The sequence below is a fragment of the Peromyscus eremicus genome, chromosome 9 (assembly GCF_949786415.1).
Source record: "Peromyscus eremicus chromosome 9, PerEre_H2_v1, whole genome shotgun sequence".
Taxonomy (NCBI): Eukaryota; Metazoa; Chordata; class Mammalia; order Rodentia; family Cricetidae; genus Peromyscus; species Peromyscus eremicus.
Genome location: NC_081425.1, coordinates 91,498,509 through 91,786,866, shown reverse-complemented (window position 1 = coordinate 91,786,866; position 288,358 = coordinate 91,498,509). Strand labels below are relative to the sequence as shown.

Here is a 288,358-nt window from a genome sequence, read left to right as displayed (position 1 = left end):
ATCTTTGGTTGATGATCCAGTGAATATTTCTGAGGTGCTTGCAGTGTCTCCAATTAGCCAACCTGCACTTAGGGAATGAGAATTAAATAGTTGGTAAAAAACAAAATGTATCAGAATAAACAAAGGTCGCATGATAATTTGACTCTTAATTATGGGTCACCTCCATGACCACAGAGGCAATTCTGATGGGTAATATTTTGGGTTGTGTTTTGATACAGAGTTCAGCAGACAAACTTACTATGTGACCTAAACTGGCCTTGAATTCAGAATCCTCCTGCCTCAGCCTCCCAAGTTTTGGGATTACAGGTATATGCCAGTATGGTTCGTGGAGCTTAAGAAGTTTAGGTTAACAGATTAGCTTTTTCCATAACATTTTAAAGCTGCATAACTTTGTGAGCTACTTTTGAGTTTACAGATTCGATACTATTTATAACTCCCTCTTGTTATTCCTAAAGAGCTGCCCCTGCTTAAAATTGTGCCATCTGCTGTTTTTTTCCCAATGGTTATTACTTTTTCATATATACTTAGCCAAACCAGGACAGTGTGACATTGGTGGACAGATAGATGATTGACCCTATAAGTCATTAGAACACATTAGAAATTCAGACTTTGCTCCACACAAGGCCAATTGTGTAATTTTTGCTTTGTTTGAGATGGGGTCTTGTTATGTTGTATGGGCTGGCTTCTAGCTTCCTGTCTCTGCCTCCCAAGTGGCTGGGATTACAGGTGCATGCCAGTGAGCTAGGCCTCCAGTTGATTTTTGACATAGGTACATACAACTTGCTTAGCTAGAATGGTCTCTTCAGCAGATACTGCTGGCACAGTCGTTTGGATATTGATAGGCTACAAAATGAACCTTTACTAAACCTTCTACTTAATACAAAATTTTCTCCAAATGGATTACAGATCTGTATATAAATCCTTAAACTATAAAATACCCCTTTCCCTCTTTGTTCTCACTCTTAGTCCCTGGCAAGAACTAGTCTGCTATCTTTTCTCTATAAAAGTCTTTAACATCTATCTAAAATGTTGCGTGTATCACATTCATTTTTATAGTGAGTAGGATTTTCATGGTATGAATGCACCAAAGATGTCTCAGGGACATAACTATTCTTTTTTTGTGAAAAAGTGAAACATTTTACTTCCTTTGGATCTTTACTTATTCAAAATAAAACCCTTTTTAAAAAAAATTTTTTTTTTCCTCAGGTAGAAAATTGTCAGGGAAATGAGCTAAAGGAAGGCAATTTCTGGAAACTTAAACCCAGACACTTAAACTGACTGTTATCCAGGAAGGTATTAAAAACATTTTTAAGGATTTATTGTTATTTTGTGTGTATGGATTCTGCATGTATGACTATGCCCCACCTTCATGCATTTGCCAAGAAGGCCAGAGAGGGCTTTGGAACTGAAGTTGCAGTTTGTGAACCTCCCTCCCTGTGGGTGCTGGGAATCAAAACCAGGTCCTCTGGAAAAGCAGCCAGTTTTCTCAACTGCTGAGCCATCTCTTCAGCCCCCACGAAGGCATTTGTTTTGTTTGTTTGTTTGTTCAAGACAGGATTTCTCTGTATCCCTGGGTGTACTGGAACTTACTCTGTAGACCAGGCTGGCTTCGAACTCAGACATCCGCCTGCCTCTGCCTCTGAATGTTGGGATTAAAGGCCACCACTGCCTGGCCCTAAGGGCATTTTTTTAAAGCATGGAAATTTACTTCTCATCAGCCTCAAGCAGCATTTGAGGAACTGGAAAATATGAGAGTTTCTCAGGTGGTGAGTTTTTAATGTTTTCCCTTATTAATGACTATTTTAATTGTAAAGTACACATAAGATTTACCATTAATATACATACAGTATTGTGTGCCCATCCCCAACCACTACACATTTCCAAAATATTTTCTGACCCAAAAGGATATTCTGTGTCTGAAGTAGTCATTCTCTCTTCCTCCTGCCCTAGCTCCTGATTGCTGCCAATTTAGTTTTTGTCTCTGTAGATCTGCTTATGTAGATTATTTCATGTAATACAATGTATGTCTGACTTAATGTAATATCCTCAAAATTTATCTATGCTGTAGCATGTGTCAGTACTTCCTTTCTGAATGATATTCTATTGCCTATACGTACCATAGTTGATTATCCATTCATTATGAACTTGAGTTGCTTACACCATTTGGGTATTGCGAATAGTGCTACTGTGAGCATTCATGTATATATTTTTTATTTGGGTATCTTTTTTTTTCTAGTTCTTTTGAGTGTAGATTTATCACTGCGCTATTTTAATTTATTGAGTTACTCACCTGTCATAAAATAATGTTTCATCATCTTCTTTTTCTGCTAGTGATGTACAGGGATTGATTTCTTCACATCTTAGCCAATGCTTATTACCTGTCTTTTGTATTACAGCCACCCTAATGAGTATGAAGTTGTGTCCTTTGGGGGAGGGATATAATTGTTTTTGAGATTGTAATAATTACATCATTTTCCTCCTCCCTTTTCTCTGTCCAACTGCTCCCTTGTACCCCTCTCAAATTTTTGGCCTTTTTAAAAATGTGTGTGGGTGTGGATGTATTTTTAAATATATAAATACAGGTTGGGCAGTGCTGGCTCATGCCTTTTAATCCCAGTACTTGGGAGGCAGAGCAGTGAGTTTGAGGACCTCCAGGGCTACACAGAGAAACACTATCTCAGGGAAAAAAAAAAAAAAAAAAAAAAAATATATATATATATATATATATATATATATATTTCCTGCTCAGTTTCTGTACTGTTACTTATATAATGTGTTAGTATGCCTATTGGTGTTGCCTTTTGTCCTAGTTAGGGTTCCTATAGCTGTGAAGAGACATCATGACCACAGCAACTCTTATAAAGGAAACATTTGATTGAGTGGCTTACAGTTCAGAGGTTCAGTCCATGATCATGGTGGGACATGGTGGCATGTGGGCAGACACAGTGCTGGAGAGGTAGCTGAGAATTCTGCATCTTATGCAGGCAATAGGAAGTGAACTGAGACACTGAAGTGATGGCTTGAGCATATATGAGACCTCAAAGCCCACCCTCACAGTAACACACACTTCCTCCAACAAGGCCATACCTACTCCAACAAAGCCACACCTCCTAGTAATGCCACTCCCTATGAGATTATGGGGGTGAATTACATTCAAACCAGTACACTCTTGTTCAAGTCATGTCCTGTGGTTTTGATTTACATTTGCAAGATGGTTAGTATTGAACACTTTCCAAATACTTACTGCCATTTGTTTATCTTTGGGGAATTGTAGGTTAGTCTATGTTTTTCATGTTAAACAGTCTGTGGGTTGTCTTTTGCTTCATTTGATGCATGGGTTTTAATTTTGTTGAAGTCCAGCTCATCTTCGTATTTTTCATCTTTTTTTTTATAGTTTGGGTGTCTTATCTAAAACTAAACAGTCATATCTAGAGTCATGAAAATCCTCCTTCACTTTTTTCTTCCAAGAGTCTTTATTATAATTTCACTTTCAGGCTTAGGTCTGCAGTCTTTTCTAATTCATTTTTGAACACAGGTCAGTAGAACTGCTTTTACTTTTCACTTTGATAATCTGGTTTCCATTATTGAAGACACTGTTCTTTTCATGCTAAACTGTGTCAGCACCCTAGTCAAAATCAGTTGATCATTGATGTGTGGATTTATTTCTGGACTTTGGCTTCTATTTCATTCTATATTGTCTTTACACCAGAACCATACTGAATTTGATTCCTGTAATTAGGTATTAAATTTTGAGATCAGAAAGTGTGAGTCTTCTAACTTCATTTTATATTTTGAAAGACCTAACTTTTGATTTTGTTCATCATTTGACAATTTGTCATATTAATTTTTATGCTCTCTCATCTTTACTTAGTATGTACTTGAAGGGCATACCTTTTCTTCAAACTGCTTCATCAGTATATCCCACAAGTCTTAATTTTTGTTGTTGCTTTAATCCAAGCTGTCATTTTTTTTGTAGTTTTTTTGTTTGCAATTTATTGTTCCAATTCAGATGTGGTTTAGTTGTGTCATTGTTTAGAAAGTCTGTCACAATTAATTTTAATTTTTCAGTGCTGGAGATCAAAAATTATAGTTTTGTAAACTTCGATTGTTCTGCTGTTTAAATTATACACATTTATGTTGTTTGTATCTAGAGTTTCCTAGTAAAGTTAGAGGATTAACACTTTTAGATACTAAGATAAAATTAAAATACAAAAAAAGTTATAATATTGGAACAAGGATAGAAAATAGACAATGGAAAGAAGAGAGAGCCTAGAACCACTTATCCTCTGTGCATATGAAGAGTTCCTAAATGGCAGAATACCATTGCAGGTAGTCATTAAAGACTTCAGCTAACCATAATAATAACCAGATAATTGGATATACCTGTAACAAAATTTGGATATCTTCTTCACACCAAACAAAGATCAGTTTCAAACTGAATGAAGACCTTCGTGTAAAAGATTATAACTGTAGAATTCTTAAAATATGAAGGAAGAAAAGATATACAAGTTGGAAAACAGATTCTTAATCAAGATTCCAAAAGCACTGACCTTGCAGAAGTGGAGGGTGATTGGTTATTTGCAACACTTAACTTGAAAGGCCCTTTACCAGGAAAATGTAAAGAACTTTAACAAATCAACTAAAAAAAAAAGATGAGAAAAAATTGACAGGTAAGCAGACAGGAAATATGCCCAGTCTTATTAGTACTTAGAAGTGCAAATTGAAATCTTAAAAAAACAAACAAAAAACCTTAAGAGTTCAAAGAGTTGGTACTTCCAGTTGGAAACTAATTTTCTGTCACCTAGTAAAGTTGGAGGTGTGCATATGCATCCTGTCAACCAGCAGTTAACTCCCAGACTTCCTAGAAACTGGGGCAAATACTTTAGGAAAGTGTAAGCAGATGTGAGCATATCATAGCACCATTTTGATCGCAGTGCATTCTTACAGTGGAATATGATTCCACAAGGCAGATAATGAACTAGTTCTACATATGCATTAGTCACTCATGGTAAGTGTGGATTCTGTTTGGGTCCACCGTATCACTGCCCTTCTAATCACATGCTGGAATTTCTTCTATTTTAGATTCTTGTTCATTTAATATATATCTACTTCACAAGTCTATTGATTTCTTACAGTACTGATCAAATCTTTTCCTTATTTCCATTGACCTTGCCAAGTACTCTAGACTCTGTGGTGCAGAAAAGTCCGTCCTACCTTGCTAGAGTTATTTCTGGCAGGATCTTTTGTGTAATGTGCACAGTCAAACCAACTGTTTGCACTTTAAGCATTTGCTGGTTTTGCTCTGTATTCCTTTCTTCCCACAATCCACTCCTTTTGCTTTCATCCCTTCTCCCCTTCTAAACAATGAATCTCAGAAAAACCTAATTGTCTGCTTTTCAGACTAATTGCTTAGCTGAGATTTCTGTAACTATTGCATTTGTATCTTTCATGACTCTTGTTTCTGCCTTCTTAGAATTTGTGTATCATAACCTAGTCTCTGTGTTCCTTGGAGTCAGTCATCTGTTTCGCTGCATGGGAAAAATACAAATGAAAACACATTTTTCTCATTACCTACCCCTCTAGTGTTTTGGGTAGTGTACCTGAAATCATATTTTGGAAGTAAAAGCAGTTGTACCAATGATTTATAATCTGAAAACATTAAATGTAGATGAGAAAAACACACCTCCTAATTGGGAGTGAACCCCACAGTGTTTAACTTTTTCAAGTGAAAAAGTTTGTAGCTAGTTTCAGACCCCATTTCCTGACTTTCATAAGCAGTTGGGTTGATTTGAGTACTCTAAAGAGTTTTCCATTCACTTTACAGGTTTGTTTTTGTTGTTGTTGCTTGTTTGTTTTGGTTTGGTTTTTTTACTTAGTTTGTTTCTTCTACATTTCTGGAGGACCTGGACTTTTTAGGTTTGCCTCAGCCCTGCAGGTGAACTGGATGAGAGTCCAGCAGGAATACAATGCTTCCCCCACCCCCACCCCCACCCCGGTTCTTCATAGAAGGTCAGGCTGCCTGAGTTTCTATGGTCCTGGCCCTCTCTACCATTGGCTGCCACCCCCTGTTCTGTTTGCTGTCTGTTTTCCTTCAGGCCTTTATGTTCTGTAATGTCTGTTTAAATTCAGGTTATACAGTTTAAAAACAAAAACAAAACACCATGAATGCTCACATTTTCGTCTTTACTTTCTGGTAATATCTGATTCCATTTAAATTTGTGACTATTCTGACACTCATTTTTCTTGATATCTACTTGAATCTCTGCTGTTATTTACAGATTATAATACACTGTTCTCAATAACATTTGCCTTATAATTAAACTTATTATTTTCCACTAGGTGGCTCATGTGCACTACTTTGGTTACTCAAATTGACATTTGCTTTTAACAGCTGATTTGGAGAAGACATGGTGGTGTACTTCTGTATTCCTAGCACTTAGGAGGTGGAATTAGGAGAATTGTGAGTTTGAGGCCAACATGAACTACATATGTATAGTGTTGGAACTAGATAACAGTTTGTCTTTTTTAGGTGGTGAGACAGTGTCTTGATATTGTAGCTTAGACTAGTCTGTAGCTCTTTCTGTTGACCAGGCTGGACTTGAACATGTGATCCTTTTGCCTCTGCCTCTACAGTGCTGGAATTACAGGCTCAGGCCAGTCATACCTTAGCTTTGTCTGTCTTTATAAAAGTTTCTTGATTTAACTTTGAGTCCTTATAGACATAAAATAGAAAACTATGTAAAATAGAAAATATGATTATTACCTAGTTCTCTTAAGGAAACAAGTGAAATAATAACAACAGTTTTAAATGTTACAAAAGAAGTAGTTAATGTCTGTGCATGTATAGAATCATTTTTAGCATGGCAGTCTTTGGTCGTTTTTGCTGTTAAGTTGCTATGCGGTATAGCTGGAAGTTTTCTCTGGTCCTGCCCAGGTCTCGTAGCCACTCGGACCCAAATAAACACATAGAGGCTTGTATTATTTATAAATGGTGTGGCCTAAAGGCTCAGGCTTCTCATTAGTTAGTTCTTACATCTTAAATTAACCCATTTCTATAAATCTATACTTTTCCACATGGCTCGTGGCCTTTACATCTTGTTTCACATGGCAGCGTCTGGCAGCATGTCCTCTGCTCTATGAATGCGGTCCAGACAATTTCGGGAGTTTTTCTATGTATTTGTACAAAAATAATTATAACTTCTGACTGAACCACTGATATAACTATGCTTAAGATGTCATCCTCCCATGACTGAATAAACTTCATCCCTCATAACATCTTACAAATGATCTTACATATTGAGTATATACTGAGATTTTTATTTTTTTTATTATTATATTATTTTATTATTATTTTTATTATTATCAAGTCTTGACAATATTATTGCCATATTTATTCCATGTTGCCTTGTATGAAAATTACCAGAGTTTGGTCATTCCATTTGGAGGAAACATAAGATTATTTATTGTCAGTAAAGAATCTTTGGCAAATTATTTTTGTCTACTGATTTCCTAACATCTTAATATTAGTTTATGTAACCTGGAAATGTTTAGATATAAGAAAGGAACTTCTAGCGGTCAGACTATGAGCATGCTTAATGATTTACAGTTGTGGCATGATAATTAGATTATTGAATCAACTTAATCTAGTTTCGTAGTCCATTATTTAGTCACTTCTGAGTTTCATACTGCAAGGCTACAATATGTGGTCATGTCCATCATGGGACTCAGTTTGGAAAACACTACCATATACAGATTGAAAGGCAAGTTTTTACCCTAGGTATCTAAAACTAGCTTTTTATACAGGTTTATTGTAGGTTAGTGGCAGCCTTGTAAACTAAACCAGCAAACAACTGGTTTCTTGACTGCAGTGCTTGCATTTTCATTACATTTCATTTTTGTTTTTTTGGACTTAAAATTTTTGACTGATTGGAAGGTTTTAGCCCAAGAATTATCTGTGGTATGACTGACAAAGGAAAATTTAGTATTGATTGGGGTGTCGTTGTTACCTATATACTCTTAAAACTAAGATTGTATTAGTAAATGATAATGTTGCCAATGGTGAGTGTCTCATGTTTCCAGGTTATTAGCTTCTTTTTCAAGGAATTGAAACAAAGCCCACAGATTTGCACAAATATTATGGAAACTTTATTCAAAACAAAGCAATAGAAAATACCAGAACACACTGCAAGGCAACAGCAGGCCATGTAAATAAAAATACTCAGAGGCCCAGATTATTTATTTTTCAGGGCTTCCTCTTACAGGGCTCAGAAAGAACTGTTTGGTGATCTAGGTGTGAGGTTTGTTCTGTTTTAATTTGTAGATTAGGTTGCATAATCATTTTTCCTCTGCTCATGTCTCTTCCATAGTGCAACTGATTTTAGTCATTTTAGTCATATTTAGTCTACATACAATTATGTAGAAGGCATATGATAGCAACTAGGGATTCTCCCTCAAAGTTCACTTGAGGACACAATTTTGCTTTATTCTATAGCTCACTTAAAAGTCGTTCACGCCAGATCATCCCAAGTTACTAAGCTGTTCCCTATTTTTGCTTGCCTTAGTTATGTAAATAAGTAATAAATGAACCTATGAGATGGCTTGGATGGATAAGTGTTTACCCTCAAGCTGATGGCCTGAGCTCAAACCTCTGAACCCACATGGTAGAGGGAGTTAACATGCTGTCTCTGATTCACATTGTGTACTGTGGGCACCCATACACATGCACATTAAATAAACAAATAATGTTAAAAATTTTATATATACCAGTTTTTCAAGTTAACTATCCAAAGGATGTCACTAACCACAATATCAATCCTTGGTAATGAGAGTATTTGTAATAAGAAAAATATATACCATGGTTATTATGAAAAATATTTGCAAGCACTAATAACTTAGTTGCTTCATTTATATTTAATTCCCTACGTGTTTTATATATTTTGTTTTTAAATTATGTGTGTGGAAGGGGTGCTGTTGCATGTGTGATTAAAGGTACCCTTGGAGTCCAGGAGAGAGCATTAGATCCTGTGGAGCTGCAGTTACAGACAGCTATGAGTTACCAGATATGGGTGCTGGGAACCAAATCTGGTCCTTTGGAAGAGCAGTGCACACTCTTAACCACTAAGGTATCTCTATAATCCCACATGTTTTATTTTTGCAGAACCAAGAAACTTGACAAAACAAGGTTCAATTAGAGGCTGGAGAGGTGAGATGGAGAGTTAAGAGTATGTACTGTTCTTCTATAGGACCAGAAGTTGGTTCCCAGAACCCATGTCAGGTGGTTCACACAACCATTCCCAGCTCCAAGGAATCTGATACCTTCTTCTGGATTCTGCAGGAGCACCTGTGCTCATGTATGCATTACACACACACACACACACACACACACACACACACACACACACAGAGTTATAAATAAATATTTCAAAAGTTTAGTCAGAGATGTAGATAACTTTTAATACAATATGAAAGCTCTTGAGTGTCCTGAGAAGTATACCTAATTCACCAAAAAGGCATTGTTTTCTGACCTTATACAATGGCTTACATTTGAACAGTTAAAGATAGTACATTTTACATAAGAAGACTAGAGGCATAAAGACAGAAAGATTTGGTGTATGTTCAAGAAATAAGTAGTTAATTGTAGAGGCATAATTTTGAGCAGGGGAAGAACTAATATCTTTTGCAGTCAGTACCTACTGATGGATGTGAATGGAGCAAAAATAGGCACAGAACATTAAAAAAAATCATTAAAGTGGCTTAGAGGAGAAATAGGATTGAAGTAGGGCAGCATCTATGGAAATGGAAAAGGCAACTTACCCAGACAATTAGAATAAATAATATTTGACTACTATTTAGATTAATTTATTCAAAAATGTCTTGAGTGTCTGCTCTGTAATCCCAGGAACACAAGTATGAACAAAATATGCTCTGCCTTCACGGAGGTTTTAGTGCTATGGGATGCTCAGACATTTAGACTTCAGTGCTAGCATGAAGGAATATGTGCTAGCATGGAGGAAAGCCATGTGTACCCTGAGAGTATGTGTACTGACCACTTGATCTCAGAAAGTGAGTGGGGGGAGAGGTGTGTTTAAAACAAAGCAAAACCAACCTGTATTGGTTTGCAGATGAGAGAGATTTGTTGTAGCTGGATCCTGGAATTGAAGAGGAGGAGAGACTTATAAGAGAGGAGCTGAACCATCCAGAGCCCTGGAATTCCTGATACAGGCTTAGACAGAAGGAGCTATGGTTTGATTTAAAGCAAGAGCAAGTCTAGATCAAATCGCATGTTAGATGAATTAGTTTAGTTAAGAAGATTTGAGTTGGGCTGGAGAGATGACTCAGCCATTAAAGGCTAGGCTCATAACCAAAAATATAAGAAGGTTTAGTTATAAGTAAAAACTTGAGCAAAGGCAGAGAAAGTGACTCAAAGAAGCTTAGCATATGGAAAGGCAGGGAGTGCCCTTGGACCTGTCAGAGGTTTGGAATCAGGCATGGTCATTGATTAAACAGTTGCTACATGGCATGCTGTCTTTCCTTTTCTCTTTGTGTGCTTCCTGTTTTTTGTGTGCATTGGCTACTCTGCTGCTCTAACCACAAAGCTGACCAAATCCTCACCAGTTTCCCTCACATTACTGGATCCCCTGGAGAGATTTTGAGTGGCTTCTTAAATCAGTTATCTACTGTTGGTCTACTCAGCTATTGCCAGGAGGGGAGGGTGCTGTATAGCATTAATAGTTACTGTTACAGAGCCATACCCTCTCATAGTTAAGGCATGTAGTAACTTATATGATGTGCAGACTTCTCAGTAAGAACTTTAGATAGTTATTTAGGCTGCAAAGTGAAGAATGGAGAGCAGAGAGAAGAGTCAGAGGGCCCCTTTAGGAAGAATACAGTAATCCAGGCACTAGGTAATTTTGGCCTGAGTTAGACTGTTGAGTAAGAGGAAAATGGATTTGTGGTAGATAACATTTGAGTCTCCAGAACTGCATAGGTTGGATGTGGGAGTGTGAAGAGTCAGGGATAATGTGCTATGTTCTTGATTTGATTGACTACAGAGATGATGAAAGCAGTTTCTGAGCTGAAAGAACATAGGAGAAGCAGATTTGGTGGAAGTTGAGGGAAATGGTTATTTTTGTATATGTAATTTGAGGTAGCTTTGAGACATCTGAGTTTTCTGTTAAACTCTTGCATGTTTGTGTCTGGAGAAGAAAGGCTTAATAGTAAAGAAATATTTGAAACTCTTGAGTTTTCAGTGGTAACTAAAGCTCTATGGGTAGATGAAATTGCTCTGGGAGTGTTATAACAAGAGATGAGGACCAAGACAGCCCTCAAGGAAATCCTATACAGCACCCTCCCCTCCTGGCAATAGCTGAGTAGACCAACAGTAGATAACTGATTTAAGAAGCCACTCAAAATCTCTCCAGGGGATCCAGTAATGTGAGGGAAACTGGTGAGGATTTGAAGGCCAGTGAAGAACAAGGCTACAGAAGGAGACTGGACAGGAACAGAAAGGAATGAGAAAAATCAGTAGTATACAGTATTCTTAGGAACCCAAGCAGAAGAATGCCAGGCAGGAGAGTGTCTGGCTTTCTTTTCTTTTGTTGGGTCCAGAAACAAAATTGGGAGATAAAATTTATGAAGGCAGTATAAAGCTATCAGATCCTCTTAAGTACATTTAAAAGTAAGCTGCTTGCTTGTAAAATGAGAGCAATTTTATGAAAAAACTGAGGAGAGATAAAAAGTATACCCTGTAGGCCATTTAATATTAAGGTTCTTGATGACTTTCCAGAGGGTTCAGGAGATAGGAGAGCATAAAAGAGATTGCCTCAGGTTTGACGAGTAATCTTGACATCTTGCTTGGCAGTTGCTTATTACCAGGAATAATATATGCTACTGTTTTATCTCTCAAATACTCTATTGTTAACATTTTTAAAAAAATCTTTGTAGCTTACTATGTTAAGAAAAAATATTAGCCGTGTTCTGGCTTTTTGTTTTTTCGAGACAGGGTTTTTCTTTGAAACAGACCTAGTTTCCTGGAACTCTCTCTGTAGACCAGGCTGGCCTCGAACTCACAGAGATCCACCTGCCTCTGCCTCCCGAGTGCTGGGATTAAAGGCATGTGCCACCACCACCGCCTGACCATGTTCTGGCTTTTTAAATTGGAGTATACTAATAATGATTTCCTCATGGTTATTATTACGAGGACTTTAATACTTTCGGGGCCTTTTGAGTTCTCTTAGGACCATTTGTTCTTGTAAGTCCAGTGTGCTGTTCGAGGTTGCCTTGTCTGTCACTGTATTAAGTCACTTGATGTTTTTATTCATAGGTCCTTTTTTCCGTCTCCCTAAAGTGTACTTCATTGTGTTAGAACTTAAAAGATTGTTAAAGGCTCTGTTTGGTATATGTTAGGAGAGTGTGTTTATCCTGCTGTGCTTTAACAGGAAAATAAAAATCTGTGGATGCTGGTCACCAAAATGTGTGATGATTTCTTGCTGCTAAAAGCTAGGTTTGTAGTAGATTCTCTAGTACTAGTTGACTGTCTTCTAATTCTGTCATTCATCTCCGACACTGCCTATGGTGAGTGAGGCCCAGTCCTGCAAGATTGTTTGCTCCCACTGTAGATACCATCTGCAAAGCACAAGTTGTAGTTCTTTGTCCCTCGTTTTTGTTTGTTTGTTTGTTTGTTTGTGTTTGTTTTTCAACTTGACACAAGCTAGTATCATTTGGGAAGAGGGAACCTCAATTGAGCAAATGCTGCTGTCAGTGGTCCCATAGGCAAGTCTTTCTGTCTGTCTGTCCTCCCTTCCACCCTCTTCCTTTCATAATCTACTAATTCCCACTAGTGTTGTCCATATGTTCATGGGTGTTAGTCCATCCACTGGATCATGAGCAACCTACTCGTGGCCACACCTCCAAGTAGAATGATTCATTCTTCTCCAGTAGTTATCAACTGCCAGTAGCCTCTCAGTTAGGGTTGGGAGCCTCCTGAATTCCCTCATCCATGCTGTCATTTCAGAGTGCAGTCGTTATGGCATGTCCAGAAGACAGCATTTCCCAGCACCTTTCCCCATCTGTCCTCTGACTTTTGTATTCTTTCTGCCTCCTCTTGGATGTTTCTTGAACTTAGGGTAGGTGGGGGGTTGCTGATAAAGCTGTCCCATTTAAGGGTGAAACTTTAAGGATGTGACTGCTGCCCACCACAAAAAGAAGCTTCTCTGACCAAGGTCGAAGCAGCCTCCTGGGTCAGTATCTTGTGAGTTTCAGAACTCCCTGTGCCAGTGGTTAGCTAGGGCCTCTTCTCTGGATCCTCCCCTTCCGCTGCTGGGAGTTGTGGAAGTGCCTGTGTGCCTTACTCTGGGTGAGATTCACTCTGACCATCCTTTCTCTTCAGGTTTTGTTTTTTAAATCCCTACTGGGAGCAGGCACATTTAATTACAGAAATTTTCTTCACACATAGTACTTTTTTAAAAGTCTGAATATAATTATATTGCTGATAAGATAAACTGGTGATAATTATATATGGAATTAACTAATATGAATAAAATTCTTTAGAAAGTGAATCAGAGACGTATCATTTGCTATTTTTAATTTGTGGTTTTAAGAAGTGTCTCTGGTGGTGGTTTGATGTAATCATCATTTTATTACAAGCCTTGAGAATCTTATTAGTAAAATATCTGGCAAACGTTATTATTAGAAAATGTCAGGCATTTGAGTCTATCCCCATAAAGCATTTTATTTTATAGGACTAATTTTTTGGATAGATGAAGAGTCAACCCATATTAGTAGTACAAAGGTGCTTTTAAAACTAGGAATTCTCAGGATTGGTACCATTAATTTTTGAACCCAAACAAGGTCCCTTTTTCCTACTTGGAACTGTAGAGCCAGTAGTAACAAGCAAAGCTTTGTGTCTAATTGAGACACAAAGGAGACTTTTATTGTTGGCTAAAAATAGGAGTGAGAGGGAAAGACTTGAAAATCAACTTCAGAGCCTATTGGGGTCAAGAGGTTATATATACAGTATAAAAGAAATGAGAAGTTTCCAGTGTGAGGCATACTGGAATTTTCCTCTTGTTGAGTGAGCCTTAAGTCTCATTAGAGATCTATTGGTTTTGGCCAGGATAAAATGCAGAATTGTAGAGCCTTGTCTCAACTGTCCCTGGTATACAACACAACTTCCGCACCTAAAGGTTCAGGGATCAGTGCAAAAGAAGACCCACCACCTTAAGTGTAGATAGCACCATGCCTTGGACTGGGGTTCTAGAATGCATGAAAAGGAGAAAGCAAGCTGAAATTCTTTCATCACTCATGATGGACTCCTACTGTGAGCTAAAATAGCCACTTCTTTCTTTAAAAAAAAAGAAAAAGTTTTGTTTATGTATTTTGTTCCAGCAGTGTGTGAAGTACACAGTATACTCCTTTCATGCTTCTTACTGGTTGTAACAGTAGTTATCTACTGTCCTGGCGCTGGTAGGTAGGTCATTTGAAATGCAGATTGTAATGAAGTTAGAGGTTGTCTGACCAGTTTGGCTAGCCCACCTGAAGAGTAACTTCTGGCCCACATGGGATATTCTTTAGCAGATACAGAAGATAAGAGCAAGGTAGAAATTTATGGGGCTATATATAGGCAGTATAAAGATAGAGCAGAAGTGTAGATCACTGGTGAAGAGAGCATTTGAGTAGCATCACTGGGCCTTGAGGTGATCCCTAGGAATTTTATTTGAGGAAAATAAAAACAATAGATAAACCCAGGGAATTCCTTCCTGTATTAAAATGCATACAGTTGATAAATTTGAGTATAAAGTATTTCCTATGGGCAGCAAATTGGACTTGGTGAGTTTTTTCCTTTTTTTTTTTTTCTTTTCTTCTTTTTTTGGGAGAGGCAGGAGTGGACCTGGAAGACTGGGAAGCAAGTGTGAATGGGTGCATTGTGTAAAATCCCTAGATAATCAATAAAAATACTATGTTGCGGGGGTGGGGGGTATTCTTAGATATAAAAACAAAATAACTTGTTGAGTACCTTGGAAAATGGCATCTTCTTACAGATCAGGTTACCTGTTTTTACTCAGTTGAATGTCATTGAGAAAAATTGCATTCTTTTAAACAACTAATGTTGAGCAGCTTAGAACCACCTTCCTAATAGTTTAAGATATTTGTATTTTGAATACAAAATAATTTTAGTATCTTGGATACCAGCTAACTGAAGTGTGATGGTAATATACCGATATTGTGTTCTGTTGCTTCAAGTACACTTCGTTTTTCCCTTCTGATATTGTTTAAAAAGTGGCCTCTCCACTGAGGACTGCCATTTTCTTGTAATGAAGCTGCTCTCCACGCTTTTGAAGGGAAGGCTCCCCTCCCCTTTAAGGCCCCCTCGTGCTGCCTCTGTACTAGGATGTACTGTCACTCCTAATGCTCTTCCACCTCAAGGCCCAGCTACATACCTATCCCTGTAAAACACTCAGTCTGAAGGGTAACTGGTCTCAGTGTCCTTCTTTAACTCGCCTCTCTTCAACAGTCTCTTAACTTGAACTTCCTCTTGTCTGTTAGAATAGGGAAATAGGAGAGGAGAAAACTAGAGAAAGGAAGAAAGGAAAATGGTGGGTGTAAGGTCCTCTGTTAAATATTTACATATTGATCCTAGAAATTGGGTCCATTCAAGGCATAGTGATAGTAAAAGTGGTCCCTTGTACTCTTCAGACATGATCAGGGCTTACACTAGCTGCCAAATGCCATACTACCAGTAAAGCCAAGAGTATTAAGCACCCAGCCTCGGTATCTAGAACCATAAATCTCTGGCCTCTAGAGTCTTGAGCCATAAGACTCCAGTTGTCAGAGCTTGGAGCTGTGCACTCCTGAGTCTGTCAGCACAGCCGTAAACTCTTAGCACTCAAGCACTCAGGTCTGCCAACAACAGCAGAAGGGCTGCTCCTCAACCACTGTTTCTGAGCAAAGCCAAGGGGCAGGAAGCTGATGGCTGGCACCTTTGTGAGCCATGGGAAAGCTTTTCTAGTTTTCCTCCTCCACCTCTTCCTTCCTCATTCTCCTGCAGGCTAATCCCAGGGTGTGTTCCCTACCTTCCTTTTGACGTCCTCACCATAGATTATGACATGGTGTACCCTAGGCTGCCCAGGATACTTACTGAGTTCATTATTTTCATTAAAAGTTGTCAGTTGGGTGTGGGTGATGTACACCTTTAATCCCAACACTCAGGAAGCAGAGATAGGTGAGTTTGAAACCAACCTGGTCTACAGAGTGAGTTTCAGGACAGCCAGGGCTACATAGAAACTGTGTCTTGAATTTAAAAAAAAAAAAGTTCTCAGAATTTTTATTGTAATTATCATTGCCTTAACACTCACCTCCTGCCTACCATCCCCCAGCAAAACAACACACACACACACACACACACACACACACATTCTTTGGATTCCACTGGATTGGTGGTTTTTCTTTTCTTTTCTTTTTTTTTTGAGCTGAGGCTCGAACCTAGGGCCTTGCAAGCACTCTATCACTGAGCTAAATCCCCAACTCCTGGATTGGTGATTTACTGGGTTGGTGAATGGTAGCTTAAAGCTGTCTTGCCTGCGTTTTTGTTTATCTTGTTTTGTTTTAAATGGAGTCTGTTACCTGGGCTACTCTCAAATTCCTGGGCTTCCAGAGTGCCAGGATTGTAGGTCCAACCTACACATCCAGTGCAGGCATTTTGGAATAGAATACTTGCGTAGTAAGGAAAGAGAGATTTGTCAATATTTCAATACTCAATGAGAAAAAAAAAAAAAGATAGCCTTGACTTTTAATCAGGCAGGTGGTAAGGAATTGTGGTCAAAACTGAGATGAATTGTTTGATGCTCCAAACACATCAGAAGTGAATTACTTGTGTAATAATGTATGAGCCCTCCCCCTTCTTAATCTTATGTTTTCTGTCCTGCTTCCTATCCTTTCAGCCATTATAGTTGTACCAAATGTTGCTGTTGGGTGTTAGAGGATATATCACACACACACACAAAAAAGACCCTTGTCTGTTAAACAGATGCAATATGTGCTAATAATTTACTGCCTGACTTTCATGTTAATTATAATTATTTGCTTACATTTATTCTTTTGTGTGTATGGGAGTTACACGTATTTGTGGAGGTCAGAGGTCAACCCCAGGTGTTCCTCAGGAACTAACCACTGTATTTTGAGATAATGATCTTGCTGGGATCTGGGACTTGCTGATATGGTTAAGTTTGATAGCCAGTGAGCCCAGGTATCCTCCTATGCCCAGCTCCTTCACACTGGACTGCACATGATGCTCTACTTAACCCAGCTTTTTATGTGGTGCTGGGGCTTGAACTCAGGCCCTCATATTTGTGTGACAAGCTCTTTACTGGCTAGCTCATCTCCCCAGCCCCTCTTTTTTTTTTTTTTTTTTTGGTTTGGTTAGGTTAGGTTAGGTAAGTGTGCATTAGAGAAGCAGTTCATCATAATAAAATGGTTTTGAAGAATGAGTCAGTAGTTACTTACATGTAACATGTACTGAGCAAAGCTTCGGTGGTGGTTTAATTTTTTGTGATGCACTCCTCCTAATGAGGATGACCTAGCAGTCTGTGTTACTGTGGTGCACAGAGTAAGGAGTTTGATGTTAATACTGCACTAATTCATTTTCTTATGTCACCCTTTCTTTTGTTTTGCAGCCTCGGTGAATATTTGGATGAAGCCATTAAACTAATTGCTTGTCATCATGAGCAGAAGCAAGCGTGACAACAATTTTTATAGTGTAGAGATTGGAGATTCTACATTCACAGTCCTAAAACGATATCAGAATTTAAAACCTATAGGCTCAGGAGCTCAAGGAATAGTGTGGTAAGTTTTTATTTCAAAATAAGGCAAACAGTCTTTAACTGCTGCCTTTTTCTTTTTTATAATATAGATCCTTTGGTAAATAATCAAATTTACTCAAAAAAAAAAAAAAAGAAAGAAAGAAATCAAAGCTATGTAAAGCTATAATGTAGTAATTTTTCCTCAGAGATTACTGATCTTTTTTGTTATTCCTAAGCTGTAATTATTAACCAACAGTGCTATCTTGAAATATAAACTATGATTAGGTACTTACTTGGTCAGAGTCATGTGCTTATATCAGGAAAAAGGAAGTGTCAGGCTTATTCATTCCATGCGTACATCTATTCCCATAGCTGATTATGAGATGCCTCACTTAATCTTTACTTTCGCTCTATAGTGAAACAAAAATTTCATAAATCTTACTACTTCACACGGGGGAATAAAGTCAGCTAGCACATCTCACTATGTTTCAGAACTTACATATCTTTAAAGTTGACTTACAAGCTAACCTCTACCCAAAATGCTCAGGTTTTATAGGTGAACATAATTCTTTAAAAATTGAAGTAGATAACAGTCCTTGGGATAGTTTTGCTACTGATTCAGAATCACTATGTTAGCGTTATAACGTAGTGTTTGGAGAAATGCTAAGCCGTACCCAAGCATAATTACATCCTTATTACTTCTTAAACAAAATTTGTTTAAAATCTGTTAAAAGAAGTTGGGAGTGTTTATGATCCAGCATGTTTATAAGGTTCTAGAAAAGCTCTTGCATATGTCCAGAATACATGTACATAAAGCTGTTCTTTGAAGCATGAATTCCAATTTTAGAAGTTGAAACAACATCAAGTCTGGCAACGGGAGAATTAAAAAATTATGATACAGTCAAACAGCAAAATACTGTACAACATTTAAAATGAACTGGAGCTGTATGTGTCAGATGGGCACTATCAGAAGTATAGTCCCAAGTAGTAAAACAATCTACAAAAACACCATATTGTATTATTTCTCTGTAATATGTAAAATATGCAAAGCGTTCCATATACTTAGGGTTGACTACATATGTAGAAAAGATAAAAGTTTACCTCTGAGAACAGAAGAGGAAGAAGTCTTTACCTGTAATATGTTTCTCTTTTTTAAAAAATCAGAACTATGGGGGCTGGAGAGATGGCTCAGTGGTTAAGAGCACTGACTGCTCTTCCAGAGGTCATGAGTTCAATTCCCAGCAACCACATGGTGGCTCACAACCATCTGTAATGAGATCTGGTGCCCTCTTCTGGCCTGCAAAGACACATGCAGGCAGAACACTGTATACATAATAAATAAAATAAATCTTTAAAAAAAAAATCAGAACTATGGTAAAATATTAAAATCTACCAGTTGTATAATGGAAACACTGTTTTTTATTCTTTTCTAAGGTCCTCAGATCTAGTATTCATACTTATTAATACCTTGAGTTTTAGTTCCTCCTCCAAACAGAATGTGGACTTGTTTTTAGTCTTTTGTATATGTCCTCTCAGTGTAGCTTCCTTTGTGTACTCACTGTCTTGTGTTCTAAAGGATTAAAACACTATAATATTCAATAAATAAATTGTAAATTTTTTTAATGTGTGTGTCTGGGTGTGTTGCCTGCATGTATGTCTGTGTGCCACTTGTGCGCCTGGTGCCTATGAAGGCCAGAAGAGGGTATTGGATCCTTGGAACTAGAGTTACAGATGGTTGTGAACCTCCGTGTGGGTGCTGGGAATCAAACCTGGGTCCTTTGGGAGAGCAGCTAGTGTTCTTAACTACTGATCCATCTCTCCAGCCCCAAAATTCTTCAGTAAATATTTTAAGTAGAAGTCATGAGCACATAACGTGGGTTGTTTTTTTTTTTTTTGATAGAGGTGCAAGGTGAAGGAGTCATTTAGACTTCAGACTAGTACTGGGAATTGGTGCATCAGTGGCTCAGTGAGTAAGAAAGGAACCTGCCGTTAAGCCTGACTACCTGAGTTCAATCTCCAGGATCCATATGGTGGAAGGAGAGAACCAATTTATACAAGTTGTCTTCTGTCTTCCGCATGACACCCCTAACCCCCCCCCATATACATACAAAATAGATACTTTTTTTTTTTAAGGTACTCGTGCCTACCTGTACTGAGTGATCTTGGGTGACACATAGTCTTGGTAAAAAAAGTAAGGAGTCTATGTGATTGCTTTGTAAATTTGGTTTTATAACTTTGTGCTTAATGTTTATTTTTAATTTATTACAGTGCAGCTTATGATGCCATTCTCGAAAGAAATGTTGCAATCAAGAAGCTCAGCCGGCCATTTCAGAATCAGACTCATGCTAAGCGAGCCTACCGAGAACTAGTTCTTATGAAATGTGTTAATCACAAAAATGTAAGTGAATAGTTCATGTTTCGTATGTATAAATGAAATCAAGATTTATTCATGAATACATATCTGTCAAGGCTTTTTTGTTTTTAAATATTAGGGGCTTTAAATTGCTTCTCTAGATTGAAACATTGAAACATTATTTAAAATCTACAGACTGATCTTCTCCCGTCCCCACTCCCTACCTCCATTAGTAATAGTACCAAAAGGAAAAAAAATGACTTCTGGGAGAAAAAAAAAGACTGACTTCTGAAATTTAGATTGGGTGGTTTTCTGGCATTCAATTTGTAGAAAGAGTTTTAAGAAGGTAATTGTTTGAAAAGCATTTTATTCACAATTTTTCTCATCATAGTTTTTTGTTTCCTGCAAAGCTGGCATTTCAGAAAACAGTAGAGAGATGAAATCATTCCCATTGTACTTGGATGTTGGAACTTAACAGGACACAAAATTCAAACTACTTCTCTGCACCCACTTCTGACTTCTTTTAAGTGGTATCAGTACTTACTTTCAACTCAGATAACAGCTGATAATAATAGTTGAACAAAAACTTTAGAAATATTTACAGAGAATGAGGAAAGCATTTCTAACTTGAAGATAAAGCTTTCATTCATTTTGAAAATGAAGTCAAACTTTTTTTTTTCCCCCATACCAAAAGGGCGTCAGATCGCATTATAGATGGTTGTGAGCCACCTGTATGGTTTCTGGGAATTGAACTCAGGACCCCTGGAAGAGCAGCCAGTGCTCTTAACCGCTGAGCCACCAGCCCCAGTTAAATGTTTTTAAGTTTGCATTAAGCGTACTGATATGTTTGTGATTATCTTAATGGGACAGTCCTTCCAAACTGGGAGGACATAAACTAGGAGAGAATCGCAGCAAGGGCAGTTTATGAACCACTGAACTGAAAGTGCTGGCCTGAGACATGTTATCCAAAGGAATTTATAAAATATAATGAGTTCCATAGTTTCTGGTGTAGAAAATATAGTTCATCACATTTTGAGAGCCAGCCATGTATAGAACCTTTGTATATTAAAGTTACAGATCATCACCGGTGGGAAATACGTAGATGTTAAGGAATGGGCTTATTATTTGGGAAGTTTATGATGTTTTGAAGACAGTGAAACATGATGAGAGTTAAATACCACCAAGCAGTAATAATTTCACTGTCAGATAGTAGAGGGTGGACAGTGCATGCTGACATCTCCAGAGGGAGATTTCTGTGAGCTTCAATGAACTGAGAAGACTTGAAGGGCAGGGGAGTAGACTTTAACTGACTCTTTAAGATGGGATAAAAGTTAGGTTTTTGAGAAAGGGGCTGACAGGAAGAGTGGTCATTATCAGGGAAGAAATTGCAGTTTCTTGTTTTGCAGGTGGAAGCCAGACATGGTGCTTGTCAGAGTTCTGCTTGTAGCCCTACCTGTGCTAGAGCTGCTCATGCTCCTTCTTGTCTCTAGACCTAGTTTCTTTGAGGGCTGTGGAAATGCTGCCTCAGTTTTTCTTGATTGAATTCAAATACTCCTTCCCCCGACCCTGGGTGACAATAAAGATGTTCCATCTGCTAAATGGAGAGCAAGGGAAGCATGTCTTGTATGCTTAGCTGTCTACAGTTGACCAGACTGGGTTCTTAACATAGTTTGTTCATTGAACGAATATAAAACTAATATGGTTAAAAAACCATGCCACCCCTGGTGTATGATGGATTTTTTTTTTATAATGTTTTATCTTTTTAGCACTTTACTGTTCTGCACAGATCATTTTGAAGTGATGTTTCCATGCTGTTTTCAAGGTTTTTTGTAATTTGTGGTTTCTCTTTTAACCTGGTCACTCCTATGAGACACTTAGCACACAGTGTCTAATCGCTTCCTCTAATAGCTGTTGAGGCTTGTCTTTCTATTGCACATAAACCACTTGACTCACACTGTCTAACAGGTAATTGCCAAAGTCCTGATAGCAAGTCACATTGCATCCTGTTGACCTAGGAGAATTAAGTATAATACTTTCTGTTGTTCCACTTTAGATAGCAGTGGTGAAGTGTGGTTGTCCTTCCCAGAGTGTTGGGGGTTACCCACACCACCCCCATCTCTTTATTCTTACTTTACATTTACTAGCTTTACTTCCCAGAATTGCTCAGATTGTCTTCATAATAGCTGGAACTATTGTGAAGTATAAGTTAAGTATATTGTAGAAATTGCCGTACATAACTATCAGAATTATTCAGCTTCCCCTAATTCTTTATGTTCATGTGCAAATTATTAGAGACATTTTCACAAATACCTTTTTGAAATCTTTATATACTATGTCTAGTTGCAGTATTCCTCCATTACTGTTATTCTTTGTTGTTGTTTTGTCCGTAGAGGGAAATGTTTTTCAGTAGGTTTTTACTTGGTTGTGGTAATTATTAGTTCTTTGATATCTAGCCATATTCCATCCAGTAGTCAGTCATTGACTTTTGCTTGACTGTCTAATCTGATTAAGATAATTTATTTGCTTTCTTGAAAAACAAAACAGCTGTGTTTCCATTTGCCTTAGAAGCTCAGTAAAGATACAACTCAAATACTATTCAGTTCACCAACTTAAAAGTAATAGTTTAATGTGTTCACTAATATATGTAACCAGAAAGAAACCCTATGTCCTTTAGTTGTCCTCCCCTGTATCCCACTCCCAGCAGCTCTAAGCATTCACTAACTCCATTTTTGTTTCTATATATGCCTTTAGCCTTGACTGTCCTGGAACTCGCTCTGTAGACCAGGCTGGCCTCGAACTCACAGAGATCCACCTGACTCTGCCTCCCAAGTGCTGGGATTAAAGCTGTGTGCCACCACCACCAGCAGCAGATTTGTTTAAGGATTTATTTATTTCATGTTCATTGGTGTTTTGCCTGCATGTATGTCTGCATGAGGGTGTCAGATCCCCTAAAACTGAAGTTACAGGCAGGTGTGAGCTGCTGTGTGAGTGCTGGAAATTGAACCCAGGTCCTCTGGAAGAGCAGCCAGTGCTCTTGATCACTGAGCCATCTCTCCCACCAGTTATCCCCTCTGTCTTAAAGAACTAGTTTTACCCTTTCTGGCTTAATGTTTTTCTGAATATTTACTGGCAGATGCCTTCTGTAAGCAGAGCTTAGTACATACATGAATGGCATCCATTCTCTCCCCATGAAGATTATGTCTAGAAAAACATATTCTTTCTTAAATTGCCAGCAGACATTTAAAAATAGAAGTCAAGTGCATTGTTGCATCCTGGCCTATGAAAGCATGTCAGCTAGTTCTTTCTAACAAGGATCCTGTGTGGTCTGGGATAAACTTGTTATGAGAATAAGACTCTGTTACAATGTGCTGAATGTAGGAATGACATGGATAGTAACTGAGGGCCAAGTAGGATAGTTGTCCTTGAAAGTCAATGGAAGGGCTTTACATAACACTTTCTATTTATGAATACTCTATCAAGCACTTATTTTATATAAATACCTACATAATTTGTCATATAGTCAGTATGACTTTTAGGACAATTTCATAGCAAATGTGAGAAGAAGATGCAAGCTTGCACGTATCCCACCCCCAAAATCAGTGTCTACCACCTGAGTAGTACATTTGTCATAACGGATATGCCTGCTTTAATGGTTCACTCAAATTCCATAATTTACATTAGATTACACTCTATTTTTGGTGCTAGGAAATTTATCCAGGGTCTCAGCATGCTAAGTAAACATGACCGCCCCTGAGGTTCGCTTGGTGTAAGAGAACCTATGAGTTTGAACTAGTGTATGGTATTTATATATATATAGGTAGGTAGGTATGTGGTGTGTATATATATGTATGTATGTATGTATGTATGTATATATTTCCATCTTTATAGTACTCATTTTTATTTGCCCGAAAGATCTTCTGTTCTTCCTAGTCATTCTTTTTCTGTTCTCCAATTCCTAGCAATGAAGTTTTAATAAATATATATGTTTATTTGTGCTTAGTATATAAACTGGAGTGGTTTTAAACTGATAGTGAATTACTGTAACACGTGTATTTGCAGTTCCCAAATGAATCATTAGGAAGTAGTTTCTGATGTTTTTATTTCTTTGCTTTTGCTGCAGATAATTGGCCTTTTGAATGTTTTCACACCACAGAAATCCCTAGAAGAATTTCAAGATGTGTAAGTGTGGTAATTAAAATGCTGTTACTATAAAGTTTTGCTAGTACCTATCCATAGATTGTTGCTATACACTTTAGCTGTCATCTTTTTCTACCCATGAAGTTACATAGTCATGGAGCTCATGGATGCAAATCTTTGCCAAGTGATTCAGATGGAGTTAGATCATGAAAGAATGTCCTACCTTCTCTATCAAATGCTGTGTGGAATCAAGCACCTTCACTCTGCTGGAATTATTCACCGGGTTAGTAGAAAAATATCACCATGTTCTTTTCTAAGGATTTTTTTTTTTAATTTTGTGTTAAGTATTTTGCTTGCATGTATTTAAGTGTACCACATGCATGCAGTGCCCGCAGAGGCTGGAAGAAGGCGTCAGATCTGCTGAAACTGGAGTTACAGACAGTTGTGAGCTGCCATGTAGGTGCTGGGAACCAAACCTTAGTCCTCTACAAGAGCAGCAAGTGCTCTGAACTATTGGGCCATTGTCTCTCCAGCCTGCCATGATCTTTTTCTTTTACATCATTGAAGTGAAATTCACATAACAAACTATTTTGAAGTATATGACTCAGTGGCATTTAGTCCATTCACAATGTTGTACAACCACCACCTCTATCAAATTCTAAAAATTTTCATCACCTTTCCTCTAAAATAAAAACTTAACTGTCACTTTTCATCTCTGTCTCTCTCCTCACACCCTAGCAATTCAATGTCTATGGATTTACCCGTCCTAGATATTTTGTATAAATGTAATCATGTAATATATGGCCTTTCATGTCAGGCTTCTTTGACTTGTGTAATGTGTTTGCAGTGTCTATGCTGTAGCATATATTACTATGTACTTCCTTTTTGTGAATGAATAATATTCCATATGTCGTATTCCACAGATAATTTATGTGTTACTTCCTTTCAGTTAAATAGTGTTTCGCTATGAAAATTCATGTGCAAGTATTTCTTCAATCTTTGTTCTTGAGGGGTTTTTTTGGTGGAATTACTGTATCATGCGGTGTTAACTTTTTAAGGAACCATCAAACTGTTTTTCAAATTGGGTACATTTCACATTCCCAGAATCCATATTTAAGGATTCTAGTTTTTCTGCAACTTTTCCAATATTTAGTACCTGACCTTTTCATTTTAGTCATCATAATGGATATGAAGTGGTATTTTATTGTAGTCTTGATAAACATTTTCCTAATGGCTAATGGTGGTTGTCTTAATTACTTTTCTATTGCCGTGACAAAACACCATGACCAAAGCAAGTTATAGAAGAGAGAGTTTACTGAGGCCTTACAGTTTCAGAGAATTCGTCTGTGACTAACCTGCTGGGGAGCATGGCAGCAAGTAGGCAGGCATGGCACTAGAACAGTAACAGAGAACTTACATCATGATCTGCAGGCAGCAACAGAGAGAGAGTACTAACTGGAATGATGTGGGCTTTTGAAACCCAAAAGCAACCCCCAGTTACACACCTCTTCCAACAAGGCCACACCTCTTTAATCTTCCCAAACAGTTCCATCAACTGAGGACCAAGTATTCAAATATATGAGCCTATGGGGGCCATTCTCATTCAAGCTACCACAGTGGTCAAACATTCCTTTATTTGTTGGTTAGCCATTTCTATGTGGTTCTTAAAAAAACATGGGTTTTTTTTTTTGTTTGTTTGTTTGTTTGGTTTTTGGTTTTTCGAGACAGGGTTTCTCTGTGTAGCTTTGCGCCTTTCCTGGAACTCACTCTGTAGTCAGGCTGGCGTCGAACTCACAGAAATCCACCTGGCTCTGCTTCCCGAGTGCTGGGATTAAAGGCGTGCGCCACCACCGCCCGGCAAAAGAGAGATGGCTCAGCCGTTAAAGGCTAGGCTCACAACCAAAAAAACATGTATTTTTAAGCCCTTGGTTCTTAATCAGTTGTGTGCCTTTTGTTGCAGATTGTATATGTGAGAGAGAGAGAGAGAGAGAGAGAGAGAGAGTGTGTGTGTGTGTGTGTGTGTCCCCTAGTTCTATATATATTAAACCTTTACCAGACATAATTTATACATAGATTGGTTTTCACTTTGCTGATGAGGTCTTATGTCTTGCATAAGGATCTGCTGCCCAAGTGAAGGTCATAAAGATTCAACATTATCTCTTCTTATAAGAGTGTTATGGGTCTTTGGTCTATTTTGAATTGATTTTGTACATGGTATGATGCAAGAGTTTATCTTTATTCTTCAATATGTAGAAATCTGTTTGTCCAAGCTCTCAGAGAATTGTACTGATACCCTTTCAGAATCCAGCTGGTCACAAATACATGGTTCTCTTCCCCACCAGTTACAAATGTTACTCTGTACTGCTTTGGAATGGGAAACTGAATCCTGACTCCTTTCTCTATAGTTTTGAAACTGCTTTGAGTATATATGAATTTGAAGGTCAGCTTTTTCATTTCTGCAGAAAAAGCCACTGGACTTTTGAACAAAGATTTCATTGAATCTGAAGATTGGTTTGGTGGTTTTATCATCTTGGCAGTATTTAGTATTCTAATTTGTAGCCCATAATACCTTTCCATTTCCTAAGTTGTGTTAGCCTTTAGTACTGTAAGTTGGGTAGCTGAACTAGCAGGAGTTATTTTCTCACACTTCACAGTGCCTAAAACTGAATGGTTTTGGTGAGGTCCATAAGCACTGTCTTTTATCGTCACACGGTCTTTCCTCTGTCGTGAGTTGTCATTGTGCTTCTTTCTAACCCTCTCACGTGTTCATACACTGATTTGTTTAAAGACCATGTCAACTGCACTGTACTTTGACTTCTCTTCGGTCTGGGCAGCTTCCCGCCCCCTCCCTCCCCCCAGTTGCTCTAGCGAGGACGTACAGTCAAATGCTGAAGACCAGTAGCAGAGATCGGCATCTTTGTCTTGCTTGTCATCACCATTGATTAGTGTTTGCCACTATGAAAACAGATACCTGAAGCAAGGCATTTGTTTATGAGGAAAAGGTTTTTTGTTTTATTTTGTTTTGTTTTGTTTTTTGTTTTCGAGACGGGGTTTCTCTGTGTGGTTTTGGAGCCTGTCCTGGATCTCACTCTGTAGACCAGGCTGGCCTCGAACTCACAGAGATCCACCTGGCTCTGCCTCCTGAGTGCTGGGATTAAAGGTGTGTGCCACCACCACCCAGCTAAGGAAAAGAATTTATTGAATTTATTTAGCTCAGTTTTGGAGGCTGAAAATCTGAGATTGGGTAGCCTCATCAGCCTCTGGTGAAGATCACTTAGACCACTTATAAACATGGCAAAAAGAAAATCTGATTGTGTATAAAAGGTGCCAAGTGTGTAGGGTGCCTTGCTGTACACTAACTCCCTCAGGAGAGCTAACCCATTCCACAAAACCAACATTAGTCTCTTCTGAGGACAGTGTCCATGACTTAATTACTTTCTAATAGTCCCCACCCTGTACAGGTTCCAGCATTTCCCTTGGAGGACACATGCAAACATTTTCAGACCGTAGCCACTATTAGATATGATAGCAGCTGTAGAGCTTGGTACATACTCTTTCTTATTGTAAAAGTCATGCTGTCTACTCAGAGGTTACAGCCTCCATAAAATGTACTTAATACATAAGGCATGCCTAGGTCCAAGGGTCCCCAGAACTTACCCCCATTTTAGACCATCTGGTTACAAATCACCAATCCTACCATCTCCCTGAGTTTTACTGTTTCCTTAGCATGACCACAGGACTCCTGGTGGTGGTATACTTCAACTGTGATGTTACTATAAACTGAATGGTAAGAGTTAGAACCAACCAAAGAAAGAGGTTTGTGGGGAAATCTGAGTCCAACATAGAGCTTTTAGATGTTTTGTTGGCTCCAAAGTATGACAATGCAGTATCTCCAGCCAGGAAAGCTCACCCAGTCTTTTGAGATCTAGATATTTTATTTGGTCACAGTAACATAGCATTGTCCTAGCTGATAGTCAACGGTCATTATCTAATTGATACTAATACATCGAATCTCCATTTCCTCCAAGGTTGGAACTTGGAAAACATATCATAAATTATGTTGTTGGGCTGTTTATGACCAAAACCCCCACACTAGCAGGACAGTCCTGTCAAACAGGATATTCCAGGTGTTAAAATCACCTGTAGTTTAGGACAAAGGCCAAACTCCCTCTTACAGAAGATTAATTCTTTATTTATCTTAGATACCTGATTTGCATATTTGTTGATTTAGCCAAAGGTTTTATGCACCAATTTGTTACTGTATGTATGGCTTCCCTTCAGCTATCTACATTGATAGATTTTTGTGTTTTGAACTCCCCTTTATTTCTAGGATAGATGCCAATTGGTCATAGTGTATAATCTTTCCAGTATACTATGGTTTGCTAGTATTTTTTGTTGAAGATTTTTACCGCTAGGTTCATTAATGTTTTAGTTTCTCATTTTCATGTGAAGGTGGTTTTATAATATGACTTTGGTATCAAGGTATTGGTACCATAAGTTAGGAAGCATTCCTTCCTCTCTTCTTAACTTTTAATTTCATTTTGGAAGATGTTAGGATAAAGGACAGCTGTAGAAATGTTCTTACTAATAGCAGGTCTGTTGCCTAATGACCTGTACCTTACACTAGGCAATGTGGGAAACTAGGGTGGAGCTGTGCGTGTAAGAAGCATGGAAGTATCCATAACAAACTAAAAATGGACAAAGTGAGAAATTACATTGACTACATTTATTTCAAAAGCCTCCGCTGGTGGCTCTCATTAACCTCTGTGCTAAAAACAGGTTGTTTCTGGAGAAGTTTGCTGAAGGCCACCAGCAGCCATTCCTCCTGGGAAATGGAAGAATGAGTATTCTGAGCCAAGGGTCTGAACAGACATCACAGGGTCTATTGAAGCCACTCCTTGGTTCACTTTTGCCACTGGCTTAGGACTAAATTCCAGCTGTCCCTGCCAGATAGCCCCTTGCTGTCTTTTCCTGAAGCAACTACCAAAAATTGACATGATAAACTGTAGCTGCCGGTTTTGCATCTAGTCTTCACAGCCCTCTCCTCCTTGCTAGATTCACCTTAACTCTGCCATTCTGTGATTACTCACTTGGTTTAAGAAACTATCTAAACTTTTATTCCTTCCAAATACTGCAGAGTCAGGTATCCCTGTAGACACTTAGAAACCCATACTGAGGGAGGCTTCCCTAACTAGTTCTAACTGTGTCAGCAGAAGAAAGCTGCATGGTAATGCACTGGCTTAACATGCTGGCCTGCAGGTGACACACACATCACCCCTATTCAGTGCATAAGCAGATCTAGCCATAAAGGCCTGCCTAGTTATAAAAGAGCAGGAAAATGTGGAGAGAGCAGACTCATGAATGTTGGTGAGTACCAGTCCTGCCATAGCCTGTGGTTGGCTAACATACTACTGCTCTCTGCCCCACACCTCCGTAACAGGGACACATTAATGTCTATATCAGATTCAGGCATAGGTCCTTTGGGCCTACAAACACTGGAACTGACTCTGTCTTCCCTCTCCTTGAGTTCCCTCAATAGAACAGTCAGATGGGGCCAGGGTAGCCACAGCAGTCTCATTGGAAATCTGAAAAATACAGTGGTTGATTAGTTGGCAGTTGAAATTCTGCTGAATGGACATTGTAAGTGTCCCTCCCTCTAGAGGTGGGAGTGCTCACTTATTAGGAGTTGAATCTGATTTCTGCACAGTGCAACCTGTCTACTGTTGTCCATATTACCTGGCTGCTCCCTGTGGGAGTCTTCCTTTCCTCCTTAAATATATCTCAAGTGAGTAGTGAAGACTGAGTTCAAGGACTGCTCCGCTTTCTTGGCCTGCTTCCTACCCATGAAAGACAGGAGCGCAGGTGTCTTCTGTTACTGATATTTGGAGCAGAAAGTTTTCTTGCTGTCCTGCCCATGTCGCTTTCTTGACAACAGACTTAGAGTTTTGTTTTTCATAGTGCAGCTTTTATCAGTAACTAAAAGAAGTGTAGCTTTTTGATTGTATGTCTTTTTAAAGCATATTTGTTAGCTGACAGGCTCTGTATTCTTGGACTTACTTGAAGCTCTCTTGAGTCTTCCTTCAAGCTTTCAGGCTTCTTTGGACAGACTGAAGTGATTTCTTCAGTTCAAGGATTTAATAAGGACTAAGGCTTTTGTTTGTTATGGGAAAATGATGCATAGAAACTAGCCAAGAATGTCAGTGACTTGAAACAACACAGTGCTTGCTCAGGGTCCTCAGGATTAGCTATGTGGCATTGCTCCATACCTTGGGTCAGGTTCAGGTTTGCTTCCCAGGGACATTGTTTTCCAATGGTATAAGGTAGAATAACAGAAACTATGCTAATTCGAGTATGTCCAGACTTTCTCTTCAGATCCGGTGAGCATCACATTGTTTTATGTTTTGTTAACTGAAACAGGCTACAAGGATAGGCATATAAAAGGATGATGCTTGGTCCAGGGATAAACTAAACCATCTGTCACCTTTTTGTGGGTTCTAGGAGCATTTAGATTATCCAAAATGATGACACTGTTACCTTTCATTTCTACTTATAATGTAGCTAGTTCTTTCCAATGGAGCCAGTAGTTACTAACAAAGTTTTGCTTTCCAACCTCTTCTAGAACTTGTTTATGTAAAGACCACATTCTAAGTGTTCTTTCTTTGTGGATATGGCCTCTGTCACATCTACTGACTGAACTGTGCCCTTCAGTAGATAACATGGGGCAAAATGACTATGTCTAAGTTTGCTTAAAACTTCCTTTGCAAAAGCTATCAGGCTCTCAGTTGTCAGCCCCTGTTCATTATGCAAGTCCTGTGCAGATGACGTAAAATATTTTTGCATCTGCGTAATTAGAATCTCTTCCCAATTTGTTACTGATTTCAGTGCTGTCTGGTCACCAACTCATGGCCCTGGGTCCTTGCACAGGTTGTCTGTGATCTGAAATGCGTGGGGCCAGAGTGTTTCAGATTGTGGAATGTTTTAGATTTTAGATATTTGCATGGTCTTTACCAGGTGAGCATCCCTAAATCTGAAAGTCAGAAATCTGATTTCTGCACAGTGCAACCTTGAAAATCAAAGCCCTGACATGATGGGTCCTGTATCATTGGACTAATATGAGGCTACCTTTAAGTTTTCCTTAATGTAGACATCAAAGTGGATATAAGAAACTTTTGAGTTCTGTCAGTTATACTCAAAATGACTTAAATATGGACCTTTCAGATTTCAGAGTAGGAATACTCAACTTGTAATAGTTACTCCCCAGTCCTGGGTCAGTTAACCAGAATGCAGTAGGCTTGGCTACAGTAACAAATATCAGACTCTAGCTAAACATGCCTGAGGTTTATTTCTCATATTATGTGTACAGGCAGATCATGGTGAGGGTGGAAACTTGGCTTTATAGAGATGCTGAACAACCCGGCTGCCAACAAAGCCCACTATCTGGGGTGTTCTTAATCACCAAAGCAAGGGAAGAGCTCGGGAAGTTGTGCTGGCCTTTCTCCACTTTGTTCCCATTCAGACACTACCTACCAGGTCTACTCATGCCGCCTTGCCTGACTAGAGAAGCTTAGAGAGTCGGGCAGGAAAAATGAATGTTGAGTTATTTCTACTCTCTCTGCACAAATGTAGTCACTCTTCTGTATGTAGTTAGCAATATGATGACAATCTGTAAAATAATAAACCTTGATACAGAAAGATGAATTTTAGTTAATATTCTTACAGCCAAATACTCTTGACAATTTATTTTCTTAAACTGTTTCTTTAAAAAAATGTATTTGTTCATAATCGTTCCAGAATACAAAGTATTTTGAGTTTTTTCTAGACTAGAACCAGCTAGTATAAAGAGCCAGTAATCTTGAGCTGTAACAACAGACATGAAAGTGATATTAAAGTTTGTAATTTTTTTTCCTTAAGCATGGACATTCCTTTGTTTTGTATACTGTATTTCAGAAGTATTAACAACATTACATTTGCAGAACAGGAATGATAACATTTTTGTCTTCTGTTGTAATGACCTTATATTGTTAATATGCTTAATTTCTAAAGTCCTTAGAGTCTGTTTCCTAAGCCTATGCATGGTGGCATGTCAGAGTAAGTTAGAAACAGCAAACAAGCAATTCCTGCATGTAGACATTTAAAAAGAGATCCTTGTCTTGAAGGCCTTTGCTTTTGTTTGTATCTGCTATTCATCTGTGCATGTGAGATAGTGTGACTGTGATGTGGATATGAGTGTTCATCAAAGCCAACAGGCAGAAGCTTGATGAATGTCAAGCCCTAAGTATTTATGCCACTGCCTTCATTTTAATAAGCATCACACAGATTTCCTTCTGGCTGGAGCCAAGTGGTAGTTTTTCATAAAGACGTTATGTAGCACTACCAGCAGAAAGTAATTTTATGGACCAGTGGCACCAGCACACTAGTGTCTGCTACATGTGAACAGATGTTTGTGATTTTATGTAGGAAGTCAGGAATGAGCAGGCTGATAATCACTATTTTGGTCCTATCTATTGTACTGAGATTGATTCTACTCCCTCCCCATAAAAAGCAAACATGTGTGACTATGAATGTTCAAATAACATATGCCAAGATTATGTCAAGATCATGTGAATATTAGCCAAATGTTTCATAGTTTTAGAGTGATATAATGCTTATTGTGACTTTAGAATGAGATTTTAATGCTGTTAGTTTAGTATGCAAATGAATGTAAATACTAATTTATAACGTCTTACCATAGTAGTTCTTTTATTGTTGTTTGTCATTGGTATTTTAAGACAGAGTCTTGCTGTTGCCATAATTTGCTTTCTATTGCTGTGATAAAACACTGACCAAAAGCAACTCAGAGAAGAAAAGACTTATTTCATCTTAGATTTTTCATATAACAGTCCATCTCTGAGGAAAGTCAGGGCAGGAGCCTGGATTAGTAACTGAAGCTGATTCCATGGAGGAGTGCTGTTTACTGGCTTGCAACTCCTTGCTTTTCTCAACCTGTTTTTACGCAACCAGGACCACCTGCCCAGGGAGGGCACCATTCACAGTGGGTTGGCCCTCCCACCTCACTGGTTAGGGAAATACCCCACAGAATTGTCTCCGGGACATTCTGGTGGAGGTGGTTTCTTAGTTGTTGTTCCCTCTTCCCAGAGAACTCTAGCTTGTTGTGTCCTATTAACAAGAAAGTAAGCAGTGCACTCTGTATCGTGGACTTCCAGTCTTTCTGCCTTGGCATCAGGTATCGGGATTACAAAGGATGAGCCACTATGCCTAGCACAAAAGTTCTTTTTTGTTTGTTTGTTTAATTTTGTATTTCTTTTGTGCTGTTTTGCCTGTCTATGTGATGGTGGAGAATCCTCTGCAACTGGAGACACAGTTGTGAGCTGGCATGTGGGTGCTGGGAATTGAACCCACATAACTACTGAGCCATCTCTCTAGCTCCACACAAAAGTTCTTAAATGAGCTTTAAAATGTCTTTCCAAATCTCTTGCTCTATTTGACCAAGAATTTCTAGCTAATACTCATTTCTAGGAGATAAAACATTCCTAACTTCCATACTGGGTTTATGTTATGAAAATATCTTAAATCTGACTTCCTGGGTTTGCCTATTTATGTTTAATCTCTGTAATGATGTTACATTGAAAACAGTGAACAATTAACAAACTGGCAGATTATGTAGCTCAGTTGAGCAGTAAAACCTTTGTATCTGTCTTAGCAATCATTTTAATGTTTATTTCCTGAAGGACTTAAAGCCTAGTAATATAGTAGTCAAATCAGACTGCACTTTGAAGATTCTTGATTTTGGACTGGCGAGAACCGCAGGAACAAGTTTTATGATGACTCCTTATGTTGTGACTCGATACTACAGAGCGCCAGAGGTCATTCTCGGCATGGGCTACAAGGAGAACGGTCAGCATATACTTTCACTTTGAAATACTCTTTTGATTTAGTTTATCCGTAAGTTTTTTATACTTAAATTGAAGTGCATGGAGTTAAGCGTGCATAAGTGTTTCAAACGTGTATCAAGAGTCTGCACGTTTTACCATAAATATTTGGGAAAGCATGGGTATCTTATCATAAATGTGAATACTTGCCATCAGTCCTACCCCTAAAGAAAGAATTCTGAAACCAGAACTTATGCCCTTTGCTTGTCTGTAACTTTAACTTGAATGAGCATATATTTCTTAGTAATTTAATCTTAGTAGTAATTCTAGTGTATATTAGTCATATTTGCTTACATCTCCAATATTTAGTCAGTGTTAATAGTAGCACTCACTATACATTAAGAGAGCTACATTAAGGCTCAACTCTGAAAAGCTAGTAGATAATGCAACCTTTCAGGAAGCACTAGTGTCTCATCAAAGCCTGTGTCAAGCCTTAAGGAAATTGAATATATTATTATATGTGGATATATTAAGCTTTTTAATGTGGTTTGTTTCTAGGGAGGAGGTTAGAACAGTGGTTCATTTTGAAGCAGAAAACTATTAAGTCAGTCTTGAAGATTCTTTTTTTTTTTTTTTGGTTTTTCGAGACAGGGTTTCACTGTGTAGCTTTGCGCCTTTCCTGGGACTCACTTGGTAGCCCAGGCTGACCTCGAACTCACAGAGATTCGCCTGGCTCTGCCTCCCGAGTGCTGGGATTAAAGGCGTGCGCCACCACCGCCCGGCTTGAAGATTCTTTATACATATATACATACACATAAATACATAAACACACATACATATACATATATATATATATAATGATACCATTGAAATTGGGGTCCTTGCTTAATTTCCTCTTCTTTTTTGAGCTAATTAAAAACAAATAGTTTAGATATCAACTAATTTAAGTAAACATGATACTCTGTTTTCTTAGTCTTAACATAAGATTTAAAAATTTTGTTTTGAGAGTTGATATTTCAAGTGACCAGAATGCAGATTGGTAATTGCTTTTCTGTGAAACTTTTGGTTATCACATAAATTGCACCATGTGTTAGTGTCCTTAAATATGGTCTTGACATAGCTCCTTACCAGAAATTAGAGACCCTATTGTCAAGAATTGACATATTGGGCCTGGAGAGATGGCTCAGTGATTAAGAATACTAGCTGCTCTTCTGGAGTACCCAGGTTCAGTTCCCAGCTCTCCCATGGCAGTTCACAACTGTCTGTAACTCCAGTTCCAGGGGATTTGATACCCTCACACAGAAAAATATGCACATAAAATAAAAATAAATAATTTTAAAAATTAACTTTAAAAAAAAAAGAATTGGCATATTACCCTCTCTTAGAAGAGAGTCACATAGATCATTTCATTGCTTTTCCTGCCTGTTCCCCCAGCAACCCGGTCAAATCTGTTTCCTCATAACTACATTAGCCAGTGGGGGATGGCATACAGATACCCTCTTTTCAGTCACACACACACACACACACACACACACACACACACACACACACAGAGATTGATTTCATGTTTTGTTTTTTGCAGAGAACATCAAATTATTTTGGAAAGTTTAGGGTAGTCTAATCTATTTTAAAGTGCCTAATAGCAAATTCGACCCCTTGTAGCAAGTTTTCTACACAGTGATCTGCTGGAGACTCTTTGTGGATCATAGATCTGTAGGTGCTTTGATAGTCTAAAATAGAAAACTGGAAAAACACTTGTGTTTACCAAGGTTTCTTAACAGATAAGCTGTTCTTTCTCTTCATTTGTTCCTTTTTGGGTAGAGGTAGGTATTAATGTAAAATGAAGTCGCAATGAAAACAACTGACTTTTAATTCAGAAGATACAAACAAAGCTTTTTCAGTTCAATAAGCCTGTGAAATCCAGTTTGAAATTTTCTGATAAAAACTTTAGATTAGCATTTTATTAAGTTCAGAGACATTCTGTTTTTAATATTCTAAATTATTTCTGCTTGTGCTTTTTTAAATTTAACTTAAAGAGAGAGTAAAATGCACAGTTAAACCTCAAAATAGTGCATCTTATTTTTATACTTTTATGACCTCATATACATTCTTAACTTTATTTATAAAGTTTGTTTGGTTCTACTTTATGTTTTACAAATAATTTCTCAATTATAAAATGTATATTTTTTTAATTTATGCAATTTCTGTGCATGGCTCTCACTTTAAAATTAGATATGTAATTAAAATGCCACACTTCATATTTTCTTTTGATTGAAAGCTTTTTTAAAAGTATTTTGTGTTTTAAATTATTCCATTATTTGAACTTCAAACCACCTTTTCTTTTTGTGATGTTCTGCAGTTTTTAGATAATGCAGTCATATTATGCTTCTTTGATTTTAATGACCTTTTGCTTTGCTTTTCCTTCTTTTGTGCTGCAAACATATAGTGGATTTATGGTCTGTGGGGTGCATTATGGGAGAAATGGTTTGCCACAAAATCCTCTTTCCAGGAAGGGACTGTATCCTTGTGCTGCTGCAGCAGATTCATTAACTAGGTGATGAACTTCCTTCTGTTTGCTAATGAAAAGGAATATATTCTACATTTGTACATACAGTTTTTTTTTCTTTTAATAGATGTAAAGTCTGTGGCTGTTATAGTTCAAAAAATTGTGGAGCTAAGAAACTAAAGTGTTTGTAGGCTGCACCCGGCAGCAGGACATACAGTCTCTGCTGGTAGTCAGAGCACATTCACTGTCATTCATTTTTATTTCGTATTGCTTTTTATAATTTTAAGTGTATATGGTGTACGTGTTTTATTTTAATGTTTATATATTTTTCTTTTTATTTTAACCAAAATCTTTATGTTAATGTCATTGCATTTTGTTTTCAGTTGACATTTGGTCAGTTGGGTGCATCATGGGAGAAATGATCAAAGGTGGTGTTTTGTTCCCAGGTACAGATCGTATCCTTATCTTTGGCCTAAAAATGTAGTTTCTAAAGGTCAAAATGTATGGTACCGCGTCAGCCTGGTCAGGTGGAATGTAGTTTGTCTCTCCCTAATACAAAGTATTGTTAAATTACTCTCCAGAATACCACCTCTTACTTGACATAGACTTCCCTTTTCCTCATTGTTTCATGTGTTAATTTTAAAAAGTGCTCAAGTGTGATTATTCACAGTTCCTTGATGGCTTTGAGTTGATTAACAAAAAAATTAAGGCTTCCACTAAAAACTTCTAACACTTGAGTAAGTCTGTAACTCTTTTGAAGGCAGCATGAATTTTGGAATTATCTGTTGCTCCTGTCTGTCTTTTTGTTTGGTTCCCCCGTGTCTTTCTGTCACTGTTCTGTATGTTGTGTCTTATTGTCTCATTACATTAACATAACATGCTGAGAATGTCAGCAGGAAGTTTCCTACGTTGGTAATTAGGTTGGGATTCATGCTTTTAGCTCATCAACTTTTAATATTTATGTTAACAGTGAAGTGTCTATCACTGAGTAACACAGAAGTGTTTTAGGTGGATGGAATGAGAATATTCACCATGTTACAGTAAGAGTGTTTGGGACATCAGTATTTGGAGATTTGGAGTAGAGAGCCTCAGAGGGAACAAGACCAGGAAATTCTGGTCTACAGCATACTGAGATACTGGTATCATTTTCATATATTTCAGCGCTTCACAAACGTAATTAACATAGGCAGACCTGAGAATGGCAAAAGAAAATTCTACTTCTATTCAAGTCATCATTTTTATCACTATCGGGTATTTTCTGTTAGTGTAAAGAACTCAAAAAAGCAGGACAGACTAGAAATATTTCTTACTCTCTAGGAAATGCATTTACATTTTTGAAGAGCTGGGGGAAAGGCAAATTTTAAATATTAAAGTTTTGTGCAGTTTGCATTTTGAGTTTAATGAATATAGTAATGATAATTTTTTAGTTATTTTTATTTTGAATTTACTTGTTTATGCCTCTTTTATGGTGAAATTAATGTTTATATACACCAACACACATGTGCATGCACACACACAATAAATAAGATTAACAGAGCTTATTTATTGCTCATTTTTATCCACTTGCAATCATTGCCTTTTGCAAGATGGCTTTGAGGTATAAAATATATAATGGCCACATTCTTTAAGTTTTAAACACTTTCCATTTTCTTGTATTTAATGTGGATAAGATTAAAATGTTGAACATTTGATACATGGAGTATTTTTCTTAGCTACTTGATAATAGATATTGATCAGTGGAATAAAGTTATTGAACAGCTCGGAACACCGTGTCCTGAATTCATGAAGAAACTACAACCAACAGTAAGGACTTACGTTGAAAACAGACCTAAGTATGCTGGCTATAGCTTTGAGAAACTATTCCCAGATGTGCTTTTCCCAGCTGACTCGGAGCATAACAAGCTTAAAGGTAAGTTGTGTGAGTGTGTACACCAAATTGTGTTTTGGGTACGCATGTGTGGTAAGAGTGCTTAGTCATATTCTTAAGAGATTTAACTCAAAATTATGTCTGCTAGTGGAACATAGGAAGGTTTTGTTCTTTTTACTTTTTAGCTAGGTATAGTGGCATTTGCCTTCAATCCTTGGATTGGGAAGCAGAGGCAGGAGCATTTCTGAGTTCAAGGCCAGCTAGGGCAACACAATGGGAGACCCCGCTTCAAAAAAGCAAGAAATTTTTTTTGGTATTTTTATAAACCATGTATGTGTCCTGGTTTTATAGTAAAAACTATTCTTTAGGTGTGGAGGTCCACAACTGTAATCCCAACACTTGGGAAGCTGTGGCTGAAGGATTGATTGCCAGGAGTCTGAGACCATCTTGTGCTTTGTGAGTTCCAGGCTAGCCTAGGAACATAGCATGACCTGGTCTTTTTTAAACAAACAAACAACAACCAAAAAAAAAAACCAAAAAACAAAACAGGCACTAGAGAGATTGCTTGCTGCTCTTGCAGAGAACCCGGAGTTTAGTTCCTAGCACTCAATGTGAGGCAGCTCACTGCAACCACCTGTAACTCCAGCCCCAGGGACTTGATGCACTCTTCTGGCCTACCCGGGCACCTGCATTCATGTGTGCATGCACATACATACCCCTTCCCTCTGTGAACATAACTAAAAAATGTAATCTTTCTTTTAATGCTCACAAAAATCAATAATGAAAACATTCTTTTTTAAAACATAGAATTTGTTTTGTCTTGGTTTGGCTTGGTTCAGTTTGAGATAGCTATTTACTGTGTGATCCTGCCAACCTGGGATTGGAACCAGGCTGGCCTGGAAATTGTGATCCTTCTGCCTCTGTGTCCTCAGTTCACTCAGTTCAGCATATACACCACTACGCCTGGCAAAGATTTTTTTGTTTTGTTTTTTGGTTTTTGGTGGTTTTTTTTTTTTTTTTTTTTTTTTTTTTTTGGTTTTTGTTTGTTTGTTTTGTTTTGTTTTGTTTTTGAGACAGGGTTTCTCTCTGTAGCTTTGGCACCTTTCCTGGAACTCACTCTGTAGCCCAGGCTGGCCTCGAACTCTGCCTCCTGTGTGCTGGGATTAAAGGCGTGCACCACCACCACCTGGCTATAATTTTTTTAAAATAAAAGATAATCTCAACTTTCTAAAGGTAATAATTGGAGGAGTATCATGAACATGTATATATTAATATCATTATTTTTGCAGCCAGTCAGGCAAGGGATTTGTTATCCAAAATGCTAGTAATAGATGCATCCAAAAGGATCTCAGTAGATGAAGCTCTCCAGCACCCATACATCAACGTCTGGTATGACCCTTCGGAAGCAGAAGCTGTAAGTTCTTAATGTTTGAAGAACATATTGTATTCTTAGAGCTATAGTTAAAATTAAGTTTGAAAGAGAACTTGTCATTTTAAATAAAAGTATAGATGATGTTAATGTTTTCCTAGTTTTGCATGAAGAAAACCTTAGGTTAGGCGCGTATTTAAGCCATCACACAGTCAGGTAGCGTCCCACTGTTTCTTATTCTATTGAATTGATAGTTAATTAGAGAGGAGCTAGAACGTCTGTGGGAGCAGCCTTAGTTAAAAGTAATATTTTATCCAAAGAAGAGCAGAATTCTGTAATATAGGTAAGATGTGACAATTTCAAAAGTTGGAAGGAAAGAAAAATACATCTTATTTCTTACAAAGGAATCTTACAGAACTACCATCTGGAAAGTTAAAGTTACTGATGATTGATTGGTCTTTGCCTCATGATTCACTTTTACAAGTCTTATGTCTGGCTGATATTTCAAATAATTAATAGTATATATATACTTCCAGTAAACTGACCCAGTTGTTACTGCCTTGTGTCTTTCAGCCACCACCAAAGATCCCTGACAAGCAGTTAGATGAGAGGGAGCACACAATAGAAGAATGGAAAGGTAACGCTCAGCAGACTCCAAGACCCTGAAGCACCTTCTGCTTCTTTGAGGGACTTCTCATGTTAAGGAAATTAATGTTGCTCTTGGTTTTCATAACTTATATTTGATAATAAGTTTTGTGTGTGTGTGTTTTACTAAAGTAGAAAGACAATTTCCTTCTTTTTTTTTTTTTTTGTTTTTTTCGAGACAGGGTTTCTCTGTGTAGCTTTGCGCCTTTCCTGGAACTCACTTGGTAGTCCAGGCTGGCCTCGAACTCACAGAGATCTGCCTGGCTCTGCCTCCCAAGTGCTGGGATTAAAGGAGTGAGCCACCACCGCCCGGCATCCTTCCTTCTTTAATTTCTGAAATTCTCCATCTCAGTCATAGGCACATTAGTGTTTTCCCCTTTGTTTCTACAACCACGTTTGGGGTGTCCTAGCTCTAAAACCACCAGTGGTTGTGTTCTGTACACACTTGCTTGTTGATGTCCCCATACTCTCTTGGTCCACACAGCTGCCTGCAGGGTTTAATAGCTAGTAAGTGGTAAGCCGTAGGGAAGTTGGTCTCTCAGTTTGTGAGACACACTGAAGGTAGACCTTCATATTCACACAGTCTGCTGCTGTTACCATGTGTTTATGTGCACGTATTTGAATATAGCTGAGAACAGCACAGTCCAAAAAGGAGATGTGCTAAACCAAGTGTTGTTTTAGATACTTCCTGTTTTTTTTTTTTTTTAATCAAAGAAACTAATTTCTGCCTCTATCTACATGATACAGGGGTATCAGTCCACTCCCACTCTAACCAGTAGAATGGCTTAATTTATTATCTTTGAACATCAGATCTAGTTTTTTTCTATTTTATCAATGTGATTATATATAGATATGCTTTTTCTTTTATCATTTTAGAGTACAAAGTAACAGGTTTCAATATAATATTTTCAGATATGTGTATCATTCTATTGTTCATATTGACCTCCTTTTACCCCTCATGCTCTCCCTTACCCTCTCACTTGTCCTTTTTCTCACCCTAATTGGCCCTTTTATGTCATATATATTTATATTGTCAAATCTAGGTTCCATAGGAAGAAATGTGCAGTATTTATCTTTCTGAGTCAAGTTTACTTAACATGATACTCTCTGGTTCTGTCTGTTTTCCTGCAAATGGCATCATTTCATTCTACTTTATGGCTGACTAAAATTACCTTGCTTAGATATACACCACATCTTGTTTTTGTTTTTGTTTTGTTTTTTGTTTGTTTCTTTGTTTGTTGAGACAGGATCTCAGTATGTAGTTCTGGTTGGCCTGAAACTCACTCTGTAGTCCAGACTGACCTCGAACTCATCAAGAACTGCCTGCCTCTGGAGTGCTGGGATTAAAGCCATGTACCACCACACCTTGTCTCACTTCGTTTTCTTTATTCAGTCTTCTATTGATGGGCATCTAGGCTAATAGCATATATTACTGCTGTGAATAGTATCTCAGTAACAGTTGGTATGCAGGTATCTGTTATATTCTGCCTTAGATTCCTTTAATGGAATTCTGTTTTTTAAAAGTTTTGAGGAACCTGTAATAATTTCTGTAGTGACTATTTTAATTTCTATTTCCACTGATATGTACATGAAAGCTCCTTTTTAACCACATTTTTTTGCCAGCATTTGTTGCCATTGGTTTTCTTGATGGATGGTAGCCATTCTGATTGACATTGGATAGAATCTTGGTACTGTTTTTGTATGTACCTGATAGCTTGGAATGTTGATTTTTTTTTTTATTTTGTCCATTTGTATTTCTTTTGAGAATTTCCTGTTCAGTTGAAAAAGAATTTTCTCATTTATTGGTTAGGCTATTAATTGATTGAGTATCCAACTTCTTGATGATGCTTTTGATGGTTGTGAGAATGTTGAAATAAAAATATGTCTGTGGCCCAGACTGACATCAGACTTGTGTTCTCCCTGCTTCAGTCTCCCAAGTACTAGAATGTGTCACCGTGCCTGGCCTCCAGCAAGGTATTCTTTATAAAAGGCTTGAACTTCAGGAATTAATACAAATTCTTCGGAATTTTTTACATTTTTGGTTTGTACACTTTTCAATGAATTACTTTTATGTAATTTTTCAAAGAGTGCATGACCCAAAGGTGATAAAATAATGGCAATGGACAAGTCAGAATCATGTAGAAGAATAGGGTATGGATACATACTGCACCCTGTGCCTTTCCTCAGTCAACGCTGTCTTTGTAGTGATCTGCTGCCGCCCCCACTCAGGAATACAAGAGTCCTGGGAAGGGGTGTTGGTGCCAATGTCTTTTGAAGGCTAATTGGAAGGAGCTGAAGCTGTTGCTGCTTTTCCTTCAATAGAAATGTCTTTCTGTCCCGTTCTAATCGTAAACCCTGCTTTGGTTATAAAGCTGTGTAACTACAACCTAGTTGCATAAGGCCAAGACTCAAGAAGTAGAAGGAAGATAAGCAAAGACCCCAGCCTTTAGACAAAATTAGACAAGCCTCTGTAAGGCAGAGTGCTGTATGGGTGATACCCGAAAGCAGGCACTGGTTTCTGGCAGCAGCTGCCTGATAACCAACTCAAACAGTTACAGTGGAGAGTTCTGCTTTCTTTCAGTGTAGTCTGTGGTTGAAGGTCAGGGAATTGTTAGCATCTGTGAGTCAGAACTTGACACTCACTTGATCTGCTGTCATTGCAAGGACCCACCTCGATGTACTTAATGGATACATAAGTTTTAACTTAAAATGTACATATCTTCTGAGGTTCACTCTGATTTCAAAAAATTTACTTTTCCTCTTCTTTTTCAGAACTGATATACAAGGAGGTGATGGACTTGGAGGAGCGAACCAAGAATGGAGTCATAAGAGGACAGCCATCTCCTTTAGGTTGGTTACAATATAAACCTGTTGTGGTTGTGGTTGTGGTTGCGGTTTGCGTCTTGTGTTACAGTCTTCAGTAGCCTGGGACCTGCAGTTCTTCCCATGCTCACTCAGTTTGATAATTCAGTTTGAAAACACTGACACACTGTTGTCTCTGTCGTACTGATTTTAAACCCTGTTTCTTCAGCACTGCTGTCGTGTCTTTAAAGAGTTCTCTTAAAATTCACTATGCTTTGATTTGAACGGTCTTCAATTAGAATAAATAAAAGCTTCACTACAAAATTTGTTGTGTGTACTATCAAGTACTGGTGTTCTTTTCAGTACTTTTGTCACATTTGGAAACAAGCTTTTGGTGGACTCCTTATATCTGAGTGTTCTGGTCATCATTCTGCAGAATTGGGACCATTTTGGGACTCTGAACTCCATTCACTGTTTTTTCTCTGTAAATGTGTTCTTAAGAACTTTTATGTACTTCTAAATGACCCTTCTTTAGTAAACTTGTGACTTGAAAGCTGCTACCTATTGTTGAGTTGCTTTAACATACTCCTACCCCAGGATGAGGCCTACCCCTTGAAAGGATTTCTGTCTGTGGGGAAGGTACTCCTGTTTATTTGGGGAGAAAGGTGGTTTTTTAATGCAGCAAAATGCTTGCTAGATACTACTCTTAGAGAAGAACATTTGCTCCTGTCTCTGTTTAGTAAGTCTGTGTATGTCTTTGCCTGGTGTTTACTAGAATCAAAGAAAGACTTGAATTTACCTAACTATGCTGTTTCAGTTACCCTGGAAAGTCACACAGTGTCATAGCCTGGGACAGTTGATTAAGGTGCCTCCTAATCAAAATGTTATTCTTTTGTGTTGGCTTCTGCTTTGCAAGATGTACCAGAAGTATCATTTTGACATTGTGGGTTGTGTTTTTTTTTTTTTTTTTTTTTTTTTTTAGAATATCAAAACTAATACTTTCTATACTATACTAGTTCTCAAACCTTTTTTTCAGTCCCTTGGTTCTTTGAGATCTTCTCTCCAACAAACTGTAGACAGTTTTATATGTACTCTCAATTCTTTCGGAACACACCCTGAGCCCACACCCTGAGCCCATTCATGGATCTTGCTCTATGTCAGTTCTCCATGTTACTTGGACTTCTAACTTCTGTCTCTAACAATGCAATAGAAAGGACAGGAGTACAGGTTTCTTGACAGTTTAAGAATTCTTCCCTCATAGCTGTGTTAGAGAGAGAGCATTAGTGTTAGGCTCAGGACAGTCCAGCACCCCATAAACCCAGGAGCAGTCTGTTGACACTGGAGGTAGGCAGCACAGTAACTGATGTGCTGTTTTGTTTCTCATAGCACAGGTGCAGCAGTGATCAACGGCTCTCAGCACCCATCGTCTTCGCCATCTGTCAATGAGGTGTCTTCAATGTCCACAGACCCGACTCTGGCCTCGGATACAGACAGCAGTCTCGAAGCATCAGCTGGACCTCTAGGCTGCTGTAGATGACTACTTGGGCCTTGGGGGGGTGGGAGGGATGGGGAATTGGTTAGTCATTGATAGAACTGCTTTAAAAACAATTCAGTGGTCATATTTTTGAGTGATTTTTCAGAAAATGTAGAATTCATTTTGTAGTAAAGTAGTTTATTTTTTTTAATTTCAAGTGTTGTAATTTAAAACCTAAGTTGTGTTTTTAAACAGCAACAAAACTGTATGTATTTTTGCTGTAATTAACTGTATAATGTAAACCTAATTATTTTATCATGGTTTAAATTTTTGCATATTTGCTTTATCTTATGCTGCTGATTTTTTTTTTTACTGAATTTGTAAGATTTTTGTTTATCAAAGCAACTATTATGTGGTGACTTGCATATATCATGAATTATTTAAGATGTTTATAAGTTTTTTATTAGAATTTATTTCAAATGTTTGTTCATGATGCTATCCTTAAGGGTTATGTGCTTATCAATGAAATAACCCCAGAGGAGTAAGGGAAAATAACCTGTAGCCAGTTATATTCAGGAATAACTACTGTAAATGATGAACGTGTCAGGAAACCTCCACTGTTTGCTACTGGCCAATCCCAGTTTAGTTACAACAATTAGTAGGCAACCTTACCTAAATTTTGGCAAATGCCCTGCCATCTAGATAGCGGAATAACTCAGAGCATGTCTTTAAAGATGCTGAGCACATCCTTCTACCTTTCGGAGCTCCCCACCCCAACCCATCAGAAACTCAAATCAAGAAATGTGGTGTATTCTGAACATTGTGGCATGTTCAAAGCCTTTGATCGTATACAGTCAAGAGGATACTTCATGAATATACATTTCAATGCAAACCAACAGATGGTTCCCTTGTACTAGCTATGAGCCTGCTTCTGTATACACTGAGTTAATCTCAGGCTATAGGTCCTGGCATTGGTCAAGAGTCTGGACTTCCCTTTTATACAGCTTCTGGCCTCTGGACCTTTCCCAGTTCCTGTTCCTTGGAGGGTCAATCTGTTGAGCACCAGTTCGTGGTGTTTCTGGCCATTTTGATTCTACCTGTAGCATAATCCTATATTTACTAGCTGTCAGGAGGTTCCAAAGCCTACTTAAATTTGTGTAGGTGATGTTTAAATGAGCAATATACCGTTCATCTGAAAATAGTAGCACACAGCCATATGTAGGATGTCATTTTCTAAGGACTGTTTCTTCACAGTGAGCAGAGCAGGCATAGTGGTGGTTCTTTAGTCTGAGTCTTTGATTTTTTTTATACCTGATTTCAAATATAATATGCAGTGTGGACATTGAGTAGTGTAAGAATGGTGCTGCTCCTGACAAGTGTGTGTTAACTGTTTACATTTTATATCTACAGAATCCTTTCTCTGTAACTGAATTTTTCCTAAGTAAAATGTCATCAAGGTCTCATTATTTCTGAAATGATGTCTGTAATGCCCAGGCACCTTTGGTATTGTCTGGAACAAGAGGGATTTCATGTAATGAACTGGGAAATGCATACTTCGTGAGCTGCATGGTTGTAGAGAGAAGCCCCCTTGGAGCTCACAGCCAACAGGAGTAAGAACAGGCACAGCTCAGCAAATTTCTGAAAGTTTGCTTAGCTTTTTTTTTTTTTTTCCCCGTATATTTAGTGTAGAATTACTTTCAAGTAAGGTATTTTTGGTCATTGTTAATGTGCAATACTTAAGATTAAGATACATTAACCTTTTTTTTAATACTTTGAAATATAGCAAGTTAGTTAATCATGATTTCTAGTCTCCTACCTTTTAGTGATTCCTTTTCTCTACATGTAACATGGTGCATTAATTTTATTAGGCAAGTATGAATTTGAGACTGTTATGCCTCTTGGGCTGTAGAAGTCGAAGATTGGAGTCAGGATTTTAGCAGGAATTGGAGCACGAGTGTTCTTATTTTATATTAGTTTTACAGCTAGCTCGTTTTGTTTTCCCTAGGATAAATGTGTCACTATTGCACTTTAACAGCTGACATGCTTCATTAGTTTTCTGTAGTTTATGTTTGATTGCTGAGAAGCCGTCTTTCTTGATGCAGATTTTGGTTAAATAAGAAATAACAGTTGTTCTGATTGTACATTTGTTGTAATTGCCAGCTCCCACTTGCCAGCCATCATGTTTCAGTTGAATTAAAAGAAAACAAGCTTTCAATGCTTAATGTAAACTAAAATACTTAACAAAATTATACCCTGAAAGTAAGGTCTGTTTGTTAAATGTGTGTGCCCCAGCTTTTTAAGATCCATTGTTTACACAACTCCCCCTCTTTGCTTAAACCTGTTAACATAAATCATATTGGTACTTTTAGAGTCTTAAAGCATCTTAAGTATTTTTTTAAGAACTTACAAATAACGTTTCCGTCTAGCAGTACTTGTTAAGCCACCCTATAATTTGACTTTTCAATTATATATGCTTAAGCCTGTTGTCTTACTGTCCAAAAGTTCTTTAACTGAGAATTAGCATTCAACTTCATAGGTTAGGAAAGAGACACTGCTTCTTCCTACATGTCTTCCTGGTTACAGTTCTCTTACCCCAAGATATATTGACCATCTGTAAGATGACCATGTTGTTGGGATTGCTTGTTATAAATAGAGCATCTCAACTCTTGTGCTATCTGCTAAGTGGTTTTTATTGTGTCATGCCATGCTGCTGATTGCCAACTCAGAAGAGTGCACACCAGGAGCAAAGCCCAGTGCGTTCACACCCCCATTTGTAAGAGAACCCGTAGTCCCTACCAGTACAGAGAAGCTTGATTGTGTCCAAAGCAGCAGCTTGCCTGTCAGCCTGTAACTCTCTGTTACCCCAAGACATGGAGTCAGAGAGGTCTACTGACAAAATGAGCAGTAGGCAAGTGAAGCTGTTTCCAGAGTTACAAATAGAACTTGGTTTACACTGTTGGCCAGTTTCTGCCACACACATGAAAACGACCATCAGTGTTGCCTAGGCACTAGCCTGCAGAGCATTTTGAGATTAAAAAACATAGTATATTTTCAGAAATACTGTTGTAGTTTGTGAGTGTTGCTCATTAGTCACACACTAGCTGTAGAGTGGATGCATGATGCCCCATGCCCCCAGTAATTCTTCCCAGTGAGTAGCAGACCCAGCACCATCTCCTCCATAGCCCTCTTCAGCATTGCCTCCATGCCTGTTCATTTTAGTGTGCATCGTGTTTCTACTGATCTCTTAGGTGTTTCCTGGACCACAGGAAACAAATTTGTCTTAATAGCACGACAGATGGAAGAGATAAAGGGCATTGAAGCAGAAATGTGTAGTTGGGGTAAGATAGGAAAACTTGTGTCCTAATTAATTTCAAAGTAACTGCTCTTAGTCAAAGTGCTCTTAAGGGGAGTCTAGTAAGAGTAACCTTCTGGGCATTTCTCATTTAGATTCTCTTTGTTACAAAACTTCTGAGAAATAGTACCTGTGGATTAGGTTTGCACAATGTCCTATTCTCACAATGACTTCAAATTAAACTAGGTTTTTATTGAACTACCTCACACTGATTTTCTATGCTTTCCCAAGTAAGCTGTTGCCCTTAATGTTAGATCTTTACTGAGTGTAGATTATAAATGTGTGTTGCATACGTTATAGCCACTGTTGACAAAATACCAGTATGTGAAGTGCATACCTTGCATCAGTACGAGACAGTCCCGTGTAGTCTTCCACTGTGTCTGGGGAATTGTGCTAGATGTGCTTACTGACATCATCACTGTCTTTTGTAAGAAACCTGCTCAAGATATCAGTCCACGCTTTACATTTTACAAAAGGAGTAAATCTTAGTAAATTTTACGAAGAAATAAATTACTTTTGTAGGCCCAATATTTGGTATATTTTTGAGAAGCTGTTAATCTTATAGCCGAATGAAGTTAAACTGAAGTAGCTGTCTGCCCGGACTATGACATCTATTTTCTCATTACAGTTTATCCTGTTAATAAGGTTTTAAACCTGAAGACCTAAGGATGATTATTAGAATTTTTTCTCTCTCCCTGTACATGTCATTCCTTCTTCGTCCCTCCCCTTCCCTGTGTTTGTTTTCCTCTCCCTCTCTAGACAAAACAGAATGGGGCACTTTGTAGGGAATGCTGAGATCATTATTGTGGTTTACTTGTTCATGCCCTAGTCATTACATGCACCACTGGATGTAAACAGTGTTATCTAGTATGTCAATTGGTTATAATATTTTAAATAAAAAAGAAAAGTGGTATGAAAGTAAGAGTTTTTCATTGAAAGCAAAACAAATTTGTGGTTTTTCCAGGTGGTTTTAGGGTTTCCTGTGGATTGAGGTAAGGTTATTAGTAGGGCAGGTGACTTAGGTTTGGATTGTACACACATCATCCCGGTTATCACTGCTGGTGTATGGCTTGATCTAGGTTTGCTGTTCTTGTGTTTGAAATCACTAGAGGAACTTTAAGAAAGGCACTTGCTCCAATGCCCTTGATCTAGTAACTGCATAAAACAGCAGCCATTGTGGCCACTTGGCAAAAATCAGTATCATCTGAGTCTGTCAAAGCAAGCAGGAGATTTGAGCTTGGAGCCTGTTGTGTCTGCTCTGTGCACAGGGTCTCATCACTGCTGATGGGTGAGCTGCTGTAGGTGGACAGGCTCGCTCCCTGAGTGCTAACCCAGCCTGTAGAATGGCATTCCTCCCATCTTGTCTGGCTGCTGTCCGCACACACAGCCTTTGTATCCATGCCATCCTCCGCTGCCTTTGCACACACCTCTGAAGACACTGCTGTTTGACACCTGCTGCCTTGGCAGCCGTGAAATGACTAGCTGGTGCGTGCTGTCCTGTTGCTGTCGTTAGGTAGAGAGGCAGAGGAGCAGAAATTGACATCAGAATGTTAACGAAGCTTATTTTTAGTTGAGTGATCAAGATTTCCACCCAGTCAATAAAATGTAGCTCTTTGTTTGGCTGATATAGGTATTGCATATTTTAAAGTATTGTTTTAAAAATCAGTCAAACATATCTTAAGTGGAGATGATTTACTTGTACTGATTTTGTGGTTAAAATGTTTTACATATTTAAGGTTATATTACCAGTATTTGAACTTCATTTGAAAATAAGGTACTTCAAATATGCTTTGAAAATGTTAAGTTTCCAACACAAGTTTTATTTTACCAGTTATTGAAAACATGCTGTTGAGGGGCTGGAGAGATAACTCAGCAGTTAAGAGCACTGGCTGTTCTTCCAGAGGTCCTGAGTTCAATTCCCAGCACCCACATGGCAGCTCACAACCATCTATGATGAAATCTGGTGCCCTCTTCTGGCATGCAGGCGTACATGCAGGCGGAACATAGAGAACACTATACATAAAAATAAACATGCTGTTGAGACACCGCTGGAAGCTGGAATGAGAGGAGTCAGAGAAAATGTGTGGAGAACAAATACTGTACTGATATGTGCTGATGGGAACAGAAGGTTCTGATGAGAGGAAAGGAGTGTTGTGCAAAGGAGGTGGGCCTTTCTCTGAAATGACTTGGAGACGAAGGGTGTTCGTAGGTTTAAAAATAAGTGCCTGGGTGGAGATGAGGGTTGATGGGCAAGACTAAGGTGTACAAAGATAGTAGGGCTGGGAAGTTGAGGTTCAGAATTGGAACACAGAACAACAGTAGGACTTGGCTTTCATTCTCTACAATCGGAACCCATTGCAGAATGTTAGATGAGACCTTTATCTTAGGGTCATTGTGAGGACAGATCCTCGACTAGAGATGTGAACATGGGCCTGGAAGCCAGATACCTTGTTGAGAGAGCAGTGAGGTGGAAAAGAGAGCTCACTCACTTAAGCATGTTGCCAAACTTAGCATGGGGAGCTGAGGGATGCTTGAGCCCTGGACTGCTTGGGGAGCATTCATTACAGTGGGCCTATACCCAGTGCATCTTAGAACTTGTACCTCCCCCTGTTTACAGGTCTGTGGCAGAGGGTAGTGTCGGCGCTCTTTGTCTTAGGAAGGGGACAGTTGATTTGTACCCTAGCTGCCTCTGGGTATCTCCAATTTTGTGTTTTCCTACATGAGGCCTGTGACATCTATGTATTCCAGCCCCACAGTTTGTATCACTTGGTGGACAGTGGGAAAGGGAGATGCCTAGTGAGTAACATGCACGAGAACACCCAAGTTATCTGGAAGAGAGTCATGATTATGATTGCTAAGGATGCTGCATCAACTGGATGGTGAAAAGCGCTTATAAAAATGGGCCAGGAAATGCAAAGAGTCTTGTAAATCAAAATAGACTGAAAGGGAGAAGCCAAAACGCATGTGCTCCCTGGCAAAACAAAGTCTTAGCAAGGGGGTGATCTGAGTCCTGGGGGCCTGACATGAAGAGGGAAAGTTGAGATGCCCTCTGAGGGACAGTTCTCGGTGGCACCGAAATGTGCTGTGCTTGTGCATCTGTCACCTGATAACGGTGTGCTCTCAAGGTGTCCTCTGTTCGTGTGTACTTTCCTGAAAGGCACTGTAAGTCAATGTAACCTGCAAAGAAACGTAAGTGGTGTGGTAGAGAAATGCTGACCGTGAAAGGAAAGCATTTTGTGTGGTCTCACTTCAGAAGAACTGCATGCCAAACCCTGAGCTGCCTGCTCCAGGCCCCACAGTCCCAAACATCATGTGGCTGGTAAGATTTCCTTGAGAGACATGCTGCAAGATCAACCTTGAGTTTTCACGGAGAATGGGAGCATGCTGTGTTCTGGTGCTTTCTTCTCTCATTCCCATCTGGTCCTGTCTGTCAGTTAAACCACCCCATTGGATATACTCTTTTGTATCCTGTGTGTCTGCCCTGCACCCCCACACTTGCCCAGAGGCAGTCATTCTGCCCCTGTGAGCCTCTTGATTATCACCTCCTGTGGAGATCTGCCCTCCAGGAATGGTGTGGCTATTGCCATCTTCATCACAGCTGTAACCCAAGATTCTCAAAAAGGGTGTCATTCCCTTGGGAGGATGGTTGCTGGGGCAGGAGGGCGAGGACTTCTCCAGTTGGGTAGCTGCCTCTAAGTTGCCTGTGGTCCTGTAAGACTTGGGTGGAGTTAATTCTTTGATCTGGAGGTGCCCTATCTGGGATAAGTGGGTGTCTGTTCATGTCTCCCCAGGAAGTCATGCAACATAATTGCATAATTCTTGCTCACTTTACAAAAAGCCAGTGTGTGTGTGTGTGTGTGTGTGTGTGTGTGTGTGTGTGTGTTCAGAGGACAACCTTCAGGAGCCAGTTCTTACCTTCCACCTTGCAAAACAGAACCTTGTTTCTGAGCCTGTGCTGCATGCCCCAAGCTAGCTGGCTTGCGAGCTCCAGGGCAATTCCCCAGTCTGCCTCCCATCTCACTGTAAGCATGCTTGGGTTACAGCTGGTAGCTACCACATCTGCATGTTTTGCCCTCATGCTTGCTCGCTTTGTTCTCACTCCTGCACAGATGACTGAGTGAAGCAGCATGTTCATCTGATATTTGATACTATCTCATGCTCTGCTACTGATTCCTTGCCCCACAATTCCCTGGGTGGGGAGAGCTTGGCCACAGATAACAGTGTTGGATGTAGATACTTAACATGCAAGTGCTCTGTAAGCCCATGACAGACTTCTGACAATGCAGTGTTCATAGTCCTCAAAATGGGGCTCAAGACACTGCATACAAAGTGAAATTATTGCAGTAATGGGAGTGTAGTACATCCAAAATTTGGATCCTGGCCTGTAGTCATAGTATATGGCTTTTCTCCCTCATTGTTTTCTCGTAAAATAGGGAGGTAAAAGTCATTGTGAAGACTCAACATCCACACAGGTGGAGCACCCTTGGAATATAGTTGGCCTTTGTCACTTTCAGCTAGAGGTACATTCTGTAGAGGTCCTTGCAGTTTTATCATGGTCACTCTTGTTTGAACAGCAGCCAGGTCTTAAGGTAAATATACCCCAAAAGAATCTGATATGCAGCAAATGCTGCTTCCCTCTGGTGTAATGTGCTGGGAAGAAATTCTAACACCTGGGACTAGCCCTCACAGTGCAGCAGAGCCAGTAGACTAGGCATCCCCAAGCTCCCACATGGCTTGGATACTGCCCCTTGTTTCTCTTTAACACTGGGCCAACAGACACCAGAAACCAACCAATAAAGGGGAATAGGATGCTGACGGGGAAACCTCAGCTCTGCAGGGCAGCTTATGGTTGCAGCTGACCTGTGGTGGGGCCAGGGTTATGATTTACAACTTCAGGGTTGGCAGGGCTGGGCTCTGACCTTTCAATTCTGACTCCAAAATGGAACTCCTAGTTGTCTGGAGACAGAGGTGTGTCAGATGCCATCACAGACATTGATCTGCCCTAGAGCAGCAGCTCCCAGCTGCCAGTTGGTTAAACCTGCTGAGGTCAGGCCCTGCTCTGGGCAGGCCTTTTGAGAAGTTACGAGTATTTCCTCTTCACAGGATGCTAAGGTAAGTGCCTCCCTCCTTTCCCAGGTCCCCAGAGATGCCATGTGCGTTCCCCCTGCCTGTCTTCTGGCTCCTGTGTCTTCTCAGGCCAGCTTCTCCATTCTACCAGTGCTGACTCTCCATAAGGTCTGTCTCACCCCTTCTGTTTTCATGTCAGCAGTATGCCACCAGTATGATAATTCCTGCCTTTAAAAGCCTTGCTTCTCTGCACCACCCATACCAGGATGTAGAAGGATGTGATGGCACTTTTCCCCTGTTTTCCTCCCCTTCAGCTTTCTGCCAGCCTTCCAGGATCAGATGTCCTTGACTAGTGTACCTGCATCCACTAGTGCCCACCCTGCAGTGATCAAAGTGCAGGCCTTGTTTAAATGCAAGCCGGTTCATGTCAGTGGAGTGAATGCTTGCTTGCTCCCTCCATCTGGCCCCAGCAGGTCTACCCACCACCAAGTGCATTCTTCTCTTCTACCTGCCCTGGTCGTCTCTGTATCACTGTAGTGAAATACCCTAGATACTATACAGAGAAAATACTTGTTTAGGCTTCTTGTGTGGGGGAAGGGGGTTCAGCCCTGATTGGTTAGCTAGGATGCTTTGGTCCTGTGTCAAGGCAGCTCATCATTGTAGAGTACATGGTGAAGAAATTTACTCCATGGGTCATGAAGCAAAGAAAGGAGAAGGGACTGGAGGCCCCACATCCCCTTCAAGGGTGCATGGCCTTCGGGAATAGTTGGTATCCAAACTATCAAACCATCCCAAAGCTCTTCTTGCTCAGAGGCACAAGCATTCCTTCCCAGATGTTCCTCCTGCATGCCTGTGCCCATCTTTGCAATATCAGTTCACATGTCATCTTGGAGGGACTTCCTGGCCAGCCCGTCCCAGGTCTCCTACTCAGAGCATATGCTAATCAGATGAGTTTTGTGTTCTCCATGCTTCCTTACGATCTCATGTATAACCTATCAGAGCTTGCAAACTACTTTCAAGCCAGCATCTTCTCCACGTGGACCAGAAGGAGGGATGCAGGCTGAGATCAGCTTCCGACTTTTAACTCCACTGCCTTAAGTCATGTCCTTAAATTCCCAGTGCTCTCCTTCCTCAGTAAAGGTTTATATTATTTGCATCCCTTAAGAGCAAATAAGTGTGTGTGAGGTGCTGGGATCTGCCAGTATGGCTGCCCTCTGTAATATCATCGTCTTTTAAAGCCTGAAGAACTAAGATCAGAGTACAGTTTCCCCACTGTCCCAGCAGTGGGAGGGACAAGCCCAGACTTGGAGCTGCTAAAGATTTCTGTGGCTGTATCTTTATCACAGACCACAACGTGTCCTGATGGCATGCATGGTTCAACTGTTACAGGCCTGGCAGGAAAGCCTGGGACTCCTGGGACAGGGTGGGCACAGGGGCAGGTGGCGGTGGTAGCAGAGGCTGTAAAACATGCCTCCATTCCCGAATCTTACTGTACAGAGTGAAAAAGATCAGTCCTGGCTCATTCTTCAACCTCATGCCATTAGAATTGAAGTCTTAGAAGAAAAAAACAAAACTGTCCTGTTTTTCTTTCCTGGGTGGGAGTGCTGGGCATGAAGCCCACTTGTCAAACTTAATATGTAAGCCAATTTTTTACTTTTCCATGTAAAGTTTCTAGTTTCCTGTTTCTCCCTCCATGAGCATCGGGCCTTGTACCTGCTAGGCAAGCACTCCACCCCTGGAGTGGTTCCCCAGCCCCTACAATTTTCAGTATTCTCTTTAAAGTCAAATCCAATTTTTACCTTTGTGTCTGTGCGTGTGTATGCAAGCACATGTGCATACATGTGTAAGTGTATATGCATCAGAGGACAACCTGCAAAAGTTGGCTGTTGCTTCTACCATGTGGATCCAGGATACTGAACTCAGACCTGTTGGTGAGCACCTCTACCCACTGAGGCATCACACAGGCCCCAAACTCATCTTTTTAAAAAGATTTTATTTTTTAACTTTATGTCTGTTTTGGCTACATATATGTAAGTGTCCTGTGTGTGTGTAGTACCGGAGGCCAGAGCAGAGGACAGATCCCATGGAACTGGAGTTACAGACCACTGTGAGCGACCTGTAGGTGCTGGGAACCAAACCCTGGTCCTCTGGAAGAGCGGTAAGTGCTCCTAACCAATGAGCCATCTCTCTAGCCACCAAACCAAATTTTAAAACATGTCTGAAGTAATCTGTGATCAGAATCCTAATTTATCTCTAACCAGTTCTTACTTCATAATGATTCATCCCTGCTTAACTTGGTGATGTTTTTAGCAATAGCCTCTGCTCACTCTTCATAGAGAACTTCACCAGATTTAAAAAACAAAAACAAAAACAAAAAACCCATTCCTCACCTGCTCATGTTGATAATTCATTTTTGACTTAATATTAAGTGAGGTTATTCTTGTATAAGTATGGCTGGAACCTTTAGGCTTGGAACAGTTTGTGTAAACATAACCTAATGGGAAGGGAAGAAAAGGATGAGAGGTTCCAGGACGAAGAACCCACTATGGATGAGCCTCAGGGGCTCAGATGTCTAGACAGGTGGAGAGCGTGCTTTACACAGCTGGGAGACAGAGCTGAGAGCGGGCCATTAAGTTTCCGGAAAGGTCCTACATGCCTAGATCTGTTTTGCCAGCAGGTGGCAGCCTTGGCTTGTGAACTGTTCCCTGTCAGGGCTGGTGGGCAGTTGGCCTTCTGTGGTTAGAAGGTCTTTCCTCCTGACACTTTGACCCTGGAAGCTCCTTTGAGGAGCTGGTGGCATTTTCGCTTCAGGTGAACTCAGCAGATTTCTACAGCTGTGGTGAGGGAACTCAGCAGGATCACGGGAATGCACGGGTGGTCCCACCTAACTTCTCCCAGGCTGTGTCCCCTGCCATGGAGGAGATAAGGACCAGCCTCTATATTGTCATTGGGAGGTTCTGAGGAATCAAAGTCACTTTAGTTTTCCTTCTCCGAATACAGGAGAGGGTGGTGGTCTACCTTTGGGCAAGGAATGCCGGCTGGCTGCAGCAGCACACCATAGCACAGACTACCATCTCCATTGGCCCCTTAGCATTCCCAGGGACACTCTGACCCTGACCTCCGAAGCTGGGAGGGTTCTTGGCAGGCATCCCAGTTGTAGAAATCTCTGGTCAGCTTCCTAAGGACAGTCAGAGGTCAGATGTCAGTCTGTTTTACCACTAGGGGTAGGAGCATATGGCCTTGTATTAGTAGCCAGTGCTACCTGGTAGCATTGCGATCCTGGCCATTCTCCTGCCTGGGGAGGATACATTCTCAGACATGATACCTGAGACCAAGCAGGTAGACATTAGAGGCTTAATGACCTTTCCATATGGTAATCAGAAACTGGGCTACTTTCATGACCTCTTTAGTCCCCCACCCTCTACACACCCCACTCACCAGAGGTTACTGCTTAAGTGGGAAGCAAGAGGCTACCCATGTAGACACCGAGAAGAAGCAATGGCTATGTGTGAGGCCAGTCCTCTCCCAGCCAGGCCTGTGTGATGATCAGTTTTTATTGTCTGCTTGACTGGATTTAGAAACATAGGAGACAGACCTCTGGGCATTTCTAGAATGTTTCTAGAGGAAGGAAGACCCATGGGCTAGTGGATATGTGACCAGCTGTCTCAGGTTCCCATTGCTCCAGCTAGATCAGTTCTCAGGCCACACCAGCTGAGGGCCTTCCTAAATTGTTTCTGTATTTTGTTGCAGCTACCAGAATCCGTCTGAGCTGCCTGTAGGCTGGGGATGGGGTAGCGGAGGGGGGACACAAGGTCTGAGGATGTCTAGAGGAGTGGGTAGATATGGAAATTATGTGGCCAGCCTCACTCCGAGATCTGGAAGGTGGGCCAGGCCCAATATAAAGTGAGAGACACCTAGAGGACCCACCAGCTCTGCTCTCCTGCAGGCCCAGCCCTCTGGAGCAGAGCTGAACCCCTGCAGAGGAAAGCAGGCTACAGAGGGCAGCCCAGGGGACCTTGCAGGGCGCAAGAAGTAGCCACAAAGGCTGAGGTGGGAGAGCTGAAAGAGTGGCTTCCCCAACCACAGTGCTGGGACCCTCAGGGAGCTCCACCGGGGGACACTCAACCTTTCACTGGGTAATCTCCACTTGGCACAGACGTGAAGAATGAGGCTGGTGACAGGCACCATGCTTTCAGAGCACATTTAATAAGGAGTGAAGTTCTTGGCAGTGGCCCTGCCCTTAGGTGCCGTCCTTATGGATGGCCATTGGGGATTTTTCCTGGATGAGGGGCTAATGCTCATCTTGGCACTGTCCCCTCTAACACCTGCTGGGACCCAGAGTTTTGGAGAAGCATCCAGATCCTGCCTGGACTATGTGGGGTCCTGATAGTCCCTGTGGGCTGTCAGGCTCTTTCTATTTGGCGCTTGAGGGCAGATGGCCCTGCTGGTGGCCTGGCCCAAACTTGAAGCTTCTGGCTTCCTCTGCAGCCCGTGCCAGCCCTGCAGGGAGAGTGAGTGGACATATACAGACATGTATTTCTGCTCCCTTCACTCAGGGGCTCTGGCCCCTTTGGTCCCAACAGTCAAGCTTCCCAGGGTGGCAAAGAACTCCTCCATCTCCCTCTGCAGCAGCTGGTTCCTGCGCTCCGCGTCCTCACGCGCCCGCTCTGAGTTCCGCAGCTTTATCTCCAGCATGGCGTACTTCTTCTTCTCCTGGTCCAGCTCCTCTTCCAAACGAGACATCTGCTTCCGCAAGTCAGCACTGCCCTCCTCGATGCTGAAAAATCAGGAAGAGGGAGTATCAGACTCCAGCTACAGGGACGCTGTCACAGACTCCAGCTACAGGGACACTGTCACAGACTCCAGCTACAGGGACACTGTTACAGACTCCAGCTACAGGGACGCTGTCACAGACTCCAGCTACAGGGACGCTGTCACAGACTCCAGCTACAGGGACACTGTCACAGACTCCAGCTACAGGGACGATGTCACAGACTCCAGCTACAGGGACACTGTCACAGACTCCAGCTACAGGGACACTGTCACAGACTCCAGCTATAGGGACACTGTCACAGACTCCAGCTGTAGGGATGCTGTCACAGACTCCAGCTACAGGGAGTGCTATCACAGACTCCAGCTACAGGGAGTGCTATCACAGACTCCAGCTACAGGGAGTGCTATCACAGACTCCAGCTACAGGGACACTGTCACAGACTCCAGCTACAGGGATGCTGTCACAGACTCCAGCTACAGGGATGCTGTCACAGACTCCAGCTACAGGGATGCTGTCACAGACTCCAGCTACAGGGATGCTGTCACAGACTGACCCCACCCACAGGGAGCACTGTTACAGCAAGAATGGCCCTGGGTTTCACCATGGCAGAGAGGTGACAGAAGACTGTGGGGGGGGGGGGTGCGCTCTCACAGCCTTGCCCACTTCTGCAAGCCAGTGGGGGCTCCCTACAAGGAGGCTTCCTTGGATTTGTGACCCAGAAGGGCCACCCTAAGGATGCCTGCCTGAGCACTGGGACTAGCAGGATCCCTGAGCCCTCACTAGCTATAGCCTTTTGTCCCTCCAGCCCTGTCAACTGTCCTGGTGAGGGATCATCTGCCACTAGCAAGAGGAGCAGAGGCCCCCTGACCTTTCTTCCTATACTCTTACCCACACCTCCTGCTGCTGTCTATGCAGGGCTCTGGAGAAACATAAACCCAGAGGAAATGCCTGTCTGCCCTTCATGTCCTCTTTGGGGCGCCTCCCATGAGCACCCTGCACGTCTAGCAACGTCTCAGAGCCTACACAACAGTCTGAGCTCCATGGCATTGACAAGCAGAAGACAGTGGACCTAGCATCTGCTGAAATGCAGAGGTGACTCCCCCACATACTCCCCAGAGCGCTGTAGTCACCACACAGGGACGATCTGCATGCAGCAAAGCACCAGGAAACAGTGTGTCTATGGACTGGATATCAGCCTCCCTCCGCCCCCAGACACCGAACACAATGCTTAGAGAAAGGTGACCTCCCTTCACCATAGCAACAGGCATGCTATCAGAAAGGGGACCTCACGGAGGATGGCACTGAGGTCTCACTAGCTTCTCTTCTGTCCCCAGCCCTTCTTTGCTATCCTCTCCTTGCTTGGTCCTCCCCTCCTTTCTATGCTATGCGAGAGTGACCCTGTCCAGGCTCTTGGTGCTAAGCCCTCCTATTAAGCTCCCGGCCTGTTCATGAGCATCTCCAACTGAAAAGTCCCAACATGGAGCTCCTGACAGCTTCCTCAAGTCATGCCCTGTCCCATCTAGTTCTCCTGCCCAAGGAGCACCTGCCTACAGTTCTTCTCTTCAGCTCTAAAACCCGTATTAGATGCCAGATGAGCTCTTCCCACCCGTCAGTGAGCAAGGCCCATCCAATCGATCTTCAGAACATGCGCTGAAAACTCTTGTTTCTCCCATCTCCGCTATTGCCCCTGTGGCCCATGTCACCCCCATGGGCCTGGACTCCTATGGCCTCCTAATTGGTTCCTACTGGACCTCCAGGAAGCTTTCTTATCAGAGGAGCCAAAGTCCTTGGGACACTCCATTAACTTCTTCACACTCACTGTCCTCTGAATAAATGCAAGCATCATCCAGGTTAAAAGGCCCTGCCTTACTTCCCTGCTCAAGGCTGGCACAGCTCCGAGGCTTACTTCCCTAGCCCCACCCCAAGCCTTCCTACCCTCTCCCGAAGAGGCCTCCCTTTCCTCCCAGTGTTATTGTCCTTTATCCACTTCCTAGCATGCCAATGTATCTAATGAGTCTTGTGCATGGTCTCATCCTGACATCCCCAAATAAGAGTGAGGCAGGGAATTCTGGTGAGTTTGGGATATAGCCCCCAGCATATATCCAGAGCAGTATCTGTATTTCACAAACAAATAGTCTCTTAGAGAAATACTGGGATGGCAGAGACTGGATAACAGGGGGCAGAATGGGGCTCCATGTATGCCAACAGAGGCATATTTCCAAAAGCCTGCTGGGTGCGACAAGGTACAATATCCCCTTCTTTCCTGTGCTAGAGACCACCCTCATTACAAACTCTCCTTCCAAGTAGCTCAGGCCACTCTGTCAGAGTACAAGGGCCTCCATTGTGCCCCCCTCCCATTCTTCCCAAGGAGGGGGCCTGTGTAGTTAAGTAACAGAGCTATCAAGGCACCAAGAGTAGGCTGGTTTGCACACTGGGCAGCCCTCTCTGTGGCCACCCCAGTGGCAGAGTTATCCAAGGCTCTGTTCTCACCCACGTGGTCCTGGAGAGCCACCTGGCTCCTGACTCCTGTTCTACAGACCAGCTAACATTCTTGCTTGTCCTGCTGCTCTCGGTAGGCATTTGTGGAGGCCTGCTGGCTGACCCACTCCCAACCCCGTATATCCTAGGGTCATTTTCCAAGGAAAGAAGCCTGGAGGCCGGCCGCTCTGAGCCCTGCCCCTTGCAGCTGTCTCAGTGGCCAGCCTACGCTGGGCCCTTTACCTTTTCAGGCTCCTCTCGTACTCAGTCCTCTGTTGACACAGCTCTGCCCTAAGCGCGGCCACCTGGCCCTGGAGAGCCCGGCAGCGGCGGACGTGAGCCTGTGGGGGGCTGCCCGGGTCGTTGGGGTCACTGCTGCCGCTGCCCGCACATGCCTCATCCAGGCTGTGGCCCAGGTCTGGTGACCTGTGGTCCTCACTGCTGCTGGGGAGGGGAGAGGGCTCAGGAGCCCACTCGGTGTGTAAGGAGCTGCAGGCGGAAGAGTCACTGGCCCGGCAGGCCGTGCAGCTGCTGATGGAGGCCTCTCGGGAGGATGAGGCTGCAGACCACGCCATGCTGGCCATGCTGGCAGTGCTAGGAAAGTGGCTGGATGGGGGCACGTTGTCGTAGGTGGAGAGTCTCTGCACTGAGCCTGCATCCTTGAGGCGGTCCCCCGATGAAGCCCGACGGTGGCCACGCAGAGAGGACAGCCCGTTGATGAGCCAGTTCCCACCGGAGGAGACGATGGGTACCTCTAAGGACGAGCTGCCCCCCTTTGGGCTCTCTGACCGTGACCCCTGCCGAAAGGAGGACTTCCAGCCGGGCAAAGTATGCATCCTCTTCCCAGGGCTGGTGGCCGCTGAGCCAGTCTGGCTGCCAAGGCGTGGGGGAGAAGTTCTGGAGAGAACTGCTGCGGCTGGCCCATCCAGAGATGAGGTCCTGTGTGTGGGCAAGCCAGGGCTACCAGGCTCACCCTGGCGGTCCCTGGTGACCTCCTCGGAGCCCCACTCCACTGTGCTCTGGGCCGTACCACGTGGTAAAGCAGGTTCTTCGAGGGAGGTTGCGGTAAAGAGCTGTCCATGTTTGCGGATGAGGACAGTCATCAGATGCTGAACCAAAGACGTGCCTGTGAGAAAGAGAGAGGAGAGGCTGGCAGTGAGTGGTCCAGTCCACGCCTCCAACACACTCAGGGTCAGCTACAGCTCAGACACGGGATGCCTGTTCCTGCAGGGCACCTTCACGTGTATCCGAAAGAGGGACGGTCATACCAGCCAGGACCAGGCTCAGACAGGACTGTGCCCACAAAGCCCCTGAGCATGGAGGAAGCATAGCGCTGCCCACCTAGGAGAAGGGAGGTGCCATGCAGACACGGTGCTCATCAAGGCCACAGGATGATGGGTGGCAGGATGGAGCTGGAAATCAGAGCCTAGTAGGTCAGAGTGCATCAGAACCCAGTTTCTCCTGTGCTTGCTATTGCTGCTTCAGGCTGTGCTTTAATGAAGACCCTCTGAGGACACAGGGCTCTGGAACAGGGTACACACACGCACACGCACGCACGCATATATGTATATATCTTTTTAAAAAATTACTTATTTGAGGGCTGGGAAGATGGTTCAGTAGTTAAGAGCACTTTTCTTTCCTGCAGAGGACTTGGGTTCAATTCCCAGCACCCAGAGAGTGGCTCATAACCATCCATAACACGAGTTCCTAAGGATCCAATGCCTTTCTCTGACCTCAGCAGGCACAGGCATGCACATGGTGCACAGACATGCATGCAGACCAAACACTGATACACACCAAAAAAAAAAAAAAGAAGAAATATATCTTTTTTAAAAGTACTTATTTTATGTGTGTGAGTATTTTGCCTGCATGTATTTATGTGCATGGCATGTGTGCCTAGTACCTGTGGAGGTTAGAAGAGAATGTCAGATCCCCTGGAACCACAAATTGTTGTGAGTTGCCATGTGGGTGCTAGCAACCAAACTGGGTCATCTGTAAGAACAGCAAATGCACTTGACCACAGAGCCACGGCTCTAGCCCTATGAAGTCTTAATGTGTGTGGAGATATGTATACACATAAACGCACATATGCATAGTGTTGGCCTCCTACCCCTCCATCATCCCAGAGATGCACGGCTCCCATGGCGGTGGTATGGGGCTCAGCAGTAAGGACACGGTCATCCCAAGGTCAACAGTGTCTACTCGATAGCCGTGCTCCCTCCAACTACCCACCACCAAATACCAGAGTTGAGAGGTTCACCAAGGATGAGAAAGACCACGGCTGGGTGGATGCCACATGGAAATCAAGTGGCCCAGGAGGAATCCCAGGAGGTACTTCTCAGCCAGAAAACTGGGCCCACCCAGACTGGGCTGTGTGGCTGCTGCTGGCATCCATGTTGGGACCCATGTCCTCAGTCCTAAGCCAGGACTTCAGGAGTGTCCCCCACCAACTAGATGTGAACATGCTGGGCAGCAAGGTCCTTACAGGGCTCTATTGGGGACAGATTTCCCAAAGGCCTGTGCATTCGGGTTCTTGTTTCTACTCGCCTCTCTCTACACGGGCCCTCTGCAGGCTTGGCTGACAGGTCCCCGGTGAGTCATCTCACCTCGCCTGGCCTCCGTTTCCTCATCTGGGACTTAAAGACAATTATCACACACAGGCCGGTGTGAGGACTGCAACTGAATGGCCCAGACGAACTACAGCACGGAGGCTGCTTAGTCCTTCCCTTTCTCACCTCTTTCCTTTTCTGAGAGCATGTCTCCTGGTGTCCAGGCTGGCCTCAAACTCCCGGACTGAAGTGATTCCCCCCCCCTCAGCTGCGCCATGTTGCCCTTTTGAAAACATCATTTTCTTATTACTATCACAAAAGAAAAACTCCCTGGTGCTGGCACAGGTCTGTCATCCAGGAACCTGAGACAGTCACCTCACTGTGACAGTAAAGCAGAACACATCAGTGTGGGCTCCAGGACAAGGCCTCCTGCCTCCCAGCTGCTCTAGCCTCTCTAACCACTGGCCATTTTAATTGTTTCCAATAACCAGCTGCTACCAGCCACAAGGGGACGGACGGAGGGAAGGAGGCTTTGTCCCTCGAGGTGGAGACAGGACATTTAAGCTCTTGTCCCCCTGGCCTGGCTCTGAGCTGTGCTTTGGGCACTGCCAAGCCACCTCCCTTTTTACCTTCCATGATGGTCACTGGATCCTCTATCTGAGGCCGAAGGATGTTAGGGCCAAAGACTGTTGCCAGGTTCTGGACGCTCATCTTGTTGACATTCGAGTGGGCCTGCACTTCATCCAGAAACCTGCAAAAGAGAAGAGAAGCAATTGGAGAAGCAGCAAATCCCGAAGCCCAACCTACTGTGAGCTCCAAGCCCTGCCTGGCCCCACCCACCATACCACACCCTACCAAGCCCAGCCCACACCTACATCACCTAGCCCACTCTACACTGCCTAGCCACCCACCACACTGACACTCCTAGCCACACCCCTCAGATACACTCACCATACCATACCAATGATGCCCACCCCATACCAGCCAGCCACCTGCCATACTACATGCTCTTCCACAAGCCCCATCAATTCACCATACCACACCCGGCACACCTATGCTTCCATGCGCCCCCATGTGTCACAGCTATAAACAGCCTAAGTCCAGCCACATTCACACAAAACCCACCCCATCCATACCCACTCAGCTACACTATACCTAACCACCCACTACACTATGATCCTGCTTCCAATACCTAGGCATATACCATAACCACCCAACCTGCACCTGCATATATTCATGCCCCCTAGCCACACCCGCTACCCCCAACCCCACCACACGGCCGCATCTTTGTGCCCTCAGGCCCCATTCCATCCCCACACTCAGCCAGGCCTCCCAGGCTCTCCATGGCTGCCGGGCACAGTCAGCTGCAGCTTATGAGATCCAGGAAGAACGCTCCTGAGATCTAAGACTACCATGAGAAACGAAGGCCAAGGGACAAGATAAGGTCATCCTTGGTGCAAATGCCCCAGAAGCTCAGACCCCACTAAGAGCTGTGTGAGTGTCATCCCTGCAGGCCCCTACCAGCACCCAGAACGTGGCTACATGAGGGTCTATACCTGTGGGGAAGGGAAGTGAGAGGTACCCAGGAAGGCAGGGGCAGGCTCCTTCTGAAAGGATTCACCGGCCGCCTCCTGCAGCTCTGTGCTCTTGCACGCTCCTGGCCATCCCCACACTCGGTGAGGGAGGCAGTGTTGAGAACGTGAATGGCCCCTCTGCACGGTTTTGTCTCTCTAGGGGTGGAGGGAATGAGCAGAGTAGCTCCAAACAGGCCACTTACCTGCAGATGTATCGGAGCAGGTTGTAGTTGGCCTGAGGAAGGTTGTTCACTTGTTTAGCCAACTCCAGAGTCCCCTTGTAAAGGAAAGAGAACATAGAGTTTCAAACACCAGCAGTAAGGCCTCCTCTGACTGGAGGAAGACGGGACAGGAGGAGGGAGGGATGTGTGACCAGTCCCAGCTGACCTCCTCCATCCCTCCAAAGTGCAGCTGTGACCTCTTGAGGAGACTGACTTCATGTCTGGGAGCTGGAGTGAGGGGTGAGAGCCTCTGCAAGGCCACAGAGGAATGTCTCAGCTCACTTATTGGGGCCCAAATATTTGCCAGGTAACAACTCTCACCCCCCCCCCCCCACAGTCACAGAGAAGGCAAACAGTCTTTCTGCAGCAGCAGCAGCAGCAGCAGCAGCAGCAGCTCAGAGCTGCAGAGGGTGGAGGGGAGGGGGCAGACACCGCTCCTCAGAAAACAGGTAACGGGGCTCCTTGGTCTCAAAACTGTGCAAGCCTGGAAGCCTGAGCCAGGTGTGGGAGACAACGGTGAAGCAGAAGAATGGTGTAAGGTGGCCAGAACTGGGTCCCCGTGTTAAGAGGGATCTGCATTCCACCCCACCCCCTCTTTACTTCTGAGATAAATATCCGAGGGAAACTAGAGTCCTACACAGAACGCACAGCACTTGGGGGGCCCTCCTTCCCCCACACAACAGCCTTCCAGTCAGGACCTATGCGCCACTGATAAGTCTTGACTCCACAAGCCTGCTGCCCCCCAGCCCACCCCCAGGATATGTCCCGGGAGGCACTGACCTCCCCCTCGTCCTTGGTGAGCAGCTGGGCGCAGCTGAGGAAGTCCTCATACCTGGCGAAAGGGATGACTGGCTCTGGGAGCTCCCGAAGGTAGAGCTTCAGCAGGGAGGCCACTGTGTGCACGTCTGTGGTGCTGGGATAAAAAGGGGGGCCTGAGTGAGAACAGGACCCCAGGAAGTTGGAGGACTAACACATACACTCTACCTCACATGAGACCAGGACAGTACCTGGTCTCAGGTCAAGGTGTATGCATACAGCCAGGCTCCTCTGGAGCCAGCAGCCCCTGGTCAAGGTCAGACCCAGGCTACCTGCAAGCCCAGGGAGCAGGGCCCCTGTGGGAAGGGTGAGGAGAGACCAGAATCTCCAGCTTGGATCTACTCATCAGCCCCACACCACTGGCTCAGAACCTAGTGTCTAAGGCGTGAGGAGAACTCTCTTTTGTGTTCCCAGTGTGGGACTTGGGAGATGTTCTGCTGCAGAAGCCACAGGGCATGGTTGTTCCGCTCAGGACAGTTGCTCAGGGTGGAAGGAATTACCTGTGACCTGGACCAGCTTCACAGGAAGCTCTCATGGAGTACAGCCAAGCCTTTGCTTGAACTTGCTAAGTGCCCGGGATGAACCTTGGCTGAATCGGGAAATCTGTATCAGAGGAACCCCATCAGGGCTGACCTTCCTGCAGAGAGCAGGCATCTAAGTACTAACTGGGCAGGTGAGAGAGAGGTCAGGTCCTTGCCTCTGGTCTCAGCTCCTCACTCCATCTCTAGGGCCTTGGATGTCCACAACAGGACTTAGTCTCCACTCCTGGCTCAGAGATGCCTAGGTTGAAGTGGGGTGAGGGGAGGGCAGAGCGGTGGAGGGATTCAAGGGTATTCCCAGGTCAGGTTCACTTTCTCTTTTCCTATCTACCTGGGCTCTGCGGGGCAGTTCTGGCCACAGCTGGCTCCTCTTCTAAGCTGGCACCTCAAGCTACACCTGGGCCCCAGGAGACTTTCCTAGGCCCCGGCTTTCAGGCCCAACTTAAAGTTCCACAGAGTGGACACTCCAAGATGGCCTGGAGCCAGCAAACCTCGGCTGTGCTAATAAGGTGACACTTGGCCATGGCCGTGTACCACACTGGCATCAAAAGTGCTAGGATCCTTTTGGCAGACCTTTGAGATTATGGACTTCCACATGAGCACAAGCACCCAAGATCCATACACGCAGGCTTCTCCCCTGACCGCCCCTCTCAAGCCAAGCGTGCCTCTGCTGGCCACTGCCTTCTCCTGGGCCACTTTCTCTGTCCACGCTGGAGGCCAGTGCCCTTCCCAAATGGGACTCTTCAGGGTTAGCTGCTGCTGCTGCCTCGGGGAGACAGGAAGTGGGACTGGTTACATGGTACCCGCTCCAGTCCACAGACCTTCCTGCCTGCGTTCCTGCTCAAGGCCCCTCCCACACCATCCATCACCCACAGAGACCTGCGGCTCAGCTGTACCCCATGGCCACTGCTCCTCACACTCTGGCTCCTCTGCAGCCTTCCATCCCCACTCACGGCTGCTCTTTGCTTTAACACTTGGCTCCAGTGTCCCTGAATCCTCTTCCCACACTGAACCCACTATGAACCCACTGCACCCCCAACACATTCTCACCAGCACCAGAGCGTTCCAGGCCGACGGGCCTGGGCCCATCAGCCTGGGAGTCTCACAGCGAACGCTACATGTAGCTGGTGGGCTGAGGCAAGGCCACAGAAGGCCCAGTGGGTCAGCAGACTGCTCTGGTCAAATCAGCTGTCTCCACGGCCCATGCCTCCACCTGCAGCTTCCCATCCTCTCTTTATTCCCAAAGTCACCCTCTTGTCCATGCAGGCCTTGCCTCTCACTTGTCTCCAATCCTGGAGAGAACACACACATGCACACCCCCCCCACTGGCTCACAAGCTCTTATCTGCACCCCCAGCCTCCACTGGCTTCCTAATTTTCTCTCTCTCTCTCTCTCTCTCTCTCTCTCTCTCTCTCTCTCTCTCTCTCACACACACACACACACACACACACACACACACACACACACACACAGCCCTGGGGCTGAATGCTCCTCTGCAGAAAGGGTAAGCAGATGAACAGGAGTTTTGTGGTAGAGGAAGACCAAGGCCAGAAGCAGGGCCTAGAGGCAGGCTAGTGCAGGGGGCGCCACAGCTCAAGGCAGAGTAAGTCCGGGACAGGGAGCCCTGTCACGCAAGCCCAGTTGGTTGGTGGAAGGAGGACTCCCTGTGAATGAGCTGTAGAGAACAGAGCTCCAGTGCTCACGGTGAGCAGGTGGGCAGGGGAGCAGAGCCCTTGGGCCTCTATGAGTAGGGTGCAGTAAAGCCCTAAGGTGTCCCCACGAGTGAGCTATGGGGAACAGAGCCCCGGAGCACACTGTGAGGAGGGACAAGGCAGCAGAGCCCCGGGACCCTGTGAGTTGGTGGACACAGCTCTATAAGAACAGCAGAAACTGGGAGAGAACAGTCTCAGGAACAGTTTCTGAAGCACTGCCCCTGGGGGAGGACACTGCTGAGCCACCTACCTGGGAGAAGGGACTGTTAAAACCCCAGGAAGGGGGGGCCATGATGGAAGGGGCGGAGCCGCAGCCTGGAGCAAGGGCCTGGTCATGCTGCCAAAGCTGAGATGTAGGTCTATGGAGCTGAACTCAGGGATCGGAACCAAGCTGAGCCCAGCTGGCACCAGGCATTAAACAGGAGGCATGGTAAGCTGATGATATCAGAGGGTGGGTTAGGCAGAAGGCTTGGTACCTCGCCAGGAGACCCCAGTGAGTTTGAATATGGCGGTGTGAGGTCTGACACCCTTCCAGTGTGTCATCCAACACTACAGCAGTAGGTCTGACTCTGGGCATTTCTAAAAGCCACTGTTTCCCACAAGCTTCTACAAGCTGTGGACAGGGCTTCACAAGGCTCCAGGTAAAGAAAGGGACTCCAATGCCCAGTGGTTAGTCCTGAGCACCACAGCTAAGGAAAGAAGTGGCAACCCTCTGGTTACGGCCACGGGTCTGGGAAGAAGCTGGACAGATAACTGTTACACTCTGTAAGACCAGGAAAGCCCAGGGCTGTGAGCACTGCAGGGCTTGTCTTGTGGCAGCGGGAGCCTCGGTTTGAGCCGAGATACCAGAAAAGGCAGCTTTATGGATGTCTGGTTTGCTTTGATGGCTTGACACAAGAACTCTGCACAAAACTGATCTGTAACGAGTGGGATCCCGGCAGAGAGAAGGGAGCTCACACAACCCCACGGAGAGGCAAGCCCCACTCCCCCACTCCTCCCCCACTCCTCCCCCACCCCCCCACTCCCCCACTCCCCCACTCCTCCCCCACTCCCCCACCCCCCCACCCCCCCACCCCCCCACTCCCCCCCACTCCCCCACTCTCAGGCCTTGGGCAGCGGATGTAGTTGTCCTTCCCCTGGCTGTGGGAAAGCCTCAGTGACGAGTACAGATCCAAGGTGGGCAGAAGCGACTGTCTACCTGTCCTAAAACCTGACTGAGGGCTGGAGAGATGGCTCAGAGGTTAAGAGCACTGCTTGTTCTTCCAAAGGTCCTGAGTTTAATTCCCAGCAACCACATGGTGGCTCACAACCATCTGTAATGAGATCTGGCGCCCTCTTCTGGTCTGCAGTGATACAGATACATGCAGACAGAACACTGTATACATAATAAATAAATAAATCTCTAAAAAGAAAAAAAAAAAGAAAAGAAAAACCTGACTGAGACGGAACTCAGCTGCTATGCCGTCATACCATTATGGAAACTTGGGCTGGGTCACTGAGAGGAGGGAGAGCTAAGAGCCCGCTGCAGTGAGCTAATCCTAGATGCAGCTGTGCCTAAGCCACGCTGGCTGGGCAGCTAGCTGAGGTCTTCATCCCTCTACCTGGGTCAGAGAAGCTGTGGGAACTACCACATGGCTGACCTTGTTTGTGGCAGACAATCTCAAGAAGACGAGGGGACCAGCGTGATTCTGTGCCCTCGTACTCTGCCCTCTGAGCAGACTGGCTAAACGTGCGTGAGGCAGCCAGCACACCGGGCTCGGCTCAGGAGCTGGTGCCGGGGAGGAAACGACAGGAGTCTTAGCAACTGGTTCCACCTATACTGCCCTGTCCCCAGAGCTCACCTGTCAAACAGAGGCTTCTCCCCACAGTCGAAGGAATCCTGCAGGTCCCTCACCAGGTTGGCCTGCCCGGGCATACGGAAGAGGCCCTCTTCACTGAGTCCTCGCTCCCGGATGAAGTCCACACACTGCTCCACCAGCAGAGGTGCCAGACGGGGACCATACTTCCGCTCATGGTGTACTGTGTCCTCCAGCCGCTGCCCAAAGATCCCTGGACACAGAAAGGGACTGTTCATACTCCCCTGACACTGATCAATAGCGGGTGAAGGGTGTCTGGGGCAGTGGAAGGCAGAGAGAGAATACTGTATGTGCCAAAGGAGGCTCTTCCCAAGGAAACAGATTATTAGACACTGGGAAGGCACACCCAGGTGGGCTAGTTGGGGCTGTTAGGGAAGCAGTAGGCGTGCAGCTAGCCTGGCCTTTAGGGCTTGTCCAAGTCAGGAGAAAACGGCCCTCAGGAAGCATTGTGTTGGTGGATTTGGAACTCACTCCAGATGGGAAACTATGCCATGCCCAGGCACAAGAAAATGAGCAGATCCCTCACGGGTCAGTCTCCTGGGTGCCGCTGCAGAAGGGAGGTAAGAGGTACAGCTCACAGGACGAGACTGTTGACACACTGATGTGCAAACAGCATCAAAACAACGTGATGAGCATGAGCACTGGATAGCTCAGCTCAGCGGGTCAAGCTCTCGACACACAAGTCTGAGGACCTCAGTTCAGATCCGTGAAAATCTGGACACAGTAGCACACGCGTGTAATCCCAGTGCTCCTACATGAGATAGGAGGATCCCTGAAAACTCGCTGGCAATGAACAAGAAATCCTGTCCCCAATAAGGAGAGACAACCAAGGTTGACTTCTGTCCTCACATGTGTACTATCACACACACACACACACACACACACACACACACACACACACACACACCAGACATCCCTCACGATGCTACTATCAAAAGAAAAGAAACCTTGTCAGGCAGTGTTGGCACATGTCTTTAATCCCAGCACGGGGGTGGGGGGGGGCGGCAGAGGCAGGCAGATTTCTGTGAGTTCGAGGCCAGCCTGGTCTACAGAGTGAGTTCCAGGACAGCCAGAGCTACACAGAGAAACCCTGTCTCGAAACAAAACAAAACAAAAAACAAAAAACAAAAAAAGAAGAGGAGGAGGAAGAGGAGGAGGAGGAGGAGGAGTAAAAACTGGGGAGAGCTGGTGAAGAGGTAGAGGAACCGAAGCTCTATGCACGGCGTGGGGTAGAGGAATAAAGCACTGTGCACCACTTAAGCGGACGGGAGATGGTGCTGCTGGGATACATATGCAGTGTGGTGGGTCTTTCAAGGAAACAATTCCTGCTCCAGTTAGACACGGGAAAAGACCAAAAGTGGGGTGATGTGCACACATGCACAGCAGCTTTCCAAACAGCAACACAAGGTGGGAGGCACTCAGCTGTCCATCAATACACATAATGTGCCGTACCTGCAGAAGTCAGGAAATGCTGACAGAGGCTACAACATGGAAGAATCCAGAAGGCACTGTGCAAAATGAGGCACTCACAAAGGAAGGAAAGCGATGTGACCAAACTGGTAAGATTCCTACATTGCCATGCTCAGAGACAGGAAGTGCAATGGTGGTTGCTGGGGGCTGAGGGGGAGGTGGCCGTAACTATTGAGCGGTACAGCTCCGAAGATGGTGGTGAAGGATGGTTTCTCCGCCATGTGAAGAAGGCTAATACTACTGAGCTTTATGAAGGGTGAAGCAGATGGTAAAGTAGGCTTATTTTATGAAAATTCTTAAGAACAGAAACCATAATCGTAAGCCTAATCAATGAGCTCCAGAACACACACTGTGTAACTTCGTTCATGTGAAGCCACAGACAAGTCGAACTGATGTCAGGCCGGAACTTGGCTCTTATGGCTCAGTGACCAGAGGTGCCTCAGGCTTGTGGGGTGCCAGCACTCCTGGGTCTGAACCTGACACGCTACCCTAGTCACACACACTTAAATAAAGCAAGGCCACTGAACGGTGCCTGAATCATTTGCGCACTTCCCAATATGCTATACCTCAAAAAAACATTCGGGAGAAAAGAAAGCAAAACATCAGAAAGAAAAGAATCCAAATATGTAACGAGGACCAGAGAGCAGCTGCAGGTTAGAAGAATGAAGGACAGAGGGAAGCAGAGGGGTTTCTGGCTAAGAACCCTGATAATTCCACATACAAGGCTACAAGTTTCCTGGTAACCCAGGCAAAGAGATTAAGGAGCCAAGATCTGTAAAGCTCTCTGCCCGAGGGTTAAGCAGCTGGATCACAGCTCTGTGCCAGTGGTTCTCAGCCTTCTAATGCTGCGACCCTTTACTACAGCTCCTCGTGCTGTGGTGAACCCCCAACCACAGAATTATTTCATGGCTACTTCATAACCGTAACTTTGCTATTGTTATGAATCATAATGTAAACATCTGATATGCGGGGTATCTGACTGCAACCCCTGTGAAAGGGTCATTTGACCCCCAAAGAGGTCGAGACCCACAGGTTGAGGACCACTGCTCTGGGGGGGGGGTTGCTGATCTTTAGAACGTCTGGTGTTATTCACATCCTCACTGTGCTGACTTCAATGGATGATAGCCTTTGGGGCATGGGAGGGGCATCATGCCAGAGCTCCATTGTGTGGAGGGCTGTAGTTTTGTGGGACATGGATCATGAGACAGCCCAGTTTAACCACCTATCTGGCAACCCACTTCACTCCCCACTCCAGGGCTGGAGAAATAAGACACCTCAGTCCCTGGTAAAGCCTTTGCCCAGCATTCCTGAGGCCCTGCGTTCCATTCCAAACACTACAAATAAATAAAGATATGGCTCCGCAAATGCTGTTCCTTCAACTGCATGATCTGGAAACAAAGTATACCGAGCAGGGGAGGAAGCTGCCCCCTCCCCCACACCCCCTTTCTGGGAAAGCCCTTAGGACACCTCAGGTGGGCACCATCAATACTGCAGAAGAGGCCCACGCCATACGCACACGCAGTTTGCACTTGTTTGTGCGTGTGAACATGTGAGTAGGTCAGCTTGTATGTGCCCGTGGCAGGGTCCAAGTTCAGCCCATTCAGTGTGGCTCTGGGTGTGGCAAACATCCAAGCTCTTCTGCCGCCATCATTCACATCGGAACGGAGACGGAGGTCCCCAGCAGCAGTTCCCACGGGCAGGGATCATCTGGGTCACAGCAGAGGAAGTGATACTGGCAAAGAGGGAAACCTGCCTCTTCTGGGACTCGGCAGGCTAGTCCCCTGAGCACGGGGAAGGGTCAGAGCCTGGAGCCCAGGGACAAGCTGGCTACTTGGGCAGCTCAAAGTAGGCCAGACTCAGGAGGCCTTGAGTCACCTCTAACAGTGTCCTAGCCTTTGGGGTTAGAGCTGGTTGGTCCGAGGACACAGAGACCTTGATCTTTTTCTCTCACTCGGGACTCAGTCACCCACACTCAGGGCCTAGGATGCACGAGCTTACCTCCTATCATGTTGAGTACTTATTTACTTACTTATTTGTTTGTTTGTTTTTGAGACAGGGTTTCTCTGTGTAGCTTTGGAGCCTGTCCTGGAACTCGCTCTGTAGCCCAGGCTGGACTCGAACTCACAGAGATCCATCTGCCTCTGCCTCCCGAGTGCTGGGACTAAAGGCGTGCACCACCGCCGCCCAGTTTGCTTGAAACATTTTTAAAATTAGCTTTTTTCCTCCCTCTCTCCTTCTTTGTTTTGAGGTCTCCACGCTAGGCAAGCTCTCTATCACTGAGCTGCAGCCTAGCTCTTGAGTTTCTCCCGTAATATGTAATATGTGTGCTTACAGTGGCAACAGGGCTAAGTTCCCACACAGCAGGAGTGGCCGAAGTCCCTTTGAAAGAAACGCCCTGCCCATCCTCTGCAGTGCGCAGGATTCCTTACTGTCAGGCGTTTATCTGCCTCATCCGCTTTAAGCCTGTGAATACAGACTTCCCCAAACGACACTAGAGTCTGGATAAGTGGGGAAGCCGTGGGACACCATGGCTGTTGTAACCAGAAGAACCATTACTTCAAATGAGCAGGCATAGAACACAGAGAGGAAGGGCCCATGAACAAAGTGTCTCCAGGTCAGGTAGGGGCTAGCTTGGCATGGCGCCTGCCTCCTCCCCATCACTCACATGGACCTTTCATTCAGCTTTACTCACTCCTCCACTGTCTCCAATGTCAGCTTTCACACAGCCACACCCATGTGTAGATGGGTTTTTTGTTCTGTTTTGTTTTAACTCTTTGGGGGCCCACCATCCAGCTCCCAAATAAATACAAGGAGACTTATTCTTACTTAATGAATGCCCGGCCTTAGCTTGGCTTGTTTCTAGCTAGCTTTTCTAACTTAAATTATCCCGTTTCTCTTTAACTACATTTTGGCTCTGGGCTTTTCACCTTTCTTTATTTTATATATCTTTCTTTTCTTCTTACTCCGTGGCTGGCTGGGTGGGTGGGTGGCTGGCCCCTGGCATCCTCCTCTCCTCTCCTTTTCTTGATTTCTCCTTGTATTTACTCTCTCTGCCTGCCAGCCCTGCCCATTTCTTTCTACTGCCTTGCTATTGGCCATTCAGCTCTTTATTAGACCAGTTAGGTGTTTTAGACAGGCAAAGTAACACAGCTTCACAGAGTTAAAGAAATGCAACATGAAAGAATGCAACACATCTTTGTAGTAATAAAAAATATTCCACAGCATAAACGGATGTAACACACCTTGAACTAATATTCCACAACACCCATGCTAGGCAGGACCTTCTATCTCCATCACTTCTCGCACCCAGGGTCACAGCAGTGCAAGGCACTCCTTTCTACAGGGCCACTGGCAGAGGTTGGGGGTGGGGGTAAGAACATAGGAAGGACAAACATAGTATGGTCTTCAGCCTGTCCTGAGTCACTGCACTCAGCTCCTGGCCTCAGCTCCCAGTGACTGAAGGCCAGTCAGGAAGACACAAGACGCGCCAAATTCTCTCCACAGACTCACAAAGCTCGGGTGATTCCAACCAGCCCCCTTCCTGCTCCCTGTGTCCCAGGCATCTGCCTCTCACTGTGTATTTGTGCCTGGTCCTGTGCTAAGAACAGAAGGCCCCCTATCCTCAGGGGAGGCAAACCCAGATCCCCAGTGAAATGGAGACAGCACCATCCCCTAAGAAGACTACGATCTAAGAGTATAAACTGAGGGTTTCGGCACCAGATGTATAAACTGAGGACGTGACTGCTCTGAGGTATGGTTGAGGGGAAGATTTTCATTGTGGGTATGAGGGAGAGTACAGCCAGAGGCATCTGGAAGAGTTCAGAGCAGAGAGGGAAAGTAGGAAACTGAACATGGCCAACCGACTGGACCTGGCCATGAGAGGAGAGGAAGAGAGAGAGCAAGAGCAAAGGAGACGGGTGTGTGTGTGTGTGTGTGTGTGTGTGTGTGTGTGTGTGTGTGTGTGTGTAGGGGGTGGGGGTGGTGAGAAGGAGGGGCCCAGAGAGGGAGACCAGAGAAAGGGCACACCTAAAACAGCAGACTTAGAAGGGAATGAGGAGCCTGGGGAGGGAAGCCCAGGAGCTGGGGAAGTTTAGGGTAGAGGGTGAGAAGAACCAGGATGCCTACTTGTGCTGAGAGAGCCTGGCCGCCAGCACGCACAGCTCCCGTATGCTAATCGGTGCCACAGACGGCCATTTGTCTCTTTCGGACCTGAACTAAGTAGTTGGCAAAACAGAACGATTTTAACAATACACTAGAATGAAAGTTATGTGGATGCCCAGGCTCCCCACACCCCATCTCTGAACACATCTTTTCGTACTTTAACATTTTCACTTAAAGACGCCACTACTCAAATTGCCGGTAGTGCTCTTGTGCTCGGGGTCCTTGTTGAATAAAATGAAGTTTATGTGAATAGCAGCACTAGAGTACCGTGGCAACTGATCTGATAGGCAGGTGACAGAAGCAGAAAGAACACCCCAAAACGATGATTCACATCCCGGACAGTGCCGAGTGGGAGGGGTCAAGATTTCATCATAGTCCACAATTTAAAACTATGAGCTGTTTGTTTCTGGAATTTTCCACTTAGCAGGCTGCAGGCGGCCACTGGAAACCAGAAACCTGGAAAGTAAGACTGTGGATATGTGGGAGCTACCATGGTGAAAAGCCTCAGGGCCACCCAGGGCTGAGAGAACTGCCCCCACTCCCCATGGTCGTCACTGTACTAACCAGGCTACCAGGCAAGCTCTGCCCTGCCGGCCTCCCCCAGCCCCTAGGCACAGAACACAGACAAGCCCATCTGTCCACACAGCACCCAGTCTCGACAGGTCTGTCTGTGACAGCCCCTTCCAAACCCCCCCTCACACCGAAGTCTTCCTGAACTTTATCACTGCCCCCAAATAGGGCAGCCATCCAGCAGCGGGAAAGCCACAAGGTCTCGGCACTTCAAAACGGAAGAGGTCTGGGGAAGGAGGTGACGAGGGAAACAGCTAAGTATGAGGAAGGGGATTAGGGGGTCAATGGAGTAGTTGTGATGGAGGACACCTGGTGTTGGAGGGTGGGAATAAGGAAGCATGCCTGGAGAGGAGACACGGGGTCACGTGAGCACTGACTCCAGATGCTGTGGGGTGGGGGCACAGACAGGCAAGCAGTAAGACCAAAGAGACACAGGTTCGGGGCACACATTTGGCTAAACCAGTGGACTACAGGCCTCTGTCTCCATCTACAGAGTGAGGAAACATCCGTGTTCACAGACTGCCCCAAGGCCCAAGATGAACCCACATCCCTCGGGCATCCCCTCCCCCACTGGACTCTTGAAAGGAAAAACCCAGACCTCATTCCTGCTCAGCCTCCTGAGTCTTCCTCCCTGGCTGTGGGCAAGCCGTGTTCAGGCCACCGGCAGCCTCCTTTTCCAGTGGCCCTGCCCACTGCTTTCTCTGTCACAGTGTCTCTGGCAGACCCTCTAGGGCCTGGCCCCACCTGCTGAACTCCCAAAGCCCTCCTGGCAAGTCTCGGAGAGGAAATATGCCAAGAACCAGTTCCAGGAGGCTTGTCAGGTTGCTGGAAACCCAGCCGGTATGTGGTTCCTAGAGGTCCCGGCCCACACTCGTCACCAAGTGCCCACTCTGCCAACTGAGAGGAAGCGGGCGGGGGGGGGGGGGGGGGGGGGGGGCTTTCCTCTGGATGACCCTGCAGATGCTCCCTGTAGCCTGCCCTACACGCCTCCAGTGAGGACTTCTCAGAATCTCAAGCAGAAGTGGAAACCACCCTGTGGCTGCTCAGAGCTTATTCTAGAAGACCCTGGAAACCGCCCTCAACCTCCTTGCCAAGTCCTGGAGCTATGTCCACGGGTGAATGCACCGCACCAACACAGGGCACCTAGTGGTTTTCTGCTTACTCTCAAGGGAAGCCCTGGGGGTGGGGGGTGGGGGGTGGGAGGTCCTGCCACAGCAAGAAATGGAGGCCACTGGGATTCCCTCCTGGATCTGGTCCCAGAGCTGAGGCAGCAGGTCGGCTTGGCCACTGCCTGCCTTTGGCTCTCCCCAGTGGAGAGGAGGCCACAGTCAGGGGGAGGCACACAGAGAAAACAATTCTCCGGAGGCCTGCAAACTTTGGGTAAATCTACACTCTCCCTCTTGACTACAGGCTTTCTTGCTCTTTGGTCCACCGCTATCTGGAACCCGCTCATGCACGACTCTGAACACCCACTTCCCCTTTGGTTGGACCGCCAACTGTCCCTCTCTCAGGCCCTGCCTACTGAGACAGCCTCAGATTGGGAAGGGATTGAAAACCCCTTCTAACTTGCCCCCAACATGGCTGGAAAACCACCACAGGCTAAGGCCCTAAAGGACAGGGTTGCCCAAGGCAGCCAGTCCCCAAGGCAAACCGATTCCCTCCTCTGGATGGTGGCTTTCCAGAGGCTCCCAACTGGGCTTGGAGTCACAGCCTTGGACCCACCTCCTGCTAGGTCTCTGAGCAGTAGGAGATGAGTCTCTAGACTCAGTTTCCCGTTTCTCCACAAAGCTCTCACCCCCGACACAATGGACAGGGGGATTCCCCGTTCCTCTTCCCACCGACACGCACACGCACGCACGTACACTGCCGCAGCCCCTTGGAACCGGTCTAGGATCCCCGGGCCCTGCGATGTGGCTACCCTCCCTCAGGCTCCCCGAGCCCCGCATCCCGTCGAGCCCCTACCTGGGGCGGCGGGCGCGCAGCAGGCGGGCAGGCGGCAGGGCGGCCGTGGGCAGGCGCGGCAGCTGGAGAAAGCCCGCGCAGCCGGCATCAGGCCCATGGCGCGCCCGGGCGCGGCGGCGCGGCGGCAGCAGGAATGCCCGGCACGCGCACAGGTAGCGTCTTGCCCGCCGCCCGCCCGGCCAGAGCCGCCTGGGGCCGGACCCGGGGCGAGGGAGGGAGGATCGAGTGCCTGAGATGCCTCCTGCCCGGCAGCTCCCCGAGTTGGGAACTCCCGGTGCGCACCCCCTTTTCTGCGGCGCGGTATCAGGCGCCCTGAGTTCGCAGCAGCTCCCCCGTGGTCACTTCCTCCTAGCAAGGGACCCGCTGTAGGAGTACCCACGCAGGCCAAAGCCCGGGAGGCACGAGTTCCAGGTGGTGCCAGTGAGGCCAGAGAGGATTGGGCAACTGGGTCTGAATCACTCAGCCAGCAGAGACCATTAATGCCCGACCTAACTAATGCAACGCTGGCGTGGTGGGGGCTCCATACTCCAGGTTTTCCAGGTCTCTGACCTCCTTGTACCTATCCCTAAAGTTGGGGCAATGGTTTGGAGTTCACCTTGTCTCCTCGAACAGATCTAAAAGATAATTAACAATTCATTTTTACAAGAGGCTGTGGAGGCTCAGATAGGTTATGCGCTTTGCCTGGGGTCTCCTCGCTGAGAACTGACAGATCATTCCAAAAACGTCTTTCTGCAAAGCCTACCTTCTGGGGTTGTTTTAGCAGAGTCCACAATCGTGTGTTTCTGAATGGTGCACAGGGTCAGCCTACCTACACCAGGAGGCAGGTGGACAGCAGCAGAGCAGGGAGAGATGGAGGCATGGAGAGAGGGGAGGAAGAAAGCCCTGAGTCTGGGGGAATGGGGCCCCTCTTCAAGCGAGGTGTGCAAGGCACGGTCACTCTATTTGCTCAGGTTTAGTAGGATCTAGCTTGGGGTCAGGACCAAGGGAAACTTTAGAGCTGCTCCAAGAACCAAGATACACAACCCACTGCAGTATTTTTAATAACACACCTACAGCCAGGCGGGGGTAGCACATGTGCCTTTAATCCAGCACTGAGGAGGCAGAGGTGGAAGGATCTCTGTGAGTTCAAGGCCAGCCTGGTCTACATAGTGAGTTCCAGGACAGCCAGAGCTGTGTAGATAGACCCTTTTTCAAAACAAAAACAAAATAAAATAAACTTTAATGCAAAAAAAAAAAATCCATAATGATCCAAGTATCAAAATGGTAAATAAAGACAGGCTGAGCCAGCCAGTCTCAATCACATCCCGTCTTTATTTCAAATGGGGTATTTTGGTGTCCATGTCCTGTCCTGGAACCTGTGACTTCCTCACCTTACACAGCCAGAGGGGTTTGGTAGGTATGAGCTGGCTGGGGGTGGAAAGGCTGCCGTGGACTGTCAAGGGGTGCAGGGTAACTTGAACTACAAGAGACAGAGGGGATGAGGGGACATGTCAGGAAGTGGAAAAGGCAAGGGGCATATTCTTCCCTGGGTCCCTGGGGGAAAGCCCATGCTCCCATAGGTCCCTGGGGATAGCCCATGCTCCTATAGGTCCCTGGGGATAGCCCATGCTCCCATAGGTCCCTGGGGATAGCCCATGCTCCCAGAAGTTTTGAGCTGTGGGACACTGAGATTCCTAGTCCAGGCCCTGAACCTGAACGTGGAGCTAAAGTCCTCCATCCAAGAGCGTATAATCCAAAGTGCCCAGTTTGTCTCCTCGGTCAATCTGGAAGTGGGGAGGGTAGAGGCACCTACCTACTCCCCCTAGGGTGGGTAGACGATGGTGCTGGCTTGTTTTCTCCTATCTGAACCCCAGTTTCCCAACCTGGAGGTCCCCGAATTAGACCTACCAGCCTAGGAAATCCCCAGATGAATGGGGGTTTGCAGTTGCCCTCCTGCCTATTGGTTCTCACCAGACTGGCTTCACTGAGTTCCAGTCTGTGGGGTTGGGAGCGCCCTTGGGGGTAGGCGGGAGCTGGAGAGCAAGACCATGAGGATGGTTCTCTTCCATGAACAGCCTGGTGGCAGGTGGGCTCTTCAGCTCCGATGGCCATCTCTAAGCTGTGTGTGCAAGAGCGCTGAGCTCTGTGTAGCGTAGTGAGGGGAGGCTGGCCAATAGGGCTGCACAAGGAGGAAGGGAAGACAGGGTGGAAGGAAGCGGAGGTGGCTGAGCAGGGGTGTGCTGCAGGGAGCTCCCAGATAAAGCAGTTGCTCTGGCCTTGGCTTTCCCAGTAGATGGTCTAATGCCCTGGCTCTGCTGAGCCTAGAACAGCGGTTACCACCTGTCTCCCTGACTTGAGGATCCCAGATCACCAGCTTCTGGAGCTCTTTTAGGGGACAGGCCTCAAGTGCTTCGGGGAAGGAGACCCAAGGACACTGTGGATGCCTGATCTGCCCTATATTAGACTACAATGCCAGGCCAGTGGGCAAGTCTCCACCTGGTATCTGAACCTTCGTGTCTCACTAGAATGAGCAGACAGCATCGGAACCAGGTTCAAGTAACTGAATCCCAGTCTCGGACTCACTGCCTTGGCACATTGACATTCACTGGAACTGGAAATGAGACTGTCTTCTTGAGTCTCCCAGTGCGGCTGAGATAGGGAGCAAATGGTGCTGGGGAGAAGTGGTCCCCAGCCCTCTGACTCCAACCTTAGCTGCCTATACAAGCTCACAGATAGCTCAAACCCGAATGCGTCTAGACAGCGCCATGCTCTCACAACCCCCACCCCTACCCCCGCCCCAGCCTGGCCCCAGCCTGCTCCACGCTGGGTCCTCTTCACTGTCACTGACCTCTGTCTTTGCAAGGTGCTCAGCACGACTCCTGGAGTCAGTGTTCACACCTCCCTTTCTCACATCACATCCTGGAGATCCATCACTCCCAGTTTCTGAACAGAGTTGCAATCTGCTCAGTTCACCAGCCGGGCCCAGGAGAGGAGCTGCACTCTTTCATGGACAGTCCAAATTCTGGACCTCCCCTCCTGCCTATCCAGGGAGCAGTCAGAGGTCCCCTCAAAACCGAATGTCAGAGCATCACATTCTCTGCCTCAGAACTTTCCAATGCTCTCCCCCCATCTCCCAGAGCAGTAAAAGCCCATATCCTGAAGGGGGCCAGGAAGCGCTCACCCACCACCTGACTCTCAGCCAGAGCTTTCTCCAGCCCACATCAATGTTCCCCTCTGCCAAGGCTAGCCGGGTTCTGGCAAATTTCCACCAGATAACCTCCTGGCTGGCTCTGGCCTTCTTGCAACACTTTGTTTAAACAATGAAACACCACTTCACACCCTCTAAGGTGGCTATTAGCAAACCAAAAATAAAAGCTGATAAGAGGCAGGAGGACCACCTCTCCCTGGGCACCCAGCAGGTGTAAACATTGTTATAATCACTATTGGCACTAATGGTAAGTTCTTTGGCTTAGATTGTAAGCATTCCTTCTGATGTGCATTTTCCTGTAAATAAGCAAAGAATAAGGAATCTGACTGACTAGCAGCTGCTAGGCTCTTGCGGTGTCCTTGATGCAGTCAAGAGGACTACAGGTCACACTGCAGGAGCAACCACCCTCATGCCAGCTGTCCACGAATGTATTGAACCAACTATGCCACAAACCGCAACTAATTCTCCTGACCTATGTCCGGTGTGAGGAGACACCTGTACCTGAGTAACCCTAACCCCTGTGGTTACCCAATTCTTCCACAGTCCTCCAGTGCTGAATGCTGTTTTTACAAAGGTACCCCAGTCCTTCTGGCAGGTGCCACCATAACTGAAGGGACAGCTGAAGAGTTCAGTGTGACCAGGGCACAAGAAGAAGGGAAGGATAAGCAAAGATGACCAGAGAGCAGAGAGCTGATACAAAGCTGTACGGATCCCGGAGGAGAGGGGGGACCTTGTAGGTTGCAGTCATCACAGAGGTCCAGAGAAATGTCAAGGTTCAGAGCAGCAGGGCTAGGTCACACCCGGATCAAAAACCGGGGCCAGGCCTTCACCCCACTCTGCCTGTCACAGTTGGCTTTCCAGAGAACTTTCCATGTGCACATAAATCCCATGCTTCGAGGGGCTGGCTGCCCATCAGATACTGAGACAGTTCTAGGGACATCTGACTATTATCTCTCCTCCTAGAGAGCTGGCATGTCCTTCCCCACTGATTCTTAGCCAGTGTGTGTCCCTTTAACTTGGTGCAGAAGTCCAGTGGTTGGGCTGGGGATTGTCCCTCCTTTTCAGTCTAAGATTTTATTTTTATGTGTACTTGAGTGTGTCTATGTGTACGTACACCTGAGTATAAGGACCCATGGGGGCCCAAAGAGGGCATTGTATCCCCTGGCACTGGAGTCACAGGCAGTTGTGAGCTTCCTGGTGTGGGTGCTGGGAACTGAACTCGGGTCTCTCAAGAGCAGCAAGCACTCTTAACCATCTCTCCAGCCCCAAAGGCTCCCTCTTCTTAATGAAAAGCTTCTGATGCACAAACATGGGAGATCTGCCCACTGATCAGAGTCTTCAGTTTCAATAATGCTCTGTTGTTTTTAGGGTAAAAGTTAAATGTATTTCCAAGTATTTTATTCCTAATTTCATTTTCTATTTTATTACTGCTACTTCATACAAATATAATTGATTATTATACATTGACCTTTATTCTGCAAACCTGAGTTATTTTTTTTTCTTGAGATAGGTTTCTCCTTGTAGCTCTGGCTGTCCTGGAACTCGCTCTGTAGACCAGGCTGGCCTTGAACTCACTGAGATCCACCTGCCTCTGCTCCGAGTGCTGGGATTAAAGGCGTGCGCCACCACTGACTGGCTGGGGTTTTATTGTGGTTTGTTCGGTTTTGTTTCATAGGTTCTAATCACTTTCTGGCAGATTTCTGAGGACTTTCTATGTACATCATGCTGGGGATGGACAGAACTTGTCTCAGTGGTTAACAGCATTTGCTGCTCTTCAGAGGACCTGAGTTTGACTCGTGAGCAATTCTTCATCAAGCAATTCACAACTGCTTGTAACTCCAGCTCCAGGAGATTCAATACCATCTTCTGGCCTCCCGGGGGTACCCACAAAAACATGGCACACATACACACAAATTAAAATTAATCTTTTTTTTTTTTTTTTTTTTTAAATCAGGGAAGTGGAAGGGGAAAGTTCACATCGTGAATAAACAGAGATATCTTCCCCGTTCTACAGTCGGGTTGCTTTTCATTATGAGTTTTGCCTAATAGCCAGGCCAACACCTCCAGTCCATGCTGGAAGCATACAGCGGCCCTCCCTCAAGTCTGAGGTTACCTGTGGGGCTGTGTGTAAGTGTACGCACATAGGTGTGTGTGTGTGTGTGTGTGTGTGTGTGTGTCTGTGTGTGCTCGTGCATGTGTGTACAAGTGGGGGCCTAGACAGAGGTCTAGGACTGTGTCTTCCTCTACTGTTTTCTACCTTCCTGTCCCTTTTATTCAGTGTGTGTGTGTGTGTGTGTGTGTGTGTGTGTGTGTGTACACGTGTGGAGGCCAAAGGACAGTTTGTGGGAGTTTGCTCTCTCCTTCCACTATGTGAGTTCTGGGGATCAAACTCGGGTCTTCAGGTTTGGTGGCAGGTGCCTTCAGCCATCTTGGCAGTCCCCGCTCAATTTTTGAGACAGAGTCTCTCACTTAACCAATCAGGCTAGAATGGATCTTCCTGTCTGTCTCTACCTCGCCAGTGCTGGGGCAGCAGGTGCATGCTGCCAGGTCTAACTTCTATGTGGGTGCTGGGGACCAAACTCAGGTCCTCATTCCTGCATGACAGCACTTTACCAACTGAGCCCTCGTGCCAGCCCTGTGTGTGGTGGTGGTGGTGGTGGTGGTGGTGGTGGTGGTGGTGGTGGTGGTGGTTGTGGTGATGGTGGTGGTGGTGGTGCACATGTTGGCTAGAGGGGTCCATTTCAAGTATCGTTCCTCAGGAATGTCGTCTACCTTATTTTTAAGACATACTCTCACCGAGGTACTAGAGTTTGTCATTTTTAGACTAGATTGCTGGCCAGTGAGTCTGAGGAAATCCTCCTGTCTCTGCCTCCCAGTGTTGGAATTAAACCACCACCACATGGGGTTTTTTAACACGGGTGCTGGGGATTGAACCCGGGTCCTCATGCTCACAAAGTGAGCACTGTACCAGCCGTCCCCCCATTCCCACCCCTGGGGCTTGGAGAGACACCTCACAAAATGAGCACTGTACCAGCCGTCCCCCCATTCCCACCCCTGGGGCTTGGAGAGACACCTCACAAAATGAGCACTGTACCAGCCGTCCCCCGATTCCCACCCCTGGGGCTTGGAGAGACGCCTCTTCTTGTGTTATGTTCCATTTGGAGAGAAACCACTTTTCTGAGTCTAATGGATGAACATGTGAATTTTGTCTTTAGACACTGATATACTTATTACATTCGTGGATTTTTAAGTGTCCTGAGGCTGGATTCACTGCGCTAAGATCCCCTGATGATCTGGAAACCTGGGCGCTCTGACCCTCTCCATCAGCCTTTTGCAATACTGTTTTGTATCCCATCCAAACCTTCCTACCCTCCTTATTCAGCTTGCTACTCCAGCCACTGTCCTATCCTCTCTCTTTACAAGACTTCCTGAAAGAGCTGCTGTGCACACACACACCCAGTCCCCACTGTCATTTGTCATGACCACTGTGACCAAACTCAGCTAAGCCAATGAACATGCTCAACTGCACCCTACTCTGGGAATCAGCCAGCACTTGCTACCACTGACCCTGATGACCTGACTCCTCCTCCTCCTCCTCCTCCTCCTCCTCCTCCTCCTCCTCCTCCTCCTCCTCTTTTTCTCTGTATAGCCTTGGTTGTCCTGGAACTCCCTCTGGTGACCAGGCTGGCCTCAAACTCATTGAGATCCACGTGCTTCTGCCGCCCGAGTGCTGGGATTAAAGGTGTTGCGCCATCACTGCCTGGCAGTAGTTCAATTGTATCCTTTGCTGTCCGGTTACCACGCTTGCTTCTTATGAATCCTCATGGCTTCTGAAGCTAGTAGCCTGACAATTCTCACTCCAGCCTGGTCCCACCCCACACACACCCTCTAATTACAAGATGTAAATATGGACACCCAAATTTCAGCATCTAATACACACTTCAAACTAAGCCCCAGTCACCCAAACAACTGCATCTCTGGTAGTCCTTGTATTGCGTATTTTATTAGCTAATCTGTCTTAGTGCTTAGTCAAACTGTGACTTCCTCGTTCCCTCTCTTACATTCATCCCATGTGGGAAATAATTACTGGTTCTACCTTCAACAAAAATGAAGAATTCAATGGCAGTCAGCCTGCAATATCTATGGAGATCAGTTCTAGATTCCCAGGGATACCAAAACTAGAGGATGCCCAAGTCCCTTGTGGGAAATTGGTGTCATATTTGCAAGTAACCTATGCATAGCTTTCCAATTCTATGTCTTTTCTCATTTTGTAGTGCTGGGGGGATCAAAGTGAGGGCCTTGTGCATGCTAGGAAGGTGCTCTACCACTGAATTTATACTTTAATTTGATTTTTTATTTATGTGTATATTTTTGTGTCTTTATGTATATACGTGTGTGTGTGTGTGTGTGTGTGTGTGTGTGTGTGTGTGTGTGTGTATGTGTTATGATAAATGTGTAGGCCAGAAGATCCCCTAGAGCTGAAGTTACAGGTGGTTGTAAGACACCTGATGTGGGTGCTGGGGACTGGACTCAGGTCCCCCGGAAGAGCAGCAAGTACTCTTAACCACTGAGCCATCTCTCTAGGCCCTGAATTTACACTTTAAATATACTTTTTTATATATGTTATCTCTGGATTATTTGTATTTAATGTAAATGCTATGTAAATCACTGTTAGGTTCTACAGTTTAAAAGGTAATTAATGGTAATGTCTCCAGTTTCCAGTCTGTGGCTGAGCCCACGGATATGTGATTCCCACTGTGCTTGCCAGCATCGCTCCTGGTCCTGGGTACCCTGTCTCCCTCCCTCATCCTTTCTTTCTCAGCACAGCAGCCCCAGGGACTGTCAGGCTCTGTGGCTTCTCTCTCCACCCTGGGGAGACAGCTGCCTCAGCATGATGACAAGCCCCTCTCCTGGTCTTCCTCCTTCTCTGTCCCCTTCACTCAGTCCTCCCTGGCCTCCCTGGCTGCTCATCAGCATCATGCACTTCCTGGGCCAGCACTTGTCGTGTGCTGCTTCATTTTGGTCATTCAGATGTTACCAAACTCCAGTCCCATGCCCACTCCAGCCTGAGTGCACTGCACTGACCGATGCCTCCGGCCTGAGTACACTGCACTGACTGCTGCCTCCAGCCTGACTACACTGCACTGACTGCTGCCTCCAGCCTGAGTACACTGCACTGACTGTTGTCTCCGACCTGAGTACACTGCACTGACTGCTGCCTCCGGCCTGAGTACACTGCACTGACCGCTGCCTCCGGCCTGAGTACCCTGCACTGACCGATGCCTCTGGCCTGAGTACCCTGCACTGACCACTGCCTCTGGCCTGAGTACCCTGCACTGACCGCTGATTCCAACCTGAGTACACTGCACTGACCGCTGCCTCCAGCCTGAGTACACTGCACTGACCGCTGCCTTTGGCCTGAGTACACTGTACTGACCGATGCCTCCGGCCTGAGTACACTGCACTGACCGATGCCGCCGGCCTGAGTACACTGTACTGACCGCTGTCTCCAGCCTGAGTATGCTGCACTGACCACTGCCTCTGGTCTGAGTACGCTGCACTGACCACTGCCTCTGGGCTGAGTATACTGCACTGACCGCTGCCTCTGGCCTGAGTGCACTGTACTGACCGATGCCTCTGGGCTGAGTGCCCTGCACTGATCACTGCCTCCAGCCTGAGTACACTGCACTGACCGCTGCCTCCGGCCTGAGTGCACTGCACTGACCACTGCCTCCGACCTGAATACACTGCACTGACCGCTGCCTCTGGCCTGAGTGCCCTGCACTGACTGCTGCCTCCGGCCTGAGTGCACTGCACTGACCACTGCCTCTGACCTGACTACACTGCACTGACTGCTGCCTCTGGCCTGAGTGCACTGCACTGACCGCTGCCTCCGACTTGACTACACTGCACTGACCGCTGCCTCCAGCCTGAGTACGCTGCACTGACTGTTGTCTCCGACCTGAGTACACTGCACTGACTGCTCCCTCCAGCCTGAGTACACTGCACTGACCGCTGCCTCCGGCCTGAGTGCACTGTACTGACTACTGCCTCCGGCCTGAGTCCACTTCACTGACCACTGCCTCTGGTCTGAGTACACTGTACTGACCGATGCCTCCGGCCTGAGTACACTGTACTGACCGCTACCTCTGGCCTGAATACACTGTACTGACTGTTGTCTCTGACCTGAGTACACTGCACTGACCACTGTCTCTGGCCTTAGTGCACTGCACTGACCACTGCCTCTGGGCTGAGTATACTGCACTGACTGCTGCCTCTGGCCTGAGTGCACTGTACTGACTGCTGCTTCTGGCCTGAGTGCCCTGCACTGATCACTGCCTCCAGCCTGAGTACACTGCACTGACTGCCACCTCTGGCCTGAGTGCCCTGCTCTGACCACTGCCTCCAGCCTGACCACACTGCACTGACCGCTGCCTCCAGCCTGACTACATTGCACTGACCGCTGCCTCCAGCCTGAGTACACTGCACTGACCACTGCCTCTGGCCTGAGTGCGCTGCACTGACTGCTGCCTCTGGCCTGAGTGCGCTGTACTGACCACTGCCTCTGGCCTGAGTACACTGCACTGACCACTGCCTCTAGCCTAAGTACACTGTACTGACCACTGCCTCCGGCCTGAGTACGCTGCACTGACCGATGCCTCTGGCCTGAGTACACTGCACTGACTGCTGCCTCCGGCCTGAGTACGCTGCACTGACCACTGCCTCCGGCCTGAGTGCGCTGCACTGACCACTGCTTCTGGCCTGAGTGCGCTGCACTGACTACTGTCTCCAGCCTGAGAATGTTGTACTGACCGCTGTCTCTGGCCTGAGTGCGCTGCACTGACCACTGCCTCTGGTCTGAGTGCGCTGCACTAACCGCTGCCTTTGGCCTGAATGCACTGTACTGACCGCTGCCTGCACTGGGTTCTTAGCTTGCTATGGTCCCCTCCCCTACTAGAAAACGAGCTCCATTCAGACTAGGCCTTTCTGACCTGCTCATGGCCAACTCCCCAGTCCTAAGGACACACTTGTGGCTAGCTGAGTGAGTGACTGCCACAAAGCCACTCCAGGGAAGGCTCTTGACAGTACCCACTGCCCACCTTTCTTCTCTCTAAGGATGGCAGGCTCTTCCTTCTGCAGCAGGCATGTTGTCTGCCTGTCCGAGGTGGCTGACTGCTACCACAACAGACAACCTAGAAAGGACTCCCACAGGGACAGAGGAGGACTGATCCTCTAAGCCTCCCATAACCAGGCTAACCATGACTCTGCCAGGAAACCTGTGGTGCCTGCTAGGCCCACCTGCAAGCTCCAGGCTTGCCCAGACATGTCTGGCTTCACTCCCACCTGGGGCTTCTCCATTTCCACTGGGTGGCTTGGGTGACAGTTCCTGTTTAGTGTCCATGTTTCTTCTACATACAGCACATGGCCTTCTGGGTCACAGAAAACCCAGGCCTGATGGGAAGAGCAAGGCTGTCAATACTCCCCATTCTGCTCGTGCAGGGAGTGATGGACACGTGGGCTGGGCCACTGCATGCAGGCAAGCTCGGAATGGGTGCCTTTCCACATACTGCATAGGCTGGTACCAAGCGAGGTCCCTGAGGCCAGCACTGACATTTGCACCTAACTGGCTTTATCATCTTGAACAAATTACTCAATCCCTTGTTTACATTTAGTTCCTCGTCTCTTTTTTACAGTGATATGTACACCCCTCAAAAAATAATGAAATGAATGGATTTATACATTTATACATATCTGTGTAACAGCTACTCCAATCAAGCTAGAGAACATTAAAGAACTCGTATGCCCTTCTCTTCTCCTTCCTTTTTATCTGCCCTCCCCTCCCCCACTCCTTCGGTTTTTTTCGAGACAGGGTTTCTCTGTGTAACAGTCCTAGCTGTCTTGGAACTTGCTTTGTAGCCCAGGCTGGCCTGGAACTCACAGAGATCCGCCTGTCTCTGCCTCCCGAGTGCTGGGATTAAAAGGTATGTGCCACCAAGCCCAGCTCCTTGTTATCTTTTGGAGGCATTCATTTCTCTGTTTTCCTTTGCTCCCTAAGCATCCATAAACGCCATCATTCCCTCTGCGTTATCGTTCATCTTACATTCATTAAGGAATCCTAGTATGCCACTTTGTGATTGGCTTCTTCAGTTCCACAGTTTTATAATTTTAATATAAGCTATTGGGTGGGGCTCTGGTGGATTCCTTCACCCCACTGTAGAGTTTCCCACTGTAAGAATAAGTTAGTTATTTACCCATAATGTCGCTAAGTGCTAGAGTTAGTTTGGGACTACCATAAATTCGGGGCTGTGAAACCTTGCTGCATTTCCTGGAACTGTGCACATCTCTATATGGGATCTGTTTGCCAAGGGAAATGCTGAATCCTGTGTGCCAAGGCAGTGACTTTACCAGATACCTCCAAGCAACTTCCCTGCTGATAATTGTTGTAGAGTGTTTTAGTTTAAGATGTGTTACATTTGTTTATGCTGTGGAACATTTGGTTAATGATGCAAAGATGTGTTGCATTCTTTTATGTTGCATTTGTCTAACTCTGTGAAGCTGTGTTACTTTGCCTGTCTAAAACACCTGATTGGTCTAATAAAGAGCTAAACGTCCAATAGCAAGGCAGGAGAAAGAACAGGTGGGGCTGGCAGGCAGAGAGAATAAATAGAAGGAGAAAAAGAGAAGAGGGAGGAAGAGTGAAAGGAGAGGAGGACTCCAGGGGCCAGCCACCCAGCTATATGGCAAGCCACAGAGTGAGAAGTAAAGAAAGGTATATAGAAAGGTAAAAAGCCCAGAGGCAAAAGATAGATGGGATAATTTAAGAAAAGCTGGCAAGAAACAAGCCAAGCTAAGGCCAGGCATTCATAAGAAAGAATAAGACTCCATGTGATTTAGTTGTGAGCTGGGTGGTGGGCCCCCCAAAGAGCTAGAGAGAAAAAAAAAAAAAAACAACCAACTATAGATATATACAAGACTTGGGTGACAAGTAGAGGTATCATGGGGCCTAATTCACATTTCTTTGGTGACCAATGAGCTTGAGCCCACTCACCATGTTCACAGACCGTGAGAACTGCTTCTTTGCAACGTGCTCATTCCAGCCATGCCCATGTTTCTATTGGCTCACCCTTGCCTTATTGAGTAGAGAATCATGATGGGTTCACACGTTACAAACCTCTCCTTAACCCACTGCTTCCCTGTCCAGCTCCGAACTGACTTTTATAGAATGCATGGCCTTGGTTTACTAGGTATAGATCGGTCCTTCTCCTCTCTGTAAACTCTCTCTGATGCTCATCACCTCTTATGAGCTACAGCCAAAGCACATGATGTCTGCTCCGGATTCTGCTTTGTTCCTTTGGCTTCACTTTCAATGTCCTGGCACAAAAAAGAGGTCCTTGGAGGCTACAGAGGTTGTCTCTGGGTGGCTCTGGTCTTCCCAGGCCACTAAATGGTCTGTGGGTCAACTCAGCGGTGATCATGAGGCTGCCCCAGTGAGGGGCAACAGAAGAACCATCGTAACTTCCAACATTACATTTACCCTTCTACACAAGACTTAGTGAAGGTGATCAGGCAGGTCATAGCCAGCAATAAAAGAGAAGAGCTGGTCAGGTAGGAGGTGGAAGGCACAGGGCTTGTCGGATCTGGATGTGGGCTTGGAACTCCCAAAGGTGAGGATCCGTCCCTGCCTGACGAATGTTACAGGAAAAGAGGATGTCCACACCATGGCTAGAACCAGGGGGTTGTGCCCTCTTTCCCCTCACCCCAACATGGTGACATTGTCATGAACACTCTTGGAGATGACTTCATATGGACAACAACCTATTGTGTCTGCAGTCAGCACTTCCTTTTCTCCCAGGACTAGACCTGGACGAAGCCCAGAAGCTCCCTTTAGAATTCATCCACAGCCAGCACCCCACGTCCCCCCATCTCTGCTTGTTTCACTCTGTCCCAGCCTGCTATGGCCACTCTTATCTTTGTGGTCCTCTCCTTACTGGATGACTAAAAGGCTTTCAATCTAAGTCCACTGTCCCCAGTGCCCTGTGGCATCCCCAGTGACATCTAAACACTGCCCTCCACGGCCCCACTGCCTAGCCACTTTTCTCCCCTCCCCTCCCAATGTCCTCATCTCCACTTCCTAGTCCCTTTGCTCCCTTGCATCTCTCACTCATGAACACCTCAGATATGTGTACTTGTCTGTCTTGTCTTGTCTATAGACTGTGGCAGACAGCAAGGCGTGGGAGTCAGGGACACCACCTGCTCTGTTCACTACTGAGTTCCCAAGTCCCTGGGATAGACCAGGTATCATTTACCACTAACTGAATGCTTTGCATGAACAAGCAAGCAAACAGCAGATTAAGAACAGGAAATGGGCACAGGGGTCGGGGTTGGGTTCCAGTGTGGCAGGGAGGCCTAGGAAAAGGGAATGGTGAAGACTGAGGAATTGGATATGAACAACCTGTACTGTGTGTGAAGGCCACTCAGCATTCAGCAGGGTATCTAGATGCAAAGAGACTAGCATGTAAAGGCCACATGCTCATGTCCCCTGCCAGGGGGGCTAAGTACTAGGCGGGAGGCGTGACTTCAAGGACAGTAGCAAAAGAACCAGGCTGCCATCAGACATGCAAGATGCAGCAGCCAGCAAGGCCCAAGCAAGAGAGAACTTGGGGGCTTGGGGCAAGAGGACAAGATTACCTGTAGACAGGGGTTCTACAGGGTGGGCATGCGAGTTTCGGGAAGTACCTCCGCCCAGTGGGGCCCAGATGACACGTCGGATGGCCTGCACCCAGTCCTCCATGTCACGCTGGGAGCTGGCCATGAGCAGGAGCGCCTCAGGGTTGGCTGGCACCTTCTCCCGCTCCCCGGCACCACCTGCAAGACAGAAAGACAAGGCTTACTGCAGGGTCCCCGTGTAGGACAGCAGGTCCCCTCTGGACATCTGTGAGCCCAGCTCTTGCTTCCAGTATGCACCCAATCTCTTCCCACACCTCACAGGCCTTTCCGTGGGGGTCCTTTCTGAGTTTTCTTTTTTCTAGACCCTTGCTCTCAATTTGGTTTGTTTGCATTTGTTCATTTGAGTCCATATCAAAACAGAAATCATATAAATATAACAGAACACTCCTGGAGGACATGCCTATTTCAGGGCCGCTCAGAGAAGTTCAGTCCCTAGAGCAGCTTCACTGTGTTTTGCCTAAATCAGGGTCGCCTGCTGTGTGTGACACTCACTGCGCTTTACCCTCCATGCAGCTGACCACCCCACACATCAGATTCCTTGTAAGCACCAAGGTTACAGGGGCCACATGTTAAGCCCGATGTTCAGGAGTTGTTTACTGGCGGCTAGAAGGCAGGAGGGAGAGGAGTAAGAGCTGGGCTCCTTGGAGCTAACTCCCCCTCAGGATCTCTCCTGGCTCCCAGGTTGCCCTCTGCAAGTGAGCCCATCACTCTGATGTTCCAAAAACCACTTACGCTGGGCTCTCTGGACAATTTACAGGAGTTTCAAGAATGGTTTCCTCGCCCTCCACATCCCCAAACACTGTTACTTGTGTAGGATCCCACCCAGGACAACGTGCTGCCCAGAGCTGAAGAAGGTCGTCAGCAGACTGCTGTGAGAGCTGTACCCAGGGAGGGCATGGACCTTGCTGAGGGTGTTATGAGCATGGAGGCTGGGACATCAGGCCAGTGGGCAGAAGGACCCCTAAGCTCAGGAGGGTATTAAGCAAGATACTCCCAGGTACAGACAGACAATCCTTGTTCACTGGGTGACCAGGCATCAGAGGCATCGAGGTGGAGAGGAAGGAACTGGAGTCCATGTGTGCTCCTGTGGCTGTGGTCTTACCCATGGACGTGGCACTGACAGTGAGCAGCCAGCTCAGAGCAGCTTGGTCTCAGGGGTAGAGGACAGTCACCATGTGGGCCACACAGACCGTGGGGTCCTAGATGGGGAGAACCTGATCCCTCCAGAAGCTTTCTGTGTGACCTCAGAGCATCGCAGCCCAGCCCAGAAGAAAGGGATGTTAGGAAATCCACAGATCTAGGAATTGACCAGCACTTTGTTTTTGTACCCAATCGTGAATTTCTATTTTTAAAATTATTTTTTCCTAAAGAAGATCACCCATGCAATATGTTTCCCATTCTACAAAATGTGCATCCGCCCATCTCAAAAGTGGGCAGACATCCTTGTGCAGAGCTGTATCCCTCCCTGACCAGGAGCCTATCCCAGGGTGCCAAGAGTCTGCATGTTATAGCTTTTAACAAAGATGGGCTCTCTTTTTGTTTTAAAATGCTCCTTGGGACATCTGTTGAAATGAACCTATGGATTTATTAGTGTGTTAATATAGAAGACTTATGGATTTTCAATTACTAAACCAGCCTTATACTCCTGGAACATCTTCTCCTTGTTAATCTTGTATTAGCCTGTTTGTATATAGTTGGACAAAATTTTATCCATAAGTTTTCTTATCTCTTCACAAGGGATGTTGGTCTGTGTGTGTGTGTGTGTGTGTGTGTGTGTGTGTGTGTGTTTTTCCTATAATGTCTTAGTCAGGGTTTCTATTGCTGTGACAAAACACCATGACCAAAAAACAGGTTGGAGAGGAACAGGTTTATTTGGCTTACACTTCCACATTGCTGCCCATCACTGAAGGAAGTCAAGACAGGAACTCAAACAAGACAGGACCTGGAGGCAGGAGCTGATGCAGAGGCCATGGAGGGGTGCTGCTTTCTGGCTTGCTTTCCTTGACTTGCTCAGTCTGCTTTCTTATAGAACCGAGAACCAGAACCCAGGCATGGTGCCACCCACCATGGGCTGGACCCTCCCCCATTGATCACTAGTTGAGAAAATGCAGCTGGACCTCACGAAGGCATTTCCTCAACTGAGGCTCCTTCCTCTTTGGTGACTGTAGCTTGAGTCAAGCTAACATACAACCAGCCAGCCTGGATTTCTTTGTCCAGCTTTGGTTTTAGGGCAACACAGGCCTCACAGAATTGTTAAGAAGTCTCTCCTTTTCAATTTCTGGGGGGAGACTTTGTGTAGAATTTCTATTACTTATTCCTTAGTGTTTGGTAGACTTCAGCAGTGAAGTCACCTGTTCCTGGCCTTTCTTTATAGGGAGGGGGTTTAAAATTCACTTTAAGAGCCAGGTGGTGGTGGCACATGCCTTTAATCCCAGCACTCGGAGGCAGAGCCAGGCGGATCTCTGATTTCAAGGCCAGCCTGGTCTCCAAAGCGAGTTCCAGGAAAGGCGCAAAGCTACACAGAGAAACTCTGTCTCAAAAAACAAAAACACCAAAAAAAACCCAAAAACAAAAACAAAACACTCCCCCCCCCAAAAAAAAACCAACCAAACAAAGAAATCACTTTAATACATACATATTTTTCTTCTATACAAAACTGCGGTTGTTTGTATCTTTTTTGTTTTGTTTTGTTTTTTTGTTTTTTTTTTTTTGCTGGCCTCGAACTCACAGAGATCTGCCTGCCTCTGCCTCCCTAGTGCTGGGATTAAAGGTGTGCGCCACCACCGCCCTGTTTGTGTCTTATAGAGAATTTGTTTCATCTGTGTTACTAAACGAGCCAGCATAAGGTTGTTTATCACAGTCCATCGTCCTTTAGAACCTGAAGGGTCCCTTCTCACTGGCCTTGAGAGGTTGGTCATCTGTGTCCCTTTCTTCCAGGTCAGTCTCGCCAGACTCAAGTTCCCGTTACTGACCTCAAACGGCCTCTGGCTGAACTGACTTTGACTATCGTTTTGCTGGTTAGTAAACTTTAAAGGTTAGAGGGTAAATATCTTAGGTTTGTAGGCCAGATAGTCTCTGCCACAGCTTCTCCACTCTGCCACACTGAGAAAAGCACTGAACCAGCAGGCCAGGATGGGAATGAGGAGGCCTGGGCACGCAGTGAGAACCGGTTACAGAGCAGGCCAGCCAGGATGCATGCCGCCCTGCCTGTCTCCCTGCCTTCCGAGTTCGCTCTCCTCTGCTTGCTCCGGGTTTGTTTGCTTTTCATTTCTTACCGTATCTGGTGCTGTTGTCGCCCCAAACTCTGCTTCAGAGCTACTCCCCAGTGTGGGGTACACTTTCTCTTTAATTCAGCTCGAAACACTTTCCACTTCTCTTTTTAGAGATGAGTAAGTTCCAAATGTGGTGTTAAGATTGCTCTGAACCATTTCTGTTACTGATTTCTTACTTAGTTCCACTGCAGAAAGAGAACATGTGTATATGATTTGAGTCATTTTATATTTCTTAAAATTTGATTTTGGCTCAGACCATCATTTTGTCTTGGTAGCTATGCAGTGAACCAATAAAAATGGTCCTGCTGGGTGTGGTATGGGGTGAGGGTCTACTAAAATCAGCCAGATCTCCTTAGGCAGTCTGGTCAGATCTCTGATGCCTGCCCTGGCTTTCTGTTCACTTGCTCTATCGATGAGTGGGGTGAGCTATTAAAATCCTCTGCTGCAATCCTGTTTTTGTCTATTTCTCTCTAGATTTCTATCAGTTTTTGTTCCATATGAAGGATGGTAAGTAGTTAGAGCTGTCGGTGAATCTACAGCCTCCCAGCCCACTCACTAATAGTCTCTGGGTGGGAATCGCTGATGTGTGGTCTCCCAGCTTCCCTGTGACTTCTGTCAGGGTGGCAAGACCTTTGCCCATTTCAAAAACACTTATCTGGAACTTCTACATGCATTTCTTGTCAGGCAAATGATTGGGACTTGTTTTTTTTTAAGTCTCACCCAAGAAGGTTTCTTTATGAGTGTCGGTATGCTTGAGTTTAAATCCCCCTTCTGTTTAATGGTGGACTTACTGTCCCTTTACCCTCCTTTTTATACTTTCTTTATTTTGGGATACTTGTGACAGTGTCTCGTTACATAGCCCAGATTCTCTTGACTTTCCCATCTCTACCTCCTAAATTCTGGGATTACAGATGTGTGTCACTTCATCCAGCTGTCTTATTATTTTAAAAGTTGTTTTATAGTGGTGTGTGTGTGTGTGTGTGTGTGTGTGTGTGTGTGTGTGTGTCTGTGTGTATGTAAACATGAATACAGGTGCTCTTAGAGTCCAGAAGAAGGTGTTGGATTCCACGGAGCTGAAGTTAGAGCAGTTTAAGAGTGGTCCAATTTAGAGCTGGGATCCAAACTTGGGTCTTGTGAGAAACCTCTCCAGCCACTATTTTACTATTTTTATGATTCCATTCAATCTCTTATGTTGCTGGTTAGCAAAGCCCTCTCTCCCCTTCTCCCACCACACAGCAGTGAGCACTTTAAAGACTACAGCAGACGTCTTTAATTACCTCTGAGGGACATTACACCTCTTGCAGGCATGTGACCACGAGCATGTCCAAGGAGAGCTATGGATGTGGATCAATACATTTGCAGATGACAGCTTCACATCACAGTGGCAAAAGGTTGGACATGCCTGTGGGACCTTTTAGGAGTTATTTCCATCACTGTCATCCCTGACTTTCTGGCTACACCTGTCTTACAATTTGCTATTCGAGGACACTACATATTCCACAGTTTACAGCCCTGTCTCTACTTAACAAGTCTGCATCTTTTGGAAAGATTTAAGTTATAAGGGAAGGACATTGTCTGTTCACTCATCTCTCCACAGAATCCAGGTCCTACATGGATGGCATTATGTCACCTCTGCCTGTCACCTTTCTGCTGGATTTCCTTGTCCTATGCAGCTATCGGTGACTAACCCTCAATCTTCGGACAGTGGGAAGGGGTCATGGTCTCTGAAAGGCACTCTCGGGGGTGACAGGTCAGGTTGACTGGTTCCCTCTGCCTGTTTTCTGGAGGTTGCTGCCCAGCCCACTCCCCCGCCCCGTGCTCCAGCGCACCACACCCTTTTTCTATGTCCGCTTCACTGGCTTCAAGCCGGTTGATGTACCTCCCTGCGGGTTCCTCCCGTTCCTTGTGAATGGGGTTATTGATGTGCTTAGATTTGTGAGTTTGTAGTGTTCATAAAGCCCAGGTCCCTTTGGTCTTTAGTGACTCAAATAAACATGTCCGTCCTTTCCTCTGCCCCTCGGTGACTCCAATTACCTGTGCACTGGATATCATGGAGGTTCTTTCACAGCTCACTGATGAGATATTTGTGCCAAGAACTTTTTTCTCTATAGACTTACTTTTGGGTAGTGTTACAGCAGCATAATGCGCCCTCTCTAAGGCACTTCCATCCTAGTCTCTGGAACCCATGCGTAGGTTAGGCTATATCACAGAAGAGTTGCAATTTTGTCAGTGGAATCAAAATTGCTAACTGGCCCAGTGCAGTCATAGCAGGTTTCCAAAGTAAAGGAGAACCCAGATACAAAATGGGTACAGAGGACCAAAAATGATGCACTCAAAAAGACCTGACCAATCACCATGGCTTCGAAGATACAGGAAGGTCAGGAGCTGAGGAACCTGGGCGGCATCTAGGAGAGAGTGAGAAGCTGGCTTCTCCCCTATAACCTCCCCCGTGACCCCTTGACTTAAACCAGACCTGTAACCTCCAGAACCGCGGGCATCACACAGAGAGAGCTGTTGTTCCAGACACTGATTCCGTGGTGACTTGTCACAGCACCAGTAGAAAACGACTACAGAGACAGGCATGGTGGCACACACCTGTAATCCCAGCACCCTGGAGGCTGAGGCAGGAGGTTCACAGGTGTGAAGCTGGTCTGGGCTACAAATTTTCAGGCTAGTGAGAGCCTGTCCCCTCAAACAAACGAAGCCCCCAAAATAATAACAAACACATGTAGTTTTATAGCTTCGAGCTCGCCAACCTTTCGCCTGCCGTGTTTATCCCATGTGAGCTATTTTTCTCAATTCACACATTGAAGGCTTGCTCTCGGGAAATACGACCTGGGCTTTCAGCATCATTATGGTTTTTATGTATCTCTCACGTCTCAACTGAGCCCTTAGGACACATTGGATTCAGCTCTAACAAAACGGTTTTAATTGTGTGTCATTTCTGCTGTCATCGGCTGACTGACTCTCAATCTGGCCCTTACTTTCCTGCCGGTCACATCATGTTTTTGAGTAGGTACCAGGCACCATGGTTTTCCAATGGTTGGCTGCTGGGGACTTTATACTCCTATAAAGACTCTTGAACCTTTCTCTGAGATGAAGTTAGGTTCATGGCAGGAGTTTCCTGGGTGGAACTCGAGGGCTCAGGGCAGAGCCTGGGGTTCCCCTGTGGCGGGAAAAGCCCTCTGTGTGTCCCACCCAGTGTCCCATGTCTGCATGGCTTTCCAGGCTGGCAGGTGGGAACAGGCAACATTCCGTCCTGTGTGAGGGTGGACACGGCCACCTCAAATCCTTCTCTCCCCAGTCTTGGGTGGTTTCCTCGGATGCATGTGGTGACAGGTCCACAGTGAGTCTTCCGTGGATGCTTTGTCTCCCTGCGGCCCTTTCATCTTCTCACACAGACCCTGCAAGCTCTTGTGCTTTGATCTCCCAGACCCCAGCTGCGCTGTCTCTACCTGTGGAGGCCAGTGGCCTCCATCTGTGGGTCCCTTTCCTATATCACAGCCTGGAAACTTCCTTAAGGCAGTAAACTATGGCATACACAGGGCTCACTCTGTTTCTCAACTCCTGGTGCAGAGGCCCTTCATTAGCTAATGCCTGACATTATGGACAACACGGCTTCAAATGAACATGTGTTGGGGCAAAGTTGTTTCCACAGCTAGTAAGTTGGTCCTTCTTGCTTCACGCTGTTCAGAAGTGACAGTCACATCCCTGTGTGTCTAAGGGACTCATTACGTGTGACATTCCCAGTCACACACAGTCCCCATTGACACCACAGGAAGAAATATTACTAAGAGCGTTTCACACACGCAGAAGCCAGGCCTCACAGAAGTTAGATACTGGACACGTGAGTGAACAAGGAGAGGGCTAAATGCAACCACAGGTTCATTCACCCGTGTGCGGTTTCTTCTCAGTACAAAACCTTTGTAGTAGCGGAGTGGAGTGCAAGGAAGATCAGACGGTTGTCGAAACAAACGTCAGGGTCTTTCAAAGCATCCAACTGTTCATGCCTACCTGCTCTCTCTACTTGGGAAAGATGAACCCTAGATTCAAAGAAAAAACGCGGCAGCGAGTGTTTCAGGAATACACGCATCCTGGAGGATGACAGTCTACGGCTGTTGTTCCTGCCCTTCCCTCTTATTTCTAAACATTTTTATTACATTTTAGAAATCCTTGTGCCCTGTGTGCCTGAAGTGTCCAGAGGCCAGCAGAGGGTGCCTGATCCCCTGGATTTGGAACTATGATGGTCACTGTCCAGGGTAGTTTTAAGTCAGCTTGACATAAGCTACAGTCATCCAGAAAGAGGAACTGCAATTGAGAACATGCCTCCATCCAGACTGCCTGTAGCGCATTTTCTTGAGAAATGATTGATAAGGGAGGGCTCATGATGGCGGGGTGTGCCAACCCCTAGGCAGGTGGTCCCGAGTTGTATAAAACAAAACAAAACAAAACAAACAAACAAACAAACAAACAAAAAAACAGGCTAAGCAAGCCATGAGCAGAAAGCCAGTAAGCTGTGTTCTCCTGTGGCCTCTGCTTCAGGTCCTGCCTCCAGGTTTCCGCTTTGAGTTCCTGCCCTGACTTCCCTCAGTGATGGACTATGATCATGACGTGTGTAAGCCAATAAATAAACCCTTTCCTCCTCAAGTTGCTTCTTGTCATGGTGTTTTATCCCAACAATAGTAACCCTAAGACAATTGTAAACCACCATGTGGGTGTTGGAATGGAACCTGGGTCCTCCACAAGAACAGCAAACGCTCTCAAACACTGAGTCATCTTTCAAGCCCCCTTTTTATGTTATTATATTATTATTTATTTGTGTGTGCATGTGTGTGTATATATTCACATGCACAAGTATACTCATGTGGGGTCAAAGGACAACTTGTGAGATTCGGTTCTCTCACCATGTAGGTTCTGGGGATTGAACTCTGGCTATCAGACTTGGGTGCAAATGCTCCTCCCCCTGAACCATCTGACACCTGAGCCATCCCCCTGCCCTCCTCTTCTTTTTAAACCAATCTGTGTGGTCACTATGCTGCCTCCTCTCTACCATGCATCAACCCCCAGATCTACTGTGTGGAGCACAGGGACTTAATCCCCAAAGCATCCAAGTCCCACACCTTTGGGGAGGAGAAAGCCAAGGTGCCTATCTTCTTCGGAGGATGAGCTGGAGTATCAGCTTGGTTTAGCACCTAGACCAGCTAGCAAACCCGCGTGTCCACTTTTATTACCACACTCAGATAAATACAAGGAGAGCTGAGTCAGTCCCAACACTAACGGCATTTGGGGACAGATGGTTCTTTCAGGGGAGGGGGTCTGTTTTGTGCATAATAAGTAGGATGTTTAAAGTGATCCTCTACCCACTAGACTAGCAGCAGCCTCTCCTGCTCTGTTAAGCTGTGACGGCAACAAACACCTCCACACATTGCCAGATGCTCCTTGGGGGGCAAAACCGCCTTGTGCTGGAAACCACTGATAGAGATCCATCAGATCTATAATGTCTGCGGGTCTGACTGTTTAATTCCACGGCCATGTGATCCTGCACAGGCATAATGTGGCATGTCCATAAGAGACCCCCACTGTTCTATCAAACCTGGATCCATTTAGTGTCAGGCAGCCAAGGTAGAGAGCTGGGGGGTGGGGGTGGCACCTTCTCTCCTTGCCCTTACATACACTCACATTCTCCTTGGAGGGGACTCACTGGCCTCATGCAAGGCTTTTAATGCTGGCGATATGTTAATGACTTCCAAACTCACCACCATCCCGCCCTCCAGACCTGAACCAATCACATCTCTGGACGTGGCTTAGCCATGCAGGCTCTTGGCTGAAGGCAACTCCAACTTTCAGTTACTCAGGTTGAAAACAGACACACCCTCCTTTCTATAGTCTCACATCACCTATCTTGCCAGCAAATCCTATTTGCTCATCTTTCAAAATACGTTCAGAACTGGATCACTTTTCACTGTCTACCTGGTTGTGATCACAACCATCTCTCAACTGGAGGACGGGCATCTCTCTTCTGACTCTTTAAGTCTGTTCCCAATGCAGAAGCCACGGGGACCCAGCTAGACTGAAAGCAGCCCGACACCTTGCTCGGCCCTCCCAAGGGCATCCATGCCAGCCATGGCTTTGCTACCATCACCAGGGCCTGCTTCCCCACTCCTGCCCTTTGGTCCCTGGCTGCTTCCGCTTTGCGTGTGGCATGGTTTGCATCTGCTCATTTCCTGCCCAGTGCCCAGAAGGCTTCCAGTCACCAGCATGGTTTGCCCCTCACTTCATTCATGTCTCTCTTTGAATGGCACCTTCTGGAATCTTTCCTGACCTCACATCTCCAACCACACCCACGCTCCTAGCCAGTTGTCACTGCGCCACAGCATCCAGTACATTCAAGCACACAGAACATGTTGACATGAGAAACTTATGCTGTTCATCAGCCCACCTTCACTTTGTCTGTATCTTGTACCACTTAAGCACTGGGGAGAGCTTAGCATAGAGAGGGAACACACAGAACTCACAGAAGACAAAAGATGAACAACAGTAGACGAGATAAAGTGACTGAAATGCTCACAGTACCCACCGCAGGCAGACAGGCAACCCAGCTGAGGCACCCATACAGAATCCCCAGCCTTAGCTGCCCATCCTGCCAGTCTGCACACCAGGCTGAACTTGCTTATGGGTCTTCCCTCCTTCGTTTCTCTTTACTGGCTTGGAGGCAGCAAATACCACTTGCCCTGCAAGGGTGAGTCTCCAGGTTCCCAGGCTGCTGTCCTCACAGCCGGCCTAGGATTCTGGTTGTTCACTTACCCCTGGACAGGCGCCTGTTCCTCTTCAGATACTTGGTGGGGCAGAAAGGCATGGTGAGGTGAGTGAAGGACCGGTGAGAAAAGGATGGATGACCGGGCACAGCTGAACCCGGGGCAGCAGCAGGTACACACACATTCAGCAGCAGCGGAGCTGGAGCGGAGCCGGCAGGGAAGCCGGCCCCTTCTGTCTAGCTGCAGAGCGGTATAAGCTGTGGGAACTAAGCTAGGGTCTTTTGTCTCTCGTGAGGAACTTCTGCATTTGCAGGACCTGAAAGCTGGGAATGTCCAGGGTGGGGATCCCCGTGGGCCCTTCCCAGAGTACACAAGCTGCTGGGGTGAGATGGAGGGAGGCACTGTGGAAATCACAAAGCAGGCCGGTCTGCATCTGGATCCCTGTCCTGCAGTCTAGCCCTGAGCTTATTAAGTTCCTGACTCTGGTCAGCTGTAGGGCCAACATCCATCACCGTTGTGCCAGCACAGGGACGTGGGCTAGGAACAGGGCTCCGAGCTGAGGGCTGCTGTCCCCGGCAGTTTGTGCAGACGAAAGAGAATGGGGTAGAAGGTGGACATGTACAGAATTTACTGCACAGCCAGGTGGGAGCTACTGACTTCATAGCTCTGTTCCCTTTTAAGTTTTTGTTTGTTTGTTGCTTTCTTTTGGTTTGGTTTCTCTTAGTTTTTTGAGAAAGGGTCTCATTATGTCATTTATCTAGGCTGGCCTTGAACTCACTAAGTTGTCCAGGCTGGCTTCAAACTTGCCATCCTTTTGGTTTTTATATAAGACCAGGAACTAGAGGCTTTTTAAGCTTTTAGGTTTTTAGCAGCAGTTCAGCTGAGATCCATTCCAGTGAGGACTCAGAAGCTTTCAGTCTGAAGATTCATGAAACAGCATCCAATGAGGAGTTGTTGAGATGAGGTTAGCTGTGGCTTGTTCTGCTTCTCTGATCTTTCAGAATTCACCCCAATAGCTGGCACCAGGTTTTTTGGGGTTTTGTTTGTTTGTTTGTATTAATAAGACCTTTTAAAATTCGTGTTACAGATGGCTGTCTATGTTCTAATCAGGATCCATCTTTCCCGGGAATATTTCAACCCATAGTGTTTGAACCCAGAACCCAGAACCTGCAGACGACTCAAAAGTGTTGCTTAACTACATCATGTACATACATCCAAATAACCCAGGATGGTGAAGCTGCTCAAGGGGGATGGGGTGGTCCACAGTGAGGAGCAGGCCACCACCTGCCTGAGAGGGTGACTTGCTACCAGGGTATAGGAAGCCTGCTTACTTCTGCAAGGACAGCAGGACACAGGGGCCTAGGGCAGCTTCAGGACAGGACGGAGAGGCCCAGGAGCAAGGGAGGAGAGACATCTCTCCAGAGACTGTAAGGGGTCCCCATGTGTTAATGAAGACTTGCTCTTCCTTGTGAAAGGCCCTAGCTAGTGTGCTTGGCCCTGGGGAAGCTGGCCCAGCCATGCCCTTGCAAAGGCCACTGCGCTCCCAGGAGCCTCCCTGCCCATCAACAAGACAATCTCACTCCTTCAGGTATCTCCCTGGGGATTTCCTTGGGGCTGAGAGGACATTTGCCTGGGCAAGAAATCTGCAAGTGGCCTTGCCCTGGGTGGCCCCCTTCAGAGAGAGGCTGTGACCTTTCTCCACCGGGTAATTACAGAAATGATACAGGGACCTGGCTCAGTGGAAGTCTCTGAAATATAAGTCACACCTTCCCTACCCAGTGAGAGCTCCAGACATAGCCTAGACCCTAATCCTGATTTCAGCATAGATCCTGTTTGAACTGAGACCACCTTTACAGCCCCAATCTCAACTCCCCCATCTCACTCACCCCATGTCTGCCTGTGTCTGAAGTATTCCACGGACTTCCAGCCTCGGGTCAGTTCAAGACCTATTTCTGACATACAGGCCCACTTCCATCTGCTCACCTGGTCAACCCCTGCTCATTCAAGACCCAGATCAAGTAGCTCCCCTTCTCCTTCAGCTTCCTTTAAATTTCCTCTGCACCCACCCCATTCCTCACCCCTTTAAAAACGTTATTTTTTTTATTTTATTTTCTGTGTTATGGGTGTTTTGCTCACCTGTATGTCTGTGTACCATCTGCATGGTGCATGCAGTACCTGTGGAGGCCAGAAGAGGGCAACAGAGACCCCCGGCACTGGCGTTAGAATTGTGAGACCCCGTGAAGGTGCTGGGACTCAAACCCACTCTCTGGAAGAGCAGAGCCAGCCCTCCTGCCCTTCCTTTTTTCTTCTCCTTGTGGTTACTGGAGTGCTAGTGTATGACAGACACTGTATCATGTGCTAGGGACATAAACTGATGTCAGCCCCAGAGAGATTAGCCAGGCCCCTAAGGGCTGCGGCTGCCATGACCACCAAGCCACCAACCTGCTCATGCAGCATTCCCTGCTCAGTCATTCTACAAGCATGCTGCCGTTATCCCCAGTGCCCAAGAGTGAGTTTGCCAGGCCCCGGGGGCAAGCAAGCTCGGAGTCCCCTCTTCAGGCTAATGCTGCCATAGGCCCTCTCGGATGCCTCTGGGTTTCAGGGATTGGACTGGACAGTTATCCTAATCCTCTCCATACATTTAGAGTGCCTTGCTTCATGTGGGTGCCCAGGAAGGCCTTAAAGAAGAACTCACAACCACTTTGTATTGCAACCAAGAAAGACACCCCCACCCCCGCCCCTCATCGTTCACCTTGATCTGAGGCCCCCATGTCAAAGCTGAGCAAACCCATGTGGAAGCTGTCCCAAGGAGGTGTGCAGAAGGGAAAGGCCACAGAGGGGCTGGCTGGTCACTGTTGTGGTGTCCTCGGCACTGTCCTGCCAGCAATGGGACAGTCATCTACCACCAAGGGTAGTCCTGAAGTTCTGACTGCCCCTCTCTGGAGAGCTGGCCCAGTCAGAGATGCCAGGGTTAGAGCTCAGGGCGGTCTGCAGGGCATGCCTGAGGCACACAGCAAGTGAGGCTCCCTCTCACAGGACTGAGGAAAGGGGTACACAGGGCTCAGGGGGGGACCTGGGAACACTGCTTCTCAAGTGGAGGAGGTCCAGGAACACCACCACCAGGAGAGAGGCCCTAAGCTGAAAAGGAGGCTGGTAATTCCCGCTGCAGCGGCTGAAGTGGTTACATCATCACCTGTAGCCAGGTGCCCCTCCACGGTCATCTACGTGACATGCACACCCCTTAAAAGTGTCACAGTTCCCTCTCTCTCTTCTTTTGCTCCTGTTTTGCTCTCTTGTCTGTTCTCCGTCTGTCTGTCTATCTGTCTGTCTGTATTCCCTGCCTCTCTCATGTTCCCACTCTCCGAAAGGCCTTTGACTCTTTTGCTCTCCCCCTCCCCCAATAAACCCTGTGCACTAACTCTGTTCTCTTTGTGGCACACCTCGGCAGGCCACCACAGGCACCCACTTTGCTGCATTTCTACCCTTCCAGGGGCAACATAGCGGTCGCCTTTTTTGGACAGGTCTGGTGAGGCAGGGAGATCTGACAGAAATACTCCAGATCCTCTGAACTGAGAGGGTGGGTGAGGAGGGGGCTGGGGGCTGGGAGGTGGGGAGGACATTCTGCAGGTACCCAGGGTAGAAGGGCAGGGTGGCGGCTTTCTTGATTGGGTCACAGAGCCTGCCCAGGAACTAGGGGTAGGAAAGGTCTGGATGGTGATGGGGAAGCACCCTGGCAGTCCTGATCAGCCTGGGCAGAGGGGAACTCCAGGCCTGGGTACGGGTGAAGCCTACAGAGGCGGAAGGTCCTGTTAGTGAGAAGAGGGGTCCCAGGCGTAATTTGTCTCTAGAAACTTCATGTGAGAGTAAATAAAAACCACTTGAATTGTGGTTTTTGAATTAAACACTTACAAATTTGGGAAGTGCCTCCTCACACTGTACCCTTCATTGACCCCAACAATGGGCACAGGCCAGGCAGCTTAATAGCCATTGTCCCCAATCTAACCATACCCACAAGCCCTGCCAGGGACTCCTGTGTCCTTCCCACAGCGGTCTAGCCTCAGGTTCTGATGCTGGCACCTCCTCACCCTAAGGAACCGAAGCCAGAGCCTGATGCATCGGGTACCACCTGTTTCTGCTCAGTCTTGTCCCCGGGGCTGATGTATGCCTTCCTGGCACCATTTGAGACCCATCGTCCAGATTGTGGAGTCCTCAGCAAGCCATCAATGATAAACAAGCCGGCTGCAGACAGAGAATTTGCTTAAGAAGCCAAATTAATGGTAGGCAGCAGACAAGAGCTCTTTAGTACCCAGCGGGAAGGGGCAGGACCAAAGGACTGAAGTTCCACCCCTGCCCTGGCCTTTATTATGGTGATAGAGTTGACTCCCAGCACAGACCCCAGCCAAATCCCACAACACTAGAACCTGGACTCCTGGGGGAAGAGACCCGGGCTGGCCCAGCCAGTTTTTTTTTCCAGAAAACCTGGGGTGGGGGAGGGGAATTGCAGACTAAATCACAAGCACCTGACTTCGGCCTCCTCTTCCAGCCCGAGGTGGAAAGGGAGTGGGCCAGGAGGGCTGAAGAGGGAGAGGCTGAGACGCACTTAAAGGCCTGTAGGAAGTTCAGCTGGCTGGAGACGGCGGCGGTCCGTGGACACAACTCCAGGGGACAGTGACATGCCACACAGCAAAGACGTGTGTGGCCAGGGCCTGAGGGGCTCTGCACACAGGTCACCCCAGTCCTTCTCTTGCTGAGCACGCAGACACTGTTCCCTGGTTTAATAGTGCCACCATGCATCTCTCACCAAAGCCCTGTTTCGAGACTGATGCATCCCACCTCCCACAGCTGTGAGGACCCTGGGGCTTTACCTGGCATATTTCCCACACTTTATTTTGAAGCCAAATAGTTCTGTTTCTGTATTTTTACAGCCTACCTCCTGCCTGGAGGCCAGATACACAAGACAAGTAAGAAGTCTTTTTGCTAGTGCCAGCATGTGAGTTAAACACGTCTAGTACCTAGTACCATTCCCTAGAGCAACTCCAGAAAGCAGCCATTCACCTTGCAGGCTACATGAATATAGCGCCCTCTACAGGCAACCATTTACACTGTAGGTTATATGAATGGGGAGTGCCTAGATGGTCTCACAGTTAAGCTTACAGATAATCTTGAGGATGGCCTTATCTTTCTATTTTCTACTGAAGGAATAGACCTATCTGACTCAGTCCAGTGATGAGCCTTCAGCAAGGCCCACAGGATTGAGAGCAAAACTCCATCCTTCCAGTCCTCCGGTCCTCCTCAGGCCCAGCCACAGGCCTTGGGAAATGTCCCTTGACTGTGACCTGATCCCCAAGGTTTTCTTTCTCTCATCTTAGCCATCCTCAGTTTGAGGAACATGAATAGCGGGGCCACTCCGTTACCACCTGTCCCTCTGTGAACAGATAATCACAGCAACACCTTATTATCCAGAAGTGGCTTCCCCCAACTGTATTCATCTGCTGTTGGAGACAGAGAAGCAGCGAATGGGAGGAAAAAACAAGCAAGCAAACAAACAAATAAAAAAACCAGGCAATGTGCTGAGTCCAGGGAGCTCCAGGGTGCGCTTCCTCTCATGTTACAAACTCTCCCGATGGGCCAGCTTTACTGGCTCCCTGGAACACGCTGGATTAGACCAGATCATTAGAAACGGACCGAGTGTGCTTGAGAAGCAACATGAGGGCTGGAGTTCGGATCCCCAGAACCCACATAAAAGCTGGACGAGCATGGTGACCCCCTGCAAGCCCAGGACTTGGAAGGTAGAGGCCAGGGATCCCCAGGGTAAGCTGGCTAGCTACACTAGCCAGGTTTAGCGCACAGACGCACACACAGTCACCAAGGGAAGAAAGAAGGGCCCAGAACTCAGAAAGGTACACCACTGTACACCACAACCAGTCACCTACTGTTCGGAGAGTGCAGAGTACTGAGTCTCCCTCCCCAAAGGCCTTGAAGTGCCTGGTCTTCTATCACAGTGGCCACTAGGAGTGGCCTTCTGCATATCCTCATTCAGGACAGTCACCTCATGGGTCTGGCTGTTCTAAAGACACCAAGATGACATGTGGTCCAGCTGAGGGTGGGGCCTCAAGTGGGGTGAGAGAAGATGGAAGGATGTACAGACTTTACCAGTCACTTAAGGCTAGGACAGGCCAGGGACAGGCCCTTCAGCTAGACACAGTCATCACAAGGCTCATGGCATCCCCATGGCGGCCCTGAACCAGGCATCAGGGAGCCCACCGTTAGTGACGGGGATATGGCAGCAGAGACATGTGGCAAGTCAGCGGTGTGGACCTGCCTGTTTTAAAGGGTGCCTGCTTCCCAGGGCCACCTGCTCTCTAGGTGGGGGTGAGAGGCCAAGGGTAGGGCTCCTGTTCACGTGGATGTGGGCTTTCTTTGTTGAGAATCTCCAAATCGTCTTGTCTAACTCTTGCTGCTCCTGCCCCATCAGACGGTACTGCCAGGCAGGGTGTCTCCTCAGGTGGCCCTGCCTGTGTCCACACCCCACCACTAGCCAGGGAGGGCCCCTGGACTTCCTGACTAGCTATTAACTGGGGGGTGAGTCAGGGGCCCGCCAAAGGCAAGAGCACTCAAGAACTCCGCGGTGGTCTTGGCTGGCATGGCTGCCTTTGGGTCCCGGTTGCTGAACCTTTTCTGCCAGAGAGAGACTCACTTGCCACCCTGCATATACTGCAGGTTCTTGTCCTCTGGGGACCTAAACCAGCTCCTTCAGGACTGGTTTTCTGGTTATCCCCCTGGAAGGGACAAAAACATCCAGTAACCTTCCGCACGGGTGGACACATGGCCTGGGGCTCCAGCCTTAATATGTCTAGCAGGGTCTTGCAGGAGTGCGGAAGGCCCCACTAGGCAGCTGGAAGAGGACAGACTTGGAGCCTGAGTCATGTGGGAGTGTCCAGCACATGGTCCATTTGCATAGAAAGGCTCTACCCACGAGCTCTGCTCAGCTTGTGTCAGCCCAAGATTCACCAGTAGTGTGCCTGGCAATGGTGGGCACCTATTTGTGAGTTCCTAATGGGGAAGTCTCGTCACTGCCCATAATAAGCACAAGTATTCCGGAAAACGCTGGTGGGGATACTAACTGTCTGTCCAATGATGAAACTGAGCACCGGCAATCATGAGGAGCCAGGAACCGGGGCAGGACCTTTGAGGCTGGATGCTAAAGGTTTTGAACTCCTGAGTCCCTGACCACCTTCACTGTAACTTGTACCGGCTGCATGTTAGGCCTGACGTCAGTCAGGGCTGAGCATGAGGGCATGGATAAGGTGTCTTCTGAGAACACCAAGGGAAGCCAGTGTTCCTCCTAGAGGGAGCTACATGCCACCCCTGTGGCTCCCTCAGCCATGGGTTTTGCCCAGGACACACTTCAGGCCAGGGTCCCTCAGTGGACCTTAGGGCCTGGCCTCAGAGCACCCAGGATGGGGGGTGTGCGCCCTGGTGGAGGTCCTGATGGATGCCGGTACAGGGGCGCTTTGTTCCGGCCTTCACTGTCCATACAGGGCAGACGCTCTGTGAATGGCACTGTTGTGGTATTTTAAGAAGATTCTACAAATAGCGCTCCCTTAGAATGGGCTTCAGAGCCCAGCTCATGAATGTCCCCCACCAGGGCAGCCGCCGGAGCTTCAGCCGGACAATAGGGCCTCACAGGGAGTAGGCGGATGCTGGGTGACCCCAGCCACACTGCCCAGTCCTCCCAGTGGCTGCCCAGGAGTTTATTGGGAGGTGTGGCTCCCTGTCTGGGTGACATCCCTTCAGCACCACCTCTCCGATCTCCAGGGATTTCCAGGCTATGAAGCTGTCCTGTGGGTCACAGGGGAGGGGTGCTGGAGGGAAGAGTGTCTGGAGATTTCCTCAGACACCGCTTTATTAGGTAGCCAGAGAAACCTCAAAGACCCACTGTCCAGGCAGACAAGGGCTATTAAACTGCCATCTTTGCAGAAGTTTGTTCTGGAGCTCTGGAGGGAGAGCAATGACCTGGATGCTAGAGGCAGGCAGAGGGAGGAAGCGAGGGTCACAGGCTGCATTCCTGAGGTTATCTGCAAGGCTGGGGGTTCAGTTAGTCACCTCCGGGAACCTCGGAGTCTGGTCCCTCCACAGAGCCCTGCACAGCACTGGGAGGCTAAGGAAGGAGGTTCAGTGTGCGCTGAGGCACAGCCAGCACTCAGCAGATGGAGCCTCTCCCCTTCCCAGGTGAGACCATTCATCTCCCGTGGTTGAAGCATGCCCCAAACATGCCTGAACTGCTGAGAACCGGCAGGCATCACGGGAATTCCTCGTGACACCTCGGGCTGTGGAGGTCCAGTGGGCAGACACTGGGTGCTTGGAAGGGATGGTAAGGGCGGGCTTGGCCAGAGGCAAAGTGGAGGCAGAGGCTCTGGGCTAAGTCCTGCTTGGTCCCTTCAGATTTAGACAAAGTCTGAAATAGGAACCACTCTCTGGGAGATGGACAGATGACTCGGAGGTTAAAAGCCCTTGTTGCTCTTGCATGGGTTCAATTCTCCTCTGCCCTCCCTGGGCACAAAGCACACATATGGTGCACATACATACATACATACATACATACAGGCAAAACACCCATACACATAAAATAATAAAATAGACAATTTTCTAAGTTTAATTATTTAAAAACATCACTTAAGGAGGTGCCCTGACAGTCACCACCCCAGCTCCAAAGTATTCGAGGCCGGCGGCCCAGGGGTCAGGCACCACCTACTCTGAACTTATAGAAGTTCCACATTGGAGAGGCCACTGTGGCATCACTGATGATAATCAAGGCTATCAAAGTCATAAACAACCTGATGGAGCCCCTGACTAAAGGCACTGTATCTGCGCAGCCCTGGTGTGACACTGAGTTGGATACCTTGCACACCGTTGGTGCTGTGGTTCCTAGTGTTCACCCGGATCACTGAGGGCCAGAAGCACAGCAGCCCGTATATTCCCAACCAGCTGTCAGCCTGAGCAGACTGGGGAGCGGCTGCACCCAACAGCGCACAGGGAACCATCCAAAGATAGGCTCTGAGGCCAGACCTGTAGAGAAGAACCTGACTGCTGGAGACGCAAAGGAGAAGTGGATGGTCTCTGTGTGACCTTCAGCTCCTTCCAAACCGGATACGACCAGGGACACCCCAACCCTAGTGTTCCAGGTTTCATTAGTAAAGGGCACACGATGCTCTTCTTGTCCATGCTCTAGACCTCACCACTGTCTGCCAAAGCTACAGTGACAGGTACACAGTGGGGACACAAGCAGCTGGATGGGAGGGAACCCCACATTTGGCTGGTCACTGGTGGGAAGCTGCACCTACTTCCTCATCTGTAAAGGGAAATTAATAACAGAGTTCAGGGTTTCGCAGCGAGTGAACCAATTCCTACATATGAAGTGGCTAGGTCAGAGCCTGGCACACAGCACTGTCTGTGTTACGAATGCTACCATGTAACTAAAGGTACCTCAGGTGAGACTCATTTCCATTACTGGGCATTTTCAAGGCACCAGCACCACAATGTATGCAGATGCTAATTCAGATCTTAGCGAACCTGGTGAGACTTCTGGGACCTCTGCTTACAAACAAAGCTCTCCTTCTTTGGCTCAGCGAGTTCTGCTGTCTGTTGGCAGAGCTGGATCCACAGCCCGGCCCACCGCTGGCTGCATGATCCTCCAGTATTTCCCTACCTCCTTGAGCCCAAGCCCTTGAGTTGCTTACACCATTGACACCTCCAAGTAAAGCTTAAGTAAGAGGGACAAGGCCCTGCCCAGAGGAGACAAGGACTTGCTCACATACCTTGGTAGGAATTAGCTTCTTGAAAAGTCCCGTCCCCAAAGCACTGTCATAATCTGACCTGCTCTGAGTTCCCTAAAAATCCCCTTGACAGACCATTGCCATCATTTAACCTGACTCCTGGTTTCTCTACTTTCAGGGCATTTGTTAAAGAGAATCAGAAGCGCCGGGTGGTGGTGCCACAAACCTTTAATCACAGCACTCAGGAGGCAGAGGCAGGTGGATCTCTCTACAGAGTAAGTTCCAGGACAGCCAGGACCACACAGAGAAACCCTGTCTAAAAAATGAGGAAGAGGAGGAGGAGGAAGAGAAGGGGAAGGAGGAGGGAGGAGGAGAAGCAGTTCTTTCACACTACAGCTGTGATACAAATCGGAGCAAACAACACTTAGCCAAAGCTGAAAAAGAAGTTTTATGTTTTTTAAGTTTTAAGATCATCCAGGGAAAAGAAATATCCTCCGGGAACTCTGCATGTTCCTGGTGCTCTAGAAGACCATGTGTGTGCCCTTGCACAGGAAAGCCCCAGGAGGGCATCACTGTCACATCTCTTTCTGACTTTGAGTCTCTTCCCAAGCAAGAAGCAGAGACTAAGGCAGAGTCACAAACTCCTGAGAAATGCTTCTCACCTGGTAAAGGCTCAGGCGAGGAGTCTGAATACGGAGAACCTCGAAAGAAGACGCAAAAGAAAGCGAACTCACATGTGGTCCTTAAGGAAGTTAACTGACACATGGTTCTTAATGAAGTTAACGGCTGTCTTTCACTGGAAACTAGCAAAACCTGGAAGAAGTGGGATTCTATTCCAAAACACAGAAGTGGGGAAGCAATCAACCAAAAATTCTGTATCCAGCAAAACCATTCATGAAATATGAGGGAGAAATGAAGACCAACCCAGATGGACAAGGACTCCAAGTTCTAATGCTAAGAAGACATTAGACGTTCACCCAACCCACATAAAGAAATAAAGAACACCTATATAACTAGATGTAAAAGACAGCTTAAATGTATATTTTTGTCTAAAACATAACTACACAAAGCATTGCCTACAAAACTGTGGTAATTACAAAGACGTAATTAATAACCACAATAAAGACACAAAGGACAGGAAGGGAGCAGAGATACATGGTATCAAAGAGTTTATGCCACTGAAGACAGTATTAATCAGAACTTTAAGATAACTAACATAAAATGCTAGAAACATCACACTAGAAAGCGTCTGTTTAACAAAGAAAAAAATCCAGTAATGATAAATAGGATAAAACCACCATCAACAACAAAACAAGTAAGAGGTACAGAAAATAAATAGTATTTTTTTATAAAAATATAATAAATAAATAAATAAATTTTAAAAATAAATAAATAAAACAAAACAACTTATCGGAGTTGGTAGTGGTTGCTTATATATTCAGGATTGCCATGAGTTCAAGGCCAACTTAGACTACACAATCCCAGGCCAGCCTCGGCTACAGCATGAAAATCCTGTTCTCCAAAAACAAACAAGCAAAATAACAAAGCTACCATAGTAGTAATTACATTCACTGTAAACATTGTAAAGATTGACTACTTAAACAAAAAAGCAAAGATAAGTGAATAGATCTTTTCACAAAATAAAAGAACATCAGAAAAAGCATCAGATCATCTCCTATACTACATGAAGAAATGAAGAACACTTATAGAATTAGGAATATAAGTCAGCAAACGTGTATTTAGCTCAGTCACCCAGAGGAATCAACTGGACCAAACACATCTATAGAATGCACCACCCAGCGACAGCAGACTACACATTCCTCTCAAGTCAACACAGGATATACTCCAGAATACACAATAGACTAAGTTATAAGCAGGCCTTAGTCTTTCTGAAGAAGTGACTAAAAATATAAAGGTATGTTTACTGATTTATCAAATTAGAAATGAATAAAAAGTCTGGGGAATAGACAATGATGTGGGACTAGGTAGAATTCTGAAAAACTCAGAGAAGCCACAGACATTTTGAAAAGCTTAGGAACTGAGTGTGATGGCATATATCTGTGGTCCCAGCACCAAGGGGGCAGAGGCAGGAGGATTTTAACTTCCAGACTGGGATGTGTTGTGAGATTTTTGTCTCAAACAAACAAAATCCAACAAAACAAAACAAAAACATTTGGAGCAGGAAACTGAAAATACAGCATACCAAAATGTATGGATTGCAGTTGTGAACCTAGAAGACACAGTCCTAAATGTCTATGTGGGAAAAGAAGATCTCAGTAACTTAATCCTGCACATGAAGACACTGGACAAGGACAAGCCAAACTCAAGTTGAACAAATGGGATGAAATGACAGTGGAAATAAATGAGGATTAGGGAGACAATCGCAGAAACTAGCACAAAGACGCTTCGTTTAAAGGACGTGGGGGGAGGGGGTTTGTTGGAGACATAGTTCAGCAGTTAAGAGCACTGGCTGCTCTTCCAGAGGACCTGGGTTCAATTCCCAGCACCCACATGGCAGCTCACAACTGTCAGCAACCCCTGTTCCAGGGGACCCGACACCCTCAGACAGATGTACATGCAGGCAAAACACCAATGCACATAAAATAAAAATAAATTTAAAAAAATAAAATAAGGGCTGGAAAGATGGCTCAGAGGTTAAGAGCACTGGCTGCTCTTCCAAAGGTTCTGAGTTCAATTCCCAGCAACCACATGGTGGCTCACAACCATCTGTAATAAGATCTGGTGCCCTCTTCTGGCCTGCAGGGATGTGTGCAGGCAGAACATTGTATACAATAATAAGTAAATAAATAAATCTTTAAAAAAATAAATAAATAAAATAAAAATAAAAGATAGCCTGCCAGGCTTCACAGACTTTAGGTAGACGAGTCAGGACAAAGAAGACAGCTCAGGTCACTGCCGCAGGAATCAAAGTGTGGACATCACTACCGATCTTACAGAACAAAATTACCAGGCAATGATATGAACAGCTCACTGTCAATAAACTAGGTAACTTCGATGAAATAAAAATTCCTTGACAGACAGACAGCTTAAGAGAAACAAAATGTAAACAAACCTTTAATCAATAATAAGTATTTCTGAAAAGAAAGCCATAGGACCACCTGGCTTTAATGATGAATTCTATCAAGCACATAAAGAAAAAACAGCACCAACTGTACACAGACTTCAAAGAAATAGAAAAGAATGTACTTCTCGATTCCTTCTACATAGTCAGTATTCCAGAGATACTGAACGCAAAGGTATCTCAAGAAAACTTCTAGCCAATATCCCTTATGAATGCAGACGTTAAAAAGTCTCAAAAAAAAACAAACAAACAAACAAACAAACCACAAAACACCAGAGACACCACAGTGTGGTGGCACACACTTTTAATCCCAGCACTAAAGCAGAATGCTGGGGATTAAAGGCCGAGGCAGGCGGATCTCTGAGTTTGAGGCTAGTCCGGTCTACAAAGTGAGTTCCAGGACAGCCAAGGCTACAGAGAAACCTTGTCTCAAAACAAAAACAAAAACAAAAACAAACAAACAAAAAACTCGCTCTCAAAAAAAAAGCCATCAAAATACAATCTAAATCATCTGATGAACGGATAAACAAAATGTAGTATATTCATACTAAGGTATATTATTTTGCTATAAAAAGGAATGAAGGAACTACATCAAACCAAAGTTCACAGGTGGCAGGAAAGTGGTTTAGCGATTGCCTGGGATGTCAGACGAGGGTGACAGGGTGAGGGACAGCTGTCTCAAGAACTAAGAGTGGCTGTCGATGGGCATGAAGTTTGTTCTGGGAGTACCGAAAATGTTTAAATCATGGTTACGGCCAGGCGATGCTGTGACCACGCTGTAACTGTTGAGTTGTGGTGTACTTTAATGGATAGGTTCTATGGTATGAGAAAATAAAGGTGTTCAAGAGTTTAGTGACGGAGTATATGGTGGAAGAGCCCAAAAAGATACATAAACTCCGGTGGATGGAGTTACGGGTGCAATGGAGATTTATTTTGTGGGATTGAATCATCTGAAAGTTCCCTAGATTCCCAGAGGTGGCTCTCCTATCCGCGCAAGGATCCACAAACTACCAAGATGAGAAAGTGCATTTACAGGCAGTTCAGGACTCTGAAGGTATCTGGGAGGCTCTTAGTCCTAAAGGAGCATCAGGCCTCTTTAAGAAGGTTGACTTTTTCTGGGACAAGAACCTCCACCCCTCACTAACCTGAAGGCCTGCAGAGCTGACCCGACAGTGTGCTGGTTAAGTAGACCTGCTTTTAAGCATGGTCAAAGGAGGGCCACTGAACCAACCAATATCTTAGCACCCCCATTCTAGCCACACTGCTGCCAGCTCCGTGCGAGGGCAGACGGCGGCACCAGGCCTGTTGCTGGCCATTGCTAGGAGCAGAGCAGGTCTGAGATCAAGCTGCCATGGGCCTGGGAGATCATCAGAGGTTGCTTATTTCTCTTTCTAGACGCACACACTGAGGTTCTGAGTTGTAACTAGAAAAGGGAAGAGCTGAGAAAAATCACTGGGCTTTCTGAAGCCACTCGAGATTGGTGCGCATGTCCAAAATGTAGCTGGCAATGAAGGGGCTCCGGGAAGGGAGGGCTAGCCTGGTTAGGAAATGGAACTAAAGCTCTGCCTGAGGCCAGTTCCTGTTTTAAGAAACCCACAAGGCTGCTGCCTGGGACACTTGAATGGGGAAGAGGTGACTGACAGAGGACACTTCTCAGAAACACAGTGGGACCTGCACAAACCCTGAGCCACAGGCTTGTGGGGTCTTGCCCTCTACACAGTCACGGGGTGCTGACCTTCTGGCCATCATTCCCAGGCTCTGCTCCACCCACATCCTGTTCCACTGCCTCCGGAGCCGAGTTGAACACAAGCTGCCCGAGCCACTGGCCTCAGATGCCCATCCCTAGAGCTCACGGTTGGCAATGTGGGCTAGACTCTTTTAAACAATCTGCCACTGGGGGTTGTTGGGTGGCCAGACTCACACACTGGGCCCTACCATTGGGGAGCCAAAGTGTCACCCTGCCTGTCTACATTCTGCTTTCCAGTGTTGACGAAACACATAGGTACAGTGCCTTGACAGAGGTGACGAGAGATGACCACTGGGGGCAGCCAATCAGACCAGCTCCACCCCTGAAGAATGAAGTGAAGGGGCCCTGCAGGCCAGGGGCTCAGAGAGAGCACTGGGTGCAGGTCACCTGCTGGGTTCGATCACTCTCTGCTGGGCTGAAGACATACATAGCAGTGCATAGGACCAGAGAGGTTCAGGCCATGTGGTGGGCCAGGCTGGCCAGGCACCTGAGAGACATGTCACCAGACGAAGGAGCCAAGCCTTTTCCGTATACAAAGACTGCAAGGCAGGTCTGGGGAGGGACACATGTGACTGCGTTTGTGGATGAAACAGTGCTTGGGCAGCAGACTAGAACAGGCCTGGGATGGCCAGCCTGGAAGCCCGTGCAGCTGACAAGAAGGAAGGTGGTCTGGGGAACTGGAGCACGGAGCACCCAGCCTTCCACTGTCAGAGGGAAGAAGACAGAGGGGCGGGCAGGCAGGAAAGGCTCCAGCGGAGAGCTGAGCAGGGGCTGCACCTGCTGGTTGAGACAGACGCTGCAGAGGAGAGTTGGAGGCTGTGGGTCCTCAGGGTCCTGGAGAGACAGAACTCAGAAAGTAGGGGAAGCCACAGCGAACGGAGTAAAACAGGACGAAAGGGACAGTCACACAGACACAGATGAAAGGCTACAAGGGTGCAGCCACCAGCAAGAGGGAGGACAGAAGGGCCTAGGGGTCCTCAGGTGCTCGGAGCACCAGAATAGCTCACTGGTCCAGCAAGGGTGGAGGCTGCCTAGAGTGTGGGGGTCAGGTGGGGTTTGTAAAAGGAGGCAGGCAGCATGGATAGGCCCTGGGTGCTAGGACGGAAGACAGAATGATGGGTAGGTCCCATGGGGCGCAAAGTGGACACATGACTGGCAGTGGTGGTGGGCTGACTATACTTTCTGATAAGGGACTTAGGCTTCTAAAGGCAGAAGGAGGCGTGAGGAGAAGGGAGTGAGGGTTCCTGGAAGCGAGAAGAGCTTTTGACCAGTGGAAAGAGTGAGAAGCCAAAAGCCCCAGAGGGGGCAGGAGATGAAGCAGAGGCAGGGTCAGCAGCATCTGGGTCTCAGGGCCCTGCCCTCTGCTCTCTTGTTGCTTCCCAGCCTAGATCCAACTCGGACTTAATGCCAGGCTCAGGGGCATCTCCTTCTTCCAGCCCTCGGTCCTGGACAACCACACGATACTGAGGAACTGGATAAATATGCCCCATAGCCCTAGACACAGATGTATCTAGAAACACTCTTAGAACAACGTCAGACTAGTACCTTGGCCCTCTGCTTAGGCACACATGGCCTCTGCAGAACAGACCTGTTCTCATTTCCCTGGGAGTGCCTGGGGTCCAGTCCTGCCTCTGCAGCAACCAGTCACCCAGAGGACACCACCCCTGCCCTGAGTTCAGCCAGCCGATGGCCTCTGGACAAACTCCAGCACTGGGTTTTAAAGTCACACGGATGCCGCTGCTAAACCAGTCTCGGGCACTAGGGGAAGTTTTGAGGCTCTCTTTGCCAGATTCCATTCAGATTATTGGAATTTTTCTACTTCTTCAAATACACTTTCATACACAAACAATAAGCTAAAATGTTCTGTTGTAAAAATTTAGCTTCAGGAACATCCAGGAATGAAATCAGCAAGTTCAGCAGCTGCTTCAGCTGTTGATCCAGTGAAATATCAGTAACTAAAGGACTTGTCTGAAAGGAATTTGTTCGTGTGCGTGCGTGCGTGCGTGCGTGTGTGTGTGTGTGTGTGTGTGTGTGTGTTTGTTTGTATGTGTGTGTGTGGTGAGACAGGTTTCATTGTGTCGTCCAGACTGGCCTTGAATCTACAATAATCCTCCTGCCTCAGCTTCCGAAGTTCTGAGATCACAGGCTTAAGCCTCATGTCTGGTTTCTTCCTTTTTGTAATCTTTTCTAAAAATCAAACACACATCCACTTTGAGTTGAGAGTCTGAATCTTCTCAGGTAACTAGCAAGCACACACAGCCTTGGAAACCAACTTGCTGAGTTACTGCTATAGCAACTGAGCTTAATATCTAAAGCAGAGATCCTTAAAGTGTATCCAGCGGTATGTGCACCAGGAGGCTCTGTGCAAAGCAGTTTCCCTGGACACAAGCCTAGAGGCCACAGTCCACCCAATACACTGTGCACAAATGTGCCAAAGGCCCTGAGAAGGCCCGCCAGAAGAGACCTTCCAAACTTTGATAAATGGTGATGTGATCCCTCAGGTTATTTGACCATATAACAGTCCACTTCTTTCACTGATTGCAGAATTCATTGCAAATAATGAGCCAATCTGCCCACCATCTACCCACCCAGTCCTGGCCACATACATTCCAATGTGTTAAATGTATCAAGAGCATATAAAAACATTTGGAGATTTTTACATTAAGAGGCCAAATAACTTAACGATCTGCCTTTCTTGAGCCGCTGACTCTAGCTGCATGGGTTTCCTCCTCCTGTGGGGACTGGCTGCAGCCCACTCTGGCATCACCGGGCTTCCCTCCAACCCTAAACTTAACCAGTCCTGCTTATTTCCATGGGCTGCAGAACCTTTGTGAACGCATTCCACACTGGGTTCCTGCTTCCAGCTGCTGCTTGTCTCTCGTTGGAGGCAAGCAGGAGAACACTGCCAGGCCAGGCTGCCCCTCACTTGGATGGGCATAGCCAAGCGTGGGGGGGAGCGTCTTCTGCTCTAGATAAGTCGAGCAGCAGGAGATGCCCCGGGGTTCCTTCTAGGGTGCTTACTGAACACATGTTAGCCCTAAGCAAGTCTTTGCAGATCTACCCTTGTCCCCAGACAGATTCACACAAGCCTTGTTTACAGATGAGGGCTCAGAAAAGACCAAAGCGACCTACCTAGGCCCCGCCCCCACAGAAGTCCTTGCCTTTGGACTCTGACCTGCCCGCAGAAAGCAGCTACAAGCCCCTCCCCTGGAATCCCATTGTTGCCTTGGCTGAATTGGCTCTCTGCCCGGGCCCCCAAGCATGAAGCCCCACAAGCAACATTCTTTCATTTTTCTTTTAAAAATCAAAAGCTAAGAAGACAGTTGCGGTAGAACAGCCATAACACAGTACAGTCCAGGATGGTATCCATTTGGTTCGGGCTGCCGGTCTGGATGCTTGGTGCTGTCTAAACTCCTGTGGTCAGCTCTGTTTAATCATGTTGTGGACCACCTCAAACCCTTCCTGGAAGAAACCTGGACTTCTGTGGAATAAGGATCACCTGAGCAAGGGTCCTTCACGCTGTTTGACAGGTCCATGCTTTTCCTTTCTCTGGGTCTAGAATATGCTCTGCAGACCAACAGGACTTTTTGCTTGTTCTGAGAACGACTTAAAGCCTTACTTCCTGAGCTCGGAGGGTCACTTAAGTCACTTAGGGACACTCCTGAAACACCCAGCTCTCAGGTCCTTGGACGATTTCAATAGGCAGGGCGCATGAGTGTTAGGGTCAGGCAAGTTTGGGAAGTGAAGTAGAGAGCTGTACCCCGTGTCCAGAAAGACTCCTTTTGGCGAGGCAAGGGTTAAGTCAGACGGCCACGGCCACTGCCTAGGGAGGCCGGACCTCGGGCAGCCGCCGTCACCGCTGTCCCAAGCGTTCAGCTTTGGGCCCTCTCCAAGCCGGCTGCATTCCAGAAGCAGCTCTGCTCGCAGGTTCCGCTGCGACTTTGGAAAACTCTTGAGTCAGGCCCACTTAGTCCAAGTCTGTGACAGAGGCGGGTGAGAATGAATGGCCCAGCCCCCTCCGGGCGGTTAAGCCGCAGAGGCGTCGCGGGCGCTGGCCTGGCTGGCGGTGTCGGGGACCCTGCCGTGCTCCTCGGTCCCCCCGCGGCCTGATACAGCAGTGGACTTGACGAACATGCCCCCCAGCCCACCGACCGCCCCGATCCCCACGCTGCGTTGCTCCGCGCGTATCCCTGCCTCCCTCCGAGTGTCCCGGAGTTACCGGAGGCCCCGACTAGAGTTAAGAGTCTGGAAACCGCGGCAAAGCTGGGCAGGTGCGGGCGGCCACAGACCCTGGGGACCCCGGCAGGGGTTATGCCCGCGGCTGCAGCGCGGCGCACGTGCGCTCCGGGAGTTACCTTTGGGCGCTCGCAGGTGTCCTCTCCAGTCCTTGCAGCAGCACAGCCCCATGGCACCACCGCTTCCCCGCCGCTCGCCTCCGCTCCCCGCCCGGGCCGGCACCCCGGGAGCCGGCGTGCACTAGCCGGCAGGGCGTGGGGAGCGCACGAGACCTCGGCTCTCTCCCTGGTCCTCACGAACGCGCAGATCACGCCGCGCGCCGCTTTTATGCGCTGCCCGGGCGGCGCCCTCCCCACGGCCCGTTACTCTCCCTGGGCACGGAGCTGCGCGCAGCCAGCGGCCGCCAGGGGGCGCTGCGCCAATCCCCGCGCTCTCCCTGGTCCGCCTCCGAGCCCACCGAGGGCCGCGCGACCTCCGAAGCCAGACGGCCGCGCTCCAGAGGAAGCAAAGGTGTCCTCCCGGGCAAGGACGGCTCCTCCCCCTCCTCCAGCATCCTTGTAACAGTCACCTCAACTTTCCGCAAGACTGGAAGGGGGCGTGGTCCAAAGCCACTTGGCTCTCTTTTTCTCAATTCACCTGAACTTGGGGGCAGCAGCCGGGAAAAGTTTGCACAGACTCCCCTCAAATCTGGCTGAGCCACCTATAAACCCTGTGACTGGGTGGACCGCTTATCCCTCTGGGACTGTTTCGCTGTCTGAAAGATCACTTGGCTCAATGTAATTGCTAGCCCCCACACCACCCACACTCACCTGTATAGGGAGGGAATAATGGAAACTGCTTCATTGGGTCGTCATAAGGATTAAATATCAATAGATCACACAGTCAGGACATTGCCAAGTGGGTTAGCCGCTGTAGCCCATCAGCATCAAGGATTTGGGCAGAAGGGTGTTTTTACCACGGGGATGGGTAATCACTAACTAGAAGGTGGCATGGGTCTCGCTTATCAAAATTAAGAGTGCTGGGCTGATGAGATGGTTTGGCTGGTTATGGTGCTTGTCCACCAAGCCCGAAGACCTGCGTTCAATCTCAGGGATTCACACTGCAGAGAACCAATTCACGAAAGTTGCCCTCTGACATCCACGTGGGGGGGGGGGGGAAGGGGAGGAAGCACACGCAGGGGGCGGGGAGAGAAGAAATGTAAATTTTCTCTCTCTTAAGAACACCAATACCTGCAATACCTGCCGGGTAGGGTAGCTCAAACCTTTAATGCCAGCATTTGGAAGACAGAGGCAGGCGAATATCTGTGAGTTCGAGGCTAGCCTGTCTCAAAAAACCATGGGATCCAGCAACTCCATTCCCCAGTGTGTGCTCCACAAGAATTCTTGTCCACGTGGCTAGAAGAACTATACAGAGATTATTCATTGCAGCCCTGCTGGCAACTGCTGAGCCCTGGAGCCAGCAAAATGTTTCTCAGTAAAAGAATTTTCTGATACATGGTGATGAAGTGGAGTGTGGTAGTTAGGATGGATCTGCTGGGATCTAGGAACTTGATAGCTGTCCTGTGAACCAATCTCAGGCTCTGTACTAGGCACTTGGGAAGAAGAAAACCAGGAATGCTTCCTTTGGGGGAGAAGGTAAAAAAAGAGGGCAAAGTAGATGAATGTCAAGAGTTTTCTTACAGTGGCCTTGTTTCCTACCAGGAAGGAATAATCCCGTGCTGTGGAACACTCAAGAGAGGGAAATCATGTTCTCTAGTGTATTTGTTTGGCACAGGTCGGGATCCATTGCTTTCTTCTGCATGGTGCTGGGGATGGAACCCAGAGCTCAAAAGCCCATCCCCCACCCCGCCTTCCCCATCCCCCACCCAGCCGAGAGTTCTCAGTAGTTTCCTCTTCCAATCCCTAGCATCTGCCCCTGCCTGGCTCCGATGCAGGGCTGTGGCCTTAGGCTATACTGGGACCTCTGCTTTCATCTCCAAGCACAGAGGTGGTCTGGGAAGGCTGTGTGGTAGAGTGGGCTGGGAAAGCAGAGCTGCCCACTGTGAGCAGAAGAGGTAAGGGGACAGGGGAGGATTACTGACTGAGACAAGCCAGGAAAAGGTTTTCCCAAGTCTTCATTCAAAAGGGAGATTAACAACAGCAGGCAGATCTACCAGCCCCCCTCTCCCTAAGACTCCCTAGAAGGTCCAGCCAGGGTGGGGCTTTGAGAGAGACAGGGTGTCCAGCAGCAGATCCAGAAAGAATGTTTTCACTCAGGACATGGAGGAAAGCTTACAAAGAGAGTAACAGAGAACAGCCAGCCAGCCCTGACTTCTGGTTGCTGCCAAGTCACTTTAGACAGTGTTAGCACCAGGCAAGATCACTTCGTCACAGACGGCTTAATGAGGCCCTAGGAATTCCAGGCTGGAGCTCCCTGCATTCAGGGAGAGCATCCGCGCAGCGGCGCGGGTGGGGGTGGGGGAGTTGTCCAATGGCCAAGTCCTACATTTGGGAAGCAAGATTTAAAAGAAAACATCATAGTGGCCATTGTAGGTTGCTTGTTTATCCTAAGAGGAAGTAGCAAAGTCGCATCTTTCAAATGAGCCTATTACTGAGGGTCAACGTCCCCATTGAACCGTTCAAATATATTTTGGGATACTGGACTTTTCAAAGTGTTTTTAAATACTAGCTCCAAGGCAGTTGAGCAGACAAATGGAAGGCAGGAGCGTCTATCATTTCTGCCTTTGGTTTCACACCTCTAATTCCTGGGTATATATTGTGGTTTTTATAATTTTCCTGTTGCGTGTCTTCCTCAAGGGGAAAGGAAAATAACATTCACTATGTACTTCCTACCATGTGCCATGCAATTCACAGATGCTTTTATCTGTTAGCCACAGAACAACCCCACTAGGAACCTGCTATAATAGTCAATTTACAGAAGAAAAAAAACCAAACAAACCATGAAGTTTGGGGAGGTGAGACTTGCCTATAGCCAGCAAGTTGAGAAAAGAGTGACCAGACAAGTGAGTGCATGGATGGATGTGTGGATAAGTTGGTGGAGGGAGATGAATGGATGAATAGGCAGATGGATGTATGGATAGGTGGGTGGGTAGATGGGTAGATTAATTGATGGATAGGCAGATGGACATGTAGATAGGTGGATTAATGGAGAGATGACTAGACGGCTTTATGGATAGACTGCAGAACAGTGAGGTCGCAGAGACACCAGCGAGCTGGCGCAGTCTCTCACAAAGTAGCACCTAATGGAAACAAAGCTATAAACACCATGTTCAAGACTGAGCCACTGCCTTGCCCTGACCGGGTGCCAGCATGAAGTCATAGGTGTTTATGTTCACAGAATTCAGAGCAATGTTAGGCCTTTGTTCATCATTATTTCTGCTTTAAAGAGCAAGGAAAAGGGACCAGAAAGGGGAAGTCATTTGTACAGGATCAGATAGCTATTCAGAGGCTGGGTTCACATCGGGAGCTAGCCCGTTTGGTGTTCTGAAGGACTTTATGAGCCACATTTTACAGGGAGAGGGACAGTGCCGGGTGGTGAATTTGGTGCTCTGGGGCTATGGCATGCAGTCTGTGGTGGCGTGGCGCCTTTAGACACAGTGATTTCCCAGGAGACCTGGACTCAGTCTGACAGGCAGGCCACATAAACTCATTGCTTTTGAGTCACGCCTGGTTCCTGTCAGCCTTGGTAGTTTCTAGAAGATGGGCCTGAGGGCGACCCCTCAGACAGCTTATTATAAATCACACCTCTGGGGGCACTGACACCTGATAGCAAGACTCTTCTGATTAGCTTTGCCTGCAGCCCTGGGGTGGTGACCAGTCATCACACTGGTTCTACGGTGAGGATACAGACAAATAAGATGTAAGGTGGGCTCGAGAGCTGCAGCCACAAGCTACCACCCCACTTCCTCTTGCCTTATGGCAAAGGCCACCCTGGCCCCACCTCCTGTCCCTCCCTCTCCCCATGGTTTTCCATCTGCGGTAGGAGTGTGACTTCACCTCAATGGTACACACGGTACACATATACACTGCGTGCATATTCACACCATAGACATAGATTCTGAAGCTGGCAAGGCTGGCTAAGTGCTGGGTTGAAGGTATTGACCGGAACCTGTCTCCCCAGAGCGCCCCTATCAACAGCATGCAATCATCGTTCACCCAACCCACTGTTCAGGTCCAACCTTGTTTTCACCTAAGCATGACTACGGGGAAGGCAGGTCACCCTTCCGGTCTGAAGCAAGACTCATTCAGATTTATGCTCAAAACAAACAAAGCAAAAAGCTGTGGAGTCTATCAGGACTCGTATACACTTTCCTTTCTCTTCATAAGGTTTAATTCGGATGTTTCCTCTTCCAGCTTTTGGAAGCTACAGGGATACTAAAAGTTTGCCTTTGGCAAGCATGAAGATCCTAAAGAAGTCTTTGTGTTTATGTTACGGTTCCTGAGTTTGCATTTTAACTTTTATCTTCCTTTTCGCAGGTTCTAAATTTTTCTGTTATTGCTGTGTTTTCACTATTTTGTTATGAATATTTTCAGTAGAAGTGGCTGCAAAGCCCTTGAAGATACAGGAACACAGTGCCTATGTAGTGCACTGATAGTCTCCTTTTAAAGTAGTTATTTTTCTCTTCAGGCGAGGGCCTCGGTCACAACGACACAGATCAGAGTGCCTAGAAGGAGGGAATTGTGGGAAATGCGGGACTTTCTATGGTGCCCTCTCCCTCTTTCTCCCTGGAAAATGGTGATGAAATGGAAATCAGCCAGCACATCAAGTGTGGCAAGACCAAGATAAAGAGGTGGGCTGTGGGCATTTGGCATTGCGGTTCCTGCGTGAAAAGAGTGGTTGCCAGGGCCTGGATCTACAACACTGTTTCTGCTGTCACAGCCAAGCCCACCGAAGGACTGAAGGGACAGGAAGACCTGTGGAAACACTACTGTTGGAAACCCCCCTAGACTGCAGTAAACGGGGTATTCTATGCAACGATGAAAACATTGATTTTTAAGATTGTGTACGGTTTCCCACACCTGAAATCTCAGCATGGAGGCAGGAGAATCAGAAGTTCAAGGTCATCTTCAGCAAAACAAGTTCAAGGCCAGCCTAGGATAAGAATACAAGAGATCCTGTCCAGAGAAACAACAGAAAATTCTATAACTAATACACAAAAACATAAGAAGTATACAAACGGGGTTCCATATACCCCAATGTACACACTATGTACGGTTTAAATCAAACTAAACTTTATTTTTTCTCACATTACATTAAGCTTACTTTTGAGACAGGGTCTCACAATGTAGCTCAAGCTTGTCTTGAATTTTTTATATAGCCTAGGATGGCTTCTAGTTGGAGATTCTCCTGCTTCAGCACCCCTAAACACTAGGATTCCAGTCATGCACACCCAACTCAAGTTAAACATATTCCCCAAATCTTATCAGTTCTTTATGGTAAAAACTTTCAAAATCCTAGCTTTTAAAATGAGAAAATTATGGTTATGGGTGGGCATACTACTGAGCAATAACACCCCAGAAAATTTTCCTCCCTCTTACTTTTTCTCCCTCCCTTCTAAACCCAGAAGGGTTCACTTGCTAGGCATGTGCTCTACCACTGAGCTACATTCCAGCCCACATCACAACATCTTATCCTGACAGTAACTTGGTACCCAAATGTACTAGGACAAAGGAGTCGGTGGGCTTTCTGTAAGGAACAGACAGCAGGTGGAGTCTCCCAATGTAGCATGAAGTCATGTGTACAAGGTACACATGAGAGAGTATGGCCATGTTCCAATAAAACTGTACACAGACAGGTGTCAAGCTGGGTCTGGCCTGCAGACTAGTGCTTCCCAGTGCTTTAAAAGAACTGCAGATTTGGGAAATTGCTTCCTCTTAAACCGGGAAGTACTTGGCTTGGGAAAAAAAAAATTCCCATCTCCAAGATGATGGGAATTCTAGCCAAGATGTCCAATATTGCTGGCGACCATCCGGAGAGAAGCAGCTGTGAAAACTGTCTAGGTGGGTCGGCTCTGGAGAGAGGCAAGCATGTCAGAGTAGGGCCGACCCTGAGAGCAGGCTGTGAGCTCTGCCAGCGGAGGATCATTCTTGGCACATCTGTAGTGCCCGCTCTGGGAGAAGGGACATGGGGGCAGGGTGCCGGAGGAGCTGGGCCTGCTCAGTTCACCAGCCCCGACCAAGGGCTCTTCAGCTGCAACGGGCAGGCGCTGGTTATGGAAGGAATGTCTGCAGCTCCAAATCCCCACAGAGAAAGACAAGGGGGAACCGTTGCAGAGAAATTCCTGGGCTACATTTTTTTTCCCTGTTCCTGTGGCCTGAAGCCACTGCAGTTGGCCAGACAGCCAAGGAAAGGACATTACAAAGCTCGCTGTCCTTTTTCTAAGTCTCACCCTCACCCACTTCTGCCCCCACCTGCTGTTCCTGTGTTTCTCTCTTTCCTTCCTTCCCTACTCCCAGGATGAATGTAGTTTGGGGAAAGGCAGGCCGCTGCCGTCACTATCACAGCGCCTGCTGAGAGGGTGTTCGCTTCCAGCCCAGGATGGGTTTAGCCTCTCCGCTCCAGATATTCAGCATTTCTCTGTGGGTCTGGCTGCATCCGGCCTTTCAGTGTACTAGGTGGTGGGAGGTGGTCTGGGCAGTGGTCACATCGCGGCCTGCGCGCTTCAGTCATCAAGGTGACACAAAATGAGCACCTCCTGTCCACCAACCACTATTCTGGGGTTTCTGCATATGTGAATTCATTAATCTCCACAAGGACCCTATTATGATCCTGATTTACAAATGGGGAAATCAGGGACAAAGTGGTCAAGTGCCTGAGTCTCCCCAGTCACATTTCATACCTGCCATCCTCAACTCAGCCTCCTGTTGACTGAGGCCACCCTAGCAGCATGTGTCCGCACTGAGAGGGAAGACTATTCCGCAGTTGACAGGACGTGTGTACCTTTCCAGGCTCCAGCGGCCCTCCCAGGACAGACACTGGAGATCCTTCACTGCAAACTAGTCCTGCCTAGGGTCAGGCCCACTTACCAGGGTCCCAGTATTGCAAAGTGGGGTGTCACTAGTATGCCTTGCTGCTGACACTGCAGGAGGAGTCTTGGTAACCACATGAGTCTTTGTTGTGTGCCAGCCCCGTGAGTGGTGCCTACCTACCACAGGTCACTGATGGGGAAACCCTGAGACCAGTTTACACCATGCCATCAACAGGGCAGGGCACTGGGCATATTTTCAAGGTGGCTGGTATGCACTGCTGTGCCAAGCACCCTGCCCCCAACCTCACTGGCTTCATCCCATACAGACCATTTCCTGCTCAGGTCATCATCTCTTATGAGTCACTACAGCAGAGGGGGAATAGTACTGTTCCACAGTCCCTCAGAATTCAGGCTCCTTCTGGGACCTTCCTTTTCTGGATGCCTCTACCTTTGCTCAGGGAAGCCCCCAGGAAATTTTAGGGACCAGTGCTGTCAGTGATGACGTAGCTCAGGTGAGTACTGGTGCAAAGGGAAGTGGGCCACCTGATGCCCCAGCACATGGTTTGAAACCACTTTGCCCTGACCAAAGCTGATGCCAAAACTGAAATCCAGTTGTCCCTTTATCTGGAGAATGAATGGGACAGAAGGTCCTGAGGGCAGACTAAAGAGGCCGACACATGTGCAACCCTTTGCTTTGTTAGAAGAACAGTGGCCATAGTTAAGGAGTGAGGAGGGAGGGCAGGGTTGGGAAAGATGGCCCTCGGCGCACTCTGCTCTCTGCTGCCACCTCGTGGTGGAAGAGGAAAAACCCGGGGGCAATGTTCCAGGGCGTGTGTCTTAGCCAATTTGTCTGATGCCCAGCAGGCAGCCTGGCAGAAGCTGCCCCCTGCTGTGTGATCGGAGAACAGATGCACCACCGGGTAAAGGCTCTGTCCCCTGGGGTTTTTCTGTGGAATTAGTGATTCTCAAGTGTGTGCCCTGCTTTCTGGGAATACCTTAACACTCTACTCACTTTAGAAGACGTGGGTGTTGGGCCTGGTGGGCACGAAGTAAGGTCTTCCCCAAGCCAGCCGTGGTCCTGATAGCTGATGTGAACAACAGAACACCAGCTTCCCCAGAGGGACCGGGTTTTCAGAACTCTCCAGCCCGACCTCCCTGAGACGGTGAGGCCTCTCAGAGCTCAGTGTCCATCTCCCAAACTATTTTCATTGACCGCCACCCCCAGTTAATCAGCATCAGATGGGTTCACTCAGCACTCAAGGTTCACTTTTCACAGCCTATCCATCCCATAACCCTCCTGAGTACCAAACCCAAGAAGCATTCTTTAGACTCCAGACTGTGGGCCTGCAAGGAGGCATGAGATCAGTTCTCCGGAACTTTAAACAAAAATGAAATTGGGAGTGAGGTTTGGTTGGTGGTAGAGTTCTTGCCTAGCATATGCTAGGCCTTCAATTTAATTCCCTAGCACACATGTACATACATGCATGGGCGCGCGCGCGCGCGCGCGCGCGCACACACACACACACACACACACACACACACACACAGAGTTTGGAGGGCACAGAACCTAAGCACAGAACTGTTTGGGCCAGCCCCTTGACAATGTATCTCGTGTCTTGGGATACAGGTAATGTTTATTTCTTATCAAAACACCATAAAAATACCATGTTGGTGTGTCTCATTGCGTCCAGAAGAAAATTCTATGTAAATCAGTTCTTAGATTTTTTTTTTCCTCCGCCACAACTCTCCTAGCTTATCACTCCTTTTTCTGCCTGTAAAAGAAGTCCCCCAATCGTTGCCAACCACTCAAAAATAAAAAAGTAAACCCACCACCTACAGCCACAAAAAGCCCTCTATACAGGAATCCGAGGACACTGGCTGTTGACTGGTCTTTCATTTGCATATCCAAGAGGGCCACTTAAGAGGCCCTTCACAGGACAAAGATCAGCTTCTCTGGGCTCCAGGAAGAAAGGTTCCCCCTGCTCTCCACATTCCTGCAATGCAGACCCTCTCTGCTTCATGGATACATCTGGGGTCTGCTCCTCGCTTCTCCACATTCTCCCTGCTATAATTACTGTGGAGAATGACTCTGCACCAGACACGGGAACCAGAGGCCCTGCTGGGGCCCCTGACTATTCGATGTTTGCAGATGCTGGAGGTGGGGGTGGGGGCGGGGGCCCACACAGGACACGGGGAGGACACCACGACAACCCCATCTCCTGGTCCACTGGCTGACTGCAGATCTGCCTCCTTGGACCCTACAAGTTTGGCCACAGGAACTTTGTGAAAGGCCCGATTTCCCAGCATGCTAAGGTGCTCCATCTTTCCTCCACAGGGGCCATGAGGGGACTGTCATTTGAATGTGTTGTCCAAAGTTTTATTTGCTGGAAATGGAGTCCCCAAATTTATGTGTGTATGTGTCTGGAGGCAGAGCTTTGGGAGATCATTAGGACTAGACGGAGTTGTGAGGGTGGGACCCCAGGATGACAATTTTTAAGTAAAAGAAGAAGACCCAGGAAGATGGCTCACTCAGTCAAGTACTTACTGTGCAAGGCTAGGACCTGAGTTTGATCCTCAGAACCCACATAAAAGCTATGCACAGTTGTAACACCAGTACTAGGGAAGCTGAGATGAGGATTCGGGGCTTGCTGGCCAGCCAGTCTGTCAGAGATTCTGGTACAGTGAGAGACCTCATGTCTAAAAATAAGGTGGAGAGCAAATAAGGAAGACATCTAATGTCAACCTCCATACACACACACCACACACATGCACACCTGTACTCCAACATAAAAATGCAAGAGTAACACAGGCTAGAGATGGCATACTCCCTCTGTCTCACCATGAGATGTCTTTATCTGCATGCTGTGAATGTGTGTTGCTCTGATTGGTTAATAAATAAAGTGCTGATTGGCCAGTAGCCAGGCAGGAAGTATAGGTGGGACAAGCAGAGAAGAGAATGCTGGGAAGAGGAAAGCTGAGTCGGGAGGCGTCAGCCAGACACAGAGGAAGCAAGATGTGAAGGCAGAACTGAGAAAAAGTACCAAGCCACGTGGCTAAACATAAATAAGAAATATGGGTTAGTTTAAGTGTAAGAGCTAGTCAATAGTTAGCCTTTGCTAATGGCTGAGCAGTTTTAATTAATATAAGCCTCTGTGTGTTTACTTGGGTCCAAGCGGCCACAGGGCCGTGGGAGCTGGGCAGGACCAGGAAAATTTTAGCTACACACCACCAAGAAAGAAGCACAATGTTTACTGGGCTTATTTGGATTCTGGAGATGGCATTTTCTCACTTGGATATATTGCTCTGGCCCATATACCAAGCGACTAGTTTTGAGTGGGGCCTGGAACAGGAGAAGGCTCTTCAACAGGTCCAGGCTGCTGTGCAGGCTGCCCTACCACTTGGACCACATGATCCAGCAGACGGTGTAGTACTTGAGGTGTCAGTGGCAGATAGGGATGCTGTTTGGAGGCTTTGGCAGGCCCTAGAGGTGAGTCACAGAAGAGACCTTAGGGATTTTGGAACAAGGCTCCATCATCATCTGCTATTCTCTAGACAACTATTCTCTCTTTGAGAGAAGCTCTTGACCTGCTATTGGGCCTTAGTGGAAACTGAACATTTGACATTGGGCCACCAAGTTACCATGTGACCTGAGCTGCCCATCATGAGCTTAGTGTTATCTGACTCACCAAATCCTAAAGTAGGATATGCACAGTAGCAATCCTTTATCAAATGGAAGTGGTATATATATCTAGGGTTTTATATACATCTTTGTTTTGTGCTGGCATAGACCACACTTCCTTCACATACCACCCTCCAGGTATGGCACACTGTCACCGCTGAGAGGTTTGTCCATACTCCTTGTTATCTCAAGGTTGTGGTGTCCATTACTAGCCAGGGTATCTGTTGGCCCCCTGTTGAATGGTCTCACCTGGAAGGGGGTCTCACCTGGGCTGGAGCCTGACTCTGTACTAGTCATAGGACTTTGAAACAGTGACCACTCTGTGCCTCAGTTTCCACATCTACAGAGCACAAGTGTGCTGTCCACTCACTGCGGTGTCAGGATACATAGGAACTGTGCATGCTTGTGAGGTCCTGTGTGGCCATGTAACACAGCATGTGATGTTCAGATCTGGGAAACTGCAGACCATCATTTCAGACAACTGCCACTTCTTTGGGTTGGGGAAACTCAAAACCTGTCCACTAGCTATTTTGTAAATTTGAATTAATCACTATCAACCATAGTTCCCCTCCCATGCTATGAACATCAGAAACTATTCCTCCTATTGAATTGCGCCTTACCCTCTAACTCCAGCCCCTCCCAGCCTCTGCTAACCAGTGTTCTATTGGCCTTTTCTTTGAGATCATCTTTTTAGCTCCCACAAGTGAGGAGTCCTTATGTCACTTTACATGACAGTCTCCAGTCTTACCCATGTTGCCACGATGACAGGATTTCATTCTTAAACTGAAGGTGCTTTCTAATTGGTCAAGAGAACTCACTGCTATTTAATCATCTGATAGAGACCATAGCCTCCATGCGCAAGGATGTGTGAGAGGCAAAGTTACGTTTTAAGTTTTAATTACTGTGCTGAAGAGATCCGTGAAACAAAAGTGCCTCTAACCTGTAAGCCCCTTGCCCAAGGACAGACACTTCCGGAAATGTTGGAGGCTATTGTTTATGTAAGATAACAGTCACTCCCCTAAACAAATTTGTTTGACCCAACTGCATCGGATGTGCTTGATTGGATGTAAATGGGAGGCACACAGTCAGGAAGTACTTGCCCCTGATTGAACCTGTTGGGAAATACAATGGCCTTATGGGTTTGCCTTTTTAAGCCTCTGCAAAATGTGACTCGTTGCCTTTTTCTGGGAACCCTGGAATGGACCTGGCCAGAGTCCATCATCCTGGCCAGTATTTAATTAAAACTTGCTTCAGGGGCTGGAGAGATGGCTCAGAGGTTAAGAGCACTGGCTGCTCTTCCTGAGGACCTGAATTCAATCCCCAGTAACCACATGGTGGCTCACAACCATCTATAATGAGATCTGGTGCCCTCTTCTGGCGTGCAGGGACACATGCAGGCAGAACATTGTATATGAAATTAATAAATATTAAAAAAAATCTTTAAGTATGTTTAGAGTAACTTAGGCATGTGTGTACTTCTTGAACCACATATTTATGCAATCTGGATCTGGAACAAGTACTTCCATTGAAAATTAGTGTTTAAAATTGATGATAGCATGCTTAGCCCTAGAGGAGCCATCTATATCCCTCCCTCCAAGGCTCAGAGAACAAGAAGGAAGAGGGGAAAGAAAGAACGTAAGAGTCAGAGGATGGGAAGATGTGCATCTTCTGATATGGCATGACTCATTCATGAGCGCACTGCAGCTATGGTCTCCTGCACAAGGCTGGGCCTGACAACATTCATCATCACTGGGTCCCAACCCCTCCCCAGGGGTCCATTCAGTTAGTGCTCGCTGGGGGAGGGGTGTCATTTTCACGAGTGGTGTAGCCTCTGGTAAGCGGTCCAGGCTTCAGCCAACAGCTCCCCTCCCCCACCAGTCACCACCCATGCTCACACAAGCAACCCTAATTAAACTCAGTGGGTTACATGCAGAAAGCAGACAAGAAATGGGGAGGAGGCTGTGCAAAAAGAGGGGTTTCACAGGGAGAAGAGGGGGCTGGTGGGACAGGAGAATGGAGAATGAAAACCATTAAAATTCATTATAACAGTATAGGAAACGTTTGAAGAATGAAAATTTATAAAAAGGGAAAAGAAACAGAAATGTTAGTGTCTAAACTGAAAAGTGCCCAAAGTGGAAAAGCACATTAAATTTAGAAAGAAAATTAAAATATTTCAGTGGGGTCTAGAGATGTGACAGAGGACAAGCCAGCATGCCCCGGGCTCTGGGTTCAAGCCCCAGTCTCTGAGGTCCTCCCCACCATTTTACCAAGGTTGAAGTAGTAATGCGTGGGATCTGGTGGAATGAATAAAATGTTATTAAAATACTTTTATCTAGTATCATTCGGTTTCTCCTTTTGTCAGGGATGGTTACTAGCAAGCGAGTTAGTGACAACTACAACTTGCTGTTGAGTGTTGGTCTAGATAAGTGTTTCTCAACCCATGGGTCGTGACCCCTGGGGTTAAACAGCCCTCTCACAGGGGTTACCTAAGACCACAGGAAAACACAGATATTTATGTGGTGATATTTTATTTGTGCTGAAATGTGATATTTCATTTGTATGTTAATAAATAAGGTTTGCCTGGAGATCAGAGGTAATAGCCAGCCATAAACAGAAGTCAGGCGGTGGTAGCACAGGCCCTTAATCCGATCACATGACAGGCAGAGTCTCTGTGTGTTCAAGGACACAGCCAAGCTGGTGACACACGCCTTTAATCCCAGTACCAACCATAGAGACCCGGAGGTCTGTATAGACAGGCAGTGACGAGGAAGTGATGTGGCTGGGCTTAGAGCCAATGAGAAGGCAGAACAGGAAGGCAATAATGGTGCAGGTTAGACAGGAAGAGGCTCTCTTGGGAAGCTATGGTGATGTGGTGAGCTAAGGTTAGTTGGTGGCTATTGTCCTGATCTCTACGTCTTGCACCTCTGTACTCGGCTCTGTGTTTCTTATTTAATAAGACTGTTTAGAAATTCGTCTACATATTTACATTATGATATTTATTTATTTATTTATTTATGTTTTTTTTCAAGACAGGGTTTCTCTGTGTAGCCCTGACCGTCCTGGAACTCACTTTGTAGACCAGGCTGGCCTCAGACTCACAGAGATCCACCTGCCTCTGCCTCCTGAGTGCTGGGATTAAAGGTGTGAGCCACCACCACCTGGCCTACATCACAATTTATAACAGTATCAAAATTATAGTTATGGAGTAGCAACGAAAATAGTTTTATGGCTGGGGGTCACCACAACATGAAGAATTGTAGTAAAGGGTCGCAGCATTAGGAAGGTTGGTAACCACTGTTCTAGAACACGATTTGAGTCAAAGGAATCAATTGCACCCCCACATCCTCTCACCCCCCACCCCCGCTTCAGGAGCATTTCCCCAAAGGACATCAGTGGGAGTCTCCTGCACCAGGTCCCATGTTTAGCTGAAAGACTTGAGCCTAAGACAGTAGGAAGACAGACCGAGAGGCGGCAAAGGGTAAGCAGCCATTCCAGAATTTGCTGATTCTCCCACACTTGCTGGTGGGAGTTTCTAATTTCATTTTTAGAAACGACCCAGCTTCTGGTGTTCTGCAGCCAAACTCGGTGGGACTGCACAGGGTCAAAGCTGAGATGCAGGCTGGCTGGTACCAGGTGCGGAGATAGGAGCCTATCAGCTCCCCCCTCCCTGCTCAGCCTGCTGCAGGGATCCTGGCTGTTCCTGGCATGTCAGACACACTGTATCACTCTCCTACAGAGCAATCCCTGTGCTGGCTCCCCTTCAAGGTCAGGTCTTAGAGACAGCGGATTCCAGCCTTCCTGTCTGTTCCAAACTGCAGGCTGCATCAGGACAGGCAGCTGTGAACTCTAGGCTGGAAGGCAACTCCGCAGCATTCAACCTCCCCAGAATAGGACACCCACCTCCACGACCCCAGCACAGCTCCTGACCCCTGGACAGCCCTGCTGCCTGGTCCTTCCTTACAGCTCCTGATGTCTGGTTGATTCTGTGTGGTCCTGCTGCTTTCTCGTCAATTTTCTCTTGATCTGTGTTAGCTGGAGCTAGCTTCTGGTACCCACTCCCGGAACCCTTCTGAAGCAGGCTGAGCAGTGCAGACTTGAGAGCCCACTTAGTTACTTGGCTGAAAGCCCAGGGTTCTGGTCTACATCCATCACCCAACCCACCTGCCTCCCTGTGGAAGCATCATGTGAACAGGGGAAGGAAAGGAGTTACCGTGCTTCCCTGGCTGTTGAATTCACGAACATCACATGGAGACTGGCCTGCCCGGTGCCTTATCACTCTCAGCCCAGAATGTCAAAGCAGCCCTCTCACTCCTTAGCCCTTGTTGGGTTTTGAGGGAGGCCTAAATTGGGCTTAGGGCCAGACACCCAGAGTGCCAAGAAGGCCTCCTGGGATCAAGTATGCAGAGATGGGCAGTACAGGGTTTACCAGGATGCTGTAGGAGTGAGAGAAAAGTCTAGGCAGAAGATACAGAGCCCTCCAGTGCAGCCCCTCTGGGAGGGAAGGACCTGGCTCCCTCAGGTCTCAGAGAGCTGATCAGAGACAGGGCTCTGGCCTAGAACTAGCTCAAGGTATAGCCCCTCTACCCTCTGGATCTGGGCTTCTAGCAAATTAGGAGGCTTGTTGGAGTGGAGGTGTCTCACCTGTGGGGTGTTTAGCACAGGTTAGACCCAGGGCTGGTGAGATCAGCATGGTAGTGCTTGGCCTCCGTATAAAAAATGTACACAGTGAGTATTTAGCTCTCTGACACCCATATCCTGCTCCACAACTTCAGAAACCCAACAAGCTAGCATTTATCAATCACGAAGAAGCCCTGCTAATTCTGCTTCTGAGCCCTACTCTCCCAGGTCAGTATTGGGAAGAGGTGAAGGCTCCCCTTTTCTGTGGTTCAGTTTCCAGGTAGAGCCCAGAAAATGACTGACATTTTCACCTGTAGTCCCCTGGGCCTGTCACTCCCCTTATCTGCTTGACTGCAGCGCGTCTGTCTGGGTCAGGACCTTGGTGCCTGCCCTCAGTCAGCTAACCTGCTTGGGGGCATTGCATGGTCTGACATCTTGGGATACGTCATCTTCCTGGGGCACTGCCAGGAGGTGGGTGGCTGGCTACTCACTCTTTCCTTCTCCACAACAGATGCCACTGGCAGAAGGGTACAGCTGGGGTAGCAGTGCCCTCTGGGGTAAGGGGTCCGAAGAAGCTTTCTGCTTCTAGCGTGGCAAAGGAAAAGGGCAGGGTGACCACAGAACAAGCCAGCATCACTAGACGGATCCTCCTTCCTCCTCCTGTTTTTAATAATTACTGTCAGTAAAACACGGGCCACAGCTTTAACTACCCCATTATCACAGCCTCCTCACGCTCACGTCCAGTTAGTCCTTCCTCGGTCCTCTCTTGAAGATTCTAAGTCTCTCAGTCACCACACTATGGCCAGCCTCTGCTCACTGCCAGCCCCGCGGTGCCAGAATCCGAAGTTCCCCTGCCGAGGTCTGAGAGTCACACTGCAGGGGAATGGTTTCCACTCTGGCAATGAGCTTGACCCCCTGTGGGTTTCGGTACTTGCTTCAAATTCCATTATCCCCTCACTGAGCACTTTGGAATAAAGCGATAGATGGGTGTGTGGGAGGGGACTGTCCTTATCGTGTTCTGTGTTTTAAAACATTTCTATTGATGTGTGTGTACGTGCACTCTGCACACTCCACAGCATTCAAGCAGAGGTCAAAGGGCAACTTTGGGAAGTTGGTTCATGTTTTCCCACCATATAGAAAGTTCATCTTGGATCACGTTTTCAGACTTGGATTTCACTGTCCTGTTATCACGCTCTTCGTGTTGCTGTGGGAGTGAGAATGTGTCTGTCTCTGTGACTCTTAGATAAATAGTTCTCTAAGCAGCGAGGCAGGTCTACCAGCTCTCATAAAACCAGCCTTGTCATCGGTCCCAGCACAGGTGAACTACGCTTCACGGAATCCCCTGAGCTGATGTGAGGCCATGTGATTTCCTTCCGGCCAGCCGGCTGGGAGAACTAATACAGCCACTGCTAGGACTGGACCAGTGCCTCTCCCAGGAGTGGTGCCTAGCAGAGACAACTTTGATGCTCAGACGAAACAGTAAGGCAGGAAGGTGCATGGAGACCAGCTGCCTGTCAGTCAGAAGTGCTCACTGTTGAATACCCTCTATCAACACCCCCTCCGACCAAACACACAAAAGCTACCTAGTGGGCAATCAAGAAGACATAAAGTGCTGGAAACCACGCTTTTCAGCTCTCTTGAATTTAGTAAACGGTGACCTCCATGTTCTGTATACCGACTAGGTAGTGTGGGGCCATGGACCACAGCCAGACAAGAGAAGCTTTGCCCTGAGTGACACTATCCTCTTATGCTTTGCTCAGTGGCTGGATCTGTGTGATTCTCGGGCTCTTTGTCACCAGAGGTGAAGCCCGGATGAAAGGGTTGCTTGGAGATGGCCTGCAGCACACCCGTACTTTAGCCTTGGCAGGTTCTTCCACTAGGTGGCACTGACGGCACTGTTTTCCCTCATTAACTTTGCTTACACAATTGTCACTTTCTGTAGGGTTGAAGGCCACAAGAGGATCTATGAATTAAACTTAAGTGGATGATGCAACATATGATCACGCTAAGAATGTTCACATTTCCAAGGGCTGTCAAGTTTTCCTTCTTCTTGGGGGATGAGGGTACCCCTTGGAGAATGAGGGACTGTCCCAGGATTCTTCCTGGCCCTGTGCCTGCTAGAACACTGTCAATGAATCCTTCTTCTTTCCTCCTGTCCTGCCATTGATTCCAGGGGCACTGGACGTGGGCTTCACTATTAGGTGTCTTTCTGTTCTTTTCCGCTCTTTATGCCCGAGATCACTCAGGCACCCTCAGAATGGCGGGGAAGACCTACCTGTACAGACAACCCTCTCCTTCCCAGCCTTTGGTCTATCCACTTCAATGCTGGGAGACACCAACATGGACCCTCCTGGCCTCACTTCCTACTTCTACCCCCAGGCAACTGACCTCAACTTAGTAAGTAAACAAACTATTTACCTCGTCTTGAGCTCAGGATGGCAATGTCTTCTGAGTCTTTAAGGGCAGAGGCTGTGCCCTGCTCTCCCCAGGGGCCCTGGAGGCCAGCTCAAGATCAGGGACACACCAGCGGCTACTGAGCTTTGAGTAAGAAGGTTCACTGAGCATTTTTTAGTTACTGCTGTGGTTTAAGGTGGGGTTACTCAACCCTCTCTTTTTTCACCCCTTCCTTCCTTGTCCGTGCTGGCCTCAAAATTGCAATCCTCCTGCCTCAGCTTTGTCATAGCTGCTACTACAGTACTTATTGCCATTCTGGGCCCCACCCTTATTACTACCATTATTACTCCTTTTCTAGCTTCAGCAAGGCCCCTGGACAGAGCCTCGGTTGGGAACTGTGGTCACACAGAGCTTAGCCTGGGGCAGGCTGACCTAGGGGGTCCAGGCTCCCCTTCTGCCAGCTGTGTGACCTCAGGGAGGTTCACCTAGCATCTCTAGGCTGCCACATTTCCATGGGCTATAAAGGGAGTGGAACATTTCCAGCTGTAGCCAGAACTTCCTGAGCCCCTTGGGACCAGGTTGGTAGGAAGTCCCAAGATTGCAGAGCCCCTGGAAAGAGGGAGGGAGAAGGCGAGCTACCCCAGAGCCCCGACCGGCACTAGTGCTGCGTTCCCTCTGCACATGGGTGTGCAGTCCTCGGAACCTGAGCGGTCCCTGGTCCACCCCTCTGGCTTCCCGGAGTGGCCTCAGCACCTGCTGCTTCTACCTGAGATCTTAGGAGGAGCTGCCTGACAAAGGGCAGATATGGGCAGTTCTGAGAGCCACACAGATCCGGTGTTCAGTCAGGCAATAGCTTCTGTCCTGGGAAAAGGGGGTCCTTGGGCTTTCCTTCCTGAGACCATGCCCCCAAACCTCACAGCTGAAGCATCAAAGACCCAAAGGTCAGAGGGTCAAGTGTCTGCGCTTTAGGGAGCCTGAGTGTGTGGCTTGGGGATCCAGGCGGCCTGCTGTAGTTTCAGGGTCCCTACCAAATCTCATGTTGAAATTTAACACACAGGGTGAGGTGTTACGGGGGGGGGGGGGCCCACCACGGGTCTGTCGTGAGAGCTAGTTTAGCCCTGCATCTTGTATGCACCACTTTTACCAGGTGATGCCTTACGTTCTTTGGAATTCTGCAGACTCCCTGTGTGTGAGAAGACCCCTTGAGCTTCGACACCTGGTCCTCAGAATCATGATCTGAACATATCTTTTTTTTTTTTCCGGTTTTTTCGAGACAGGGTTTCTCTGTGTAGCTTTGCGCCTTTCCTGGAACTCACTTGGTAGCCCAGGCTGGCCTCGAACTCACAGAGATCCGCCTGGCTCTGCCTCCCGAGTGCTGAGATTAAAGGCGTGCGCCACCACCGCCCGGCGATCTGAACATATCTTTATTAGTTAAAATGTTTGCGTGTGTGTGCGCGCGCATGTACATGCTTGTATGTGTGTGTGCGTGTGCGTGTGTGTGCGCGCGCGCGCACTGGGATGCATGTGTGTGAACTCAGGCATGAACATGCCATGGCATGCGTATGTGTGGAGGTCAGAGGACGCCTCTTCAGAGTCAGCTCTCTCCTGTCACCTGGTGAGATCTCAGGATGGAAATCACGTCATCAGGGCTGCACACTAGCACCTCTATCCACCGAACCATCTTGACGGCCCATTTTTATTCTTTATGAATCTCCCAATCTGTGGAATTTAGTTGCAGCAACAGGAAACAGAGTAAGGCAAAGCTTCAGCTCTGCTACTAGCTGGCTGTGTGCCACGGCACAAGCTGCTGCTCTTTCCAGTCTCCAGGGTCTGCTTTTAGAAAACAGGGAGAAACACGCCCACTGCCTTAGAGAGGCATCCCGAGTATTGTGATAGACAGAACCATGGCTCACATAATGTCCGCGCCCAAGTTGGGCGGTGGTGGCACATGCTTTAATCCCAGCTCTCAAGAAGCAGACACAGGCGGATCTCTGAGTTCGAGGCCAGCCTGGTTTACAGCGTGAGTTCCAGGATAGCTAGGACTACACAGATACACAGAGAAACCCTGCCTCAAAAGACAAAACAAAAACAAACAAACAAAAAAAACCCATGTGCCACAATACCCATCTGAGAAGTATATATTTGTAGTTTTACTTTGTCTATTTCCCCCAGAATACCCCAGGATAATGGCCTGCAGATTTCTTAGCCTGGGTTCATGTTACCCCTTGGTAGAGAGCAAGAGCCAGGTCATTTCCTCATAGTGTTTGGGGGGTGTCTACTGCACCTCTCTGTGATTGTAAATTTAATGGCTCACAGACCCTCCCATGGAGTATCGTAAACACTCAATGCTTCCCAGAAGTGTCCTGTCCCTGCCCCTACCTCTACAATCACTCTTCCCATCATGCCAGAGGTCTCTTTCTTCAAGTATCTGCCACTGTCCTTAAAGACCTCTGTCTGCAAACATTTTGGCCCATACGTAAGACAGTCCAGAAATGCCAGAGTTAACCCCCAAGGCTGTGTCTCTCAATGGTTGGCTGGTGGGAGTTGGTAGGAATGTCTCCAGCCACCCATTACCTGGGAAAGGAACCTTCGAGAGGCCCATCCCGCACCACCTCAGATGGTCCCAGTGAGACAGAGCTGGGTGTCATTACATCAGTCCATTCACTAGCACATCCTAGTGGTCCTTTCCCTGCGTCCTTCCTCACGCTTTAGGGGACCACTTCTAGAACACATTGCCCAGACCCTGTCTCAGGTGGAGGTCAAGGAAAATAAAAACACTGGCAAAGTGGGCCCTGCTGTGACTGCAGGTCACCTGACAGACACATATTCAGCTCACTAAGGACCACACTGACCAACTTGGAACTGTAAAAGCCTTTTCTATTACTGCTAACGGGACAATGGGTCTGTGGGGTCCATTATAGTACTGTAATTCTGCCTTGGGATTCCCAGTAAGTCTAATGGTGGCCTTCTGAATCAGTTCACAATAGACTGTGCTCTTATTTCTGTGTGTATGTTTGCATCTTTACCCTAAGACAACAGTTCTCAACCTGTGGGTCACGACCTCTTTGGGAGTCAGCATATCAGATATCACCCTGTATATCAGATATTTACATTATGATTCATAACAGTAGCAAAATTACAGTTATGATGTAGAAACAAGATCATTTTATGCTTGGGGGGGGTCACCACAACATGAGGAACTGTATCAAAGGGTCATTTTCTCTTATCCAAGAACTAATTATCCTAACGACAGATTGGATTTTCTTATTCCATCCCCCCCACCCTCCCCACCCCGTCTTTCGAGCTTTGGCCCAAATTTTGCCTTAGTTTGGGGACAGTGTCAGCCCTCCTGCAAGAGATTGGATTGTGGGGGCCAGAGCACAGTCATGCCCCCATGGGGCCACCACATCCCCTCAGCACACCACAGCCCCCTGGGCCTACCTGGAGTGATCTCAAACAGGTGTTTCCCTGGGTCCTCAGGGTCTGGAAGGAGTTCGTTCACTTGTGTCCCTTGTAGAGAAATAAATCCCTGAAATGGAGACAAACACAAATAAGAAACCTGAGAAGGCTGGGAAAGGTTCCTTGGAGTGGAGGGTGGAGCCAGGGCAGGGCCCAGCCCTTCTCCTGGCAAGGCAGGATGGGTACCAGGGAGGAGTATGTGCTTCCTTTCTGAGGCATGGAACTAGGCACAGAAGATGCCCCTCCCCCAATCTGCACACACAGTTGCAGGGTGGGAGGGGAATCTTCCAACAAAGGGTGGGCTGGGACTTCCCAGCGTAAGACAAGACAAAGCCTGGGCCGGGATGACAGAGCTAGGCGATCCTCCATCCCTTGCCTCTCCATTCCAAAGGCTCACTGTGGTCTCCTGGGCCAGTAGGACCCCAGGTGTGGAGAGTGAGAGAGAGGAAGGCTAGTTTTCCAGAGCCCTGGAGGTGACATCAGGGATAGACAGTATCACATATCTGTGTGAATCCAATCTGCCATGTCCAGGCAGGATGAGGTTTCATTCATTTTTCTTATTGGTTTTATTTGTGTATTCAATTTTATTATTATTATTATTATTGTTATTATTTTGGTTTTTTTTGAGACAGGGTTTCTCTGTGTAGTCTTGGCTGTCCTAGAACTCACTCTGTAGACCAGCCTGGCCTCAAACTTAAGAGATCCACCTGCTTCTGCCTCCAGAGTGCTGGGATTAAAGGCGTGTGTCGTCACCGTGCCCAGCTCAATGAATTATTAAGAGATTTCTATTGCGGATTGAACCCAGGACCTCTCATATTCTAGGCACATGCTCTCCCATTGAGCTGCATCTTCAGCCTGAGGTTTCACTTCTTTACCTACAGAATGGGAGTCACCAACATGCACAGTCACCAGCCTAGACAGTGGCATCTCTCTGTCATAGGTAAGCATAGTTGTCCCTTGGAATCCACACTGTATTGGCTCCAGGACCCCCTGGATGCCCTCTCCAAAACTCTGTCTATATGTCTGTATAAAAGAACATTGACCCTCACTTCTCAGGAGAGTTTCATAAGCCAGCTCTTGCTTGGTAAGTCCTCCCCAAAGAGATGAGGTGTTGCTTCCCACACCCACAGGCTAGTAAGAGCCCTCTTTACCCTCCAGGGAAGTTCCTTCATGTCATGCATGCATGCTCAGCTTTGCTTAGACTCCATGTGGCTTGATGACCTACACTTCTATCGTCTCTATGGAAAGCCATTTTAAACTCCATTCCTGCAGTCAGCTCTCCAGGTTCAAATCTGAGCTCAGCTTCCGATAAATTGTGTCACTTCTCTGTACCTCAGTTGCTTTATCTGTGCATCTGGAGTCACACTAGTTCCTTGTAGGGTTGTTCTGAGCATAGATGAATTAGTACCTGGGATGTCCTTAGCATAGGTCCTGGCACACAGTGAGAACAAACTGTGTGTGTGATTTGTTTTGAGTCATGGTCTTACTATACAACCCTGACTGATGTGGATCTCACTATTTAGACCAGGTTGACCTTGAACTCACAGAGATCTGTCTGCCTCCTGTCTCCTGAGTGCCACCATTCAAGGTGTGTACCACCACACGGGACTGAGAACTGTGTGTTAGCTAAGTACACCTCTCTATTGTGTCTGGACTCCACACCAGGGAAGTGGATATATCCATGAGTGTGCATTGGACCAACTGAGAAGCCCATCTGCTTCACCACATCCCGTTCCCACTCCTATGCCTGCTAGCAGACACTCTCCTCCTGGGCCAGTAACATTTTAGTGAGTCCTCACAATGCCCCCCCCATGGGGAACTATAGTCCTGCTTTGCAGATAAGAAAGCTGGGGGGACAGAAAGGCAAGGCATTAGCCTGCAGCTGAGTCAGGCCTTTTCTGGCAGATCCTGACCATAGAAGGGTAATAGGAGCCTATGTCTGCTGGCATTGGTGCTTCGGGGACATTTGGAAATGCTTCTTCTCATGCAAGCAACATCAAGGCAGAATGCTATCTGTACCCACAGATGCTTGCTCTAGGGAAATTATAGCCATAAGCCAGGGATCCAGCTGGTAATGGCTGTAACTGAATTACTGGTTGTGTTCTTGCGAGGGAACCTGGAGCTACAGGGAATAAATTAGGACAGCCGCCCCAGGATGCGGGAACGTGCTCATTAGAGGGCGTGTGCGAGGTCCATCACTGCGTCTCGGCACTTGCTGTTTCGGTAACCGACTCTAATGGGGTACTTTGCTGTGTTTTCCCTCTGCCTCAATAACTGTCACCCACACAATGGGAGAAACAACATCTTCACTGACATTACCTTCCACTGAGGCTAAGGGAAAAAGCAGAAATAGCTTCTGTTGTGGGAACTGGTACTATGTTCCCGGCTCTTAAACCTACAGGACTGATTTGATCACGAGCACTGTGAGGCAGGTGCTGCTGATGCTATCTCCTTGCACTAGAGGATAGAGGTGGGGGAGGCCAAATTCAGGCTCCCCTCTCCGCTGCTAGCAGGGTGAGCTGGGATATGAGTTCCCACCTGCCCACTCTGCTCCCCACCTCTGTGACAGAAGCTTCCCACCAGCTCAGCTTGCTTCCAGAAGGGGACTCTGGGATCTATGAGTCCCTTTGTACTCCAGTGAATCCCTGTGTGGCCCCATTACTGCAAGGGACCTTGGCACCAACCTGCGGCTTCACTCAGTACTGAATCCCCAACCTTCCCAAAAGTCAAGAGTGAAGCTTTAATCTGAGGCTATTGGGGTTAAGTGGGGCTGGGTGTGGTGGTCCTAGGAAGACTGCTCTCCTGGTTGGTTGGGCAGGGTGACGTGTGTTAACACTGTAGTGAAAGTACTTGTAAGGAATCCACCAAACATCCCATGCAAGCCTGAGCTTGTCTCCCAAGCCACCCCAGAGCTTGTTAGAACACAGAGGCCTGGGCTCGTGTGGTTTGTCAATAAGGAAGACAAAGCCCCCAGTTTGAGTGTTTGCCATCCTCTGTAGGACGCAGGTCTCCTTCCTTCGTGGCCAGGTTCATGAGGTCACTGAGTGTGGAGTTGGGACGAGATTCACTGTAGTGTTTGCCACACAGCTGGTCACCTCAGAGGACAGTCAGTGACACCAGTTGAGGAAAGATACAGGTGTGTCTGAGTTCTTACCTTTGCTTGTACTACAGCCAACTGAACTGTGGGCCCAGGGCAAATGAGTTGCTCATCGTGGGCCTGTCTGTTCAGAGCAGCACTGGACTCCATCCTGGAGTTTTGAATGCCACAGTTCTGGGTAAAGTAACTGAATTTGCATTTCTGCTGAATTTTCTGATGTTGGCGGCCCCAGGAATACACTTTGAGACCTGCTGGCCTAGAGCAGTCAAGGTTGGTGCTTTTCCTCTGAGTTCAGCCCTCACCTAAATTTGCCTCCCTGTAGAATAATAACATTGATTCCATGGGGCCACCGTGACAAGACAATGGCTTGTGATCTGCTCCAGAGAGTGGGGCCGTGTTTGAAATCCTGTCCCTGAACACGCAGGTCTTAGGGGCAATGAGTATCTGCTTCTGTCCTCTCAGACAACACTCCAACCACAAAGGTCCTGGGAGTTTCTTGGGGGGGAGTGTCCAAAATAGACATTAACAGGATCCAACTGGCTTTCTTATAATAGGGTGGGGCCAGGGCTTGGACACTTTGGCTCTGGAAGGGGCCAAGCTCATAGTCGGCACTACAATGGCACAGTTTGTTGAAAGTCTTATGGGCACACAGTGAAAGCACACAAGCTCTAAGGCTTTTCCTCCTTTCCTCAGGTCTGAACTCATGGGCATTGGCTGTTGTACATTTGCTCAGCCTGCATGCCTGAGCTCATCCCTAGAAGTTGCAGCTGACCTTGCTCATCTCTAGCTCCATGTCTCCATAGTCTATTGGTACAGATGGCTCATGAGTTAAGAACACAGCATTCTTTCTCCAGCAGGGCCCCACAGCCAGGATTGCTGCTGTCTCCACCACAGTGCCTGTCCCAGCTCCCCCAGCTTCCAGGGAGACCTGCCCCAGCACCCAGAACACCTGACCACAAATTCTAGAAACTGCATGCAGAGAACAGAACTCTGGTAAAAGGACAGGACAAGCCCAGCTGAGGGGTTTTGGGGAGAGAGTATATTCAAAGACAGTAGTGAATTAAAATGCTTACTTAAAAATCATCATCTACTCAGGCATGGTGGTATATGCCTTTAATCCCAGAACTTGGGAGGCAGAGGCAGGCAGATATCTGTTAATTCAAGGCCAGCCTGATATACATAGTGAGTTCCAGGATAGTCAGGAATACGTAGAGACTCTGCCTCAAAATAAATGAATGAGTGAATGAATGAATGAATAATAAAAATCTATCTTTTATATGACATATTAAATGCAAATTCCAGAAGCTCCTTAGGCTGAAGAAAAGTGAGTTAGCGACTAACCTCACTCCATCTCATGTGCCTAAACCTCACCATGGGTAACTTAGGGTGCAATGTGACCCTTAGGGGCTGTTTGAAATTCTGAAAGTCCACTACTCCAGGTTCTGTGCACATTGTTTATCTACTGCTACCCAATATACCCAAACCTCAGCCTAAAACTACCGTATTATTTTGTCAGACAGCTTCTGTAGGGCAGGAATTTGGAAGTGGAGTAGTTGAATAGTCCCGAGGCTTTATAAGGAGACAGTTAAATACAGAAACCCGAAAGCTTGAAGAAGACCAGAGATATGTTTTCAAGTTGGCTCACTCAATGGAAGCTATAAAACAGAGTCCTGAGGCACAAAGCAGTGTGTGAGAGACAAATCCAGCTGGGAGGATTAACTATATAATAAACTCTGCAGTGGAAACATACTTAGAGAGCTTCAAAACAGGAACCCGGAGAAAAGATACTTTTTAAAAAAGATTTGTTTATTTATTATGTAGTGTTTTGTCTGCACACCAGAAGAGGGCACCAGATCTCATTCTAGGTGGTTGTGAGCCATCACGTGATAGCTGGGAACTGAACTCAGGACCTCTGGAAGAGCAGCTAGTGCTCTTAACCTCTGAGCCATGTCTCCAGCCCCCAGAGAGAAAAGATAATTAAAAAAAATTGAGCAGAAGGGCTGGGGATTTAGCTGAGTTGACAGGACACTTGCCTAGTGCGCACAGGTCCTCGGTCTGATCCTCAAGGCTAAGCTAGTATCACTTGTTAATACTGACTGCAATGGCGCTTGCCTGTCATCGCAGCCTGTGGGGGTGGAGGCAAGAGGGTTAGAAATTCAAGGTCACCCTTGACCCAGGGCAGCCTGGGCTGCATGAGCTCTGTCTTCAAACAACAACAACAAAACACATAAGGCAGAGTACTAGTGAGGTGTGGAATGATTCCACACAACCAAATATATACGTAATTACTCTTACAGAAGGGAGAAGACTGAGAAATGTTTGGAGAAATGGCCCAAAACAAACCCATAGATTCATGGACTTCAATAATCCTCAAGAACAAGAAACCAACAGAACTGAAACGTACACGAAGCCACACCAGAATCAAAAGGCTCAAGGCCAATGTGAAAAGGAACTCCTAAGAGGGACCAGCACAAAATGACACAGTATGTCCCCAGGAACAAAGAGGAGGCTGGGAGCCAGTCTAGCAAGGCGTTTGAGGTATTAGGAACACACGCAGATACAGTCAAGCAACAACACAACCAAGCTCACATTCTGAATTCAGTGAAAATAGCCTTCAAAAGTGTAGATTAAATAAAACCCTTTAAAATATACAAAGACACGGGGCTGGAGAGATGGCTCAGCAGTTAGGAGCACGAGTGCTCTTCCAGGGGTCCCAAGTTCAATTCCCAGCACCCACATGGCAGCTCACACATGTCTGTAACTCCAGTTCCAGGGGATCTGACACCCTCACATAGATAAACATGCAGGCAAAACAGCAACGTATATAAATAAAAATAAATTAAAAATATATATATATACAAAGATCAAAAGTATTCATCATCAGCATGCTTAACTAAAAGAACTGTTAGAGACAATCAGTTGGCAGAAAAATAGTATTCCATAAAAAGGAGAAAGGCGCCCAGTCTCTAGACTCTTCTCAATACGGTGTCAAAGTCTTAGCAATAAGACAAAGAAAGAAAGGAAAGGGTTACCAAAGGAAAGGAAGAGGTTAAATTATCCCTATTTGCAGATAATACAAATCTGTACTTAAGAGATCCTACAGGCCTCACCAGACAACTTTTATTGTTTTATTTTATACATGCATTTACTGTGTGGAGAGGTCAGAGGATAACTTGTTGAAGTGGATTCTCTGCTTCCAGAAAACTTACAGGTCTGATAAACACTTTCAGTAATGATGCAGGAAACAAAATTAACATACAAAATCAGTTACTTTTTTACATACAAATAATAAACTTCCTGAGAAATTAAAGTAAAACTATACCATTCAGCCATAGCTTAAAAATGTACAAGAGCTGGACAGTGGTGATGCACACTTTTAATCCCAGCACTCAGGAGGCAGAGGCTAGCCTGGGCTACAGAGTGAGTTCCAGGACAGCCAGGGCTACACAGAGAAACCCTATCTCCAAAAACCAAAAGCTAAAAAAGAAAAAAAAATACAAAGAATGTGTTCATATATGAGTGCCTCAAATAAAAATTATAAATACCAAAGCAAAGCTAACCAAGAAATGGTCAGACGAAAGACCTCTGCAATGAAATGTTAAGATAATGACAGCATGGCTGGAGAGAGGGTTTGTTTGGTAAAGTGCTGGTGGTGCAAGCATGAAGGCCTGAGTTTGATACTCCAGAACCCATATAAAAAGCCAAGCATGGTCATGTGTGCCCGTAGCCCCAGTGCCGGGGAGGTAGGGACAGGGAGGTCCCCAGGACTTGATGGCCAGCCAGTTTATCGGAATCATCAAGTTCAGGTTTAGGGAGATAGAGACCCTGTGTCAAAAAGCAAGGTGAGAACAACTGAGAGAGACCTCAGCTGTCAACCCCTGGCCTCTGCACACACAAGCACACACATGAACATGTGTACACACACAGATAGACGCACACGAGATACTAACAAGGCAGTGACAGCAGATGCAGGAAGCAGAAAGACTTTCCATGTTTTGGGATGAGTAAATTAAGTATCATACTGTGACACGGTTACCTTGCCAAAAGCACTCTACAGACGTAATGCAATCCCTGTGAAAATTCCATTGACATTCTTCACAGAACTAGAAAGAAATATCCTGAAATTTAAGGGAAGCCCAGGAGATCAAGGTAGCCAAAGCAGCCCTAAGCAGAAAGAGCAGTGCTGAGGAATCCTAACACCAGACTTCAAATTATCCTACAGAGCCATAGGGACCAAGACAGCATGGTAATGGCACACAGACATACATGTAGGACAGCAGAACACTCTAGAAGACCTAGAGTAAACCCAGATGGTCACAGCTACCCAATTTTAGACAAAGGTGCCAAAAATATACACTGGAACAAAAGATGGTCCATTCAACAGCTAGTGCTGGCAAAATGGATGAAAATTCACCTGCAGAAAAATCACATTAGATCCATATCTCTCATTCTTCATAAAAATCAATTCAAATTATATTAAAGACCTTAATTTGAAACCTGAAATGCTGAAACTACTAGGGGAAAACACTTCAAAAATATTGGTACAGGCAAGAACTTTCTGAGGAAGATTCAAATAACACAGGAAATAACCTGAAGGATTGGCAAATGGGGTTACATAAAATTAGTTTTCAAATCTTCATCTATATATTTAGTGTGTGTGTGTGTATGTATGCATTTTCATGTCATTGTGTGTGTGTGTGTGTGTGTGTGTGTGTGTGTGTGTGTGTGTATGCCCATGTCATCGTGTGTGTTTGGAGATTGACAGGAACAAATTAAACGTTGGCTAAAATAAATTTGCCTTAAGTATAAACAACGGAAAAGGATGCATCATGCTACTCTAACCAAGGAAGCTGGCGTAGCTAAAAATAGAAGAAAAAGGAGGTTTCCATCAAAGGAATATTCTCAATGGTGAAAGATAATCCATACTATACGAAGGTACCAATTCATTGGTAGAACATGACGATGTTAAAAGTTTAGGTTCCCAATAACACATTTTATCTAAAACACACAAAGTGAAACACACAGTGCTAGTAAAACATTTTAATGTCTCCGCCAAGCACGTGCCACTGTGAACATGGGTTGCTAGGATGAGGATATCTCTAGGCTGAAGCCAACCTGGGCAGTGAAACAAGAATTATGTTTTCTCTCAACATGCCTATGAATCATTGGGGGCTTGTATGGTATAATAAAGCAAGGAAAAAGAAAGAAAAATCATCCATATTGGAAACGAAGTAGTAAGACTATATTCATAGGCAGCATAACTGTCTACACGTAAAATCTCAAAAAAGCTACTAGAATAGATAAGTTCCTCAAAGCTCAAGGTTCAAGATTAATCCAAATCTAAAGCATTTTTTTTCTATACAGTAGCAACAAATAATTGGAATCTGGAAATTGAAACTGTTTTAAACAGCATTAGAAATCTAAAATATTTAGGAATGAATACACTAAAGGATATTTCAGAGCTGTGCACTGCAAATCACAAGCCATTGCCTGGAGAAATGAAATACAGGCTATATAAATGGGAGGTATATTAAGTCCATTGACCGGAAGCTTTCCTGTTGCCAAGGTGCCAAGACCATCTGAAAGGATCTATATATTCAGTGACGTTTCAGTCAAAATTTCAGTAGACATTTTTGTAGAAACTGGCTAATAATTCTAAATTTCATAGAAAGCCCTAAAGGACCTAGAACAGCTGGACAACTTTGAAACAGAACAGTAAAATTGGAGATCTAAAACTACTATTTCACATTGAGACTTCTTATAAAAGTATAGTGAATGGCCAAAACGGGACACTGGCATCAGATAAACCAATGAAACAGAACAGACAGTTCAGAAACAGACTGAACATATTGAACAGTTTTTTTTTTCAAAGACAAGCCTCACTATGTAGCCCCACAGGCCTGGACCTCACAGAGCTCTGCCAGCCTCTGCCTCCCAAGTACCTCTCAGTCTGTCTGTCCATGGCCTTAACAACTCTTCTGTTAAAATGCTTAGTCCCCAGTAATCTGTCTCAGTGTCCTGTTGAACCACCTGTCCCATCCACAGTCTAACAGTTGTGTTTAAAAAACAACTATTTTTATGATGGATTCAAATCATAACAAACGAAGGAAACGTGGAGATACCTATTCTGTATGAAAGGCCTAATCCTGTATTTCTTTCCATCCCCCTGGTAAATTACATAAAAAACTGGTTGAGAACAACCATCTTTTTTGTTTGTTTGTTTGTTTGACCTATTTAATAAAATCTGTGCCTGTTTGTGAGTATACTGTATGTTTTGCAATACAAAAAAGATTTATTGATTTATTTCATTTTTAAGTGTATATGTGTGCATGTACGTTGCATGCATGTGTAGACACATGTGCGCAAGTGCAAGTGCCCATGGAGGCCAGAGGTTTAGGTCTCCCTGGAGCTGGAGTTACAGATGATAAGCAAACTTAGGTCATCTGTAAGGTCAATAACTCTACCATTGAGCCATTTCTCCACCCCACAGACAGACCTTTTAGTGCTGTGAATGAACAAAGTCAGACCCCAAGCCAGAGTGCATACTGGATGTTCACCCACTTAGAAGAGTCTATGAAATTCAACATTGGGCCAAGATCATGGCACTTCCTGTGAAAGCCTGCTGGTGAGTTTGGTCCCCAGAACCCATGTAAAGTTGACCTCTGTCCTTCCCACTCCCCACTCCACTTCCTCTCTCTCTCTCTCTCTCTCTCTCTCTCTCACACACACACACACACACACACACACACACACACACACACACACCACTGCAGCATTAATATACCCACAACCCTCCCCACCCCTCTTCATGGGATAGAACACATTAATTTGTTCAGGTGATTAGGACAGGCACATCTTTGATGGGAGGCATCTATTTGGACCACTGGTCTGTGAATCTACTTCACATATATATATTTTATGAACTCTGACATTAGCTCAAGTAGTTTCTTTTCTTGTGGTACTGGGGATTAAACCCAGGACCTCCAGCACGATGTGTAAGTATTCTACTACCAAGCCACACCCTTATCCCTTAAACCAAGTAGTTTTGATGAAAATTTGGTGTATAAATTGAAATACACAGTAAGCAGATTTCAAAGACAGTACGAAGAATGTAAAGTATCTCAATAATTTTGTATGCTACCAGACTGAAATAAAAGTATTTTGATATGTTGGCATAAAAAACTTTATTACTAAAAGACAACAGAAACATAGGCAAAGTTTATTAACAAGAAATCCATAGCATAATAAATATGTGCAATGGTTTGAGTGTGGAGTTCCCCCAACATTTCTATGTTGGAAGTAGTACCCCAAATGTCAAAACTAAGAAGTGCAGGCCTCTGGGAAGTGATTAATTAACAATAGTGTGGAGCCCTCCTGAATGGGACCAGTGGCTTTGGGAAAGGAGCTTGAGAGACCCCACAGACACAGTGAGAATGGGTGCTCAAACTGCAGGATTTGTAAGACGTATGCACGTCTTCCGTACATATACATACTAAACTGTCTCTAGATTCCTTATAAAACCCACGCAGTGAAAATGCTATGTAAACAGTTGTCATATAATATTGTTTGGAGAAATGGAAACAGACAAAGAAGAAAGCCTCTATGTGTTCAGCCAGGCATAATCTTGTCTTCTCCAATGTTTTTAACCTGCAGTCAGCGGACATGGACAGCCCTCAAGTAATGGAGGGTCAGCTATGTTCAGGAAGGGCACGGGATTCTTATACCTTGGGAGGGAATGGTGAGGCGCTTTTCATGTTCTACCCTGTAATGTTTGCGTCCAGATAAGAACATTTAAATAATATTAAAGTTCAAGAAAGGACAGTTAGATAACTCATGGAGTGCTGCTATGGCCTGAGTAATGGGCTGTTGGCATGTGTCTCCAGACACCCACTCCCTGCACATCCCCCTTCACGTCAGGAGCAGGCCAGCCTGCTCAGCCCTTCCACAGTCCGGAATGTCCATCCATCACTTCCAAACAGAGAGTGATAGCCTCTTCTTCTGCGAACATTTCGCGTGGCAGGCCTCTCAGTTCTCCTCAGACTAAAATGAGGTGGTGATTCCCCTTCACATCCTGTGACCAGAGTCTGCACAGCGGCAGAATTCTTCTTGCCTGTCTCTAGTCAAATGTCTCACACCCAGGACTTCAGTCGTGAAAGACAGGCAGGCATTGCATCTGAGACGGGCCTCACATGGAAACCTCCAAGTTTTACCCTCAGAGAGGTCAGGTCTCAGGCCTGGCCCACTGCTTATGGATATTAGGCACTAGGACTGAGTCCGCCTTACCTAGCATTTCCATCCCTGTGGAATGTTGTAGAGGCATCTTCCCCCAAATGCGTCTGAGTATTTGATGGGTTGGGGTACTCAGAGGACCTGGGTTGGAGCTGGGCTGTGCAGATGCCCAGGACCTCTCAAAAAAAGATAGTACTGAACACTCTTATGACTGGGGCTTAGAGGTCACACTGGGCCTTCAGGTGATACCTGTGTTACCCACAGAGTCCGTTTCCTATTCAGTAATGTGGGGGTGTTTTGAGGATTTCCTGAGCTAACTCTTGGACAGCTCTGGGTCTGGCACCTGGAGAGAGGATTGCTGTGGTTAGTGAGATACATGGTCAAGTTTGTTTATGATCCAATGTTGTAGGATGCAGAATATATGCATACACACATATGAACTATTGTCAGGGGAGGTGTGGAGATGACTCAGCTGTTAAGGGCATTGGCTGCTCTTCTAAAGGATGTAGGTTTGGTTCCCAGCACCCACACTGGAGTCTCACAACCCTCTGTAACTCCAGTTCTAGGGGTGTTCCAATCTCTTCTTCTGGTCTCTACTGTCAACGCACACACACAGCACACAGACACACATGCGGGCAAAACACCCAGACACATAAAATAACAAAAATAATTTTTAGAAAAAATTATGAGGTTTGTAATATTGAAGTATTATCCCTTACATGGGTCTTAAAAGATGGCTCAGGCCTGGTTTTCTGACCTTTAGACATGAAAATATTTCTCCGGGTCCCCCCATTACCATACTTCATGTGTCATGAAATAAGGTAGGATTTGGGGAGTCTGAGATGATGGTAGGGTCCTTCTATGAAGTTTATGACATCATCTGGGACTCCCGCAGGGCCTGAGATGGCGGCCTCTCCTCCACTTCCCTGGCCCCTGTGGTTTGCCTTAGTGTTGAAGTGTTTGCAATCCTAACTCAGCTCAAACTTAGTAAAGGGAGTCTTTCTGGGAAGTCTTCATTTTTCACCCTGACTGTGTGAAGCCAGTCCCTGTAAAGAAGCTGAGCGATAACCTCCTCCCGGGCGGAATTTTGCAGAAACCTTAGTTTAAGGAGCAATCACTCAGGTTCCTTATCTGGTGCAATTCTGATGGGGCCTCAGATCCATCTTCAGAAGTTTTAGCCATCTGACACCTAGCCAGGAACCAGATCTCTCCGAACCTGACATAAATAATACAAACCTGAAGGACTCTCATTGCCAAGTAGGGAGGCAGCTTCCCTCCCTTCTTATCACCATGTCTGTGGCCAGGAGCCATCACCCTCCACAAGGCAGAGACCCCGCGCAGGCACAGCAAAGGGCAGAGACAAGTGAGTTTTGGGGCAAGATGCTCACGTTGCTGAGGGGTGGGGGCGATTCGGTTGTCTGTCTCTGCTAAGACTCTGTCCTGACAGTTCAGAGTTCAACACGGACTCTGGGTGTTCTCCTCATCTGTATACCAGGACTGGCCCAGGGAACATGGTGTTCCACACTGTGTCTTGGAGCTTCTGCTTTATCTGGAAAAATCTTAGACCCAGGTTGGAGTGTGCCTTAGGATCAGTGTCCCAAGAACAGACCATTATGTGGAAGTAGGGTTTGGGGTTCCCCATACCTTATAATTCCCAAGCTGTGATTTCCGTCCCAGTTATGAACCACAGAAGAATCCAGCTGAGAATGAAGGATGAGTCTAGGCACGGGGCACTGGTAGAGCCCTCAAGGGTGCCCTTTCCAAGGGGGAAGGTCCTGCCTTGTTGTGCAATTAGCTGTGTGACAAACAGATTGAATTCTAAGCTAGACTCCCCAAACTGTATGCCCTGACTCGCCCCAAGTCACTCTGGGAAATTCCCTGCAGATGGGGGTATTCTGCTGGCTGTGGATGAGGCTGCACCAATGACCCCAACAGCACCCTGGGATTTCCCCTCCTCCCTTGGCCTGTCTCTGTGAAGACATTCTAATGCCTATTGCGATGTTCGTGAGCTAAGATGCTGTCCATGTTGGGAAGAGTCTGTATGGAACCAGAGCTCATAAGTTCAAGTGTCCCGCCTTGGTGGCAGCTTGAGTTAGGATGCTGAGTTGTGTCCCAGGGTGCTATGCGGCAAGTGGGGCAGAATGCTAAGCCAGGGATTTCCTAAACTCTCTAGTGTTTATCTGCCCCAGCAGGAGGGGGAGAGGCAAAAGGGCATGCTGTTTTGTAACAGGCTTTCAGAAGGTTCTAGTGTCATCAACTCTCTGTCTACTACTGTTTCTGAGAGGTCTGAGGGCGGGAACACCTGGCGAGGCTCTGCTAGTGGATCCGGAAGGCAGTGATGGCAACACTAACTTCAAATACCCTTTCAAACATGCCCATGACCTCTTCCTCTTCCTTCCCCACTGGGTCAACCTGGGAGGTCACAGGGACAGCCTCAGCCTCAGCCTCAGCCACAGCTGATGTTGCTCCACAGAAAGGTAAACTTTTGGTATGTTTATCAAGACGATCCCAGAGGACATCAGTGTTGGTTATTTTAACTAATGAGATCCTATTTTGAGAAAATAAATATTGATGTCTTGAACTACTTACCCGTACACACCACACACACACACACACACACACACACACACACACACACACACACACACACAAATTTTTGAACAGTAGCATTATTAAACATTGTCTTTCTATATTGGTAAAGCTTCTTAATAAAACAATAGTCCCCTCTTATTCCATTTCATTTTCTGAATTTTCAGTTACATTTGGCCAACCACAGTCTGGAAATATGAAGTGGAACATTCCAGAAATAATCATTTTAAACTATGTATACAAAATTTTTGGTTTCAAGTCAGGGTTTCTCTGCATAGCCCTGGCTGTCCTGGAACTCACTCTGTAGATCAGGCTGGCCTCGAACTGAAGAGATCCACCTGCCTTTGCTTCCCTAGTGCTGGGATTAAAGGCCCAGCAAGTTGTGTGCTTTTAAATTCAATAGCTTGGTGCACGCTCAAGCTCTCCTGTTCGTGCCACACAGCATGCGAATAGTCTCTTCTTCTCGCACAGCCACGAGGTATACTCTACCCTCCTGTCTGAGTGAGGACTTCTATCGCCATGATGAAACACCTTGACCAAAAGCAACCTGGGAAAGGATTTATTCCTCTTACACTTCCGCATCAGCCAATCACTGAAGGAAGTCAGGCCTGGGACTCCAGGCAGGAACCTGGAGTAAGAAACTGAAGCCGAGAGCCCATGGGAGAACACTGCTTACTGATTTGCTTATGGCTTGCTCAGCTTGCTTTCTTACAGAACTCAGGACCACTGCCCAGCGGTGCTACTATACCCACAGTGAGCTGGGCCCTCCCACATCAATCACTAATCATGGCTACACCTGGAAGACTTGCCTACAGGCCGGTTGGTCTTATGGAGGCATTTTCTCAGTTAAGGTTCCCACTTCCCAGATGTCCAGGTTTATGTTAGGCAGACAGAACCTGAGCAGCGCACTTCCTGTTAGCTACTCAGTGGCTGTCTTAGTTCTTAGGTTGACTGGTATGCGCAGTAGCTGGGTTCAAGTAACCCTTCCTTTATGATGGCCTCAAGCACAAAATTGAATTACAGCATGATATTTTAATTATTCTACCTATTGTCTATTGCCATTAACCTATGACAATGCTTCATTTATGAATCATGATTATTCTACTCTTTCCCTATTGCCATTAACCTATGACAATGCTTCATTTATAAATCATAATTATTCTTTTTCCCTATTGCTATTAACCTATGACAGTGCTTCATTTATAAATCAAACTATATTACAGATTTACACATATAGGAAATGCCTGGTGCATATGGGTTTTAGACTGTCCATAGTTTCAGGCACTCATGGGGGTCTTAGAATGTATCTTCAGTAGTAAAGGGGAACAGCTATACTGATTATTACTTTGCTCCTAGGGCTGGATATTGGGAAATAAAAAGGAATAGAAGGCTTGTCTACCTATTTGCAATATGCTATTGGGGACAAGAGCCAATGGACATTGTCTGGCTCTGATGGTCTGCAGGGCATGGCATGGGGTGTGGGCTCTGGGCTCCATCTTGTATGGTCAGGAGTGTCCCTGTATGTCTGACATTTTGGACTGGAAAATTGGGGAAAGTCAGCTAAGGGCCTTCCTGGCCTACTGCAGCGCTGATGTCCTGGGGTACATGGTACTGCTGGTAGCCATGCTACTGCATCATCAGTGGACAGGTTAGTTGGAGACACACAGGACAAACACAGCTCCTGTCCCTCACCAAATGCCCAGCCTGTGAATGGCCTAGAAGGGTAGTGTGAGGTCCTAGGAATGTGGAAGTGGCTCTACTTCCTTCTTGACTCATTGGAAAAGGTGGAAGCCATTTTTTTCCTGCCATGTCCTGGTGTTTCAAGTGGAGGTGCTGGGGGGACCTGGGCTAAGCCTAGTCCTTCCTGCCATCCATGGTGTGTGGTGGCAATGTCACGACTGAGGCAGCTGAGTTCAGAGACAACCAGCATCCTCAGGCATCAGCTCTGGGCTTCTCTGGAACTGAGAGGGTCTTTGCTGGCTCTCTACACCTTTGCAGGATTTTCTCTGATGTAGGACTCAGGTGGAGATCAGGATTAATTTCTGCTCCTGTACTCTACACTGCGTTCTGCAGGGCCAGCCTGCTGGGTTTGGAACCAGAGCTGGGAGCCCTTGGGGGTGCTGTCTTGCCTTTGTCCCCCACCTCAAGGCACCTATGGGACACAGTCTCTCAATAACTCATATGGATAGCACTAGACCGCAGGCCTGCCCTGCTATTTCACTGTTCTTACCACACGTTCTGTGTTGCAAAGCACTTCCCACCTCCCACCCTCCCACTCTACATTATGATGTGGCTGTGAAGTGTCCCCCACAAAAGGCTGAGGTGTTGAACCCTTGGTCTCCAGATGGTGGCATCATTTGGGAAGTGGTAGACAGTTAGGAGGTCTAGCTGAAACGAGCCGGTCACTTGGGGGGTGCCTAGGACGGTTATCCCTAATACTCATCCCTTCCCCTCTGTCCTTCCTACCTGCCATGCGGTGGTAGCCTCTGTCACACAATGCTGCTGTAGCCTTCACAACAGTCTCCCCCACCATGGGCCCTGAAGCAACAGCGCCAAGGACTGCAGATGGGACTCGTGAGTTGTGAACCAAATAAATCCTCCCTCTCTTCAGTTATTTACGTCTGATATTTTGTTACAGCGACCCAAAGGTGATCAATTCACTAAAATGAACACACCGCCCTGACGGCAATCCTGTTGGCTCATATGCGACACCCCACTGTTGTCCAGAGTCTAGATGGGCGGGGAACGTGTCTTAAGAAGTTTGGTTTTGCTCAGAATACACCTGAGGGACTCGGTTGAGTGGAAGGGCCCACCTGGAAGGGAGTGGGACCCTCCCTAGGCTGGAAGTGGTTCCATCCCACAGTGTCTCTGTAAAGTCCAGCAGCAATGCGGATGCCCTGGGGTGTGTGGTGCTGCTGAGAGAGACACTACCACACTATCAGTGGACAGACTATTTGGAGACACACAGTACAGGCACTTTTACACTGATCTGCCCAGCTGGATGAGCTGACTGCAGCCAAGAGCGCCTGCTGCCTCTTGCTGGGGCAGACGGAAGTCTTCTCTAACTTTTGCAAACACTGCACACTCTTTAAGAAACATACCTATTTTTCTTGTCAGCCTAGAGAAGGCATCAGCTTTACAGAAGCCTTCTCCAATCACCGAAATTATGCTGATAAGCAGTAGTTCAAGTGTTCTACCAATGCATTAAAGAGCTAGAATGGCTAAATACTGATACAAAGCCAGTCATGCTCAGCTAAACAATGAGTAAGGTATATTTCCCTGCTGCCCCAACGCCACTCAATTCATTTTTCTGCCCAGTAATTGACAAAGCCTGTGATTTACCAGGCAACCTTCCAGCTCTTACTGTAAATCAACTGGGTTCAACTTAAAGCCAAAGAATTGATCTATTGTAAGAGGCACCGGAAGCTCTGTGCTGAATCAAATTAGTAGATCAAGAGGAGGTCACTTCATCTTTATGAATGATCAGGGACACTGGAGGAAACACAGAAGTTGGGGGTTGGTTTTGTTTGAGATGGTCTTGTTATGTAGCCCAGGCTGGCCTTGACCTCCTAGTTCCCTGCTCCCACCCACTTCAGTCATCTGACCCCACTCGGAGCTCACAGAGTTTTAGAAGATAAAGTGGCGGAGTAGTGACAGGTTCCTTTTCCTAGAGGAGTAGCAGCATATTCCCACGTCATTATTGATTATAGTAATATAATTATTATAATTATAATAAATTCCCAGCTAGCGCCACTGTTGCCTCCAGAGCTTCAGGAAGGTGTAAGATAAATTATTTTCAAGACAGGGTTTCATTATGTTCTGTAGCCCTGGCTGTCCTGGAACGCACTCTGTAGACCAGGCTGGTCTCAAACTCACAGAAATCTGCCTGCCTCTGCCTCCTGAGTGCTGAGATTAAAGGTGTGCGCACCACCACACCTAGCTAAGACAAGTTTTTGGGAACTTCATTCATATTTTTTTCCTTGACGTGGTACAGGTAGGGGAAATCTGTTCTAATTAAACTGTTCAAAGTGAGCTGTTGTGGTTGCCAATTTGCATCTCATACAGCTTTTTTAATTTAACTTGCCTGACTAGAACTCAGATTTTGATGTGTAGCTGTCTTCCTGTTGTCTAGCAGGAAGTTATGGTTCCTAAATGGCTGCAAACATAGGAGATTCCCATAAAGAAAACGTGAGGGGCTGGAGAGATGGCTCAGAGGTTAAGAGCATAGGCTGCTCTTCCAGAGGTCCTGAGTTCAGTTCCCGGCAACCACAAGGTGACTCACAATCATCTAGAATGAGATCTGGTTCCCTCTTCTGGCATACAGGAATACATGCAGGCAGAACACTTTATACATGATAAATAAACAAATCTTAAAAAAGAAAAAAAAAAAGAAAACAGGAATTCTCAGATTTAGACCTAAATAACTCATACTTCTCTTTTTATAAAAGTCTAGCCGTTCTTCACAAAAGAGACATTTGAGGTTGTCTCCAACTTTCTCATTTTAAACAAGGAAATTGTTTCATTTTAAACAAGGAAAGACCCACAGTTAAATTTTTCTCTGCCATGCTAACAGATACCTATCAACAGCCAGTTAACTCAAGGTCATGTCCATGTGTCAGCCACTGCTGACGTCCTGAACAGCTGGAGGGCTGCTGTGGGGGCTTCTGTGCCTCTCTTTTAAGTACCACTGTGTTCCTTCTGAGCATACAAAGCCACTGGAATGTGCTGTGCCAGGGTCTGCGGTGGGATTGTCCTGGCGGGGAGCACCGACATTGTTAACTTACTTATCTGCTGTGGATGGAGACCGCAGGAGGGAAGAGGAAATCTGAGCCAGTCCACTGGCCAAATGTGACTTGTGGGAGCTGCCAGCTCCAAGGCCCCCTTGGTGTCCACTATCAACTAGGTCTCCTCTGAGGCTTTCATCAGGCCCAGCATGGAGCCCAGGGTTGAGATGCTATGCACAAGATGGCAGCTGAAGACCATAATGGTCACCAACAATTGGAATTCTGGGAAAGCACCTGCTCTGGACAGATCCAGAGCTCACCAGCTTCTCCTCTGATGTCAGTTTTGACTCATATAGGATGTGGCTTTGGAAAAACCACCCTGGTTTAGCTGAATCCAGGCCTTCATGCCTTGCATTCCTTTTGACTTTGAGAGCCCCAAAGGCCCTTAGAGATCACCTCTGTTTAACCTCTCCTCCAAGCCCCAGGGACCGGCGCTCACCTGCTCCAATAAGCCAGGCCATCGGAACAGAGTGGTCATGCAGAGCGGGTCTGCTCGGTGTTTCCTAGGAGGATGAATGCCTTACATAGTACTCTTTCCAAGATTTCCTGGCCCAGGCCATGCACTGAGTTGTTTTTCTGATCTGTGGGAGTTTGCACTTCTCATCTTCCTGGATCCCAGTTCTTTTTTTTTTTTTTTTTTTGGTTTTTTTCGAGACAGGGTTTCTCTGTGTAGCTTTGCGCCTTTCCTGGAACTCGCTTTGGAGACCAGGCTGGCCTCGAACTCACAGAGATCTGCCTGGCTCTGCCTCCCGAGTGCTGGGATTAAAGGCGTGCGCCACCACCGCCCGGCCCTGGATCCCAGTTCTTACCATACTGAAAATGCAGGGTTTGAGGAGACTATCTTTCTCCAGGCGGACCTTGTTTGACCATGGCCAAGCTCATCAGGGCTTCTGCTCCCTTGAAATAATTTGTGTGCATTTGTAATATGACTCAAGGTCCTCATTAGATTTTTTGCAAGTGTATCTCATTATTAGTTTCTACTGAGCTTTCAACTAATTAAAACCTGTAACTCTGCCTCACTTGACTTTTTAAAAATGTGTATGTGTATGCGAATATATACCGCATGTGAGTAAACACCTCAGAGGTCAGAAGAGGGTGTGTGATATTCTGTAGTTGGAGTTACAGACTGCTGTTAGCTGCTCAGTATGGGTGCTAGGAAGGAAGCTCCAGATCTGTGCTACAGCAGTGACGTTTCCTAACCACTAGCCATTTCGCCAGTCCCTGACCTTATTTTTTATTTATTTATTTATTTATTTATTTATTTATTTATTTATTTATTTATTTTTTTTCTTTTTTTGGTTTTTTTGAGACAGGGTTTCTCTGTGTAGCTTTGCGCCTTTCCTGGGACTTACTTGGTAGCCCAGGCTGGCCTCGAACTCACAGAGATCCGCCTGCCTCTGCCTCCCGAGTGCTGGGATTAAAGGCGTGCGCCACCACTGCCCGGCCTATTTATTTATTTTTAAGATAGAGTCCCACTAAGTAGCTCAGGCTGGCCTTGAACTCATAATCCTCCAACCTCAGTTTCCCAAGTGCTGGGATTATAGGAATGTGACCCCACTCTTGGCATGTATTTTTAACTTTTGTTTTTTTTTTTTTTTGGATTTTTTTCGAGACAGGGTTTCTCTGTGTAGCTTTGCGCCTTTCTTGGAATTCACTCTATAGCCCAGGCTGGCCTCGAACTCACAGAGATCCGCCTGCTTCTGCAATGCTGGGATTAAAGGTGTGCGCCACCGCCACCCGGCGTGTTTTTAACTTCTTAATGAGATCACTCCATTTTGTGGAGTTAAACAGCTGTTTTAAACCAAAGGTAGGACTTTCCTCTTTATCTTAACAATTTTCCATGAACCCAGACTGTCAATGCCAGCTGCAGAGATGTCCCTTACAGCTCTGCAAATTCATTCCCCATGCCTTCGGTTCCCAACAGCATCATAAACAGCATGTCACAGCAGTGACTGAAGGAGACGGTTCTAGAATCATACTATTTTCCTGGAGTTGTGGCCCCAGCACTTTCTTCCTTGTTCTATGTGACATCAGTTTTCTCATCTGGCTTGAAGTGGATCTGCACATTTTGCAGGTCTTGGAAAGTGGGCATAATCATTTCTAAACTGTTGCAGTTATTCACTGCTGTATCACAAAGCACCCTGAAATTTAGTGGCCTGAAAAGAGTGAATTATGATTCTGCAGCAGTGCCCAGGAAAGTTTTGCTCCACAGGGTGTGGTCTAGGGTCACTTACACAGCTGCACAGCAGGTAGCTGCCTGGGACAGAAGGTACCAGGCCTCACTCCTTTGTCAGGTCCCTGGGAGTTGTCTCCCTCCACACTGTCCCTATCCTGCTGTGATTTGCCCAGACATGTGCACAGCCTGACTTCTCAGGGGTGGGGACTGGAATGCATGCAGCATCACTTCTGGGTCATTCTAGTGGCCAACTAGTCAAAAGCCCAGTATGTGTTCAAGAGGAAGGGGGATGTCACCAACTTGCTGCAGGGAGCAGGGCATGTGACCAGGGAAGGGGAGAATGAAGGCGGTCAGCCTTGGAGAATACAGAGCATGGGGCTGGGAAAATCAGAGTAAGCAGACACAGCTCGGCGAGGGAGCGAGCCTGATGATCCACAGAATGTGAGGACGTGGCTTTCAGTGCTCTCCACCCAACTGAAAACATGACAGAGGCAAGGTCAGGGGCACCCGCCTGTCATGGACCCTCTCTGTTGGGTGACTTGCTAAAGCTTTGTTGAATGCAGTTCACTTAGGTAGGAAAGGATTTATTTGGACCTACAGAGGGATGGAGAGGCTACTACAGTGAGGGGACCAGGGTGCAGGGGTAGGAGCTGGAAGTGGGGTAGGCTATAAACCCTCAAAGCTGACTGCCAATGGCATACTTCCTCTAGCAAGGCTCTACCCTTTTCAAACAGGGGCACCAAGTGTTCAACACAAGAGCCTATGGGGGATATTTTTTATATAAAGATGTATTTTTATATGTGTGTGTGTGTGAGAGAGGGTGTGTGTGTGTGTGTGTGTGTGTGTGTGTGTGTGTGTGTGTGTGTGGAGAATGTATGCCAAATGTGTAAACACATATCCTCAGAGAGGCCAGAAGAAGGCATGGGATCCCTTGGAGCTGGAGTTACAGGCCGTTGTAAACCACTTGACCACTTGACTTGAGTGCTGGGAACCGAACTCAGATCCTCTGGAAGAGCAGCGAGCACTCTTAACTGTGGAACTATTTCTTCAGCATATTTCATTTAAATCACGACAAATGTCTTCTGTGGTTATGAGCTAGTGAGCTGTAAAGGCCAAGTTCAGAAAGCTACCTTTTTTTTTTTTCTCTAGATGTGGGACACCAGTAAAATGACTGACTGAAGTCCAGACACCAGGCATCCGTGGCAGTGTCCTGGTCACCTTTAACTGTTAAGGTAACACAGCCTAGTGTCATGAGAGGAGACTCCTGGTTGAGGAGTTGCCTAGATCAGACTGACCTGTAGGGATTGTCTTGATTGTCAGTTGATAGAGGAGGGCCCAGCCACTGTGGTCCTAGGCTGGTGGTCCTAAGCTTCATAAGGAAGCTAGCTGTGTATAAACTAGCTTCAAGCCAGGTAGCAAAGCGCATCCTCCCTGGCTCCTGCTGGATGCCTTTGACTGTGATGAGAGTTCCCTGCCAAGCACAGTTCTCATTGAAGTTGTTCTGGCTCTTAGATGCTATCAGGGCACCCATCAGCCTAAGCAAGACGTCAGGCCTCATGTCCCTCACCGGAAAGTGAGATGCTCCCTTTTCTGAGGTGAGGTGGGAGGGAGGGCCTCCCAAAGGCTTTGTTTGGGGTTGAAAAGCTTGGTCAACGATAGTCCCAGGGATGCTGGAGACCGATTACATGCTGGAAATTCCTTACGACTTTCAAGTTATGGGATTGAATGGCCTTCCCAACCCCCACATAAGGTTCCCAGTTTTGTAAATATTTCTTATTCCAATCGAATGATGTACTTAGTTTACTATACCTAATGCATAATTAATATTGCAAAATTAAGGTTTTTTTCCCCGGTGTCTTTTAAAATGAGTGTGTACCACAGAGACTGTGGCAGCACACACGAGACCTGCAGAGATTCAAGCCAGATGAGCTTCCAGCTCTGAGAGGGGGAAGTGGGCATCGGCTAGGAAGCCATTTGCAATTGATACTGCCAGGAAAGTCAATTTTCTCCCATGGAGTACCACTGGGTATACCAAGCACACTCCAGGGCAGGCTCCGCGTAGCTGGCGGACACAAAATGAACTCCTTGTTTGTTTGTTTGTGGGGGTTTTTGTTTCATTCTGGCATGTTTGGTTTTACTAGTTTCCCTAAAGCTTTCTGATTGTATTAACACTCGCTCCCACCACAGCCCCGTTTCCCATCTCTCTTGTCTTTCCTCTCTCCACCCCAGGCTTTTATGTTAAATTAAATCAAACTTTCCATCGATTTTTCTACCGCTTCTTACTGCTCAGCCTCCTGCCACTTATTATCCTGAAAAAGAGGAAAGAAAAGAAAACAGACAGAAAGGCAAAACAGAAACCCAGCCTGCTTGAAAGTGGCTTCTCAGTCTGCCTGTCCGGGACCCGCAGCTGCCTGAGGCACGAGGGTGTCCCTCAAACACCACAGCCTCCCACACTCTGCCCTGCCGTTTCCAATACCCACAAGCCCTTTGTCCAGAGCAGGGGTGCTCTCTGCCCTGTGCTTCCTGTCTGTACCCTCCAGCTCCTGCCAGCGCCGCTGAGAATGACTTCCCCAGTGACTGAGAGCCCCTCAACCATAGCGGATCCTCCACACGGGGACAGATGGAAGGCCCAGCTCTCCATTCTGGCACCCAGGTCAGGCCATATCCAACTTCTGGCCACTCGCTGCTGCTTCTGTTCTGCGCAAGACCAACCTCACCTTCCATCCTCTTGGCTCCTCCCTGAGGTGGCCTGCCGCACACATACTGTCCACGCCTACTTCTAAGCACCAGCAGTAGGTCAAAGCCTGCTCTTCAGAGGCCATGGGGGGACTCGGTGGTCCTTGGTAACCCTGGTGACACGTCTAGTCTCTCACCATCCCTTTCTAATTATCTGAGGAACGCTTTAGGCCTGTGGCTCTGTCCCATTCTTTTCTTTGTTTTCTCTATTGGTTAAGTTAAAAATCATTAAAGAGGTGGATGTGAGTGATTAAACTGCTGGGAGAAATCATCACACTAGACATAAATCTCAGTCGGCACTATCCTCGTAGCTCATTCCCAGGTCCATCCCAAGCCTTTCCAGTGGCTTTGGTCCGGCTAATTTGAATTCTCAAAATCCACATTAATTATTTCACCGACTTCGAAGAGCAAAGTTATTCAAGGAATAAAATAGTTCTCCACAACGCCGCAAGACAGCAATTCATTCCTCCCCACCCCTGACACTGTCGGAATCAGCACTCCACTGTCTCTTAAATGGGATTTCTTTCTTTCCCCAAATACCATGTTTATGCCACTGCATCTTGGCGTGAGTTTCAACTATTATCTGGAGGATTCCAAGCACAGCTGAGACCCGAAGCTGTGCTTCCAGCCTCCTCCCCCCTGCACCTCCCTAGTGCTCTCCCCCCCCCCCCCCGCCGCCGCCACCCCCCACCCCGTGTGCACTCCTGCACTGAGAGCTAGCTCATCTCAGTGTGTCTCTGAGGATGCAGCGGCCTCTGCGCTGTTTCCCTTCTCTCTCTCTCTCTCTCTCTCTCTCTCTCTCTCTCTCTCTCTCTCTCTCTCCCCTGCTAAGATGGGTTGTCTGCCACGCTTCTTCTGTTATCTTTCTCCTCTTCCAGGTGTCTCAAGTTAGAAGTCTCACTTCTGACTTCTCAGGGAAGGTTTTGTTCTCTGTCTCCTCCATGTTTAAAGTCTTTCTCGGAGGATGTAAAAGACAGTTCTCTGAGGTTCGGATGTGCTAGGGATTAAACTCAGGGCCTGGCACATGCTGGTCAGTGTTCTACCACTGAGCTACATCCCTTTGAAAAGGGGCTTCCAGCCTGGTAAAAAAAATTTTAAATATGAGTCTTCTTCCGCCTGACATTTTTTGTTTCTATTGCTGACACCTTCTCCTCCTTCTCCCAACCCTCCCCCTCCTCCTCCGCCTCCTCCCCCTCCTCCCTCTTTTTCCTGTTTCTCTCTGTGTTTCTTTTGCCATGGTGGCCTTTCCTGCTAAGAGGCTAAGGACTGGAAGTGTGATGTCTTCCACCTGGGCCACTGCCCTAGCAACCCCTGAAAGTTCTTCCCTTTCCTCTCTGGGCCAGGGAGGAGGCTGCTCCTAACTGAGGGGCCTGGAAGCTAAGTGTGAAGTGACTCCTGGGGAGTGGGAACTTAGTGCTCCCATTTAGAGCTGGGTCTTTAGTCAGGAGTGATGCTCTGTCCACTACCTTTTCCCAGGGACTAAACATGGAATCTTACAACCGAGTGCCGTTCTGGAGGGACCACGCGCTGACACCAGGTTTGTCACGGTATCTTAGCCCTACTAAGTGTGTGTGTGTGTGTGTGTGTGTGTGAGAGAGAGAGAGAGAGAGAGAGAGAGAGAGAGAGAGAGAGAGAGAGAGAGAGAGAGAGAGAGGGAGGGAGGGAGGGAGGGAGATATGCATGTGGACATGCTTGTGTATATGTGTATGTACTTGTGTACAGGTGTAGGAGTGTATACTCAGGTCAGAAGCTGAGGTCCAAGTCTCCTCCTCTATCACTTTTCACCTCATTTGTTTGAGACAGTCTCTCACTGAACCTGGAGCTGGCTCTCTGACTCAGCTAGACTGGCTGCCTAGCAAGCCCTGGGATCCACCCGCGGTTACAGAGGCGTGCCACTGCACTCTGCTTTCTACGTGGGTGCTGGGGACTGAACTCAGGTCCTCATGTTCCCGTCACAGTAGCTGACTGAGTTGCTGTCCCAATCCTCTGACAGCGTTTGAAGCTGACTCTCAAGCTAGGCTCTTGGTCTCTGCTCCTCTTGCTCTGTGTCTAGAACTGCCGGTCCCAGCCTGTTGGGACAGGTCTGTTCTGCAAGCCACGGGCTCTTGGGCAGCCCTCGGGCCTGCCTGGATCCAGGTCAGCCAAACACGTCAGCTGCTCTGGCCACTCTGCCCAGAGGCCATCTCCCTCCTCTTCTCTCTGACCATATTTGTAACTTTCTAGGGGGGTTAGGGAGTTGAAACAGCCACATTTGATTTTCTAAATCTGATGCCCTTACCTAGAAGGTTGGATTTTGCTTTACTTTTTACTAACGAGGAAGGAATTTTGAAGTGTGTGTTCCCATCTCAGATCCTGTTTTGGGGGACCCTGCTCAGTCTGCTTCCTTTTTGTTCCAAGTTACTGGTGTAGACTTCCTCCACTCTTTGCTTATTTTTTCTTCTCATTTTTAGGCCCAATCTTCCCGAACTTCCTGTCTCTTAAGAGGCAGACAAATCTCGTCTCTCTAGTGTTACCGCTTTTCGGTCTTATGTTCCGGAGACTATACTTGCATTTCTATCCTGGTCCATCTCTACTCAGTACCAAGAAACTCACAGGTAAAGGCCTGAGACAACTACAGTGAGTCTCCAAGTAGTGGAAATGCACAGAGCTGGTCACCGAAGCATGAGAGGGAGCTTTGTGCCACAAGAAAACATTTCGAGCGGACATTGGAACTCTACCCCAAAAAGAACAACAATAAAACCCTGGACTCCTCCGCTGGAAAAACTGCAGGGTCTGCCTGCTGGAAAGCCTCTGGAGCCTGTTTTGGGGAAGACTGAATGGATGAGGGCAGATGTCAGGCTCTGGAAGGCACCTCTGCCTGGCCTTTTATGTCTGAGCTCATGCAAGTCACCCGCCCCATCTCTGCAGTCTGCGGTTGGCCCTCCTGGCCCGAGACGGGCAGAGGAGAAGAGATAAAGGCTTTGAGAGGGAGCAAGGACATGAGCTATGACTGATGCTTATCCTGACTTCTGAGCTCTGGGCAACATCACAGGCAGCTGGATGTTCCCTGTCCTGACAATTACAACAGCTGGTGCAGGCTCTTGGCCGAGAGGGTACTGACTGCCTGGCCGTGCTGTCACTATGAACAGTGAGCAGGGCATATTTTATAGGAACCAGATACTGAGAATTAGTCTATTACATGTACTTCATGAAATTAAGTAGAGATCTGTGGGTTGATTGTGACAGCAGTTTGAGATCACACTGTAGAAGCTAAATGTCAAGTTGGACTAATAGTGGCCTTGAGATTAGGAGCCTGTACAGCAGGGCTGCTTCAGGAGTCAGAGTTGGTTATGGAACAGTGGTTAGGTCCCAGGACCCTGGAAGTGTCAACAGACCCAGAGAGTCTCAAGAGGAGCTTTGAGCAGAGCCTGGTGTCTGCTGGGGTATGCCGGTTCCTTTCACAGATGCGCCATTCTCCCTGGAGATGAAGGACGCAGTCTGACCTGGGGTGGGTATAAGGGCTACTGATGCATCCAGGCCAGTGACTGGGGGATGTGATTACCGCCATTAATTAGCTGCTCCCACTAGACGCTGTCAAGGTCTGGAAAAGGTAGCAGCAATGGGAAATTCTGGGATAGACATGCTCTAGAGCCATCTGATGGGAGATAGGGATGCCCGGTCTACCACAGGGCTTACAGCAAGAACATATGGGCACACTTAAAGAAGAGGGATCTTCACTAGTGAGGGACCTCAGGGTTGTCAATATGTAGCATCACTCAGCATCACAATGATGTCCCAGAAGGAAGCATTGCAGGCTGAGCAGAGCAGGGGGTGACAGCAGGATCCCAGAACATGACTGTGAAATTCTGGTCATTTTTGTCACTGATGTCAGAATGGCAGATCATGGACGGGTCAGTCAGGAAACACTATTGATGGGTCAACGAGGCCAAAAAAAAAAAAAAAAAAAAAAATAGTGCTCTGCGGGAGAGGGATCAGTGGGGCTGGAAGGGGGATGGGGAAAGCAGGCCTATGGACATATGGGTTCAGGTTTAAGCATTCAGTGAGCTAAGACCATCCCTTGGTTACAGAGCTGTTCTGCAATTTAATTGCAGCATCCTCCCTGTCATGTAGGTAATACTGTCCCATTTTGCAACTAAAACCTCAGTTGATGAAAAGAAAGTGACTGTCCCAAGTCATACAATTAACATGCTAGATGGAATCCAAATCCATTTCAGATCCACTTGACTGCAGAGTTCCCATCTGCCTTACTGAACTCAGGACATCGTTTTCCTTCTGTATAAAACTGAAGGACTGAATGAGATCAGGAATTCCCAGTTTGGACTGGAACCACCTTCTTCCTGTTAACTGTGGTTTGGTCCACCCTCGTGAGCTTTATCCTACACACTTTCCATTTGTGCTGTTACCTATGTGACCATCTTCCTAAAGCAGTTGTATTTATTTATATATTTCTCTTTATTATAAAATTTGTATGACAAGAGTTCACCATGGTAGCCATTGTTAAAGTATATAGTTCAATGAATTAAGCTCATTCACATTACTAGGCAACACTTTTTCATTGTGAGCACAAATATATTTTGGAAAGGCAAGGTAACATAACTACCACAGAATAGAAACCAGAATTACCCTCTGTGAATGGAGGTAACCATTGGAACACACACGAGGAGAAGCCACCGAGTCATTAACTTGTAGCTGGCTCCTTCCATCACCACAGGCTGTGAGATGAAGCCTGCCCCCAGCCCCATTTCTATTAAAGCAAGTGTTGGGGAGATGGAAAGGATACAAGCAAACCAAACCGACATGTCTAAATTCTCAGATGACCTAGCACAGGTGTGAAGGAGTCACTCTCTTACTTTGAACGTGACATCCTCCTGCACCCAGGTTCACATCTTAATTGCATGGGACATTTTGTCTTTCCCATGCTGTGGGAACCACTGAGACAAGCACATTCTCCTGTCTACCAAGGCTCTGTGACTTCTGACTTTGAATGAGGTGGTCTGAGTATCCTTTCCAACTTGGAGCATTGATAGTGAGTATGGCTTGGAACATGCTCTTTATCATCTCTTCCGTATTCTTTCCCCAAGAAATATAGTGGCTATCTCACACTGTCTGCAGGGATAGTTCCAGAACCCTCCATGAATGTCCAAGTCCCTGTGTACAATGATATATTTATTCACATGTAACCTTTCTATACCCTCCTATAAACTTGAAACCATCCCCAGGTTGCTTATAATACCTGGTACAATCTAAATGTAAGTAGTTATTATATAGTATTGTCTAGCCCTTAATACAAGAAAAGACAATTTGCCCATGTTCAGTGTGGATATAATTAGAAATATTATTGATCCATAGAGGTTCAAAGCATGGGTGCAGAGACCATGGTTGCAGAGTCCTGGCTTTACCTCTTACAAGGATTAGATTGCCACAATCCTGCAGGCCCAGCTGTCTTGGAAGGCTTTCTGCAGAGCACTGTTTTGGTGTCTATGTGGTCCAGCTGTGATGACTCCATGCCCGACAGATGAAGCTACTCGGTGCTCAGAGTGAGTAAACTTAGTCTGGTCTGGGTGGAAGGCCAGGCATTTTGAGCACCCGAATAGGGAGGTCCCCCGTAATACAAGGGAGACCCCCTATTTGAGGCAGAGACATCAGACATAGAGCTTCACAGGCATTCAGTTTTCAGTGTAAGGCTAGATTTGTCTGGAACCCATTTTTCTGGATCATGAGCATGAAATACGTGCACATGTCTTTGTGGGAAGCACTAGGAGCTGAGCAGAACACAGGAAGTGCTGTTTTTAAGCTAGGTGGGGATATACTCTGCCAATATTAAAAGGAAATGTTTTCATTTCAGAAGCTGGGAGTGTGTTTCAGAAAAACAAGCTGTGGTATGGGAACATGCACGGAGTTAAGACCCACACTTGGGTGCTGGCCTAGCTTGCACTCACACTCTGAACTTCGCCACCCTGGTGCCATCCCAGCACGACACCCAAGGGACACAGGACCGTCAGGCCTTACCTGGGGCTTGCTGTCATCTTTGTCTTTGTAGTAGAGGAGCTGATCCCCACGTAGCACGAACCATCTCTGCTGCCAGTTCTTCATGATGCTCCTCTGCTTCCTCAGCCAGCCGGCCTTGAGTACAGGGCCCAGCTTGTGGGGGGCCGGGGGCCTCCCTGGGCTCCGGTTCTGTTCCCCCATCACCAGGCTCTTGGAGCGAGCTGGAAGCCAAGAACACACAGTGAGTGTGGAGACTGAGGTCAGCCCTTAACACCACCCCCTCCACGCTCTGACACCCAGGCTACCCCCAGACCAAGGCCTGGGTCCCAGAATGGCAAGACAGTTGGATCCCCTTTCCCCTTGGATTTTCAGGGCATATGCCAGAGCACCCCAGAAGCAGCTGTGGTTTATGCACTTGTGAGGAGTTATATAGCCTTCCTTCATTAGTTTCTGCTCTGCCACTGGGATCCAAAATTCTCCACTTCTCTGGATTTATTCCTTATGGAAAAGCCTCATTCAGGGCCAGTAATTCCTTAACCTTCCACACCACTATCCTAATAGCTCAAACATTTTTTTCCCCTTTCTCTCCCATTCCGATCTTGGCTTTTGGCAGCTGGTGAAGTCCTGCTCAATCTTTAAGACTCAATGCAAAAGAGCCATCTCTTGGCCACTGGTACTGACCTTGCCAGCCTTGGCTCAGCCGTGTTTTGACTTAGTGAGGAATGCGGCTGTCCCTGTGCTCACCTCCTACACTAAGGGAGAATGGTGATCGCACACAACGAGTTTCTCCAGAGAGACTGACGAGAAATCTGAAGAGTGCTTGGGAACAGCACAGTCTAGTTCCTTCCCATCACACAGCCACCTCTGCCCGCCAGCAGCACCGGGCACAGAGCTGAACATGTGTTTGTATTTCAGATAGATCTGCATCCTGTTCCCATCTGGCTGCTGGGCCTGACCACTGTGCTGCTTGCTGAAGAATCAACACACACTTACCCCATCACAGTTTAAAGTCGCCAATCTGTCTGATTACAGATTTGCCTTTCCTGCATGTAATGTTTCTGCCAAATACCATCTGTGGACTCACAGAATGCCTTATCCACGGTCATGATAGTCACATAGTATTGCTTCTGACCAAGAAACTCAAGCAATGGCCAGAGAGGTGCGACAGTGGGCCCTCGATCATAGACTCCACTGGTCTTACCATGTTCCCACCATCCTGAAGCCGTTGGTCTGATAGAAAAATAAGTGCCAATTATGTGGCAGCAGCCTGGAGGGCTGGGACAGGGCTCTCCAGAAGGCAGTATATGCTTTGACTCAGCATCCAGTATATTGTACTGTTTCTCCCATCCCTGGATCCACAGGTCCAGGCATCGAGGGGTGGAAAAGGGAAGAGTTCCGCTCACTATCACCTCTACTGACCCACTAGGAAATTTTTGCTTCCTGTTCCTGTGACTTTAAGTTCTACTGGCCCAGAAGTTTTGGTTCCAGAAGAGGGAGCGCTCCTGCCAGGAGACACAACATTTCATTGAACTGGAAACTCAGATTTCCCCCTGGCCACTTTGAGATTTTGATGCCCTTAAGCCAACAGGCTAAGAAAGGAAGAACAGTGTTAGGAGGGGTGACTGATCTAGACTACCAAGCAGAAACTGGATTGTTTCTCCACAATGGCGGCAAGAAGGATTATATCTGGAGTGCAGGAGCTTCTTTAGGATGTCTCTTGGTGCTACCATGTCCTGTGATTAAAGTCGATGGGAAACTACAACAGCCTAATCCAGGCAGGATGACAAGGGGCACAGACCCTTCAGAAATGAAGGTATGGGTCACTGCTCCAGGGAAAGAGCCAAGACCTGCTGAGGTTCTTGCTAAGGGTGGAGGAAATACTGAATGGGTAGTAGAGGAAGGTAGTTATAAATACCAGCTAAAACCAGGTGACCAGCTGCAGAAACCAGCCAGGATTATAACTGAGTGTTTCTGTCATATTTTGTGAAGAATGTGTTTATACAGAAATTTGTCTTTCTTTGATTTCTCTATCATGTAATGTAACATCAATAGAGTATCAGTGGTTATCATATTTAAGTTTGTACAAAAAGAATGTCCCTCACCGGGCGCTGGTGACACTCGCCTTTAATCCCAGCACTCGGGAGGCAGAGGCAGGCGGATCTCAGTGAGTTTGAGGCCAGCCTGGTCTACAAAGTGAGTTCCTGGACAACCAGAACTGTTACACAGAGAAACCCTGTCTCGAAAATCAAATCAAAACAAAACAAAACAAAAACAAACAAACAAAAAAAGAATATCCCTCAAGGAACATTACCACCTATTCCAAATTTATAATGCATTTGAGGTTGTATGAGGGACAGTTATATCATGTCAAGCATAATTATGACCTATTTAAATATGTAATTTGTTTGCCACCGTATGTGTGATAGTTATATCATGAATAGGTATTATTATGACCTAGTTAATGTTCTCATTTGGAAATTAATCATGTCATAAGGAGATATGATTGTATGTCAGGTTGACAAGGGGTGGACTTGTAATGGCTATTCTTGGTTATCAACTTGACTTCATTTGGAATTAACTAAAACACAAATGGCTGGGGACACCTGTGAGGGATTTTTTCCTTACTTAAAATCATTTGAAGTGGGCAGACCCACTTCTCATCCAGGTCTTTGAGGTAGGAAGATAAACCTTTAATCCAGATCTTTTGAGGTGGGAGGATCCACCTTTAATCTGGACCACACCTTCCACTGTCAGTCTATATAAAGGGCATGAGAGAAGGAAGCTTGTTCTCTGCCTGCTTGCTCTCACTCTTGCGAACACGTCCATTCCTTCACTGGTATTAGAGCATATGCTTTTTGGGATTCTGGAGTATACTGGAGACCAGCTGAGACATCCAACCTCATGGACTGAACAACTACAAGATTCTTGGACCTTCTGCTGGTAGAAAGCCATTGTTGGACTAGCTGGACCACAGCCTGTAAGCCACTCAAATAAATCCCCTACGTGTGTGTGTGTACATAATCATATATACATAGATATGTAGATTCATTCTATAAGTTCTGTTCTACAGAATCCTGACTAACACAGAGGGGAAGTTGTGGCAGCAGGAGCATGAGGCAGTCCATTACACTGTACTCTCAGTAAGAAAGCAGAAATGATGAACTCTGATATTCAGCTCAGTTTTCATTTATGACCCAGGTGAGGACCACAGCCCATTGAATGGTGCCACCAAGATTAAAGGTGGATCTTCCCACTTCAGTTAACCCAATCTAGGAACTCCTTCATTGACATCAATGTGCCCTAGATCTCGTCAATTGGCAATTAATATTAACCATCAAAAGTCCACCCCTTGTCAATCTGACACCAAAAGATACTGTGCTAAAGCTATAATCTTCCACATAGGCTCATGGCTATCTCATAATGAGAAATGCATCCAGTCCAACTTCAAAAATCCCCATAAAATTTCAACAGTTCTAACACATCAAAGTGCAAGCACAGAGTATCTTCTGAGACTCAGGAAATGTCTTAACTGTGAGCCCTTATAACACCAAAACAAGTCACACACTTCCAACGCACAATGGCACAGAGTAAACATTCCCAGAAGGCGGCAATGAGGACACAGCAAGGAAAGAGTGGACCATAGCAAGACCAAAACACAGCAGGGCAAACATCAAATCCTGCAGCCCCATGTCCCTCACTGGGACTCTTAATGAATCATCTAGGTGCTAAACAGCATGGGAGGCCTTATACCTCAAGCTCTGCAACACCTCTCCTGGGCCAGCTCCAGTCTGTGCCTGCATTTTTCCTTGGAAGATCTCTTGTGGTCCTAGTATCTCCAAAATCCTGAGATCTCCATGTCAACATAGGCTTTGCCTTTACAGCTTCCCACAATAGACTCTCAGGGCCTCATTGCTGAAACTATGACCCCACCACACATTATCTGGCTTCAGCAGCCATCTGGAACCTTGACACAAGCTTCCATGACTCCCTCAGGTGGCATTCTCAGCTTAGGCTCTCTCCTCTGAAAGTAATTTGGGTTTTCAGAAGAAGAGCCTCTGATATATGGATTCTTATTTTTAGGGCACCTTTCATATTGTCCCAGTATAGAGATGTAGATTTTTTCTTTAATGGTGATAATCTCTTCCACAATTGTAGTTGCTTTTTCAGCTCCTGCCATGTCTACAACTTTACACTTTCTCCTTTTCCTGCCAAACAGAACATGTTTTGTATCTTTTCCCTTCACTCTTTGCTGTCTTTTGCTGTAAACCCAAAGAAGAGTAGTGAGTAGTAGTAACCATGATGCATCCTGGATGCTACCCTGTCTTGAAATTTCCTCTACCAAATCACAAATCAGTCCATTACTTTTGCATTCAGCATCACTGAGGTTCTCAGGATGTGGGAAGAATGCAGCCAGATTGTTTTCCAGAATATATCCTGAATGACTTCCAGCCTAGTTCCCAAAAGACCTTATTCTCCTCCAAAACACATTGTTTGTGTTTCTCTCAGCATTCTGACCTTCCCCTTGCTCACCAGAGTGACCCATTAAGCTCTTCTCACAGCATGTTAGGAATTTTCTAGATCCAACACCTAAAAACCACATGGTGAAGTTTATCACAGCAACAGCCCCACTCCTGGTACCAACTTTCTATATTACAGTCCCACTCCTGGTACCAAGTTTCTGTATTACAGCCTCACTCCTGATACCAAGTTTCTATATTAAAGCCCCACTCCTGGTACCAACTTTCTGTATTACAGTCCCACTCCTGGTACCAACTTTCTATATTACAGTCCAACTCCTGGTACCAACTTTCTGTATTACAGTCCCACTCCTGGTACCAACTTTCTATATTACAGTCCAACTCCTGGTACCAACTTTCTGTATTACAGCCCCACTCCTGGTACCAACTTTCTGTATTACAGCCCCACTCCTGGTACCAAGTTTCTATATTTGTTACTTTTCTTGTTGCTGTGACCAGGTTCTTGGCAAAAGCAACTTAAGGAAGGAAGAGTTTACTATGGCGCATAGTTTGAGTTTACAGTCAAAAGAATAAGACAACAGGAGTGTGAGGCAGCTGGTCATATAGCACCTGCACTCCGGGAGCAGAAAGAGGTGGATGCTGGTGTTTAGCTTACTTTTTCCTTTATGTCCAGGCTAAGACACTAGTCAGTAGAATGGTGCTGTTGACATTTAGAATGGGTCTTCCCACGTCAAAGAACCCAGTCTAGAAACTCCATCATGCCCAGAAATTTTTGTCTCCAAGGTGAGTCAAGAACTTGTCAAGTTGACAATTGATATTAGCTGTCATGCCATGGGGTCTAGTTGAAGAAATACAGACTTTGGGCAAAGACTTGGATTTATCTCTCTACCAGCACTGTAAACTCTTCCTCAATCTACAGGTCAGCAACTCCAGTCTGTATAGGTCTATGATACCTGCTGCAGAGTAAGCAGGAGGAGGAGAAACTGTTAGAGGAGGAGAAGAGATCACCAAGCCCTGGTAATGCTTGGCACATCAACTGGCCTAGTGACTGGTAACCATGGTGATGATGACCATGATAAAGGAACTAGTAGGATGACTGCCTCATGGATAATTTGATTCCTGAGTCTGAGCAGCCCAGCAGTGGGCCCACATAGCAGAAGAGGTCTGTGTATGGCTAATGGCACTCTAAGTGCCTTTACATACTGCTTCCTCAACATGGTGTGTGGCTGTATTACACCACACAGGTGTACTGGAACACCTCTTTCCCCATGACCACCAGTTCTGCAGATCATACTTTGAGGATTCACACTCCAGAACTTAGTAGGTGCAAAAGGACAGTATTAGCTCTCTTCTTCTAGAGGGCTAATCAAGTGGGACTCCCTGCTAGGGTTCTACTTCCTGTAGGAGACACCTAACTCATCACTTCTGACAGGGAGAGCCATATGCCTGAAGGTCTTAGTTTCTTAGGGCTCTTTCCTTGTCCACATGAGCCTCAATCCTCCCCCAAAGTCTCCCCAAGGCCCTGGAAAGGCTGCCCTTCTGTTTCCTGGCATCAGGTGCACCTTGCCTAGGGTCTCTGCTTTAGTGGCTCTGCCTTGGAGAACACAGACCTGGAAGAAATGTTTTGTCTAATTGGGCTGGGCAGGGCCCCTGATAAGGCAGAGAGAGGTTGTGCCTGGTAGAATAGCACCAACTCTCAGGAGGGACCCTTATGCTCCTACGGATGCCATCTCCCCTGACCTTGTCCCAGCTCAAGCCAGCTAGGCATAACAGGGCTGGATTAGACAGACACTGGCTGATGGGGTTCTGAGGAGGTGAAGATGATGTCCACGATGGGAAGAAAGTGAACATGACCTCAGTATTCTGGTGAGGTTTGACAAGGGACCCAGGAGAAGAGGGGACATAGGTGTCCCTTTGATTACTGAATTTTCTTTCCTAGGTGTTGATTTGCACATCTCTGAACCTGTTTTATTTTTTTTTTTATTTTTTATTTTTTTTAGCAAGTTCAATAAAATTAACTCATCAAATGCATGGATTTTTTTGTGTTTTGATTGCCTGATATGTTTAACTAAAGACCTGGCAGGCAGTGGTGGCCCTGTGAGTGAGGATTCTTTGTTGTGGGTAGGTTGGCTTAGTCTCCATGGTCTCCTCTTCAATTCTTCTTCCTTTCAGGTCATCTGCAAGAGGCACTTAGAACCTCTCATACTTCCCCAGAAGATGGCATAGACCCCTCTGGGGTCTTCAGTGGTGACTGAAGCCATGGACTGTTTTAGGGCTACATTCATGGCTCTATCTGTGTTCTGTTACAACAGAACCTGATGCTTCCTTGTTCTACCAGACATCTGCCTTCTCTTCCTCCCTCTAGCATACTGGGCAGGGCAGCTGACAGCAGAACTCACCAGTCACAGGACTAATCAGCAGAGACGGAACCTCCCAAGTATGCCGGGTGGGCTCTACAGATACAAGATGGCTTCTCCAGGAAGGCTGAACTCCCTGGGCACAGGCCAACGGATGCACAGCCTGGCAACATGGGCAATAAGTGATTGTAGGGCTCACCATGCTATTGGCATACATGTCCCTTGACATGTCAACACAAAGAAGGGAGAGATTTTTACCCTGATTGTCAAGCTGTAGACACCAGCCCTCTTAGGAGCTCCAGGTAATGGAAAGCAGGCCTCATTGAAGCCACATTCCAGGGAGTGAAGGGAGCAACTCCAATGTCCTGCAATTCCTCAGAGAGGTTTTTCCTGCACAGGCCATGGTGACTGCCACACCAGTGCAGGTTTCTCCCCAGATGATCAATCATGCATACATTACTTATCAGACCCGTGGAGTGTCTCACAAGGAAAACAGCCACTGGTATGATTTATTAATAACCACTGCTCCTGTTCTCAGCACTTCCTTTAATCAATTTATCCAGTTCTGTAAATATTTACACCAGGCCCTGAGTCAGGCAGCATTGACAAGCTATGGCTTCAGAACTGACTGGACTTGGGGCGCGAGCCTGAAGCAAGCTAGGTCCAGGGAAGACGGTAACCTAAAGTTGGGGGCTCTCTACTCACAACGGGATGCCACCCCCTCCCTTTTCCCTCTTCTTACGTCTCTCTTCCCTCATAACCAAACAGAGCCCTGACAAGTACAGTGCCAGATTCTGAGCTGGTCTTTCCCAGTGCAGTTCCTGACAGTTAAAGGGAAGGAAAATTAAACGAAGGTGTAGACCATCGGGCTGCAGATCTCTGCAGAGCCACGGAAAGGAAAGAAAATCTCCACAGAGCCAGCGGGCCGGGCTTTGAAGGGTGAGCAGAATGTGAACCAGCTCAGCTCAGGACAGGCAGGGCTCTTGATTTTAAGGAGGTCAGCACAAACATGGTGTCTGTTCTGCTACCCTGACCTCGGCATGTGCCGCAGGGGTCTGCTCTCACCGTCTCTCCCGGGACAGCCTAGGCAAGTGCTCCTCACCCTCATACAAATGCACTCTGCATTTGAAGACTAAACATTGCTCCAACCAAACCCCCAAAACATGGTTCCACCCGTGACTCCGATGCCATCACCCCCAACCCCTTCCAGATTTTTTGCCCCTCCACTCTGATGTGCCTTCCTGCTAACTTCTGTACTCAAGCCCCACCACCTGCTGCTGGCTTTGACTTCCTCTGTCCTCCCCCCGAACTTCTCCCAATGTCTTCTCCCTGTCGCCAGGTTGTCCCAGCTCCCCCCTCTCCTATCATGAGTCCTTTATTTATGAACGGGAGGCTCGTGGGTCAAGCCATATACAGATGCTCCACGGAAGGTCTTGGGTCTTTTTGGCCTGAATGAGAAACTCAGTGTGAAACTCTCCCAAACCCGCTGAGCATCCTCCCTCTTTCAGGACGCCAGAGCTAGCGAATGTCACACACTGAGGTGCTACCTTTCCCCCCGACTCCACGAGCGAGTACTTTCCAAACCCAGTGCTCCCCTGTGCTCCCCCTTTCCTTTCAGCCCCCTTTACTGAATCAACTCGGATAGAATCACGTTTGCCTGGACAACAACCTACAGGCCTCTCCCAAACGCCTACGCATGGCCAAGGAAATGCTCTGCTTCAATCTTGAATTCTCCCACTAACAAATTACATTTTACTGTTTGCAGATGTGCAAACTGGGGTCCTGAGGCCGCAACAGTGGTTGGAAGCTGGCAAGAGCCACAACTTAAGATTCTTAGTTTGCCTGGCCTCATGCCTAAGCACCAGCCCCTTCATGAAACTATTGTGGTCCCTCAACTCAGACCTAACAGTCTTGTCCTCTCTCCAAATGCAGTTACGATCTTGAGGTACACAGAGTAAACCCCGTTCCTGCCCTAGGCCATGAGTCACGGTATATCCAACCTGATCACATATCTACCAACAGAAACACCTGCTCAGCGAACAACTGCTGGGCCTTCTCATGACACATGCGCGCACCCGGGCTGCTTAGGCACCCGTCTCCACATCCACTCAACCTAAACTTGTGGGCAAATAGTTTAGAGTCCAGATTTCTAGGCTGCTGAAATGACTGCGATATGGTTACTGCCCTGGGCTCATTACACTGTAGGAGTCTGGTCCTCCACTCCAGGCATGGTTCCTCCATGTTGTCCTCCAGAGGACTCCACAAAAGTCATCTTTTCTCACTTCACCTTTAACATGATATGAATAATAGTCTTCCGTGTGCTCTTGCTGTCTGTTCAGCTAGCTGCTGCTCCCTGGGGGCACAAAAATGTTGTATACACCTCTGCCCCTGGAGCTGGCCAGAGGATGCCTTTCAGTCCAAGGAATGATGGGGTCTGAGTAGCACCTGCCTGGAGTAGAGGGAGGTAGGCTGGAAGAGGAGAGACCAGAAACAGAGCTAGGAGAGATCCAGAACTTTCCTGGGGAGCTTTATGTGTCCCACGTGTGTGTGTCTATATGTGTGGGTATGTGGGGGGGGAGGGAGAGAGACAGACAGAGACAGAGAGATACACAGAGTCAGAGAGAGATACACACAGAGAGGCACAGAGACAGAGACAGACAAAGGGATTGGAAAAAGGCTACAACATAGTAAATTACAGGTTATGCAGGAGGTACTCAATAATAGTAATAATAGTAGCAACAGTTACAGTTCACATGGGCTTAGACATTACATGCTATATCTGGATCTTCATTTTCTACAGGAATTATTATTATTATTTTTTTACACAAGTCTCCTTACTACTTCCATTCTGCGTATGTGCAAGCTGAGATCTGCAGAGGTGGAGACAGTTGCCTGAGGTCACAAGTGATGCACTCGGCTCTGGAATCTGTATTTGCTGGCTTCAGGGCCAGTGTACTGACTCCTCAGGAAACTGCTATGGGCCCCTATGACCTCTTCCAGGAAGTCTGGGCAGGGAGAAAGAGGGACCTTGAGGAGAAACCTGAGAACTCTTGTAGTGGATGGAAGGGGTTGTTGCAAGTGTGCTGGAGAGAGGCATACCCCTAGAGGCGGCGAGGGGAAGTGCACGTGTGCTGGGGAGACGGCGTGCCCCTAGAGGCAGCGAGGGGAAGTGCACGTGTGCTGGAGAGACGGTGCCCCTAGAGGCCCCGAGGGAAGACTGAAGCATGTAGGATGGACAGGTGCAATGAAAGCCTCTGGTTTCTTTCTTTCTTTTCTTTTTTTTTTTTAAAGATTTATTTATTTATTTATTATGTATGCCAGAAGAGGGCGCCAGATCTCATTACAGATGGTTGTGAGCCACCATGTGGTTGCTGGGAATTGAACTCATGACCTCTGGAAGAACAGCCAGTGCTCTTAACCGCTGAACCATTTCTCCAGCCCCCATAGCCTCTGGTTTCTTGTTGGATGATGTAGCAAGAATGGACTTACAGAGAGAAATATTCGTCTCCCTGGGTGAGGGGCTGGGAGAGGTGAGCAGGAAAAAGATGGAGGGGCTAAGGGGTTTAGGACTGTAGAACCTGTATGCAACACCACCACATGCAGACATGCATACACACACACACACACACACACACACACACACACACACACATGCATGTGCACACACATACACACATGTATCTTGAAAGAACATGGGGAAATCTTTCTGAAATACTCCTTATAAGGATAGGAAGAAGGGAAGGACGTACATGCCCATAGCTAAGGGCATGGCTAAGGTTAAGTGGAAGAAGGAATCAGAGGGAGGTTCCACAGGTGCTAGCATGGGAGTCTGAGCACGGGCTGGGCTTGTGGGTGAGAAGCCATCCCAGATTATGGCAGGAGGCAAAGAGGTGTCAATGGGTAGAGGGGGGGTCTTACGGGAGTGTCTAGACCCTCCACCCGGAGGTCCCAGAAACCACCTGTGTCCCCACAGTCCTCTGTGCTCAGGCCTGGCTGTACCCCATCCCATCCCACCACTGCCTGGAACTGCCCCGAGCCAGGGTAGCCTGGCACAGACTGTGCTGGGCACTCCACATGCTGCCACTTGGTCTGGTGAGGAAGCATGGGGTGCTCTAGTCACACTAGTCCTGGTCCAGCTTTCCCGGGAGGTAGACAGGGGAAACACGTCCTCCTGACTGTCTGAGATGGGAGAAAGAGGAGCAACCATGGGACTAGGGTGGGGTGGGGTGGGCGAAGGATAGATGGACATGGGTGCCCATGACTGCCAGGGCTGAAGCCTGGTGCTGATGGGAGTCATGTTGATCCTGCCCTGTCAGACAGTACTTTATACACCGGGGTCCCAACAGCACCCTCCTGCCTTTTCCTCACTGGGTGCCACATTCCGTCTCCAGATTGTTCAGATCGCTCAGCCTGAGTACCCAGGGCAACTCCCTAGATCCACCTCCATCTACACTGTCTCATGGATTTAAATGCCATCCATGTGCAGCTCAACTCTGAACTTGGGATCAAGTGTCATTCTGTCCTGACAGTCCCGGTATCACAAGCTGGGAGTTGAATTCTGCCTTTTCCTGTCCTGGTACCCGTTTCTCTCATGGCCTCCTTGTAGTGGTATTTGCTCTGCCCATGGGCTATACAGCTAAAGGGGGTTTTCAATCGCTGTTGTCTGCCCTCTCCTGCTCCCCACACCTCCCCACGCTACAGTCATCTCTTACAGCGGGCAGCCAGGGAGTTTTCAAAGAGAGGAGTTAGAACAAGCTGCTTAGTGGAACCCCTGCAGGATCCCACCACGGCTGGCTCACGAGGGTGCTAGGGACCCAGCCTTATGACTTTACAGCTCTCAGAGCCCAGCTGCCACCACAGTGTCCTCGGCAGACACGGCTGTGCTCAGTCCTGTGCCCTCCCTGACACCATTAGGGCTTCCTCAGGGTCTCAGCTCCCCGACTCTTCATTTCTCCCGCAAACACCTTCCTTCTGTGGTCAGCAATAACATGCGATCTCCTTACCCCTCTCATCTCTTCTTTCAGTTTCTCTAACATTAATTGTCACGCCTGGGACTGGTTCTGGACCCCCTCTCCCCCAGGTATTTCAAACCTCTCAGAGGCTCAATCTCCTCATAGAAAACAACAGTATTTACCTATAACTCACACAATCCTCCCAGACACCTTCGTTCTTTCCTAGATGATTTACAGAACCTGGTATAATGCTATGTCAGTGGTCATTACACTGTATCCTTTAGGAAACAATGATGCAGTTACTTTTCTCAGTCTGCAGTCAGTGGTATCTGAGGATACAGGACCCGTAAATATGGAGGGATGCTTGTGTTTAAATACTGTTATAAAACTCGAGGAAAGCAAGTTGCAGAACATTACAGGAAACATAAGCTCCACGAAACGGGAGAAAATCACCAGCCCCAAACAGAAGATGCCACAATGTGGTTTGGGTGGCCATAAGTTTTGGTATAGAACAAGGTCTGTGAGGGACATATCCCACCTAACAGGTCACGTGTGTGAAGGGAAGAACAGAGCTGTGATACTGTATGGATTCAAACTATTTATGTAAATTATACTGAAGCATTTTAGGTAAAAGCTGCTTGGAAGGGGGCTGGACCCCTTGGGATGTCTAAAACAACAACAAATAGATCACTAATTTGGTAGATGTTTGAGTTTTTCCTGTGACAAGCACCATACATGGCCTCAAACACAACCAAGAGTAGCAAAGACCCAGTGTCTGTCTGGGGGAGGCACTAGGCAGGGGACAGGCTAACTCCACACACGTCAGGACACAGCAGCAGACTTGGGCTGGAGGAAACCTGGGCCTGGACTGTCTATGGACCTTCCAAGGACCACAGTTAGGGTCTGTCAGTTGTACGGATCTCTCGGTAGGTAAGTCCTTGGTGTGCCTGGGTTTCCTTCAGCCTGTAGAGGGACTCGGTGTGGGCCAGCAATCACTTACCTGGGGCGACTACTGATGCTAAGGAATTCTTCTGAGAATGTTCACAGATGCCTTTCAAATCGTGTTGTGCAGCTGCTCTGCCCAAGTTCTCTTGGATCTCTTTTCGGATCTTCATGCTCCCTCTCTCCCAGGGGGCTTCAAATTAGACACAATCCATTCCCGGGAGGATTCTGAGGATGGCTAGATTGTTCCACACCGCCCTTTGGTGGCTAGAGTCTGTTTTACCCTAAACTGGGAGAGCTAGGAGTGCCTGGGAATTTATGTCTTCTTCCGCAGGTAACCCTTGGTCAAAGCTGAGTTCCCTGGGGCTTAGGCAGAGACCTCCTTTTATGGCTTGGGTCCTGTTCTCCCTTTAGAATCTGTCCTGTTTCCGGACCCCCTCACTTCTCCACCAGCCAGGGAACCTCTTTAATGAAAACTACGTGTGAATCCTTTTTTTAGGGTCTACTTTATGGACCCTCACTGGACACATTCAATAACTTTCAGGAGCTTTTCAAAGGCTTGAGGCAGCCCAGCTGCAGCGGCCACTGACCCATCCGCCCCTCTGGACCACATGTGCTGGGGTTGGGCGCCCTGCAGCAAGCCTGCGGGTGTCTGGGTCTACAGCTGTGTAAGTGCTGCACCAGAGAACGGAGCAGGAGGAGAAGGAGAGCAGAAACACAAGTGATTTATGAAAGTCAATGAGATTTGAAAGCGGGCCGGGGAAACAGCAAGATGAATCTCAGAGCTGAATTGATTTAAAGGGTAAGTATTGAGGTCGAAAGATTGATTGGGAGTAGAGGGGTGAGGTAATGGAAGGGCACTGGGGAGGGGCCAATGGGATGCTTTAGAAACTTAATGCGATTTGTAGCCAAGGTTGAGGGGCTCTGCTGGGGTCCTGTGCTGTCCCAGGAGTGAGCTGCTGCAGCAGATGATTTATCTCACGGTGGCTCTGAGTGCCTCTCCTTTTTGTTTGTTTGTTTGTTTGTTTTAGACTGTTAGTGTTCTGCCTGGACTCTGTTTGGACATCTGTTTTTCCCGGAGGTCTAGAGATCCAGCCGGGCCCTCATAATAGTGCTGTCTTCCCTGCCTGGAGAACTTCAAGGCAACAATGTGAAACCCTATTCTCCAACCCCATCAATGGAAATCTTAACTTTTAAAATAGTAATGAGGTAGCCTGAAAATTCTGGCAACTTTTCATAAAGATTTTTTTTGAAAGATTTAAAGAGTCAATATAAAAGATTACATTCTTAAAAGTTAGGCTCATTGGCCCAGCCGGCCTGCTTTTTAGCTAGGCTGTATGGTAGAGAAGCTGGGGGACACTTGGACTTCTTGCTCTTTACTTCCATGCAGTAAAGATGCACCCCAAGAATCAGCCACATACAGCCTCCATTTTCCTTTTCCGGTCTTTGAATTTAGTACCCTTCTATGTGTTCAGCACTGGGAGACTCTGGGGGAGGGTGACTGCTGGGCAGAGCTAGACAGGGAACAAACACTGCTGTTATCTCGGTGGTGTACACAGAGGAAAGAGGAGCATGGGGCAGGCGATGCCGAGGTCAGGCTAGGGGGACGAGGCAGCTGGAGGAGGCAGGAAGGCCATAGCTGAGGCCGAGGCAGAATGAGTGCATGAAGTGAGGAAGCTGTCCACAGGGAGGGCCAGGGAGTGAAGGGAATTGCCCGGCAGGAGGATGAGTAGACAAGGGGGCGGGGCAAGAAGAGGGTCTATAACCCAGTACATCTGCTTGGTTCCTAGACTCTTAACCTTGATCTTGGAGAAGCCATTCCTGAGGCCCCATCATGATTCTCAGTTGGACCTACAGCCTCCATCCACACCATGCAGATGTCAAGGACACAGTGAGGTTGGTGGTGATACGTGTGTAATTGGAGAGTCAACAAACAGGAGCCCAGAAACATGGAACCACAGTTTTCCAGTGTTTCCTTAATCAGTAGCTCAGTGGAGGAGCCCCGGAATTCCACTCGTGAAAAGGAGCAAAGTGTTAATTCTGGTCACTTCCTAGACTGGCAAGCGTGGAAGGAAGGAACTGCCTACGTGTGCAGAGAGCGGTGGTGTGCTCAGCCCTGAATCTCCGCTCTGCAGCCCGAGTCTCTTGAAGCTTCCTACCCCTCTTCTGAACCTTGTCTGGGGGCTGCTGGCCCGGGTCCTATCAGTGCTGAGTGCCTCCATTCCCATTCACCCATTCACCAAAAGCCTACAGTCGATGTGATTCAATATCAATTATAAATTTCATTTTCTGCCTGCCTACAAGCCATTAGCTTAGATCAATACAGTCTCTCCCCTTGGTTAAGCAATCACTGAGGTTGTTGATGATTTCAGCAGATGTAGAGCGTGGTCCCAAGCTGCCTGGGTCAGGGAGTCAAGGCGGCATCCTGGACCAGGGCTGGGCCAGTTCAGTCCTATTTTGCAAATCACTTACTGTCCTCTTCAAACAAGGTCATGGCCAATGCTCAGGTTGTCTGGGGCCTCAAGGTCAGCCTGGTCTTCTTCTGGCCCTCGTCTGGCAGTACTCATGCCCTGAGTGTCTAATAACATTACAGACATCGGTATCTTGTGTGCAGGAGAGAAACCTGTTTGCCTGTCAGATTGTCTGATGTATCTTGGAAAGAGAGCAAGAGGAGGGAGGGGCTTGAGTCTCTGGTGCTGTCTCCCAGACACACCAGCCTACCTTCTTGGTACATGGGCCTTGGGCAGCAGCAGTTCAAAGGCTACGGGCAAGGGTAGGGAACAGATCAGAATATATGTCTGTAGCTTATGTTCTTAAATACTCTGGTCCTTAGAGACTGTGCATGGGTTATGGCGAGTTGGTTAGTTGCTTCCAGCCCTGCAGGTGGCGCCCGGGACAGCGTCCAGATGCAGAGGAACCTGGCTGGCTGAGGCCAAGGCTGAGGACTCTAGGAGAATCTGCTCTGAGAGTGGCCCCCTTCGGCTCCCTCATCCTTTGTGTGTGGTGCATGGGAAGCATCACTGCTCCTTTAAAGTAACAGTGGGAACAGTGGCCTGGTCTTTGGAATCTCGTTATCCAGGAGTGCTCAGAGTTGACGTGGGGCCTAGCAGGCATGGACAGGGAAGGTCTGTTCATGGGACATAGAAGGCAGGAGTGAGGTCACTTCCTGAGACATGCCAGCTCTCCCGTCATGTAAGTCCTCCAAGCATCAACAGTGGGTACTGCTATCACTGTAAGCCTCGAGAGTGCTGGAACTCTCAATATGTATCCAACCCCAAATGGTGGTGGAGGTTGCTGAGTCTGTAACACCTAAGAAGGCTATATACACCCACTCACTCCCCAAATATGGAAGTCAGTGCAACACAGAAGCCAAAACAGGATTCTTCCACTTCACTAGGAAGGTGACACCAGGCGTACACTTTTGCACCCGTGGCCAACACTGCTGGAATCTGCCCCTCATTGCTACCTGGAAAGCAGTGACCAATCCTAGCCTGATTCTTACTAGCCCGTGGCTCAGTGGGCGTGCCCCCCAGTAAAGCCCATCTGAGAAGGCCAGATCAGAGTGGGTGGCGTGACCTCACCTAGCCTTTTGGTTCCTGCACTGGTGATGGCATCTTGAGTCCCTATGGGAGGGAGCAGCCACTTGGTGGATTCAAACCAACAGCTTCTGAGAGACCATTTACCTCCACCAGTCACAGACGCAGCTGAATTTGGGAGGAACTTCCTTGGACTTCAAAGTCCTGGATTTAAGCTCAAGATGTTATGAGTGCCCTGACTTTGAGCATTTAGCTCCAGTCTCTCTCTCTCCTTATTATGGTTGGTGACAGGAGCGAAATCAGAGATTTTCATGTGAATGGAAAGCTCAGGTACACCCAGCACATTCCAATCCTCCAAGTTTCTCTCGCCTTCCATAAAAGGAGAAGAAAGATGATGTAGGTGTAGTGTTGACAGTGGGAGTCATACTCATGATTCCATTCATACGAAATTTGAGGTCACTGAAGAAGAACACTCCATGGTGATAAAAATAAAAAAACCAGTCACCCTGGGAGGACACAGGAGGGGACTTCCTGGAGTTAAGGAAAATGCACTGTGTGTTGATCAGGATGGCAGATAATGGGGAGACATTTAAGACAAACATTTTATTTTGTATCAGTGCCTCTTTACCCTCAGGGAATGGGTCTAAGATCCCCCAGAGGATACCTCAAAACACCAACACTACTGAATGATACAGAAGCTCTGTTTTCTCCTGTATGTACAGATACTCAATAGAGTTAGTAACTTCTACCTTCTCACATCGCTGTTTTCTGATGTACTAATTTGTTTAGTATCACAACTCTTGTGCCTTAGAGTCATTATTAAACAAAATAAAGACTGCTTAAATACAAGCATTGTGTTACCATGGCTACCAATCTGATATCCAAGATGTCTTCTGAGTGACTAATGGAGAGAGAGTACATGGACACACTGCACAGACGGATGATTTATGTCCCAAGTGGGACACAGTGAGAAGCTGTGAGATTGTATCATGCTACAGTTGAAATCAGAAAGCAGTGCACAATTTAAAATGCATTAATTCTTTACTTCTGGATTTTGTTTGTTTGTTTTGTTTTGTCTTTCAAGACAGGGTTTCTCTGTGTAACAGCCCTGGTTGTCCTGGAATTCTCTTTGTAGATCAGACTGGCCTTGAACTCACAGAGATACACATACCTCTGTCTACCAAGTGCTGGAACTAAAAGTGTACACCACCATGCCTGGCAAATTCTGGATTTTTTTTAAATTTAATTTGAAACATGGTTGATCACAGGTAACTGAAAGTGCAGAGAACAGGGAACCATGTATGGAAAGTATATCTCAGTCAAAACAAACAAAAAAAATAGAAATGAACAACAAAACCTCAAACAACAGTTTAAAAAATCTATTTGCAATGTACTTTGAGGCTGCTGTCTTTCAAAGAGCCTCAGATAGGGAGCTTTTATCTCCTCTAATTAGACTCCCTGGGTTAGGCTTTGGCTGACCTGAGCACTTCTGTAATTTCCTATTAGTTCTGGAAGGTACATTTGGGAAACAGTGTATTGTCTGTGTGAGGTAGAGGGTCTGGGCATCAGTGGAAGACATACAGGCTTGGGCACTTCTGTCATCAGGGTAGAATTAGCTATCAGCAGTCATGCCAGGGCCTGGCCTCGATGTGAGGACACAGCCAGGTGAAGGAGACATGTGGACGCCCTTCTTTCCTTTCGGGTTCCAATGTGAGGTCTCTACCCTTGACTGAACTCTGGCCTGTATCCCGTGCCCTATTTAGCTTTGTCAACTTGACACAGCATGGAGTCACCTGAGAGGAAAACCTTGACTGAAGAGTTGCCTAGATCCGACTGGCCTGTGGGTAAGTCTGCAGGGATAGTCTTGGGTACTTACTACCTGCTAAGGAGGTCCTAGAATACTGTGGGTAATCCCATCCCTAGGTAGGTGGTCCTGGTTATATAAGAAAGCCGTGTAAGCATTAACAAGGCTGAGTGAGGCACCAAGCAGCATTCCTTCATGGTTTCCACTGCACGCCCTTGATGGTGAGTGAGCTCCCTGCTCAGAGGGAACAGGACACGGAATAGAAAGCAGCTGTGCCCGCAGCTTCCGGCCTCGAGCTCCGGCCACAGCTCTCACACACCTCTCCTTGGCACAGCTTAGGAAACCCTCTGCTGTCTTCCAGCCCCTTTCTGAGTGAGACATGGGCAAAGCCAGATGCCACATCACCTATCTGATACATACATACATATATATATATATATATATATAGTGGCTCTACTCTCAGGCTATGGATGTGATCTCTCCTAGGAAACCCTCAGTGTATTTGGCCTGTTTGGGCGTAGGCAACATCGGTATATTCTATGAAGGCACACCACTCTGAACTAAGCAATCAGAGGGGGCTGTGGACCCCCACGATGCCCTAAGAACAGAAACCTCCAGAATTCTGAACAGTTCCCTAGTCAGCTGGGATGAGTCAGCTGGCTTCCGGGTTATCATTCCCTGGCAACATCTCAAGGAATCCCACAAGCCTTGGGCATGACTCCAGAGCCTGTATTCTTCATCTTCTATCCTTACCCCTAGAGGAAGCCACTTTTTATCTTAGTACAGTGTGGTGATGCACAACAATGGTTTGGCCACATGTAGTTGTGGGCCCATGATATTATTACAAAGATGGAAAATTCTCAAAGCTAGTGACATGGTAACAGTCACAAACTTGTACAAAACACATTGTTCATGTATTTGTGGCGATGGTAATATTAACAAACTAATTTTGTGATCGGTTGTATAAAGGTATAGAACACATAACTATGTATGGTACATAATATTTAATAACCATTAAAACTCACTGTGCTGTTTGCGCACTTAGTATCTATATTCCTAACTGTTACTTTAGAGTATACTACAACTTAGTTTTCGAAACAGTTAACTGGAAGCCAGAGAGCATTTGCTGCTCTTGTAGACGATCTGGGTTCAGTTTCTGGCACTCACAGGGCAGCTCACAAACACCTGTAATTACAATTCCAAGAGATCCAGCACCCTTTCTGACTTCTGAGGGCACTGCACACATGTATGGTAATACATCCATATGTACAATGCATTGTACAAAATATTTTGTAAGTAAGGTAGAAGTCGGTGACATTAATAAGCCCATCCAGTGTAGGCTGACATGTATGACTGCATTCGTTTTTGGTTGAACCTAGCCTTTAATGGCCAACCCAACTCTCTAGCCCTGTATGTTATTTTTTAAGAAAAAGTCTAGAGTATAAAAAAAAAAAAAAAACTAAAACCAGAAAAAAGCTTATGCAACAAGGGTACAAAGAATACTTTGGTATGGTTTTAGAATGTATTTGTGTTTAAACCTGTCCAAAAAAAAAAAAGGTCAAAAAGTTAAATTTTAAAAGTTTATAAAGTAAAATTGTCATGGTAAGCTAAAGTTAATTTATTATTGAAGAAGGAAAGATGTTTTTCATTTAAATCTAGTGTCCAGTGATGTGCAGTGATGTCCTGGGTTTCTACACTCACTCCCCAGTCACTCACTGACTCACCCAGGGCAACTTCCAGTCATGATGACCTCCATGCGCAGTAAGTGCCCTGAACAGCTGTAGATGTTTGTCTTCCACACTGTATTTTATTATAGCTTATATGACTACTGTATTGCAATTGCCTTCAATTGTATGTAAAATATTACATAATATTGTAGCCCAGGAGAAGCAGGCTGAGCCATGCAGCTCAGGTGCCCACCAAATTGGTATGTATGTACGTGATGTTGGCAGAATGATAGCATCACCTAACGATGCATTTCTTAGGATGTATCCCTGCCACAGGGGACACATGAATATAGTTTTTTTTCCCCCTAGTGGTTACCGCATTCTTAGATAGTACTCATTTATTGACATGTCTTGATTGTTCCTTTCTAAGTGCTATCTATTGACTTTTTAACTATGGAAGAGGATCCCCCACCCCTGACACAAGAATCCTCCTCATATTTTCCCATACAATTATATCATAAGTTGCATTAGGTCGATATATAGAACTTCCATCATTAGTGCCACGTGGTTGCTAGTCCCCAACGAGTACTGTATTATACCATCTCTATTTTTGTCCTTTTGGATATTACTCTTTGTTTTCCTGGAATTGGTCTTGTTTTTATGTTTGCTTAGGTCTCCTAGGCTTTGTTCTTCCAATCTTAAACATGGTATCAGTTGCCTACATCCAATGTTTGCCCAAAAGCTGTAGGCACTTCCTTCAGCTTCCTTGCGTTTCGTAACTCTATAGCCAGAGGCCTGCAGGGTAATTTACAGAGGTCTGTAAATAGTTTGGGTCCAGGACAAGCAAAGGACTTAACATCAGACAAACATGAATGTCAATTCCGCCATGTTTGCTCAGGACACTCACGATTTTCCTCCCACACATTTCAAAACGACATCAAAGGTACTTCATTTTAGTGCAGCCGGGAGAATTAAGGAATTACAACAAAATGTCTGCATCATTGAGGGAATTTAACAAATATAAGTTTACTCTCTTGTGGGGAAAAGTCTTTAGAAGAAAGCCACAGAAAAGACTGCATCCCACCCACCAGCGCTCTCTCTCTCTCTCTCTCTCTCTCTCTCTCTCTCTCTCTCTCTCTCTCTCTCTCCCCACCCTGCAGTAGCCAGGCTCTCCCCTCGTGGAGGCTCCTGGGAAGTTAGCCACAGCCATTGCAGCCTAGATTCCTTCTGAAGAATGGATCCTCTTCAAGAGACACAAGCTTACTCTGAACCATTCCAAACAAAGAAGAAGCTCCAAAGGAAAATAACTGAAGGATTGGTGACATGAAATAACAATTCACAGACATCTCAAATTAAAAAACAACAACAACAATAAAACCCTGTTAGGCTCCTGCCCTCACTCTGGCACATGCACAGCTTGGGGTCTTGTGTCTTATGTCATCAGGGGAAGTTGGCGGCTATGTATGTGCCTTAAAAAGGCAGACTCGGACCCGCACCCTCTCTCTGTGTTCTGTCTCTGTCCCCTCTCTGCTGTCTGCTTTGCTCTGCTCTGCTCCACCCCCCCAGGCCTGGCTCCCCCTTTCCCTCCTAATAAAGCTCTAAAAAGTACCACTGGGTTCTATCGTGACTGTGACCTTTCCACGGGGTAACCAGCGTCACCAGCGCCGCCACCAGCTCCATTTACCTATCAAACCCTTTAATAGACAAGTAAAGGACAATTGTAGACTGGGTGACTATTTGTAACACACAGTCAGTCAAGGGTAGGGATACATTTTTCCTAAGACCCTCAATGAGTTAAAGCAGAGACCAGTCTCAAGCCTCCTGAGTTAACGCCTTCCCATGACTGACTGACTGATCGATTCATTTATATTCATCCATTTAAAAATATATACCAGGCACTGAGGGCATAATGTTGTTCAAAAAGAAAATTGGTCCCCACCCTTGTGAAGCTTATAGTCCAGTGCAGGTGACATATTTAAAAGTCACTCTCAGAAATATGTAACTGCCACTGGAAGGAAAGACAGAAGAACAAAGGTGAACTGAGTATGGGGCGGGACCCAAATTGGAGTAGGGTGGGGAAGGATTGCCCTGGTGGGAGGAGCTGAGGGCTGGAGGGTGAATAGCAGGAGTGTGTTCATGTGTGAATGTGAGTGTAAGAGGAAGTCCAGAGGGAACTCACGGAACACAGAGAAACAGGCAGAAGGTCAGCGGATCTGGGACTTAGTGTGTGAGAAGTGGCTGGAAGTGAGCTGGGCCATGAGGGACACTCAGAGCCATTGTAAGAATTGTGGGGTTTAATTTTAAAAAGCAGTGGAAAGTTGGGCGGTGGTGGCGCACGCCTTTAATCCCAGCACTCAGGAGGCAGAGGCAGGCGGATCTCTGTGAGTTCGAGGCCAGCCTGGGCTACAGAGCGAGTTCCACAAAGGCTCCAAAGCTACACAGAGAAACTCTGTCTCAAAAACAAACAAACACAAACAAAAAAAAATCAGTGGAGACTGCTGAAGGATTCCTAGTTGGAGAGTGAGGGGAGACAGCTGGAGAAGGATGCAGGGTATAATTTAAATTTTGAATGATGTCTTTGGCCAGGTTAGAGGCTACAGAGGACTTGGCCTGAGACAAGTGGGATGGGCATTGAACAGAGCTCTTTGGGAGGCCTACTTCAGACCTGTGCAGTGGGGCAGGCCACTGCAATAACTACTAATGTGGGATGGGGTTCATGGGCCCCAAGGAGGCTGCACCAGGACTGGCCAAACCATCAAGACAAGTCCCACCACAGCGGGAGTGTAGAGACCCAATGATCCTAATGGGGTCAGTCCAAGTACCAAGGCCTAGAGAGATGGGATGAATCGGACCCAGGTCTTGCAAGGGCCTGGTCCCAGTGCTGCAGGCAACTAATACTCATCAGGGTGTAAGCTGAGAAAGGAACATGGAGGGAACAAGGGTGGAGAGTGTAATGATGGGCGTGAGAGTTCTGCCTGGTACCCACGGCTCCTCCTGGCTGTTTGAAGCCACCCCAGAACTCGGAGAGGAGGGGGCCCTACCTTGTGTTTTGTTTTTCTGTCTTGAAAAGAGATAGCTCTTCTGTTTGTGTCAAACAGCACGTGGACTTGTGCCCTGCCGTGAAGGGTTAGCAGATGCAACCTGGTTTTCTTCTGTGAAAGCGGCGGGGACAGAGTGAGCCGTGTCTTCCTTTCCCAACCGGGGAACAGGGCAGTAGTGGGAACATGGGTCAGTGGGAGATGTGCTCGCTGGGGACAGGGTATCAGGAAAGGGCCCCCAGGGAGCTTAGATCCAGGTGGGAGCTAAGGGAGCAGGGACAGCACCACCTGCTTTCACTGAGCTGAGCTTTGCGTGTGCGTGCGTGTGTGCGTGCGTGCGTGCGTGCGTCTGTCTGTCTGCCTGCCTGCCTCATCTGCCTGTAAGTTTTTGGGAGATGAACCCACCCAGGGATGGACAGTTGACCTACTTCATGCTGTGATTTGGATACAGTTCTATTAAAACCCATGACGAAGCCCAATTTCTCAATGTGACAGTTCTAAGAGGTGATGGTGTTAGGAGGTAACAGTCACCGAGGCTATCTCATAATGAAGAGATTAATGGACTTCCCAAAGAGTGGGTAAGTGGTGGCGAAAGCAGGTTCTGATGTGCCTAGCACTTCCCCTCAGGCTCTCTCACACATCCTGCTTCCACACATGCTCACTCCAGTCTTCGGCTTTTCTGTCATGAGGCCTGAAGACTAGCACGTGTTAGTACCATGTTCTTAGGCTTCCAAAGTATAAGCCAAATAACCTTTAAAATTGTTTCCTTTAAAATATATTTATATTTATTTTTTTCATTATTGTGCATGTAGAGGTTAGAGAATCGCTTTTGAGGGAATTACTTCTTTCTTTCCACCATGTGTATTTGGGGAATTGAACTCAGGTCATCAGGCTTAGCAGCAAGCTGCTGAGCCATCTCGTCACCCCTGTCTCTTTTCATCATAAACGACATAGTCGTAGGCATTCTGTTTAGCAACAGACTAAGACAGTTCTACATTTAGGTAACCGCCAGTGAGCCTTCTGGGGAATTCTTAATCCAGACACCTCCTCCTACCCCTACCCCTACAAAGAGATGATGAGGACACCCTTCATGGTCATGGTCACCTTCACCTGCTCCTTCAGGGAGCCGGTGAAAAAGTTAGCAGCCGATGTAGCTTCTGAAAGGGACCCAGGAAGCCCAGGTATCACCAGCCCAAGGGAGCCGCTTTTCAGCCAGACCCCAAAGCCCTCTGAGCCTATGGTTCAGGCCTGGGTTTCTTAACTTTCCTGTGGGGGAATCCTGATCTTCCCCAGTGACACAACACTTGGGGGTATTTCTGCAAGAGTCTAGTCCGGACAGTGGCTGGATAGCAGGGCTGGGGGTCGGTGTTGTGAAGGCTCTTGTGGGGCCACACAGACCCTGTCCTAACACTGAAAGTTTTAAATAGGGGTGAATTTGATGAAAGTTCTTCCACCTGCCAGAGCCCATTTCCTTTTCTTTGAGGAAATACACTGATATGTATTTCCTCACAAGCTGCAAGTTTAACCTGGTACACACACACACACACACACACACACACACACACACACACACACACATACACATACACACACACATACACACACACACATACACACGCACACACGCACACATGCACACACGCACACACACACACACACTCGTGACACTGGAGAAACGACATGCGATGCTCCCCACTCCCACCCCAGCGGCATGCTCAGCCTCCCTCTGCCATCCTGTCCCTGATCCGTTCCCTGTTGTTCCTCAGCTTACAGATCAAGAACCCTAGGTCACTCTGGCCACCTCCTGGTACCCTGTGCACAGCAGCTTCCGGTGTGACCCATGCTCTCGGAATATCTTCCTCAGGATTTATGGTCAGACAGTTTTGTAGGCAACTGATTCCTATATTAACTCCTGAGAAACTACACTAGCAACTAAACTTGTCACATGTCTGGTAGAGAGGGCTCCTCAACCTCGGCACTGCTGGCATTTGAGATCAGATAATTCTGTGTCCTGGGCACTGTGGGGTACCCAGCAGCATCCTTGGCCACCACCTCCAGGATGCCAGTAGCACCCTTGGTTAGAATGGTCAACAGACGCCTCCAGACACGTCCTCATGTTCCTGAAGGGAGGAAGGGCTGCTGTTAACGGAGAGCCACTGAACTCAAATATTTAAGAGAAGTTTGGTGGGGGTGGGAGACAGCTCGGTGGGTAAAGTGCTGGTCACGCAAGTATCAAGATCTGAGTTCGGATCCCTCACACCATGTGCAAAGCTGGCCACAGTGGTGAGTGTCTGTGTGTTGAGGGTGGGGCAAAGAGGCAGATCTCTGGTCAGCCAGTCGAGCCAAATCAGTGAGCTCCGGGTTCAGGGGGGAGTCTGTCTCAAAGAATAAAATGAAGAACAATAGAAGACACCTGAAGCTGACCTCTTGCCTCCACAGGCGCGCACACGTGTGCACATGCACGCAAACGCACACACACAGGCACATACAGTAATGAAGTCTGGGATTTCACAGACAGGCCCCTTTGCTGAAGGACTTGTCTCTTTCTAGACCAACAAGATTCTACAGAAATATAAAAGGTCTAACATGAGCATGTAGGTCATGGAAATAATGCAATAGCAATACTCAGAGCTAGAGAAAGGCAGAAAAAAAAAAGGTGAGATTAACTTTAATAATTTGCTTCTTTCACCCACCAAAAGTATTGTCATTTCAGCAGGTTATCAAACAATTATTTATGGAGGCATCAGGAGCCCGTGTGTACTTTTCTCTTTGGACCAGTATATGCCAAGTGCTCACTAGCCTCACGTGACTAGTGGCTGTGTCTTCAGACAGAAGGACAGGGAAGGAAATGGCTGGCCTGGGGGCTCTGGCCTGGCTCATCCCTTGGTCATCTTTAATGACACCTCAGCAGAGCTAGGCGAATCTTTGCTTTGCTCACCAGGCTCCCACATTACACTACATCCCAACAACCTCCAGAGGAGTCTGGATGGCCCTGAACACACTGGAAAAGTCACTCAAGTGCCTTCAACATGCTAATGAAATGTGGCATCCCTGAGTAGGTACAGGATCCCTGTCCCCCCACCCCACCCCCCAGCTGCCTCCAAGGAGCACTCCCATGTCCCACCCATCTCCAAGAATCCATCTTTATCCTCTGCGCTTAGAAGGCAGGTTGTCCCCAAGCACTGGTCATCTGAAAAGGCCGTTCCATCTCTTTAAAAAAGACAGATGTTTGCATCAGAAGTAACCTCACTCCTGGCCAAGAAGTTGCTGCCTGGGGAAAAGGCTCTGTTTCTTTTCCTGTCTAGTGGCTGGGTCCTGAGGCTACTCTGCTGGGACAGGAGCTGAAGGCTGAGTCCTGAACTACAGATTACAATCTCTTGCTTTATTGGACTCTTAGTATCTGCTCCACCCCCACCGGTTTTTCAACTGTGCAGTTCCGCAGGTTTTATTCTGGCTTAAAGGTAGGTGTGAGATACACTCTACCTCTGCCTCCCTGCGGGCTGGGGGTGGGGGTTGCTCTTAGTAGGCTGGCCTTAGACTTGAACTCCGCAGAAGCCTGTGTATTGCTAACCCGAGTAGGATCATTTCAACTTTTACTGTGAGTGAAAAGCAAAGTTTTCCTCCCCTGTCGCCACCTGTTTACCTATAACGATAGAGGGGCTATAAAACATGAAATGTTGGGCGGAGGTGCTCACCACCTACACACTAAAAATAGCTACTGCCCTGTGCGATCTCAGGTCTGACCCCCCCCTCCCCCAATCTCACCGGAACCGTAGGCACACAGGCACATATGCTCTCGGTCCAGGTGCCACAGCCCCAGAGCGCCTTCCCCACCTGTAACCGGGCAGGACAGCTCCTGGAGTGTCCTCGGCGTTTGCCAGGGGAAACACGCTGTGTGACTAGAAATCAGAAGTCCGCAGGAATTTGTACTTACCCCTCCTGGCCTGTCTGATCTTTGGGCTCAGCATGCTGCAGCCGCCTGGCCAGACTCGCTGGGCCGATCATGCTGCCATCCGCTTCCCTTTTCTCTTCTTCTTGGCCAGTGGCCCTTCATGCCTAGCTCTTTCAAGCCCCGGGGGCCACTGGCGTCACCCCCTCGGCTCTCTCTCCTGGCTCCGGCTTGCTTTGGACTACATAAATCCTGATGCATTATTTATCCATTCCAGAATTAATTTCCATCCAAGCGGACCATTAAAGCCACAGTGATGTTTGGTGATCAATCACTGGCCAGGGCGGGTCCCGCCTGGCTGTGTTTGCTTGGCTACCCATTCCTGAAAGAGGAGGCGGGGTCTTGGGCCTCAGGGCGGGCAGGTGGGTGGGGCCATCCGAAGCCCAGTGGAGATTGCAGCTGGCTACAGGTCCCCAAGCCCTGGAGGTCTGTGAGCCAGCCGGCAGGCCACCAAGAGGGCGGAGGACACACATAGCACCGTGGTTGGCCGGTCTAGCACGCCCTGCTAAGGCTAGGGAGTGTAAGACCCCTCCAGGCACAGCCTAAGGGGACATGCATCTCAGCTCACTGCCTTTCTGGGAAGGAACCAGCATTCTGGCATTGCTCACATCCTCAGCAACTCCTGTAGCAAAAAGAGTCCTGCTGATGGTAACAACCACCTCCTTAATAAGGGGACAGAAACCAGGGTCCCAAAACTTACTGAGCTGCATAACAGATCTCTGCTAGGATCAGCGTGGTGCCTACTGGGGCTGTTATTGGACCTTAACGCCCTAAAAACTGCTCTACAAGCTCAGTCACAACAGTATGTTCCACTCTCACACTGTTGCCTAGAGGCAGGGCTGGCAAGTGCACGCAAAGCTGACTCTAAACTCTTGCTATTGTTGCTGCCGCCCATTTTTGTTTTGTTTTGTCTTTTTTGGGGGGTAGGCAGAGGCACTGAGAGTCTTGTTGTGTAGCCCAGGCTGGCCTTGAACTCTTGATCCTTCTGCCTCACCCTCTTGCCTGCTGGGTTACAGATATGTCCTTCCCACTCTGGCTGTAAACTTTTCTATGAAATGAGTTTCTCAAAATACTCCAGTTCTGACCACTGCATGGTAAGAGCTCCCACCTCGAGGGTGTCCGATGAACTTGTTGGAGTGTGACCCCGCTCACTTTGTGCTCTGAGAACCTCCTCATGTGTCCTCATAACCACTGAGCCTAGGGTTGGGTTACTTCGAGTTGTTTTATAATCATCCTTCTTTGAATGACTCTTGTCCCTGTTCCCCCATGCAGCTCCCCCCCCCCCACGCTCCCACACAGCTTTCTACGTGCCCCACGTCTGCTGATTCTCACAGTCCCACTGACGTTTCCTCAACCTCAGCAGCTGCAGGGGAAGGAGGGCTCCTGGGAGACCTCTGAAGCAGTTCAGAAAAGGTGGGAGAGTCTAGACTTGGGGGGGGGGAGCTGAGAGTGAGGGGGAAGTCTGCAGGATGTGGTAAGCCCCACATCCAGGTGAGCAGGAGAAAGAGTCCACAGAGGGCAGTCTCATTCAGCGTCAACCAGTTTTCTGATCTTAGATCGCTCCTCAGATGGAGGAGTAGGTATCCTGACATGATATCCAAGGCCTTTCTTTCCCAGCCCTTCCTGCCTTCCGCTCTGTCCCAGGCCTCCATGCTTTGCTGCTGCTGCACTTGGCCATAATCTAGGGCAGTTCCTCCTGTGGTCCTCTGTGCAGGTCATAAGAGGTCCCTGTGTGTCCCCTTTCATATGCAGCCTCGGCTCCCACGGCCTGTGCCTCTGCAGACAGAACCCCACCTCTGGAAACCTTCCTCACACTGCTTCAGCTCCACAAGTCTTGTCATGCTTATAAAAAACCCCTCCCTTCGCCCCCCCCCCCCCCAACTGTCCTGATCCTACCAGTTCGGGGAGACACTAAGCACTTTTCCTGAGACCGTGCACACTTTCCTAGGACTGGCCTTCTTGCCCTTCTAGCTGCGAGCCCCAAACAGCCTCATAAAATGCTCTGTAAAGGACAGTGTGTATAGAGGACGGGGAGATGGCTCAGGGGCTGAGTTCAAGTGAGAGACCCTGCCTCAATATACTAGGTGGAGAGTGATTGAGGAAGAATCCCCATGTCAACCTCTGCCCTCCATACATGTGGAGCAATTATATGGTGACATACACATGCACTAAACACACACATGCGTGCACACACATACACTATATATGGACAGATCAGAAACACCATTGCATGGCCTCTCTCCTTTAAGGCCAAGTACAACCCAGACCAGTCTAGGACAGCGCACCCAGGAAGGATGAGAGAATATGGAGCTGGACAAGTCACATGTTGACACAGGGGTCATAGGGCAAGTCCCGTGGCCGGTGACAGCATCTTGAGCAATCCGGAAACCATCTGTGAGTAATGCAGCCTGGCTAGTGTTCCCCTGAGCCAAAGGCCAGCAAATGCCAGAGCCTCGGTCCAGGGCTACTCACGCTTGTTCTGTTTAAGAAACCACCTCCGGGAGCTTTTCCTGTGCAGCTGCTTTCTGAGGAATTCAACTCATTGCTCTCCCTCACTTCTGGCCGTTAGAGAAGGAGGAATAAACCACAGGCTCTGGGCTCAGACTCAGAAGGAAAGCCTGAGAGGGCAGGAGCTGACCTGATTGGGACCATGGGGTCAGTGGGTGGAGGGCAAAATGGCTCTCTATTCTCTTCCCTTACTCCAGATTCCATTCCTAGTCCTTCTGACGCAGGATTCACAGGCAGCAACCTGGAAGGGGCTGTGGTGCCTCATCGTGCAGCAGTGGATGCTGGAAGCCTCCAGATCCTTCCAGGGCTTGTGGGTGATAGTGGGGACAAGATCAGGGCTATGGGATTTGGTGAATGTGAAGACTTCGAATAGCTTGTATTTGAAGAAACAGGGCTATTCCTCTAGGTGTAAGTTGAGCACTAAGAGCAAGAAATGGAGTTACTGGTCTTCATGGCAGCAGACACTGGGAGTGCCCCCCCTTCTGCCTTTTTCACAGTGCAGCCCTTACCCCTACCCCTACCCCAGCATTGTGATTCCAGTGGCTCTGCTCTGCCTCTACTACTCTCCTGCCTCACATCATTCGGCGTTTTCTAAGGGCTGCTCAGGAGCTGGCACTGGAAGGTGTGAGGGGACTGAGAGGAGCAGAACTCTCCAGAACCACCTGTTATAATGCACAGCTGTTGATGGAATACGTGCCCATCAACACAGTCAGCCCAGAGCCAGGGTGCTTTCCCTATTGTGGCTCTCTCCCTTGGCTGCACCCTGGAGACTTCACAGAAGAGTGTCTGCATCCCATACTGCAGCTCTTCTTAACCAGCACACATGCACAGCCATCCTGGCTTGTGAAATCATAAGGGCAAGGAACTACTGCCGTAGGAGACATCTCCACATGCCTGGAGCCAGGGCTACCAAGGTGACCTTTGCCTGCTTCCATCTCGAGGGAGATGTCCTCTTAGGGAGAGGTATCTGTGTCAGCTATTCATCCAGCTAGAAAGACCCCAGGCTCTAATGGAGAAACCAATCCATTGCATGTGGAGCCACCAGTGCTATTTCCTAATCTGTGCACTGCACAAAAATGTCCAGTAGAGGGGGCTAGGAGGGTTGGGTTTGGGCTGGACCAGCAAGCATGGAGAGTGGCAGCTAGGAGGCAGAGATTTTCTCTAATTTTCACAAAGATGCCACATAGACAGTGGAGATCCCTGCTTCCCTTTTCCAGAAGCTTCTGGGCTTCAGATAGAAGCATGCCCTTGCAGAGGTCCATGTGCAAACGGTGCTGACCCAGCTCCCCAGAGCCTGTCCCCAGTCCCTAGCACCACTGTTCCCCGCTGTGAGGAGGCTGCTGCCCTCTGCTTAGCCTGTCACTCAAGGTCGTCACTTCCGTCCTTCCCTATGCCTGTCCAGTGGAGTTCCCAGCCAGCCAGCTGGTGTCATCTGCAAGGAAGCTGATGGTTACATTTTCAGTTAGTTTGCAAAGCCAATGGTTTATGACGGGCACCATCAGAAATGGAACGATATAAACCCGTAATCAAGTAAACTGTGTTTCAAAGTTTATTACTTCCTAATCCATTTGAGTCATTCATATGGCAAATACCAAATGTTCCTGCTGCCATGCAAATCCTCCCCAAGTTCGGTGCTATTATGCTGGGAGTATTCACAGTGTGGAAATCAGGCAACACCGTAATTCAGAGCACAGGAATTCCTTTTCTCACCTCCTTCTGATCCATGCTGGAGGGCCCCAGGAACCTTCAACAAGGTAGGGGAGTCTACTCCTCCTGCTCGTTTATCAGCCCATCTCCACCCCGTCTTTACCACTTGACTGCATGTTCTAGTCAGTGTGTGGGATCCCCGGTCTGAGAACGCCAGTTCTCTACCAGCATCAGCCCTCTCCTTCCTCACGGATGCTCTGTGTTTTCAGCCACCTACAGTTAAGTGTGGTTGAGCTCTGGTCAGTGTGTGAGTAGAAGTGATGTGGCCACTCCCAGGCCTGGGAGACAGCACTCTGTCCCCTGATACCCCACCAAGCTCATTTCCACTTTCTGGTCAACTAGGATAGGGACACTTTGTAAGTCCTATGTAGGAGGTGGTAAGAGCCAAGCAGGCTGAGTCCTGTGTGGAGCTGAGTCCTCTCTGCCAGCCTGGAGCACTCTACATAGGTATGAAAAGTAGAATGAACACCCATTGTGAGGCTTATTACATGGCTAGTCCTGTTACCACAGCTGACTGTCCACTGGATCTGCAGTTTCATCTGTCCTTCTTGGCCTGTGAGATTGGGAAACATCCTCCTTGTCCATCTCCACGGCTGGAATGAGTCACCTACACCTGAGGTTCCAGGGACCTTCTACAAGGCCTGTGAGTGTGTGTGTCCCTGTGTGCATGTGTGTGTGTGTGTGTGACTGGTAAGAGAGTGTGAGCTCCTGCTGACTCCTATAATTTAAATACCAACTTCAACTTCACATACATCATCAGCTTGGACTGGAGTACTCTCTCTTTCTAGATTGTGTGGCAGTCATCCGAGGTGAACGTCTGGGCTGCTTTGGTGGCCTCGCTTTGCTGGTGCTATCAGCATGTCATCTGTGTCGCCACTGGGAGGGGGGGCTGCAGGGTCCTCTGCTCCAGAGGGCAGGTCTTCCCCCCCCCCACTCCCCGCCTCCTCTCTCTGGTCCCCATTCTGTCATCACTAGGCGTTTAATTGGTGCTGTCTATGTGTTACTGCCCATGGTACTCGCTGTCATAGCCAGGCCCCTGGAAAGGGTCAGGAGTCTTGGATTCCCACTTTTCTGGGAGTGGTCTATTTAGTGTCTTGGTACCCAAGTCAGGATAAAGATGCAGAATCTAAAATCACACATTGGAAAACCACCCAGACATACCAGACCAGGGCAAGAGGGATAAGCCCAAAGCATGGAGGCTTGCTTACAAAGCCCCTAATTATGATGGCCGGTATTCATTGTCAACTTGGAATTACCTAGGAGACATACCTCTGGGCATGCCTGTGGCTATGTTTCCAGAGAGGATACACTGAGGGAGGAAGATGGACTCTGATTACAGGCAACACCATGCCATGGGCTGGGATCCCAGACTGAATAAAAAGAGAAAAAGGAGGAAGCCAGCTGTGTGTTAGCATTCATCTCTCTGTCTGCTACCTGATCCATCCAGATGTAAGTATCCATCTCTCTGTCTGCTACCTGATCCATCCAGATGTTAGCATTCATCTCTCTCTCTCTGCTACCTGATCCATCCAGATGTAAGCAGGCCACCTCTTATCATCCTCTGGTACAATGGACTATATCTTCAAATTGTGAGTCAAAATAAATCCTTCCTACCTTAAGTCACCTTTCATCAGGTACTCTGTCCCAGTGATGAGAAGTAGTAACTAAAGCAACTGTGACCTGTGTCCTTGCAGGTCCTGTAGCCTTATTCTCTGGGAGAAGAGGCTTAGGTGCATCAATCTGGTTGAGCCACAATACCTTGTCACATGTCCACTTTTAAAACTCCGCAAATGCCAAGTTCAGGACAAATACTGCTCATCTAAGAGTCTTCATCTGACCTGGACAAGTGCCTGGGACTCAGGTGTACCAAGTGGCTTTCAGATTAAGAATGAAATCATTCAGCTGCAAATTCTTTTGGTAGGTTTCTCAGAGAGGAAGTGTCTATCAGAGCATGTGTGAGCCTGGGCCCCTAAGTGAGGTGGGGAGAGAGTGGGTGGTTTTGTAGGGTACCTATGGCAGAGTTCTCAGCTCTGTCAGTCTGAGGTTGAGAGAAAAAAGGGGCACATGGCCTCTCCCCCAAAACAAGGTGTTCCTGGTCACGGGATAAGGATGCACTGAGTGTCCAAGTAGTTGTCATCGTTCCTGAAGCAGAGATGGGGAGGGCTGTCACTCAGATGCGCTGCCCAGAGGCTAAGAGCAGCCCCTGATCTCTCAGGGGTTCAGTGAGGGTCTAAAGTGACTTCTCTTCCCTGAAATCCAAGGTTTCAAAGGGAGGTCAAAGGTTATGTTTGAGAAAATAAAGATTCACTGCTTTGGTCAGTTTTGCATTGTTGATTAGCAAGCCTGGTCCCTAGTGAAAACACGCGCCTGCAGAGGAGAGGCAGGGCACATGGCAAGGGTGATTGTCCCAGTGTCCCCGTCTGTGATCACTCCCCTCCTGCAGCCCCCATCTCCCGACTCAGATCTTCCAAGAGGAAACCCCTCACCCTGACACCTCTGCCTGCTTCCGTTCATCTCCCTGCCTTGCACATCTGTAGTTCATCCCTTGCTGGTTCCTTTCCTTAGGGCCACAGACAGCCCAGTCTTTTTCTCTCTTGGTTAGAACTTGGTTGCTTGCTGGGCAGTATCTAGCCCATCCCTGACTCGGGGAAACTCCCGAGATGCCTCTTTGGAAGAACTGATCTGCTTGTTCCCAGGAGGCAGTCAGACATAGCTCTATGACTCAGGCCCAGCTAACCTGGACAGAGTCAACTATATTATAGCCTGCATCAGGGACAGTGTTCTGTAGGACAATGGGGAGGTGTCCTACAGCAGGGTCCTGGTTGCTCTGCCTGTGCTGCTAGCATGTAGGCCTTCCACGGCCACTGCCACTTCCGTTCATTTTCCAAGCCGGCTTCAAGACCCAAAGAGTCTTGTAGGGGCTGGAGAGATGGCTCAGAGGTTAAGAGCACTGGCTGCTCTTCCAGAGGTCCTGAGTTCAATTCCCAGCACCCACATGGTGGCTCACAACCATCTGTAATGAGATCTGGTGCCCTCTTCTGGCCTGCAGGGATACATGCAGACAGAACACTGTATACATAATAAATTAATAAATCTTAAAAAAAAAGAGTCTTGTGAACTTCCCATAAATTCTCCTTCTTGCCTTCGCTGCTTTGGTTGCCTTTTCATTGGAACTGAAGCCTATGTTACACCCCTCAGCCCAAGCTTCCCTGTTCCTCATCTCTCTGACCTTGGTATCTTCTGAAACCAACACAGACGCACAGTCTCCCCCTTGTCCATTCTCAACTGAGGTCATTTCCTTCCCTGTTTCCCTAGTTGTGATACCAGCTTCATCTCAGTCTGGAAGCCATAGGGCTGTCTCTCCAGACCTGGCCTCTCTAGCCCTTCACTCTGTTTCCCCAGGAGACTCTCTTTGGTCAGCATTGACGGTGACTTCCATTCGCCCAAGGGATGCCTCCTACCACGCTACTTTCTTCTCAATCTTTATTTTATCCTGATCTGTTTCAGCTATCTGCCTCTCATCTCTGCTGGGGTCAAGTGTTTGCATACTGCTTTCCTTCAACTGGTTCCCAGGGACTATGAGTCTTCCTGGCCACCAGCCAGTACTCTGCAAGGCATAGTTTGTACTCAACACCACTATATAGTCTGAGACCACTACCACTGACATGTGACTAAATGATTTTCTTGCAGGTCATTGATGAGCATCTAGCAAATAAGTTCTATGGCCACCCATTTTGTTAACAAAACACGCAGCATGCACTTCTGGTGTGGTAAGTTCATAGCCTGAGCTCCGAACTCAAGCCCAGCACAGTCCTGCATGGTTTCCTACCCATTGTCCCAACTGTTCTGATTTCCTGATCATTAGTGGAGCCAATGATACAACTTCACCCAGACGGAAATATCACTCTTGCTAGTCCTTAGAACCAAACCAGTCTCATGGAGTCACGTCCGTGGGGTCTGGTCTTGACCACAGAGGGACATTAGGTGGAGATGTTGCTTAGAGACTTGGATATAAGAATGTCATTCAGAGGAGAGTCTCAGCTGGGCATATAACTGTGACAGACCACTGAGAAGAATGTGAAAAGTAAAAGAAGCCAAAACCAAACTCAGAGAACCCCAGCCCTACACATTGTTAGAAGGAAGAGAGAAATTTAGTTAGGAGCGCTCTAACAGCACAGGCAGAGAAGGTGGGGAGAACCCAGGCAGGAGAGGTTGGCGTCGCAAGACCCACAACAAGGAGCGTTTCCATGTGGTGGCTCACTGTGTGGTGCCCAGAGGAAAGGGCTGGCGGTGGGAGAGGACGGCTTGCAGAAGACCTGGCCCATGACGTTCACTGTGTATAACTCAAGAGTAGACTCCCTGTAGGAGTGAAGGAGGAGGCCAATTTACACTTATCAGTAAATTCCATTTCTGGCAATGCTATGAACTTCCTACTCCCTAAGCTGTCTCACGGACAAACAAAGATTTCCAACTAAAAATGCTGCATAGAATACACAAAATGCATGTTTAAAAAGGAACAGTGGAGGCTGGGTCATGGGGGGGGGGTAAGATGAAACCACGTGATCTGCATGCGGAAGTGTCATTTTCTACAATAGATATCCCCTACTAGAAAAGAAAAAGTAATAGATGGCCGAGAAACGAAATGCCAGGGGGGTTCAGAAGTCTCCCCCTTACACCAGCAACAACAATAACAAAAGCTGACAGGACAACATTTTAGAACTTTACAAATTAATGAGGACTAGCAATTCTTAATTGCTGGGAGAGGAAGGGCCAGTTACCTTAAAGAACGTAGCCTCTAAGTCTACCATGCTCCAGTGGAAGGCCACACATCCCAGAACATTCGGGCAGCACCAGTTGGCCTTGATGGGGCAGGGGAAACACGAAGTTGGGTAAGAAGGGAGTATTGGGTAGGTATAGGAAGAGTTGGGGGTGAAGGTGAGTAAATATGATCAAAACTTGTATGAAATCCTCAGAGAACTTATTAAATATATAGAATAAAAAATTAGCCTAAGCTTGCAGGGACTGGGGGAAACCCTTAAACCCTTAACTAGAATCCAGAGCTAGAGATCGGTAGGAACAGCTTTGTGACATTTGGCCCACCCACACTCAAGGCCCCTTCCACTTCTGTAGATCAGCGAAAATCTTACAGGAACCTCAGCCTGCCTGCCACTGGAGGGAGGGAAAACTTGGCTGGGGCCTTGATCTCACTAACCCAGGACTCTCCCACGCAGGGCAGGGAGCAGGGGCTTCCCCTTATTCGTCAGAGGCAAATGTTTTGGTCACTGGAGCCTCGGGCAGTAGATAACAGGGCAAAATTAAGCCTGACATAAAGCTTTGGAGAAAAGGCTTGCAGATGAAATGTTTTGGAGAGAAAGAATTGAGACAAAGTCTAACGTATGTGAGCCCATGGTATTGGTATTTGCGCCTTGTTGTAACCAAAATGCCCAATAGAAACAACGTAAGGGAAGAAAGGTTGATATTGGCTCCTGGTTGCACAGTGATTTCTGTCTGTAATGGGGAAGATATGCCAGTGGGAGCACGAGGCGGTGGATGTTCACATAAAGGCGACCAGGAAGCAGAAGCTGAGGATGGGACCAGGGTATAATTTCAAATCAACCTCCTCCCACCCACCAGGCTCTACCCCCAAAAGCCATGGTGGCCTTCAAGAAAGTACTGTGAGCTGGGGAACAAGCCTTCAAACGGAGCCTGTGGAGAATATCTCAGATAGGAATCATAGCAACATGCTGAGGAGACCCTGAGCTGTGGTCTTCCGGCTCTCCTCAGAATGAGGTAAAGAGTAAGGCAGAGACGTCAGCAGAGGGGCTGAGTGTGGAAGGCATGTACCAAGACACCACAGAGACTAGGAGACTTTCCATGCAGTGCTTAAAATCTCTATTCAATTACCAATTAGCCTTTGAGATAACGGGACAAACTTCAACAGCCACACATGACAAGAAATATGTAGTTAACCAAATTAGTTCAGAAAAGCCATGACAGCAATGAACAGGAGCAATTATAATGAGCAGGATCCACAAACCCCAGGAAGGGAAGAAAAATCCAAGTTCCGGAGCTGCCACAGGGAGGTGGTGTCCACGACAGAGCATGGATGGCATCTTGCCGTGGATGTGGATGGCAACACCAGACCTTGTCAGACGTCTGTGGGCAGGGGATGCTCTCTAATGCACTCCTCAGACTTCATTCACTGCCTCTGTGAGAAAGCCATTCCTCCCTCTGCCACTGGGTTCCATCTTTCCAACCCAGGCTGCAGTTCCAGCGTGGTACAGGTTCCAGCATGGCTCTCACACAGGCAAGATGACCCCACTGTTGGTACGAGGATGATGAGCAAGAGGGTGGGAATGGCTTAGGCAGGAGATGATCAGAGACCCATCTAAAGCAAGATGGGGCAACAGTTTATGGTAGAGCACTCTGTAGCATGCCCAGGCTTTGGGGGTCCCAGGGTGCCTTAGGGACAGAGAAGAGGCCATATACTTGGAGCCTGGAAGCCGAAATGCCACCAGACCACCCATGCCTCCCTACATTTGGCCCAGGCCAGAAATGCTAGTCCTCTCTTTATATTTTTATTTTATTAAAATTTTAAGTGAGAAGCAGAGAAAGATTTATTCAACATGGCAATCTTGAGGAAAGGAAAAATAAAGAGGTTTCAAGTACTATGTTGAACAGGAGAGAATGGGCACCCTACTTGTTCCTGATTTTACTAAGGAGACAAAAGACCCACCCCAATCCATCTTGGAGATGCTGACACGTAGTTCAAATTTCATTAGAGGGCAAGAGCTAACCTCATCTTTAAAAGAACAAAAGCAGTTGGTCCTGGGGTGACTACTTGCAAAATATGTCTCAGGGACCTGAGCCAGGGACCTGCAGCTGGATGGCATTGTCTCGTCACCTCTGGGGACGGTCTGGGTCCTGTTTGGTCCCTGGCAATGAGGTTGGCATACCCCTTCTGCACTCAACCAGCCTTGGGTGGATGCTCTGATGTCCTTCAGGGTGGGGCTGCGGCTCTCCCACCTAGTCAGCTAGCAAGGGACACAAAGACCTGGGGTGTTGGAGAACAGCAGCTTTATTTAAGTGCAGTCATAGCATGCTGGGGTCTCCCACTTAGGAAGATCTCCTAGGAAAAGATGTTGTCCCTGGTACAGCTGTGTCTCCAACAACCATAATACCTATGGATTAATGAACGATTACATCACATCAGGTGAACTTCAAGAGAGCCTGGACTGAGGTCAGAGGTCGTCGGAGTAGCTCTGGGGAGCTATATACTTTCCTCCAAATACAGCATGTGGATGGAATGACTAAGCAGGCCAGGTGTGTGGGGGTCCAAGTCTGTTGACACCTCTCTCCACTCACAGTACTTACAAGTAAGGGATGACCTGGATGTTTAAGAAACCTGGGCCGCAAACCAAGCTCCTGGTCAGCAGAGGTCCTTACCCTGCCACCAGGGTGGGTTTGGGCTTCACACAGCTTCTGCCACAGTGTCCACAGGCACTTACGCCCGAAAAGGAAGCCAGCACAGCGAGTCCCTGTGTCTCATCTTCTCTCACCCTGCTCAGAGGAAGTCGAACGGATCACAAAATACCACTTCCTGAAACTAACAGTGGTTCGGGTGGTTTTTTTTTTTTTTCTTTCTCCGTGTGAAACAAGATTGTTTGAGTGCTGGGCCGTGTCAGAGGCTCTCAGTTACTCATCTTGAGTCACCCCTGACTCCCAATACCAGCTGGGTCACTGCTGAGCCTGGCTGGACCCTGTCCATGTCCCTGTTCCTGCCTTAAGATGGCGATAGGAATACCATCTGTCACGTGTGTGAGGATCAAATGAAAGGAACCAAGGCCATCACTTCCCAGGCGCTGACCACTCAACTCAGGATGTGTCTTTAAACTTGGTCCCTAGCACAGTGCTCCTTGGAAGCTCCTGCATGGGAGGAGTGGGTGGAGCCTCTTTTGCATTTCAAAAGCTCCTGAGTCTTTAAAAATTTTTATTTTGTTTGTTATGATTACTGTGTGTGAGTATGTGTATGTGTGAGGGGGTGGAGGTTCCGAGGACAACTTTGTGGAATTGGTTCTCTCTGTTCACCTTTATTTGGGTTTTGGGGACCTAATACAGGTCATCAGGACTGTGTGGTGGCCTGGCACTCGAGTCTCTGTTAATGCTGCAATTCTGGGAGAATGAGGTCAGGTGACTTCATCACCTAGGTGACTAGTTGAGGGGTGGGGCTGGAGATCAAGTTTAACCACCAATGACGAGTGGTTTGATCTGGTTGGTCACGCCTATGATGCCACCATAAAGTCCCTCAATGAGGGGTTTCAGGGAGCTTCCAGGCTGGTGAAACATGGAGGTTCTGGGTCTATGGCACATCCTGAGGGGTGTGGCAGCTCCCTCCCCTCCCTCAGCCCCCGCTCTGTTTTTTCTTCCGTCAGGTTGTCCAGAGTCGTATCTCTTATAGTAACTAGTGTATTCTTGAGTTCTGTGAGCCATCCTAGTGGGCTACCGTAACTGAGGAGAGCAGTGGGAACCTAGAAGAAGGGGCCGAGAGGACAGAGGGTGGATGGCCTGGGCACCCGGTTGTGACGGGCTCTGAAGTGGAGGCACTTTTTCGAGTGTGAGTCTATAATCTACAGTCCCATAGGCTGTGTGCTCGCCCTGGGTTGTTCATGTTAGACAAGCACTGAACTGAATTGTTGGATACCCCGTTGATATGGAGAATCTGAGAGAGCAAGACAGACGTCCAGAGACCGCTGTCATCTTTCAAAGAAGCCAGCTCTTGAGGGTGGCCCCAGTGACCACATGGGGTTTGAAGTAGGCAGGTGTTATGTGTGGAGGAACACAGGACTGTGCAGAGCTGGATGCTGAGTAGAGATGGCTCCTGCCTCAGAAGCGCGATCCTCTTCAGAAGTTTCAATCTGGATTCCAGTGTCCTCTGATACGGCAAAGGGCATAGGACAACTTCCGGTCTAATCACTGTGGGCACACACCAGCATGAGCCGTGGGTGAGGCTGGGTACTGTTGTTCCTGTCTACTGTGTGGATGGCTGCGGAGGTATCTGGGGCACCATCCAGGCCACCAGCTTCACTGATTACAAGTTGTAGGGCTGGACACAAGGTTGGCCCAGCCTGGAAGAAGGAAGAAGGGGCCCCTTGTCTTTTACAAAAGGCACTGTCTGGACTTGGGGTGTGGTCCTGCATGTGAATTACGTGGAGAGTCAGCCTTAGGGACCCAGAGGAAGGCAGCAGAGGCTGGAGCTGGACTTTGGTTCTTCTTTCTCCTTGCAATGGGAGAATTGATCATTCTTGAGGGTCCTAGTTATCCTTAGGCTCCAGCCATGCCTGCTTTCCAACTCTACACACACACAATGTGGCCGGGAGCACATTGTGCCTGAGTGGGAGTGTCTGCCCTTAACAAATGTCACAATGGTTAGTAGTTAATATTTGCTAAACACATGCCACACAGTAGGAGCTACTATCCTGCATTAGACATGTAACAAACTGCTATGACACTTCATGTCATAGAGGAAAATGGAGCCCAAAGAGGGTGCATGATACATGAAAAGTCATTGGCTAGGAGGTGGCTAAGCTGGCATCTCAAACCCAGCCTGGCAGTTTAAGTAATACTCAGTGGCCCCGTCTGTCTTCACCAGGTGAACAGGCCTCTGGCTCCATAATGCTGACCTAGCTCTCTGGGGAAACATTCTCCCCTGGATTTCTTACTTAAGGTACACCCTCATCATTGATGGCTGGCTTACTGGGGCTGTAGAGCCCTGTCCTTCTTTCCCCGACACAGGACAGCCATAACAAGCCCATCTAGCCACAAGGCTACCAGTGGTCAACCGAGGCTGCCATGTTCCTGGGTTTCCACCCAGCTTCTCCCTGTCCACAGTGCCCAGCCCCCTACTGTGTCCATCTCAGTCCATTCCAAGGCCTGCAGGCTCCATGAGCACCAGCGTGCTGCTGAAAATGGGCACAAGGGCTTGAGCGGGTTGTCCCACTCAGCACGCCGCCATCCACTTGTGTTCCCACTCAAAGAGGAGAAGCATGTATGCACCAGGGTCCTCAGGAGATGGTGGCAGCTATTTTTGTCTGCTGGGAGGTGAATTGGGAGTACAGACACTCCCCTACACTGCCTGGGAGGCAAGTTTGGAGTGCTCAGCACTCCCCTATGCTGCCTGAATTCTTGCCCTTAGCCTGAAACAACTGGCAAATGGTACGCCAGGCTCCAGATAGTGTTCCCTGTGCCCGACTCTCCCCCTTTCCATTCTGCTTTTTTAAAATCTGCAAAAGGACTTGGGGAGGGGGAGCTCAGCTTTTAAAGTGCTTGGATTACCACCAAGTGGACCTGGGTTTTATTCCCAGAATCTATATAAAAGGCTTGGCATGGTGGCATGTGCTGGGAAGTGGAGACAGGCAGATCTTTGGGGCTCTTTGGCCATCCAAATTAGCCTCTTTGGAATATGAGAGACTTTGCCTCAAAAAAAGTGGGTGGCTTCTGAGGAAGGACACCTGTGCTTGTTCTGTACATGGAGCAACACACACACACACACACACACCAAGTGGACCTGGGTTTTATTCCCAGAATCTATATAAAAGGCTTGGCATGGTGGCATGTGCTGGGAAGTGGAGACAGGCAGATCTTTGGGGCTCTTTGGCCATCCAAATTAGCCTCTTTGGAATATGAGAGACTTTGCCTCAAAAAAAGTGGGTGGCTTCTGAGGAAGGACACCTGTGCTTGTTCTGTACATGGAGCAACACACACACACACACACACACACACACACACACACACACACACACCCCCCACACACACTACAGTTCTCAGTCAGAGGTTAACAATAGTATCTTATTATCGGAAGGGAACTCGTGTGAATTCAGGACTTACTCTGAGTCCTCTGTAAGCTTTGCTTTTTGTTAGATATTCCGTTCCCACCTCTGCTCTCTAAGGGATAGTCTAGTATGGTAACCTTTTCCACACCAAAATGGACAGAGTAAGATGATGGGGTCAGCATTGTGAGCCGACAGATGTGGGGCAGATGCGGAGGGTAGAGGGCAGAAGGCTTGCTGTGGTTTTCATTCTCCACCCACCTCAGGGATGTTGTTTCCCCAGCTGGGCAGGAACAGAGGTCACCACAGGAAGCTGGAGCTCTGAGAAAGCTGCTGACTCAGCCCCATGGGCTCCCCGGAGGGCAGTGTGCCTGGCACGGTATCTGTCTAGACATCTGCTGAGGACTCTGCCTGCGCTTTTTCTTGGGCACAGGATGGAACTATGAGCCCCAGGGCCCCAGAAGGTGCCTGCTGGAGACTGGGCCTTTACAGAGGTGGTTAAAAGTGACGTGAGGTCATACGGTGGCCCTAATCCAGCCTGATTGGTGTCCTTATCAGAGGAGCATGTAAGAAAACAGCCACAGACAGAGGGGTGACCATGTCCTTGCTAGCAGATCTGTGTTAGAGGAAACACAGAAAGAAGTGTCCACCAGCAGGACAGCAGCCCCGGAAGAACTGAAGACCAGAGATGACAGCAGCAAGGACTCATGGGAATATTCTTCGAACATATGGTTTTGTTTTATGTCATTTTATTTTTAATCTATTTTAACTGATACACTAAAATTCTACATGCTAAAGATACTAGTCACTTTCCACAGATTTTGAAATTTTAATTTTCCGATTAAGTTCCAACCTTCTCATACCACTAATGTGTGACTTTGGGGATAAGACTCCTGTGGGAATTCAGGGGAAAACATATTCCAATCTGTATTATTTGCTTACAGTAGTGAGATCTAGTGACATGTTCTCTGAGACAGTTGGACCTGGTCATGTCACTCCACAATCTAACAGGTGCCACAGTGAGGGAAGAAGCACTGTGACAGGGCTATTCACAGGGACTAACTCATGAACCCATCAGCAAGCTGCTATGGTTTGATCTAAAGAGACCCTAGACCAGTGGCTCTCAGCTCCCCTAATGCTGTGACCCCTTAGACAGTTCCTCATGCTGTGGTGACCCCAACCATAAAAGTGTTTTCATTGCTACTTCATAATTGTAATTTTCTTACTGTTATGAATTGTAATGTAAATATCTGATATACGGGATATCTGATATGTGACCCTATGAAAAGGTTATTTGACCCCAAAGAGGTTGTGACTCACAGGTTGAGGACCACTGCCCTAAAGGCTTCAAGAACAAAGACTTGCTTCCCAGCCTGTGCTGTCTTAAAGAGGTGGGCATTTAATGGGAAGAGGTCCAGTCACTGGGGGCATGTTTTCGAAGGAGACAGAGGGTGTCTTCCTTCTGTCCTTATTTCCTGGCTGCAGTGGGTGAATAGCCCTCTGGCACAGGTTCCTGGAAAGGTACTGTGCTGCCAGGGACCCAAAGTAAAGGATATGTGACTATGGCCTTCTCTTTTAGTAAACTGATTTAAAAACTTGTTTTTAAAAGTTATCATTATCATTGTGTGTGAATGTGAGCATGAATGTGCCACAGTGCTCATGTGGATGCCAGAGGCCAGCTTCAGGAGTCAGCTCTCTCCTTTACTGTGGATTCCAGGGAATGAACTTAGCAGTAAGTGCCTGCAAGCTGACTGTGTGTGTGTGTGTGTGTGTGTGTGTGTGTACACATGAGCAAGCACGAGCATGTGCATACACATGCATGTGCATTGTGTGTGTCAGTGTGGGTGCCTGTGTGTCACAGTGGAAGTGTGGAGATCAGAGACAACCTGGGATGTTGGCTGTCTCCCACTCCACCTGCCCCACTTTGTTTCAGACGGGTCTCTGTTCATTCATTTTTCCCCACTGTGTACACCAGGCTAGCTGGATGAAGATCTGTGGAGTCCTGTCTCCACCCCCCATCTCCCTATACCGGTACTGGGATTTCAGAAGCTTGTGCTGTGTGTCCAGCTTTTACATACCTTCTGGGGATATGAACTCAGGTCCTCATGCTTGCCTGACAAGAGCCTTTACCTACTGTATCATCTCCAAGGCCCTAGTAACTTGATTTTATCAGGCATTTTGTCACAGTGACAGGAGGCTAACTCGGAAGGGGCAATAGATATCAATGTATACATGCCTAAGAAGAGAGCCTCAAAATCCTCGAAGCAAAGACTGGCCCTCCAGGGAAAAGGCAGTAAAGTAATAAGACTTGAGAGTTAAATTATAAGATTTTCATGCCCCAGTCTCAATAACGGAAGAATATTTAGACAGGCCACCAGTAGCTTCGTGAAAGATGTCTCACATGGCTAATTGAGCTTAATGGGCACACAAAGCATGCCTCATACAGATGTCTTTAGGGTGGATTATATGCTAGGCAATAAATTAAGTTCTGATGAACTTGAAAACTGAAATTATACAAAGTACATTATCTGACTATACTGGACTTAAATTGGAAATAATAACAGAAAGAAAAATAATTGGAAATTGTCAAATACTTGAAAGCTAACACAATTTTAACTTCAAGTGCCACCCTTAGGATATCAATAATGCACAATTTTACCTTAAGAAACTGGTAAAATCAAGCCAGACCCAAACCCAATGAAGAGGAAGCCATAAAGATGAGCACATTGAGACATACAATGAAACAGAAAAAACAAAACACGAGAGAAAAATCAGTGAAGGAAGAAAAAGCTCTTTCAAAAGATGGAAAAATTCAGCAAGCCTTTAACCAGATTGACCAATATTAATAAAAAGTACCAGGAATGAAAAAGCAGACCTTACATCAACACCACAGGATCTACAAAGGCTTATAAAGGACCGCCGTGAGCAAACAATGCCCCCAAAGGGGGCACCCACAAAGCAGGCAGAACCCCAGGATGACAACCAACTACCCAGTGTCCTGAACAACGATGCTTCCAAAAGTCTCCATCAAGGGACCATCCTGGTTAGCTTTACTGGAAACTTGGCACAGCCTGAAGCAGTGGTTCTCAACCTTTCTGAAGCGGTGACCCTTTAATACAGTTCCTCAGGTTGTGGTGACCCTCCCAACCATAAAATTATTTTGTTACTATTTCATAACTGTAATTTTGCTCCTGTTATGAATCATGATGTTAATACCTGACATGTAGGATATCTGACACATGACTCCCAAAGGGGTCACAACCCACAGGTTGAGAACCATTGGGCTAGCGTCACCCAGAAAGCAGGAACCTCAGCTGAAGAATTACCTCAATCAGATTGCCTTTAGCCATATCTGGGAGAGACTATCTTGACTGACTGATGCTAAAGGGCCAAGTCATCTGTGTGTAACGTCATCCTTGGGAAGTCGGTCCTGGGCTATGTAAGAAAGTTCACTAAGCACGAGGCGGAGAACGTGCCAGTAAGCAGCCTTCTTCCATGATTTCTGCTTCAGCTCCTGGCCTGACTTCCCTCAGATGTGAACTATGACCTCAAAGGGTGAGCCAAATAAATCCTTTCCTTCCCGAGTTGATTTTGGCCATGGCATTTATCACAGCAACAGAAAGCAAACTTGGACAATAGTTTTATGTCAGCTTGACACAAGCTAGAGTCATCTAAAAGGAGGACATATCACTGGAGAAAATGCCTCCACAAGATCCAGCTGCAGGGCATTCTCTTAACCAGTCACTGATGTCAGAGGTTCCATTGTGGGTGGGGCCATCCCGGGCTGGTAGTCCTGGCTTCTACAAGAAAGCAGGCTGAGCAAGCCATGATGAGCAAGCCAGGAAGCACATTCCTCAGGGCCTCTGCTTCAGCTCCTGCCTCCAGGAGTTCCTGCCCTGACTTCCTTTGATGGGGAACAGTGATGTGGAAGTGCGTTTGCTTTGGGTCATGGTATTTCATCACAGCAATGGTAACCCTAACTAGGACGGACAAAGAAAGGGGGTTGCTTCTCAGCTCACTCTCTGAAGCCACTGTCCTTCTGATGTCAAAGACAGACAAAAGATTGTACAAATGTAGACTGCTGCCCACCGTTCCTCATGAACACACACACCAGTGCCTAGAGAATGTAAATTCCGGTGAGATGTGAACATATAAACCTTTAGTAAATAGAGTCCATTCCAGGAACTCGACCTAATCCTGACACCTGAGAGATGCAGTACCTGCATGTCTGTTCATTTGTTAACATCAGTAGAACCCAGGACATAAACTAGGTGACTCTCCACGAGGCACAAAAGCATCTGAACAAGTGGTGCTGGCTTCCTACAAGGGGAGTTCCAGCAGGTCCTCTGGCAGAACGGTGCACGAAGTGATGGAGGTGAGGTCCAGCAGAGGGGTTTAATCCTCAAGAAGTATACATTTGTCTCAAATCCCTGCAAGCATCAATCAAGAGTGAACTTACGTTCCTTAATAATATTCTCCAGGAGTGAACAATGACTAATCTCGGCTGTCAGCTTGGCCACATCTGGAATCAACTAAAACCCAAGCAGCTGGGCATGTCTGTAAGACAGTTCTCTTAACTGGATCATCTGAGGTCAGAAGACCCACCCTAAATCTGGGCCACACCTTCTGGTGGCAGTCCACACGAAAGGGCATGGAAGAAGGAAGCTCTTGCTTTTTGTCTGCTTGCCCTCACTCTCGATAGCAAGTTCAGGATCCTCCTGCAGAGGCAGCTGTTGGAGTATTCTAATACCTGGCTGGTTTTAGAACTCACTTCTTTGGAATTTTGACATAAACCAGCTGAGACATCCTGACTCTTAGACTGAACAACTACCAGATTCTTGGCCTTTCTGTTGGGAGACAGGCATTGTTGGACTAGCTGGACCACAGCCTGTAAGTCATTATAATAAATCAAATCCCATATATATTCTATCAGTCCTGTTCCATAAAGAACCCTGAGTAAACCAGGAGAGAGAGAGAGAGAGAGAGAGAGAGAGAGAGAGAGAGAGAGAGAGAGAGAGAGAGAGAGAGAAGAGAGAGAGAGAGAATCAGAACAGGATGAAGAGAGAGAAGTTGTCCCCATAGCCCCCTAACACCTCCCTGTTCTGAGGCCTTCTGTGAAACGACATTGCCATTTTCCCCAAAGTCACTTAAGGGTCTGAGATGATCGTCACTTAAATCAACGCCGTCAACGGGAAGAAAGCACAGACACTCGCTACATCACACATGAACCCGGATGACAGCGTGCTGAGTGTGAAAGGCCTGGCACAGAGGGACACACATGCACTTATCAGATCTGTGCAGCAGCTAAGTCCACGCAGACAGACAGACTGGTGCCTGTCATGGCTGTGTGTGGGGACTGCGTAGTCCATGCAGGATGACATGGACGATGGCAATGTTCATCAGCTAGTCTGAGGCTGTGGCCACACAGGATGCTGCATGTATGGACTGCCACTTTACACTTCAAAATGCTAACTCCCTGCCACGTGAATTTGACTTTAATATAAAAATCAATACGATCTTATTCATTAAATTCTCGTGTAGCATCTCCTTTGTCCCTTTCTCAACAGTGGGCACATGCCCCTGGAGGTGGGGGCATAATCCATCATATCAGACAAATCTGGCAGCTGACCCTTCCACAAAAGCCAGGGCTTTTCCTTTGGAGCTGGATAACACCGTGACCCCAGTTGGAGGCAAACACCGGGAGATCATCAGACGCTGTGATCTCAGCCGCCCCAGCCCGATTTCTCCTCTGATCTCTGCACATCGATTCCAGCGGAGCTTCCACCTAGAATCTAGCTGGGACTCAGAGCCCCGTCCTGGCTTCCAGTCCACCCAACTCTGCCTCTGTGAAAGAGGAAACTTTTTCCTCACCCCACATATGCCTGCTCAGGAGGACAACGGCGCAGCTGCAGTCCAAGCTCTGTGGCTCTGTTCACTTTCTCCTGATGCTGGCGGTGACATAACGATGTGCTGAAGCCTGGGGTCCACCAAAGACAGCTAAGCAGACATTTCCAGAGGAGGCTGGGGAGTTTGAAGAGCTCCCTCAGTTTCTAAGGCAGGAGCAGGGGCCCTGAGGATACCACAGATGATCTCTGTTTCTGGAATTCAGCTCTCAGGTCCATACTACCAGAGAACATCTGCTAGCTACAAACATAACCAGCTCCTTCCTGTCTGGGGTCCTGCCAGTACCCATACATTTGGGTAGGGCACCTGAGGAACACACCTAGCCAGCACCTGCTGGACTTAGCACCTATATGACCCAGCACCTGCAGGACTTAGCACCTATATGACCCAGCACCTGCAAGGCCCAGCACCTGCAAGGCTAGGCGCCTGTATGACCTTGTACCTTCTGGACCTACATTGGTGTGACCCAGCACCTACAAGACTCAGCTCTTGAAGGAACCAGCACCTTCAGAGCACACGACCAGCATCTGCCTATGACTCAAAAGGACAATAGTCCCACTGTGGCTAATTGCTTCCTTCCCAGCACTTTCCTGGGGCTACTCAGCCATCGTCCACATCTTTCAGCTCACTGCCAGGCTGGGTTGTTTCCTGGCACAGGCAGAGGAGCCTTGGGATGCACTACTCTCCCTGTGGAAGCTTTACCTAGTGTCCAAGCAGGTTACGGACATGGTGGTCCTCATGGACACCAAATGGAGTCCAGGACCCCTGACATTTGCTGTCATGTTGGAGCCCGTTTTTCAGGCTGACATAGAGCAGATGCTGGGATACAGGGCTGAGTGCTGGGGCACCAGCACTGCTGGGAACTGAAGAAAGATTGAGCCCTGCCCATATACTGCACAGTGCCCACAGCCCACAAGACCGAGGAGGCTCTTTCAGTGGCCCCGAGCGACCCCACCCTCAAGCAAGAAGTCAAACACACAGTCATGCCCAAAAAGCCAAATCCTTACTGAAGTATCTGGCAGCGAAGGTTCTTCTTTTGCTGGAAGCCGTCGGTAGCATCGCTAAGCTGGCAATCTGCAGATGTCTCCCGAAGCTTCTTTCGAAGGCAGCAGCCACATCCTCAGGCAGACAAGCTAATTCCTGGTTTCAGTAGCAGGCGATCAGCATCTATAGTAAAGAAATATATTTAGAATGCCCTTTACAGGCATTTGCCTGGATTTCCAACATGAAGCCTGCTGTGAGGAATGAGTTTCTCTGCGCAGCATGTACCTTGGGGAGCTGAGAGCAAACTTGGGGAAGTCAGAGTATCAGTTCCGCAAATCTGTGAAATGGGACCAGCAGTGACAGCCGCCTCTGAGAGGGAACAGATGCCAGATTCGTCAGCGGAAACGAGGACTTGGTGAGCCAGGAGCACTAACTGCTACATTTGGGTTTTCCAAGGAGCCGGCGTGGACCTAAGGGAACATGTGCAAATTTCTCTGAACATGTGGGGTGACTTCCGGTTTGCACGGTGGCATCTGGGGCTTGTGATCCAGGTGCAGGGGTGGAGCCCAGGAAAGCCATGTCACATCCTCAGGGTGCCACTTCTCCGTTTTAGTTTTGGAAATCTGTCCTTACACCATCCATTACGTCATCTACAGTCGTGGAAAACTGATACAAACAAACAAACAAACTTGGCTGTAAGCAGCCAAGTGGCATGTCTGCCGTCATCAACATCACGCAGCAGCCCTAGTGACCTAAGGCAAAGCTGGGCTCTAAGGTGGCAGGCACAATGTCACCTGTCTTAATGCATCTGATGTATCTGCAGATGGAGGAGCACCTCCTGGGAGGAGAAGCCTAGAATGTGCTTCTCCTTCTCACCTTGTCTCTACTCGGCTAGCCTCTACAAGCTGAGCTTGAATCAGGCCTGAAGTTACAATGTGAGCCCTGGTGGGGGAAGCAGAAATGTAGGGGATGTAGAGCTGTGTGGGGGAGGTAGGGATGTGGGGGAGGTAGGGATGTGGGGGAGGTAGGGATGTGGGGGAGGTAGAGCTGTGTGGGGGAGGTAGGGATGTGGGGGAGGTAGGGATGTGGGGGAAGTAGGGATGTGTGGGGGAGGTAGGGATGTGGGGGAAGTAGGGATGTGTGGGGAGGTAGGGATGTGGGGGAGGTAGGGATGTGGGGGAGGTAGGGATGTGGGGGAGGTAGAGCTGTGTGGGGGAGGTAGGGATGTGGGGGAGGTAGAGCTGTGTGGGGGAGGTAGGGATGTGGGAGAGGTAGGGATATGGGAGAGGTAAGGATGTGGGGGAGGTAGGGATATAGGGGAGGTAGGGATATGGGGAGGTAGGGATGTGTGTGTGTGTGGGGGGGGGGGTTGGGATGTGGGCTGTCATCAGTTCTTCACCATGCCACAGGCACCGGAAGCTTGGGGCTCTGGACTAGTGGCCGGCATTCTGTGGCTTGTGCCTGGTCACAGTGCTTCTGACTCACACTTTAGCATTTAGGCACAGTTCCTGTCACTGAGCGGTCTCTAGGGAAGTGATGGGACAGCACCTGGAATGGAGAATGCAGACTGTCTTTGGGATAGCCAAGAGAAGGAAAAAGTGGCTAAACATGACATGTACAAGAGCTCAGGCCCAAGATGCCGGCATGACCTTGGGCCCAGGAGCACAGATAGCCCAGAGTTCACAGCTGAGCTGGGAGCCTCCAGGGATAGGGCAGAGATAGAGCTGGAGCTTGGAGATGAAGACCTGGAGCTGGTACTGATCTCAGGGACCCTGCCGGGTCTGGAGTGACACCTTCCTTCTGTCCTAGAGGCACACAGGGCTTGAAAACACAGGTGGACTGGGATGGGTGGGACACTGATAGTGGGGGTCACCCCCAAACCCATTGTAGCAAGACTTGGAATGGAAGTTCTGGGTCCATGTCCTGGGTCTGGTCCCTAGTAGGACACAAAGCCAGGAGTGGTGTATGCCTGTAATCCCAGCACTCAGGAGGTGGAGGCAGAGGATCAGAAGTTCAAGGTTACCCTCAGCTACATAGTATGTTCAGGGCCAGCCTGGGCTACATGAGACCCTGTTTAAAAAAACGAAACAAAACAAGAGTAAAGTTAGAGTTGAATTCATGTATTGGCTCCTTTAGGAGGAACATCCTCATGACCCCAGTGGCTGGCAAGGCTGGATCCAGCAGGTTGACACTGTCAACCAAGTCTGGGTTTCTTTCCTGTTCTGTTTGCTTCTGGGGTATTTTCTCCTCCCCCTCTTCCTTCCTCCTCCCTCCCACCCTCCCCTCTGGGTGGGATCAGCTCCAGGGGCTAATATTTCTTTTCTCCTACCCAGAAGGAGGAAAGGGTAGATTTTCCAGTCTCAGAAGAACCAAGGAGCCTCTCCCAACCACTTTTAAAAGCCTTCTTTCCTTAGGGCTTGTTTGGGGGGCACTAACCAATCCATCTGAGACTAGATCCAAACCAGTGGGACATGCTGATTGGTCTCTGGGGGGTGGGGTGGGGGCACTGGGCGGGGCTACTTGTCACAAGGCTAGAGAGGGCTGGCAGAGGAGAGAGTTGGGGGCCAGAATAGACCCTGTGAGACCATAATGGGTCAGGGCTGGCGTCTCCAAAACCCCTATGCTACTGTGGGAGATGCGGTAGAGAGGGGTCACCTCTGTGAAAGAGAGAAAGAAACCGCTCTCTGCCCTCCACCTCAGCCTTGCCCTAACCCACCTTTCTAAGCTAGGCCAAGAGCAGGCCCCACCCAGCCAAGCCAAGCACAGCAGGGGCCTGTTTTCAGAGGGTGAGCTGGACGCCTCCCTGAACATGACTCAGCTCTAGCCATGGCTCCGCACCATGCACACAACAAATCGGCTTGCCCTGGACTCAGGCCAGTGCCCCTGTGGCCTACATCACTCCGCTTGCAGGCACTAATGACAGCTGGCATAGGACTGTGTACCAGAGACGTTTACCTGACACCTGACAGCACCTGGGGGAGGTTCTCACTGGGGAATCGTGGTGCTCCCAGCCACACAGAAATTTAATGTGGCCTAGGAGGGGTTTTAAAGTCCATCTTTAAAGTATGAACTCACAGCCCGTGGTCTGGAAATTTGTGCAGCCCTGGCTGCCCACTCACCCAGCACAGGGTCGCTGCTGGGTGAGAACCCTGCTGTGTGTGCGAGAGTGAAGTCCTGGCTCACCTGGACCTCACCTCTGCTCACCTGAACCTGGAGAGCAGGCTTCTCCACCTCTGCCTGATCCTCCGGGGGCTCCTTCTTCGGCGCCTAGAGGGAGCACTCACGCGGGTTGCCGCCCCTCTTCTCACCCCGTGGGAGCCCGAGCCGTGGGCTCCCTGCCTTTGGTCCTGCCTCGGGCTCCCACGGGATGAGCCCGCTGGCAGGACCAGGGGATGCAGCCCAGGCTGAACATCATCAGGCAGGATGCAGGTTTCCTGTCTCCTCGGTGCCTCTGGGGGATGATGCTCTGACGGCAATCCTTGGCTGGCCTCTTAAGGCTGCAGCAGCCTCCACGGCTCGGGAAAGCGTTCCTGCGAAAGGCCGACCTCTGCGGGGAAGTGCCTCGCCGAGGAGCTCCCGGGTTGTTTGGTTTGGCGCGCCCTCTCGTGGTCTTCGAGGCGCTGCCGCCCACGCTCCGGGATCCTGGTCTTGTTCCCGCCTGCTGAACTTTGCTTACACTCCATCACCTGCTGGTGTGTAGTTCCTGGGCCTTACAAAGATTCTTGTTCCCCTCAAATCAATCCTCGCGCCTTGCTTCATGATGAGACCCTGAGAACTGCAGCAAGAAGAGCCTTTGGGTAGCAGAGGAGAGATACGACTGTCTCCTAAGCCATAAGCGACACAGGGGCATTAAAAACCAAGGCCCAGGAAAGAAGTGGGGAGGTGCCCACACTGCGGGGGCGGGGGGAGGGGGGCAGAAAGTCTCCTTCTCTCAGGAAGGGCCAGGCTCTCACTCACCTGGGCTCAGCAAAGGCACTGCCAGGCATCGCCTCTGATTCAGCTAATATGCTAAAAGGCAAGGACGTGGGCCGCTGTTCTTGGACTGCATCAGCCCCCAAGCTACAGGGAACCTCACTGGAAAATACCCCATCAGGCCTCCTTTGTGCACGCGGGGGAAGAAACTCAAGTCTTCCAGGCTTGCTGGAAAAGGTGGCTGGGGTCGCAGTTCGAAGGAGGAGACGGGCTGAGGCAAAATCGATTTTGACTCCGTGGTGGACACTGGGTAGTGTCACAGCCTCCCTGAGCCCCATTCCCTACCTGTAAAGCACAGATAGAGATATGCCTAAACCCATGGATCTTCTAGAGGACCAAGTGCTGTCGGTCACATCAGGCGATTTGCTAAGGGACCCACTCACTCCTAACCAAGAAACTATCTGCAACTGCCACCCGCTGGCTGAGGGAAAATCAGTTTTCTCCAATGGAAGACTCCAGGTTTGGGGGCCCAGGAGTTTGTTCTGATACTTCTCCTTCTGCCTCCTCCTGTTCCCCTCACTTTTCTTTTAACTTTACTTTAGTAGTATTTTTACTTTAATTTTCAAGCTATCTCTTTTGGTTTTTGAGATTAAAGTGTAGTTACACACCATTTCCTCCTCTCTCTCCTCCCATACACCACTTCTTGCTCTTTCTCAAATCCATGTTCTCTTTTTCCCTACTGTTACTGTTGCACACACATATGTATATAAAGGTTTCGTGTATTCTATTTCCCTTCTTATGCTTATCTAATTTTGCTTCTTCATTTTCCATTATTAGGTTTTGTTTGTTTGTTTGTTTTGTTTTTCGAGACAGGGTTTCTCTGTGTAGTTTTGGTGCCTGTCCTGGATCTCGCTCTGTAGACCAGAGTGGCCTCGAACTCACAGAGATCTGCCTGACTCTGCCTCCCGAGCGCTGGGATTAAAGGTCTGTGCCGCGGCTGCCGGGCATGGTAGCCCTTTTTTGTTTTTGATGCTTGCCTCCACTTTTACTGTGTTCTTTGTAACATTTTGACTTTATAGGTATTTTAAATCATCCTTTATTTTTATCTTTCATTACTCTTCTTTCATTTATCAAATTATTCTGTTTATGATTTTTCATTATCCAAAAATCATGAATTATTATTTTAGTCTCTTGGTCTTTCATCCTTCTCCACTCTTTCCTCTTACTTAACTTGATTTTTCTCCATTTTCCACTTCGCTGCCCCTCTCTTTTATCTCATTCCTTTACTTCCACATTTACCACACACAACTCTGATGGTCAAAGCACACACTCTTTTGGTATATATCTCTCCCCAGGCATTGGTGGTGCGTCCATGGGCTCTCATCGGTTTTAAATGCATTTCTGTATCTTGTTTGGCTGATTCTTGCTGCTGTCACAGAAGCTGTTCTTTCCTCTCTCAATGGTTCTGAAGAGGAAGCCCTCAAGAGAAGGTCACTCACTGAGAGGATCCCTTTGAGACCAGGAAAGAGATTCAAACCAACAGACGTGTGAGCCACAACGCAGAAACACAAGGGACATGACAAAGGATAGCAGTGTCACCGCTCCACAAGATGATAACTCACCTACCAAGTATGAAGACGCAGAGCAGGCTGGGATGCCAGATGAAGAATTCAAAAGTTACTTCTAAAAAGAATCAGCAACTTGAAAGGGGACATACATAAGCAGACATATGAAGCAAGGATCTAACCAACCCGTGGCCTGGAGAGGAAAGCCAGCAACAGGGGTGAGCAAGGTTGTCTTTTAATATCTGTGGAGACATAAAGACATATCAAGATGAGCATGAATCAAAGCAGTTTATGACCACCAAGCCAGCAATACTGAAGGCACCTAGGAACCCAAAACACAGAGGAGGAAGAAAACACCAACCAAGAGGGCGCAGCAAAGGATACACTTTATGAGTGGGGTGATGAGCTGGATGATGAACTAAGAAAGAATTCATCCTGTCCAACACGGTAAATCAGCAAAGCCCTAACATGAATAGAAGAGAAAGAAAACAACAAATAACCTATCAGAATCCAACCAAAACCAAGCAACCAAAGTTACAAGAATAAGCAAAACTCTCTCAATAATAGCTATAAATGCAAACGGATTCAAGTCTCCAATGTAGTGGAGACCAGCTGACGAACTGGAAACTATGATCCAATTATCTGTTGTCTCCCCAAACCACACCCACAGACAAAGTTAAAGGGCAGACAGCAGCCTGGCAAGCAACCAAACCCAGCTACAAGCCAAGCCAAGCCAGAAGCAGGCTGGCACAGCGGTAATCATACCCGATAGTGTAGACGTCAAATAAAAACTAGCAGAGATAAAAGGTCACTGCAAACTAATAAAGGGAACAATTCACCAAGATAAAGTGATAATTTTAATGTGTGTAATGTTTATGTGCACCACAGTTTAGGCTTCCCTATTTCAGAAGACAAACACGAATGGACACAGATGGCAGATGACAGGTCTTTGATACAATAGTAGAGGTGGGTTCAATACTCCACTTTCCAGGATGAATAGTTCATCCAGACTAAGGGATTAACAAGGATTTTCACAGTTAATTTGCATCACAGCTAAAAGGTCTTAACAGAGCATCCACCCAACCACAGCAGAATGTACATTCCTCTAAAGCAGATCATGTTTTAGACACTAGAGGAAGTCTTAAAAAACACAAAAGATGGAGATAATTTCTCATATATTATCAGGTCATAGTGGAATGAAACTAGAAATCAGCAATAGGAGAAACCAAGAAACTGTATACACAATTGCGTGGAGCTCAAACAATATGCTCCTAAATGATTGGTCATTGAAGAAAAAGAGAAGGAAATTTAAAAATTTCTGGAGTCAAATGAAATTGAAAACACACTTATCAGAACCAAGATGGGCTCAAGAGGATGTAGGTAACTTAAACAAACCTATGACAAGCAACACGTTTGACGCTTTGTTAAAGAGTCTCCTGGCAAAGAAGTTCAAGCAGCTGGATTTAGCACCAGGTCCCCTCAGAGCTTTAAAGAAGAGCGAACAGCAATGCTCCCTAAAGATTTCGTAAACCAGAAAGAAAAAGAACGCTTCTAAACCCATTCTATGAAGCCAGCATTACCCTGGTACCACAACTGGATAGGGACACACACAAAAATAAAACTATAGGTCAATCTCCCTGATAACACAGAGGCAAAAATTCTGCGTAGAATACTCACAAACCAATTTTAAGGACACATTAAGGAGACCACACATCACAGTTAACATGGTTTCATTCTGGGAAAGTAAGGGGTTCAATATACAGAAATCTAAAAGTGTAATGCGGCACACAGCAGATGGAGGGACAGAAATCCCAGAACCATCTCACAAGACGTAGAAACTAGGAACAGATCATACCTGACCCAATAAAGTCTACACACGGTAAACCTACAGCCAACATTATACTAAGTTGGGAAAAACTGAAAGTATCTTCTCTAACATCAGGAACAAGACAAGGGTGACCATTTTACCCTCTTGCTCAATGTAATGTTTGAAGTCTTAGCTAGAGCAATAAAGCAAGGCAAGGAAATAAAAGGCTATAAATAAGAAAAGAGGAGGCCAGGCATTCCTGTCTGCAGACATGATCTCATGCATAAAAGACCTTAAAGTCTCCATCAGAGAATAGTAGACTTGGTAAATACTCTCAGTGAAGAAGGAGGATACAAAGTCAACATATAAAAACCAGTTTTTAAAAATATATTGATAATGATCTTGCCAAAAAGGCATCAGGAAACTAACTTCGTTCATAACAGCTTCAGAACACCAAACACAGATTAAACTCAGCTAGGAAGAAACACAGCCAGGAAGGCAAAAGACCTCTACAGTGGAAACTCTAAAACCCAGAAGAAAGAAACAGAAAAGATGGAAAAACCTCCTGTGCTCATTAATTGGCAGAATTAATATTGTGAAAATGGTAAATTATGGAAAGTGATCTACAGAGTCAATGTGATCACCATCAAAATCCTAACAGCATTCTTCAGAAAACAGATCAAACAACCCTAAAGTTCTTATGGAAGCACAGATGACTATCCCAAAATAGCCAAAGCAATCCAAAGCAAAAGAGCAATGCTGCAGACAACACACAACCTTATCTCAAATTACACTACAGAGCCATAGTGACAGAACCAGCATGGTACAGGCCCAGGTCAGATGCATGGACAGCAGTGGAGGACCCAGCTTAAACCCACACAGCCACCAGCACCTACTTTTTGAGAAAGCTATTAAAAACACTCTTCAGAGTAAAGAAAGCATTTCATCTAGTGATACCAGCAAACCCAGATATCAGCCCTAAGAAGTTAGATATGTGTCTCTTGTCCTACACACAAAACCCCCCTCAACCGTAATGTCAGATCTGGAATTCTGAGACTGCTCGAGGAAAGCAGGGAAAACAATTCACTACCCAGGCAGAGGCGAAGACTTTCTGAACAGAACACAGTGGCATAGGAGGCAGTTTCAGGAACTGACGATGAACTGTGTGAAGTTATTGCGTAAAGCTTCTGCGTAGCGGAGGGAGCCACCAGCAGAGCGAAGAGGCCATCTACAGAGTGCGAGAAAACCCTCTCCACCTACGCATTTAACAGGGGTCAATATCCAGAACAAAGAACTCTGAAAACTAAACACCAAACCATCTGATCAGTACGTGGTCAGGCAAATTCAACAAATGGTTTTCAAAAGAAGAAAAGCAAACAGCTGATAACTATTTGAAAAATGCCCAACATCCTTAGCCACCAGAGCAATCTAACTTAAAACTGTTTTGAGATTCTAATTCGACTTAGACAGAATGGCTATCCTCGGGAAAAAACCCCAAAAACCAAAAACCAAAAACCACAAAACACAAAAACACTCCTGGCGAGGATGCAGGGAAGTAAGGACCCTCCACTGCCAGCGTGGGTGTGAAGTGGTGCTGTTATGGAAATCAACATGGTAGTTCCTGCTGAGAAACGCTGAAGGTGAGACCCCGCTATCCTCCTGAAACACCTGAACATGTTAACTGAGACACCATTTGCTATAGACAAAATGCGTTAACTTCATTGCCAACCTGACTGGATTTAGACTAGGCCCAGGAGACACACTCGTCAGCAAGGACATCCCCAGAGGGTTAAACTCAGCCGTGGAGGTCTAGCCTGAGACTGAATAAAAAGCAGACAGCGAGTCCAGTGCCAGCGTTTATTGCTTCTGCGCCCTGACTATGGATGCAAAGTGACCGCTACCTTACCCATCCCTGACTTCAAACTGACAGCCAGAACGAACCCTCCTCTCTTTAAATTGCTTCTCATCTGGTATTCTGTCATACAATGGGAAAAGGAACCAATATGGAACCAGTCTAGATGTCCATCAACAGATGAAGGAATAAAGAAAACGTGGTCCATACACACAATGGGACTTTATTCAGCTGTGAGATGGAATTATGGGGAGAGGACTCTGGTGGTAAATGTGCTTTTGTACAAGCCTGAAGACATGAGTTTGACCCCTGGAACCCATGGCCAGATACCATGGTTTCAGTGTTCATCTGGAATCTCAGCTGTCCTGTGTCAAGGAAGATAGCCTGGAGATGATGGGCCAGCTAGCCTGGGCTACCAGCATGGCAGGCACAAGAGAGGCCCTGTTTCAACAAGGAGAAAAGAGAATGGACGCCCAGAATTTGTCATCTGACCTCCACACATGCAGTCATAGCTCACACAGGCTCCACCCCTACACATCACACATCCGCGCACACATGCACTAATAAAACAAAACCCCCTGAAATTATAGCATGTGCAGAAAAATGAGTAGACCTGGAAACCATGTTAAGTATAAGATATAGACTCAGAAAGACAAACAGCACATGTTTTCTCTCTTATGCACGTATATGTATGTGAACATTTTATGTATGTATGTTGCATTTACATATGCATATGACATATAGTGCAAATGTAAAAGAAGGAATGAGAAGTGGTGGGGAGGCAAAATATGACACTTCCTCCTGATATGCAGAGTCTGTATTAACTACAAATAATACAGTTCTCCTCTGACGTCATCTGCGTGGAAAGGAGGTTATTTGGCATGAGAAAGGGGAGGAACTGATGGGATTAGTTACAGTGTCATACATGTATAAAAACATCATAAATGTAACTCAGATCTTCATGCTAACTAAAAACAGTATTCGTCATTTGTGAAGAAAATTGTAATTATGAAAAATTTCAGGAAATGGATGAATCTGGAAAGTTAAGGAGACCAAAACTCAGAAAGAAAAAAAATAACTCCTATGTGCTCCCTGCATGAGGACCCTAGCCCACGATGTGTTTATGTGTAACAGTCGGAAAGGGGACCATCAGGGAGTGATGTTCCTTGATGAAGGATGCTCCCGAGGGGACAAAGGACACAGGGACGGGAGAGAGGCAGTACTATGGAGAGGCTACAAGGGCGGGGGGGGGGGGGGGGGACAGGGATTCCAGAGGGGTGAGGGGGTGGGGGAGGAGAATCACAAAGACACACTTTATGGAATATAATCATAATGATATCTAGTAAAAATGTGTGTGGATTTAAATAAATGTTAAAAAGAAAGGAAAAAGAAACACCTGATCGACTAGACAATCCTGACTGTAAGTGACAATTACGACCACAAGATGGCGCTCTCAGCATGCTCTTTAGGGTGTGCGTGGTCTCCCGTGCCGCCCCTCCGCTCCGCACCCCCACCCTCCACCCCAGTGCTTTGGCATAGGGCCCAGGAGTTCTTCTCAGCAGGAGAGGCTCCGTGCTCTCCAGGTGGCCCAGGGGACCAGCTGGAAAAGCGCCCAGGTGAAGCCCATACTCCTGCAAGGGCAAGGCTAGGAGCAGGGTAAGTGATGGAGGGCGCGCACTTAGGGCGCAGTCAGCTCCTCATTTGTTCCGCTCTGGTCCAGACAGCAGCTTTGACCTCAGCTCTAGTGAGATAGTGCTTTACAGTAGAAGCTCTAAAACAGGCTGTGGCAGGATGATGAGGAGAACACCCTGGGGCAGGGGGACTCAAGGGGGACTGGCGAAGTGCTGTCCTGTCCCCGTTCCCACTGGGCCTCGGAGGCTATGGTGGGCATGGACGATGTACACTTTCGAGAGCCCCTGGTCTGACGCTCAGGCTGACCTGCACAGCTGGAGGAGGCCCTGGAGGAGCCTGGTAACTCAGAAGCATCTTAATGAGCAGCGAGCGAGCCAAAGTGTGGCCCGAAGAGATTGAGCTGCGATCACACGGAGGTGACCAACGCTGCAGAGTGACATAGGGGAGGACGTGGAGCAGAGAGGCTTTCAGTGCCCCAGGCTTCATGGTTTGAAGTGTTGAGGGTGGCACCCGGGGCCAGGCACATGGGGGACAGGTGCTCTACCCCCGAGCCCCAACCAGTGCCTAGGGAACTGTAACAGAGATATATGTGCCACGTGGGAGTGAAGTGGCTTGCTACTAACCACGTAAAAAGGGGCAGGAGAAATCAGTTTCCCAACGGATTTGGATCTACATGACACAACACAGGCAAAGTGTCATCTCAACATGTCACTAGTATAAATACTGATGATTGAGGAGCATTAAACCGTCCTTATACTACATCTTCCAACTCTGTGGTGTATTTTACATTCATTCAATTCGTATGCTAAATTTCCATAGACAATATCTCATCTCTACTTAGATTTTACATGATTTTGAGCTGGGAGAGTAGGTTTGCACTTGTTTTAAACATACCAAGTCACGCTAGTCTGGGGCTGGAGAGATGGTCCAGTGGTTAAGAGTACTCTGTCATTGCAGAGGACCAGGTGTTGGGTTCCAGTGCCCACAAGAGGCTCACAACTGCCTGTGACTACAGTTCACGGGGATTGCCCTCTTCTGGCTCCTGTGGACACTGCACGAATGTGTTACTCAGACAAACATGCATGAGTCTACATACATGACAAAAATAAATAAAAGGACACACACAGATAACACAGACACACTCACACATACAGGCACAGACATAAACACATGTGCACACAGAGACACACAGGCTTCTATGCACACAGACCTACACACACTCTCAAACTTGTGAATCTCCTGCCTCAGCCTTGTGTGTGGTGAGATTACAAGTGTAACTATCTGCATGCTTGGCAATTAGAAGCGCTTTTAAAGAAAGGGTTTAACACAAGGTACTGCAGAGTGGATTCCACTAGCAGCCCTGCCATCCACCCCCAACCTACTGTGTACACATAGTGGGAGCTGTCATGTCACTATTACTGTTACACTTAAAAATATTTCCACAAAAATCAGAAGGTATGTGTGGGAGCTGGAGATGGCTTGGCAGTTAAGAGCACTTGATGTCTGTCCTGTTTTTCATTATTTATTTATTTGTCAACGTGATACAAGCCAGAGTTATCTGGGAAGAGGAACCTCAGTTGAGGAAGTGCCCTCACCGTATGGTCTGTAGGTAAGTCAGCAGGGCATTTTCTTTACTGATGATTGACGTTGGAGGGCCCAGATGACTGTGCCACACCTGGGCTCGTGGTGTAAGGAAGCAGGTTGGGCAATTCATGGGTAGCAGGCCTGTGAGCATCCACCCCTCCACAGTCCCTGCACCAGTCCTGCCTCCAGGTTCCTGCCCTGACGTCCCTCAGTGACCTGAGAGTCATAGACTGAAATAATCCCTTTCCTCCCCAAGTTGCTTTTGGATACGGTGTTTTTTTGGTTTTCGTTTTGTTTTGTTTTCGAGACAGGGTTTCTCTGTGTAGTTTTGGTGCCTGTCCTGGATCTCGCTCTGTAGACCAGGCTGGCCTCGAACTCACAGAGATCCACCTGGCTCTGCCTCCCGAGTGCTGAAGATTGAAGGTGTGCTGGTTATGGTGTTTTATCATGGCAATAGAAACCCTAACTAAGATACTGCTTTTTATTAATAATTTTTAAATTTATTTTACATACCAATCACAGCTTCCCCTTTCTCCTCTCCTCCCGTCCCCTCCCCCTACCTCCTTTCTCCTCCATCCACGCCTCAGAAAGAGTAAGGCCTCCCATGGGAGTCAACAAAACGTGGCATATCAAGTTGAGGCAGGACCAAGCTCCTCCCCCTGCATCAAGGCTGAACAAGGCATCCCACCATAGGAAATAGGTTCCAAAAAGCCTGTTCATGTGCCAGGGACAGGTCCTGGTCCCACTGCTAAGGCCCTCACAAACGGACTAAGCTACACAACTGTCACCCACATGCAGAGGACCTAGGTCGGTCTCATGCAGGCTCCCTAGCTGTCAGTCCGTGAGTTCCCACAAGCTTGGGACAGCTGTCTCTGTCTCTGTGGGTTCCCCCATCATGATCTTGACCCCCTTGCTCATATAATCTCTCCACCTTCTCTTCAACTGGACTCCAGGAGCTCGGCCCAGTGCTTGGCTGTGGATCTCTGCATCTGCTTCCATCAGTTAATGTATGAAGGTTCTATGATGACAATTAGGGTATTCACCAATCTGATTACAGGAGAAGGCCAGTTCAGGTACCCTCTCCTATTGCTAGGAGTCTTAACTGGGGTCATCCTTGTAGATTCCTGGGAGTTTCCCTAGCACCGGGTTTCTCTCTAACCCCTAACGGCCCCTTCTATCAAGATATCTCTTTCATTGCTCTCCATCTCAGTCCCTCCCCCAACTCAATCATCCCGATCCCTCATGTTCCCATTCCTTATCCCCTTCCCTCTATCCTGCCCTCGCCCCCAGTTTACTGAGGAGATCTCATCTATTTCTCCTTCCCAGGGTGATCCATGTGTCTCTCTTAGGGTCCTCCTTGTGTCCTAGCTTCTCTGGGGCTGTAGGTTGCAGTCTGATTATCTTTTACTTTACATCTAGTATCCACTTATGAGTGAGTACATATCATGTTTGTCTTTCTGAGTCAGGATGATTTTTTTCTAGTTCCATCCATTTGCCTGCAAATTTCATGACATCATTTTTTTTTTAAACTAGTGAGTAATACTCCATTGTGTAAATGTACCACATTTTCTTTATTCATTCTTCAGTTGAGGGCCATCTAGGTTGTTTCCAGGTTCTGGCTATTACGAATAGTGCTGCTATGAATATAGTTGAGCAAGTGTCCTTGTGGTATGATTGAACATCCTTTGGGTATATGCCCAATAGTGGTATTGCTGGGTCTTGTGGTAGATTGATTCTCAATTTTCTAAGAAACCGCCATACTGATTTCCAGAATGGCTGTACAAGTTTGCACTCCCACCAACAGTGAAGAAGTGTTCCACTTGTTCCACATCCTCTCCAACATAAGCTGTCATCAGTGGTTTTGATCTTAGCCATTCTGACAGTTGTTAAGATGGTATCTCAGAGTCGTTTTGATTTGCATTTCCCTAATGGCTAAGGATGTTGAGCAATTCCTTAGATATCTTTTGGCCAGTTGAGATTCTTCTATTGAGAATTCTCTATGATCTGTAGCCCATTTTTAAATTGGATTGTTAGGTATTTTGATGTCTAGTTTCTTGAGTTCTTTATATATTTTGGAGATCAGCCCTCTGTCAGATGTGGGGGTTGGTGAAGATCTTTTCCCATTCTGTGGGCTGCCATTTTGTAAGACACTGCTTTTACAGAGGACCCAGATTAAGTTCCCAGCACCCACATTAGGTGGCTCATGATCACCTGTGACTCCAGTTCCAGGGGATCTGATGCCCTCTCCTGACAGTCTCAGATGCATTACACACACAGGGCACATTAATATCTGCAGGCAAACACTCACACACAGAAAATAAAAACAAATAAATCTTTTTTAAAAAGCAAGTAGATGTGATGGTTAATATAAAAATGTAAATAAAATTATTTTTAAAAACATAAAACTTTTATTAAAAAATATAAAATAAATGCACATGGTACTGATAATTCTAGCATTATTCTCTATTGAGTAGCCCATGTGGAGCGCCTCTGTGTTGAGAGAGGAAGTGAGCTGTTCAGTTGTGAGAAGTATTTCCAGGCCATGGAGAAGGACCAACCCCTGTGAACACTGCAGTGATGTGTACGTACCTGTCACATGTACGTACCTGTCACATGTACATACCCGTTGGCTGTACATACCTGTCAGACGTGAATTTGAACGTGGGGAGAGCCAGAAAATGGGTGTCTGCTACAATCAGAAGGTGAGACTTTGCTGTGGAGAGTCCGTTAGGCTCAGGTGGTCTGAGAGGAAAAGGGTCGGAAGACTTCACTTCTGTACTTAATTCCCCCTGGCTCCTGAACGGTGTCCTTACCTGCAGCAAACCTACTTCTCGATGCTGAACCTGATCCAAATCCAGGGCACTTGAATTGGGTCATTTTTCCTCTGGAGGGTGTGCACAGAGCAGGAATGAAGGACACACTTGTCCACCATGTAGACATTTGGGTCAGGGGCCCATGTCAGGCCAGGGCAACACTGGGCCCCCCACCCCAAAGGGCAGAAGAACTCATTTTTGCATGCTGTGTGGGGGTTCTTATGGCCCTCTGCAGCTGGTGACCTCAGCTAGGACACTCTTTGCTTTCCTGGGCAGGTGACATTTTCTTCTAGTACTTCTGTGGACTGTCTTTGTAGCAATGCATTGCTCTGTTTGTGCCTAGAGAGCACGTGAGGTTGCCAAAAAGTGGGGATGTCTGTCCTGCTTACACTGGTCTCCACCTGCAGAGCACAGCCCATGGGAACCAGCTTAGGGTCCTTGGGGAATCAAATGAGAAGGCTTCTTTGCAGCTCCTGGGTACTGAGCCCTGTGGTCACAGTGTGTAAGGGACACAACTTCTCTACAAGGAGGACTTTTGGACTCAATGCTCCTGGGCTAGAGAGCTATTGTCTCAGTTAGCCTGTACGTCAGTGTCCTTTCCCTCAGCACAGCTCATGAAGAAGGATGTGATAGTCTTCACGGTACCCAAGGGGATGTTGGAGGCACAAAGAAGGATGTGCTAGTCTTCACAGTACCCATGGGGATGCTGGAGGACAAACAGCTGAAGTGGCACACCCAGGGCTGGCCTGAGTGAGGCCGGAGGCTGCTCATACCTGACACTCCAAACCCAGAGCGTGTGCTCACAGCCACACTGGAGCTCTTTAACAGAATGCTATAGGCCAAGCACCTTCTGGAGCGTCTCTTGTGGAGCCTGGATGACTGCAGAGCAGGCCATTTTAAAGTCCCCTCAAATGGTCCCCTTCAGCTTGTCTCCCACACCCAGAGAACGCCTTCCTACATAGGAATCTGCTCTTATACACAATGGTAGCCCCCATTTTTCCACCGCTTATAAGGATCTGAGGCAAATATAAAAATCCCCGTTGGTACTGGCTCATGTCCTTAGGATGGGTTTACACCAGGGGAAATAAGGGTGATTGTTTTTTTCTTAGAAATGTCTAGAAGCAAAAGGCTATCAGCGTCCGAGCTGACGGTGACATCGCCACAGTGGGAATAATGAGGTTTCTCATCCTCCACAGCTTCTCTGGAAGTGGTGAAGGGCTCTTTTGCAGAAAGCCAAGACAGTCATAATGAACTCGCCCACATTTTCCCTCAAAACTTGAAGTGAACCTGTGCTGAGGTCTCAAATTTGCTCCTTGGGCCGGCGCCTCAGTGGCCCCGATTAGAAAGCAGAAGTGACTTTGTCTCTCTGTCCCACTGTCACACTTCAGAACTGGATTCAGGCGGCCATTGCTCAGCATCTTTTGGTGGGGCCTACCATGAACGGCCACATTGTCGTGAGCCATCTGAACCACATGCTCTATGGGGGACTGGAAGGGGGACGGTGACTCCTCTTGTGAGAAGAATTATTACTGGCCTGCCTTCCCCTGGGCCTGTGTATCCTCATTCACAGATATGATACTGTTTTAATCTCACAAGCATCTCAAGAGGCTGAGAGAACCACAGGTCGCCAGTCCTTTGAGGGTAGAAGGTCCTAGGGGGATAGCTCGCCCCAGCCTCCCAGCCTCTGCTTCTCCAGTCCTCTGGAACAGTCCTGTAGCCTTTGGACTATATTGGCTCTGGGGAAAAAGAGGAAGGGCATTTCTGTTTGTTTCCTTCTGCTTTCTTAGGTGATGTAAAGCGAAGGTCAGAGAAATCCCTGAGAAAGTGGTATTTGGTCAGGGCTCAAGTTTTTTGGTGGTAGCGGACCGCACAGCTAGCCACATGTATTTGCAGGTTCATACCCTTTATTCAACATCTTCAGATTAAAAAGTACACAGAGACACATGGGCCTGTACTGAACACAAATGCACAGTTTTCTTGGCATTCATAGGGCTTATGTTGAATTAGGTATGAAAGTCATCTGGAAGGGATTTACAGTATCTGAGGCTGAGTGCAGTTCTATGCAAATCATTTTATAGAAGGGACTGGGACATCTGAAGGTTTGGATGACTACTAGAGCTTCCAGATCTAATCACCAGGGAAGCCAAGGGACAAATCTGTCTGTCTGTCTGTGTATCTAAAACAAGCGAGTTTATCACAAACTTACTAACATAGCTGGGAATGTGGCTGGGTGTACAGTGATCATCCGGCACACGCAAGGCTCTGGGTTCATTCCCTGGTAGAAAAAGAATAAATAAAAAAATCGAAGCAAGTGTACTGATATAAAGGATACACAGCAATCCTCTACAAACAACGAAGCGTGCAGTACCTTCATTATAAACTCTGCACAGCTGGTTGATTCTTAAAGCTTTCATTTATTCTTTGCCAGACTCTTGTGTCTAAAGTTAAACTATGGTCTCAATTTGACCATGATTTGACAGATAGGATTGCATCCCGATCCACACTGCTTACCCGATATATTTATAGGCAATAGATCCACAGTCTATTGGCAAAGATTTGGCATTCTCACTTACATTATGGTTATTAAATGGAGGCCACTTTCACCTCCACCTCTCTGTGGGTTGAATGTCACTCATTTGTCCCTGGCACAAGTCACTGTGCTGACTCAGATAACAGTTTCCAAACACTGGAGAATATTCCCTCAATTTTCCTGGCTTTTCATGTTACAGAGTTTATCGATACAGAACAATTTAAGTTTAATCTATTTTATTAGCATTTTTTTCCTACCTCCTTCCTTCCCCAAGGCTCGGGGATTATTGTGAAGGAGGGTGGGATGATTTTAAGAGGCAGGGGTGTTTGTTTTTTGGACACAGCAGGACATCTGCACATGTGGATTGAGCAGCATTCGCATACAGAATTTGGGGAAGCTCAAGCCAGATCAAATTTCATCATGGAGGGGGAAGGTGGGCACCAAATTCCACCAATAGCCTAGGAGCCATTGCTGATTGATAGCTGCTGGGAGGGTCGGGTCGGGTGTGGGTTGTTTGTTTGTTTTCTTAAGGGTGAGGCCTATGGTGGGTTGACCGCCCTTCCACAAAGACTACACATCTGGGAGTCTGTGGGCAGCATAAGTTTGATGATTTGTTTAAAAAAAGGGGGGGGGGCACAGTTTTGTGAGTTAGGGGGAATGAATCTGGGAGGAGTGGGGGAGGGGAGAATATGGTCAAAAACACTGTACAAACTTCTCAAAGAAGTGATAAAAATGAAAACAGTGAGAACTGAAACAATCAGAAAACATTTCTTTATCCATTTTTTTAAGTCTAGTGACCAAAACAATAAACCAAGCCCCCTTTTTGTAGCATTTCCCAATTCCTATGGTGTAAATTCTCCCTGCATGGTCAGTTTTTTTTTTTTTTTTTTTTTTTTAAGATTTATTTATTACATATACAGCATATATGACTGAAGGCCAGAAGAGGGCACCAGATCTCATTACAGATGGTTGTGAGCCACCATGTGGTTGCTGGGAATTGAACTCAGGACCTCTGGAAGAGCAGTCAGTGCTCTTAACCTCTGAGCCATCTCTCCAGCCCAGCATGGTCAGTTTTAAGCTACCAACTGGCATCACCACATGCAGAGCTGGGAAGACATACAGCAACACTTTCGTGACTTGTACCCAGAGCTGGACCTAACCAATTTAGGTCACAGTAACATACAATAAATAATTAGTATGCACTGCCTTTGTTTTTAATCTACATTATTTAGTTATAAGTTCCCATAATTGAAATTATTAATGGCACAGGAATTGGACCAATTATACAGAATTAAATTCCATGGATATGGGCTGGCGTGCTGGCTCAGCAGTTCAGAGCACTTGCTGTTCTTCCAGAGAACCCAGCATCCACATGGCAGCTCCCAAATGTTAATAACTCCACTTCCAGGGTATATGGTGCCCTCTTCTGGCCTCTGGAAGCACTGCACACACTTGGTGCACATACACACATATACACTGACAAAACACTCATTCCTATAAAAAAGACCTATGTTCAGGGCAAGTAGTTAACATAAATAGTTTTACCATGGTGATACAAACAGAGTAAACAAAATAAGACAAGAGGGAGAGGAGAGAAGGGGGAGTAGCTATGCTGAAGTCCTTGCTCTTCATAGAGCAAATGTTGTCTTAACTGGGTATCTATGAGATTGAATACAATTACTTCAATTCACAGAGAAAATTACTGGAAAGACATATAAAATATAACTTGGAAAGTCAGCTGTTAGAAAAGTGAAATAAAATATTATAAACCACACAGGGGCCAGGGAAGGAAAAAAGACTGTAAACCTGATAATTTCCATGTTCTCTTTTCCTTCCTCTCCTCTCTTTCCCCCTCTGTTCTGCTCCTTTCTGCTCCGTTCCCCTCTCTTCCCCCTTCTTCTTCCCAGGGCTGAAGAGCTAACCTAAGGCCTTGCACAGATGAAGGAAGTATGCTCTCACGAAGCTACACTCCAGGCCAGTTTCCTTAGTGTTTTTATTGGAAGGTACTGTGTGGTGGTATTGTGTTCCCTGAAATATTGTGCACCCTAATAAACTTATCTGGGGTTAGAGACAGAACAGCCACAGTATTAAACATAGAGGATAGACAGTGGTAGCACACGCCTTTAATCTCAGCACTTGGGAGGCAGAGCTAGGCAGAAATCCATGTGTTCAAGGATACAGCCAAGCATGGTGACTCATGCCTTTAACCCCAGAAAGCGAGCCTTTAATCCCAGGGAGTTGTGGTAGAAAGCAGAAAGGTATACAAGGCGTGAGGACCAGGAACTAGAAGCATTTGGCCTGGTTAAGCATTTGGCTGGTTAAGCTTTCAGGCTTCTGGCAGCACAGTTCAGCTGAGACCCATTTGGATGAGGACTCAGAAGCTTCCAGTCTGGGGAAACAAGACCAGCTGAGGACCCGGCGAGGTGAGGTAGCTGTAGCTGTGGCTTGTTCTGGTTCTCTGATCTTCCAGTGTTCACCCCAATACCTGGCCCAGGTTTGATTTTATTAATAAGACTCTTTAAGATTCCTGCTACAGTACTGCTTAAAATGAATAAACCCGAAAGGAGAATTAGTTCCAGGACTCCCAGTAATCAGCACGTGCTCTGAAGTTGCTCATGACTGGTGACCGTTTGTCCAAGTGGAAGATGATCACTGGAAAAGCCAAAGTCACTTCCCAGGTTCTTACAAATGGAATTTTGTTTGCCACATGCAGAAATAATTTCATAAATAAACCACACCAAGCCCCACTGTTTAAAAAAACAACTTTTGCTTTCTTTAGCCTGGATCCTGTCCACTTTGCACTAATTCCATCCACAGACCCTTTTGCTTTTGACCGTACACACCACTGTTCTGAGTGGCCTGAGGTAATAATTAATTCCTCTCTTGGCCCTCCACCTACCCCTGCCAGCCAGGAGGGATTGGGATTGGTTACACCAGGTGCCTGTCAGCATCACAGACACACCGAGCATGCTGAACACTGTCCTTGGCCATATGGTATGCTCTTATTTTTTTATCTCTGCTACTCCAGATTTAGGTGTGTGAAATAGATGCTTAGAATCTTGCACTTCAGTGGCTTAAACGGGCAGCTTTCCATTCTCTGCCATGAAGGGCTGAAAGAGGTAAACTAGTGTTGGCCAGCATACTATGTCCCCCAGCCCACACTCCTCCAAGTTAAAAGCCCATGGAAGTAGATAACATCATGCTGAGCGAGGCAAGCCAGATACACAAAGACAGGTCTCCTATGTTTCCTCTCATCTGCGAAAGCTACAACCATAGAAAGGAAAACTAGATGACCTGAACATAGCAGAGGGGCCAGCAGGGGAGAGTAAGGGGATGGGGGTGGTCTAGAGAGGGAGAGGAGGATGAGGGAACACTGTGGGCAAGGTGGAGAACATCCAGAGAAGGACTTCTGTGTTCATGGAATCGCCACCAGGTTAGCCTGTTGATATGTACAGTTAATACATATTAATAATTATAATGCAAAACGAAATGCAGCCAACACGGGACATATGGTCTTGTCTCATGGTCCCCTTCACTAGGTGAGGGGTCTGCAGCCAGGACAGACCTATTTCTTTCCTGATACTCAGAGGGAGGGCCTGGAACAAGGAGGTGTTTCCCTCTTGCTGGGCCCTTGAAGCCTCCGGAAATGCACTCTACAGAACGTCTCTGATGCGCCCATAAGTAGGTCCCTTGGGACAAGTGGCTAGGACAGCTGCTAGTTTACGATATTTGGTTTCACAGAAACAAAGTTTTTATGGACTGGTCATGGGTTTCTCCATTTCAGACGAGGAAACAGCCGCAGTGCGGTTAAGTGTGCAGGCCTTGGTGAGAGTATGCACCCCTACCCTGCAAGCTGGGGTGCGGGTCAGCTTCTCTCCCTCCTGCGACAGGCCTCCTACCACCCTCTTCAGCATGGCGTGGGACATCTGGAAGGAGCTGATGGTGCTGAGCTTGGGGCAAGCTCTTTGGGGGTAGGCATGCTGGGGAGCCATGCTGTTGGCACGAGAGACAGGCCCGGGAGCCGGCCCTACCTACAGTCCTGCAGCTTCCCTTCTGAGCAAATGCCCCTGGACAGAGGGTTGTGCCCCAGGCATGAGTTCTGTGCCTGCAACAGAGGTTGTTCCTGGGGCAGGGGATAGGAAAGCCCCTTCCTTTGCCCATGTCATCTATCTTCACACAGTCTCGAGGGAAAGTCCATCTCAGAGAGGCGTCCGACCTTGACCAAGCGCGCATCCAAGAACGGAAGCGAACTTGCTCTTTCTGCTCCAACGCCCACAACACAGTGCTCCCAGGAGGGTTGCTGATGGCACAGGGTACTCTGTCCCTGTTAACTCCCACCTCCCAGAGCCACCGAATGTGGCCATTGGTTCCCTCCACTTTTCTCCAAAGCAAATTACTCAAAATATCTGATTGTTTTCGTCTTTTTCAGCTGTCCGCCAGTGACCTGCTGTAAGGCAGGGTCTCTGGAGCACTCAGTGACGATGTCTCACAGGGTCTGTGAGGAGGAGTTTGGCCTCTGGCCCTAGAGGATCCCAGATGAGAAATGCTCATGGGTCTGGCTGCCCACACTCTCCCTCCCCCAGGTTTCTTGGAGCTCACAGCTGGGTGTTCTGGTCTGTGTACTGCAGCTGGGTGTCCCTGGCCTCAGGGGACTGCTCACAGGGCGGAGCGGAACTACACAGCTCACAACCTCCATCCCTAGCCAGATTTCAAGGCCACATTTTGTAGCACAAATCTTCAAGGGTCTTATCAATAAAAACAAACCCGGAGTCAGGTATTGGGGCGAAGGCTGGAATATCAGAGAAGCAGAACAAGCCACAGCCACCTTGCTTCTTGAATTCCTCAGCTGATCCTGTTTCCTCAGACTGGAAGCCTCTGAGTCCTCACCCAAATGGATATCAGCTGTACTGCTGCTAAAAGCCTAAAAGCTTAACCAGACTCTAGTTCCTGGCCCTCATGCCTTATATACCTTTCTGCTTCCTGCCATCACTTCTTGGGATTAAAGGCATGTGTCACCATGCCTGGCTATTTCCATTGTGGCTTTAAACTCACAGAGATCCGGATGGATCTCTGCCTCTGGAATGCTAGGATTAAACATGTGTGTGCCACCATTTTCTGGCCTCTATGTGTATCTAGTGGCTGTTTTGTTCTCTGACCCCAGATAAGTTTATTAGGGTGCACAATATATTGGGGAACACAATATCACCACATTTTGATTAGATCAGGTATTTGCATATCCAAAGGACGTTGGGGGAGTAGATTAGTTACTTCTGCCGCTGCCAGTCCGGGCCGCGCTCTGCCATGATTTTGGAAAGCAGGCCAGGAATCTGGCTGGGGATAACTCCTGGAAAATCTGTACAATGAGACAGAAAGATCAACAACACAGAACTTCCTTTTGGCTTTCCTTAAAAGTACAAAAACAAAAACAAACAAACAAAACAACAACAACAAAAAACATGCCCAGAGAGGTGTATTGGGAAAGGCCCTAAGACCCAGCTCCCAATACCAGACAATGGTTTACCTAGATCCTTCCTTAGGCCTCACAACCAAGACAAGCCTTGTCTCCTGGCAGTCTCTGTTCTTCACCATCACTCCTCAGATGGAGGAGACACTGATCCTCAAACAATTCCCACATGGCTGTATTTTCATACTTGTTTGGTTGTTACCAGGACACATTAGGTGCCCAGTGCCATTTTACCTGCTCTGCATTCTGGGTAAGGAGCACAACTCCACCCCATACTTGCATCTTTCCTGTGAGTCTTCTCTTCCTTCCTATTGGCTCCCTAGGGACCCTCCAGCCACCTTCCAGCACTCTCCCTGCTCCCTGTGGGGGTGGCTCCGTCTAGGGAGGACTCACCTGTACCTAACGACTGCTGCCCATGACTCTGGGAAGGTAGCAGCTGGTGTTTGAAAAGGGCCACCCCTAGAATGTCATAGCATCCTGAGGCCATCTTGGTGCGAGACTTAGCCGGGGCCCAGCTGCAGGTGCTTGGCAGCCATATAAATGCATTAATATCCCTCTCTTCCCTGGGAAGAGAAAGTCATAGAGTGAGACTGGGGATTCGAACCCAGGTCCTCATGCTTGCACAACAAGCACTCTTACCCACTGAGCCGTCTCCCCAGCCTCATTCTATAGCTCTTAAATATAAAATATTACGAACATTGACATACACATGTCTTGCTTCTATGATCTTGACAAGTTGCTTCATGTGTATAGTCCGAACTTCTATGAAGCTAAGAGATAGAAATCATTTCATTACTTCAGAAAGTTTCATAAAACCAGAGCTACAAAGGCTGGAGAGATGGCCCAGTAGTTAAGAGCACTGATTGCTCTTCTAGATGACCTGGGTTCAGTTCCTAGCACCCACATGGCAGTCATAATTGTCTGTAACTCCAAGATCTGACACCCTCACACAGACACCCATGCAGGCAAAACACCAGTGCACATAAAATAAAAAAATAAATTATTAAAAATGTTTAAAAAAAAAACAGGGCCACCACAGTTTTACCTATTTGAGAATTTTGTTTGAAATGAGCTTTTTGTACATTTTTTTAAAAAAATTAATTTAATTACAATGTCTGAGAGATTCATTTTGCAGAGTGGATCAATCATTTCAATCTTTTTATTGCTGAGCTGACATATTGAATGAATTTACCATTATCCATTACCATTTGGGTTGCTTCTGTTTTTTAACAAAAATGATAAAACTACTATGAATGTTCATACATTACCTTCTTGAGAGTGGAGTTCCTGGGTATATTTGACTTTTAAAAATGATATATTTTTATTCTTTGAGAATGTTGTGTATGCATACAATGGAATATGATTATATCCACCGTATGTTTACCTTATTAGTAGGTGCTGGTGCATTTACAAAAGCTATGGTGTCCACACATTACCAGCAACATAGGAGAGCAGGAGAGGCCCATACACCTCAATGTGGTTTTCGTTTACACTTCTCTGCTAATTAAGTGTTGAGCACTTTTCTGTGTACTTTCTGGTCTTTTGTGAATCCCAGGTTAAATACATATCTGAGATTTTTGCCTATTTTTTTGATGAATTGTCTATGTCACTGTGTGTGTGTGTGTGTGTGTGTGTGTGTGTGTGTAGGTGTACAAGTGATGGTCAGAAGACAACTTCTGGGAGTCAGTTCTCTCCTTCCGCTGTGGGTTCTAGGGATCGAACTCAGGATGTCAGGTTTTTCTGCAAACACTTCTTCCCGCAGAGCCATCTTGCTGGCCCAAGTCATTTATCTTTTGATTATCCGTTTATTGGGTGACAAGCTCTTCTTTCTCCTTTTTTTCCTCTTCCTCTTCTTCTTCCTCTTTTCCTTTTTCTCCTCTTCCTTCTCCTCTTCCTCCTCTTCATTCTCCTGCCCCTTCCCCCTTCCTCCTTCTTGATGGGTTTGGAATCCAGAGCTCTGCGCATGCTAGGCCAGCTCTCTGCTTCTGGACTAACCCCTGCCCCCCCCCCCCCCCGGAGATCTGGATGTGTTCTGGTACATCCTTGGTCAGATAACATGTGCTTTCTTAATCATGTTTTCTTTTAGTCAGAAGAAAACGGATTTGGATGCAGCCAGATGCTGGAGTCTCTCTCTCCTGGCTCTTGCTTTCCAAGTCTGTTCTAGGAAGTCTTTGCTCTCAGTTGCACAGATACTTGCTCCCTTCTAGGAGCATCATGGCTTTAGTTTTAGAGTTTATGTCTAAACCCAATCTAAACATTGTCAAGATTCCAATGTGATTATTCACAGAAACATACAAAAATCTTAAAATGGACCCAAAGAAGACTTGACTTTTCAGCAAAAATATATATAAAAAAGTCCTGTGATGCCAAATTTCAAACATCACGACACTCACATGGAAACAGACACATCTACCAGTAGAAAAGGATAGAGCTCAGAATAAAGCCACGGAGGTCGGTTGCTTTCTGACAAAGTGCCTTAATTTATTTCATTATGGATATCCACGCTGTTGAAAGAGACTTAGTTGCCCATATGCCCCCACCATGCGCCATTCACCTTTGAAGGCAGCTCCTCCTTACATCCTCACTGTGGTTACCTTGGCTTCCTGATATTCTTTTGGTAGGATCCTGACCTAGTTGGGTTTTGATTGTGGTAATAATACACCATGACTAATAGCGACTTGGGGAAGAAATGGTTTATTTAACTTACAGGTTACAGCTCATCCTTGGGGCAGCCAAGGCAGGAACTCAAGGCAGGAATCTGGACGCAGGAGCTGAAGCAGAGACCATGGAGGAATGAGGTTTTCTGGCTTGCTCACTTGCTTTTTTATATACCTAATTGCCAGGGGATGACATCACCCACAGTGAGCTGGGCCCTTACACATCAATCAGCAATCAAGAAAATGCCCCATAACCATGTCCACAGGGCCAATCGGACGGGGGGCATTTTCTCAATTGAGAGTCCCTCTTCTCAGATGACTCTGGCTTGTGTCAAATTGACAAAAACCTAAGCCACACAGACCCCATTTCTAGCAGGGCCACACGAGCAGTGAGGCATTATAAAGGCCTCCAAGAGTGAAAACGGAGCTTCAGCTGTCTCTTCCCACTTCCCCAAAAGAAAAACTGTTCTGCCAGGGCACGTGTGTGGCTGTGTATGGTGCTTCAGGTCCAGGGCGTGTGAGTGATGTCCGTGAACTACAAATACAGATGGGATGCTAACACTGCGTAGTGCCAGGCACAGAGGTGTTTAAAGAGGGCAGGGAGCCTCTGGAGAGAGAAAACTTGAGGCTTTTGTGTCCTCTTCCAGTGAAACAACACCAACAAACGCAGGTTACAGAGAAGAACACAGACCCTGACTCCAAAGCTTTAACAAAAGCAATGAGACAAAAATACAGGAGAAAATACCACGATGCCGTCCTCATACACTTGGCAGCTGTTAGAACAGTAGCAATTTTTAATCTTAGTTCCTATTCTTTACATTATTACATAATGTGCGGAGTTAACATTTATTTTTCAGGATTTCATTTATGCATTCAATGCATCTCCACCTTCTCCATCCCCCTCCAGCTTCTCCTGGCGTCCATGTTTTCTTCCCACCCTCAAGCTATCCCGCCCCCCCCTTTTCTTTCTTTCTTATTTTTAGTAACTGTGACTGATAAGCACTGGCCATAGGCTCATAGCTGTGGCGTCATCCACCAGAGTATGGCCAACCCACCAGGGACCTTCTCTCCACGGGAAATTGACCCTCACTTCCTGTAGCAGCCACTGTTGGCTGGCAGTAGCTCAGGGGACACCGTGGAAGAGGAGGAAGAACGATTGTAAGAGTCAGAGGTCACGGAGGACCAGGGTCAAACAGTGTCTTTGGCCATGACAGAGCTTCTGTACTCATTAGCTCACAGCAGCTGTAGCTGCTCACGGAAGACTTGCACAAGATCAAGCCGGCCAACAGTCCATCACAGATGGGGAGGGGCACTCCAGCCTCCACTGTCTCCTGACTTCTCTTGTTTCTGATACAACATCAGCTTGAGTTGTATCACTTGTTCCCTGTAGTGTTGCCTTTCTCACTCATTGCTCTTCGGGTAGCATTATTTTTGACTTTCAGGACTTTGACCATGAAGAGCCCAAGTGTTTTTTTCCTCCCACGTGCCCACCTCTGGAAGGGGTCACTCTGCTCCCCAGTGGGTGGCTTCTGCACTGGGCCTGAGTTGTGCAGCTGAGCACAGTTGTGAAGCACTACATAATCAGTTTCCCCACAGGAGAAGGTGGAGTTATCGGAGCTTGGTGTATTCTCAACACAGGAAGCAGCAACATCAAAATTAGAGACACCACTTAGCCTCGCCCTTCCCCCTGCTGTCCCACATTGTCCTGTAGGTCACCTGGGCAGAGCATCAGCTGACAATGAAGACACACCATCAGGACAACATCCACTTGCTCCTGTGTGTGTTTCTGAACCTCACACTCCTGCCGCCATTAGCCCTTGGTTTTGCCTCTCCTACTCCCCCGAGTGCCTGGCTTAACTATAGGGGTATTTCTGACTTTCCCCAAGTCTCTGCTCCAATTCAGTCTTCCCCATCCAGTGGAGACTCCAAGAGCTCTGCTGGGGTCTTAGAAAGTCATTCTTCCATATTGGTATTCCACACGTCTGCTCCCATACTGTAACCATTTGGAGAAGGGAAACCATTCAGCTTCAGTTCCTAGGGATTTGAAATTGAGCCTCAGGGAGGTGAGGGTTAGGAGTGGGGGGCCACATGGACCTGAGCCTGCTGGATGCAGACCTGGTGAGCAGCAGGGACAGAGTTCGGATGTGGGCAGTCAGCTCCACTTTCCCTTATGTTCCTTGGTCCCACCTGGCTCTGCTTGACCACCGAGCACACAGTCCCACAGGACCTTTTTGTGAAACCCAACTTGCCCTGCCAGTCATCAGCGAAGCTGCTCTGTCATTGGCTGGGGGGAGCAGGGCAGGCATCTGCAGACTTCCCACTTCTGCTTTCTCCAGGAAATGAAGAGAAACCCAGTCCCAGTGATTCATAATGAAACGCTGTTGATGGCTGCCATGTGAGGCCAGGTCTTCTCTTCCCCTGAGCTGAGCCGTTGGAGGCTGGGGATGGAAGTACCCACACCATGTGACACCAGCAGACTTTGAATGCTACCCCTCCAGGTACGTCTTCCTGCTCTTGGACAGGACAGGTCAGCCTAGTGGGGGGTGTTGGTTGTGGTGGGATACCCCACTGCCTCCTGCAAAGCTAACTGTGGAGTACATGTGTGACCATCGGTACCTAGTCTGAGTCTGGGGTGGCAGCGAGAAGAAGGAAGCCGAGTGGCAGGAAGTTAGTGGTGAGGAAATTAGAGGTCAGTCATGATCAGTGCCACTTAGTGCCTGGGTTTTGTCACTTGTGGGCTTTGCCGAGCTGACCAGACATCAACTCATTCCTTACCCTCTGGCCACAGGCTAAGTCCCTTCGTTGGGCTCTGCTGAGGAGTGGGCGTCTACCACAGCTGGGAACTAGGTCTGGCCTGTGCCGGCTGTCAAGGCACAGAGAGGGGGCACTGACTGCCACTCTTGCCCCCTTTGTCCCTGTGTAGCTCTGAAGGGTGGGCCACTCACGCTGGCCTTCGGCACAGCTGGGCAGACCTGGTCCTGCCCTTAGCTGGCCCCACCCTTGCCTGCCCCAGGATCTGGTAAGTAGAAGTCCCTTTAGGCCTCATTCTTTCACCTGAATTGTCACACCCAACCTTTGAATGCCAACATTTCTGCACAAATAGGAACAGCTGGATGTTGAGGGTTGAGTCTCTTCTCCTTCAAAATCCAGCCTTCTAGAACTGGGCACTAATCCCTTGTCCCAATCTCTCCAAAGTGATAACTAGGGCATTGTGCACCACCTTTCCAGGGAATATTTCAATTTGGTATACTTGTCTGCATTTCCATCCATTTAATCATTCAATGAACAATCAAAACTTGTAAGGGACAATCAGTGGATGAAGGCCTGTGGTTCCCTGTGCAGTGGCATGAAGTAGGATGGAGGTCAGTGTGCAGAAAGGGCAGGGAGGCTCATGTCTTCTGAGAGGAGACTGAAGGAGCCCAGGGCTGCACTGTGGTTTCCCAGAATTGCTCTTAAAAGCCTTCAGGAAGGAGGCCTAGAGTCTACTGTGGTAGCTTGGGGTCAGGGGCATGCTGGGGACTAACCAGAGAGGTGGGTGTGGCCTCAAGTGTGGGGAGATCTTCTGTCTGTCCATCCTGGGCATCTGGTATAAAGTCCTATAGGCCTGGAAGATTTTCTTTTCCTTCCTTCCTTCCTTCCTTCCTTCCTTCCTTCCTTCCTTCCTTCCTTCCTTCTCTTCCTTCCTTTATTTCTTTTTTTAAAAAAATTATTATTTTGTTTAGACTGCATGCATGTGTGTGCACCACCTGTGTGCAATACCCACAGAAGTCAGAAGAGGGCACTAGACACCCTGGGACCAGAGTTACAGATGGTTGTGTGCTACCATATGAGTGCTATGGACTGAATCCTAGACCTTTAGAAGAGCAGCCAGTGCTCCAAACAGCTGAGCCATTCCCAACCCCAATGTTGAACATTTTCAGCATTGAGTAGATGGAGAACAACTCAGACAAGTACAGGGGCCAGAGGGTTAAGAATAACCAGATCCCCTGTGCTGGCCCCTGAGTGTTGTTATTAAAGATCATCATTTCTTTGAGGGCCTTTGCACATTCATCCTTCTTTTTCTTCAGAGGCAGCTGTTTTCCCAGGTTTGGGGTTACTGTTACCTTGCTTTTATTTCTGGTTTCCCCCAATCTCTGAATTGTTTAATAATGTGTAGTGTGTGAATGCAAATGCCGTTATAGGTTCATGTATTTTAATACTTGGTCCCAGTTGGTAGAATTGTTTGGGAAGGATTAGGAGGCGTGACCTTGTTGGAGGAGGGGAGTTACTAGGGATGGGCTTTGAGATTTCAGAAGTCTCACTCTTTTTCTAGTGTGTGTGTCTCTCTCTCTGCCTCCTGGTTGCATCTTAAGATGCATCTTAAGCTCTCAACTATTCCTGCCACCATTCCCTTGCTCTGACATCATGGACTCTAACCCTCCGAAACTGTAAGCTCCAGATTAGCTGCTTTCTTTTTAAAGTTGTCTTGGTCATGGTGTTTTATCACAGCAAAAGAAAAGTAACCAAGACAGTATGAGGTTTGTTTTATATGTTCTTGAACTTCATTAGCCTAAAGTATATCTTATGTCTGTGCACATGTGTGCAGGTACACTTCTCTGTGCATGCACATATGGTGGGTAGACTTTTATATAACATGTCTTTCTACATTGCTCTGCACTTTAATCTTTGAGACAAGGTCTCTGAACCTAGAGATGCCCTTTTGGATAGACTGTTTGACCAACAAGCCCAGGAGATCTGCCTGTCTCTGCCTCCTGGATCCAGGGGTGCAGATCTGTGTTGCTGTACTAGCCTGTATGTGAGAGCTAGGAAACAGAACTTAGGTCAACACGTTTACACAGTGGGCATTTTTATTCTCTGAGCCATCTCTCCAGCCTGAATTAAAAATTATTGAAGACTTACTTGTCTCAAAGCTGTGTTTGAAATTTGTTTGTATTTCTGCAATTCCCTTTAATTTGCTAATATCTAATTCTGTGTAGCATTCTATCATATGAACATAGTTCTCTGAGATTCTTCTCATGAGCACATGAAATATTTCTAGTTCTTTCTTTCTTTTTTTTTTTTTTACTATTACAAGCAGTGCTGCTGTGGTTATTTATATACATTATGCTAGAGTATATGTAAGAATTGCTCTAAATTGTATATTCTAGAAATGGAATGGGTCATAGATAAACTTATCTTTAGCTTTAGTGTGTACTCTGAAGATTGTTTCCAAGGCATCCATCACACTTAGATCTGTAGATGTTCAGGGCCATTCTACAAACTGGTGCAGTATTTGCCTGTCAACTATATGTACCCTTTCCCCCATGTACAGCTGAATCCGAAGGTGTGGAACTGGAGGATCTATGGTGTGGATCATTTTACCTTACCACCAGCAGTATAGCGGAGCTGCTTCTGTTCCACATTTTCACCAACATTTGATAGCAATAATATTTTGTGAATGAACTTCAGCCTTTCTTTTTTTAGTCCTTTACCCATCTGGAAATTAATTTTCTCCTATTCAGTGTCAAGTAGCAGTTAAAATATGGTTTTTTGGTTATTCTTGTTATTCAACTTTATTTTTTGAGATTTTTGTATGTGAGTGCCATATTTATATCACTCCCATCTTCCCATCAAACTCCTTCTGTGTCCCCCTTTCCCAAATCTATGGCCTCTTCTTTATTATTGCTAATATATATATAATATATATATTATATATATATGTGTGTGTGTGCATATTTATACACACACACACATACACACACATCTATACATATATAAAACCTGCTTAGTCCATTTAATGTTGCTCATATGCCCAGGTCTGACCACTTGGGACTGGACATCCTGTAAGTGAGCTTGTCCCTGGAGGAAGCTGTTCTCTCTCTCAGAGCCATTGACCACTGTAGCTCTTCTTTTGGGTTGGAACCATGTGGAAGTTTCCCTGTCTATGCTGGCATGTCGACTGGTGTTGCTGTTATGCTGGACTTGTTCAGGCAACTGTATTGTTGAGATTCATGAGTGTGTTTTCCCTGCCATGCCCAGGGGGCACTATTCAGCAGGGGCCTCCTGGGCCTCTGGCTCTTACAGTCTTCCCATGATTCTCCCTGAGTCTTCAGTGTAGGGCTGCATTGCTGATGTATCAGTTGGTGTGGAGCATGCCACAGTCCCTTAGTCTCTGCATTTTGACCAGTGGTGGGTTTCTGTAATGGTCTCTGCTTCAAAAAGAAGCTCCTTTGGTGAGGGGTGAGAACCGCACTTATTTGTGGGTGTAACTCTAAGTATTTAGAATACAGTTGGAAATCATATTGGTTTAAGAAAATGACAGTAGTTTAGCGGCTTTTACCTTCATCTAAAATTCTAGATGAGCATCTACTCAGTGTTATAGCGTTGTGTCTTTTTCTTCCTTTTGTGGCATAACTGTTAAGGATGCTTTCGTTCAAGTCTATCATGAACTTTCCCCACATCCACTTCCTGAGATCTTCCCATTTCCCCACTTTTCCTCTTCCTTTCCCCAGATTCTCCCACTGCTCCTTTCAGGTCATTTATAAACGATCATTGGTTTCCCATGTGGCTAGCCAAGGGTCTTAGTTGTGTTTATTATAAAGGCCACCATTATGCAGCATCCCTGAAGTAAGTCAGGTCACCATTCACACACGGCTATGTTTATGGCTGCTTTGTCAATTTGTCTATCATTCCCAATACTATCCAACAATGTTTACTGAAGACTTACTGTAAGTCTTCATATCTGGAAAGAATCTTGCTATTTTTCTTCTTTCTTTTTCAATACTTTACTCTTTCATGTAAATTTTAGAATCAACTTATTGAGCTCAGCAGAAAAGTGGTGCTCATGTTTTAATGGAAACAGAATTCAGGGAGAATTGTCGTCTTCATGAAGATAACTCATCCAGTTCATGAACACGGTTTGTCTCCCTATTTAAGTAGGTCTTTAAAAATAGTCCAACAAAATTTGATACTTTATCTCTTAAAAGCAGCATGTATTTTGCTTAGATTGACTCCTAAGTGATTTTTATTTTATATCACCCCGAGGTTATTAAACAAGAAGTTAGTACTGTTGTTGATGAGCCTTGGCATGTTATAACAGGGTTGTCCTGGTTCTTATCTGGAGAAGAGGTTGTGGGAAGCAACAGAAAAAGCAAGAAAAGAGCTTAGTCCTACCTCAACTTGATATGCCATGCTTTGTTGATATCCATGGAAGGCCTGCCCCTTTCTGAACAGAAACAGGAGTGGATGATAGGGAGGGGCAGAGGGGAAGCGGGAGAGGGAATAGGAAGTGTAGGGGGGAAATGCGGTCGGGATGTAAAATAAATGAAAACAATTTAATTAATTAAAAAAGAAGAAGAAGGAGAAGGAGAAGGAGAAGGAGGAGGAGAAGGAGAAGAAGAAAAGAGCTAGGCTTTGGAGCTGGTGCCGTCATGCAGGCTGGGGTGATAGCGGCTTGCCACAGAGATAGGATGAGAGATAGTGGACTGAGTCGGTCAGATTTGAGACACTGCTTTGAGAGTGGGGTTTGAACACATTCTAGATATAGACAGTTGTAGAAAAGGCAAAAGGACGACAAGTTCATAGTGTCAGCACGCCTGGGGTTGCCGTGCACAGAGCCGGGCCAAGGGCATAGATACAGATTTGGGAGGTGGTAGTTCAGGGACATGAGAAGGTGGAGACCGACATGGACCTGAAAATCAAGTGTTGGCACCATCCCTCCCCCAAATCTAGTTCCTATTAAGTGAACAAGGCAGCTTGGCCAATTACGGAGGGAGGAGGAATGAGCTACCAGAGTTCATTGGCTCCATCCTTGTGGGGCCATCCCTCATTTTACTTACAATGAGGTCTTGGCATTTGTTATCTCCCTGCAAGTGTTTCAAACTATGAGCATCCAGACAGAATGATGTTTCCTGACAATATTCCTAAGCCTTTGGCTGCTGGTCCCATCTGAAGCACCTGCACATGTTCAGGACTTGCATCTCAAAGTCTAGATCTGTCCTATCAAATACAGAAGATGTGCGGTGTTTGAAACTCGACCAGTTCAAAAATTGAGATGCACTGCAAATTTGAAAGGCATACCAAAGTTCAAGGATATTATGAAATATCAAAATGTAAAGTGTTTCACTAACACTTAAAAATATTGGGAAATAATAAAATGGAACTATTTTGGACATGTGGCACTAGAACCAAGAATCTGCAAGATTCTAGGATCCACCACTTGTGCCGAAACTCAAGGATGCTTAGTCATTTACATAAAATACCACAATATTTGCATACAACCTATTCACACCTCCCATATACTTTAAATGACTTAAAAATACTTAAAATATCTAATACAATGCAAATGATATGCAAACAGTTGTACTGCATTGGTAAGGGAGCTATGATAAGGAAGTGTATACATGCCTCTTCACAGATGCAAAGTTTTCTGTAACATTTTCTGTCCCAGATGTAGAACTTGAAGATGTAGGGAGCCTACTTGGAAATATACCTTAAAATGAATTTAATCTATTGGTTTTTAGTTTTTCTTTATAGTGGCTACCAGAAAGTACAAATTACACACATAGCTTGGACTCACGGCTGGCTTTATATTTGTACTTCATAGCCCCTGTCAGAGACAGGGTAATTCTTCTTCCATGACTTGCATAAGGTACATGATTCAAGAAGCCAGGGAAGTGAAAAACCGCTAGTCCACTTAATTCTAAGAAAGAAGTATTGCTGCTAAGGAGAATGGAGTTAGAGCCCACAGTGACCAGCAGTGGGACAGAATTCAAGTAAACCTCAGGGTGAGATTAGCTTCAGCCCATTCTCCAGAAAGCTTTTTGCCCTTCGACAGTGAGTGAGATGGGATTTGAGCCTAGTCAGTTCATGCACTTTGCATTGGACACGCTATCACTAACGGGTCCAAGGACTAAGACTTACAGAGGACAGTCACCATGTAGCAGAACTGTGACGCTTCTTTTCACTTTGGCCAAATGACTAGCCAGACCATCTTTTAAGAATTCTCAGTCTCATACAATGCGAAGGAAACAAAATCATTGTGGCCTGGGTCTCTCTGCCAGCAGTCCTCAGATTAGTGGTGGTGACACTCTGAGCGCCCAAACACTGGGCCATGGGGGAGGCGACTCAGGTAAAGAAAGAAGGTGATTCTTGGTGATTCACTCTGGTAGTTTAAGAAAAACGTCAACATGCTATACATTTATGATATAATGTGGGTAGTTATACAATTAAGCCATCTTACCTATCAATTATACAGTGTGCTTGGATGGGAATAGAGCAAGCAAAATACATTTTATCATGTTTCCTATTTCAGCATAATTAGAAAACTTTCTAAATGCACATTGACTAATTTTTTTAAATTAAAACTGCTCAAATAATACTCTAATATCAGTTTTAAAATATATAAAAACATCCTTAATGCCAGTTATTCCTCCCCACCCCATCTTCTGCCCTCCCCTCCCACCCCTCCCTCTACTTAACCCCCCCTCCACCCCTTCACTGTTCATCTTCCCTCCTTGTATCTTCAGTGCCACACCATGGCCCTCTCTCTACCACCCTTAGTCCCTTTCTAGTTTCCTGGATTCCATGAGTGCTTCAAATTAAATGCACAAATCTGAGGATTTGTCACCAAGGTCCACATAGGAGTGAGACTACATGATGCTTGTCTTTCTGAGTCTGGGTGACTTCACTTAGTGTAATGTTTTCCAGCTTACCCATTTACCTGCAGACTCCAGAATTTCATTTTCCGTTACATCTGAATAAAATGTTATTGTATATAGGCACAGCATTTTCATTATCTAGTCGTCAGCTGATGGACTTCTAGGGTGTTTCCAGGTCCTCACTATTGTGAATAGAGCAGCAATGAAGATGGATGAGCCCGGGTCTCTGTAGCAGGAAACAGTCTTGTGCATCTGCCCAGGAGTTGTATAGCTGGGTCACGTGGTAGATCTATTCTAGCTTTTTGGGGAACTTCCACACTGATTTTCATGGTGGTCACACCAATTTGCATCCCCATCAACAGTGGATAAGTGTCCCCCACCCCCCACACCTTCACCAATACTTGGTGGTTTTTGCTTTCTTAATCTTAGCCATTCTGACTGGGGTAAGATGAAGCCTCAAGTAGTTTTAATTTATATTTCCCTGGTGGATGGTTAAGGATGGTGAACATTTAAAAATATTTCTTAGGCAGTTGTATTTATCTGAGAACTCTTTGTTCAGTTCCATAGTCTACTGTTAATTTAGTTGTTTGTTTTCTTGGTGTTGAGGGTATTAATTAATTAATTAATTAATTAATTAATTAATTAATTATTGCTCCTGTGCATTCTGGACACCAGTCCACTGTCAGATGCACATCTGACAAAGCTTTTCTCCCATTCTCTAGGCTGCCTCTTCAGACAGTTCACTAGTTTAGCAGAGAAGCCTTTGAATTCCGTATAGTCCCACTTGCTGATTATTGGTCTCACTTCCTGGGCAGTTGGGGTCCTGTTCAGAAAGTCCCCTCCCCCAGAACCTATAGCCTGAAACGCACTCTCTATTCTTTCTCCTGGAAGTTGTAGAGGTTCAGGTCTAACCCTGAGATCTCTGACCTGTTTGGAATTGTGCAGGGTAAGAGGTAAGGATCTGGTTTCATTTTCCTGCAGCTGAAGTCCAGGTTTCCCAGCACCGTTTGCTGTCGACGAGTCTTCTCTCCAATGCACGTGTCTAACATCTTTGCCGGTTACTGGTATCTGTAGTTACGTAGAGCTATATGTGGGTCCTCTATTCCAGTCCATGGATCCTTGTGTCTGTTTTTGTGACATTACCATTGTTTTGTAGAATAACTTGATATCAAGGGTTTGTCCAGCAGTGTTTTTATTGCTCAGGATTGTTTGGGATATTTGAGATCTTTTGTGCTTCCGTGTGAATTTTAAGATCTCATTAGAGAAAGTTCTTTGTGCAGCGGATGGTGGTTAATGCAGAAACTCGAAACAGATCAAAGTGCAGAGCCATAAATGGGACATCTGTACCACACACCCCCTCCCCAAGGCTCAGGGAGCATTGCAGAAGAGCAAGGCAGAAAGTGTGTAAGAGTCAGAGATCTGGGAGGACCAGAGTGAAACAGTGTCTTCTAGAGACAACAGGACCACTGCGCTCATGAGCTCACAGCTGTGTAGGTGCCTGCACAAGATGAAGCCAGTCAACATTTTAGCACGGTGACGGTGTGTGTGTGTGTGTGTGTGTGTGTGTGTGTGTGTGTGTGTGTAATGTCCACAAGCTCTGACCCCTGAGTAGCTATGGACAGCTGATGGTTCCAGGAGGAGGGAGAGTCAGTTTTCTTTAAGGGTGTGGTTTCTGGTAAATCTGTCCCTCTCCAGTGGGAGATGCCACACCCAGGAGTACATGGGCAACATAAATTGGACTGAAAGAGTTATTTAAAAAAAAGGACAGGAAATTACAGTGAAATGGGGGCATGAACATAATAAAAACACATTGTATGAAATTCTCAAATAATTAATATATTAAAATATATCTGCAAAATCATCGAGATATTCAGTCAACAATAAATAAGCGTAATATACAAGGGAAAAAAGAGAAAACCACGTGCAGGAGGCTGGCTGAAGTGTAGCATCGATAATGTCTGCTTCTGTCATGGTGTCACAGAGAGCCCGCACCTCTGCCCCTGGCTCCTTGGGACCATGACTAGCATCCAGGAGAGAGGCCCCAGGTGCAGCAGGTTGAGGTTAGGTTAATGGAACCAAGGCAAGGCGAAAGGTTCTGTCTCCTATGTCTCTGCCTTGAGAACGCATGCCTTTTAAAAGAGGAAAGAAGACTGCCTTTGGCAGCTCCGGCCAGGGATGCTTGGGAATGAGGCCTGGCTGAGCACTGGCTTCCCCCAAGGCAGGGGTGGGGGTGGGGAATAGGGAGTAGGGAGTGGGGGTAGGGGGCAGGGGAGGGAATCTGTGCCTGAGCAGCAGCTCTGAAGGAAGTGGGAAGGGCCACTTGGGCCTGGGGAGCTACGGTGAGGAGATCTCAACCTTCAGGAGGAAGATGTCCTTCAATCAAGGGTAGTGGGTGGAGTCACTACCCTGCCATCAGAATACAGGCGCTGTTCCTTTCATAGGCCTGTGGGCTGTGACACTTACTCTAGTACCGGCAGTGTTTGGCAGAGAGGAAGGGAGATCTGCGCCCTTCAGAACGATTGTGTCTCTGATCCTGGCAAGAAGTCTATCCCAATTACCTGCCCCAAACAGGGCTTTCCTACCAAAAAACATGTCTTTGCTCACATAACAACATCCCTGAATAGGCTGATTTTTGATTGGCTTAATATGATTCATCCCCAAAACATGTTAATGAAACAACTGTGACATTTCATAATTGATAGAAACCTACTTGAGGAAAGCCCTAGAAAGAAATTCTGTTCATGAGTCATGAGAAGTAGGGAAGAAATTGAAAGAGCCCCTGGTATTACAGGCAATGTGGGGACTCCACATTTGAGGAGTTGGGGGCTGGAGAGGGAGGGGTTATTTCTGGAAGGCTGTGCGATTTGGATGTGTGTAGCCTCTGCTTCCCAGAGGCAAGGGCTGGCTGAGTTAAAGCGAGAGGGTCATGATGGACAGGCGTGAACAGCTGCTTTGGCCAGATCCCATTGGGGACGCAGTGGGAAACTAGGCTTGGAGCCTGGGACTGTTCCTGGAGGATATGGGAAGCCGTGTAGATACTTCAGAGAAGGAGCAGTAGCATGAAGGATCTGTGTGCCTACCTCATCTGACCGTGTAGGGTGGAGTGGGAGGGTGTAGGCAGCCAGGCTTGCCATGGCCAGGTGGAAGAAGGGCTGAGAAGCAGTGATGGACAGTGTAACATCTGCCCACAGCTGCCTGGAGACACCGCAGAGGAACCAGGCACCCAATCAGACTTTCACCCACTTGTGTAGCATTGTTGGGTCCCTTGGCACCTCCCGTTTCTCTTGGGTCCCACTCTCGCTCCTCCTGGACACAAAGAAAACTTAAGACTGGCTTAAGAAATATTTCTGGCACATTAATAAGTTCTAGTGGAAACTCATTCCAGTTAAACAAACATTCAGCTCTCAGAGGAGAAGGCTGACGTCTGTGAACTGCAGTGGGCTTATTTGCAAAGCAGACTTGCATGGGCAAACAGCTCCTTAGAGAACATCTAGTCAAGTACCTGGGGTTGCAGGTGGGAAACTGAGTCACAGAGGTGGGGAGATGCCCCCCAAGGCTGAACTCTTGCTTTGCTTGGCAAGGGAAGCATCATGGGTGAAAGTGGCATCAGGACGTGACTGTTTTTCTCTGCAGTCAAAGAGTGGAGCTTTTCACAAAGCAGTGTTCTCAGGCCCAGATTTACTTGGTGCAGAAGAGAAGCATTCTCTCACAGCACGAAAGCTCGAACTCCTGGTGACCAAGGTTCGGCTCTTGTCTTGTGACGTGTTTGATGATTCCTAAGGTGGTTTAGTCCTCGTTTGGCGGTGGTTCAATGATCTAAGAATTGAGAGGTACTCAATTTTTTTTTTAAATATTTTTATTGTTTGTGCATTGGTGTTTTGCCTGCACACTTGTCTCTGTGAAGACGTCAGATCCTTTGGAACTGGAGTTACAGACAGTTATGAGTTTCATGTGGGCTTTGGGAATTGAACCTGAGTCCTCTAGAAGAGCAGCTGATGCTCTTAACTGCTGAGCCATTTCTCCAGCCCCAAGAGGTACTCAATTCTTAAAAGGCCAAGCCTGTGAACTTCCAGGCATGCTTCACAATTTAGTCTTTTTCCTCCTGTATTCTGAACAAGTTATATGAGATATTGAATTAGCTAAATTAGAATGATTGTGCAACAACCCAAGCTGTCTAGGAAGGTCACAAATCTTCCTAAACTCAAATCAGTGACATCAGAGGCATAAGCATTTTGCTTCTTCCAGAAATTGACAAACAAGCTGGGGGCAGCTGAGTCTAGATACCTGTGTGACCTGCCCCTGCTTCCTGCCCTCCATCTGCCCTGTGCCCTTCCAGCTGCACAGAAGTAGCCACACTTCAGCTCAGCCTCTCCCATGCTGCCCTAAGTACTGTCCTATTGTTGTGAAGAGACGCCATGACCCAGGCAACTTATAAAAGGAACATTTAGTTGGGGGCTTAGGTACAGTTTTACAGGGCGAGTCGTCCATGACGATCACGGTGGGGAGCACGGCAGCAGGCAGGCATGGCACGGCACTAAAGCAGTGGCTGAGAGCTCACATGTCGTCAACAAGGAGGAGGCAGAGGGGCCTGGGGAAGAAGGAGGGGAGAGAGAGAGATTACTGGGACTAGAGAGTGGGTTTTGAAATCTCAAAGCCCACTTGCAGTGACACACCTCCTCCAACAAGGCCACACCTCCTAATCCTTCCCAAAGAGTTCCACCAACAGGGAAAATATTCAGATATATGAACTATGGGGGCCATTGAAATCAAAGCACCCACATACTTTCAATTTCCCCAACACACTTCCATGTGGCTTACTTCTGCCCCTGATTCTGTGGAGCCTCACCTCCCACCTCCCACGTCTTACCAACTCCACATCACCCCGGACAGCTCCTTCTCTGGGCTCCCCAGAGTACACTCTGCTCTCCTCCTAGGACTACTTCAGGCTTTGCATATGAGTATCACTTTTCCTGACTCTTGTTCCTGAGGCTGTGATCTATTGGAGAGCAGGCCTGGCCCTGCAGAAGCCAGCAGAAGGTTGATGTAAGATACCCATCTCTTTCTTTGCTGAGATCACCCCAGAGCAGCTTTACAGGACCAGGGCCTGCCACCCAGGCATTCTCAGCCCTGTCATGTGCATGGCTGTCTCTGATCCTGGCTTCCTCTGCTCTGGTTTCTCTTGAGAAACAGAATATGTTCTCAAATGCTTACACTGCTCAGATTGCCTGTCCCCTTTTCTCAGCTGCTCATCCCAATCTTACAGTGCCCATCATGGCACTCAGGGCAGCCTTTCCAGGTCTCCAGGCCCTCCCCAATTTGGGCCACAGATCTCTCTATGTCCTCAGGTAGGTATCTCTTTGCTCAACATCTGTTTAGCTGTTTCCCTGGCTTCCCTGACAGTGACCATTGAGGTCCCGGGTGCGGATTTAGATAATTGTTCTCTTTCTATGAGCAATAATCCAATAACCCACCATACAGAGCCTGGCAAGTAGAGTTTAGTCAATGGACTTAGGCTACAAGGCAGTGACCTGTGCTAGATGTATGTGCTGGTGCCACTGGAGGGTGTGACGTTCCAGCTCAGAGCTTAGTTGACGGTGGTGTAACAGCATTGGGTAACAACTTGGCAAGTTTATCCTGGAAATTGCTGCAGTGTAGCTGGCAAGAGTGTCCAAGGAGGTCCCAGCCATATTCTTTGCACTGTTGACCGCTGGGCCAAGGCAGCCTGCAGTGGAGGTGGGGGAGGGGGGCTACAGCCTTAGAGACTGTAGCCGTTGATCCTGGCGCTTGTTAGAAGTTTGATTTCACGTCTGTCACTTCCCCTCTGGAGTCTGGGATTCTCAGTCTTGCATAGCCCATCCACACACGGGAATAATGACCCCCGACTAGTAGATTTTCTCTGTTTAGAGAACACTGGCCGTTCGGCTGGAAGATGTCCATCTATGTGTGACCACGCTTTCTGAGGCAACATTTTCTAAGTCTCAGTGAGGCTAAGCCACATGTCTGCTTCCATGGTGGAGAGGGTTATGGGTAGAGCGGAACCTCCCATCATTGAGCTGGTCCTAGCATAGACCATAGCTCAGCTTCAGGGTCTCAGCCAGAGGAAGCGCTCCTTGGCCATTTTTGCAATGTGGAAGTTGGTACAATACCAAGACACAAAAGCAGCCTGTTCTGCAAGGCATGGAGAGTTCCTGTGTTCAGCTGCTGTTGCAAAAACCACAGAGGTGTGTATGCTGGCCTTGAGAGCATCGTGGCCTGGGATTAGAAAAAGGAAGTCCCACGTTTAGAAGTTTCTGCAGACCCAACTGGTTCCTGGCAAGGGTGGCCCACTTAGACTTTAGGGGAATTCCAGAGCTTCTGGAAATAACCTGAGCTACCTCCCTCTTCTGAAGCCTGTGAGGCAGACTGCAGGGTTGTCTTCCTAAGGTACATGTGCCACTTGCCTTGGCTAGGAAGTGGGAATACTTATTCACTGTGTGGGTGTGGGGAATCACCAAGGGGTTTGATGGGGTCATCTGAGAGGTCAGGTCCTGTGGTGGCCTGGTCCTTGCCGTGTTCCTCCTGAGAATCTGGACATCCAGAGCCCTTGCGCAGCACCCTTGGGGATCCTTTTGCCTTGCCCCCTTTTCTGCTCTTCAGTATGGGCCATTTGTTCTATCTGCCCCTGATGTGTCCCCTGGCATAGTTCATTGTCTTGGGGACAGTACTCGCATTCCTGGGAGCTACTCATTTTCTTCAGGATAGTGAAGCCTTACCTCCAGCCCTGTCTTGGTGAGGACCCAGGCTCACTTGTACACAATGACATCTGTCCAGACCAACTCCTTCCTGGGAGAAAACCTAAGATCTGACAGACCCAGTGGCCAGGCTAGGAGGAAGTGATGCAGGAGAGAAGTGGGGTCTTGGGTGGGACTGGGACAGTATACCTTGTTTTGGGGCTGAATCCTAAAGACTAATCAAATATCACAGTGCAGAATGAGGGAGGGGCTGTGTGGTGAGCACTGGTGTAGTCTGAGGCAAGAGGAAGGGGTATTTTTAGGACAGCGAGCACATGCTGGACTCAGGAGCAGATGTCTGGCCCACACAGCAGGGTCTGTCATGGAGCAGGAGAGGCCTAGAGGAAACTCCCAGCTCAGCGTTCGAGCCCAGCAGACAGTTCAGGCTCCAGACAGCACAGGCTGCCTTTGGCCCTGGACCACATTCTACAGGAATTCCTAGGCTCTTGCCCGCTCTGCAGTTCTCCTCATGTTCTCCGAGCCAGCCTCCTCCTACTGATTGTCTGATCTTGGTACCAGGGCTCAATTGTATGCTCATCCTGTTTTACAGATGTCCGTTCTGTCCAGAGCTAGCCATTCATCAATCAATAACTGATTTCCCATTACCCCTTTGATTCAATGCCTGCCGCAAATGTGGCAAATGTTACGGCTTCTCAGACCGTAAGAGATTTCCTGTCTGTCTGTGAAGGAATGGGCTGTGTGTGCGCACCTAGGGATTTGGTTAATGACAAAGTGACCCCCCTGTGTCCTCATCTTGACAGAAAGGAAGGGAAGGGCATTCTGTATTTTTGGGAATTAGATCCATCTGCACATGCAAAGCCCGTGACACAGGCCGGGTGTGGAGAACTCACTAGATGAGAGGGAAGGAAAGACAGACACATGGACAGCCACTCTTGCATTTGGTGGCTCCTGGTCTAGAGGGGTCCCCAGCTCTGGGGACGACCTGTGACGCAGGGGGCAAGCACCTCTTTCAGGAGCTCACAAACCGGAAGCAGAGTCGCAGACGCGCAAGTGGGGAGGAGATTTTATCCTCCATTCTACGGAATCAGCTTTTCATCTCCAGGCTTCCCTCCGCTGTAGAGTGAGGCCCAGGCTTCCCTCCAGCCTGCTCTTGAGGCTGCTTCACGTGCCTTCTTCCCCTAGAGTCTACAGTCTAGACTAGCTTTTTCCTCAAGCACCTTCTGGAATCTTAGTGTCAAAGGCTGATAAGTCACATCACAGTTTGAAAGGTCTACCTGCCTGTGACTCAACAGAAATTCAGAAAAGGCGATAAAATCTCTCTCTCTCTCTGGTGTGTGTGTGTGTGTGTGTGTGTGTGTGTGTGTGTGTGTGTGTGTGTTTGTGTGTGTGTGTTTGTGTGTGTATGTGTATGTTAGTGCAGGTGTGAATGCACATGTGTGTCCTTTCAAGATGGCACCTTGGGGAGAAGAGGCAGGAAATGCAAGTGTTTTGTTTTTAAAATATTGCCTGAGCTCGTTATTTCTAGCACCTCTTTAAACATTGTACTTGTTGCACACATGTGGTTGCTATCCATACACACACACACACTCTCAAATTAAACAAAATCTTTGAATTTAGTGTGTGGGATGAATGCCTTGTTCTGGCCCCGTTTCCAGAGAGCCCTCCAGTGGCCCTCACCCCATACTGGTTCCTTTTCTCTCTAGGTAGGAACTAGTGTGGGAGCTTGCCTATGGTGCTTGCTTCTTGGTAAGGAGGCCATTACAGCCGTTTCTTCTTGACGGTCGTTACCCTGACCAACCTCACCGGCTCCTCCCTAGTTTTCCTTCCCGTGACAAACAGAACTGAAGCAGACACAGGTAAGGACCAGGAGGCAGAGGGCTGTGGCCCCAGCTTCACTTCTGAGTCAGAAGCTAATTCCATGGATCCGTATTCGTTAGAAACTTCTGTTTCTCAACAGTCTCGGCGTGTTTCCGAGGTGAGTCACGTGTTTCAGTTCAGCAAACGCAGCTTCTCCATCCAGCAGAGACAGGCTATGTCAGGTGCACGTCCCACATTCTTTGTTGTGTTTTGTTGTTAGACAGGGTCTCACTTTGTAGCCTTGTTTGCCCTAGAGCATGCTGTGTAGATCTGGAGGTCTTTAACTCACAGAGATCCTCCTGCCTCTGCTTCCTGAGTGCTGGGACTAAAGGTGTGCATCATCACACCCATCAGGCCCACACATTGTTTTCCAACCTGATGCCTTCTTTCCTCATTGCTTATTCCCAAGGTTGGGGGTGGGGCGTGCTGTGTAGGTCCTCAGCTACAGCCTCTATGAGCAGGCTGGCTGGGGGAGCCTGTGAGCATGGTCACAGCATGGCTGATGATAGGATAGTGCCCATGCTTAGTAGGACTGTGCATGGCTCCATTCTGGATATGGTCCAGCTCCGTAAGGATAGCAGTTTGACTGGCACAGAGTGTCTCTCGGTGTTTGGGGAAAGCAGATAGAGATCTTAGAGTAAGGGACAAGAACATGTTCTAAAGAGGGACACAGGAGTGTGTGTGTGTGTGTGTGTGTGTGTGTGTGCACCTGTGTGTGTATGTATGTGCACACGTGTGTGTTGCACAATCAACATGGAGGCTGATTCCTTCATTGGCTCATGTATTCTTTCACTTACTCAGTCAAGAACACTTTGTCAAGCACCTTCATGTTTAGACCCAATGCTCCATAGATATGTGTGTGCCCTTGGGAGTAAGGCCATGGAAAGCAGCTGAGACCCTTACAAGGAAGCGAGAGTCAAGAGCACACTGGAATTTGACTGCAGGACAGCAGCTGTAGAGGGCTCTGAAGAAGCGGGCTGGACAGATGACACCCACAGCTCCTCACTTTGTAGCACACGCACAGCCAGAAGCTACAGGGAGTGTCTGCTTTGGGTCTGCTGTTCTTGTAAAACCAGCAGGACTTGAACTAAATGGAATTGGGAGGATTGGAGACAAGGGAAGGTAATTAGGTGAACGATCAAAGTGTACTATGCACGTGTGTAAAAATGGCATGAGGAAACTCATTATTTTGTAAAATGAATGTATGCTGATAAAATAACTGGGGTTATCCAAGACATACAGTACGCCCCTGTGCCCAGTGGCGGTGGGAGAAAGCTTCACTGAAAGCACGACCAAGAGCCTAGAAAATGTACTGACTTTTAGAGCCGGCTGCTTCCTTTTAGGAGTTTAGGAAAGCATTATGGCTCATCATTTAGATGGGAGGATTGTTTGTAATGGCGAGTAGCTGGCCTAAGTGTGTGGCATCATGAAACAAGTAATGGACATCTCTCTAGCTGCCAGAGCCTCTGCGACCTTCACAGCCAGCAGAGTGATGACCCTGGGAGCCAAGAAGGCAGTTCCATTCAAAATGACTCAGTTGGTTTAAATGCTTGGAGTTTGAGCCCAAGTAGTTTATTTCAGGCATATTTAAGCACAGCACAGTGTGATGAAAACTATTCTGGTGATAACTCAATCCCACATGCACAACAAAGCATACATACATCCCCCGAGGAACAAAATAAGCTAAATACAGATCGGATGTGACTTCACTGAAATTCTATGTAAAGTTCATGAGGATAGATTGGTTTTTTTTGCTTTTTAAAATAATTTATTTTATTTTATTATTTTATTTTATGTGCATTAGTCTGAGAGTATCGGATTCCCTGGAACTAGAGTTACAGACAGGAGTGAGCTGCCATGTGGGTGTTGGGAATTGAGAGTTTCCTGGGTCCTCTGGAAAAACAGCCAGTGCTCTTAACCACTGAGTCATCTCTCTAGCTCAAAGATAGGTTTTATAGATTGATTGTGAAAAACAAAAATTTTGATAAGAGTTTAGGAGAGAGGATCCAGTGCCAGAAAAGTCCCTAGTCATACAGATAGTGCAAAGGTCACCCAGCTAGAAAGCACATCTGCTCCCAGCCTCCAGGGTGGGAAACAAGGATTGCTCCCTTGAAGGAACCACCGTATGTGCTTAACACTCCAGGTTCCCCTAGCGCTGTGTGTGAGCAGAAAGACCTCCATGCCTCCTACATTTCGTCTCTATGGAGATGTTAAGGATAATGAGAAAGATTCATTATAGCAAAACCAAATAAATTATGAAGCAGTTTATAACAGAAAAATAGCCCTAGAAGATATTTGTATTTTTGTTGTTGTGTGTATGTATGTGTATTTGTACGGGTGCATGTGTATGCATGGGTACTTATGCATGTATATGAAGATCAGAGGTCAGATTTCAGTATCTTTCCATTGTTTTAGATAAAGGACTTATTTACTTTTATTTTTATGTGTGTGTTTTGCCTCCATATATATATATATATGTATGTACCACATGTGTGCTTGGAGCCTCTGGAACTGGAGTTACGGAAGGTTATTACAGCCATTCTGGGGGCTGTGAACCAACCTGGGTCCCCTTTAAGAGAAGCCGTGTTCTTCACTGCTGGGCCATCTCTTCAGCCCCATCATGTTTTCTTGAGACAGGGTCTCTAATTGGTCTGGAGCTTGCTGAGCAGGCTGGCCAGGGAGCCACAGGGTCCACCTGTCTCCACTTCCCGTTTTTTGGGATTACAAGTATGAGCCACTACGCCTGGCTTTTTATCTGGGTTCTGGAGATGGAACTTAGGTCCTCAGCACAAACACTATACTGACTGAACCATGTCCCTGATATTTATAATTTTTTAAATCATCAAGACTGTCTTCTTTAATATACTCTTTGAAATCAACAAGACAAAGACAAATAAGCAAAGATTATAATATTATATATTGGGTAGTCAGCTCACCAAGGAGGAGCCAGAAGGCACAGGGCGGGTGCTCCCACTCAGGCAGACACACCCACATGGCAGCGAGGCACCCTCAGTTCAATGGCATTGCCAGTCACTAGAATGCAGGATGATGTCAATCCAGGGGGGCTGGCTGTGAAGTGAGGGAAGAGTCCCCCAATGCCTGTTGGAGGGAGTGTGCCCCATGCCTGTTTTCTGGAGGCATCTCGGTGGAATCTGGTTGACCTGAGCATGCGTATGTTCTCCACTCAGCTCTGGGTTCATGTCAATCCCATCCAGTCCCATGAGACAGCCTACATGGTCTGTCTCCCCCACCCCCCAATACACACAGCACAGCGTGCAGAACCAGAGGCTGGGAGGGAGTCAGCCCTCTGCCACTGTGAGAGCTGTCGAGTAGATGCACTCGGAACACCACTTTGAAAATAGGTGGCAGCTAGAAGACACAGACTTGACAAACCCACAGCTGCATGTTCCTGTCTGAAGACACCATGTTGAGTGAGATGCTGGAAAGACCAGGCTATCAGGATGCTTGAAAAGCAGGCACACAGAATCCAGGTGCCGTAGGCAGTGCTTCTGAAGTGTCCACTCCACTAGAACATCCCCGCCAAGCAGGTGTGGGGATAAAGAGGCTAATAGAAAGACAAGGAATAAGAAAATAAAGAGGCCACCAGGAGAGCCTGCCAAGGTCAGGGAAGAGACTGAGGGGTGTGAGTGACTCCACTGCCTGCCCAGAGCACTTTAGGGGCATTCTACATCCCAATGACAGCTGTGCCCATTTTAAACGTACATTTCATTTACATTTTGCTAAATACATGCATTCATGTAACTAACACCGTGATCAACAATGAATATTTTCATAGCTGCAAAAATCTCACTGTGTTCCTGCCTCTTGAAGTGTTCCCCCTGACCCTCAGACTCAGGTGGCCACTGATCTGTTCCTAGGTCAACAGAGATTATAAATGCTTTCAAGTTTCACACACATGAAATCATTTAGTTGTGGTGTTCTGTGTCCTGATTCTTTCATCCAGCACAGCTGATACTTAATATTTATCAGTTTGTTCATTGCATTTGAAATGGATTAGCAACATTCCACTGCATGGATGTACCACAACTTTTTTTTTAATCTATTAAACAACAAGAAAAAATGATTTCTGGAAATGAAGTCTGAGAATACAACGCACACGTGACAGGAGAGGGGCAAGGGATGCACAGATTTGTGCCTGAGCTAGTTTAGAATGTTTGGGGGCGTGGTTAGCTTCCCAGGTAACACAGGGACAACATCTAGTCCCCTTTCACCTGCTGCAGTCAAGTTTGAGTTCAGGATGGATTCTGGCATGGTAACATGGAATTTGGGGAGATCCTTGTGCAGGAAGCCTAGATATTTTGGTCTCTACTTGGAGTGTGTTTCACTTCAGACAAATGGACCCCAAGCCTGCCTTGTGCTGTGAGCCAGTCACATCTCATCTGAGATGTTTGACAGTGCAAAGTCAAAGACACAAACAAAGGCAACTCCTGGTGTGTGTGCATGCGCACGTGCGCTCGCGTGTGGGGGAGGGTAGCTGCCAGGTGAACTGGATACAGCTGCTACTGTCCCAAAGGCTTTGCTCTTCTGTTTACTGATTTGAGGGTGCTGGCCTCCAAGGGGGGCCCTAGGAAGCTCAGGGCTTCAAGGGTCATTTTGAGGACACAGTCTTCTAAAAATATTGACTATGGGTAACCAGTGCTGAGAGAGAATGAGGAACCTACCCTTTCAAACTCAAGTTGTAGAAGTTATGATTTAGATATAGATGCTATGACCATAATAAAAACGTTTTAGGAGTTACTAATGGTGATGTTCGCACAACTGTGAATATTTCTCTCTCTCTCTCTCTCTCTCTCTCTCTCTCTCTCTCTCTCTCTCTCTCTCATATCTCTCTTTCGGAAGCAGGCTCTTGCTATGTACTAGGCTTCCGTGTAACTCATTACACAGCTCAGACTTGCTTTGAGTTTGTAATCCTTCTTCCCCACCTTCCTAAGTACTGGGAGTACAAGTGTGTGCACCAGGCCATCCTTAGCTATATTTATAACACTTAAATACTTCAAAATGGTTAAAATGCCATATATGTGTATATATACATACATATATGCCAATTGTATATATGCCCATAACTTAGAAAAGTTGTAAGTGAATTGTGTGTCGTATGAATTATGTCTTAGTTAACAGTTGTTTAAGACACCCAAGACTTAAAAATTGTTTTTAAAAGATTCATTTATCTTATTTTATGTGCATGAGAACTTTGTCTGCATATATGTATGTGTACCACATGTGTGCCTGGTGCCCACAGAGGACAGAAGAGGGTGTAGGATCTCTGGAACTGGAATTACAAATGGTTGTGAGCCACCATGTGAGTGCTGGGAACCAAACCTGGGTCCCATGCGAAAGCAACAAGTGGTCCTAACCTGTGAGCTGTCTCCCCAGTCTCCAAGACTTGTGTTTTTTAAAGCATCTCGTGCCTTTACAGAAGCTGCTTAAGTATTTGTACATCTCCGTTATTTCCACGGTCTCTTAGAAGAGGATCAGCTTGGAGTAGCGTTCATTCAGGCTTTAACGTATCACCCTGATGTATATTCTCCTCATGGCTCTGGCCCTGTGGTATCCGCAGGCGGCATCAGAACGCCCACTCAGTGTCACTGGATGAGAGTCTGTGTAAGGAATGCTGCACAGTGCCCAGCAATGCGGTATTGTTAATTATGTGCACATTAATCACATCTAAATCTGAGTCTTTTGGACAATCCTTCCTCATTTTAGTAGGTTTCAGGTACTTACTCTTTGGAAGCTAAACTGAGTCATGTTGGACCTTCCTTCCAATCAGTCACCAGGAAGTGATACAGCAGGACTTTTCATTTTCAGTTGTTTGTTCTGGCTTCAGATCTGCTTTGCCGAGGATGGAGGCTGAAGATCTTTCAAAGGTTGAGGACAGACCCGGGGACCCCAGTTTCCAAAATGAAGGCCAGTCCCCTGCTGTGAAGCCTGATTTTCCACTAGAAGGGCAGTGTCCTGACCCCACTGCCCTCTGGGACATGCTTGAAAAGAAATTTCAGGAATACCAGCAGCTGATACACAAGAACCCGGAAGAACGTCGGAAGAGCATGCTGAGCCTTCTCCCCCTGTTCCTAAAGGTCAGAACTCCAAATTTTATTTTATTTTTATTTGACATACAAGGACTATAGCTATTTGTGGGGTGCATTGTGATGCTTGGATACACCCAGTGGCCAATGATCATGACTGAGTAGTAAGCTGTGTATTTCAGCCATTTACCTTTTGTTTCTGGTGAGATTGTGTGGAAATCTCATTTCTAGCTATGTGGAAACACATTTCATTGTTATCGTGGGGACCCTGCTGCTCTTTGCCACCATGGGCTTTGAGACACTTGAGGGATGTCTAGAAATGAAGTTGGTGGTTTGAATATCAACGCAAGTGGTCTCTGAGGAGTCGGAGAAGGCTTGTCTTAGTTTGTTCATGAGCTGTCATGAAGTACTATAAACAACAAGGCTTATAAGCAATATGGAAATCACTTCTCTAATTATTTTGAAAAAAAAAAATTGGTAGAAACGACAATACCAGCAACCACACAGCTAAAACTCCTGAGTGTTTTCCCAAGGGGAAAAAAGGTGATCTAGAATGTTCTTTGAATGAAGGCAATGTACACACGTGAGTTTGAGTTGCTCCTTCTTGGAAAGGAATATTCCTGAGGTGTGAGGTCATGACCAACTGGAGCAGCTTCTTGGTCAGTCAGACGGATATAGAAAGGGTGAGCCTTGTGGAGGTAAGACTCGGATGAAGTTAACAATGTCTCAACCCTGACCTAGGTCAGCTCCTCCCCAGGGCTGCGCTCGGTCTCTCATTTTTAGTATCACCACTTTGTTCTGTCTTTAACTAGCACTACCCAAACTATACAAAGATGCTCACTGACTTACCATGATTTTACTTACGATGTTTCAATTTTATGTGCAAACTAGTATGTGGTCAGCTGAAATTGGGTTTTAGATTTAAGATCTTGATCATCCCTGGAGCTGGCAGTGTCTGGTATGATCCTCCCTCTCTATGCTGGACTTGGGCAGTGAGTCCCAGCTCCTGGTCAGCCTAGACACGATAGCTGAACAACCAATGTCAAGCATGCTCAGTAGGTGAGCTGTGTTTGATGTATTTTCATTTACGGTGGGTTTACTGGGATTCAAACTCATTGTAAATCCAGGAGCATAATAGAAACAAATGGTACCTGAATAGAGTGATGCCCCAAGTTCAAACACTTAGCAGGGGGCAGAAATAAGACCTTCAGACCAGTGTTGTGATGTCAGCTGAACAGATACTGTCATCGATGAGACCTAGATAACACTCACCACCACTCTGCCTGGCTTGGGCTGACCTGAGCTGACCTGAGCTGGGCTAGGTGTTTACAGGTTCTCACCATAATCCCATTATGGGAAGGACCTCAATTTATGCCGACTCTCTAAGCGAGGAAGTCTGTAGATGTTGAGAAACCTGCCCAAGGTTATCCAGTTATTAGCTGGGAGCAGAACTGAACTGAAAAGCCTGCCTAATCTCAGCATTGCTAACCACTGGGCTCCTTTGCTCATTGCTTGAGTTTGTAAGATGGGGCCTATCTGCTTTCCCTTTCCCTGGCTCATAATGACTCTCAATGCAATGACTTTGCCTGGCTAGGATCTTACTTTTCCCTTGGTGACAAAATGATTGTCACTCCCTGCACACATGATGTTTGGGCAGCTGACTCCAGGGTGTGGCAGGCAGGGAAGAGGGGTCATTGCACCACATGGGAAGCAACACAGGGCCAGTGGCTTCTGTAGTACAGAGAGCAACGTCGTCAGGACTGCTGTTCTTTGTCCATGCAACTGTGGGCTTTGAAATTTGAGAACGTTCCCCATCCTAGGAGCTCATGTGGAAGAAGAAGCATGCTTGGGGAAAGCATGCATGGACGGGTTCTAGTCTTTGGCTGAGTTTGCTCCAGGAGATGGGAGACACTCCAGGCCATGCAAAGATACTCTGTGATCACAGATATCAGGAGAGCTAATGCTGTATGTCTCATTGTTGAAAATTATTCTTAGAATTTGTGCTTTGAGAGAAAACAGGAAGCAAGGCAGAGAGGGCCCAGAAGTAATTGTAAAATCCCTCCTCTCAATGCATAGAACTGGGGAGGTACATTGGAGAAATGGGAGATCTGTGGATGTGGTGGACTAGGGATTCTGTCAATGGGCTTACACTTCTCCATGCAAGAGGGGAAGTCTCTGTTCCTTCTTTAAAAAATTTGTTTCTTTTAGTTTTTGAGGTTATAAAATATTTACATAATTATCCCTATTCTTTGCTCCCTCTATACTCTCCCGTATACCCTTCCTTGCTTTCTTTTAAATTCATGGCCTCTTTTTCATTAATTGTTGTTTAATACTACACACACACACACACACACACACACACACACACACACACACTTTTTTGTTTCAGCAAAAGCTTTGGTGTACTGCTTTAAAAAATATAAATACACACATATTTCTAAATACATAAATATAACCTGCTCAGTCCCTACAATATTACTCCTATACATATGTTTTCAGGGTTGACCACTTGGTATTGGATAACCAGTTGGTGTATGATCCTTGGGGAAGACTATTTCTCTTGGTCTCAGCATTCTTTAGTTACCTGTAGTTCTTTGTCTAGGGTTATATACCTGTAGACCTCTTGGTTATAGACCTCTTGGAATCTTCCCCGTCCGCATAGTGTATCTACTACTGTGTCCTCGTTCATCTCACATTTGGTGAGTCTTGTTGGTGAGACTTCATGAGTCTAGCTTCCAACAGTCTTAGAAGACACCATCTAACAGCGAACTCCCCGATCCTCCGGCTCTCACTATCTTCCTGCCCCCTCTTCCTCAATGATCCCTGAGCCTTAGGTATGGGAGCTGCATTGTAGATGTATCTGTTGGGACTAGGCGCCACAACTCTGCATTTACCACAGTCTTCTTCTTGAATCTAGGTGGGTTTTGGTGCCTTGGCTAAAAGAATAGGGAAGGAAAACTTTTCTAGACACAGGGCTCAGGAAACTTCTGTGACTGCTTTTTGTCACGTGGAATGCTGGGGTGCTCACTTGTAACGTGTTGCTACCAAGTGGTAGAAAGGTCAGACAGTCCTGAGTGAGGAGCCACGTGTGCAGGACCATGCCGATTCTCCCTCTCGTTCATCTCTCCCCTCCCCGTGTGTGTGTGTGTGTGTGTGTGTGTGTGTGTGTGTGTGTGTGAGAGAGAGAGAGAGAGAGACAGAGAGACAGAGACAGAGACAGAGATACAGAGACAGAGAGATACAGAGACAGAGAGAGACAGAGACAGAGAGAGACAGAGAGACAGAGAGAGGACAGAGCTATGCCCACTCTTTAACTATTGATCTAATGGAGTGTGTTTCATTGAATACAGTCATTTAAAAAGTAAATCTACTGGTAATTGAAGAAAGATAAACAACACTGAATATAATCGGCTCACTAATGATTCTTTTCGAGTGTGATTTTCAGAGGAGACCCAGAGAGTCGGTGTCTCTCCTAGCTCCCTCCTGAGTCCGTCCCTCCTTGCAGTGGAGACCGACGGCAGTTTGCTCTCACCTGGGGGGCTGAATTTTTGTTATTTTAGCAGAAACTTCACTGCGCCACTTCCCTTTTGCTCTGTAAAGAGGTTGCTCATGGTGCCACACTAAGCAGAAAGCCTGACATAAAGCCCTGGGAAAGGCTGGAACTGAAAGGCAAACCTCCCAGACCACAGTGAGAGTAATAATAATGCCATGGTCAGGCAGGAAACCAAGCACATTTTTTTTTTTTTTTGTCCTGAGAAGCCGAGGTTTGCTCCCATCTCCTCATGAGCTTTTGTCTTTGTTATTTTCCTTTGGAGATCATAACACCATTTTCTTTCTTACATGAGAAGAGAAGGGACAGCCACAAGGCATGATGGTGCAGCTTAGATAATGTTAGTACATATAAGTTTTGTTTTTGTTTTTTTGTTTTTTTTTAAATATTGAGCAATATTCTCTCAGCATGCAAGTCCCAGTTTGGGAAAAAATGAGGGCCTTTTGGAAGCTACTTTAACTCTTCGGAACCTCCACGGTACCATTCGGTGACTGATTGGCTCTGTGCACCAAACGGCACCCTGGTGGCCGGAAAGAGTTAAAGCAGCCTCCAGCAAGCGCCCATCACAGTCCCAGGAAGAAGCTGTGCCTTGGGAGCCCCAGCTCTGAGTACAATTACTGCTCAAATCACAGTGGCCCTATTTACTTTATTGTCGCGTGCCTCCAGGAGTCCCACGGCTCCCGAGACAATATCCATGCTCCAGAGTCAATGGCCTGAAAATTGGTCTTTGAAGGGCTTGGGATTACAGGGAGGAGGTAAGGAGTTTATTTGAAAGTTTGCACAACAGAGTTCGTGGTCCTGCGGAAGGATAATATCCTACCTCATTCCAAGCCCAAAGGACTATTTTCCATCTAGGGATTATGTGTCTGAGTGACTCCTGGTTTCCAGGTGGTAGCTGCCATGGTCATGAATATAAAAAGGCTACTTGGTTGGGCTCCCTGTATGTGAAAGAATTAAACTCCTCCTCTCCCTCCTCCTTCTCTTCCTATTCCCACCCCCCCTTTTTTGAGACAGTCTTATTATGTAGCCCAGGCTGGTCTTGAACTCATCATCTTCTTACCTCAGCCCCTGAGTGCTGGCACCACAGGTACGTACCAGCATGCCTGGCTGAAACAACTGATCTCTTAAGGCTGTACCTTGACTGATTCTGTTGCTCAGTTCCTCCCTCACTCCCAGTATTCTAGTTTTATTTCTGTGGCTATGATAAAATGCTCTAACCAAAAGCAACAGAGGGAGAAAAGGGTTTACTTGACCCATAATTCCACGGTACTGTCCATCAGTGAGGGGAAGTCAAGGCATGAACTCTAACAACTTAGCCAAATCACATCTATTGTCAAGGTCAGAGATAAACAAATACACTCAGGCTGTCTGCCTGCTTGCACTAAACTTCATCTTATCTTACATGGTTCAAGACCCCTGCCTGGAGAATGGTGCTACCCACAATGGGCTGAGTCTTCCCATATCAATTAACAACCAAAACAAATCCCCACAGACATGCACACAGGCCAACTTGACCAGAAAATTTCTCATTCAGGCTTTCTTCCCAGGTAATTCAAGGTTGTGGCAAGTTGACATCTAAAACTAACCACTTCATTCCATTTCTGCAAAGTGAGTCTGAAAGCAGTGCCAACCCCAAGGGCTGGTGTGAAGATCGGTGGACATAAGACCATCCCATGATGCATTTGGCTGTCATTATTGTTGTGCGTTGTGGGTATTGTAATCCTTCTCTCTGCCTGTTAAGTGTTTGTTGAAGACATACCGTGTCCAACGGTCACCAGCAGTTTCGTTGTTTTATCAAAGCTCTACAGTGCTACCAGATCTCCTTCTGTTTATAATCCTATGTCAGTCGGGTCAACATTCACAGAACAGACAATTTAAAACACAAAACCAAAAATTCAGACCCCATGAAACACTGAGCTCAGAACACAGCACATGAATCCTCACCACCTGGTAAATACCAAATGAAACACAGTCCTGTGGACACACCTGGTAAATACCAAATGAAACACAGTCCTGTGGACACACCGGAGAGATCATTCCTGCAAACATAAACCATATTGAATGTGGGGTGTGTGCAGCGATGCCTGTGTGGTTGGAATTAGACACAAACAGCTATCAGTCTTATACAACAGGAGCTTACAGCACAGTTTTGGCTGCCCCTATAAAGCTTTGTCGATGCCTACTGTGATGAACTTGTCTAATTGGTTCTCACAACATTCCATTTCTGGACTTTATCCAAGTCAAAACATCCAGTTTTATATTTTCAGGGCTTTTTGTACCCTATTATATCAGCATTCCTCAATTTATTCACCCATCATCTTATTGCACATAGTAAGGTTTTTCTCTAATTCTCCCCAATCACACATAAGGCCACAGAAGTATTTCTTGTCCAACTCCAACATTTCCATAGGGAATATGTCTAGGAGTGGACCTGGGGGCTCTAGAATGTGGTCCCTTTCGGTTCATTGATGAGTTTGCAGTGTAAGAAGCAGAAAAAACACTTTTGCATTTCACAATCAAGAGACTGAACTTGAGACAAGTGACGTTTTATTTGTTAGAAGAAAGTGACAAGCATGCTCCGGAGGCCTGGGTGTAGAGAAGCCAGTGTGCTCCCACAGAGCCTGTGGTGTGTATATGGCAATTGTATCAGCTGCTTTTCTGTTACTGTGATAAAATACCATGACCAAAAGTGGCTCATAGGAGGGTTTATTTTCACTGAAATTTCCAGGAAGTAGAGCACCATCATGGCAGAGGAGGCTTACAGCAGGCAGGCATAGTAACAGGAGCAATCAACTGAGCAATCAGGTCTCAACTACACACATACTGTACCCATGCATTTGCAAGAATGGTCTCTAAGGTGTGTCCAAGGATTTGTGTTTCATTTCTTATACACTTGGTGGTAAGGATTCATGTGCTATGCTTTGAACTAAATGTTGCATGGAGCCTGAATTTTTGGTTTTGCATTTTCCATTTCCTATTCTACATGTTGACCTGACTGACACGGGGTTGTATGTAAGTAGAAGGAGATCTGATAGTGCTCTGGAGTGTCGCTGGAACAACGGAGCTGCGCCAGCTCTTGGACACAGTATGTGCATGGTCGAGACATGCTCTCTCAGCTTCCTGTTCCAGTTACTGTGCCTGCCTGTTGCCAAGCCTTCCTTTCCATGCACACAGGAAGCAGAGAGGGCAAGCAGGAAGTGGAGCGAGACTATAAACCCTCAAAGCCCTCTCCATACGATGTACTTCCTCCAGCAAGGCTGCACCCCTAAAGGTTCTATTCCCCCACCCTCAAACAGCACTACCATCTAGGGACCAAGTATTTAAACGCATGAACCCATGGAGGACATTTTTCATTCAAACCATAATAATCCCTCTCTGGAGGAGGTAATAATGTTATACAGCACTAAACAAAAGCCACTCTATAGCCTGCAACATCACTTTTTAGAATTTATCTGAATGAAATAAATGAATGACTAAAACTAACATTTGTAAGATTTGAAAACTGTATGCCGTGGCTTGGACATTATTTGAGTTGACCTTAAAGGCTCACCTGTTGGAAGCTTGGACCCAGTGGGGGGTTCTCTAAGAGGTGGGACCCAGTAGAAAGTGAGTAGGCGGCATTGCCCTTAGGAGGGATTAATGCTGGTCTCTCAAAGTGGCTTCTCACAAGAGTAAGTTGTTAGAGGGACTGGAGAACTGGCTGCTCTTCCAGAGGACCCGGGTTCAATTCCCAGCACCCACACGGCAGCTCACAACTGTCTGTAACTCCAGTTCCAGGGGATCTGACACCTTCACACCAGTGCACATAAAATAAAATTAATTAGACTACTTAAAAAAAGAGTAAGTTGTTAGAAAACCAAGCCACTGTGTCACGGTCCCTTCTGCGTGTGCTTTTCTACTTCCGCTTCTCGGCTCTGCTGTTAGAGAGGAGTGGCCCTCACTAGACGTCAGACATATGAAAACATCTGTTCTTGAACTTCCAGACTCCGGAGCCACGGGTTTAATAAAGCTTGTTTTGATGTCAAACTTGAGGCCTTTTGTTACAGTAGCAGAACATGCACACTGAAGAAGGTAAACAGTGAGTTAAAGCAGTTGACCGGGTGAGGGAGGGGGGGAAAGAAACCTGGAGAGCCACTGATCCAGTGGACTTCTCTGAAGATACATGAACAAAACGTCCTCTCACCCCAAACAGGACGCCAACATCAAAAACAAACAATTCCCATTCAAGTCCAGCTTGGTGAGGCTGTGAGGGCCCCTGATAGGAGCATGCATGTGCCAGTGAGTCTCCTTCCCCAGCAGCAATTAATTGTCCTTGGTGAAGGGCGGGGCCTGGTGAGTCCCATTCCCTCCAGTGATGGAAAGTTAATGGGCCCAGCCTTGTACAGGGGTCCTTCAGGTTATCACGGCTGCTGACGGTTAAAGAGAGCAATGGTTATATTAGGCACAGAATGGTTATATTAGGCACAGAGAACGGTTGTTGTACACCACCACTCCTGAGATTTCAGCTGGGGTAACTGGGCACCAGCAGGGCCGTTCTCTGACATGGGGGTGCAGGTCTCAGCAGGCTTCAAACGCACTGGGTGCAATGTGTCTGATGTTTTGACAACACATGCTCAGGTGAGTCCAAGAGCAGTGTATCCCGAGCTCAGCAGGAAGCTGGAGCACTTGGAGTGCAGGTCTTGGGCAAAGATGGGAGGTGAGTGGATTACTTTTGTTGTTGCTGTAACTCAAGGGAGGAAGGGTTTGTTTTGGCTCCAGGGTACAGCCCATCCTGGCAGGGGGTCATGGCAGCAGGAAAGGTCACATTGCATTTCCAGCCCGCAAGCAGAGAGAGAGAAAGAGAGAGAGAGAGAGAGAGAGAGAGAGAGAGAGAGAGAGAGAGAGAGAGAGAGAGAGAGAGAGAGAGAGAGAGAGAACATTGTTACTTAGCTCTCTTTTCCCTTCTTACTTGGTCTGGGTCCAGTACATCGAGAGGTGATGTCCACATGTATGTGGCTCTTCAGTTAACCTAATGTAGCAAATCCCTCAAGACACGCACAGAGGTGAGATGCCATGATGATTGCAAATCTTGCCAAGTGACAACCAAGACTAACCACGGCAGTGGATGATGGGCGGCCTTTTGGATACACCTGGGACAGGAAGTGGAGCCCTTGGCTGTGTGGAGGCAGGCCAGGGGACTTCCAAGCATGGCTTGTTGAACTGCTCCCTCTAACTGGAGTCTGTTTGTTGTCTCTCAGGCCTGGGAACACTCCGTGGGTATCATCTGCTTTCGAAGTCTCCAAAGACTGGCAGAGGATGTGTCCGACCAGCTTGCCCAAGAAATACAGCAGGCACTTGCTGGAAAGCCTGCAGGTAATAGAGACTCTGGAGTGCAGGGTAGAGAACAAAGTTGGCTGCAGACCATCTCTCTCTCTCTCTCTCTCTCTCTCTCTCTCTCTCTCTCTCTCTCACACACACACACACACACACACACACACACACACTACATCTGCACAGACACACACAGTCACATAGTCACTACACGTGCACACACAGACACAAAACACAAAGACTTCACATAGAGATGCTCACAGACACACTGTACACATTGCATATGTTCTGCACACCACACACAGAGACACTTAACATCAATTCTTCACTCACACAGATGCTGAATTTACATCACACCACATCTCTCTCTCTCTCTCTCTCTCTCTCTCTCTCTCTCTCTCTCTCTCTCACACACACACACACACACACACACACACACACACACACACATATGGCTTGAACCTCTGGGAAGATACCTGGGGGTCAGAGAAGGACTCATGTGTTCAGTCGAAAGCTTGGTCTGGTAAAGATGCTGAGGACAGAGAATGCTCTTTTATTGGGGTGCCTGATTAGTGATCTTCCAGTCTTGTGAACTGGCCCTGGGAGGCTGGTGGGAGTGCCACAGGGCCTGTGGGCTGAGGGACAGAATTTCAGGTAGAAGGCAGCTTGAGCATGGCGTAGGTTGCTGGGTCTTCAGTGGTGTAAGGTGCTGGGTGATACAAGAAGTGGGGTGAAAAGAATAGATTGTAGGGGTCCAATGTGAAGGGGCTGGTTATTACCCATTTGGCAATAGGGAACCATGGATGACTATTACTGGTAATAAAAGTGTCGTGTCCCGTGTCCCCCCCCCCCCCCCAGCTGAGGTTATTAATCTTGAAGAGAATAATGTTTGGGATATGCTCAAGTGGCCTTGAGGTATTTGGACAAGGAAGCCTGTGTTCTTCAGCAGCACATAAACACATCTTTGGGGAAGAGAAGGCCCTGGAAGCTGGGTGGGCAGGGTGCTTCACCAATCAGCTTTTGACATCTTGCAGAGCAAGCCCGGGCTGCAGCTGGGCAGTTACTTCGGTGGAAGGGTGACGCAGATCAGGATGGCTACCTGCTCCTGAAGTCGGTGTACGTGCTCACTGGGACAGACTCGGTGAGTTCCAGGCCTCTGCCCAGGTGTCCCCAAGTGCCCCTTAGCTGTGGACAGAGAGAATTAAGGTCTAGCATGGGGTAATGGATGGTCCCCTTCAATAGATTGATTTATTGTACTCAAATTCCTTCTCCCTTTTTGATGTCACACGTGGACTCAGGGCCTGAGGTTCAGACTTGGGCCTCTGCTTCTCAATGGACAAGCAGTGTACAACCACCAGTGAGTTAGTTCATGTCTTCTACTTGCTGTGTTGTGTTTCTGATTTTAGAAGTTGGGCTAGTCATGCCTCTCTTCTAGGGTGAGTGTGAGAACATTCACGGCTGACTTTATCAACCACTCCCTACCCGTAAGGGCCAGGCTGGGTGTGTCCCATGTGTGGTGCCAATTAGTCTTCTCAAGGACCCTGAGTTGCATTACAGAGATGCATGAAGAAGGCATCTTCCTGAGTGGAACTCCTGTCCATCATCCCCAGAACCCCTGATCTGGGCTCCATGTTGCTTCCCAATTGGTCCAGCTGGAGTGAGGTCCACCTGTTGGCCCTTGTCCTGAGTGTGCTGTGCCCTGAGCTGGCTGTGGCTGTGACCTCTTATCATGGAATTGGGAGACTCAGGCTTCCTCTCGAGTGGTTAGTGGATGAGTGGCTAGTTTCCTCTCAGGAGCCCCGGCAGTTGTGATCATCAGCAGAAAGAGCCAGAGATCCTTTCAAGACAGGCTGAGAGATGCACAGAGGTAGTAGGAGTGAGTATTTATGTAGGGAGCATGTCAAGGGACCCGTAGGGCGCAGCAGCCCTCGACATGAAGTACCAGGTAGGTATTTGGATATTTGTGTGGAACTGGGGTAGCCAAACCTGTCATGGCTGTCTGGGACAGGTTCACAGTCTTATCATAGATGTCAACTGCAAGGGATCCCCTGACCTGTACTCAGGGTTTGCCCCTGGGGGGCCACTGTCTGCAGTCTAAGTGGGGACTTCATGTCCACAGAAACAGACAGCCCTGAAGCGGTAAGGGAAGCTAAGAGCTTGCTGTTGAGGAGGACAGGGATAAATACTCCACCCCCCAGGGAAGTCAAGAACAACCAGGGCTCCAATGGAGGGAGGGCATTATCTTTCAGCAAAGCAGTCCCATGATCACCTACGTTTCCCAACTGAGGACACGGAATGCGGAGAGGGGAAGTGGTTTTCCCACAGCTCCACAGACGTTGAGAGTTCGATGCATGCCGGAGCTGCTTCTGCTCTGGGTGACCTGTGATCTTCCCTTGCAGGAGACACTGGGCAGGGTGATCGAATCGGGGCTTCCAGCCCTGCTCCTGCAATGCCTGTACCTCTTCTTTGCATTTCCCGTGGAAAAGGATGAGCTTTTAGAGAGTGACGTTCAAGGGCAGAGGATGTTTGTGCAGGTGAGTGAGCAGGGCCCTGCCTCCCCATGCCTTGAGCTTGCTTGCCAGGGGCCAGGCTCTTGGCTGCTCCTGAAGGAGGAGGATTTTGCCTGTCTCAGCCTTAGTTTCCAAATGCCTTGTCCTCTCCAGGCACTGCTCTTCCTGTGTTTCCACGACGCAACATCTGGGTGGCTGTCAGATGATTTTCTCCCTTGTTCTCGTCAGGGAATCCACATATCAATATCCACATTCCCCTGTGCTCTCTGTGAAGAGTGGGATCCTCCCCCAACTTTGCTTTCCCCCCTGCCCCAGCTACCAGCCCACCATACTCTCAAGTTCCACCTCTTCCCTGGCATCCGGAATGCACATCTCTTTGGACCTTTTCCTCTAGTCGGGGATGCAAATCAGGAGCCAAAATTTTCAAAAATGCAGTCACACGCCACTTGAAACATCACGTCTGAGAAATGAATCACTAGGTGCTGTGATTCATCACTGTGTGAGCATCATAGAGTACAGGTGTACAGGCCTAGACAGTCCAGGTCAGTCACCCAGTGTGACCTCTTGATACGTTCAAGAAGTATTTGTTTTACAGGAAGTTGTCTTTGTAAGTAGAAAAAGGATGCCCCTCTCCTAGCTGACAGTGTGGACAGTCCTGGCTGGGGCAGAGGGTGATCACGAACACTCTTCAGTCCCTACTGCTGAGGCTTGGCGGTCAATGCTCTGGAGAAGCAGGGAGCAAGCCGCCACAGGAGCGGCCGTCCTAACCAGACCTCTTTGTTTGGTGTTCCTCCCAGATGTTGTTAAACATTTGCAGCGAGTCTCAGAGTCTGGAGGGACTTCTTTCAGGAAGCGAGCTTCAGTCTCTCCTGATCGCTACCACCTGTCTGCGGGAACACAGCTGCTACTTCTGGAAAGAGCCTACCTTCTGTGTGCTGAGGGCGATCTCCAAGGCTCAGAGCCCTAACATCATCCAATATCTCCGAAGTAGGTTCCAGGAGACCAGGTGTGGGCTGTGGGTCACTCAGGGGGCTCCTTTCACTCAGAGCAAAAGCTCCAGGGTCTTTCTGCGTCCGTGCAGATTTCTGGAAAGAAGAGCTGAATGGACAACCCAACCCACCCAGTACATGACCCTACCTTATATGGCCCCATTTGTGAAAATATGTATGTTGCTCCTTTTGATGCTTCCCTGGAGGAGGGAGAAGAGGGGGACTCATTTGCCACATATGTGCTCCCATGCCGAGAGCATGCACTGTGTGCGTGTTGATTACATCATTAGCCTCTTGGAGATAGATGTTGGCACTGGGAAAGCAGAGCTCAAGAGTGGTAGAAGATCTTGGCAAATTCTGCTTTTAAACACGGAGATGTCTGGTTCCTGCACCTTAGTGCCTGTGTTAGGGAGCATCTTGGGGTGAAGGCTGGAGGCTGGGACCAGAGCTAGCCTATGAACTCCAGCTGTGGTGAGTGATCTCAGGTCTGTAACCACAGGGATAGCCGGTTTGTCTCATCTATAAGACGGGCAGTAGGACAGTGTCCATTGCCTTACATTGTTATGATTTTCAGTGGGTTGAAATACATGCTGTGCCTAGACAGCACTCATGCATTGGTCTCAGCATCACATTCATCTCTTGGGTTTTATTAGAGATGAAATGTTGCTGTCAATTCTGTTAGCTGTCTCAGGGGCCCTGCTTAGCATCCACTACCACTGCAGGACCCAGATAACGCTCCAGCCAGGCATGAAGAATTCTGAGGCCGCACACAAGTCCCAGGAGAGGTAGAAACTTCATCCCAATGTGATTGGTCTAGAGTAGAGAAGAAAGCCTTCTAAACCCAGCTCTAAGGAGAACATGTAGAGGCAGGCTCACACTCATTTCTGCTCACCTCCCACCCTCTACCTAATATTTTCTCAACTCTCCCAAATGAGCACAGCAGTCATCTTGGAACACAACACTCCTTTTCTTGGGCTGATTCCAGAGAACGGGCTCTTTGGGGACAAGCTGAGTTTCTGAGCTGCTGACATCACCTGCAAGTTCGCAAATACGTGCTCTGTGGTCTGTCCTCTTTCTGTAATAAAGAACATCTGCCGTTTAGAATTGAGAAAGCCCCACCAGCCTCTTCTCAGACTGTAAACTAGCCCCTGGAGGAGGCACCATGGGGTTCAAAGCCTCCTGTGAGCTCAGCCTAGGTGTATAGGTGAAGCTGAGGCATGCCTTGACATTTCGGTTTCCTTTACCCTCCCTTAGCTGGAGTCTGAGTGGCTAGGGAAGGGCTGCCGGCAGGGATCTCAGGGGTCTCTGACTGCTACTCTCTGCTGCTTGAGCCAAAGCCTCAGAAAGCTCCCTTCCCTGGGCCACTATGGAGCCCTGGGTGATTTCTATGGGCTTGCAGGGCTAGAAGGTGCTTAGGAAGAGAGGCTGGCCTGCCACCTACCACTACATCATCCGCTACTCTTGGGTCCTCCCTTGTCAAAGGGTCCACCTCAGGCTCTTCTGAGTCTTTACAGCTAAGAGTCTGATCCTGCATTCCCCTCAGTTCCACTTCTGTGACTTTCCTGCCACTTAGGAGAGTCTCCGCTCTGTGCAAATGTCAGTCTGAGGGCATCCTTCTTCTGACTTCCCACCACTCCAGGTGACCAACAAAGTCGATGGCGGCTCTTCATGAGTAGATCCCCTCCCTCTTTCCCCACAGCTCACACTTCGGCTTGAGTGCCCTGTCTTCTTGAGTTTCTGAAACATCTGAAGCATTAAATGGCACCTCTGATCTAGGGACTGGAACTCTCTTACATTCTAGGAAGGAGGAGCTAAGAGGCTGCCCCACCCCTACTCCAGTGTCAGCTGCTCTCAGGATGTACCTCCCGTGGGGAACCTCTTCTTGAATCCAAGAGGTTACAGCAGACACTCTCAACCTGTTCTCACTCAGGTCTTGCTGTCCAAGTAGAAGTGGAGGGAGATGGTGGGGCCGGGGGACAGCAGCCACAGCTGTTGCTTCCTGGCTCAGCCGGGCTGTGCTTCCCTCCCACAGCTGCTGACTGTGTCCGGCTCTCCGTTCAGAACCTCTCCAAGTTGGCCGATACTCTCCCAGCGCCCGAGGTGAGCGAGGCTGTGAGCCTTATCCTGACCTTCGTGAAAGACTCCTACCCTGTCTCCTCTGCACTGCTCCTGGAGTTTGAGAACGGGGAGGGCTATCCTCTGCTACTCAAGGTACTGTTGCGGTAAGTGGCTGGGCCTGGTGAGAGCGGGGAGAAACTTGACCAAGCTGTGGTGCTCAGAATCATCCTGCTGCTTTGGTGGAAGACAAATAGCCAGAGTGTCTAAGTGTGTCTTACAAAATTCAAGGCTCCGAAGAGCGTGACTAGAAACACCCTCTCTAGGCAGCAGTAACTCAATGGCAGCAGTAACTCAACATGCAGATTGATGTGGGAACCACTTCTTTAGGGAACCAATGAGTGACAATAATAACCACTTCAGCAAGTTGGCTGCATGACGCACATCGCCTGCATGTTCCTGGCCTGACTTCCACCTCTCAGAGCTCACGTGCCTCTCAGAGGCTTTCTGGGGTCTGCTGCAATTACCCCACCTCAGTGTTTGGAGACCTGTGTGTGGGAACCATGTCCCATCCCTGGCTCTCCACCAATCACTGACAGGAGCTGATGGGTAACTTCCCAATAAAGTGGTCCTTTGGATGCTTCTGCTCCACACCATCACAAATCCGTCAGAAGGACAAGTAGTCTGGGGAGGCACCAGCTTGGGAGTGCATTTCAGTGAGTTTCATATGGCCTGCCCCCTGCTTGTTGTTTCTGAGATCAACTCTCAAGTGAAGGACTTCTCTCCCAGACCCATGAGCTGTGGGAAGGACACTGTGTATCTGGGGCTGGACTGACTTCACTCCGGCTTACTGTGTTGGATTCAGGGTGTGTGTGCCTAGGTATTAGCAAGAGCAAAAGATGGGAATAAAAAAAAATCCCTTTGTGGCACGAACCCTTTCACTGAAGTTGGGGAAGCTGCTTCAGGCAAAGTTGTGCATACTCCTTTGGGCTCTGCTTGGTTTCTCCTCAGTGGAGTTGACCTTAGCAATGTCTTCTACAGACTTAATGACAGAACCGTGCTTCAAATGTACTGGAGATGATTTGGAGAGGCTGAAGGCTCCCAGTGTAGTCTCCATCTCTACAAGTTTGTTTTTTTTTTTTTTTTTTTTTTAAATAAAGAAACCCTCCTTCAAAATACTGCTAAGAACAAGTGGTTCTTTGGGTGTGCCACAGAGCACAGTAAGCAGTTTGGCTGATGGTCAGATGGCTGTGGCCATTGTGGTGCCCTGAATGGCATTTTCTACATGTTTCTTCTGTTCACTGGATGGGCAGCTTTCTCTAGGCTTCTTCATAGAAGACAGAAGGAGGAAACCATGTGAAGAAGCAGCTGCTCAGCTCACACCTTCCCTTCCTGCCTTCCCAGGAGCCATGTTTCATTTGTTCCTGATCTGGAAAGGATAGAACTGGACAGAGACTCTGGGGCCCCTGCCCCATGAGCAGAGCAAGGCACCGCTTGACCATCACCAGATAAACATGGAAGGAATCATCCATGGGCTAAGCATGAGGAAGTTACAGAAATCCACATCTTTCCCATGCTGTCTGGGTCTTCCATTCTGGAGGTGCTCTCTGTTCTGTGAGCCTCTTAAGTTCATGCCTTTTGGGAGAATCCAGCCATGGAAAGCAGTCTTCCTCTAAATAGTAGTAGTACTATAGTTAATCTCTAGCAGGTTCCTCTGTACAGCAGTCTCTACTTCCCGACAGAAAGGATGCTCTGAGGAGATCCCGTGGATGTCCGCAACAAAGGATCCTATGGAACCTGACACATATATGTTTCCTCCTATACATACATACTGATAATCAAGTTGGATTTGTAAACCAGGCACAGTAAGAATCTAACAACAATAGTTAATAGCAAAATACAATATCTATAGCTATACTGTAACAAATTAAAGTATGAATTTTTTTATTTCTAGAATTCTTAGTTGATGTGTGTGTGTGTGTGTGTGTGTGTGTGTGTGTGTGTGTGTGTGTATGCATGTGCTTTTAAAGTTATTTTATTTTATTTAGGTAAGGTCTCCTATGACTCAGGCTGGTCTCTATCTATACTACCAAGGATGAACTTGAATTTCTGATCCTCCTGCCTCCACCATCTGAATTCTGGGATTATAGGCATACATACAATACTGGTCTTATGTACCACTAGGGATCGAAACCAGGGTACTGTGAGTGCTAGACAAGCACCCTATCAACTGACCTACACCCTCAGTTCCAACTGATGTTCAGAGGCTGCAGCTGACTGATGGCAGTGGAGTTTTAGAGAACAGACACTAATAAGAGGGGAGTGTCGTGGCCAGAGAGACGGCTCAGTGGTTAGAGCCCTTGCTGCTCCTGTGGAGGACCTGGTTTCTGTTCCGAACACCTACACGGTGGCTCACAACCATCAGTAACTCTGTTTCAGGGGCTCCAGTGTTCTCTTCTGGCCCCTGCAGGCACACACACAATGCACATACATGCATGCAGGCAAAACACTCATACGCATAAAATAAACATAAACAAATCTGATTAGGCTTCTCTAGGCGGACGGTGGGAGTTTGCATGTGGAGTGATGTTTATCCAGGGCACTCTCCTCGCCTTTGGTGCTGAATTCTCCCTGGCTAGAGACCTTCTGGTCTTTCTGAGGAGCACTGTACGCAAATGTGGCTGCTCCATCCAGGAAGTCCCAGGAGCTGACCCTGTTTGTCCTGCAGGTATGACGGGCTGACCCAGGGTGAAGAGGAACCCAATCTGGAGGAGCTCGTGGAGCTGGTGATGTGGCTGACCACCTGTGGGAGGTCAGAACTGAAGGTGTTTGACAGCGTCACTTATCCTCAGCTTGAAGGCTTCAAGTTCCATCATGAGGCTTCTGGTGGGTCCTCCTTGTGTCCCCAAATAACTGGAGAGTCAGTATGGTGTCCTGACAAGGCTCTGCACGTCTCTGATTCATTTGCACCTGTCAGTGATGCTGCATGGTCTGATGCATCTGTGACCTTCAGAGCCGTGACCCAGACCCGTGGATATTAATATCCCCTTAATCTACTTTCCAGCTGTACAATTTCAGCTTCGTACAAAGAAGTTCATTTTATGTGGCAAGTGGAGGAAATAATGCTTAACAGAGGCAAAGACCCCACCAAGTAACAGGGGGCAGTCTCTGGATTCCACTCCTATCCACGGGTGATTACCCTGTACCGTTTGCTTGCATAGTGGAGACTGATGACCCTGAATTAGCCACCCAGGCTCAGAGTCGGTGGCTTTTCTTCCCAGGATGCTGAGTTGATGAAGCCAGTGAGCACACTGATGCTTTCTGAGCAGCAGGTGCTCTGCCCCCTACTGGGTGCTGGTGTGAACAACTAGTGTCCGCTCTTTAATATCCCTCGCTGAGACTGCCATGCACACACATCAAAGCACAGGCTGCTGGGTGGGAGGCATTGGCACATGCCTGACCTCTAGTGGGTCTGTCAGGAAAGCTTGCACAGGGGTGCTGGTGAGGGAATTTTGAAGGCTAAGCTGTGAGTTGTCTAGGATGAAAGGAAAGGGAAGAGTTTAATGGCACAGAGTACTGACGGGGGAAGAGACAGTGGCCTGGAACAGCTGGGTGGGTCTGGAGATGCAAGCCGGGGCGGGAAGTTACAAGCTGTGAGGAGAGGCGAGAGCTGGTAATGTTGCAGGTACCAGCAGGGAGAAGGGCATTGGGTAGGGCTAAGCAGACAAAAATGGGTCAGAGATGACTGGTAGGGGAGAGCCTCAGAGTTTCAACAAATCCAAGGCAGAAA

At 47.0% G+C, this 288,358-nt stretch overlaps 3 protein-coding genes across 9 annotated transcripts in view; 2 read left to right on the top strand and 1 right to left on the bottom strand.

Moving 5' to 3' along the window:
• Mapk8 (mitogen-activated protein kinase 8) overlaps window positions 1–44,895 on the top strand; it is a 75,567-nt gene extending 30,672 nt beyond the window's left edge. For 5 of the 7 annotated variants that reach the window (XM_059274125.1, XM_059274128.1, XM_059274127.1 and 2 more), the window contains 11 exons: window positions 17,670–17,838; window positions 20,064–20,193; window positions 24,269–24,327; window positions 24,430–24,568; window positions 34,014–34,179; window positions 37,044–37,115; window positions 38,387–38,569; window positions 39,817–39,941; window positions 40,470–40,533; window positions 43,314–43,391; window positions 44,735–44,895. In XM_059274125.1, the coding sequence (XP_059130108.1) occupies window positions 17,717–17,838; window positions 20,064–20,193; window positions 24,269–24,327; window positions 24,430–24,568; window positions 34,014–34,179; window positions 37,044–37,115; window positions 38,387–38,569; window positions 39,817–39,941; window positions 40,470–40,533; window positions 43,314–43,391; window positions 44,735–44,880 (1,284 nt within the window). In that variant the 5' untranslated portion in view covers window positions 17,670–17,716 and the 3' untranslated portion in view covers window positions 44,881–44,895. Of the gene's footprint in view, window positions 1–17,669; window positions 17,839–20,063; window positions 20,194–24,268; window positions 24,328–24,429; window positions 24,569–34,013; window positions 34,180–36,600; window positions 36,673–37,043; window positions 37,116–38,386; window positions 38,570–39,816; window positions 39,942–40,469; window positions 40,534–43,313; window positions 43,392–44,729 lie in introns of all 7 variants that reach the window. The other 2 variants (XM_059274126.1, XM_059274131.1) reach the window with 2 other exon arrangements.
• Window positions 44,896–57,390: 12,495 nt separating this feature from the next.
• Window positions 57,391–198,433, bottom strand: Arhgap22 (Rho GTPase activating protein 22). Its single transcript, XM_059274124.1, has 10 exons — window positions 198,125–198,433; window positions 171,438–171,637; window positions 141,800–141,887; window positions 91,843–91,971; window positions 69,741–69,948; window positions 65,613–65,745; window positions 64,815–64,888; window positions 63,667–63,788; window positions 60,732–61,614; window positions 57,391–58,013 (listed from the first exon to the last, which is right to left on the bottom strand). The coding sequence occupies exons 1-10, from the start codon at window positions 198,156–198,158 to the stop codon at window positions 57,785–57,787; spliced, it is 2,100 nt and encodes a 699-aa protein (XP_059130107.1). The 5' UTR covers window positions 198,159–198,433; the 3' UTR covers window positions 57,391–57,784.
• Window positions 198,434–269,963: 71,530 nt separating this feature from the next.
• Wdfy4 (WDFY family member 4) overlaps window positions 269,964–288,358 on the top strand; it is a 229,276-nt gene continuing 210,881 nt past the window's right edge. The window contains exons 1-7 of the mRNA XM_059273136.1: window positions 269,964–270,205; window positions 278,942–279,056; window positions 280,049–280,155; window positions 281,414–281,548; window positions 282,322–282,511; window positions 284,546–284,735; window positions 287,297–287,454. Coding sequence (XP_059129119.1) covers window positions 269,972–270,205; window positions 278,942–279,056; window positions 280,049–280,155; window positions 281,414–281,548; window positions 282,322–282,511; window positions 284,546–284,735; window positions 287,297–287,454 — 1,129 coding nt within the window. The 5' untranslated portion in view covers window positions 269,964–269,971. The remainder of the gene's footprint in view (window positions 270,206–278,941; window positions 279,057–280,048; window positions 280,156–281,413; window positions 281,549–282,321; window positions 282,512–284,545; window positions 284,736–287,296; window positions 287,455–288,358) is intronic.

Bases quoted from the DNA above. Each gene is read 5' to 3' on its own strand.
- Arhgap22 (XM_059274124.1), bottom strand. From the start codon at position 198,158: ATGCTGAGCCCAAAGATCAGACAGGCCAGGAGGG. The intron at 91,972-141,799 runs GTAGGCCCAGGG...TCTGTCTTGCAG, and splicing joins CCTGTTTGAGATCACTCCAG to GTGGTGCCGGGGAGCGGGAG. The intron at 69,949-91,842 runs GTACTTCCCGAA...TTCTGTGTCCAG, and splicing joins CTGGGCCCCACTGGGCGGAG to GGATCTTTGGGCAGCGGCTG.